Below are 241,470 nucleotides of genomic sequence, written 5' to 3'. Positions count from 1 at the left end.
GGAAAGGGAGAAAAAAGGAGAGATGGATTCAGGAGCAACTCAGGAGGTAAAATCAGCAAGAGTTGTTGACTAATTGGCTGACAGAGTGAGAATGAGAAAGGAGAGGTGAAAACTAACCAGTTTTCTGGACTGGGAGCCTAGGTGGACAGCACTGCCTTCAGGAGGACATGGGGAAGGCAGACAGAGGCTCTGTGGGGACTTCCCGGGTACAAATCATTTCCTTGTCCCCTGTTTCTTGTTTGTATGAAGTAGGCTTTGTTCAGCCTCCCAGACCTTCCCCACGTTCCAAAGGGCAGATTCAAACATTTGCTAATCAGGGAAGGGAAGGAGTCCAGAAACTAGGGAGGAATAGTCAAGAAACAATAGGGCAGTCTTGGGGCAGGGTCTTGGTTTCTCCTCGAGGAGTATACATAGCTATATCTTTGAGTTCTTCTGCAGGAACTAAGGCCTCCACCCAGGTGGAGGATGGTAACTTCACAACATCCCTGGAACACTGTCCTGTTACCTAACCATCAACCAATCAAGGAAGTCATACACCCTGCAGCCCTCACCCCAAATTTTGCATATAAACACTTCTCCCAGAAAACCGTTGGGTTTTTAAGCCCGAGCTATTTGTTCTCCTTGCTTGGCCCTGCAATAAACCTTTCTCTGCTCCAAAGTCTGATGTGTCAGTTTGGCTTCACTGTGCATTGGGCACATGAACTTACATTCTGTAACAACTCAAGCCTTGGACTCAAGGGGCACCCAGGTAATGGTAAGCGAACTGCCCAAGACAGAGACTTGGGAAGGGAGAGTGGAGCAGGTGGCCATGTTGCCATCAAGCTGTGACTGGTGCCCCAGGACAGCCGAATATTGCACTTGTTGGTTGTCAACATCTGCCTAGGATGGGAGAGTGGATTGCCCCAGAAATCCAAGCCCAAGCTCAACCCCCTCCAGGGAAGACCAAAAGAGGAGACATTATGACCCAAAGTCCAAGATCAAATGAGTGGCCTGGATCCTGGTCCCCTGGCCCCTCATCGTAGAGTTTTTTCTCCTACATAATAACAAGAAATAGTTATTTAATAATTGCCTAGTGCTGACTCTTTCTAGGAAGTAACCGATCCCTATTGTCTGGAGTTTACAGTCTAGTTGGCAAAACGACATCTACTCATTCACTCAGTAAATAGTGATTAAGGGAGGAGGGAAATAACTCAGTGGTAGAGCATATGCTTAACATGCATGAGGTCCTGGGTTCAATCCCAGGACCTCTGTTAAATTAAAAAATAAATAAATAAAGAGCTCCTGGCTCTGTCCTGGGCCTTTTTCTAGGCACTCAGGATACAGGGGTGACCAAGAAAAACAATATCCTTCCCTCGTTCACTGGGGCAAAGCAGAATATAAACAAACACAGAAATAAATTCAAGTAGAGGCGAACGTTATGAAGAGGCTGAACAGGGAGATGGTGTTCATTAGGTGGTCAGGGAAGACTCTGAGAAGAAGTCATGTTTAGGCAGAGACTTAAATAAGAATTGAGAGAAGGCAAATCAAAACTACAATGAGGTATCACCTCACACCAGTCAGAATGCCCATCATTCAAAAGTCCACAAATGACAAATGCTGGAGAGGCTGTGGAGAAAAGGGAATGCTCATACACTGCTGGTGGGAATGCAGTTTGGTACAGCCACTGTGGAAAACAGTATGGAGATTCCTCAAAAGACTAGGAATAGACTTACCGTATGACCTAGGAATCCCGCTCCTGGGCATATATTCAGAAGGAACCCTACTTCAGGATGACACCTGCACCCCAATGTTCATAGCAGCATTATTTACAATAGCCAAGACATGGAAACAGCCTAAATGTCCATCAACAGGTGACTGGATAAAGAAGATGTGGTATATTTATACAATGGAATACTATTCAGCCATAAAAATCGACAACATAATGCCATTTGCAGCAACATGGGTGCTCCCGGAGAATGTCATTCTAAGTGAAGTAAGCCAGAAAGAGAAAGAAAAATACCATATGAGATCGCTCATATGTGGAATCTAAAAAAAAAAAAAAACAAAGCATAAATACAGAACAGAAATAGACTCATAGACATAGAATACAGATTTGTGGTTGCCCAGGGGGTGGGGGGTGGGAAGAGATAGACTGGGATTACAAAATTGTAGAATAGATAAACAAGATTATACTGTATAGCACAGGGAAATATATACAAGATCTTATGGTAGCTCACAGAGAAAGGAATGTGACAGTGAGTATATATATGTTCATGTATAGTTGAAAAATTGTGCTCTACACTGGAATTTGACACAACATTGTAAAATGATTATAAATCAATAAAAAATGTTACAAAAAATTGAGAGAAGGGAGCTTGGAGGGCCGTGCGGGGCACTAGGGGAAATAAAAAGTGAACAGCCATTAAAATACTTGAGAAACAGTCTCTTATCTGGAGGCGCTCCTGAGGAGGAGGCCTTGTACCTGCAGAAAACTGTACCTAGTGACTCGAGGTGGCCATAAAAGTGACCATGTGCGACACAAGGAACAGTGCTGGGGAGGGTCCCAGGAGAGGGCTCTGGGCTGGAGAGACATAGGAAGTGCCTCTGGATAAGGGGAATTTGAGCCAGATTCGGCTAGGAAAGGGGAATAGCATATTCGAAGGGAAAGGACCATCTGCAAGGGTGCAGAGGCAGGATTCTACACAGGTGGAATTTGGCGGGTGGGGAGGCGACTAGAGCCCCTGGTCGCAGCAGGAATGGCGTATGTGGCCAGCACACACACACAGGCAGGACAGAGTGTGGGGACTTGAGTGCCAAGTTCGAGAACTGTAACTCCATCCCGTGGGCCTTAAGGAACACCCACTCCTCATCGCCCAGAAATCCCCTGTTAGGGAGATTTGGCCACTCTTACTTCATCTCTTTGCTGAAACATTTTAAAACAGATCTCAGACATCTCCGCCCTCCATGTTTCTGTGTACATTCTAGAAATGTGAATGTTTTCTTACGAATCCACAAGGCCACGATCATACTGAACAAAATTAATAATTTCTTGATCTCATCTCATATGCAGTTCATATTCAGATTTCCCTAATCATCTAAAAATATTATTTCATAGTTTATTATAAATACATTCAGTGTCTGAACAAGGTCTGTATTTTTTCCCCCACATTTTGTTTTCACTTGCTCCGTTTCTTACATCTCTTATTCTATGAAGCTTTGCTTCAGGTGTGCATAAGAATTAGGCCTTACATGCAGGGGCCACAGCTTTCTCAGTGTGCCCACTGTTAGCCAACAGTCCCACTGTGGGAACAGACCCCCCTGATGCCTGGTGCCCGGGAGTCCCAACCCTACTGCTTCCCACCTGTGTGACCTTGTGCAAGTTGCTTAAACTCTTTGGGTCTCAGCTCCTTTATTTGTAAAATGGGGACCGTGATCATGGCTGCCTTTCGGGATTGCTGGGCATCAGTGGACAAAGCGATGTGTAAAAAGCAATTTCATGCAGGGAGTGGCACATTTCCATATTATGTTCCAGAGGAAGGGGTGCTGGGAGGAAGGAGGGGTGGACATTACCGCCCCTCAAAGCTACTTCTCCACGTGCCGGGCTGAACAGGACAGAAGGAAGGGAACCTCCAGTGTCCCGGTGATCTTTCTGTCTCACTTGTCTCTCTCCTTCTCTCCCCCTCTATCTGTACCTGTCTTCTCTCTATCTCTCTATCTACCCACCCCTTCTCTCTCACCCCTCCATCTCTTTGTATCTCTGTCTCTCTCTCTATTTCGCCTCTCAAAGTCTCTCTGCATCTTTGTCTCTTCTTCCCTATATCTCCGTCTCTATCTCTTTGCTCTTTTAGACCCTGCTGCCTCTCTCCCTGTCTCTCTGTAACTCTCCCTCTGTCTCTCCTCTCCCATTCTCTCTTCTCTCTCTGTCTCTCTGCAGCTCTCTTCTTGTCTCTCCTCTCTCTGCCTCCCTCTGCGTCTCCCTCTCTGTCTCTCCCCATCCCTGCCGTCTCAGTCTTTGTCACTCTGGGTAATGCACCTTCAGCCAGTGTTCCTTTCAGCTTCCCTTTGCACTGTGTCCTTTTCCCTTCTTTGTCTCTTTCTCTGTTCCATCTTGCTCTCTCTCTCTCGCCTTTGTCTTGGAGTCTGTGCGTCTTACAGTTCTGGCTCCTGCGAAGTGGCTCCTGGCTGGCTGGCCCTTGTTACCGCCTTGGTCATAGCCACACCGGTAACCCATCTCCGGGTATCTCAGGGAGACTGTATTTCATTCTTTCCATCTTCTGCTCTGTCCCTTCCTGGCTGGTGAGAACATGCTTTTCTCCTAACCTCTGTCTCAGTCTATTTCAGCCTCTTTTCGGTTTATTTCTGTCTCTCTCTCTTTTTGAATTTCAACCTTCAAATATTTATTGAGCAGCTGTTCCATGCCAGGCACCACCCGAGGCATGGCGGTATGGCGGTCACCAAGGCAGCTTGTGTGCGCGCTCTCAGGGAGAGTCCCCAGTTCTAGCAGGGAGACAGACAGAGAGCAGACAATGTGTGACCCCGGCTGCCTGGCCTGCCTCTGAGCCGGGCCGTGGGCAGGGACCTGGGCCTGTGCGGGTGGGTGGCTCTGCCCTGAGCTGGGCCTGATGATTCTCTGTCACTAAACAGGGACTGCTGGTCAGTCTGGAAGCCAGACTAGTGTGTTTAACAATTTGCTCACTCAATGGCATTCATTATGCACCTGGCGGGGGGAGACAAAAGTGGAAAGAAAAGGGCCCCAGTCCATGCAGGGCCAAAGTCTAATACAAGACAAACATAACACCTGCTGAAGTGGAGGAGACAGCGGTAACTCTGGGCACCTAGGAGATGAGGTGTCCTCTATCTCCTCTCTTCTCTCCCCGCCTCTGACAGTGTTTGGCCTGCACAGAGTGAAAAACTATTTGAACAGCTGTGATATTAAAAAAAATTTTTTTTTGATCCAGCATCTGAAAATGGGGAATTTTATATAAAACTCAGGACTTCTGGCTTCTCTCGAAAAAAATCAGGTCAGACAACGCTGGGCTCGTTCCCACCGGCCGAAATTGGTTAGAGCTGTGTCAAGGCCGTCCTGCTAGATGGGGCTGTGGCCTCCAGGTCCCCACAGTCCCCACCAAGACCTTTTGTGTCCCTGGCACGGAGGTCAAGGTCTAGCTGTCCCTGTATCACCCCAGAGTTCATGCTGTGGCTCTGCTTGTATTAGAGAAGTGTTTCTCTGCGACGTCTTGATCAAAAGTGGGAAAATGAAGTTAATAACAAAGGGCTGTGGCAGAGCCCCGGGTTTTGAGTTTGCAATCCTGACATATCCATGCATATCCCCATGCACATCCATCTAGCACCTCCTGGCTGTTGTGCAGGGGGCCGGCGGCTCACCCCTTCCCCAGCTGGCCCCTGAGACCATCCACCCCAAGCTCCCTCCACCACAACAGGGTGAGGAGCCAGGCCTCAGACATCCAGGCCTTCCTCTCCCTCCCTGGTGGTGGGGATCTCCCTGCGGCTTCCCTGGGATGGCCCAGTGGCTCCTCTTTCCTGCTGCTATTGCCCCTGGCAGGAAGGTGGCCAGCTTGGTGGGGAACTTGTAAGAGCAGGCATACCCATGACCACTGTCTTAGGACAAAAGAAAAGGGGCAAGGATGAGCCCTCGCCTGAGAACCAGAGTCCACAAGCAGCCTTGGGCTTCCCACCCAAAAGGCTCTCTGCTCTGTCCCTCCCCCAGCTCTTCAAGTGACAGTGCAGAAGGCTGGCCAAATCAGCAAAGCTGGGCCATGGCGAAGGCAACAGACGGGATGGATGGAAGTCAGGGAGCACGTTTCAGATGAGTGACAGATAAGAGACAAGGGGCAAGATGGGTGACTCAGAAAGAAAGGGACACTGGTGTCAAGGAGGAAGCAGTTCTTAGCCATTCTCAGCAGACATTTATTGAGTGCTTGCTGTATGCCAAGAAGTAAGCCAGGTGCTAGAAACAGCAAAGGGCCAGGAATAGTCAGGGTCAGTGAGTTGTCAGTGACACTGCATTGACCCTGGTTGACTCGAGAAGAGATTAACCCTTCAGGCACCACTCTGAGGGTCTGGGCTAAGTCCTTGGACAGGGCCTGCCAAAGTCCTTCCGGCAACGAAAAGGGATTTAATGAGGCGAGACCCACTCCCTCTTCCTCATCCATGCAGAGGCACACAGACAAGCTCCCTTCCACACACTCCTCCAAACGCGTTCGCACCTGACGTGCCCGGAATACATCTCAGACTTTGAAACGTGCGCACACACATGCACGAACACACAGAGGCACAGCCAAGCGGTTTTACAAGGAGGTGGTGTGCAGGTCACAGTACCTGACATCCACCATTTAGAGATTATCTTGAGTTTTGGCCAAGTCTTTTACCAGCACGTGAAAGATGTAAAAGTGAGCAAGAAAATAACTTCTTAAGGCTTTTGCTTAAAGAGGGGGTTCTGAGAAGGGTAGGGGTCAGCAGAAACAGCCCTCGCCTCCTTTACTTGGCCACAAGTCTGTCCTGTCAGAGCTGCCTAAAGTAGGTGTCCTATTACATGGGTGGGGATGGTCCTTATTCCCTGTGCTATCTGCACTCCTCTAGGTCACAAAAATAATGCTATAACTTATTAAGTGCCTATTAAATGCCAGGGACAATAATGTGCAACTGCTTTACGTCCGTGTTCACTTAGCCTCCCAGGGAGGGTATTACCTCCATTTTACAGATGAGGAAACTGAGGCTCAAGACTTGCCTAAAGTCACTGAGACAGTACATGTGGTGTGGCCCCTAACCACTGCCCTTCCCCTCATTGCCTCCTCAGCACAGGAAAATAGAGTCTCACTTTAGGAGGGAAGGGTCGAGGGGCGGGGAGCTGCCAGAGGCAGCCCCAGGAGGCTAAGGAGCACTAAGTTCAGGGCAGGACATGCTGCCTGCAGAGTCCAAGGGCACAGGTGGTGGCTGCCGCCGGTGGGGAGAGGCCTGCTCTGTAGTAGGCCACCCGCTGGGAGGATGCTGTACCTCCTTCCTGGCACTGTGTCCTCACCCCAGGGCTTGGGATGAGTCAGGGCACAGGCAGGGGATGGGCTCTGTCCCCCACCCCAGGACTGGGATGCAGCCTGTGGAAAACCCACACCCTCACTTTGGGGGTCCTGGGCTCCTAATCCTTAATACACCACAGCTAAGGCTCCTCCTGCCCCAGAACCCATGAGATCCCACCGTATTCCCCCTCAGACGGAGGGGAGCTGTTGCTTCAACAGCCCCAGAAGCCCACCTGTTAAAACTTCTTAGTGTGCACTGACAGGAGCCCCTCACCATAGGAGGCCCTAATATGGACCCCCTCCCCATTACCCCCTCTGCTGCATATCTGTTTTAATTCACCAAGGTCGATTGCATCAAAAACTCCACTGGGCTGAATGTTTGTGCCGCTGTCCGGGATTGTCCTGCACGTGAACCCTCAGTACTGGATATCTCCCCACTTTCAGCATGCTTAGGGCCCGCAGCAGTGTGATGCCCTCCTCAGACTGCAGCCCAGGGCCAGGATGAGGAGGGCTCGAGTTCTTTTCACCAGGCTGGGTACAGGAGAGGAAGGAGATGGAGCAAAGCAGAAAGGAACCCACAACCTGTAACCCCATCTGTGGCCTTTACAAAGGTTGGCACTTTCCCTAGAACAGGCCCAAGAGTGAGAGCTGCAGGCAGAGGCTGGGGGGGTTTGGAGGAAGCCAACCACAAAGGAACACCTAGACTCAAGCCCAGGTAGACTAGAGCAGAGCGGGGCTCCTGGCAACACTCCTGAGGCTGGCACGGCTCTGCTCCTTGCTCTGACTGAAACCACAGGGCCGGGCATCACTTCCAGCTCCTTCCCACCAGGAGCCTGGAGGACGAGGGGGAAGACAGAGGGCTGAGGCCACATGGTGCCCACTGCCTTCGATCAGCCAGTGGTCGCCTCCCCAACACAGGGCAAACCTTTGAGGCTGGAATGACCAGAGACTTGCTCCCCGACGTTACCATCAGCCTCTAGGACCAAGATGACTCTACTAAGTAGAGCTCACCTAACTCTCTCCAAGGAAGCTCTTGGCTCCAAGACACGGAGACCATGCCTATGTTTGTTTCTCATCCTCAGGCTGTTTCACCCTGATCTCAAGGCCTGGTGGCCCCTGGGCCTGCCACTCTGAATGGAATGTCCTGGTCTACAGGGTCTTGGCTGCTTCAGTGACTTAGGAACCATATATGAAAAAAAAAAAAAAAGAACATATGTGAATGTGAGTCCCAGCTCTAACCTTGAACGAGTTACTCCACTTCCCTGGGCCTCAATTTTCCTAGCTGTAAAGTAGGGAAGATAGTAATCTATTTAACCCCTGAATTGTCAGCATGATTCAACAGCAACAGGAAAATATGTAACCCATCCACCCTGTACAGTCAGGGCAAAATGACCAACATGGGACTAGGGGTGCATGTGGCACCCAACCCACCTGGTACCCTGCTCCCATTTTCATGCTTCTAACAGTGCCACGCACTATTTGGCCCTAGACTACCTTCCACCCTGAACCCTGGTTTCTCAATGCCTGCTTCTTCCCACAAAGTGCACACGTCCTGAGGGTGGACAGGGGAAAGAGGCTGCAGCTTCTCCCTTGGCGGGGTCTGGGCACCACAACCTCAATACATCTTCCCAGCTGGAAGGGCCCTTGCCAATCAGTACCTCCCCAGCTGCACTCCCCTTTGTCAGTGGGTCTCAAACATTGGGGGAGCCACCAGAACCACCAGGTGGGGCTTAGCAAAGTGGAGACTCTAGATTCCCATGAGGTCAGAGGCTACATTGTTAACAAGCTGCCAGAAGCTCCTGCCACAGGTGGTCCCTGGGCCACACATAGAGGAGGCTGATTGTTAAAATCATTCCACAGCTGCACACCACGCCTGCCTGGAGAGCCACACAGTCCACTAGCACTGAACTCACTTGACCTTATCTCAGCATTTCCCAAATTTGACTATAAAACTTTTAAGAATTAAAATAACATTAACATCTCCCAGAACTAGCATTCTGAGGAATGTTTTGGGAAACATGGATCTCATTCTCCCTTTTTAAAACAAGTATTTGCTTATGAAGCCTAGAGTGATGACGTGCGTTCAAGGGACTGGACTGTGACGGCCAAGATGGGGTTGGGGCCTGGGTCTGCCCCTTCCTGTTGTCCGCCCACTCCTCCCACCACAGTTGGCTCTGTTCTCTTTGAGCCTGAGGCTCTCCTGGGGTCACTCTGTGTCCTGAACTCAGGAGGAACCCTCAGGGTAGCTGACTGGTGAGGACATCTGAGCAGGGATGAAAGGGGGTCAGGATTAGCCTGTGTGGCTGGGATAGGCAGCAGAGAAGGGGTGACCACACTTCTAAGGTGTCCCCACAGGCCCAGTTTGCTTGGGGAGTGGGGTGAGGTGGGGGAGGAAGGTCTTTTCCTGGCCCACTGCCCCTCCCAAGACAGCAATCACACCGAGAGATGGTGAGAAGCTGGGTACCACTGGGCCAGTCAGGAGAAGAAAGTCTTGTCTTGCCTTTTCTTCTCAAGCTCAAAACAGGCACATGTATTCATTAACTGATATGCTAGAAGGGGCATCCCTTACAAGGAGGAAAATGGATTTATTGCTTTATAAAAAGGAGTCTGATAAAACTTAAAACAAAACAAAACAATTAACCTAAAAATCAACCCACCCTTCTCAGAGCTCCCAGGAAGTCTCAGACACATTTCTGAGGGCAGTCAAGGTGAGTGGGTCGGGAAGCCAGGCCCGCCTGGCAGAGGAAGGGTGGCCTCTCCCCGGTAAACAGCTCCAGGGCCCTGGGAGAGTCTGCCAGCAGAGGGCGCTGCGACCCTGCAGCCCGGGACACACTCCCCGCCCTGGGCCAGGCTGGCTCCTGGGTGCTACTCTGGGAGGGTAAGGGCAGACACCTAGAGCTCACAACCTACTGCCACCCCGCACACATCTCTCACTCACAGCACGCATACACGCAGCCCACACTACACAAATTCCAGGCCTCTCACAAATTCACCTCCCCACCCAGGCCTGGACCTCTATGTCTGTCAGCCACCCCCACCCCAACAAAAACAGGTGTGTGTGTGTGTGCGTGCACATGTATGTGTACGTGTGTGTGCGTGCGCACGCGCATGTGTGCCCTGCTGGTGCCCCTCAAATTCCCTTCAGGTCACAGACTTGACAGAGGACAGCAGTGGCTTTGTGCTCCCAGATCAGGCCCTGAGGGAGGAGGGAAGAGGCTGCTGCTCGGCGTTGTCCCCGGCTCCTGAGCCACATGAGACCTTCCAGCCCTCCATCCCCTCTCCAGGCTTTAAGCCAGTGGAGTTTCTCCACAGGCCTCGAACAGGAGGACAGGCCACGGACAGGCCACAGGGGGCTGGAATCACAAAGGAGTTAGCACCAACAGGAAGCGGGTCCTTCCTTCCTCAGGCAGCTCAGACTGGCCAGGGGAGGAGGTGAGGGGCCAGGCGAGGGGGTGCAGACAGTGCAAGCCTTTGTCCTCAGGCAGGCGTGGTCGGTGGACATGCAGCCGAGGGGCAGGTGGTGGGCAGTGGATGGCAGGCCCCTCTACTTTGGCAAGAGGCAGAATCCAGACACTTAGGGGAGAGAGCCTGCCTGCCGGGGTCCTCCTGGCTCCTCCTGGAGCCCATGCTCCAGGGCCCCTCGAAGGTGGAGAGCAACGTCCAGGGTGCCTCTGCTTCCGGCAGTGGGAACATCACCTGTCCGGGCCCTCACCCGTCCTTCCACCGCAGGGCTCCGAGGCAGAACCAGGGCCTGAGAAGGAGTGTGGACTCCAACACGGTGAAGGAGAGGATCCTGGGGGTGCGTGGAGGTCCTCTAGGGTGAGGAGGAGGACATTGGTGAGTCATGAAGCAAGGGCGGGAGGCCACAGTTCCAAGGTGGCAGGGGCTACACAAAAGCCTCCCGGTTGGATGAGCCGTTGAGCTTGAGGAAAAGCTTGTCGTCCTCCCTCTTCTGCTGCAGCTGCCTCTCCAGCTGGCGCCGGTAGCAGATGAGGTAGAGGGGGAGGCAGAAGCCCAGCATGCTCAGGACAAGCAGCCCCACATTCACCTGCGGAGGCAGGGATGGGAGTTGCCATCACAAGGGATGAGGGACCAGATGGGGGCTGTGGTCTCTGCAGAGCCCTGCTCCAGACCCTTCCTCACACTCATGTTTGGGAACAGGGAGAAGGTCCCAAGAGAGGAGAGGAAAAACAAACAAGAGATTTCAAGAGATCCAAGGCCCTGCCGCTCCACATTCCAGCATCAGAATTCCCATTATCCACAGGCCACTCAAACGTGCTGATCTGAATCTCTAGTAGGCAGGGTCGGGGTGGGGGGATTGGGACAAACTTATAGCACCTGGTTAAGAATCTTGGCCCTTGGCTGGAGGAGCAGGGACAGCAACTCGGTTCTATCTGCCTCAAAATCAGGTCCAGAAAGAACACTATCCTCCTCCTGCCCCTCCTGCCCCTTCTCAAAGGGTCCCTGAACCAATCCTAACCAAAGTTCCAAATTGCCTGTCCCCGGGGTTCTGAAAGCCCCTGAGTGGGCTCCCAGATCCCAGTCAGCAGAGTAGGGTAGATGCCCATAACCCAATGCCCCCCAACCCTTCTTACCCACAGAGGGTCTCCTTGGAGGGGACCCATCATAGCCAGAAACAGGGGCTGCTGCAGGAGAGCAAAGAGTGCACTGATCAGGGACTGCAGGCCTGTGAGGCTGCCAAACTGTGTGGAGGGGTACCTGCCAGGGCAGAAGAGAACGTGTCACCACAGGGGCCACTCTTCGGCTTCCCAAATGCTCCTCAGCCTCAGAGAACAGTAGGCGCCATCCCTGGATTACTTTCGGCTGAGCAGTTCTGCAAAGTGAGTTTCTCTTTTGGACCAGCCCGAGGCCCCAGACTCCGGGGAGGACCCCAACCTGCCTAGGTGTGCCCCGGAGCCCATGGGTGTCTGGCCCAACTGAGTGGAAAATGCAGTGCCAGGAGTCTGGCTTGGGAAGCTGGCCCAAGGAGCAGGTTGGAGGCTGGGCCTGGCTCGGCTGCACCCTCATCCAGAGGAGCGTTGTGTAATCACGGAAACACAGCATCACAGCTCTCTGCCGACTCCCTCAGACTCTGCCAGGGCAGCCGCAACTTCCTCCAGGCCTGGGGCGGGGAGGGGGTGTACACAGACCTAGAATGACCCTCATGGGATACTGCTGGGAGGGAGAGGGAGTTCTGGCAAAATCTTAGCAACTGTCAGGCATGGTGGCCCCAGAGGCAGGAAGAGGCTCCTAGCGAGGGTCGGGCTGGTCTCTGGTCAGAAAGAAGCAGTGGATGGTGTTTGGGTTCCAGTTTTTGAGCCAAGTACTGGCCAGAGAAGGGGGAACAATGTGGTTCCTTAGGCATGTGTGCTTCTGGGAAAAGGGGGCAGGTTTCATTATAGCCAAGGCCTGAGAAGGCTATGGCCAGAACCAGGCCCTTAAAGGCCCTGGGTAGAATCTGTCAGGTAAGTTCTGGGCTCAGTTATCTGTGTCACTGCTGCTGCTGAAGGCCACTTGAAGGTCATCAATTAGCTGTAGGTGGCCAGACCCCACCCCTGCCTTTCGCATGAGCAGCCAGGGGCATCCCCAGGACTCAGCTGAGCAGTGGCCTCCGGGGCAATAACAAGCTATATGGGGCATTGACCCTGGCCAGGGGACTGACTTCGTGTTAAATGCCAGGGCTTGTGGGCACCCAACTGTCTACCCACTGACACATTCTCGACAGGTATGGCCTTCCCCTGATATACCCAACAGAAGCCCTGGCACCAGTCTCCTGAGGCAACAGGATAACCCCAAGTGGGCAAGACGGCCCTCCTCAGGACCTCAGTCCCACCAGGAACCTCCCTCAGGTCACTCCCTTACTCTCAGCCACCAGGCCACCACAGCTCCCAGGACTTACACGGCAGCATACAGGCCCCCGACGGCAGAGTGGATGAATCCTCGTACGATCGTGTGCAGGATGAAGGAGAGAATCTGAGGGAGGGAGAGCAGTGTGTGAGCAGAAGACACGGAGGGCCTCACATTGTCTCCCGCCCCACAGCTCCTGGGGTCCTGAGCAATAGGAGGACCGGCATCCCAGAGTCAGCTGGACCAGCCCTCCAGGGCCAATTCCTGAACTATCAAGAATTCTGAGACCCAGTTGTTAAACACAGTCACAACTAACAAACTAATAAACATACAATTAAACAAATTACAGTTGACCCTTGAACAACATGTGGGGTTAGGGGCACCGACCCTCCACTGTAACTGCATCCAAGGACTCAACCAACCACGGACCATGTAGTACTGTAGGATTTACCACTGGAAAAAACCAACCCAGTTCAAACCTGTGCTATTCAAGGGTCCATTGTACCTTAAAAACAAAGTTAATGAATACTCAAAACCCATCACATCCTAATTATTTTGTTTTGCTATTATCCATGCTCCTAAGGTTTCAGAGGTCTATTGTGAATATTACCTGATGGTGTTACTGTATCTCTTTTCAACATTGGTTGAGATCAGCCATGATTGAGAGCACGTACACCACGGAAACTGGCAAACACTAAAAATCAGGGCTCCCCTCACCGCTGCCCTGACCCCATCTGGAGTCTGTTGTTAAGTGTATATATGTATACACTTAGTTCATATAGCACTAAGTTGGTCACTGATCACGACCTCTGCCTTTGTGGACCTGACAACTGTGCCCAGAGTTCTCCCTGCCTGGTCACCCAGCCCCACGGGCAGATGGCTGTCCTCCCCTCTAGCTCTGCTTTCTTAAGGAAAGGTCACTGCCAGCAGGCTTAATAAGCTCTGAGAAGTACTTGTTAACGATTCCTGAGAGCCAGGAGCTGTCCACTTTGCCACCAGAACCCTTGTTTGCTCTTTGCACACAGCCCTGCCGTTGGGCTCAGCAGCCAAGCCCTGTTTCCGGGAATGTGGGCAGTGGAGGTGGGGGCTACCCTGCAGTGCTGCAGAAGGGTACTGCACGAATGTGCACGCATACTTGCGGAGGCTCCCCCTTTCTGCTCCAAATGCCTTGCTGACTTACAACTTGTCTTTCAATAAGAACTAAATAAAACAAAAAGCAGATGACTGTCCTCACTGAGCACTGCCCTTTTTTTTTTTAACTTTATTTATTGGGGCGGTTTTACTTACTTATTTTTAGAAGAGGTACTGGGAATTGAACCCAGGACCTCATGTATGCTAAGCATGCACTCTACCACTTGAGCTATACCCTCCCCACCGAGCATTGCCCTTTGATTGGACAAGGAGGTCAGGACAAGGGTCAGCTGGTCTTGCAGAGAGGGTCACCACCAGGCTGGGAGGGCACCAGAGATGCAACAATACTCCCATCTGGAACTGGCATGAGTCTCCATTGGTTTCCTCTGCTGTACACACAACATTGGCACATACACATGCTAGCACCGGTGGGTGGTGCACACCTGGTTGTTCAACATACTTCTACATGTGACCACTTGTAGAAAGGAAGGGACTCTTGCTTTCCTCCTGGACCTGGCCCAAGATACCATCTGGACTTGGGCTACACGCATCTGGAAGCAATGCCATCACCTGTATCCCTTCGAAGTTCATAAACTTGGGGATTGGAATTGGAACACGTTCATGGACCTAAGGGTGGAACCAGGCAGGTAACAAAATCTACCTTTCTCGAACTCTCTGCCAGAAGTCAGGTTCCAAAAGCATTTGGAAATCTTGTGCAGAGGAACTGAACTTTTGAACCCAGATGCCAAGCAATCGTCTTTTCCTTGCGGCACTCCTGTACCAGAGGAGCGGATGTTCCCACCAACACCACTGATTGGCCAGACCTCTTTGGACATCAGATTCCAGCTGCTGGAGCAAATGCAAAACAAGCAGCCACACAACCACACCCCATGGTTCCACAAACGGTAAGATGATGGTATTTGTGGCATGCAAGATGCCCAAAGACCAAGAGGAATGATATACTTTTCACAGAGAAGAGTCTTCTGGAAAAGGCAACCTGAGTTTCACTTACAGCTCACTCCCAGCACCGTGCACAGAGCCAGGCAGGTAAGGGGCCCTTAGCAAATCATGGCGGGCTGGTTGGCTGGTGGGTTGATTGAATTAAATGAATGAAAAGTCACCGCTCTCTTTGCTGATGGCTCCCAATGACATATCACACACCTTTCAGCCTCATTATCCCAAACCAACCTGGCCGCTCCCTCACCCCACACCCACCTGTAGAGGCAGGTTGGGAATGAGGCAGGTCACCCCAAAGCCCACGAGCAGCAGGTTTGTGAAGGCAAAGGCCCGCGTAGCATTGGTGATCTTCTGGATCTGCCGGTCCCGCTTCTGTTTCTTCTCGCCTCTGTGGAAACATACACACAGGAGCTGGAGGCTCCCTGGAGAATAGGCTCTCCCAGGAGTCAGGCCCTGGGAATCACAGCCTGTGGTCAACACAAGACTCAAAGACCACCCCCAAGCACGTGTTAGGGTCTGTGGGGGCTAGACCAGCACGAGGGACACACCCCTGCACCCTGTGGACTGAGCGCTGAGTGTGAACTTCAGCAGAGAGGTCAGATACGCTGCACAGCTTTAGTGAAGACTGAGGTCAGACGATGGAGAGGCGGGAGGAGAGTATGCCCAGGTCAGGAGGTGACAAAGCCTCCTTCAATATTGGCTTTAACTTCACCCAAACCCTGCAGGGAGCTGACACTAAGCCAGATAAGAAGCCAAACAAGGGAGAGAGTGGATTTCCCCTTGGGAGGCAGGAAGGGGTGAAGGAGAAAGAGTATGCAGAGATGGAACTGGAACGGGCACAAACAGCCTGCTGGCTGCAGGACCTGACCTAGATAACAGAGCATTCTCTGTAATTATTTCCTTGTGAATTCACTATTCCCAATTCGAGTCTCACCACCCACACGGACAACCCACAGACAATTATATGACATCCAAGAATGAATGCCAAGTGCTTGGAGGTGTGCAGGGAGGCCCAGGCCCACCACTTCCTCAGTATGTGACCTCAGGCAAGCCACTCAAACACCCAGCTTCAGGTCCCTCATCTGTGAAATGGGTATAACTCATCAAGGTGTTGTGAGGCTTACCTGAGATATGGTGCATTAAGTGCTTGGCACAGGGCCTGAATCAATAAAGAGTAGCTTATTATATTAAGGTGGAGCCAGAGAAGATAGCATATAACTCATCCTCTGATCTCAGAGCCCAACCCTTCTGTAAAGTAGGGCTCCGGTCCCTTGTTTAATTCTCACAATCACAAACAAACCTATTAACACATATGAAGGTTATAGCAGTTTACTACTCACACCGAGTGGAGTAGATCTTATGGGCAAACAGGACTGCTTTAGGACGTCTGACCGGTGTGTACTGAGTGCGGCCCTCAAAGTAGAATGGTTTGATAGCCAGTCATCCACACAGACCTTCCCCTGGTTTCTGTCGTTCTTTCTTCTAGCTTGCAGCTTCCCAGACTTCACTATACCAAAGAACTTTCATAGAGAAGCAACAGACCAAAATGATGCTGAGCTGAGTGAGAGCTGACTTTAAAACCTAACCCCCCCATCCTGTGACCTGAGGGGCTGCTTCCTCTGGGGGCCAGGGCCCTGCCTACGCACTGGTTGGCGTCTTTCTCCTCGGGCTCCTCAGAGGCGTCTTCACACTCCTTCAGCCTCCAGTCCATGATGTAGCCAATGACAGGGGCTGTCAGCAGGCAGAGCAGCTGTAGCACACCAAAGATGGAGGTGTAGAGGCCAACTGAGGAGGAAGATGGGCTGTGTCAGGGGGTGCTGCCAGCAGAGGCCTGGGGCAGGCGCTGGAGAGAGCCTGCGACCCCATGAGCTCTTCTGGATTCTTCCCCAGAAACCCTCTTGTCACTGTGGGTTTTGAGTGGAGCCCAGAGACCTTAACCTCTGAAATCAGAGGCAGAGCAGAGGGCAGGCCACTCTACTCTTTTCTCCAAGTCCCCTTCTATTTCCAAGAAACAGCTAATGAAATCCAGTATGTCACAATGACCTCCCCTAGAAGCTCCAGGCAGTCTCTATGACTTGCGAACCACAGAATTACCAATGCCTGGACTGAGGCTTTGTGTGTGACTGGCCACTAGCTTTCTGCCTCTAGAAATATACCAGGAAGGCATTACTTACAGGGGCTCTGACGTAAAGGCTTCAATCTTCAAAGAGCCTTAAAATTATGATAGGATTTTTCAGGCAAATACAAGCTGAAAGTTGACTGCCCCACCCCAACCCACAGTCCTGGCCAAAAGGAATGTTTCGAGTTCAAGGAGAGGCGTTTCTCAGCTGAATGGAGACTGACTGGGAGGGGATGTTGCCGGTTTCCCGATAATGCCCCCTGCTTACCCGTAGCCATCACTGCATCAAGAAAGCACAAGGGAAAAAGCAGAAAGGAGGGAGGTTAGCAGTCCAAATGTCAGAGGTTGTTCTAGAGAGATGGGGCGTGGAGGAAAGCTAGCCCTGGGCCCAGCACATGTGCCATTTCCCATTGAGCCCTGACTCTCAGAGTGCCCGGTGGAGGTGGGAGCAGGCCCTGTACAGGTGTCTGCTGATGTTTTCCTGTCTGCTGGGGCCTCAGTCATGTGCAGCTGGTGCCTTGTCACAGGTGGGCTGGTGAGTAAGGCCTGGCATGATGTGGAAGCGGTGTGGAAGGCCTCGTAGAACCTGTGCCTCTAGGTCCCTGTTCCTTCCAAGGGCAGGACAACCTACCCCGCACACAGCCAAAGTATCTGACCAGCCAGCGCTGGTCTCCCTCCACCTACGGCCCCCTGACCCCGAAGCAACCCCTCTGGGCATGGCTGTGTGTGTGTGTGTTGTGTGTGTGTGTGTGTGTGTGTGTGACGTCAGGTACAACTGCTTATGCAAGGGAAAAACCAATGCCCGTCAGCTGCGGCCCGAATTTCCTGGCCCAACTTCCTCTACTTCTTGAAATGACTTTTTGCATGTGGGAAGCAGTTGGAAAAAATGCCTTCTGGGCAGCAAAAGATTTCTCAAAGAACTTCAGTAAAAGGCCATGACTCAGCAGCAGGGAGATTTGCCTTCCAAGGATGAGTGAGGGCCTTTCTCTGTACATGTCAGGGTCTCCACCCCTCTGGGCTGGAAGGTTTATAACACAGAGTATATAGACATGATAGATCAGTTTGCCCCAAACTGTGGTGCACAGGTTTAAATAAATGTTACATAATCAAAGGGTTCCTGTGGAAGAAATTTAGGGGAATAACACTGGACTAAACAAAACTAAATAGCTTTTTTTTTTCCTATCTCGGTGTTTGGTACGAGTTTTTGCAAGGGTTTTTGCAATGACAGACAGGGTTTCTCCACATTGCTTCACATCCAAATACCCATTTTCAGAGTATCTGAAAGGGGATCTGTGCTCCTTTGTCATGTTTTCCTTTTTTTCAGGTTGGGTTTCTTACGCTCTTTAAAAACTGTATTTGATTCCTAACAATGCCTCGGGCATCTCTCTCCTGGAGAAGAACAATTAAACCAACCAAAGAGTTGCACACCAGTGAGACTGCCAATATAAAGGATTTACCAAATGTGTTTGTCCCGCTCAGGGATGACTAAAGCTGACTCAGCTCAGGCCCCGAGGAAGCACTGACTTTCTTTGTAAAATCAAAACCTCTAATCAGCTGAAGCCCTTCTGTGTTTCTTTTGGAAAAGTGGCATGTGGGTTATCAGTTTTGTTTACCAGAAGTAACAAGCCGGGACTGGATTACACACACGAGGAAGGCTCCGCCTGGCCCTGTTTCCCAGTTCAGGGCACAGATCCCAGAGCAGGCCCAGGGCCCCAGTCTCCAGCCGCAGCCGCCCGGCCCCCACCTCGGCACCCGGCCTCCCCACACGCCGCCCCTGCGGTCTCCAGAAGGATTCCTGGCATTGGGCTTGACTGATCGTCTTTCAGCAAGCTCTCAGGTGGAGTACCGTGTTCTGTGCAGTGTTTTCATTTACAGACGCACACGTCAACCGCCCCCTCAGGCAACGAAAAACACACACCCCACACCCCTAACATAAGTAGTTATTTTAGTCCTCTCCTCCCTCCTAAACCGGGAAACTGATGGGGACATGAAAGAACAGTTGGGGCCGGCAGTGATGAAATGGCTCTGACAAACAATCAGGCCCTTGCATGCTGCCATCTCACAGCCCTGCTGGCCCAGCCCAGCTGAACACCGTCCGGCTGGCCAGGCAGCGGGCTTGACCTCAGGTGGGCAGGAGCGACCACCACTTCTGGGTGGCCTCCTGCGGGGCTGCACACCGGGGCCCAGGGCCACCTACCTACATCTTGGTCACCGCTGACCAGGAACTGGAGGATGTTGTTCATGGCGCCCATATAGAAGATGAGGCGCAGCTGCGTGACGCACATGGTGACCAGGCTGAGCAGCAGGATGGGGCTGAACACACTGTGCATGAACGAGGGGGCCGCTGTGGGGAGAGGCGGGCGTTCAGGGAGAACCGGGTGGCACCGCACGGCCCATAGCCCACCCCCTATCCAGGGGCGCAGTGTCAGAAGCCTGATTTGCCAACCAAATCACTCCATGCTGGATGAGGCGGACGGTGTGGGGGTAGCAGCTGAGTTATCCAGTTGTGTGAAACACACTGTGTGAATCCCTCACCCTCTCTAAGGCTTAATCTGTGAGCCAGCATGGATGGTGCCACCTGCCCTTTGGGGTTAAGTGGTGGGAATGAGAGGAGACGATACCCACAAAGCCCCCAGACAGTGCTGGTACCTGTGAGGGGCTGGGGCCGCGACTTCCCCACCTGGGCTGGCCACCCCCTCCTTGTTGCGGGGATGTGGGTGTAGGTGTAGGAGGAGATGCCCCTGCTAACATCTAGGCAGGCCTGGGAGGTGAGGGCAGGTACCTGTGGCGTCAGGCTGGCACTTGACCTCCAGGTCGACGGTGGACAGACACAGCTTGTGGCCCTCCTGCAGGGCCGCCTGCTCCTTGGCGCTCCGCATGGAGCTGCCCACGCTGAGGCGGCGCCCCACCGTGGTCACCTGTTTGTAGAACTGCTTCCCCGTGATCTTGTGGTCAAAGCCCAGCCAGCTGAACTTGATCTTCACCCTGGAGGCCACAGAAGCATGTCCGTCAGCGCTGCCCAGTCCCCTGGCCGGGGTGGGGATGGGGACAGACAACAGGTCCACTTACGTGTAGTCCATGTCCTCAGGTCCCGGGAAGGGCTCCAGGGGCCAGTTAAAGAAGCAGTTGAGGAAAACCAGCCCAGAGCAGCCGGCCCAGACCACGAGGATGACAATGAAGGAGGCTCCAAAGTCATAGATGACCTGAGAAGCACAATGGGGTCAGGGCAGGGGAGCAGGGGGCAGAGTTAGTGGAAGGAAGCCGGCACGGGCAGCGGACACCCAGCTGTCCTGCTTTCCCTGCACTGAGCTGTGAGGGGAGGCACAGCCCTGTCAGCCTGGGTGTTTGGACATCAGACATCCTGCATTCCACTAACCTCAGCTTGCTCTGGCATGTTATTATCCCCCCGTGCCTCCAGCTTGGACCTACTGTCATCTCCTTGGAGAGGCCTCCCTGACCGCCCATCACTGTAACATCACCAGCTCACAGTGAACAGCTGTGGCTGAGGTTTTTGACTTCTTGATTCATTTCCTTGTTCATTATCTGTCCAGCTCCCTGAGAACAGGAACCTAGCCTTGTCCACTGTGTTTCTCTAGTGCCTTGAAGCATACACCTGGTAGATGCCAAAGAAATATCTGAGGAATAAACAGCTGGATGTCTCACTTTGCTCCTCTGTGAAATGGGTGTGATGCTGGCCTGCACCCTCATGGTGCAGTGGTGGGGGTGAAGTGGGTGTGATCCTGGCAGAGACTCAGTGCTGGGCCAGGCAGGTGGGAAGCCGCTGGGCCTGTTATAATCATTTATTTCCAGCACAAGAGATCGCAGAGTAGTGGCAGACAGCTGCCAGCTCCCCAGCGAGGGGACCGGCAGTTAGACACTGAGAAGAGGAGGAAGGGGGAACTCGCAGGCTCCTCTGCACCAAGAACACTGAAATCCCTCAATTCCACAGGATGGCTGGCCCAAGACCCTCCAAGCACCTTGATTCCCGGGTGGCAGGCCCATGCCTGAGACTCCTTCTCCTCCTCTATGGCCTCTCCTCCTTGTACCAAAGGAAGAGGGATTTATTTGGGGCTGGTGCCACAGCAGGGAGAAGCCCTTTCAGGAGCAACAGGATTCAGAGCAGGAACTGGGACTGATGGATTGTGAGGTGTTTGCTCCATCCTGACCCTATGTGACTTCCACGGGCTCAGAATCCTGCCTGGGAGGGAAACAGCTGAACCAACTTGGCCAAGAGCCGTGCTCTGGCAGTGAGAGCAACAGCTCAACAACAACAGATCTGGGGGTGGGGGGACTGGAGTTGGACTCAGGACCAGCGACAAACACCCACCCCCTCCACTGGCTCTCCCCCAGCCCAGAAATGCAGAGGCAGCCTGAAGTCACATGCTTGAATTTTCCATCCCCCCTCCCCTCCCCAAGCTCTTACTCCGAGGTACCCAGGTGCATCCTCCCATGCAGGTGGGGGGAGGGGCCGGCCCCGGGCACCCACAATTACTTCCCTCTTCAGAGAGGGTTGAAAGAGTCTTGGGAGAGGCCTCTGCTCAGACACACCCTCACCTTGACTCCTGGGAAGGTGACTGCTGAGGAGGCATAGGATCCAATCATCAAGGCAATAAATGTGGACCGAAGGTCACCAAACATATTGGGCAGCTGAAAGACAAGATGCAAGAGAGACTTTGGCTGAGAGAATGGACAGGGGATGGATGAAGGAGGGGAAGAGAGATTCAAGGCATCCTCAGGCACCATTTCTTATCTGCTCTCCTCCCCTTGTAACTCACAGGGGGATTAGTCCGGGTAAATCACTGCTAATTGGAAGTTTGTCTTCCCATACTGAGGCTGATAAAGGAAGAGGAGGAGAGTAATGCAGAACTCGGACTGTGCGAGGGAAGACAGAGCTGGTGGACTCCCTGGCTGGCCAGCCTCCCTCCTCTCTGCCCTGGCACAGGCCAGGGGCTTTCTCTCTTTGCAGGGTTAGAAGGAGATGCCAGCGAGCAAAGCTGGGAGCCTGAGGCATCCCTCAAAGGGAGCAAGCTGTTAAAAATAAGAATCTATTTGGGGATGAGAGTGTAATTTTATAAATAAAAATATCAGTGTCCCAAAAGGGCCAGATGTCAGCAAAAGCTGCTTTCAGTTCTGAGAAGGGTAGGTCTCTGGAAGGTGCCAATCAGAATTCTACAGTCCCCCAGCGTGGAGGAGGGGGCTGGCTCAGGATTGCTGCTTCTGAATGCCCAGGGGCAAGGAGAGCATTCCCTTCCCACCTGACATTTTGCACCTGAGAAGACCAACGGCAAGAAAGGCTCAGACTCTCTTCCCTGCCAGGCCACTCTTCCCTTCTCACAGCAGCTCGTCCTGAGCCCACCAGACATGGCTGCAGTGCTAAAACCCTCGGAGATTCCACACAGACCCAGGCATGGATTCAAACAGACATGGGGCAAAATGCATCCTCCCAAACAGCCAGTCTTGGCTTCCTTCTCTGGCTAACCTCAGGAGAGCTCGAACCGTGTGCTGGGAAGGTTTCCCATCCACACCCACGAGGTCTCTGGCATTGAGAATCGCTCTCTGGACCTGCCAACCTGTTTCACTGAACTCAAGCTGTTTATAAAGGACCTAACCTACGTTCCCCTCCCTCATTTGTCTGGAATCATTTTGGAGTTTTATCAAACATGGACCACGTGGTGGCTGCCTGCAAGCTGATCCACTGTTGATGAACAGAGTTTGAACGTGTTTACCTACCTGCCTCTCATCATTTCTGACTGTTTTGACCACAGTTAAAAATGAGTAAGCAGGGGGAGGGTATAACTCAGTGGTAGAGGGCGTGCTTAGCATGCCCGAGGTCCTGGGTTCAATCCCCAGTACCTCCACTAAAAAAAGAAATTTTAAAAAAGCTTTTTTTAATGAATAAGAAACATCATGACGTTTGTGCTTCAAAGGACACCACTGAGAAAGTGAAATGACAATGCACGGAAGAGAGAAAAGTTTTACAAATCATCTATCTGATAAGGGACTTGTATCTGGGATCTATAAATAACTCTTACAACTCAATAATAAGAAGATAACCATTTTTGAAGTGGGCAAAGGATCTGAAAAGACATTTCCCCAAAGAAGATAAACAAGTGGCCAAAAAGCGTACAGAAAGATACTCAGTATCATTAATGATGGAGAAATGCAGATCAAAACCACAAGATACCACTCCATACCCCTGGTGGCTATCATTTAAAAAAAAATCAAGTAATTACAAATGTTGGTGATGACACAGAAGAATCAGAACCCTCTCCTTCATTACTGGTGGGAATGTAAAATGGGGCATAGCCACTCTGTAAAACAGTCTGGCAGTTCCTCAAATAGTTAAATACAGAGTTACCATCTGACCCAGAAATTTCACTCCTAGGTATATACCCAAGAGGAATGAAAATATGTCCACATAAAAACTTGCATATGAAGAAACAACCAAACAACCCAATCCAAAGATGGGCAAAAGACCTGAACAAGCAATTCTCTAAGGAAGACATACAAATGATCAATAAGCAGATGAAAAAATGCTCAATATCACTAATTATCAGAGAAATGCAAATCAAAACTACAATGAGGTATCACCTCACACCAGTTAGAATGGCCATCATTCAAAAATCCACAAATGACAAATGCTGGAGAGGCTGTGGAGAAAGGGGGACCCTCCTACACTGCTGGTGGGAATGCAGTTTGGTGCAGCCACTGTGGAAAACAGTATGGAGATTCCTCAAAAGACTAGGAATAGACTTACCATATGACCCAGGAATCCCACTCCTGGGCTTATATCCAGAAGGAACCCTACTTCAGGATGATACCTGCACCCCAATGTCATAGCAGCACTATTTACGATAGCCAAGACATGGAAACAGCCTAAATGTCCATCAACGGATGACTGGATAAAGAAGACGTGGTAATTTATACAATGGAATACTATTCAGCCATAAAAACCAACAACATAACGCCATTTGCAGCAACATGATGCTCCTGGAGAATGTCATTCTCAGTGAAGTAAGCCAGAAAAAGAAAGAAAAATACCATATGAGATCGCTCATATGTGGAATCTAAAAAACAAAAACAAAAAAACAAAGCATAAATACGAAACAGAAATAGACTCGTAGACACAGAATATAAACTTGTGGTTGCCAAGGGGGCAGAAGGTGAGAAGGGATAGATGGGATTTCAAAATTGTAGAATAGATAAACAAGATTATACTGTATAGCACAGGGAAATATAAAAAAACATCAATCAGAGACTTGAGATGTTTTGGGATCCTAGGATTGAAAATAAAAATGAGTAAATCTACAGTGTCTGGCCAACAAAGCCATCTTATGGTAGGAGGCCAGGGTGGCTCTCAAGGCTCCCCAAAGAATTCTCAGCATACAAAGAGCTCTTCTGCCAGCCTTCACGCAGAGTGGAACCTCTGTCCACTTAGACTTCTCAGAGAGGGTAAGAGGGAGAGAAAAAGCATATGGAAGCTCCCCTAGCAGGAGACAGAGGAAACGTGATGTGCTCATGTGTGCCCAGGCACACTCAGGTGAGCACTAAAGGTGCCCAGTCTTACTCTTTGTACACCTGCCTCCCAGGTATGCTGTGGTTCAGAGGACATGCCTCGGTTCCTGAGCTCACGTATTCGGGCCATGCCATGCTGGCTATCCCAGCGAGGCAGCCTTGTTGGGGAGGCATTTCTGGGGCCCTACCTGCCCCAGGGAGAATCCAAAGATTAGTTCTGCTTGTATGGAAACTGTTCCAGCCTGACATGCCACTCCAGCCAGGGCACGTAAAGGAGGAAAGGAGTCAACAAGGGCTTCGAACCCAACCACAAGAGGAGACAGAGGACAAGAGCCTGATGTAGAAAAGGCCACTTGGTGCACAGTCAAGCCAGGAAGCACTTCTGTTGCTGCGGTCACCTCTGGGTACAAAGAGTGTCCCCAGCTATTCCACAGGGTGAAGGGATAGTTCTGAAAAGCAGACAGCTTGCTAGCTAGCCCTTTTCCTTCTACTCTAACCCAGGCTAGAGGCCAACAGAACAGGGGTTTGGGGCCAGCTTGCAACTCTGACCTGACCTTCTGGAGTCTTCCCCCCAGAACTGGATCCAGGACAGGGAAGAACGGGAAGTTGAGAGAGGAGACTGAGTTTACACTTCCCTCTGGATGAGACCCCTGCCCTCATTCCTGGTCCAGGGCAGCCGCCCTCCAGCTGCCATCCTTGCTTCCCTGCCTCTCCCTGCCTGGAACATTCTTTGTAACACCCTGAAAATTCTCTTCCCTAACATGTTATTTTGGTCAGCAGGGCCATTTCTAGGCAGTACAGAGCCTCAGGGCAAACCACATTACACAGTCTTCTCATCAATATTTACAACTCATATTTTAAATTATGATTATCTTTCCTGATTAGAAAAGCAATGCAAGTCCACTGTAAAATATCTGGAACAAAGTACACATAAAGGATGAAATAAAAATTCCCTTGACACAGCCATATTATCATTTTTATGTATTTCCCTTCGATCTTTTTCCTATAAATACCTGTAATTTTTAACCAAACTGGGATCATATGCTATATAGTATTTGATGAACTTTTTCTTTTTTACTTGATATATTATAAATATTTTCTAATTTAGTATTTATCTTCAACATAATTTGCAATAACTGTCTGGTATTTTCTTATCTGAATGGTCTATAATTTATGAAACTATTTCTCTGATGCTGGACCTTAGATTCTTTTTAATTTTTATGATAGATAACATTTTTTGACGGGGGGAGGTAATTAGGCTTATTTATTTACTTTTAATGAAGGTGCTGGAGACTGAACCCAGGACCTTGTGCTTGCTAAGAACATACACTACCACTGAGCTATACCCTCCCCCCTCAAATAACATTTTAATGAACATTCTTAAAGATAAATTTATACGCAAATAACTATCATTTCCTTAAGGTGAATTCCCAAAAGTAGAATCACCTGGCAAAGGGAATACACATTTTTAAGTGTTTGTGATACTCTGTGCCAAACTGTCTTCCAGAAAACTTAGACCAACTGATACTCCTACCAGCAGCATAGTAGAGCATCTCTTCCATGGTAGCCACTCCACTATTGTGTGTTGTCATTATTTTTAGTATTTGCCACTTTCACCAATACCCCTGTTGTTTTAAAATCCGTTTCTTTGTGTATATGGAAGAAATGTATCAACGACTGGTATTTGCTTCACAATAATCTGGATGGTGGATGGAGACAGAAATGAAGCAAGACTGATCATGAGCTGACAGCTGCTGAAGTTGCAAGATGGGTACATGGGGTTCATTGTACTATTCTCTCTAATACCATGTATATTTAAATTTTTCCATGATTAAAAAAAAGAAATGGAAAAAAACTCTTATTGATTACTAATGACTTTGAACTTTCTTCCTACAATTTAAAAAATCTGTCATGCATATACCTCATTTGTCCCTTTTTTTTGAGGATGTTAATATATTCATATTGATTTGGTATAGGCTCTTTATATATACAGACCATCACAGTTTGTTCATATACTGTAGGTATGTTTTCCTAGTTTGTTCTTTAACTTCTTAGTTCATGGTAGGGTTTTTTTGTTTTCAATATGAGAGTTTAAATAGATAGTCAAAGTGTGTTTCAGCTTTTATGGACTACCTAGCATTTGTGTCAGATGAAATCTCTCTCAAAACAACGTCAAGGATGACCATGACCATTGAAGCCCAAAGCATAAACATCCTGGCTGTAGTCAATGTATAGTCACAAAACAGCAAGCACAGAAGAGAAGGTTTAATTAATGCCTGTGGGCATTGATTATTTTTCTAATATTAATACTAACTGCTTTTTATCCTTTAAGCCACTTCCTTCCCTTCCTCCCAAAGCTGTCATGCCTGCAGGAGGAAATTTCCCCCATTGCTGTGCCCAGGAGTAGCTTAATCAGGCAATTTTTTCCTATAAAATAATATTTCCTATTAAGTAATAATATATAATAATGTAGCATAGTTAATGTGTTAAAATAATATAATAGCATTATTATTATAACAGCAGCTATTATTATCCAAAAAACCCTCAAAACATCTTTACCAGGTAAGTGTCACTTATGACCCTCACTTAATGGTACAAAACTTTAGGATTAGAAAAGTCAAGGAACTCTCCCAAGCTGGTAAGGGCCAAATTTGAGATTCAAAGCAGGTCAAGACTATGTGCACAGCCACTGGGCTACTCTACCTCTTGGAAAACTCACGTAGCCTCTGAAGGGTATACCCTCACCTCTCATACCTCTATGTGTTCCTTATTAAGCATTCTGTCTGCTCTCCCTGCTAGAGATTTCTTACATCCTTTCTGATGCTCCTTTTAGGCATATCTGCCCCCTTCCCGCCCCTTGACCTTCTTGGCCTACCTCCACATGGTCCAGGGCCATACTGTCAAGTAGATTCGCGTTTGGCTATGGACTCTACTGTTTCATCTTCATGCCTGAGTCTCCTTCACACTGGTCTCCACATCCCCCCGCCCCGCCCTTCCTTCCTCTCTCCTTCTGCCTCCACCCGAACTCAGCTGCATATAATGGCCACTCAGAAGCCCTGGTGATGGAGTGAGTGACAGCTGAGTACTGAGCAGAGTGCCCCAGTGCTGGCTCAAGGGCCGGGTGGAGGGGGAAGAACCAGGTCTGCTGCCAAGTAGGAAGCTGTAGCCGAGTTGCAATGACAGATGTGGGGAAAACACTCAGCAGAGGCGGCTTCCTGACTCGGGGTTCATAACTGCACTTGCAGGTGGTGGAGTGCAGCCCACCCCACCCTCAGCCCTCCCCTGGTGCTGGGCGCTTCCCACCACCACCTCTGCTGCGTCGGGGAGGACTGGGGCTGGAGTGGGTTCAGCGAGGCAGAACGGCTCTCCATGCCGGCCTTGCTCACATGGGGATGCCATCCCCGCGTGAGCCGGTGGTGACTCATTCTCTCAGCCCCTCGGCTGCAATGTAAACAGGCTCCGGCTGCATGACCTTCCCAGAGGGGAAAACAGCAGCTGCAGACGGCCCCTCCCTGGAGTGCTGGCCACAGAGCACAGCTACTGGACAAGAATCACCAGAAGCCTAGGCTCCAGGATGGTGAAGATGGGCTGTTCTCCTTGGAGGACCCTTGTTAAGATGTCTCTCTTCCCAGGGGCCCCCAAAACAGGCCTTGGGGTTGCTGGCAGGCAGGGACAGAAGGGTCACTGTGTAGCCACCTGGCACTGACTTTCCAAATCAGTGAGCTCCTGAGCCCACCAGCTGGGGGCACACCCTGGCGCTGGGGGAGATGCCATGTGCAGCCCTAGTTGGGGCTGGCATTCTGGCCCTCAGGCCCCTTCCAGAGGCAAGTCTTGTCCTCAGGTGGCTGGTGTACACACCCAGAGCTCTGTGCAACCTGCCTAGGCTAGGATCCAGGTACCAGTCTGGACAAGTGGACTTAGCAAAGCTGGGCTATTTTCTAAACCCCCACAACCAGGCAGCTCTAAGCATACACTGCCAGAAGAAGGTCCTTGTGGTCACCTTTCCACTTCACTGCTGCAGGGGTGGGGAGGACAGACTCCACTCTCCCAGCCACCTCATTCGCTTTCCCAGCCAGGTCCAGCCCTGCCAGTGCCCCCACTCTATGCTCTGTCCACCCCTGAGCATGTCACGTGCTGGGGCCACTTCTCGAGGCAGAACCCTCTGACGGGTGAATTTTTCCCAGGCCGGTGGGTGATCAGCTGATTGCTTTGGGTTCTCAAGGCACAGAACAGAAACCAAGAGGCAGAGCTGGCCCCAGGCACTGGGAGAGCCCTGCTCACCTGGCACCTGGGGCACCTGCGATGCTGTGGGGACCCTCTCCTGGCTGTAGAAACAGATTAGCTGAGTACGAATGCTAAACTCCCACACACACACCCTGGGGGGCATCTGCTTCCCTGCTGTACTCCAAATCCTTTCCCTCCCTTTCTCTTAGGTGTTTGAAAAGGAGTATTTATTTCATTCTCTTCAAACTCTGATCCCAACTCCCATGGGATCATTTCTTCCTCAGGTTCAAAGCAAGACTTCAATGAACCAAACAGGAAAAGCCCATAGAGAAATATCTCATGAAGGAGCCTACTAACATTTTGTAATCACTTCTCTGGGAGGGTTTCAGCTCAGAACTCCCCGTACCACCCACACTGACAAGGGTCAGAGTAATGAAGTGGAAAAGACATGTTCACAGTGTTGGCGGCATCTGCTCCCATCTCTAAGCAACCCAGGTCCTGGATCGTCGGGTGGCGGCCCAGAGACGCCACCTCGGCCGCCGGCCGGTGTTTTCCTCCAGCCAATGAAGCGAGTTAAAGAGTTGTACAAATGCAAGGCACTGAGCAAACAGACCAGAGTGTGCTGTCGTCCAGATGTCCAGAGGGGAGGCTGAGGCTTGGCACCTCGGGGTCTGCCCTGCACCACCATTGACCTGGCACCGTCCTCCTCCAAGTATGTTAACTTGCCTGGGCTCTCTGCTGCAGGGAACTGGGAAGCCCATTTCTAGCCTCTGGGCAGCCCACCTGGCACAGGACCCACCCTCGCCCTCTGAGCCTCTGCTCGAGGGGACAGGATCACCCATGAGTACAGCCCTCTCGGGCTCTGCAGAGACATCTATCGGACTGTGGGGCAAAGGCATTCTGCCGACTTGGAGCCCCCTCCCCACCAGTGGGGTAACTAACAGCTCACAGTCCCTGGTCATTTTTATTTATACCACAGTCCATGCAACACAAAACCCCTTGGGGCTCAGAAAGTCCCCAAATTAAGGTTTCCCTGGCAACACACTCCCCTCAGACTCCCAGGTTATCACAGAGAGAGTATCCATGGCCCCAAAGTTGTCGTAGGAGATTTGATTTAGGAAGCTCCTAAAGGCGACCCTGAGGACTCCTTTGTCCCCCAAATTAGGACATGGGTGGGAGACACAGACAGACGGTGCCACTGTGCTGCCGGCTTGGCGTCTCCCGGAGCCGATCCTGACAGTTCTGCTTTTTCAAGGCCTGGGCTGTATCAGGACGAGATTCAGCTCTGCTCAGCAGAAGCCTCGGCCAGCCCGAGAGCATTGCCCAAGAGCTCCAGCCCCACCCTCGCTGACCTGCTTCTCATTCCCCTTTTGGGGTCTGTTCTGGAAAGGAGTGGCCACCAGAGGCCTTATCTGAGGCCTCACAGGACAGAGGAATGCCTGAGGAGGTCCCTCAGGCCAGGGACAGTGGTGGAGAGGGAAAGAGATGATAGAAAAAGTGCTCAGGGAGTCAGGCCATGTAACTAGAAGCGGGGTTGGGCAGGGAGTGGGGGTGGGGGCTGGGTGGCCGCCCTGCCTTCCGACAGGGAAGGGAGCAGCGTCCTGGTACCTCTGGACCAAAGGTGGTCCAGCTTTTTCCGTAAAGGGCCAGAGAGTAACTACTTTAGGTTTTGTAGGCCATGTGGTTTCTGTACAACTACCTCACTCTGCTGCCACTGCACGACAGAAATGAGTGGGAGCGGCTATGTGCCAATAAAACTTTGTTTACAGAAAACTGCAGTGGTCTGGATGTGGCCTGGGGGTGGCAGTTTGCTGACCTCTGCTCTAGACCCAGGAGTGGGGACCTGAAAGGACAAGCCTCCAGCCTCCCTTAAACAGATCCCTGCTAACCGAACGCTTTAGGTAATGACCAGATGGTCTTCTTGCCTGGTCCCTACCTGGCCTGTGCAGACTTTACCTCCCCATGGGAGAGCAAGGAGCTAACAGGAACACTCCTCCTATACTTCTGGCCTTCATACAGGCCTACCAGAGGCTGATGGAAGCAACGGATCCTCCCCTAGAAAAACGCACCTGTGTGGCGCGCGCACACACACACACACACACACAAGTTGCTTGATTACGACCTCAAGAGCAAGGCCAGCCCCCCTGAAGCTTTTTCACGGACCACCTAAAGGCCTAAAAACCCTAGGGTAAGATCCCTTACTCACTCAGAAAGAGAACTGATTTTTTATATATGAAAGAGCTCTTATAAAACACTAAAATTGAAAAAAAGGAGAAATAACCCCATAGAAAAATATACAAATGACACAAAGAAGCAATTCACAGAAGAAATACAAACGATCACAGAAAGAGGTGAAAAGATGCCCCATCTCACTAATAATTAAAGAAAAAAATTTAAAATCACAGTATATTATTTTTTTCCCAGATCAGAAGGGCTACTGTTTAAAAGATGAATGACAGGGTATTGAAAAGAGCATGGAGAAAAATCTCTCAGACATGCTGCTAGGCTAGTATCCATGTATAACATTTTGGGAAGACCATTTGACAGTCTATATTAAAATTTAAACCATGCTGATCCTGGGGCCCAGCAATCCCACTTCTAGGAATTTATTTTACAGAAATACACAAACAGGGATGTTCAATTTGGTAGCATCATAAATCAGAAAAATTGGAAACCAACCCAAAAGTCCATTAGCAGGAAACTGGTTAAATAAATGATGGCACGTCTGCACTACAGAGTAACATGGAACTGTTTAATAATGAGGCCAACCTCCAGCGTTTAAACAATAAGGTAGGTTTTCTAAAGACTGGCAGGGAAAGAAATAGAAGATACACTGTTAAGTGAAAAAGGCACGTTGTAACAGCATTCCTTTTAAAAAGAATAACATTAGTATGTGCAGATTTTTAAAAAATACTGAAGAATTATATTCTAAACTGATGAAGGTTGGTTTACAGAATTTTACCGTCCATATTTTACACTAAACAGTGACTTCTTAAAATAAAAACTTCTTGTTTTATAATCAGAAGAACAAAAGAAAAAGAATCTTTATGGGCCTACAAGCCTCCCCTAAAGGTTTCTTGGACAACAACTCTGAACTCCTTTTAAAGACTTTCTTAAAGGAGATTCATGGGGTGATGATTTTTAGCTACTTGTCTTAGCCTTTATTACAATAAAGCATCTTTCTGTACTTCAGAGCATAAACTCCTCTTTCTTTTATCCCAAAATTCAGAACTGCCATGACATAGGCATAGTGTGGCTCAAATAATGGGGGTGATGCCAGATTTTTGTTTTTCATTTTGATGAAAGAGTTGGTCGTGTTCACAGTGTCAAAGAACAAACAGGACCATGGCTCCTGCTTCACAATTTATACAACTTAGTGGAATCTGTGTATATTTAACAGTTCTAACATGTTTCTTATAGTTTCAACATTTGCTTTCCCCTGGGAATTTAAAAGGGAGGGAGATATAGCCATTTTTTAAAAATCTGCCTGGTTAAAAAAATAAAAATTTAGTGCTCACTTAGGCAGCACATATACTAAAATAGAAACGATGCAGAGATTAGCATGGCCCCTGTGTAAGGATGACACGCAAATTCGTGAAGCATTCCATATTAAAAAAAAAAAAATAAAAATAAATAAATAATTTTTTTAATGCACAAAAGAATACAAAGTAAATCTCCTTCACACTCACTACCAGGGGCAAGGCAACCAGAGCTACCAGATACGTGTGTGTCCCCCACTCCCCGGGTACATAGCATAGGTGGTCGCGTGCTAAGCCTTTCTCACCTAACACAGACTCCACTAAGTGTTCCAACTCCACCATCCTAGACCCAGGCAGTCAGTCCTTCCCACCAGGACAGTTAACAAGGCAAAGCACATGGAAGGGGAACAGAAGAGACTCTGGGTCAGGCCTGGCCTCTGGCTCACAGCCTGCAGGCAAGGGGTCACAGACATGTCAGTACCTCTTCAAGCTCCTTACAAGAAGACCAGCAAGTCCCCAGGGCTCCCTCAGAGCCAAGTGAGGGCCCCTCGACAGCAATGACTCCTGACTCATTAGCAGAAAGAAATCAGAAACCAGGGCACACTGCAAATAGAGATGGTAGGTATTGTATCATAAAAACTTTCTCAAAGGGAAATTGAGGCAGACCAGACTTTCCTGTTGGACAGAGAAATCTCTGAAAGCCTAGCATTCTCACTTCTTTCCCAATGGACGCCTGCCTGACCAGGTGAGCCTGCAGACAGCTCCCTTCTGCCTTCTGGGCAAGACTTTTTGGCTTTCAATTGACTTTCTGTCAACCCCGACCTTCCTGCAGCCTCACCCACTTCAATGAGAAGCATACCTTGGGGTGTTCTGGTGCTACCATAAGAAGGGGCTCAGCATCTCGAGAAATCATCCCCCCCCCAGAAGGGCTGTCATGCCCTGGCATTTAGAAAACCAAGAAGAGAGGCAGCCTATGTGTTTCCCGGAGTTTTTCATTCAGGTCTAGGCAAAGCAATAGTTAGAGGCAGGGTGATTCCAAGGGAAGTTTGTATTTAGAATGCACTGGTAGCCAGAGATGTCATGGAAAATATGAAAAAAGGAAGTGGGTAGCAGTTTTTTTTTTTTCTCTCTGGTCCTGTCTTCTCTGGGCACGTGGCTAGTGAGCTAACTTCCTTGGCACCTAAATCAAAGTAAACAGGCAGGGGATGGGTCGCTCTGAGAGCCACACTCTGCTGCCTTCAAGTCTGCCTGCAGGACCTCCCCAGACTAGGAGGCTGTGACTGGCTTTGCTGCCACAACTTCACCACCAGCAACCCTCTATTACTTGGGATGCCCAGGCAGATGCAGGCAAATGGAAGGCAAGGAAATCAAAGCCAATAAAACCTGCCTTAAATTCACAAGAAGATGACTGAGGTAGAGATCTTCTTCAAAAAAATCAATACCTACTGTTAATGAGGTGAACGTCATGCACATCCCACCAAAGCCGTTCAGAGCCAGAGCGATGAAGATGAGCACAGAGAGGGCTGGAAGGAAGCAGAAAGCTTGTAAGTGGGAGACCATGGCTGAGCTTCAGGGAGGCCAGGGCCTGACCCAATGCCTGGCAAGGAGCCGGCCCCGAACAAATGCCAGCTGAGTGACTGACAAGCCATCAGGTGTTTGTGTCGGACACCTGGGGAGCTGGACCAGTCTCTTTCTCATCCTCCTCTTGCCTATTTTACAGAGCTTGGGCACTTGCAAAATGTGCATCCCCGTACTCCTTTCTCCACTAACCTTAGCAGCAAAGGAGAGGCTTGAAGAAGCTGCTTCACTGAGACCAAAAATATAGGTGCCCCCAAATCAGGAGATGAGCCCAGCTAAGATTTTGGGGAAACTCAAGTCCTGTTTTGGTGTTTGTTCTAAAAGTCCCTGAAGCAATGGCTCCATCTGAACAGGGTTAGGGACCAGGTGGCTTCTAAGTCATCTTTAAAGTGCTGGTCTGGGCTGCCTTGAGGGGGCTCAGCTCACGACCCCTGCACACACCCTTGCAGCTGGCCTGGTTCTCAGGTTGGCATCAGTGAAGCCATAGGAGACTGACCTGGCGGGTGATGAGATGGGAGTTTCATACCCTCTAGGAGCTTCTCTCAGACGTCTGTCTGGGCAATTATTCTTAGCCAGTAGCCACCCATCTGAGATAAGTCTCTGGATAAAGGCCTAACAGGCGTCCCTCTCACTTGAGCAGTGAACCCAAGGCCTGGCCCTGCTTCCTAGAGCAGGTGGGCCTGTGAGTAACTCTGGGCCCTCTCTCCCTGGTCCCTGACCGAAGGACAGAGGAAAAGCATACTCACAGTTTGGGTTACTGGCTCCATATGCAATCAGCAAGCAGGAGACAGCAAAGCAGGCACTAAAAAGAAACAAAAATAGTACATTGTTTATTATTATTGGTAACATCGTTCATTTGGGGTTATTTGCTATGCATCAGATGCTTTCAAAAAATTTACATATATTCTTTCATTTAATTTAACAATTCTAAGGAGTATAATTGACTCCCACTTGACTGCTGAGAAAAACAAAACTAAAACAAACAAATAAAAAACTAAACTCTCCAAGGCCTCCTGGCTAGCAGGTGGCTAAGCTGGAATTCCAGCCCCAAAGCTAGATCTGGTAAACACCCCACTGCACTGCCCCATTCCCCAGACTAGAGAGGACCAAGCTGTGAAGCGAGAGAAGATATAATCCATGCCCCAGGCTCCTGTGCCCGCTCAGCCAGGGGATGGACATAACCCCTCCAGGCAAGAGGAGATGAGTGGCAACTTCCGAATCCCCTCTACTTGGCTCTAACCTGAGGACCAAGTCCTCTTAAGCTCCAAAGAATGAATGACACTGATACTCCACCCATTCCCTTCATGGCCACAGGTCTCGCTCACTGCAAACCACTGCCCTGCACAATGCTCACTCCTGATGGGACTGGCTGGGGGAGGATCCTGGCCTGAAAGGGCCAGCTGCTCGGTGAACTGACCTTGAGTCTGGAAGACTGCGGCTTTATAAACCAGAAACACATCCCAGGAGGTACATAAGATGACCCACTAGGGTGCCAGGGGTAGGGAAATACTATTTTATAATTCTAGAAATTTTATAATTTTCTATTGTCTGATTTTAAAGCTCAGCTACTTTGACTTATATTTTTTGTATACATATCATAAAGTACATAAAACACTACATAAGATGACGGATGCTCACTAAACTTATTGTGGTCATCATTTCATGACATATGTAAGATCATTCATTATATTGTTCACCTTAGTCTTATACAGCACTGTATATCAATTATATCTCAATAAAACTGGAAAGGGGAGGAGGGTATAGCTCAAGTGGTAGAGCTCATACTTAGTATACACAAGGTCCTGGGTTCGATCCCCAGTACCTCCTCTAAAAATAAATAAGTAAACCTAAATACCTCCCCTCCCAAAATAAGTAAATAAATAAATAATTTTTAAAAAACTGGAAGGAAAAATAAAGCACATAAAACATTAAGAGTGACATGTGTGCATATTTTTGATAATTCCCTGTGCTTACATTAGAGGTATGTATTCAAAATCATTTTTTCCTATGGAGGTATAAGGTCAGAAAGACTGGAAACCAGTATTCTTAATGACGAGCAGCAATTCCAGGCCCTCCCAGGCAGGCCTGAGCCCTGTGCCTTTTTTATGCAGATTAGAACAATGCAAGGATCACAGTAGCTATTGATTTGGTGGCAGATAGGGTAGGAACCCCACTCTGGGCAGGCAGGTAGGGAGCTCCGCAGAGCACCTGATAGCAGGTGCCAGGATTCCCAACCGTAGGGATCTTAGCGGCGTAGGGATCTTAGCGGCGGGGTAGGGGGCGGTTCCCACCTGCCAGCCCCTAACCCCACACTGACCTGCCCAGCAGCCTGAGCTTCCTTGGGCCATACTTGTCCATGACGATGCCCAGAGGCAGGGTGATGGCACTGAGCAGGAAGGAACCCACGGTGAAGGCCAAGTTTAGCATCTCATCCTGGGCCTTGCAGCTGAGCCAGCCATTCATCCGGCTCACCTCCTCGTGCTCCGGCTCCGCTGTGCCCCCAACTGTGCCGTTGGTGACATTCTCTGTGTGTAGAGGGAGGGAAACCTGATCACACAGTCGTGGCCAGGATTCCCGAAGATCAGAGGGGCAGGTGCCCATTCAGAGTCACCCTACTGGGAATGCCAGGGGCTGGCTCTGGGCTCCTTGAGGACTCAGGCTCCTCCCCAGCAGGCTGGGACGTTCACCTGGCCCACCCAAGGCCCCTGCAGCAACACATAATGTAGAGGTTCTTCCCCTTTGTGGGGGTCATAGACGCTTAGGAGAATCCAGTAAAGAAAGCTCCATGCCTGCTCCTAAGGAAATGCACACTAAGTCTTACCCACAGTTTCAGAGGCTTCACGTGTCTCTTAAAGCACTCATGAGCCCCAGGTTGAGAGGCCCATTTCAGAGGAACCTACACCTAGAAAAGCAGGTCTCGGGACCCACGTGGTCTGTGGCCCCAGGCTGGCTAGAAGCTTCTTGGCAGCTCTGCCCACAGACCGCAGCCAGGGTACAGGAGGCCCCACACCACCCAGGAAGGACAAGCAGCAGTCGGTCTCACTGCGCTGCCCCGGTTCTCCTCGGTCAGCAAGGGGAAGAGTGAGGGGCTCCCCTGACCGCCCGGGACGGCGGGTCTCTCCAGCACACAGTCCCTGCGCCACCTCTTCATCGTGTTGTCACAGCTTCAAACACCACATACATTGTGTCATGGAACCCTTGGGCAAGGTTTGTGGGTTTTTTTTTTTAAACAAGTTTTTGTTTTTGTTTCTTATTTGGAGGGGGAGGTAATTAGGTTTATTTATTCATTTATTTATGTATTTATTTATTTTAATGGAGGTACCAGGTATCGAATCCCAGGCCTCATGCACACTAAGCACTGCACTCTATCACAGAGCTGCACCCTACCCCCTTTAAAAAAGAGAAGAAAACAGGCAGTCCCAAGTAATTTGCTTTCACTTGTTGAAGTGCACCTTTCTTCTTTTTCTCCCTGGTGTCACTGTCACTGTCCCCTGTGGCCACACCTGTGTGGTAATCCCAGCCCTTAATGGCCCCCTCCAAAGTCCATCCGGCACCAGGACAATGAACAGGGAGGAAAAAGTGCTGCGGCAGCGGAGGGTGAGAGGCTGGAGGACAGACAGACCGCCACGCAGCTGAGGACCTCTATCCTCTCTGGGACTGCTAGTTAAGAGATGCTGACTAATCCTGCAGAGAGAGGAGCAGCCTCTGATTAGACGCGAGGTCATACCGGGAGACTCAAGGAAATGCCTCTCTTCAGGTAACTGCAGGCCTCCCAACTGCGGCCCTCTGGCGCCAGGGCTGTAAAGCTGAGGTCTGCAAGGCTTGCTCAGGCCTCTTTCAAGGGTGACCCAAGGTCACAGAAAAAGATGCACTTTGGGTGAATCACACTATATGCCAACCTCTGACCAGCAGGCCCCCCCAGGGGCCAAACTGAAGATGGAGTGCTGGGACCTGGCCTCTGGGTTCCAATTTTGGTTCCTCTACTTCCTATTTGTATAACTTTGGAGAAATGACTTCATCTTGGTCTACCTCAGTTTCTTTATCTGTAAAATGTCCACAATCTAATAAGCGTATCTACCACCCAAGAGTTTTGGGGAAGGTAAATGAGAAAATCCAGGTAACATTGTAGAGCTCACACAGGCACAGAAAGTGCTTGATAAACAACAGTTAAAAGTTATTACAATGGTAACACTATAACTACTGTAACTACTACTACTACCGTCATTGGAGGCTCAGAATGGGGGCAATGGTGCAACTGGCTGGCAGTGAGCAGGGCGGGGTAACTGGGGGCAGAGTTCCACAGCTGACATTTCATCCATAGTATGAATCTGTGTCTAGTCTCCCACTGGGCTGGGGGCCCTGAAGGACAGGGACTGTGTTCTCATCACCTGTGTCCCCAGCACCTCCCCTAGGTCTTGGTACCCAGCAGTTGTTTACTGAATGAATGAAAACAGTGACATCAGTTCATATTAGCCAAAAGGATTAAGAGAGAAGAAACCGAACAGGACACACAGAACCCACGTGAAGACAGAGAGGCTTTGAGGAGGTTATAGCCATCATGTTACCCCACTGAAGCCACAGAAACAAAACCTGACAAGTCAGGCTGCCATCCCTCCATCCCCGCCACTTTCTCTCAGCTTTCTGAAAGCTGCCCCACCACGCTGGCAGCCAAAACACATGACAAACAAGGTCATCTGAGCCCACAGGATCCAGCTCAGAACCGTCACACACACTGCCTTGGCCGATGGACCTGAGCTGCTCATCCATAGTGGGGCAGCTTCACAGGTCGGCACTGGTGTCAGGTGTCAGCTCTGCCAGCAGCAACAGGAAGTGGACATGAAGCAGGAGGACAGGGTCTCTGCAAAGAATAGCCACCTCCAGGTTGGTATGCAGATGCGAGCAGACCAGCACAGCTGGGACAGAGCGGACGGGTGGAGAGGGCACCCCAGGGTCCAGGATCGCTGGCTTATGAGACCCAACTGTGGCCATGCAGGGTCTGGAGCCAGAGGACACAAAATTGCTCAGGGCTTGGAGTGCTGCTGGGTCTGCTGCTACAAGCAGGGAGCCATGGCTGGACGGGGAGCAGATGTAGAGAGGCAGCACTGTCTCTGAGTAGAGGCTCTGCTCCCAGTTTCCCCAGAGAGGAACCACAGCTGGGCCCCTAAGCCCATGACTCTACTCCCGGAAAGGGAGAAGATAAAATCCCAAAGCAACATACCCAAAGCAGCCTCCCTAATTTGCATTAAGTGGGGATGGGGACAGAAACATCTTGAATTGTTTAGACATCTGGTCATCCCACAACTAGACAGGGGGGCTCATGAGAAAAGAAGTCAGAGGGGAGGGAAGGGTATCTGTCCCTCCCATCTTTCATCCTAGAGCCACTACGACAGGGGCAGGGATCTGACACTTTGGGCCACCAGCCTCCTCTTAAATCCCTGCCAATGGGGCCACCTGGCCCTCTGCCCTCTGAGCTCCAGGCAGTGATGTCCAGCAACAGATGAGCTGGGGGTGGGGGGCCTGAGTGGCCTCTAGTCAGCCCAGGGAGCAACAGGAGAGTGCCCTTGCCCTAGAAGGAATTAAACCTTCTGTGAGCCCAGAAGCTTTGTTGGCAGTAAACAGCCCACACGAATCACAGATCTAGCTGATGCCTAAACACGGTCACACCCAGGCTGCTCCTGTCCCTCTGCTCCCACCTGGGCCACTGTGGGCCAGGAGAGGCACAAATTGATAAGCATCCAGGAAATGCCAAGACCCCGGGTGCCCCTCTGCTCCCAGCCTGGAACTCGGCCTTCACCCCAGCCCAGCCTTCTCGGTGCCTCACCTGCACCTGTTTATTACAGAAGCAGCCAGAGTGGCCCAGCCCAGCCTAGCCGGGGAAGGTGACCCAGAGGACAGGCAAGGAATTGGGATGTCCACTGTGTGCAGAGATCAGGCATAAGGCTGCTTAGGAGGACACCAGGACAGAGAGAACAATGCCTGCCCTGTTCAGCCTCACTTACAGAACTTGTGCACAAAATCCTTATGGAGAAAGCAGGGGAGAAAAGAGGGTGCTGGGACTCCAATGAAGCTCCCCTGTCCTCCCTGAGTCACAGAGGGGCTCCCCCAACCCCAGGGAAACAAACCACAACAGCTGACCAGATGATGCTTGAGGGAGCAAGGGGCTGGGGACCCCTCCAAATGCCCAAGTCGCACCCCCTACACCCAGAGCGCAGGTCCCTGGAACTCTGCTGATGGTCTGTGCCCCAGGATCTCCTGTCTCACTCAAATCCTTAGTCTATCCGGCAACAGGAAGCAGCATCTCAGTCTGGCAGGGGGTATGTAAGTGAGAGGTCAGCATCGGACACAGCAAACAAGAGGCAGGACACAGTCAGAGGGCCGCACTGAGTGGGCCAGGGCCTGGCCTCCTAGTCATGGTCTCAGTGTGCCAGTGTGTGCTGGCCGCTGTGTTCAGTGCTATTGGCTCCTGTGTCACTGAGCGCCCTCCCACTTCCACCCCGTATTCCGCATCAGGATACAGGGAGTGTCAGGCAGGTAAGGTCTTGCCCAAGGTCCCATAGACAGTTACATGGGGAAGCTGGACTTGAATCAAGGCTGTCAGACCTCAAAGCTCCTGCTTTTAATCTTCAGGTTGTTACAATGCTGTGCCATATAGGTTAGAGGCATTTTAGACAGAAAATGCCCATAGGATAGACACAAGGCTGTCAGCATCAGGGGCAATGTCAGGTGGCCTTTAATGTCACCTAGTGAGAATGGGACTGACCCCAAGATGTCCCTGAAAGCCATCCAAGCTAGACGGGACCTTAATGGGACACCAAGAAGCCAAGTGGGGCCAGCGGATGTGGAGGAGGGAAATTAGGTCATGAGACGGAGGAAGGGTTGATAGGGAGGGCTAAAGGCCATAAACTCCTCTGTGACACATCCCAAGGCTGAGGGCCCAGACTGTAGAACTTCTTCCCCGACTACAGATTTACCAAAGAAGAAATTCAAAAGAAACTGGGGGGGGGGGAGGGAAAACAGTCCTATTCACAGAAACAAAAGTGAAAGGATAAGTTTTCAAAGGCTGTCACCAGTGGCCTTTGTGCGTGGGAGGAGATCACAAAAAGGGGAGGGCCTTGAAGTGTCAGGGACCGTCCCCTGCCCACATCTGCAGCCTCAGCCCAGCCTGGTGGGGACCAGGCCTGGTCCTGTTCTGTTGGGGCCCGGGGGCCATTTCCTGCTTTTTTTCAGTAAGGGGTACAGCTCCTCCACCACCTCAAGCAGAGTGACTGTGGGGATCAAAATACAGACTGGGGTTGACCTTAGTGTCCACGGCTGGGCTGCACTGTGACTTCCTCGGACAGAGACCACATCTCCCACCTTCACAGTCCCCACCCCACCCAGTGCCTGGCATGTGGCAAGCCCTCAACAATTCATTAAGAGGCTAATAGGTGAATTTGGCCATCTCCTCTACCGCCATTGCTTCTTCCAGCCTTGAGGATAAAATCCATTCTCCCCAGGGCCTCTTGCAGGCTCTAGCCCCTTCCCATCACTCCAGTCATCTCCTGCCCACCTGTCCTTTCTCTCTTCTCCTCCAACACGCAGTCTGCCCCCTCCTCTCCCGGTTCACCCCTTCTGGCCCTCCACGCTTCTGCCTAAACATCAGAGAGCCCCCACCCAAGCTGAACCAGATCCCCACTGTGGCTCCTGCCTCAGGCACCTTGCTCTCCATTGTGGTCTGACCACCGCTTAGAATTATATAGGTCTGTGTGTGATGACTCTTCGATGCTGGCAGATTGCAGACTCCCTGAGGGCCCAGACTGCTCTGCCTGCAGCACAGTACCTCAGAAAATGTTTACTGCATGTGTAGGTCAGATGAAAGAGGAGATTAAACATCCACAGGTAGCACCAGCCCCCTGAGCTGACCCTGTCACAGTGGGCCACCAGTGGACAGAGAAAATGAAGAAAGAGGTCGGGCCTGGGTGGTGACAGCAGCCATCCAGGGGCCAAAGGACACAATACTGGGAAAGCCTGGGCTGGGGGCCCTGTCCACACCAAGGGGACTGGGGAGGCAAAGCCGAATGCCCAGCCCCAGGTCCCCGGCCCGAGCCTCTGTCATCAATCCTGACTACCAGATGAACCAGGCCTTTCCTTCCCCCACCTCAGCAAGCTGGAACCCAACACCGTGTCTATGGCCGGATTCTGGCTGGAGTCCCGAGAAAGAGTTCTGAGAACCTTTCAACAGGTTCAGGCATATTTTTTTTCAAGAACAAACCAAAGCATCAGTCTTAAAAACAACAAAAAGCTGACACATTTGCATCTCAAGCAACTGTAGACTGGTCAGCTTTTCACAAGCCTAATTCAATAAACATAATAAATGGCCTGTTTCTCTGCAATTCAGCTGTCCACCAAGTATGAAAATATCAGGCTTAAGCAGAAATCTTGACCCTAAATCCTCCAGGCACTCCCAGCCAGGCAAGGCATGGGGATTCCTGGCCCTAACAGGCAACAGGTTACTCAGACTCCAAGAAACACGGAGCAGGGAGGCCAGAGAGATAAGCTGTGTGGAATCAGCAAGCCTGTCCGCCGAGGATGCTGGGTCAGCGGGTTTGCCAGATAGTCAGAAAAACCAAAATCAGAGGCCGGAACAAAGGCACGGGATAAGAAGTTGATGTTCAACCCACAATCCTGACCCTTCACCTTCACTTTGGTTTACAGGAGGGACCCGGTAAGGCTTGCAAGGGCTTAAACACCAACTCAGCGCTGCGTCGGCATAATCACTGGGACTCCTCCCACTTCCATGAAGAAAGAAGCCTAGGTTGGGGCAGGAATGAAGTGAACAGCCCCAATGCTGTCAAGACCATAAAATAAATTAAATCAGTGGACAATGTGGTAGGGGAAAAAACCTTGGACTCTGATCTTCTGACACCATAGCGGGTCCAAAAAAAAAATTGACCACAGTAGTCCTCCAGTCTGGATGAGATGCTAAAAGCTTCATCTGGGGATGATGATGCTTCTTTCTGTTTTTAATCCCTCTGTGCAGCCTGAAAGAAGGCCTCCAACAGAGGCAAGCAGGAAGGGTCATGATCTACAAAGGAGGAGAGAGGTAGGGAGAGGAGGCCACCATATACTCCAACCTGTTCCTTCCAGAGAGTCATTAATCACCTAACATCTCTTGGGCAAAGCAAAAAGCTTGTTCAAGGAACAAGGTCTGAGTGACTCTCCAATCTCCCAAGATTTCTTGCTGATGTGGGGAAAGATCTGCCAAGAACCCTCAGGCTATTAGGAAACATTTCTGAGTGGCTAAAGGCTAAAGGTTATAAATGATATACTCTCTGCCCTCTCCCAGGCGCCTCAGCATCCCCTCCCTTTCTCCTGTCCTTAATCTCTCCCAGGAAAGCTTCCCTAGAGACTGGAATGCTCAGGAATCTCCTGGGAAGATCAGATTAGGGAACAGGGAGTATTCTACACTCAGTTACAGGCAGCATGAGCTGATCTAAGGCTTCCTCTTCACCTAAAGTTAGAACTCAAGAATAAAAAGGCATGTCAGTGGTGTAATTCATGGGCTCAGACTTGGGCTATTTCCATTCAAGGGGACTCAGGCAGGGGCTGGTGGACAAAGGTACTGGAGAGAGGCATTACTGAATTCAACCATTGGGTAGCCACTGTTGGGGACAGCGAGAGGGCAGAGGGAAACATTTCCTATCAAGGCTGCCTAGGAAGAGGGGTAGAAGGTTTAGAGGGTGGGAGCCACTTGGGTCCCACTGTTAGGCTGAACCCACTGACCTTCAGCAATCAGGATGCTCAAACAAGGTCAGCAGGTGTGAAGGCAGGGATGGGGGTTAGATTTCTTGTAGACAAGTATCCTCAGCCTTCATTCAGCAACACCAGTGTGTGGCAAAGAAAGAGAACAGACCTAGTGTCATTTCCATAAATATGCCTCTTGCCCGTCTTCCCCTCCCCACCAAGGGGGCAGAAGGCCACAGAGATGTTCTCACAGCCTGTGGGAGGAAATGTCCTTTGGAAAAATCACAAAGCAGCAAAAATAGACAAGAAATTGTATCCGACAAGCCCTTAAGAGACTCCATACCCGCCTAACTGAAAAACATCTAGATTCTAGATGAACCATGGGGTGGAGGCCAAGCCACTTCCTCTCTCTTGCTGCACCACAGCTACTGAGTCAGGAGTTCCTCTTTCTTACAGTCAGGGAGTAACATGTTTACTGCAAGGCAAGTGATGTGCCAGGCACTGGGAGGAGAGGAGTGCAGTCATGTTCCCAGGTGGTGGAAAGAACACCCTGCACTTGGAGGTTCTGGATCTGTCACAGTCCCCAGCTGTGTGGTCTTAGGCAAGGCAGAAGATCTGTCTCAGCCTTGGTTTCTTACCCACAAAACAGAAACAATAACATGTATCCAGCAAAGCTGGATGAAGAGGATCAAATGAGCCTTTTGCTAACTGGGAATTGCTGCGCAGTGAGGTGGTATCGCTGGCTAGGTCTACACCGCCATCAGGCTCTCTCACAAAGCCCCCACTCCAGGAACCACCCCGAGCCCAAGAGCCCGTCTCACCTGGCTCAGTACATAGGTAGGAGTAAAAGCCCTCCGACTTGAGCATGATGAGCAGCGAGCCCCAGCCCAGGAGGACTGCCGAGAAGAGGAGGTTTTCCAACACGGCGGTGCAGGCCATCCACCAGCGGCGCCGATGGGCAGTGGCCAGGGTGGGCGCCATGGCGCGGCGCGGCGCGGCGGCCCTGCTCTGGCTCCGGCTCTGACTCTGCAGCCACCTGCGCACAGACCTCGGCGTCAGCGCCCGGCCCTGCCCAGCCGGGGCGGCCAGCCCGAGCCGCTGCCGCAGCGCGCGGAGCCTGTCACCTCTCCGCGGCCCTGGGGACAAGTGCGCGCAGCGAAGGAAGCCCCAGCCCTCCCCGGGCCCAGGGCCACCCTCTCCGCCGCTAGCTAGTCCGCCTGCCCTCAGCTTCGAAGAACTGCCCTGTCCAGGCAGGAAGACTTCTCCCTCTGCTCACTCGAAGGGAAACTGAGGCATGGAAACAAGAAGGGACTAACGCCTGCTCGGGGACGTGGAATTAGTCCTGGCTCTCAGCAGGACCGACTAGCTTGGGGGCTGTCAGGGGAGGCAGCTTGAGGTCCGGATACCTGGGCTGGAGCATACCTGAAGGTTGCCACTCCCTGGGGCCCTCTCCAGCGCCCGCCCGCCCGCACTGACGACCCTTCCCCAGACTGGGTTCCCTCAACCACAAGATCAGCTCACGGAGCTCCGGAACGGCCCGCCCACGGCCCGCTCATTGGCCTGATGGTACAGGAACTGCCGCGCCATTGGCCGCTCTCTAGGTCGCTAGGCGCTGCGGCCACGCGAACCCCGCATGGGAGAGGCGAAGCCGGTTCAAACCGGCGGCGCGAGCCACCCGCGCGACCCCCCATCCCGGGCCGTTTCCTCGGCAATTAGCTCGTTTCCATGGAAGCGGGCCCCTTCCCCCTCCAATCCCCTAGCTCCCTTCTCCATTCGTCTTTTCTTCCTTGGCAGCTCCTCATCCATTCAGTCTTTCTTCTTTCATATTCACACATCTCTCTACGCCCTCACTCGTGCGCCTTTTACCCGCTACCCCCACCCCCAGCCCACTTGCCCGGGGCCCAGGTGTCCAGGATCCAACTCACCCGGCTCCTACTGAGTGTGTATCGGGCCCGGCCGGCGCCTTTTCTGCCCCCCCTTTTATTCCAGTCCTTTTATTCCGACCCTAAGATGAAACACTGCGGTACGCTGATTGGCTGAGTGGGGGCTAGAAACAGGCATTGGCCAATCAGCAACCACCCGCCCACCCCGCGGCGGGCAGAAGCCGGTTCCGGCCGGACTAGGAGACAAACAAGAGAGCTAGGGGGGGTCGGGGACAGCGGCGCGCTAAGGGGTAGCTCTGCTGCCTTAAACTGGAGTCACAGCCAGTCGGGCTGGGAACTCCAAGGGGCACAGCGTCATCGCCTTTTCCAGAGCCTCATCCCGAAGCCATTCCCCTGGATTGGGTCCCCGGCTCGGCGTTCCGGCGACTCCGGGGTTTCCCCAGCTGCACGCCGGTCCCTCTCGCGCATCAAGATCCGCTCCCGCACTCCTCTCTCCTCCGGCCGGCCACATAGTCCCCAGCTCCCCTTACTGCCCTGGGCACCACGCCCGACGCTCTGGCTCCGCGTGGGTCGTTCGGTAACCGCCGCTTCCATTGCCTCCTTCCCACGCAACGCTGCCATCCGTCTGCCTCGGGTTTTGTGCCCCGATTCCTCGCTTTCCTGCTCCCAGTGACTCTTATCCAGGCGCTGTCCCCACAGCCCGGATCCCCGGACCTCTGTCCAGGCGTGGTGTTCCTCTTCCCTGCTCTCCTGATTCACCGATCCCACTCCTGGGTGCATTCTGCCCGGTCCCTGGAAGGTGACCCTCGGGGATCCTCAGGTGGGAGTTTGGGGCTTGTCTGCCCCCTAGGACGTTTCCTCAGGTGCCCCATCCGTTCTTGCTGACCCCTCCCCCCGTTCCTGCTCTCCTAAGTCCCCTTAGGGACCCCCATTTAGACCAGTCTTCTTGGTGCTCCCTGCTTAAGGCAAGGGCACTGCGACGCAGTGGGCAGCGCTAAGCTGCAAGCACAAGTTAGAACTCCGAAAGAGCGTGTCGGGTCGTGAGGGCTCTGGGCTCCTGATCTGATCAGTGAGGTGGACCTGCTCCGAGGAAGTGCCAGAGCAGGGGGATGGAGCCTGGGCTCTGGAGGTTCAGCTGCCCAACTGGGTCTATTCCCTGGAAGGCACTAGCCCGACCTCAGAAGGCCTTAGGTTTCCCCAGATTGAGTTTGGTTTTTCTGGCACGCGGTGGGAGCTGGCTTATCATTCCAAGGGAGCCCCAGCAGCCTCCAGCTCCATGTCCCTGAGTCCGAGTGCGCCCCCTGCCGCCGTGAACCCGCCGCTGGCAACCTTGCTCAGACCACGTCCGGCGTTGTGGGCTAGGGGATCCTGGCTGATTACGTATCCTATTACCCACTCTGAAGAATCTCAGCCGCTCACTAGGTTGCAGCTGTCTCTTAACAAACTTCAGTCCTTCTCTCCCTCCATCCTAGAGCCCCCCTGAGGGCTGTCCCCAGGCAGTTGTTCCAAACACCTTTCTAAACCGAAAATTTCTCCCTCCCCTCCAAAACTGTTCCTCCTATTCTTTTTCATATAATAGCACCATTACCTACTGACGTTAGACACTGTGAACCAACATTTCAACAAATACTTGTTAGGCACCTGCTCTTATTTACCCTCTTCTTTCACCCCAACCCCACCCCACCAATACAATCTGGATCTCCTAAGTGTTTATCTAATTTGCACATGCTGCATCCCTAGGCCTGCACCTGCTGTTCATCCAGCCTCCAATCTCAGCCACTCAAATCCATCTCTCCACCCCACCCCAATCCCCTGAGCTCTGGGAAATGCAAATCTAACCTTGGTAAATCTGACCTTTGCTAAAATCCTTCAGAAACTCTTTACCATTTATCCTGCCCAATAAAGTTCAAGTTCTCCAACCTGACCCACAGAGTCTCCTGACTCTGGTCTACTCCTAGATGCTCCAATCACATGGACTCACTTGTAGTTCCTGCAGATGCTGTTCTCTCACCTCTGACCCTCAGACATAGTCCCTTCTTGAACAGCACCTTTTCCAGGAAGCCTCCCCCAACCACTCCCCGCAATATTCTACATTATCTTTGTCCACTGATTGCTTTATTTTATAATTATCGGCTAATCTGTTTGTCTCGTCCTCTTCCCATTGACTGAGAACGCCTATTGAGACAAACCATGTCTCATTCAGGTTTGAATCACCAGCCCTTAATATAGAAGTAAGCACAAAGCAGATGTACAATATGAGTTTGTTGAAAGAAAACCTGAACAAATGAAATGAGGGAAAGGTATTAGCTTCTAGTGACAAAGCTGGAGAATGATGTAATACCAATAATAATGACCCTTAATAAGAGCCAAAAATTTACTAGGTGCTTTACATACTTGGTGTCATTTAATTCCCACAGTAACCGTGGGAGATAGGCACATCCCCATTTTTCAGATGAAAATACAGGCTTTAAGTAACATTTCCAAAGTCACAAAATAAGTATGTCAGAACTGAGATTTGAAATGCCGGAGGGTTGGGTTTTTTGGTCAGTCTTTTTGTCAGGAGTGTTAAAGCCCCCACACCAGCACTGCTGGCAAATCATAAAGAAAGAAACTGTTACATATAAAATAAGCTAAAAAGAGGTATAGTTCAACCCAGGAAATATAGCCAATATTTTACAATAACTACAAATGGAGCATAATCTTTAAAGATTGTCAGTCACCATATTGTACACACGTAACCTATAGTAGAAGAAAATGTAGAAGATTATTTCACTGATTTTAAGGTAGAGAAGATCTTTTCATCTTTCTGTGAAACATGACATTAAACCCAGAAGTCAAAAAGAAAAAGACTTGTCTAAATGTAAAATTTTAATTTCTATAGAGAAAAAGAAGAAAGAAACTATAAACAGCATTGAAAGACCAATCACAAACTGGGCAAGGAATTAATATCCTTGATACATACAAAGGCATCTATAAATCAGTGAGAAAAAGAGGAACAACTCAATAGGAAATTAGGGAAAGGATATAACCAACTCATCTATAGGAAGAATACAAATAACTGTTAAAGACATGGAAAGAAGGTCAGTCCTAGAATAATCATAGAAATTCACATTTAAATGATACCATTTTTGATGGTTAGAAAACACAAATGAAAGACTTTTATCTGTACAAAGAGTTTAACTTTTTAAGAAGTTTTAACATGTTATTACTTTAGTTATTTACTTTCATTGTGCTAAAACAATGAGATACCTTTTTTAATCTATCAGATTGGGTGTGGGGAAATAGATACCAACATCACTTATGAGAACACAAAGACATACAATTTCTTTGGAGGGCAGTTTATGATGTTCTTACCCCATAACGCAGTAATTTCACTTCTAGGAATCTCTTCTACAGAAAAACTAGCACAAGTGCAAAAAAAATTATATGTATATGTATATGGACCAAGTTGTACACTGCATCATCATTTATTATATTAAAACAATTAGAAACAACTCAAATCCCTGTAGGTCGGGGATAGTTAAAATAACTTGTGTTATTTCCACCTGATGGGATCCCATGTAGCCATTTTCTATAAAAAAAAAAAAAGAGGTAGTTTTATATTTACTGACATCAAAAGATAGCCAGGATATACTGTTAAGTAAAAAAGCAAATTCCGGAACAGTACGCCCTTTTGTTTTCACATGCACAGAAAAACATCTGAAAGGAAGCATCTAGACTGTTCATGAGATTCTCTGCACACTGGGACAGAGGGGTTTGCTCTTTATTTCCTGACTGGGTAATACAAGTGTGTGAGGAAAGAATTCAGAACAAGACCAACAGGCACTCCGTGAAAATTAAGTCTAGCCCCTTCCTCATCCCTCAGAATCTTCTGGGAAGGGAAATCTCATTGTTACTTTAGACATGTCTGAAATGTTAGTACTTTTTATTTTTAGCAAAGAACACAGCTTTTAAAATTTCCTTAAAAATTCAATCTAGTGAGAAAAGTAAAAAGACTGTTCATTGTAGAAAATTTGCAAATTATGCAAAGATGTAGGAAGAAAATAAATACCAGCCACAATCTCGTCTCCCAGAGGAAAATGCCATTTGGCCCCTTTCCCTCGAATCTTTTTTATGCATACACATAGTTTTAAAAGAAAGTCCGTAAAAGTCACAAAATCTACACAAAACGGAAGCATTCTAAACATGTATTCTGAAGCAAAAAGGAATGAAATTTGTAAAAAGAAAAGTTGCATTTTACACTTAACAGTATAGTGAACCTAAACATTCTCCCATATTAAAAACATTCTTACACAACATGATTTATTGTGGTTGTTTAGGAACCTTTCATAAGGAATATTTCTTTAACCAATCTTTTATCGTCAAACATTTAGGTTGTTTCCCATTTCAGAAAAATATGTTATAAGTGAAGGAAAGGATAGCCTTTGGGGGCAAACAGAGTCCAGGACAACAGAGAAAAAGTCCCTGCTGCCATCTCTTCCCCCTTCCTGACCCCATCCTCGGGGGCCTCTGCTCAGGCCTTCCAGACCTCTCCCAGAGCACTGCCAGGGCACAGAGCCAACTGGCCTTCAACTCTGATGAGTCCCTGTGGAAAGACAGAGGCGCTGGTATGTCTTTCCTGGCCCTAGAATCTTTTTCCAGCACAGAATACAATCTGATCCTGGGCAGTTTGGATGCCTACCCCTATCCATCATCTTACCACTCATGAAATTCAAGGTCCTCTGGGCTCTGGTAGCCCAGAGATGGGTACAACATTCTCATACTGGGGCTCCTCCTGCCCTTCCTCGCCAGTCAGCTTCTGGGGATCTTGTTCCAGGGGACCATCCCCAGGGGCCAGCTCCTGGCCCCTCTCTGAGCTATTGGTGCCATCCCCCAACCCCCTGGCCACTTCCTCTGGCCTGGTCCCTGCAGACTCTAAGGTCCCAGGCAGCTCCTCTTTCGGGGCTGAGCTGGGGCTCAGATTGGCAGAGCCAGGGGCCAGCCCGGGGCTGCCCTTGTTCCGACTCAGGGCCCTGCGTGGAGGCTTAGGGATGGCACTCTTGACCCTGGGCTCTGCCTGGCCTTTCTGGAAGCTACCAAAACGGCGGAGGACAGACCGGACGGGGCCCTCAGATCCCTGCGGTGTCCCCGCCAGCATGTAGATCGTGGTCACAGAGCCTGAGCCCTCCTGGACACTGCCCTCGATGGCTTCCACACGCTCAGCCACTGTCCGGCCAGCAAGCGGGAGCCGGCGGCGGCCAATGGCTGAATCCCTGGGGCTGGCAGCACCAGGAGGAGCGCCGTCTGTTTCCGTTTGCTCTGGGCTCGTGGGCTCCTCGGCCTCCTGATTTTCAGGACCTGGCTGGGTCCCCCGGGAGAGCCTCTTGGGCTTTCGGAGCGGGCTGGAGAGCTCCCCTGAGCTTCGGCGACTCTGTGGTGCAAACTTGGTACCTTCAGCAAAGGAGACTGAGGGCCGTTTGGCCCGCGCAAGGCTGGATGTGCGCGGGATGGCGAATGGTGTGGAGGCGTCCTCAGGAGGAGGGAAGGGGCCTCCGGCCAGGCTGGCCTCTGGTGACTCTGCTTGGGCTATAGGGACCATCCCTGGCAGAGGAGACAGAAGAGCTTGGCCAAAGCTGGGCTGGCCACCCTCTTCCATTCTGCTTACCCAGCTTAGCATCTTCTGGGAGGCCCCAGAAATGGGGCAAGGGAGAGGGTGAAGATGCAGAGAGGCAGGGGAAGGGCCTATTCAGGCAGACGCTCATGCTTCTGCCCTCTCTTCTCACCACCCCTTCCTACTTTGCACTAATGCCACACTCTAACCACACTGAAGATCTTTCAAGGCCACACCGCCATGTCCCTCTCACCTCTGAGCCTTTATGTTCACTGTTCCCTCCTTGAAACATCATTCCGACCTCTCCCTAACTTTCACTGGGCTAACAGCTACTGATTCTGCTCAACTCAGTATCACTAACACTGAGCCATCTTCCCTGACCCCAGTCACCCCCAACATGGCTGAATTACGAGCCCCTACTTGTGTCTCCCCCATAGAAGCATCTATTACTCTGTCCTACAATGTCTGATTACTGCCCACCAGACTATAAGCTTGGTGAGGACAGGAACCTGTGTTGTTCTTTACCATGTCCCCCAGCCAGGAACAGAGACTAGCACAGAATGGGCGCTTGTTACACATTTGTTGAAGGAATAAAGAAGAGGCTGCTCTGGGGCTGAGTGGGCTGGATGGGGGCTACCTTCATGGGGTGGCACGCAGTAGGCAGGACCCTCGTCCTCTTCTCCAGACTCAGGATCAGAAGAGAAAGAGTCATCCGAGGCCCAGCCAGCAGAGGGCGGCTCGATGAAGCTGTGGTTGAAGGGGATCTCCGGGTCGTGGTGCGAGACTGCGGGGGGCTCGGGGTCAGGCGCAGAGCCCGATGGGAATCCTTATCCCCTCACAGCCCCTGAAGCTCAGCTCCCACTTACCTGTCACCCAGGGAAGCTTGTGGCTGCTGAGGGAACCGCAGGGCAGCGCAGAGCCCAGGCTGGAGGTCAGTGCCCCCCAGACCTGCAGCTTCATCCTGGACAGAGCAGTTCCATCTCCTGCTGGCCTGAGGGCATAGGAGAGTGGTCAGCACAGGAGACTCCTGGCTGGGGCCGGGTAGGGGCAGGAGAAGAGGGCCAGGACCTTCCTGGTCCTGGGTTACTCAGAGTGACTGTGTCTACTTCAACGGCTCCCTATGGCTACAAAGTAAGATCCAAACTACAGACCCTGAGATTCGGGACTGTCACAGAGGGCAGCGTAGTTCTGGAGTCACAAGGTAGCAACTCTGGCTCAGACTTGGGCTCTCTGGGCTTCAGTTTCCTTATCCATAAAATGGGGACAACAACTCCTATCTATCACAGCTTTTTTCAGGACAGCACACCAGATACTTGGCGGGCTGCCCCCAAATGCAGCAATGTGCTATTATCACCTTAGCTGAGCCCCAGCTCTCCTCTCCTTCTGAAAGTGGCACCACCTCCAGGAAACCTGCCCTTGTCCCCACCCCCAGGCTGGAAGTGACTGCTTCACTCATTACCATTCTTCAGACAAACTGTGCACATGTCCTGGCCCTCCTATGAGGGGCTTCTCCCCTCCCCCAGGCTCTATACCCCAGGGGAGGGGCTACTGGGTCTGCTCTTCTGAGACTCCTGCCCAGCATAGAGGGAAACATGCTCAAGGGTTAGTGCATGAACTAATAAGGAAGCACTGGACAAAGAGTCCGGAAAATGGGGCACAGGCTTCATGCATGCCAGTGACTAGCTGGGTCACCTTGGGCCCATGTCCTCCTGTGAATTGAGAACGCTAATCCTCCTACCCCACATGCCCTGCTCCAAAGCTCCATGCTGCTGTGAGTCTCCAAGGAGCCAAGAAGTGTGAAGAGATCTTGTAAAGGAACAAAGCTCCTTGCAAGGAACGTTCCCCTACAGTGGGCTGCAAGCCCGAATCCCTCCTCCCCTCTCCTTTTCTGGGAAAGCCACATTCTCTGCTAAACCACTGCTCAGAGTTTTATGGTACTCTCCCTTGGCGGGGGTTTGAGGCCTGGTCTCTTCCCCTCCCTGCTTAGAGCTCTCCTGACGCTTCTGCGTTCTGCCAGCTTGGCACCCAGGGCCCCTGCTCCTGTGTGACTCAGAAACTTCCCCCCTGAAGGGTGCTGAGGAAGGCAGGTGGCTGACTTGGTGTCTCCAGGCCATAGCCACTGCCAACTACCTCATTACCTCTGAACTCAGTGTGTGACAAGGCCAGCCCTTCCCCACCCCTGAAAGGAAACCAAATGCCACCCATGGCCTGAGCTGTGGGGTCGGGAAAGGACAGACCAGTGTTTACCTGTCCTTGGGGTCCAACCGGGCAGCCCAGCAGCAGCAGGCACAGCAGGCGATGGCCAGGAGGAGCAGCAGCAGAGGCACGAGGATGCCCGCGATGAGGGCGGCATCCTGGCTGTGAGATCCTAGGGAGAATAGAGGACAGGCCAATACTCAGGGCCTCCCTGTCTCCCACAATTATGTCTCATCTCTAGCTCTGAACTGCCTGCTTCCCAGAATCTTCCACCCGTGGATCTCTCCCCATCTTCTGAGAGATGTAGACTCTGCCAGCCTGGAGGCCCCCTCCTCTAAGCAGCCTCCCTGCTGGTCGGTCCCCTCCTGATGGTCCATGGCCTGTTCTACAAACTCTTGCTGCCCAGTTTTCAGGCTTGATGCACATCCCAGTGTCCAGCCCTCCCTGCTCATTTCCATTGGGTGCTAGCCTGGTTTCTCAGGGGACAGGGGCTCTGTGACATCTTCAGGAGGCCTCGAAGCATTCATACCAATTTCAGGTAAAGGAAATGTCTCTGACATGAGCCCAGCCTTCCTGGCAAGTTGTGAGGCCCTGGAGCCCATAAAAGGGCTGATCTTTCCCTGGTTACTGCACCCTATATTCTCCCTTCCACCTTACCCAGCTGGCAGGCCCCAGAGACCGGGTGGCAGGTTCCCTCGGGGCATTCGCAGGGAACAGAGCAGTTGTTTCCATGGAAGCCAGATGGGCACGAAGTGTTGCAGCTTTGGGGTGACAAAGAGAGACAGGCTGAAGGCTGGGTTAGAAGGCATGGAGGCGGGCAGCGGATGGGGAAGGTAGATTTCTGGGCACTGCTCCCCACTCCCTGCTACACAGACTTCCCCGGATGAAGCCTATATAGACGCCTCTGATCTCCGAGCCACATTCTAAGCACCTCTGGCAGTGTTTGGAAGAACCCCTCTGCCCCTGTGCCCATCTTCCATAAAGACCACCTACAAGCTGCTTCCTGGCTCTCAGCTCCTCCAAGGTGTAAGCCTCAGACAGGGTCCAACTCCCATGATCCTCATCCCTTCCCACCCAGCCCTAGTGTGAAATAAGCAATACGCTAATGGAATCCAGAGAAACTTCCTCAGGGTTTGGATGTCTGAGCCAGGCCGAGGGCTGCGCCTAAATCTCTGGGCCTTTGTTCCCTCCTCTATAAAATGAGGTCTCTGTATAAAATGAGGACATTCTGTCCTATGGGGGAAAACTTGACACTGGAGACATTAACATTGATTATGTTTTACTATCTGAAGACCTTAGAGAAACGTTAGGGTCTGGAGCCCTACCCCTACATAACTTCTACTTTGGAAGCCCCATCTAGTTAGGAAGCCAGGCTTTTTAGATTAAGCATTACTCTGACCCTCCTTTGAAAGATGCAGACCCCACAACAGGAGGAATAACTTTTTCGTTATGAGGATGCTGGGTGGATATTTGGGAGGTGGAGAAGCCCAGGAAGGGAAGTTTAGGAAGCAGGTTGCACAGAGGCCTGACCTAGGCCCCTGCCTCCTTCCAGGGCCCCTGTACTTACCTGGGTCCCCAGTAGCCGGCATTGCAGACACACTCCCCAGTCACAGCATCACAGGCCCCCTGGGCACAGGGCAGACAGGTAGAGCCACAGCCTTCCCCAAAGGTGCCAATCGGGCAGGGGTCTTCACACCTGAGGTGAGGCAAGAGTCAGAATAGGGGGGCAGGGCAGGCCTGGCCCCCAGAGGGGGGTCCTACCCACTTTCCCCGACACTTCTAGATTCAGAGACCCAACTGTCTACTCCTCAGCAGTGAAGCTCAGGTGCAAACCCAACAGATAACAGGCTATAGATCACTGGACAGAGAAGACAGCGGGAAACTTGGGAGGTGAGGAAGCTGGAGGAGACCCCTGCCCAGGACCTCATCAGCACCATCTCTTTCCCCTCAGTCTTCACCGGAGGTAGAACCCACAGGGCTGTGTGAATGTGTGCGTTGGAGGGGCAGCTATCCCAGAGGGAGCAGCTAGGGTGAGGCTCCAGAAGGAAGATGTACCCCACCCAGAGCAAGCCAGCCTTCTCACCTGGGCCCCAGCCAGCCAGGGTCACAGTGCTGACACTGCCCAGTGTCTGGCTGACAGGCCTCCCCAAGCCGGCAGTGGGGGCACTGCTGCCTGCAGTTCTCGCCAAAGGTGCCAGGAGGGCAGGGCTGGTGGCACTGGGTCCCATTCCAGCCTGGCTCGCAGGACTCACAGCTGCCTGTGTCTGCAGAGCATGGCTCATTCTGCTTGCAGTGGCCACAGCTGGGAAGAGAAGACCGTCATGGGAACGCGGGGAGGCGGACAGGTGAGGCGCCTGCCCAGGCCTCCAGGGGCACTGGAGAGCATCCCCTTCCCTCAGCTTGGTCACTCAGGTAGATCTGAGCCTCAGTTTCCCCATGCTGTACAACAAAGAGGCTGGACAGGCTATCTCTGCAGGGTCTAATGGGATTCCAGCCCTCTCCTAATCCCTCATTCGTAGCCCCATCCTTCCGTAGGTCCCAGGGTCACCAGGAGCTCCCAGCCCAGCCAGGGCAGCCAAGTTACCACTCCAACCTCTGCCTCCCTTCTGTCCAGTGTTCCCTTCCTCCTCCTCCTCCTTTTCTCTCTTCCACCCATGCCATCTCAGAGGTCTGGCATGAACTGACCTCGGTAGTTTATCCTCTATCCCATTTTATGCATTATGAAAATGATAAAAATGTGTTTTCACCACTATAATTTTAAGTTTTTCTTAAATTTTTTCCAATTTTATTGAGTTATAATTGACATATAGCACTGTATAAGTTTAAAGCATACAGCATAACGACCTCACATATATATTGTGAAATGATTACCACCAAAAGGTCACTTAACATCCATCATCTCATATGAATACAAAAGAGTGGGGAAAAAAAGGTTTCTCCTTGTAAAGAGAACTCTTAGGATCTAGTCTTTAAGCAACTTTTCCAATAAGGTTTATCTTACCTTAACTTCTCATTGATCTTTAACAGTTACTTGAGGTTTCTCCCTCTAGAGAGACTCCTTTAACTACCTTGGATCATATGCTTGGATCAGACTCATTAGGAAGGGGAGGAGGGGAGTTCGTAAGATCAATTTGGCGGCTCTGACCAGCTTTAAAAAAATGCGGGAAGAGTATAGCTCAGTGATAGAGTGCATGCTTAGCATGCATGAAGTTCTGGGCTCAATCCTCAATACCTCCATTAAAAATTAATAAATAGATTAATAAACATAATGACCTCCACCCCAGCAAAAAAAAAAAAAAAAAAGAGAAAGAAAACATTTTGGTATATGTATGTGTTGTCTGGATAAACTTTTACTTCAGTTATGTATATATATAATGCTATGTAAAACGTTTCTTACTGTTGAAGTGCAATTGGTCGAAGTTTGAAAGCCACTGAGTCTCAGAAGGACCCTGAAATCATTTTGCCACGTGATTCATTTTTTAAAATCTGTTTCTAAGCACGGCTTGCTAGTAGTAGTATCTTTTGTTTAACAGTAATCGGATGAAAGTGGTGAGCGAGGCTGGATCCTTCGCACGCCCTCCTCCCTCCCTTCTCAGCCGCATCCCCCCATCGCTGCGCCGCCCGGCTCACCTGTCGCGGCACTGCGGCCCGTAACGGCCCGGGGTGCAGGGCAGCTCGCAGCGCGCGCCGCGGAAGCCGGGCGGGCAGGCGCACTGGCCGGAGGCGGCGCTGCAGCGGCCGCGCACGCACTGGCACGGCTGCCGGCACTCGGGGCCCCACCAGCCCGGCCGGCAGGCGCAGCGGCCCGACTCCTGCGCGCACGGTGAGCCGTGGCACGAGCAGCGGAAGCTGCAGCGGCGGCCCCACCAGCCCGGCTCGCACAGGCAGGAGCCGGTGGCCGGATCGCAGCGCGCCCCCGCTGGGTTGCACTGGCACGGGCGGCGGCACGTGGACGACCACCAGCCGGGCTCGCAGCTGCACGCGCCGGTCTCGGGGTCGCAACGTCCGTGGGGGGCGCAGGCGCACGCGAACTCGCAGCGGGCGCCCCATCGGTCGGGTTGGCAGTGGCACACGCCTGTGGCCGGCTCGCACTGGCCATGCGGGTGGCAGGAGCAGCTCTCGCGGCAGTCGGGGCCCCAGTACTGGCCCGGGCAGCCTGCGGATGGCGACGGGGAGTCGGGGACAGAAAGGTGTGAGCGGGCTCAGGTACAGGCACAGTTCCCGAGCCACGACCCCCTTCCACGAGGACGAGGGGGCACCAGGCCCGCCCTCCAAGAACTAAGGTCAGCCTGTTCTGGGGCACAGCATACTTCCTGCCCCAGACTCCGGGGCAGTAGCCCAGCCTTCCACTTCCACATTTCAGAACACACTTAAAGATCATGAGTGGAAAAGGGCCTTGCTCAGAGTCACCCAGAAGTGGGTGGGCCTTCATTCATGCTCCTCCTCCCTCTCACTGGGTTTCACCTCTACGTCTATCCCGGCCTGGATGCTGCCCATCAGGGTCTCAGAGGAAGCCACATTCCCTGCAGTGTCTCCTCTCAGCCCTGACTCTCCGTCTCTCTGCCAACCAACCCCTTTCCCATGTCCCTCTTTCTGCCAGAGGGGGCAGGCAGTCCAGCCACCCTCCACACAGACGTAAGGTGTACGTGGGGGAGACTGAGAATGCAACCATTCTGCAGTTAATGGGGATCCCCAGCATCTTTACCACAGAATTAAATGGGAAGATGAATGGACCAGAACTAAAACTGTAGGATGGCTTTGTGGATACAGGTAAAAACCAGATGACTCAGGGCATCTCCCAGGAGTGCATCACTTCCTGTCTCTAGAACTCAATTTCCTCAGTGAAGCTTGGAGGGACTCTGGCCCTGCTGTTCTAAGATGACATTCCTACCTGCTTCATCACCCTGCTCCCCAAGTCCTGCCCAGCAACTTGACCCCTCAGGAGAGACTCAGGACTCACGAGAGTTGCACTGGGCCCCGAAGAATCCAGGTTTGCATCGACAGAGGCCTGGTTTCACACATACCTCGTCTTCCCGACAGGCGTCCGGCCCCTCGCAAATGGCTGAAAAACACCCCACCCAGGTTGGAAGGTCTGGGGTGTGACCAGGGAACACTCTGCCCCTCTCACTGGCTCCTGGTGCCCTGCCCCCCTCGAGAGCTGTTTCCTCGGGGCTGGGGATGTGTGTGTCACAGGATGGACCCTAGTTCTAGGGCTCAGAAGGGCAAACAGACCCGAGGAGGTAGGAAGGAAGGGTCACTAGGTTATGTTCACTTTACTTCTCGGATTGGGGGGGTTCCGTCCTGGCTACTCACGGATGGTGCATTCGCGATCTTTCTGCCTCCACCCTGGGCAGCACTGGAGCTCAACAGAGGGGCTGTGGGGCAGAGAGGGGTCAGCCGGGGGACAGCCTGGCTCCGCAGTGGATCACTGTCTCTGGCTGAGATGTGGGAGGCTGCCTCAGCCCCATCAGGCAGGTCTGGCCAAGAGTCACAGGCCGAGTGTCCCCAACCCCTTCCCTTTCTGTCCCAGGCCTTCCAACCATCTGTCCTCCAGGCTGTCCCCAAGCCCTCTTGCTTTAGCCCCATGACCTCTGTCCTCACTACTCTTTCCTCCCAATGCCCCAACACCAGTTCAGCCACCTCCCCATCAGACCCCCCCCCCACAAGACCTACCTGCCAGCCATGCAGACGTGCTGCCCACTGGGGTCCAGCTCAGACCCCTGGGTCCCCCGAGTCCAGAGCAGCAGTAGAGGGAACAGCAGCCCGATCCCCATGGCGGCCAGTATAGCAGGAAGGCTTGGGTTAGTCTGGCCCCTACAGCTCCCAACCCCCTCCCTGCTTCCTCTCAAGGCTTTTCCTGAGGAAACCAGGCCGGAGGGGCGGGCTGCCATGAGGCACCTCCCTGAGAGGGTGGGCAGGCGCTGAGAAGACCAGACACTAGAGAACTAAAAGGGAGAGGCAGGCCAAGGGCGAGACCTGAGCGAGGGCTTTAGGGGCAAGTCTCAGTCTGGAGGAGGCAGCATGAGGAGGCTGTAAGCTCCGGGTCCTGGGGAATGGGGTGGGGGCAGTGAGGGGAGGAGCTACAGATTTCTATTATGTCACACTCCCCAAAGGAACTGGGAGAAGCCTCTCCACTCAATGACAACCATGAGGATCCTCCTGGCAGAGCTGGGCAGGGGCAGAGCACTGACAGACAGGCGTGGAGCAGTTTCTGGGTACCATGGGCAGTTGCTTTATTCCGTTAGCTTAGGCCACCCCCACAATCCCATGGGAGGTAGGTAGTCAGTTCTCCATTTCGTGGATGGGGAAACTGAGACTCAGAGAGGAAACACTCTTCTCTGGCCCTGGAGGATTGGCACAGAGACACAGGAAGGAAGGTAGGTTGAGCTCCCCATCACACCCCAGCTCAGACCAGGATTAGAAAAGAGCCTGGAGAGGCTGGGAAGGAGGGAACCCTGTCCTCATTTGAGGTCACACATCCACCCACAGATAGACCCCAAAGTCAGTCCTCTGCGGCAGCTGAGACCCCAGACCAGAGTAGGACAGGGCCTATCAGGCGTTGAGGTCTGTTAGGCTGCCCACAGGCTCCAAGTGGGGTGGCTGTGAGGCCTCCTCTTCTCCCTGTAGCTTGCTGGGAGCCACGCTGCTGGTCTCTGCTTCAGGGGCCTCTGCTTCACCCCGATACCACAGGCCAAAGCTGGGGGAAAGCCAAGAGGTGCTTTGAGGCTGGATGCCAGAGAGGTCGAGGATAGGGGCTGAAGGCAGGGGGTGCTGTAAAAAGGGAACGCAGGAGGAAGAAAGAGCAGCATGAGGCAGGGAGAGGTGAGGGGGCCACCAGAGGAGCAGGAGGGAACGGGTGTGCTCAGAGCTCGAGCGGGAAAGGGGGCCCCTCCTTCACCTCCACCACATTTGTCCTTCCTCTTCCCCTAACATACAAACTCTGAATTCTGGACTCAGGAGGTGGCAGTTGGGGGTGGTCTCCCTTATCGCTGGAGAGCAGCAGCCATGAGCCATCCTCATCGTCACTGAGGCAGAGGAGAGAGGAGATGTGAGGGCCGTTTATCAAGGCCCCGAGGGACAATGGAAGTCCACCTATGTTCAGCTTTCCGTGTGGCCCCCAGAACAGGCGGGAGAGGACAGAGTGACTTCAGAGTCCCGAAGTCTAGAGAGGAGAAGCTGGGGAGATGGAGGACATCTTGAAGCTTTTCTTTTCTAGCCTGACACACAGCAGGCCCCTGACAAGGCTACAGCCACAGCCTTACCCCTTTGAAAACAGACACAGCCAAGACGAGAAACAGAAAACTGAAGAACCAAGAAGCAGAGTTAGCAGGTTTCTTCTGTAGATGTACAGCATGGCAGGTGGGAGCAGCACAACCCAGAGAGAAGTGTGGTGGGCTCAGGGGGGTGACCAGGCCAGATTAGCAGGTTTCAGAAGTGACTAGGCAAAGTGAAAGGCTTTAGGGGTTGCTGGATTGGGGTGACAACAGACTCGGAAGATGATCAGGCTGGGTCAGCAGGAGAGACAGCTGGTTCAGTGGAAATGGAGGCAGGGCCTTACCTGCTCTCTGCTTCCTCTGGGGTCCCTAACATCTTGGCCTTGATCTTCTTCCGCTGCTTCCTGACAGCCACCTTCATAGCTTCCAGTAGGAGCTCAGGGACCCGGTGGTCTGTGAGCAGTTCCCTACAGAGGAGGAGGGGCAGAGAAAAAAGTGGTGGAGATGCCAAGAGTAGGTCTCGTCCCAAGTACGTGTGCATGTTTTTCCCCCTTTTGGAAACATTCTGCCTCGCTAACCCCCTCAGACCTTAGCTTAGGTGTCACCCCTCCTAGGCATGCTTCCTTGATGGCCGCTGCAACTGCTGTGACCCTTTGCATTGGCCCTCCCCCATTTGGAAGAAGCTCCAGGAGGGCAGGGGCTATGTGATCCATGTCCTCCAGTGTCCTGAACAGTGCCTGGCCCACGACACCATGGATACATCAGTGGACCGAAGAACGAGGCAGGTGAACCGAGGCCTAGGAACAGGTGTCCCCTGCCCCTCCCAGCCCCTACCCTGTGCCCTCACCGCTGGAAGTAGGCCAACTCCTCCTTCAGCAGGAACACGTTCGCTTTGAGCTCATTCCTCTCCTGAAGGATCTGCTCAACTTCCTCTCGACTAAAGCCGCACTGCCCTACCTTGTAGGGGCGCTCTGGCTGCAGTGGGGTATCCGCCTGCAGAAGAACAGGCTTGCTGGGAGCGGGGAGCGCCTCGCTGGCCCTGCCGCGCCCCGGGGCCATCATAGGGACACTAGAGAAAGTGACTGGCAGGGAGACTTCGGAGGCCAGGGCACTGCAATAAATGGCAGGTGCCAGACCGGTGCTCTGGCCGAGAGTGGGGCCGGAGGCGCACTCTTGTGCCACCTTCCAGCTTCCGGTGGCCCAACTACACAGCACAGCAAACCTTTTAGGGCCCACCGAGTGCTAGACGGGTCCCTGACATCTTAGGGCACTCACAGGGTCCTCAGGGGTCGCCGGGGCTCCTGCGCTGTTGGCTGCCAGCTCGGGCTCCTGCCTCTGATCGCACCTGGGGCCCTCATCCTTATCCCGCCCCCGTTCTTGAGACCACTCCTTGGCGGCTTCGCCCTGTAGCTCCCGCTGGCTCTCACGGTCCCGCGCGGCGCGCAGCTGGGCCTGCACAGCGGCCAGCTTGTGCCGCAACTCCGCATTCACCAGCAGGAGGCGCTGCAGCTGCTCCTGCAACTGTGGGCGGAGCAAAGGTGGGGCTGGTGGGCGGGGCACCCAGGGGCCGGGAGAACCCCGCCCCCACACGACGCCCCGCCCCAGCCCGCCCTCACCGCCTCCGTCTCCTGGCTGCGCTGCAGCAGGTCGCGGTTGTGCGCCCGGAGTTCGTCCCGCTGGCGGTCGGTCACTTCCTTGAGCTGCCGCAGCAGAGCGCGCTCCTCTGAGGAAGGGGTGTTCTTAGCGGCGGTCCGCGGGGGGAGGCCCTGAGCCGCCGCGCCCTGACCTCCGGCCGGCTGGCACTCACCCTGTGGCCCAGAGCGCAACTCTCTGCGGAGGCGCTCGTTCTCCTCCCGTAGCCGCCGCAGCTCCAGTTCGGCCTGCTGCGCCGACACCTGCAGCTGGGGAGGCCGGGCTTTGACGGTTAGGCTCCGTCGCCTCGCGAATGGCGAGGGAAGAGAGCCGTGACTCACCGAGTCCGGGGCGGGCCCCACGGCCGCCTTTTCCAGGAGCTCCAGGGCTTGCACCACCAGCGGCACGAGCCCGGCCGCCGCCTCCGGCCCGAAGCGACGCGCCAGCTCCTTCAACTCAGTGCCGAGAGCTCCCGCTAGATGGTACACGAGCTCCGCCGCCGTCCCCGACCCTGCCGCCACCCGAGGCCCCCATCCGTGCGCCCCAGGCGCCGCCCTCCTGGGCTCCATGTCCCCCGTGGGCGACTAGGGCTGCGACACCCTCCCCCTAACCCCTATTAGGGCAGGAAAAAGCGAAACAATTTCGCCCTGGAAGCAGTTTAGGGCAGTAGAGGGCGGGGTAAAAGCGACAAGGGAGGAGCGATTACGGGAAAAGGCCTGTGGAAGGGGCGTCTCAGTGCCCTGGGCCTTGTCCTCTTCAAGACCCAAGGTCACAGGAAGCAGGACAGCCAACTTCCAGCCAGGCGTCCAGGAGCTGAGGCTCAAGGGCTGTTAAGTGGTCACTTTCGTCAAGCCCTCCCCACGGTGCCCAAACCAGGCTCCACCCCTGTGTCTGAAGTCATGCGGCCTGACTTGGCTGCCAAACTCTCTAGGCAAGAAGTGAGAGGTAGGAGCGCTGTCACTGGCCTCAGCCAGAGGCAGCCAACTGTCCAGCCGTGTGCCTGTTTCCAAGACTGACAGAGAGCGACACAAAGCTTAAAGGGCTAAACTGGGCACCACAGTGGCAGGAAACAAGCCACAGCTTCTACACTCCAAACAGCAGCCACTGTTCCAAGGGATGTTGAAAATGGGCGAGGGTTTGCAAGTATTTGAGGGAAACTGGCAAATGAGGTCATAGCAGCAGGAGTGTGAAGGCTCAAGTCACCTTCAGTCCTCTGAGTCTAGAGGATATTTGGCCCCACAGCTCCTGAATAGCGGGCCTCATGCCACCTGAAGGCTGAGTGCAGCACCTTACAGTGGACAAGTCTGGCCTCCTACCATTCCTACACCCAGAATTTGAGCTCAGAGGGAAAAAACAACTCAAAAACTCCTATTTATACAAAATTTATTATACTTTGTTCAGAATTACACATCACAGGTCAACAACATAACAAGCACAAAATAGAGGGAAAAGAGGTCTAGCTGCTGAATGTCACCAGCTTGTCTGTGGGGGTAAAAGGCTCCAGCCTTTGGGGAATCTGAAAGGAGGTGAGGAGACGACTACGCATAGAGATCCTCTCGGTCGGCAGAGTAGACCTCGCCCTCCTGCAGGAGAGCAAAGTTGAGGAAGTGGGAGGGTCGGTGCACCTCGTGGTAGAACTCTTTGGGGTTTGCCAGTTGCAGCTCATACTTCATGTTGGGATCATGCCGGACACCTTGAAATAGAAGGAAATATCCTATGAGACAAGGTCCATCTGCCTCACCTGGCCTGGGCCCCTGAGCCATCTCCAAACCAAAGTCCAGCCCCAAGTGCTACAGGTGATGGCCTAGCCCCATCCCAACTTTCTTGTGCCCCCATCCCTCCACATACCCATAAAGTTGTAGTTCCACGAGGATTGAGCAGGAACCATAAAGAAGCCGAGGAAGCGGTCTGACAGGAGCATCTGGACCCTCTCGTAGTGTGAGGGTAGGTAGCCCTTGGGATTGTTGCCCTTGTCTGTGTTCTGGCGGCCCCATTCATAGCCACTGGGGGTCAGCTTGTAGGCTGTCAGGGTGCAGGAGCCTGGTGTGAAGCTGGAAGATGGACAAGGGCAGGGTCAGAATTCAGGCCACCACTCTGGGCCCTAGCCCACAATACCCACTCCTCCATACTTCCTCCCAAGGGGGCGCAAGCCTACCTGCAGGTGATGATAATGGTCTTCTCGCCATCCCAAGATGGGTTGTCAGCCATGATCTTGGCATGGGTGGTGACATCCTGGGGTGACAGCTGGGGGGACTCGTTGGGCTGAGTGTGGATCCAACCTAAAGGTTCCATCTCCTATAGGTAGAGTGGTGAAAAGCCATTCAGAGCCCAGTCTGCAGACATGAATCCCAACCATGAGAGTAATATCCCTGCCTTCCCTCCACCTCCCTGAGAGCAGAAAGCCCTGGTTCTCTGACACCCTGACTGACCTTGAGGTACTCATGCTGGGGCAGCTGGCCAGGCAGGTGCACAGTCTGGTGAGTACCCCACTGCGGTACCATCACAATGCAGCGGATCTCCTTCACCTGGGGGTTATCTGGTGGGCTCACCCCATACAGGTACCCTGCAATCTGGAGACAAGGGGGTCAAGAACCAAAAAGATTCCAGCCCAAACTTGGGGCTGTCAGCCCTGTGTTTAATTCCCTTCATCAAGAACAAGGACAGATGCCACTCTCCCTTCTGAGTGAGACAGAGGTACTCTGTCTATGAAGTGTGTATCTACTTTTACTTTAAACTGAGCACCCAACCCCATCTTGTGGCCTTTCTCTTGCCTTCTGAAACAGCCTGGGGTATGAATCTCTCTAAATAAATCTACCTTTACTCAAAAAAAAGAAAGAAAGAAAAGGAACAAGGACAGAGTTTCTCAAAATGTGGTCAGAATTTCCTGTTATCAGAAACACCTGTGGCACTTACTCAAAATCTTAAACGTGGACTTCATCTCAGAATTATCACATTATCTCTTGAGTAGGGTCCAGTAGTCACACTGTTCCCCAGGTGATTATTTAAGTACAGTATCCATAAACAAATGAGCACACAAGCACACAGCTCATCCATTTAATCCACAAGCTGAACACATCTTTTAAACCAGCACTAGGCAGTACTTTAAATTTTACATTGTCATGAATCAAGTGTGTTCCTATAAACTCATTCAACACAGGATATTAATCATCTTTTCAAATTCACCAAGCTGAGGCCAAAAGTTGGTGTTTTATAAAATAAGAATTTCCCTGATTACTGGTAAAGTTGACTATCTTTTCATATATTTCCCACCTGCAGTTCCTTTTCTGAACTACCTTCAATTCTTTCCCATTTTACAGTTATCCTCAAAAAAATTAACTTCTTAGAATTCTCTATTCTAGATCCTAACCTATTATATCTTAGAGTTATGCAAATATTTTCTTCCCGTTTTTAGTTTGTCTTTTGCGGTACCCTTTGTCACACACCAGTTATAAATTATGATGTTTTTATATTTTGTGCCTTATTTTTTCATGTATGTGTGTCTTATTTAAGAAGGTTATCCCAACACTAACATAATAAATGTTTTAATACTCCAGTTTAGTATTTTGTATTCAGATCTTTAGTCCATCTGGATTTTACTTTTGTAAGTGGTATGAGGCAGAGATCAAGCCTCGTTTTGTTGTTTTAGTATCATAAGGCACACAATCCTACAGATTTGCTACATACACCACATTTATTATACACACATGTATCTTTTTCGGATTATATGATATTCTCTTTCAGTAACTTCTAAGGCAATAATAACATTCTTCTCTCAACTGCCATAGCTCTACAATGTTTTGGTATCTGGTTGAGGGCGAAACCCTCCTCACTGTTTTGGCTATCCTTTTATATTTACTCATCCAGGAATCTCAAAACCAGCACTTCAGGTTCCAGGAAATCTTAATTGAGTTTTAGGGACCTAAAATGCTGGGCATACACTGTAGCCTAGCTGAACACATGTACTCACTTGGGCCCGAAGGTCAGATATGCAGATAAACTTCTTAAGCACATTCTTGGGAAGGATATAGGTATAACCAGTCTCCTTGATGTCATCAGATGAAACATAGATGTGATTGGTCCTTAGGTGCAAGTTGGCAGCAGAGATGGCCCTAAAAACAGGTAGGGAATGCTGGCATCTTTCAACTCGAGCACCTCAGGGAGCACCTGTAGGCCTTCCATCCCTACCCTTCTGGTCCCTTACAGTACCTGACCCTCCATTCAGTCTTAGATGAGAAAGTCTGGGTCTCATAGTTGCTGGTGGTAGAGGTGATGATCTCGTCACCATGCTTGTTGACAGTACGAGTCTGCGTTGCAGTCAGCTGAGACTGTTCCTTGGTCTGCTTCTCAATCTCAGCTATCTGCTGCCGCTGCTGTGACGGTGCTGAGATCTCCATACCCAGGATGATGTCTCGAATTTCTGATTGTGTCAGTGACGCCACATTCACACTGTAGGGACACCATGGGTTGGTTACACCACAAGGATCACACCCCCTTGGTCACCTATGCCCCAATAGCAAAAGTGTAACTTGGTGGGATAGGGGAGCCATGTTCTTACCCCACACAATCCTCAAGTGATACCTGTAAAGGAAGTGTGAAGTGGAAATACACTAATACTGATAATATCTGTCACATCCAAGGCTGGCCCTGTGCAACTTTTAGCCATGCTCTAATGCTCAGCATTCATACCTCCAACTTCTCCTCAAGAAGTATCCTGGTACCAAAAAAACTCTCAAAATCAAAAAATCCTAAAACAAGTTCCCAATCACAGTTGGTATGTCAGCCACCCTCAGTGGGTGTCTGGAAATCTATGAACATTTTCGGTTGTCACAATGACGGAAGAAGAGGGAAGGAAGGTGTGTACTGTCATGAGTGGTACCTGGTGGTCTGGGATGTTAGAACTTCCTATAATGTGTGGACAGTAAAGAAATGCCCTGCTCAAAATGGTAACAGTGCCTCTGCAGAGGAACAACGCCCAAGAGTCAGCCTGAGCCCTGAGACATGGACACTTCCTACACCATCTGAAGGCACTCTCTTCTATAGGCATTTCCAGGGAAATTTCTTGAGAAATTTCTGAGTTTAAAATGTTTCCAAAAACCCAGAAGGTGTACAGTGAGCCACCCATTTCACCCTTGTTGGATCTCCCATCTGTCTCCTCAGCACCACTGCTCACTTGTTTTTCTTGCCGTAGTCGGCCAAGATAAGGTCCTTGAGCTGCACTTCCACCTTGATCCACTCCTCATCAGTCAGAGTGGGCCAGATGTGGTGTGGTTCTGTGATCGTGGTCTTGTCTGGCTTCAGGATCACTTTTGCCCGGTCATTGTTCACATGCAGGGCACGCAGAATCAGGATGAGGCGGGAGAAAGCCTGGGGAGAGATGTGGCAGCGTGGGGAAGGTCAGCCCCTTTTCTTGATCCTATCCTTTTAAGGGACCCCAAGAACTGATTTCAAACTCTAAGGTACCTGCCCCTGTCCCCGCCCTCACTACGAGTCAACCTGATACTCAGAGAAGAATCACTGGCCCATGCACAGGTTAAAGATCCGAAAATGGCCCCATAAGGAGCCAGTGGGAAAAGTTAAGGCACAGGATCTTCTTGTAACCCCAAACCCACTCCTCTTAAAGTGACTGTCTTTGTGAGGTGGCTTCATACCGTGTAAGAGGAGATAGTCTTGAGCCAGTCATCGTAGAGGTTAAAGAGAACCATCTGGGGCTCAGTAGCTTTAAGGATGAGATCCCCAAACTTTTCCACCTTGAGACAAGCCTGGAAGGGGAGCTGGAGCTCTGATCCTTTGATCACAATATTGGGGAAGTCTAACAAGTGCACCTGAGACAAGATCAAGTCCAAGATTAGAAACAGCCAGCAGGTTATCAGCCCTCTTCTCTTCTACCTCATCCATCACCTCTCACCTCCAATGGATCCAACATGCCCTTCCTGGTGACAATGATCTGCTTGGGCTGCTCCTCCACTGGCAGAGATCGAATCAGAGCAGCCACTTCCTCAGCTGTCTTCCACTTTGCCAACTAAAAAGGAGGAGAGAAGGAAATGGAGTCTCCATCATCCCAGGTCAACTAGAACAGAAGATCCTAGTCTTGAAATAATCAACCTATGTTTCTGTTGTGTACTGCTAACATTCAATGGCCTTGCCTCAAGGGATGTTTCAACCTAGCTGGCCAGACAAAACTCATACAAGATAATACCACAAGCCGGTATTTGATTATATACTACACCATGTCAGGGTCAAAAGAAATTAAGGCTAAAGGACATAAAAAGCTTCACAAAGAAAGAGGTCTTTAGGGATGAGTAAGACAGTGATTAAGAGAACAGAGAGTTCATTCCAGAAGGAAAGATCAAAGAGCAAAGCCACAGAAGTGGAGATGCTCATCAAGGCTTCTGGATACAGAATCCTGGGCTGACTGCCAGAGTAAACATGCTATAGAGGAAGAGAAATTGTAGCTGGACAGGTTACAGCCCAGCCAAAGATTAAGTATCTAGGAAGCCATAGAGTTAACTTAGCAAAAAGGAATGGGCTTTGTACCAACAGCTTTGAGGTAGAGAAGAGATTTGGTGAAATTCATGTTTTAAGAATGTTTGCTCCAGTTCTTCTTAAAACTGCTGCGGGATGGGGGGCAAGAATGTTTGTTCCCTTTAGAAAGTTCCTTTTTATTTTCTTTTTTAAATTCTGGGGGGAGGTAATTAGGTTTATTTAGTTTCTCTAATGGAAGTACTGAGAATTGAACCCAGGATCTCATGTACGCTAAGCACACACTCCACCACTGAGCTATACCCTCCCCCCGCCCCACCCAGAAACATGATTTTTGGTAGCCCTCTTCAAGACAGGTTAGAGATGGGAGATTCAGAAGCAGAGAGGCCAGCTAGTAGGTAATGAAGGACCTCAAGTACACTTGGACCTCTTAAAGAACTCTTCCCAAGTTAAGTAATTCAGGGGAAGAAGTTTAAATGAGATGTCCTCAATCTTTCAAAGAGAGAAACAGGAGACTCTCTCTCTGCCACACACACCCCTCACATACCAAAGAATAAGAGGCAGAAACATTCTTTTGTAGCCTCTCTATCCTTTAACCTGCTCACCTGCCCCAAACGCTTCTGTCCAGCCCACACAGATGTGTGAATTATTTTGAGGAACAGCTGCCCTGTGCGTGGGTTGAAGATGAAGATGGCCCCATTGATGGGCTTGGTGGTCAAGTTCCCTTCAAAGGTCTAAAGAATGATTACATCAGTTAGCGCAGTCTAGACACAACCATCCTGCCTTCATTCCACTATGCACACACTTGCCCCATCACCCTCCCAGAGGCATACAGAATCCCACACCCCCACACTGAGCCCAACTCTCACCTTATGGATAGTTACTCTGTAGACATTAGTGTCATCCACAAACCAGATAATCTGGTTGGAGAAGAGCTCACCATAGTTCTGAGAGGATAGATAAGGCTCAGTAGGCTCAGATGAATACAGCTGCAGACCCTTACGGATCCGTTCACGTAACACATACAAGGCAGGGTTTGCCTTCATGATCTTGGCCATGGCCTGCTGTATGAGAGGCTTGCTGCCAGGAAACCAGTTTCCATAGGCACTGTGAGGGTGGACGAGACAAGAGAAGTGAAGACCAGGTTGGCAATCCCAGGAACAAGGCAAACTGCAACTCTACAGAAAAAAGAAGACTGTTGGCCAAGCCGACAACAAGAGTCTAATGTACACAGAGGCAGGGAAGGAAAAGTCAGTGACCCAGAGGAGGAAGGGGCCAAACTTCATTTTGCCTGGGCAAACAAAAAAACACATGTATATTACAGTATGGGGCTGATGAAAAATACGTGCTTCTGAGCCCCAGCTTACCTATGCAGGTTATAGGCCAGGTCAATAGCAATGAGCACACCCGTGGGTGAAGGATAGATACTCATGTTGTCCGTGGTGTAGTCCAAGAACTTGGCTCGGGCGTAGCGCTCAATGTCATGGGAATCATAGTCTCCCCAGCGCAACTGGATGTCAATCCAATACTTCTGAGTGGTGGTGCTATCCATCACATCCCTGGGGGTGGAGACGAGTTAGGAGTCTAGGCTTCCAGGAAGACACTGGCACAACCAATGCCCCCTGAACCACAAAATGTTTCAATCACTACATCTAAATCTCAAAATCAACTCCTCTATCTGTTCCATATCAGCAAGACCCACCAGAGAATTAGCAGACCTGGCTGAGGGTGCCAACAGGATCCAGGGGTAGCACTGGCTCCAAGTTAGAAAGAAAGACAGCCAGGGACAATTCCTAAAGTAGCACTGCTAGAAGAACAGTAAAATTAAGGTTCCTAGATACCCAGGGCTGGGTCAAAAGGCACTTACTTGGAGTCTGCTAGCAATGAGGGCCGGGAGACATTCCACTTATAGGAGGCAAAGAGCAGGATATCTGCACAAGAAGAGTTCATCTTATAGGACTTTCGGGGGTGGATTGTCTCCTTTTGTACTGTCTCAATTTCCAGTGCATCCAGTTCCTGATCAAACACCTGGAGGCAAAGGTGGAAAGGTTATGACAATTTATGGAACCCATTTAGAGTAAGGGCTTATAAGGGAGGGTATAGCTCAAGTCGTAAAGTGTATGCTTAGCATGCACGAGGTCCTGGGTTCCATCCCCAGTATCTGCTCTGAAAAATAAATAAACCTAATTACCTCTACCATCACCACCCTCACCGGAAAAAAAAAAAAAATTTTTAATAAAAGAAAAGAAAAAGAATGAGGGCTTATAGAACTTTAGATATTGTGGCACCTGGTACCACAACAGAAGTCTCATCCTTGGAGCTCTGAGGATGGATTTCCTGTACCCAAAAGAGAGAGCTGACTTGATTTTTTGTGCATCCTCCCCGCTCAGTTCCAGCCCACCTGACACAAGTCCATAACGATGCTCTCGTGGATCTTCTGCCACAAGTGAGCTCGGAAGATCTGGATGAGAGAGATCTTTAGTGTGGGGATCTTGCCGTGCATAAAGATACCTGTCAGGTCCAGCTGCACCTGAAAGCCTACGTAAACCTGCCAGGAAAAAGAGAGCGACACTAGAGACTGAGAGACTTTGGTTCTTAGGACATAACTGAGGAAGTAGAAACCCTTGTTTTTTAGTTTCCCATCTCCCATGTCTACCAGTCACACTCACATTGGCGCGATTAATGGTTGGAGACCACCAGAGGGTGAATCTACGATTGGGAATCTGGTTCAATCCTGATCGCTGAGCATTGGTCAGCTTCTTCCACTTCATAGACTCCTCAAAACCACTGGCCTTCTCCCTGGGAAAGAAGAGACCAAACAGTGATGTCCTGCCATCTCCCAGAGCACTGCCAACCTCTTAGGGTGGCAGTCTGGGAAACACCAGAGTAGAACACAAAGGAATGAGCTTGCTGGGCTGTGATGTGTGAGAGGTCACTGTGATGGGAAAACAGAATCCTCACCAGAAAAGCCCCTCCCAGGTAGGGAAGTAAGTGCCCTTGAAGAGTGTGTGTTCCAGAATGCCTTCCACACCACCCAGGGCCTGGATCATGTCTGTACGGTAATTGTTCAGGTTCCAGAGCTTCCCATCATGACGCTGGTGTGTCCACCAAAAAGGATTCTGCTTCAAAACCTAGATAGTGAGGCAGGTACAATCAAGCTTCTGGGTGCCCAACTACCCCAGGTTCCCAGCATGGCCACAGATTCTCCTAATTCAGGGGAAATCTCTCCACTATCCCCTCCATGTACCTGGTACTGCTTAAAGTCAGTTCGAACACGCCAACCCTTATCATAAGCCAATGTGTGCCGGTCTTTCTGGAAGAGAGTATTGATTCGAGGAATGCCACGATCCCACGAATCTTCCAGATCTTCTAAAGTTAGTCGTCTGCCAAAGAAAAGAGATCAAACACATGCTCATTGAAAGAGTTCAGGATTCCTCCCTGAGCAATGATAATTAGGGTCAATTTTTATGGAGCCTACTTCTTAGACTCCATAAAAATTAAGCATGGTCTGCTCCCAACTGCCATGCAGGGCTTAAAGTTCACCCCCCTCCCCTAAACAGAACCACTATGCTCTTCCGGATGCCCACCTGTTCTGAGCAATGGCCTCTTGTCTCTTGAGTGCATACTCAGCCCAGACCCGCTGAGAATCAATGAACTCGCTCTCCCATGGCTGTATGTAGCGATACAAGTTGGGAATCAGCTGGTCTTCTTCATGGCTCATTCCTGAACGGAAATGTGTGATACCTACATCTGTCTGCTTGGACCACCTATTTGGGGGCACAACCAAGATCAGAGATAAAAATAAAGGCTTAAAGTAAAGAAACATCCTGTTCCCTCAGGGTCTGGCAAGGTTTTCAGCCAACTCCTACCTGAGGTCAGACTGGGGGATGAGCACATGTCCCATTGAGAGCATGCCAAGTCCACCCAACTCCTTAGGGGTGTAGAACACAACAGGGGGGAACCGACTCGGCATCTTGGAGTTGAGGCCAATCTTGATCCGTGTCTGGATTTTGTTCTCACACTTCACCAGCAAGTCCAGGAGCTCCTGGGTGTTCACCACAGCCTCTCGAAAGTATGTCATAAGGCCAATAAGAGCTGTGTTCCACTTATTCACAATCTGAAGACAATGGGAAAGAAGTATATTACAGGTAAGCTGCTGAAGAGAGAGGGTGTGTGACTAGGGATGATTTGATACAATTAGTTATATTCTCCCTAGTTTTCAAGAAAGATTTTGAGCTCACTGTCATTAGGGAAGTATGTATAAGTCAAAATCATCAGATACTACTTAACACCTATTGCAATGGCTGTAAGTGACAAATGTTAGCAAGCATGTGGAGAAAATGGAACTCTGATATGGTGCAGCCACACTGAGACATTTTGGCAGTTCCTCAAACGATTAAACACAGAGTTACCATATAACCCAACAATTCTACTCCTAGGTATATACCTAAAACAAATGAAAAAATGTATCCACACAAAAATATGTACGCAAATGTTCACAATAGCATTATTCACAATAGCCAAAAAGCAGAAAAAACTCAAATGTCCATTCACTGACAAATAAACAAATAAAATGTGGTACATCAATTTAAGAGAATATTATTTAGCCATGAAAAGGACTGAAATACTGCTATATGCTGTAACATGGATGAATCTTGAAAGCACTATGCTAAGCAAAATAAGCCAGACAAAAAAAGAGTTACATATATGATACATTTATATGAAATATCCAGAAGAAACAAATCCATATAGACAGAAAGTAGGTCAATGGTTGCCAGGGGCTAGGGGCAGGGAGGGACATGGGGAGTGAGTGTTACTGGCAATAGGGTTTCTTTTCGGGGTCATGAAAATGTTCTGGAATTAGTGGTGATGGCTGCAAAATTTTATGCATATACTGAAAACTGTTAAATTATATACTTCAAAAGTGTGAATTTCATCTCAATAAAAAGTAAACTTATAAACACTGTTAAGATCAAATACAGTAAGTAATCCCAGGATGGGAAAGGGAAAAGGGATGAGAAAAACTATTAAAAATTAATGGAGGGAATAAAACCTAATGGGGCCAGAGAAATTGCCTTCCCACTATAAACTAGAAAACTAAACAAAATACATATGAAATAGTATTTTAAGAAAATTGGCAAATAGGCAGCACAGACTATGAGCCCTTGAGAAAAGGGAAATAAATGAAGTGAGCTCCAAAATCTCTGGGACGCAGCAAAAACAGTTCTAAGAGGGAGGTTTATAGTGATATAAGCCTACCTCAGGAAGCAAGAAAAATCAATACTCTATAAAGAAAAGAAACACTCTAATCTTACACCTAAGGGAATTAGAAGAACAAACAAAACCCAACGTTAGCAGAAGGGAAGAAATAATAAAGATCAGAGCAGAAATAAACGAAATAGAGACTAAAAAAATCAACAGAAAAGATCAATGAAACTTAGAGCTGGTTCTTTGAAAAGATAAACAAAATTGATGAGCATTTAGCCAGACTCATCAGGAAAAAAGAAGGCCCAAATAAAATCAGAAACGAAAGAGAAGTTACAACCAACACCACAGAAATACAAACGATCAACAGATACTACTACAAACAATTACACACCAATAAAATGGACAATCTAGAAGAAACTGATAAATTCCTAGAAATGCACAATCTCCCAAGACTCAATCAGAAAGAAATAGAAAATATGAACAGAATGATTACCAGTAATAAAACTCAATCAGTAATTTAAAAAAAAACTCCCAACAAACAAAAAGTCCAGGACCAAATGGCTTTACAGATGAATTCTACCAAACATTTACAAAAGGGTTAACACCTATCTCTTTCAAACTATTCCAAAAAAGTGAAGAGGAAGGAATACTTCTGAACTCTTAAGAGTCCATCATGACCCTGACACCAAAACCAGGCAAAGACACCACACACATATACACACACACACAAATTACAGCCCAGTATCACTGATAAACACAGATGCAAAAATCCTCAATGATCTATTAGCAAACCAAATTCAACAATGTATTAAAAGGATCATATACTATCAAATGGAATTTATTCCAGGGAATGCAAAGATGATTCAACATCCGCAAATCAATCCATGTGATATACCATGTTAACAAACTGAACTGTAAAAATCATGATCACCTCAACAGATGTAGAAAAAGCTTTCGACAAAATTCAACAACCATTTGTTATCAGAATGTGCAACAAAGTGGGTACAGAGGAAGCATACCTCAACATAATAAAAACCATACGTGTATGACAAGCCACAGGTAACATCATGCTCCACAGTGAAAAGGTGAAAGAATTTCCTCTAAGATCAGGAACAAGACAAGAATGCCCACTCTCACCACTTTTATTCAAAAATATTACTGAAAGTCGTAGCCACAGCAACCAGACATGAAAAAGATATAAAAGAAATCAAAACTGGAAAGGAAAAAGTAAAGCTGTCACTGTTTGCAGATGACATGATACTACTATATTTAGAAAATCCTGAAGACGCCACCAAAAAACTATCAGAACTCATCAATGAATTCAGTAACAACACAGGATACAAAATTAATACAGAGGAATCTGTTGCTTCTGCGCACTAACAACTATCAGAAAGAGAAATTAAGACAGCAATCCCATTTATAATTGCATCAAAACCCCAACCCAAACCAAAACAGCAACCTAGGAATAAATCAATCCATGGAAGTAAAAGACCTGTACTTGGAAATCTTTAAGAACTTGATGATAGAAATTAAATATGACACAAAACAAATGGAAAGATACATCGTGCTTATGGATTGAAAGAATATTATTATAGATAAACAAGTTTATACTGTATAGCACAGGGAACTATATTCAGTATCTTGTAATTTATGGTTAAAAAGAATATGAAAACAAATATATGTATGTTCCTATATGACTGAAGTATTGTGCTGTACACCAGAAATTGACACAGCATTGTAAACTGACTATATTTCAAAAATATATTAAAATAAAAATATATACATTAAAATAAAAAAAGAAAATACTGTTAAAATGCCCGCACTCAAGGCCATCTACAAATTCAATGCAATTCCTATCAAAATACCAAAGGCATTTTTCAAAGAACTAAAACAAATAATTTTAATATTTGTAATGGAAACACAAAAAGACCCCTAACAGCCAAAGCAATCTTGAGAAAGAACAAGGCTGAAGGTATCACACTTCCTGATTTTAAACTATACTACAAAGCTACAGTAACCAAACAATATAAAGATGGAAAAAGACATCCATGCACACACAAAACAAAGCTAGAGGGGCACTACTGATATCAGACAAAGTAGACTTCATTACAGAGAATATAACCAGGAATAAAGAAGTACATTTCATAATGATTATGGAGTCAAATCATTAAGATGATATAGAAATCCTAAATATATTATGTACCTAATAACAGAGATTCAAAATATACAAAGCAAAAAATGGACTTGAAGCATAAGACTCAAAAAAAAAAAAAAGCATACAATTATGCCAAGGGTATAAACAATACATGTTCCTTTCTAAGGTATCAACAGAGTTGTTTCTATCTGTTGAAATGTCTATGTGTGTGCCACTTGTCAAGTGCATTTCTAATGCTAGCTGTCTCTTCAAGTACATGATACAGCATTCCACCTGGCACACTCCTAAGGAGAATATTGCTCCTTAGACAAAAAGTTTGTCCATTTGCATTCTGGTCTCAACAAGATGACCCCCTACTGCCCTAAGCCTGTTCATCTGCTGGATGACTGTTGGTTTTCCACCTGCAAGTCAATTATGTTCTGCCCAACTCTGACTAAATATCTAAAAGATACCAGAGCAGTGAGAACTTCACACATTCGTCCATGCTCAAAAAATATATAAATTTCTGGAAAAACGTCAAGCAGCTTTATGTTATATGCTTGGATATCTTTAACAAAGTGAATGGTGTCTCTGAAGACCAAAAAAAAAAAAAAAAAAAAAGGAGAAGAAAAAAGAGGAAACTGAAAGGGTTGAAATAAATCCACAATTGCAGTTGGAGATTTCCAACACTCCTTTCTCAGCAACTGATAGAAACAGACCAAAAAATTAAAAAAACAAACAAACAAAAAAAACCCCAAAACAAAACAGAAAACCAGTAAGGATACAGAAAGACTTGAACACAATCAATCAACTGACTGGACCTAAATGACATTTGTAAAACTCAACAATAGCAGAGTACAGATTCTTTTCAAGTACACATGAGATAGTCACCTTATATGCTAAACCATAAAACAAATTTTAATACATCTGAAAAAACTAAGATCATATAGATTATGTTTTCTGACCATAACATAATTAAATTAGAAACTAGTAACAGAAAAACAGCTAGAAAGCCCCTCAAATATTTGAAGATTAAACATTATACTTCTAAGTAACCTATGGGTAAAAGAAGAACTCACAAAGGAAACTAGAAAATTTTAAACTCGATGAAAATGAAAAAACCTATCAAAAATTGAGGGAAGCAGCAAAAGCTGTGCTTAGAGGGAAATTTATGGCACTGAATGCTTCCATTAAAAGTGTCCAAAGTTGATCATCTAACCTTCTACCTTAATAAACTAGAAAATTAACAGCAAATTAAACCCAAAGTAAGCAAAAGAACAGAATCAATAAAAGAGAAAAATAAAAATCAAGAAAATCAAAAGATTAATCTTTAAAAAAGATCAACAGAGGGAGGGTATAGCTCAGTGGTAGAGCATCTGCCTAGCATGCATTGATGTCCTTCCTGGGTTCAATCCCCAGGACCTTCATTAAAAAAAAAAAAAGAAAGAAAAAGAAAAAGACCAATGAAACAAGAGAGCAAACCACAAAATATCAAATGATGTATCAAGATTTTAATGTAAGGATTATGTTTGCCAGCCAATTTTTGAAGTCAAAGATCACTGTGGCTGGAATTAGCCTTGAATTATTATTCAGACAGGGAAGACTAAATGACTGCAGGGTGACATAACAGCCTGAACTAAATCACAAAGCAAAACTGAGCATCTAGCTTGTGCTCGAGATCAAAGAAGGCAACGAATCTACAGAAATAAGGGCTACGGGCCAGAATGGCCTTGATCTGGGAGTACAGGCAATAGATTTCACTAGGACAACTCTGTGGCTTAGTAAGTTCTGACTGTATTTGGTCCTTGGAATCACCAACTGTACGATTTGTATCACAGAACACTCCAGTTAGCAGTGCTCTATTCCCAGAAGGGAGTAAGTATGAATTCCCAGGGAGTATCATATTCCTTTAAGAATAGAAGAAGTTCCTGGGGATGAGGGCAGGCAGGAAGGAGAATAACAGAGTAACTCCATGTACTGGGTACTATGGTAACAACTTAACACACATTATGTCTTCAGAAAAGAAACAAGTTCTATTTACATAACTTGTTTATCATAGTACGTGACCAACCTGGAAGGGAATGTGGAAAAGTTAAAACTGATGTTTAGGATGATGGGATTCTGGGTGTTTTCTGGGTTTTGTTAGTATTTAATTTCTTTTTACTATAAATAAAAAAAAACTGGTAGAAAAATTAATGGGAACTTTTACTGTATCATTTTGAACTATGGTACATTAGACAACAGATTTTTTTCCCATTTAAAACTAAACATAGGGGGAGGATAAACTAAAAATTTGGGATTAACAGATATACACCACTATATGTAAAACATACACAACAAGGACCTACTGTATAGCACAGGGAACTATATTCAGTATCTTGTAATAACCTAAAATGGAAAAGTATCTGAAAAAGAATACACGTATACATATGTATATGCGTAACTGAATCACTCTGCCATACGCCTGAAAGATTGTAAATCAACTATATGTCAATAAAAACAAAACGTATGCAACACTGTAAATCAACTATATTTCAATGAAAAAAAAAAAACCCTAATGTATGGTGGGGAACGGGAGATGAACAGGCAGAGAATGGAGGATTTTTAAGGCAGTGAAAATATTCTTTTTCAATGATGGATATGTGTTCTTATACATTTGTCCAAACCTACAGAATATACACCACCAAGAGTGAATCCTAAGGTAAACTATGGACTTTGGGTGATTATGATACATCAACGAAGGTTCATCCTGTGTAAAAAATGTTCTCCTCTGGTGAGTGATGTAACAAAGGTAGGGATTATATGGGAAATCTCTGTGCCTTCCTCTCAATATTATTACAAACCTCAAATTGCTCTTTAAAAAAACAAATAATGTAAAAAGTCAAAACAAGACAGAACAGAGAAATACACCTAGTGCTGGGCAAAGATGTTCTCTTGAGGTCTCTTCCTTTTGGCTTTATACTTTGTCATCTAGACACTCTTAAAGGGATTCCCTGGTGAGGGGGACAAAGAGACTGCTATTCGTGGGAAGGCAGGGAAATAAGCAGCAAAGTGGCTTTACAGTCCTTCATAAACTGAAACGAAGCAGGCTGCACCTTGCATGTCAGATAATCTACTGTGGTGGTTGTGTTTTCCTCTTGTTATTCCTCCTGGCCCCTATATTAAAGCCTTGTTTAAATGTTCCAGTCTTACTTCACAGCTGCGACTAGGACTGAAGAGAGGGGTCCTGGCTCCAAGCTTGGGCTAGGGTTCTGCACATACATAAAGCATGGTAGTATCAGTAATGATCACAAGTGAATCCAAGGAGGAAGGAAAATTTTACAGGGCAAGAAAAGGGCCATAAGGCCAGCCACCTCTAGGCCTACTAGAGATTTCCCCATTATTAACCTTAAAAGACCAAGAAATTTTATTACTGAACTGCTTTATCTTAACACATTTCAGGGAACAAATTTCAGTATTCTACTATCTGATCATAATCTCTGATCCCTCTAATCAATGAGAGCAAACACGTATTAAGCAATCTGTTGAGTAATACAGCTTACTATAAGCATCATTTAATGGGCACAAAAGCCCTCTGAGCTAGGTGGCATTGTATCAGTGTCCCCCTTTTACGGATGAGGGAATTGAGGCCCTGAATAGGTGGGTGACTTAACTCAGGTTCTAACTAGTAATGTGGCATAGTTATGACCTGAACCCAATTTGACTCCAGAATCCATTATTCTAAACACTATAATAAACTGCCTTCCTAACCTCTGACATTCCCCCATTACTCAGGCTCTTACCTCTCACATATCTATTCCCTCGATCCCTGCATCATTTCCCAAGGCAAACAGCCTCTCCGGTCTCTTCCTTCTCTCTCCTCCCATTATCTCCAATTCCTATGGGGACCAGTACCCTTGATTTCCCTGCACCCAGTCCCTTACCACTCCACGAGAGCCAATCCTAAATCAGCACTATAACCTATCCACCTTATCCAGCGCAATGCCAAGGAGCTGAGTGCTCCTGCGAAGGGCTCATGCTCCTCACAGCCGTCTTCAATCTCTTGGAACCCTCAGAGCACGGTTTCTTAAAATCGTATCACACCCCCTGTGCCCCTCACTCCAGCCTGGGAAAAGCTGAAAAATTCAAGATTTTTAATAACTTCTTGTTAAACTTATCTACATTCATAAGTCTGCTAGCCTCTTTTCTACCAGGTTCAGAGGATGCTTCCCTCTGCTTGCCCTTTACTCTACCCGTGCCGTGGGGACACCATTCCATCACTCATCACACTTCTCTGCTGCACTCTGGACCACTATTGGCTCCTTATTATACACACACTCCAGGCACTTCCATTTAAAGATACCTGCCTTGACTTCCATCTCCCTCTAGGTGGCATCTAAAGTCCCTCCTTCTCCTCTAGCTCTGGCAAACTGACAGTCCTTGCTGCCTCCACTCCCTCACTTCCCATAAAGCCTCACCCACTGCAATCTGGCGTCTATCCCCACTATTTCTGAAACAGCTCTTGCTAAGGTCACCAATGACGTCCTGACGGCCAAATCCAATGGATACTTGTCAGGCCTTATCTGACTGAAATGCTCTTAGGCAACTGACACTGTTAAGTGCCCGTCCCAGCTCCCGGGCTTGGAGCCCAGGGCCCGGCACTCTCCCAGTCTGGCCACACTGCTGCTCAGTGTTCCCTATGGTTCCAAACTCCTCCCTCTGCTCTTCGCACTCCTTACACTATCCCTGGATAATCTTGCTCATTCTGGAGCTTTCAACCATCTTCTTTATGCTGACAGACTTCTAAATCTATATTTCAACCCAGACATCTTCTCCAAGCTTCAGATTGCAAAGTTATCTCCACCTGGACATCCTATAGGAACTTTCTTAGTTCCCCCAAACTGCTCTTAATTTCTCACCTCATTTCTCCCCCTGGAGCTTCAAACTTATAATACTTTTCATCAAAACTAAGAGGAACCACTAAGTGGGAAAAAATATACACACACATATTATGTATTTATCTTGGAATTAAAGAAATATGATATAAATAAGTATCTTTTAGAACCTCTAAATGGATGTTCTCAGGAACTTCAAACTTTTAAAATCCCACCCTAAACCAATTTATCTTCCCTCTCGAACCTGCTCTTCTTCCTGCAGTCTTCCAGTTGGTGGCACCAACATCCACCTAGTCACCCATGCCAAAAACTGAATGTTCCTTTGACTTCCTTTCCCTCTGGCATCCCACCAAAATGAAGCTCTGCTGACTTTACCTGCCAACTACTTACCAAATATGTTCCCCTGTCCCTACCACTATGTCCCCTGCTCTCATCCTTTTTCTCTGGACTTCAGCAGTAGCCCTCAAACCTGATCTCCCACTCTGTTCTTCTGGATCCAACTTCCCCACAGCTGCAAGAAGTGAACTGCCTCCCACAGAAATCTGGAAGTCATTCCCATGTTTAAGACCCTTATAGGATTCTTACAGAGGCATGTAATGTCCTCCATGATCTGACTCGTTTATCCAGCCTCCATCTCCTAAGTCCCAATTCCACAATTTACTCCAGTAAACCTTGAACTTTTCAGAGCCCCACATACGACATGCCAGTTACACCTTCACACCTCTGGCTGCAAGAATGCCTGCCCTTACCCACTACTCACAGGTTATTTCTTTCAGAAAGTCTTTCTCTCTCTCTCTTCCAGACTGGACTAGTCATTAACCAGAGTGCTCTCACAGATTCCCAAGTAACACAAGAGCTCTACAAATTACCACATCACAGTGCAGTTCTCTTGACTACACATGTCTCTCCAAACAGGTAGTGAGATTAAGGAAGGCAGTGACTCTCTCACATGCTGTGTGTGTAATGCACTGAATACAGTGGCTGTCAACAAACACCAACGGAATGAATGAATTATGTAATTCCTGTTATCTGATCCTTGAAGGATATACACCAACATAAGAAAACAAACACTTTTCCTTGCACTACACTCCAAAAAAATGTATCATGGGGGATTTCAGGAAAAGAACATTAGATTTTAAAAAAAAGGTATCCTTAACAGAAGCATTACTGAAAAATTTCAAGCCTTCTTTATACACTGCATATTCAAAGCAATACGAAGGCCAGAAGGAGAGAAAATGCTACAGCTAAGAGTTATTTTAAGAGAAACCAGGATCAGGTGATTTAAAAAAAAAAATCTGTTGACACATTTTTTTTCTATGTATGTATTACATTTCTAGAAAAAGAATCCGACGATTTTCTCTCCTGTGTGTTTTTCTGTCTTGCTTCTTGTGGTCCACGATGCCAGCTGAAGTTGTCAGCACAATGAAACCAAACTGATGGGGCAAGAGCAGATTACTCTGTCACTTTTCTAGATCTTTTGAGTTGTACATCAAATCCGGGGTTGGTCACACCACCAGACTTGTCTAACCTGCCTGTGGAGTTCACAATTTTCCCAGCTCTGTGATCAGGAATGGTTTCAAATTCTCCAGTGTAACCTTGCCTGATCATCACAGTCAGAAACTGGACAATGACTTTGGAATGCAACCTAGTAAGAACCTAGCATCTCCTTCTCTTTTTGGCACTACTGATGCTCTTGAGAGCATCAGCCAGGACAGGACGTGCATGGTACCACTGGTGGGATGGAAAGACAGCAGAAGGAGCAGGCAATTTTTTATACCTTGCAAAAACTTAAGTACACACAGTTAACAAATCCTCATATTATTCTTTCTCAACTCCAGCTGCCTTCAACTGGGCCTTGGGAAGCAGCTTATGGGGAAACAACACTCAGATTACTAGTTACACTTGCTTTTTAACATACACACTATGTTGCTGGTCAAAAGATGACCTATATGACTTGGTAACAAGCCCCAGGAAAAATGCAAAGACGGTGATTTTTGTTCAAATTAAAGAATCCAACTTCTACTCTTACCTTAATCTAAAATCATCACAACTACTCAGACATGGGCTATAGAATTCCTACAGGGAATTCTCAGAAAACAACTGTGAGGTGACCTGACACTCCAAGCTGCTGCACCATAAAGCATGGAGACTGGCACACTGAACAAAGCTGGAAAGAAAGGAGAGCAAAGCAGGCAAGACGGTTGTGACTGCCATGTATACCTTGGTGAAGGTGGTGGAGCCAGAGGCCATCAGAATTTGACGCACACGGTTGTGGAAGCGCTGCATTGACTCATCATCCACACGGAGGAAACACTGAGCTGTCCGCTCCTTAGTAACCTAAACCACAAGATCAAGGTTAACTGTCTCTGGAACTGCCTGCCCCAGGAACAAGAACCAACCCTGACCACCACTAAGTCCTACCCTCCCAGCAAGGCTCAACCGACTGACAGTGAAAAAGTACGCGGTGTTCCGCACCCCGGCCTACCTGGGAGGTACGGGGTGGTAATCTACTCCTGGCCCCCCGCCCAGGCTGTACCTCATTCTGTAGGTTCCACACCCCATCCTTGTGGGTGAACTCCTCATAGCTGGTGCGGCACTTAGGCAGGATGCGGCACTCAAAACCACACATGTTAAACAGCAGGTTGGGGTTGTCTTTACTGTACACAGACACAAAGCTGTTCTCCCACTGAACTGTAGTCACTGAGCGTGGCAGACGGTTCTTGATGTCCCAGAACACTGCCCGACCCCTGCCCACAGAGAACACAGAGTCACATCAGTCTCCTGGAAGGAACTTCCCTTCAAAGGCCAGACTCATGAAATCCCGACAGAGTACCTCCTCCCACCCAGGACACCAAATCATAAATTCCCTCTAATTGTCCTCTGGGTCCCTCAGGCTGACATCCTTCCAGCTCCCACAGCCCCAGCTTAAGACTCACAAGTTGACGTCATGCTTCATGAGGCGCATGCGGGCGTCTCGGGGCCAGCACTTCTTATTATTATAGCCAACGATGTTTTCATTGTTGGGGTCAGGGTGCTCTGTCAGGTAACGCTGGATCAGGTCCCGAGCCTCATCTGCTGTGAACCTACACCAGACGAGGAGCACTGCTGAGGCCCAAGTACACTGGGATCTCATGAGACCTACGGCTCCATAGACAGGGGCCAACCCCAACCCCCACCCTACTCACAGGACTTCATTCCACCTTAGAGCCCCAACCCAGCAGCAAGTCAACTCAGGTACAAAAGCCACTGCTGGAGGCTGGACATAGATCTCAACATCCTGCAGGGACAAGAGTCCAGGCAAGCCCTCACCTGAAGAAAATATGGATACGATCGATGTATCTGCAGAAGAGACGGATGGGATGGGCAGCCTCGGTGGCTATGTCTTGGAAACTGAGAAAATCGTTTGGCATCTGAGGGGGCCCAGCCATCTCACTGGCCCGGTGCAATCCCAACACAAGCAAATCCATCACCAGGCCGTAGTACTGCACAATGAATGAGGCAAACTGCAGGCCTCTGATGATCCCATATGAATTCGTATGGTTCATGTCCTAGAAAGAGACTTACAACTTGTAACCATGGCCGTGTCCCAGGCTTCTCCAGAGCCCATCCTCTTTTGTCCTCCCCTCAGCAAATCCCAAGGTAGTGGGCCAACCACCCCTCCCCTTAGTCCTTGCTACCCTGCCCCCCAGATCCACCTTATAGTTGATGACGACGTTGTTCTTGGCTGTCATGTAGTCAGCTATGTTGTGGTCCACGATGAGGCGCAGCAGCCGATTAAGCAGGGTCAAGTCGATCTTCTCATACATCTTCTCAAATCGGGACTCCAGCATGACGTTGCACTCGCCCTCACTTGTCTCCCACACGTCCTGCAGGTTATTAATGCCTGAGGAGCAGACAAGACAGGTCTCCAGTAGGTTAGAAGTTCCCTTTCAAAACTAGTGCCTACGGTAGCCACCCTGTTCATAACCCGATCACACAACCACTCCATTCAGTCACCTGGATTGCTAGGAGAGTCAGCTTTGTTCAGTTTATGACCAACACCGTTTCCTTGCTATCATGCTCCAAGACAGTAAACTAACTAGACTGCCTAGATGAGAATTTTAAAGTAGATCTCAATTCACCTTCCTTCCTCAGGGGCAATTCCAGAAAAGCTTTACCTTGACACCACTTGTAAACAAGCAGAGGCGGCGGTTCTGTGTCAGCAGGCTTGATCCAGGGTGGGAAGAGGCGGCGCTTGTCAGCTTCATACCACAGGTACTGGTCCAGGTAGGCATCAGTTATCTTCTCCAGTGGCTCCACATCGTACACTGGTACCAGGTGGCTATAGAGATCCATGAACTCAATGCCGACCTGTGGGACAAGGAAGCTGGCTCACACCAATTCATTAATCACCTGAGGCAACCTGCCACCCTGGGCACCAAGAATGAATAACACAGTTAAAAGAAAATGGGGGCATCGCACTCACTTCTTTAAAGGCTCTCTGAGTGAGAAGGTGACGCTTGATGCGGGACAGCGCCTCATGGGGGTTGTCATAGGCTTGCTCGATCAGACCTAACTCCTCTCTCTGAGACTGGTTTAACCGCGACTTCACACTGACAAGGTAAAAGAACAGGTGAGTGGGAAAACCAAGAGGAAGCCAAGCCCAGAAAGCACTGGGGCTAAGCCTTCTTTCTTTGGACTCTGACCTTCCCACAGGAACCTGTCTACTCTTCACCTGTAAGCTTCCTTGAGCCGCTCCAAGGCCAAGATGAGCAACTTGGTGTCATGCTTGTAGGAGAGTGGGGGGAATGGGATGGGTGAGAACCTACGGCTTTCCAACCAATGCACAGTGGTGGTATACACTGCCACCGCCTCCTCTGCTGTGATGTAAGGACCGTCCTGCAAGATGGACATGAGAATGAGCTTCCCACTGTAGCCCAATCCCTCCAGGACAAGCCATGGTCCCAACTTTGCAATCCACCCTCCTGCCCACCCCTCAACCCCCAGCCTAGCCTACATGGCCCAACCTTCAGGTAGTTGTGCTGCCGCTCCTGTTCGGCCTTCAGGTAGAGCCGAGTGAGGCGGCCCAGGTTCTTTTTACACACAGTCTTGTCTACAGTGGCCCCACGGCGGATCCGTTCTCGGTTGTAGTGAGCAGTGTTGGTCCACCAGTCAGCCTTGGCCTTCACGTATCGAAGGATCATGTTCTCTATAGGTGTTGGCAGCCCAGGGACCTGAAGTGCAAAAAGCACAATAGGAAAGTGATGGGAGCCACATGGCCTAAGGTGGTCCAAAGTGGTAATCCTAAGCCCAGGAAGATGAGCTCCATGCCTCCTGAGTTGGGGAGACACCCACCTTCCAGGGAATGTTGGCCTTCCAGCAGCGCCAAGCTTCACTGAGGTGCTGCAGGATTGTCCGGGCCTTGTTCTGTTTGATCCCCTCAGGCATCATGTCCAGAATGTCATGCATCACAGCTGCCCGAAGTTCCAGGTCAAAATGAGACTCCACTCGCTGCTTTGTTACAGTCTTTGCCACCCCCTTCGAGTGTCGGCCTAGAAATGAAAGTGATTAAAAGCAAGATTCATTGCTTCTAATGAGTCTCTACTTTTGTGGCCCACCATTAACCATGGATACAATGAAATCAATAAGTATAAACAAAGCATCCAGTGCATGCAAGACAAGATGTCTCAGACACTCACAACTATGCTTCTGAGGGATTTTTATCCTTTAAATGCCCAACAGCCTCAAGACTATAGAGCAAAGCCCAAGAAATGTAACACTAGCTCAGACTCACTGGAGAATGGGCCTTAGAGGTAATTTAGCATGAAGTGATTCTCAGTCTCAAACAAGGGCAGGGGACAGGACAAGAACACAAATGATCTATTTTTAAAGCCAAAATGGGAGAAGACAGACACAGAGAAAATCACTCACCTTCAAACTGCCGGGCTAGGAGGTTGCCCAGCCATCGCTCCAATAAAGGCGTAATGCCACGCATGAAAAACAGCCAGACCCGCCAGCCAGCAGCCCAGAAGCCACAGCCAGGGCCCTTCCCTACAGGGCCCTAGGATACCAAGCAGAAGTCAAGAATACAAGTTAGCAATTCATTTAGACAACTACAAAAAACTGGGCAGTGGTGGGGCAAGGAGCACATATATAGCAGTGAAGGGAAAAAAGAAAACTCTTGAGACCTCAATATCTGAAATAGAATAAAGAAGAAATCAGTAACTGAGATTCCCTAGTTAGACTTAAAAATGGGCTTTTGAGGGGAAGTGTTGAGATTCACAAGGTGAGGGCAGTAATGAAACACTTAGAGCCTCTCTCTAAACAGATCCCTGAAAAGAGCCCTGACTCTGTAAAAATCAAAAGGTATCTGAGAAAATGAACGTACAAGGGCAGGGTCCTACCGTATTGAAGCGGTAATAGATGAGATGCTTCAGGTCCTTGCACATGCGAATCTGCCGCATCAGCTTGTATTTATATCGGTACATGCCCGTCAGCTGCCCCACATGGGCAAAGATATACTGCAATCCATCTGCCAGCTGCAACACAATTGCCCTATTAGGCTTTAAGCTAGAGCCAGCTCCACAATCAGCACAGGCTTCACCCAGCATCCCCACCTGGGCAGGGACTGGGGATTCCTAGCCTCACCTGGAAGGCATCCACATTGCCCAATCGATACTGCACATGACTGTCCACCACCAGCTTAGTTAAACGCAGAACTTCCCGACACAGATGGAAAGCATTCCCAAAACGAGATTTCTTTCTTTCCTGGAGAAGATGCCAACAACAGAAACGTTAGTCAGCAATGGTCCAGACTGATGTCTGCCTTCCTCAGGGGCCAGAGTCCATCCCTCAAGCCCAGGGGACCCTTGAGGTCCCTTGCAGATACCTTGGTGGTGAGCGTCTTGACAGGCTTCAGGTTGAAGTTGTAATCCAGGTGCAGGTAGTTGAGATTTTTGCGGTGAATGAGAAGGTTGAGCATGTTGTAGCCCTGGCGGCAAACCTGTAGCCCCACTTCCACCCAGTCAAGCTTTGTAGACTGAAAGAATTTAGTGGCTTTAAAGGAGCGGAACAGATACCTGGGGTGAGAAGAAGGAGTCAGAGTTAGCCTCCTGATTACCTTCAGAACAAAAGGAGGCTAAGCACGGGCCCTAGAGCACCTCACCGCTTCTTCTGGGCTTTAGGGGGCCGGTGCTTCAGGGCATTCAGCACATAGTACTTAAGCAGCTTCTGGTAGGAGACCCTCACTTTCACGGGCTGCCCAGCAGGACAATGCTCCCGATACCTGAAAAAACAAGCCCTCAGATCTCTCCTTCCAATCACTCTGATGAAGGCTGTACACCCACATAGCTCAAGTTTTTCTGCCTGTACATCCACGACCATCCCCCCAGGTAGCAGCCTTACCAGTTCTTGACAAGGGGGATGTCTAGGGCCCGGCGGGTGCGACCAGAGCGTAGGTTGAAGGGTCGTGGGGCCCAGAGCAGGGCGATGCCATTGGCTGTATTGTCTGTGTAGAGGGGTGTATCCTTTAAGAAGGGCTCCACAAACTCGGGGAGCTCAAACTCTTCATCATCATCTGGCAATGGTTCTTGGCTCTGAAAGAAGAAACCCCAAGGGTTTAGCTCCTGCTGAACTGGGCAGAGACCTGGGATGAGAGGGAAACTCTCTGGGGCCAAGCACAGTGGATACATCTGCCATGGAAACTGGGCTGCCTGACAAGAGAAGCCCTGAAGGACCAGGGCAAATGGGGCCAAGGGAGCAGAGATCAAGGCAGGACCAACCAAGAAAGCAAGCAAGCACTCCTCACACCCCAACTGGCTCACCACCCAAGGCCTCCCAGAGGAGCCCCAATACCAGAAAAGGTAAACACTGCAATCACCTCCTGCCAAGGTCCAAAAACTGGGCTTAGGGAAGATCTGTTCATGTTAAGAATATATTGGAACATAGATCAAGAGCAAAAACATTATTCTAAATGTAAGGAGCCAGTCACAAAAGGCCACGTACTGCACGATTCCATTTGTATGAAATGTCCAGAATAGGCAAATCTATAGAGACAGAACAGATTACTCGTTGCCTAGGTAAGGGAGGTTCAAGGGAAATAGAGAGTGACTACTGTATGGGTATGAGGCTGCTCTTTGAGGTAACGAAAAATGTTCCTGTGGTGACAGTTGCACAACTGTGTAAAGAAACTAAAAACTAACAAAGTGTACACTTCAAATGGGTGAATTGTGTGGTAGTAAATTATAGGTCCAAAAAGGGTTAAAGAAAAGAGAACACATTGGAAACAGACCAGAATAAGACTACATGGAGAGTAATGATAAAGCCCAGATGGATACCACACAAACCAAGATAATACCAATACCTTGGTCTGAGTCACATGCTGAACTCCCAAATTAGCTTTTGCTCAAAGGGAACATTTAAAGATGGAAAACATGTCTCCCTCTGGCTGAATTTTTATCTAGTAATGCTTCCATCCAGTCAGGAAATTTCTTTTGGAAAAGTTGAGGTCAATGTGCCTTCCCTGAATTCATCAAAGGGATTAAAATCGCCGTGTTTGGACAGCGGTACGCTGTTTTTTTTCCCTTTATTTTGTAAGCTTTCTGTAATATGGCCTATATTTATTTTACAATTAGAAACTAAAATTTTAAAATAAGGTGAAAAAAAAGTCTTTCCTCTCACCTTGACAGAGTGTCTATGGGAAATTGGGTTGATCAAAGGATCAAAGTAGAAAGCTGGCAAATCAGGATCCTCAGTTTTGATGAACACAACATTAGGAGTGTGGTACCTAAAATGAAAGAAGAGTCAGCCAAGGTTCTCCTGCCCTGGCCCAACCTAAATGACAGCCTTCTCCTATCCCACAGCTGTGTTCGAGTTTTCTCACCAAGTGAGGTGGACATGATGTGGAAGGTTGTTGTATAAGTAAGGAAAAGCAATCTTGTACTCAGTACGGATAGGCTGCCGGATGATGATCTTGTTAATATCATTGAATTCATTCCAGTCTTCATCCCTAGGATACAAAGTCAAAGATAAGCAGAATAGCTGGGGAGACTGGAAACTACAATGGGATCTTAAGGATCAAGATTAGATTTTACTTAACCCAAAGTGCCTAAAATTTCTATTCTCTCCAACTTACTGTAGGTTGATGTCTCGGACAAGAGGTTCAAATTTGGGGCCTCCAGGGATGGCCATATTGAGTGCCTTCGAGGTAAAAAAGGCCTTCAGATCAAACAGATAGAAGTAGTTGTCATCTACCAAGTCTGTTAGGAGCTGATTGGCCAAGCGGTAGAGAGTGGACATCATGGGCAGCGTGAACTGCCAGCGCTGGTAAGTGGAGCCATTCACGTATCTAGGAAAAAACAGAGACGCACATCAGGCAGGTATACCCGCTAGCCAAGCCATACTACCTGTTGCTCTCCCAGGACTCCTTCTGGAGTTCTAAAACTCTCACAGGAGTGGTTAACCCCAACCATCACTCACTTTCGGCTGTCTCTCAAAGGCTGGTGGTCATAGAACCAGTCCAACACAGGGGCATCCTCCTCAGGGTCCAGCTCTAGCTGAATGGCCTCCAGCGGCTCAACATCTAGGATGTTGTCAGCATAGTCCAAAGGCGGCTCCTCATCATCAAAAGGGGGAAAACGCATCCTCTTGAAATGCCGCCTGTCTCTTTTTTCTCGACGCATCATAATCCACATTGACCTGGAAGTCAACAATGTTGCATAATGGTTTCTACCCCACTGCCCCCCAACCACCACCACCACACACCATATCCCAGGTCTTCTCACCCCCACTGGGAGATGTAGACAGGCTCAATGACCCAGGGAATCTCATTGACAAAGGAAATGGCTCCAGTGATGTGGTACAACACAGGCACATCTCGAATCTGCTCCCAAGGCATAGGCATGTTTTCCAGGAGTTTGAGGACAGCATGGGGCATGTACTTCAGGGCACTGCAATAACAGGAAGACAGATGATTAGAAATGACAAGGTGTTCTACCTGTTCCAGGAAGAGAAGCCACAAGGTATCAGAGTACCACATTCCACAGAAAACTCTGCCTTATAGCCCAAACTCCCAAACTCAGTACACAGGCCCTTCATGATCAGGAACTCTGCCTCCCCACCTCCAATTGTGCTACTCTTCTTCTTAAACTTAACTCTCCCACAATACTAGGTTTCAGTCCCTTTAAATAGCTCTTCCCCTAAAGACAGCTTTTAGGCTATCTCACATTCTAGCCTCTCTGTATCTTTCCATAAGTAATTTATTTTATTTTTATTGTAGCCATTTGTCTCATATCTGTTATGTCACTAGACTGTGAGCACCAGAAAGGGCATTACTTTCTGCTCACTGCTATATCCCTGGCACTTAGCAGTTCTCAAAAATATTTATGAAATAAACAAAACTTCCATGGCTGTCTTAGACCAGCTTATTAAGTAGCTAACATTTTTGCATCAAAATGGAAAAGGAATTTGGTAGGGCACTTGTACCTGTACCTGTACTCAGTCAGCTGGGGGACACAGAAACACAACAGAACACAGACTGCAGGAGTTAACTACCCCTGAACTTGAAGATCACAAGAATGCACAAGATATCCTACTCTGGGCTTCAACCAGTTCAAAGACAGAGACATCTTATAGTATCAACAGGACAAATTAAAAGCTCCAGTCTTAGATCAGGAAGAAAAATCAAGGCAATAAAGAACATCACTAGAAGATTTGGAAATTATGACAGAATCCTAGTAGTTTTCTGTCTTCCTTGATAACCATCAAGATAAGCTGTCACAGAAGACTGAAGTTCCAAAATGGCATAGCAGCTATCCACACTGCAATTTATGGGGCAGGGAAATGGGAAAGGGGCCAAACTCCATTAATTCCAGGATGCTCCTTACCCCAGGTAGACCCTTTTGTCGTGGCGAAACTTCCTGTTGGTCATGTCTCCATGGTCTCGAATAATCTTCCTGACATGTTCTGGAGGCATGTCTTCCTTCTGAGCGTCCACAAACCCAAACTTCCGCTTTTCCGCATAACGCTTGGCCTGCAACTGCTGCCATTTTCGGGCTACAAGGACACCTCAGTTTAATGGACTGCACACTTTTAGCCTAATCACCCTCACCTCTTGCCCTAGGGTAAACTCCTGTCAGGATGTATGACAGAGGGCGGGCATCCAGTGGGAGCAGCCCCTAACAATTCTCCTGCCGAGTCGCTCTGCTTTATTTTTTTTCTTCTTCCCATTTATCACTGCCTGGCATTTTTGTTACAACATTTTATAAAGTTTTCTTTTTTACTGTCTTCCTCATTGCAATTCAAACCCTGTAAGGGCAGAGGTTTTTGTCTGCACTGCTGTAGTATCCCCATTGTTTGGATTAGTGTCTGCAAATGACACACACTTTTATTTTTTATGTAGACGGTTTTAAAGACTTAATTAGATGAAAAAATAAATGAAAGCTACTAAGGGTACTAAGACCTAATGTTTTGACATTTGCCAAAACGGGAAAGTGTTCAAACCCGCTGCGCGCACGCGTACACCCGCCCCCAGGCGCCGCTCCCGCACGCTTTCTTCACCTTTCTCCTGCAGCTTCTCCTCCGACATGTAGTCTGGCAGCGGGGCTAAAGGGCCGGGCACCGGGTTACCCGGCCCTCGGTAAGGAAATACTCCGGCCATGCCCGGAGAATCTGAGGAGCGACGGAAGAAAAAAATTAACGACGAACAGGGCCAGGGCCTGGGCCCACAAGAGTCGCAGCAGGAACACGTCGAGACACCCGGCCTGCAGTCCCGCCTGGCTCAGAGTGCGCCCAGCCCCGCCCGATCCCTCCGGCCGCTCAATCCGGACCCCTGTGCCTCCCGCTACCTGTCCCTTAAAGCACGGCACGCACCCCCGAACCCCTCACACAGACGGCCGCTTTCTCGCAACGCAATGGCGGCAAGCCTACGTCCGCTCCGCGTTCCCAGAGCCAGGAAGTGCGCAACCCGGGTTCAACAGTTGACCCAATAGTTGCTGATGTGTTCGGACGGGTCAGAGAGATTACCAATCAGAGTTACAATTTGGGCTGGAGGGGGCGGGTCCACGGACGGAAGTATTTGTAAGCTAGAGGGTGTGGTCGGAGCAGGCGCAAGACCCGCCTCCCACGTTTCTGAAACGGTTTCTGTGGCCTCCAGCAGCTACTGGCGTTGGGCCGCTAAAAACCCACGCTTCTAAAGTTACAATAAATTTGTCAAAATTTACACGCTATTCTGTGTCTGGTGTCATAAATGTAGACTTGAGGTGCAGTACCAGTTCCGAGACATTCAGTCTTTTGTTCATGGCATTCATTCATTCTTTCAACCATCATTTATTGAGTGCCCACTGTTGTATCAGAGATTGGGAATACGCGGGGGCATTTACGGAGAAATCAACTTCCCGGAGCTCACAGGGTAGCCAGGAGATAAACAAGAAGGAAAGGCTCTCACAATGCGGTGTGATGGGATTTCGGGGGCAGGGAATTTAACTCTGTCTAAGAAATAAAGGAAGAGTTAGTCAATGAACCTATAAAAACAAAAGAGGCCTTGGAAAATGACACTGCCCAGTGTTTTTTCCCCCTGCCTCTCCATTCCTCTTTTCTCTCTCTGGCAATAATTACCCTACTGGGTGTATAATAGACACCATGTAAATGCTTCTCGACTCCCTCTGGCTGTGTTTCATCTTGCTTCCTGAATTGCACTCTATCTCCTGCCTTCCTTGTTTGATTTTTTTCATCCCTCTTGCTCCATTTTTTGGTAACAATTTTGAATCTGAGTTAACAGATAAGTTTGTTTGAACTCACACTAAGTTTATTGTGGAGAATGAGGAGGAATTGTAACCCATGTGGCCTCTCCATCTGGTTGGGAATTTAGGACTCAAAAGGGAATATGATTAAAAAAAAAAAAAAAAAAAAAAAGCAAAGGAGAGTCCAGGCAAACGCTGGCTGATGTGGAGGTTCATATAGTTCAAAGAAGAGAGACGAGCATTTTTGAAGATATGATGGAGATGGGTGGATATGAAGGATTTGATGAGGTAAACAAAGAGGAAGGAAAAAGGAATCCCAGGTGATGGTAACTGCTAGAGTCAGAGTTTAGAAACAGGAACAAACATGGCATGTTCTGAAAACAACCAGCCAATCAACCTGGCTACAGGAGAAAGTCCAGCATCATCTTTATTAGGTTTATCATCCTCATTGTAGTGACGTTCTTACCACTTGTAAAAGGTTCACTATGTGCTGGGTATTATTCTAAACCCTGGTACAATTCTAATATTGTCTGCTTTCATTAATAGTATTGTGCCAATGTCAATTTCTTTGTTTTGATTGTCCTACTAGTGTTATGTAAGAAGTTCTCAAGTGGGTGAAGGGTGCACAGGGACTCTCTGTACTATTTTCTAAGCAGCATTATTGAGAAATGATTTGCATTCCATAAAGTTCACCTGTTTAAAGTATACAATCCAATGATTTTTAGTGTAATTACAGAGTTGTGCAATTATCATCACTATCTAGTTCCAGAACATTCTCATCATCCCAAAAAGAAACCTTGTGCCCATTAGCACTCACTCTCCATTTCCTCCCACCTCCTACTCCTCAGCCCTAGGTAACTACTATTCTATTTTGTGTCTCTATAGATTTGCCTGATCTGAATATTTCATATAAATGGTATCATATAATAGTGACTTTTGTCACTTTGGAACTGGCTTCTTTTACTTAGCATATTTTTGAGGTTCATCCTTGCTGTAGTACATATGTATTTCCTTTGGAGAATTGTCTTTTCAGATCCTTTGCCCATTTTAAAATTGGGTTTTCTTAACGAACTTAAATATAAAACAGAAACAGACTCACAGACATAGAATACAAACTTGTGGTTGCCAAGGGGAAAGGGGGTGGGAAGGGACAGACTGGGAGATTGAGATTTGTAGATACTGACAGGTATATATAGAATAGATAAACAAGTTTATACTGTATAGCACAGGAGAATATATACAGTATCTTGTGGTAGCTCATGGTGAAAAAGAATATGAAAATGAATATATATATGTTCATGTATGACTGAAAAACTTTGCTGTACATCAGAAATTGCCACAACATTGTAAATTGACTATAACTCAATAAAATTAAAAAATAAAATAAAATTGTGTTGTCTTTTGGGGGAGGGAGGTTATAGTTCAATGGTAGAGTGTGTGCTTAGCACGCACAACGTCCTGGGTTGAATCCCCAGTATCTCCATTAAAAAAATTTTTAAAGCTAATTACCTCCTCCTCAAAATATAGATAGAAAATCTGAGCTGTCTTTTTATTATTGAGTTGTAGGAGTTCTTTATATATTCTAGACACAAATTCCCTGTCATACATATGATAGGTAAAAATTTTCTCCCATTCTTTGGATTATCTTTTTACTTTCTTGATGATATTCTTTGAAGTACAAAAGTTTTAAATTTGTCTAATGTCCAACTAATCAAATCTTCTCTTCTACTGCTTATGATTTTGGTGTCAAACCTTAGAATTCATTGCCCAATCCAAGCAACAAAGATGAACTCCTGTTTTCTTCTGAGTTTTATAGTTTTAGGTCTTACCTGTAGGTCTATAACATTGCATTCATTTTTGTGTGTGGTGTGAGATAGGGGTTCAATTTCATTCCTTTGCATGTGGATATCCAGTTGTCCCAGCACCATTTGTTAAGCACCATTTGTCAAAGATTAACTGACCATTTGTTTTTTCTGGACTCTCAGTTCTGTCCCATTGATCTATATGCTTATCTTTAGGCTGTCTGTACTACTTTTGCAACTTCCATGTGAGCTTAAAAAGTATTTCAAAATAAAAAGTTAATAAATAAATAAGCTTCACACCAGTCAGAATGGCTGTCATTCAAAAATCCACAAATGACAAATGCTGGAGAGGCTGTGGAAAAAGGGGAACCCTCCTACACTGCTGGTGGGAATGCAGTTTGGTGCAGCCACTATGGAAAACAATGTGGAGATTCCTCAAAAGACTAGGAATAGACTTACCATATGACCCAGGAATCCCACTCCTGGGCTTGTATCCAGAAGGAAATCTACTTCAGGATGACACCTGCACCCCAATGTTCATAGTAGCACTATTTACAATAGCCAAAACGTGGAAACAGCCTAAATGTCCATCAACAGGTGACTGGATAAAGAAGATGTGGTATATTTATACGATGGAATACTACTCAGCCACAAAAACTGACAACATAATGCCATTTGCAGCAAAATGGATGCTCCTGGAGAATGTCATTCTAAGTGAAGTAAGCCAGAAAGAGAAAGAAAAATACCATATGAGATCACTCATATGTGGAATCTAAAAAACAAAAACAAAAACAAACAAGCAAACAAAAACAAAGCATAAATACAGGACAGAAATAGACTCACAGACAGAGAATACAGACTTGTGGTTACCAGGGGGGTGGAGGGTGGGAAGGGATAGACTGGGATTTTAAAATTGTAGAATAGATAAACAAGATTACACTGTATAGCACAGGGAAATATACACAAAATGTTATAACTCACAGAGAAAAAAATGTGACAATGAGTGTGTATATGTCCATGAATGACTGAAAAATTGTGCTGAACACTGGAATTTGACACAACATTGTAAAATGATTATAAATCAATAAAAAATGTTAAAAAAAATAAATTAAATAAATAAATAAGCTAATTTAATCCTCAAAACAACCTTACAAAATAGGTATTTTTATCTCTGTTTTACTATCCCCATGAGAAAACCAGACTTAGAAAAGTTGAGTAACCTGCCTTGGGGCACAAGATTAATTGCATAAACTATGTGTCAGTTTCTCTCCAACTTTATATACATTAGTTTATTTAATTGTCACAATAATTCAGTGAGGTGTTATTATTTAGCCTCATTTTATAGATGAAGAAACTGAAACTCAGAGAAGCTGAACCACTTGCTCAAGACCCCACAGACAGCAAATCATAGAGACAGTAAATATTGGTTCTGAGGCTCAGGTTCTTAACTATAGATCTATATTATTTTCTGTGTTCCTGCTAGGAAGCATAGGTGATGTGGATGAGAAAATGTGGGCCAAAATTTGGTCTTGGATTCCAACCAGAGTTTTGACTTTTTGCCAAAAATTTGACCTATCTGATGACTTCCAAGCTTTTTCTTTTCAAGCTGGAAAACACTTGTGCAAATGAAATAATTTACAAATGAAGAAACTTAGGTTTAAAGAATTAAGAACTCTTCTGTCTCTTTTTAAATTTATGTCTTTTGGAGGGGGGATAAATTGGGTTTATTTATTAGTATTCTTTTTTAATGGAGGTACTGGGGATTGAACCCAGGACCTTGTACATGCTAAACATGCACTCTGCCACTGAGCTATACCCTTCCCTCAACAATTTCTCTTAAGGTGTCTTAAATGGTCAAACATAGTCTGTCTGAGTTAGTCTGATAAAGCTCAGTTGAGTCAGAAAGTGACTAAGCCAGAAAGAGATATAAACAGCAAATGCTAGCTGCCATCAACATGGACCATTCATTGCAGCCAAATCAATCTCCTCATTGTTTGAGGAGTTTAAAACTGGACTTGCAGGTGACTGTGGGTCATACAGAAAAAGGAGTCCCCCAGCTAGAAATACACAAGTGGCAGTCTAGGAACTCAGGTGAGAGGTTGGACCATCAGACCATCAGACCATCAGACCAAAGCCATGAGAAAGAGTCAGTTCACAGAAGAAAGAGTACCAGAAAAGCAGATGAGGAAGGCTGGAGACATACATGGTCTGGAACAGGAGGCGGCCAGGAAAAGCCAGGGAAGGAATGCCTGGAAACATTGGCAGAGGTCCACAGGAAGGAAGAGCTTCAAGAAAAAGAGGCCCTCTGCCATGTTAAATGATACAAGAGGTAGAAGAAGACTGAGAAAGGATGCAAGCTTGACAAGAAAGAATTCTCTGAACTAGAAGAGCAGTTTCAGAAAGATCATAGGAGAGGGAGACTCCTGGTTGCCAAGGAGATTCATGAAACAATGGAGGCATAAGAATTGACTGTTCATTTGAAAATTCAGGCATAAATGAGAGATAAGAATTTGCACTGGAGCAAAAGGTTAAGAGAAGTTGAGATGAGAAGGAAGGTCGATTAGAATCATGGAATTGGCAGGGACATCAGAAATTATCTTGTCCAAACTCCTATTCATTCCAAAGCATACACACCCTTTACGATTTCCTTCTACAAAGGTTTAATATGTACCTCGAGGTGCTGACCTCGCCAGGGAGCCTGGATATCAGGAGAGTTCACCCGACCAAGACTATGCCTGCTGGGAGCTTGCATTCTAGATGGGAAGATGGACATTAAGTAGCAAGTTATACAATTAATGTTTTTAGTTCTAGTTTTTACAAAATTACACAGTCTCAGAATTTGTTGCAAAGATTTGTTACAAAGAATAGTCACCTGTGCTCCATTTCCCTCTTCCTGAAAGAAGCCACTTTTACCAACTTCAGCCGATTATTTTGGCATCTATTTCCATATTGTCAAGTAATAAGCTTGTATTGCTACACTTCTTTTACATCTAAAAAAAAACTTTTTTCTTTTTATTGTCATTTTGTATTGCTACTAGACTTTTTATTTTGAAGCATTATCTACTCACTTTCCACCATAGATAATGGAGACCCAGTTCTCCCCTTAGCCTCTCATATGTATGTACACCCTTCAAATGACCCTGTCCTAATACAATTATATTATAATTTTGGTGAGATTAATAATTAGTGTTTACATAATTGTGCATGCAATAATTTTGGCTAGCCCTTATATAGCATTTACTCTGTGTCAGGCACTTGTCTAAGCTCATTACACATATTAATTCATTTACTTCTCACCATAATCCTATTATTGTCCTTCCACTAAACAGATGAGGGTACTGGGGCACAGAGAGGTCGAGTTACTTGCCCAAGACCACGTAGCTCACAAGTGTCAAGTCTGGGATTTAAATTCAAATAGTCTGGCTCTAGAATCCATGACCTAGTGTACCCTCCCCAGCTTTCTTTGAAGGACACAGCAGTATTGGACTGAGGGCCCAGCTTCTGAGATGCTTATTTATTTATTTACCTTCAGATATAGCCCTACCACCTGGGCAGACATCTCCCCCTTGCTAAGGATCCCAGCTACAGGGACGGAACCTACACCTTCCCTCATCCTTCCCCCTAAGTTATTATCTCTCTCACTTCCTGTGTTGAGCACACTCACCTCCAGTTGTCGCCCACCTACCATCGGTAGTTTATATGAAGTTAAAGTGTAAAAACACCCAACCACATACAAAAACTTTATTATGCCTCTCTATACAAATGGTACCCACATACCTGCAGCTCACTCAAGTAGTAAACGATGATTACATTTCCTTTCCTAAGCAACTCTTTGTTTTGTGTGCAGTTAATAGCTGCACCTGCTTAATTTTCTATGGACTCTTTGCCAATTACTCAGGCTCTTCATTAGTTTTTAAATCATTTAAAATATTCAGACATATAAGGTAGTCTGTCAGTTTTACCTTCCGCCCCAAAAGTCTTTCTCCGAGCTTCATGACCTGCTGTGGAATATCCCAGTTTCCTTCTCTGCTTCTTGTTCAGCTGTTTTCCTAGGATCCCCTTTCACCACCATTGACCTGGGGAGCTCCTTTCCTCTCTTCTATATTGGATCTCCTGTTTTCTGTAAATGGGTCTTCCTCTTTCTTGGTTGATTTCCTCATTTTAGTGGAGTGTATCTTTTAGTAGCTTTCTGAGAAAGGTTCATCTAAGATACATTTTTTTTTTAGACTTTGCATGTCTGGTGATACCTTTATTCAGCCCTCACACTTGGTTTGTTTGGCTGGGTATCAAATTCTAGTTTTAAATAACTTGCCTTCAAATTTCTGGTGACATAGCTCCATTGCCTTTCAGTGCCTGGCACATACTAGGACCTTTACGAATACTTGCTGAACTATTACTAGGGTGTACCGGTAATAGTTGGAGCCACAACATAGCACATCTTCCTGCATCGTAAAACTGACATTTTCACTTGACATTTTGTAAAAATTTTTTAAATAAAATATTGCAAATTTTAAGTTATTTCAAATGTTATTTTATACAAAAGAGATAGAAGATGTGGAAGCAGAATGCAAAGTTCACATGAATTTATAAAATTCAATATATGTCAAGGAAATGGTGCTACAGTTGCCCTGGGCTTGGCCCCTTCTTTCTCTGCCCCCACTTCCTCCATCTCTAGATCCCCTCACCCTCGCTTGCTGTCAGGGTGGAAATATTTAGATTCTAGGAAGAGCTGGGGTTAGGGAAGGAGGGGCAGGAGCTTGAAGAAAAGGATGTTTGGCCAAGCTGCTGAGGGGAGTGGGTGAAGAGGTGACTAGCAGAGTTGTTTCGGGGCCAGCACTGCGGCAGGAATCTGTGGCATCCCCGTTCCTCAGCTTCTCTGTTCCCTAGTGGTGCCCTGACCTGGGATCCAGGGCAGAGAGAGCCTCTGTGCCAGTCTCTCAGCCCTGGGGATTAGCAGTGCCAACCAGTGAAGTTCAAGGAGGTGAGGAGTCCTTTCAAGGCCAACGGCAGTCAGGCCAGAGTGAGGGGGCAAAGTTTAACCCAAAGAAATCATTTACTCTCTCTGGAATGTCAGATAGTACCCCAGAGATTGTTTTCCAGGTGGGGGGGGCTGGGTGGTGGTAGGTGGGAAGAACCTTTGCAGGACCCCTCATTTCTCACTACAAGAATGAACTCCCATTCTCCTACTCCAAAAGCCCACATGGCTTGCATTTTTATCTCAGTTGAAAGAGCTCACTCAGTCTGAGAATCACTTCCGTGTCTGGTTCCTGCGGAAGATGTGGCAAGTAAAGATTTGTCGCCGGTCCCCACCCCTACCCCCCCAGCTTAGAGGAAGGGAAACAATGTGCTCTCAATGCTAAGTGGTATTCACGTCTGCTGAGGAAAGCTGGCACCTCTGCCCCGCATAGTTACTGCATTCCTAAAAAGTGCAGAAGTCAATACTTGGTGAGTAGAAACCTGGCTTTCAAACTGAAAAAGTATCCTGACATAAATACCACCTCAGAGCCAATTTATCTGATCTGATTGATCTTCAGCTGCCAGCTGTCTATCTTGAAGTTTCTCCATTCTTCAGTCTTCCTATAAAGAAAAGAGGCAAAATAGTCTATAAGGAGGATCCCTGGATTCTATTTCTGGCTGTGCCACAAACTAGCTGGGTATGCTTGGATAAGTTGCTTAACTATTCTAGGTCTTAATTTTCTGCAAAATGAAATGATAAGACTGTATGATCTTGAAGGTGATGTATTAATAAAGACTCACTGTTACAAGTGAGAAAAAAATCAACTAATACTCACAAGCAAATCTGGAAGTGTTTTTGATTGTGTTACTGAATAGTCCAGGGGAAGTTCTCGCTTCAGGCTGAGTTTGATCTAGAAATTTAAACGATGCTAGAAATCTCCATCTTTTGAAACCTCTTTTTCTGTCTTGGCTTCATGCTCAGGGAAACTCTCTTACCTCAACCTATTGGCTTAACAATGTTAGCACACAGTGCATCTCAGCCAAAAGTTTTAGCAGAAGTCAAGGTATGGAGACTCATAGGCTCTGCTAACGTCATGAGCTAATTTCAGAGAAAGAAGATCTGGTGTTCTGATTAGCTAGTAGGCCTGGGTCACATGCCCATTGACGGGGGAGTGAGAGAGGAGTGATTCTCAAAAGTAAATCCCTGAACTGCTAGGCAGGTAAGAATAACAGATAATGACCACAGGTGGTATAATATAAAACAAATATATGGGCTTGAGTTCAGGCTCTGTCACTAACTACCTAGGTGATCTTGAGTAAATTACCTTGGTTTTCTCATCTAAAAAATAGGATGAGTCTGTATCATACAGGGTTAAAAGGGATAAAATATAAAAGGTGCCTCACAGTAGAAGTGAAACACATGTTCAGCCTAGGATGCTATGATTTTAAGTTAATGATTCTAAACACTTTGATACAGGAGCAGCTCTTTAAAGAATAACTTCCCTTGTGCAATCTCCTACAAATTGAGGGCTCCTAATTCTCACCTGGAAAAAAATCCAGATTTCACATATAAAAAACTTTGACAACTCAGTTATGGCGATTTCTGTTTAATTTTCTTGTTAACTCAAGATTAATTTAGCTAAAAGATTCTTTTGGTTACAACCCTTGGCATTTGATAATTACCTTAAATTGTCTGAATCCATTCTCTTGCTCTAAGTTCATTCTACTGAATAAATTGGGTTTGCTTTTTGATAGTAGAGGATCTTAGAACACTCTAAGACTTCACAGGTCAAAAAGTTTGTGCCAGCTGTCTGTCCTTGGATTAGCCTGCCTCCCGTTCTTGGAGGTGCACTTTCCCTTTGCTAATAAATCCTTTAAAAATCTTTTGCTACCAAAAAAAAAAAAAAGTTTGTGCCAAGAGATCTCACAGCAAAGCTTCCTTCCAAAATCCAGCATTGCATTATAAATCAGGACACCACTGCAGCCAAGAAAAATGACTCAAAGTAACCACACTCATCAAAAACTGATGCTATGATTTGCATAGCAATTTATTAATTTTTGATCAGGATAGTGTTTGGCGATTATAAAATATCAATGTCTCCCATCCAGGAAAGCCCCTCCCCTGTGCCAGAAGACAAAGAATTCATCAACCAGTAGCTTGGTAGGCATGGACTCAGTCTTGAGGACCACTTCACTGGGCCATGGTGAGGTCTGACAGAGCAACACCAGTGTGATTCAACTCATTGTACCAGACGTGGCATATGCCATCCTCTGCATTTCTGAGCTGCTCTTTTCTAGGCTCTCAGTTGACCATGCCTCTGATTCTCATCACCTATATCTGTTTCACAGCACCTATAACTGGTCCAGTTGATGTGATGTCCACTTCCTCAACCATAATCACAATCCGGTCCTGCCTTTCTGAAGTTTCACTGGGTCCCTGTGATGGAAATTTCTATATGATCCCAACTTCTTCAAGTGTCCACTTATGTCCTACCCCGACAGGTACCTAATCACTACCTGAATGGTTTTTACTAGTTAACCCATAGAAATAGCCATATTTCCCTAATGGTCAAGTTCTTGGGCACCCTTCATACATACTACCAAGTTTTCCCAAGAGGGGAACTCACTCAGACCACGAATTCATAGCACAAGTAAGTTTGTAGGGCTTAGAATGAACCAACGTTGACAACAACACACAATTTGGGAACAGATTCCTCCCATCAGTTTGTCACATCTTTTTTTTTTTTTTGAAAGCTCAAGACAGTATTCTTGTTAACCAACGCATTTGGTTAAAATAGCAAATTGAGATTTGAAGATACTACTTCTATTAAAGACAAACTCTCAGACAGCATTCTGCTTTGTTTCTCTAACTTAGCTTCTATACCATTGCCTCTCCAGTTTTAGACTGATTACATTTAAACCCTCTTCTTATTTTCTGCCTGTGTTTCACTTCCAACTGTCACAGTTTCTCTTCATTCTTTCTTTTTTTAATTTTTAAAAATTGGTTTGTCCATCCATTCTATTTTTTAAATTTTTATTTATTATTTTTCATCTTTTTTGGGGGGGATGTAATTAGGTTCTTCATTTTTTTTTTAATGGAGGTTCTGGGGGTTGAACCCAGGACCTCAGGCATCCTAGGCATGGACTCTACCACTGAGCTATACCCTTGCCCCCTCTCCTCATTCTTTATTTTTTAAAATTTTACTTTAATTTATTTTTATTGGTGGGGGAAGGTAATTAGGTTTACTTATTTATTTACTTTTAAAGGAGGTCCTAGGGATTGAACCCAGGACTTTTTGTATGCTTAGCATGTGCTCTATCACTTGAGCTATACCCTCCCTGCTCCTCATTCTTTTTTCCTCATTTTTCCTGCTTAGTGTCTTGGTTTTAACGACTCTCTGATGGGGATATCCCACAATGCCTCTCTCTCATTCCCCCCCAGCTCTATGGCGGTTTGTCCTCTCTCCATCTCTGTGTTCCTGTCTTCTCCCTGTTCCTTCCTCTGGATGTTGATTTCATCGTTCTGCCCTTCCCCCTGCCCCTTTGTTTCTCTCTGTGATTCTCTTCAGTCCCTTATTCTTCTGTGTCAATTCACATCCCTGATTCTTACTTCTCCTCATCTTTCTACCAGTCTCTGACTCTCAGTTCCTGTCAGCCCCTGTCTCTGTGTTTTGCACTGAGACCGTTTGTCCTTTGTCTTTCTGCCTCCAACTCAACATATTGCCTGCTTCTTCTGTCAATGAATCTTTCTATTGACTGCCTCCTCCACCTTCTGTCCTTCTGCTTCTCAGCTCCCCTGACTAATCCCCCTTGTCTCTATTTCCCCTCTCTCTCCTCTGGTCTGCTAATCTATCAGCCACTATTACCTCTGTCTCTCTCTCAAGTCTGGTGGTTTCTCCTAGTCATTCACTCACACGCTTCCACTGTCTAGACTGTCTGTACCTGTCACCTTTGGAGTCCCTTCCTGTCAGCCTCTATTTCTATTTTTCTTGTCCTCCATGTTTATGACCATTTAGCCAATTCTAGACGATTTTTGTTCTTCTCAGTGTTGATAACAGATTTTCCTGATATTTCTGCCCAGGATTCTGTCTTGCCCTCCATCTTTCTTCATCTATGTCTCTTCTATGCAACAAATCTTTCTTTTTATCTGTCCTTCAACCTATATGTCTGCATCTCTCATTCCTTTTGTCTTTCTCTAGCTCAGCTTTTTTTTTTTAATTTTATCTTTTTTTATTTTTAATTTTTGTTGGGAGGAGGTTTATTTATTTATTTTTTACTTAACGGAGATACTGGGGATTGAACCCAGGACCTCATGCATGCTAGGCATGCACTCTACCACTGAACTATACCCTCCTCCCCCTCTAGCTCAGCTTTTTGACAGGATTTTTGCTTTCATCTTCCTGTCTTTTGCTTTTGCTCAGGTATCTTTTCTGTGGATGATTAAAGGTTACTGATTTCTGTCCATTGTTTAATAGAATAGCAGCCTTAATCTGTTTACACTTCCCATAATCTGGAAGTTCTGCCTGAAGAAGGAAGGGGTCTTGTGTGACACACACACACACACACACACACACACACACACACACACAAACAATAGAAGCAGCAGAGGAGAAAGGGGAACTTGCGATAAATCCCAGAAGAGAGTCAAATATTCCTTAATTCCTCTGCAGCCAAGTGGAAGCCTTTCTTCATCTCCTTCTGCCTCTACCTTCATTCTTCCATTAATGTCTGGGTCTGGGAAGACCCTACTCCAGGCACCCAGATTGGGTGGTTGAGTTCCTGCTATGGCTCTGGACTTCATTACAGTTCTGAGAAAACAGACCTAGCCCTGTGCTCATTCCTCTAAGAATCTGTATTTCCTTTGAAAACATCAGAAGACACTAAAAATGTTTAAAGGGAAGATGTTGCACACAGTAGGACTAGGGTTAAGTACAAACAGAATAGTATGGCTTTGAGAACCAAAAATATCACCAGCAATTGTTGTGGTCCGATTTCCTCTGTCTCTCGGCAACTGTTATGTCCATCCCTACTAGCTATACATAGAACCTGCTGTGTCCTCCGCCAACTGCCAAAATTTGGTTATAGGTGAGGTCGCTCTTCCCTCTGGTCCCACCCCTTCCTTACCAGAGCTCTCTGATCCTAGTGACTTCATCTTTCCTCATCTGTTCCTGTGCTAAAGCAAAGAGTTTCTGTTCCCACTGGCAGTTTCATCAGCTTCCTGCCTCCTACCACCCTTTATTGGTAGCACAGGCTTTACCTCTTAAGTTAGTGTGCTGGAAAGGGCAGTCATCTGGTGATGGGATTCTGTTAACAATAGCAAGTTCCCAAATAACAAGTTCCCAACCATCCATGAATATTAGTTCTTCTCAGATCCTAGGAATGGGGGAGGGATTGAGTTACCTGGAAGAGGAACTGAGATAACTGAAGATCTGGCCCAGTTCTTACCCCTGGGAGACTGTGCACTGAAGACAACCATCTCCTGTCCTGGTCCTACCTCCCCCAGGGCTGGCAGAAGAGGAGCCTGAGGCTCCTCTTCAGTCTCTCAGGCTGAGAGTGGAATCAACCCTGGTGACAGGCTCACCATCACAACATGTCCTGGTGCCTCTGGTTTCCTTGTGTCCAGGGATGGGTGGGTGGGGCCGAGATCGCAGGACATCACTGACTAGGATGCGGACACCCAGTGTGATGCTCATGGCACCCACAGTCACCAGTCCAGTTCCACCAAGGATGACCAGAGCAAGAGGCACCTGGCGGTGTTGCCGGATTAGCCACAGACTCATCCACCCCAGTGGTACCAGGCGGAAGACAGCTAGGGTAGCCAGAGTGGACCAGCTAGTCACGCTGAAGGCCAGGGATGGGGCCTGGTGAGAAAGCAGCAGCAGCTTTCGTAGGTGCAGGCAGGTGGAGTTCAGCTCCAGGAGCAAAGACACCACAGAGAAGCCCACGTAGTGGCCAGACAGAATGGCAGTGCTGAGGCAGCTCACTACCTGGAGAGCCGAGGTCAGAGGTCAGAGGACCTTCCATGACTTACCTTCCATCATGTCCCAATATCCCAGTCCTTGAGAGGGGCTCCTAAAGATTTTGTGGGCCCCCCCAAACCCAACCTTCAGGCTTACCCTCAATAGTAGGGGCCTGAATGACCTTGAAACAATCCTTCCATAGAACTGAAACCACTTTGTCCAGGAGGCTTTCTGCCCTGGAGCTGCAGCAACTGTGTGGAACCTCCTCGAACTTCTATTCCTGTGTTTTCACTCCCCATCCCCAGTCCCTATACTGGGGTTCCACCTCTCGAAAAGCTCCATAGTCAACGTTTCTGCAATCGATTGGACAACTGTGGGAATCCAATCTCTTTAGGCAGTGTTCAGACTCCCAGCTGTGGCCAGCAGTCAGTCCTCTCCCCCCAAATTCAGCCCAAGGTTGGGAAGACGATGCACCAGCTAGGGTCAGAAACTCTCTGGGAAGTCATAGGACAGAAAACTGATGAGAGATTGGGGACCCCAGGCTGGGGATGCCTCCTTTCCTGTCTTGCCTCTCCCCAAGTCTCACCACCAAATGGTGACAGAGAAGTTCCCAGGCCTGACCCAATGTCTGGTTCCACAGCATGTCTGCTCCATCAGCCAGGAAATAACCTGTGGGCAAGGAGGGGAGGGTGGTGTTAGACTTTGCCCAAGCCAGTTTACAGTCTGGAGAGGAATCTCCATCTCCTTTCCCTAGCTCTCTTGTTTCCCTCAGTAAGGCTGTCAGAAACATTTAACCCCTGCAGGGAGCGGAAGGAGAAGGAGACCTGGAATTACCATTGTAAGGTTACCCCTCACCCCAAACCGGTCCTTCAGACTCACCCACAGATACAGCCACCAGCGCCAGGGCCCAGGGTGGGTGGCCATGAATTGGGTCCGCGGCCATCTGAGGGTACAGTGACAGCCTGGAGGAGACGAGGGAGCCACCGTCAGCGTCTGAGCAGACCCGGATTCCGTTCTTCCGCTGTGGACTGATCCACACCGCCCACCTATGAACATCCACACTCCAGTCTCAAGACTCTTAAGGTCTCACATTGATTGTAAAGGTGCCCGCCGGGTGTTCTAACCTCAGCCTTCCACTCCACTCCCTCATCCTCACCATGGTGCCCCCAAACCTTTATCTAAATCCCGCACCCGAGCAGCGCCCCGGCCCCCGTCAGCAGGCTGTGCACCAGGGAGACACAGATGTTCCGCCACTTCCAACGGTCCTGGGCAGCAGATCCCGGCGTGGGCAGCAACTGTAGCCCCCAGTGCAGCCCCCGGAAGGCGGCGAAGGAGGCGCCGGTCACGAGGAGCCCGGAGGGCTCCATGGCCTGGCGGGAGGGCTAGGTCCCGATGGGTCCCTGGGGCCCCTGAGCTCTCAGCCAACGCCCCCTGCGGGGACAGTGAACCGGCTTCCGGCCAAGGCTGGGTCCCTGGGCTCCCCCGCCCGCCCCGCCTTTGGAATCGGCTTTAACTTTTCCAGGGCTCGTCCACGCCCCCAACCCTCGGCTGGGCGGTGATTGGAGCAGCGGTGGGGCCACCGCCCCTGGAGCCACAGCAACCGATCGCGACCCGCCCTAGCGGGGGATGGCGGGTAGGGGGCTCCCGGGGATCAAGACTACAGCGGAGCTCATGGGGGCTTTCTGGGATGTCGATAGGGGTCTTCCCCAACCCCTTGTGTCCCGAACTTCTCGCAAATCCAGAAATGGGTCGCTAATCTCAGCTGACACTCCCAGAGTCCCAGCCCCATTAACTTTCACCGCCTCTGCCTGCTCTAACCTCTCACCTGCTGGTCCTCCTACCCACCCTATCTACCCACGCAGCCCTGAACTTAAGAGGCCAGAGCAAACCCATACCCAATTGCTTAAACCTCCCGGCCGCTCTGCTCCTCACCCCACCCTCGTCTCAGGAGGAGGAGCACTTCGCTTCCTTGAAGCTACCGCTTCCCGAAGTTTCCAGACCTTTAACACATCCTGGCAACCCTGTAACTCCAGGAGTCCTGTCCTTTCACTTAGTAACTCTCATAGGGAACAACAGCTCCCATTTTGGAGAAGAGATCCACTGGGAATTCCTCCCCTAACCTCTTTCGGGGGCCCTACAAAGGAGCCTTATTATTAGGAAGGGGAGGCAAAAGGGAACCACTCAGTCCTATAGTCTTCAAAAGCACCTCTCCCCCAGGGCTTGGTACCTGTGTGTGGGGATGAGACTATCTCTAGCAATCTGGGAGGCAAGGAAGGTCACACAGGGTCACCTCAAGATTGGGGCAGAAGCAAAGAGAAAAACAAAGACTCATCTTGTTTCAGCAACAGCACTGTTAGGATTCTAGAATCTTTCATCCTTGGAGGAGGAAGATTTTCCTCTCCCGAAGAGTAACAGGTTTTCAGTGTTTTCCTTCTGTCTTTCTCCACTCCACAACTTTTAGATGGCTGTCGCCAATTCAGAGAGGAGCTGTTGCCTGTACAGGAGAGGGTGAATTCCAGCTACTCCCAAAGAATGAAATTCATAAACCAATACATCTCTTCCAAACATCTCACAACCCCCTTCCTCCACCAAAACCCCATTAAGTCCATGGGGCTGGCGGTATCCCTGTGTTCTTCCACATCCACCTCTCCAAAAGTTTTAAAAATAACACTGATTCTTTTAAATTTTATTTTATTATATGACAGCCATACACAATTACTGTAGAAAATTTGGCAGTTACAGAGAAACCAAAGAGGAAAATTACAGTGACTTTATTCCACCCTCCAAAGATAACCACTGTTATTAACAATTTGGAGTACATCCTCAGTTTTTTCTTTAAACTGCTTTATGTATACAAGTATACATCCATATTTTAAAAAAAACAAAACTGAGATTACAGAATACACACCATTTTTATAACCTTTTTAATATTCAAAGAGCATTTTTCTTTCCAGTCAAATGTTCTTCTATGTGACTTTAAATGGCTGTGCAGTACTCTACCATCTGGATGGATATACAATAACTTATTTAAGCAATCCCCTCTTGCAAATTTTCATTGCAGCAGCAAAGAAATGAATTCCCAACCAGATAGTTGCTTCCCATTTTTCTCAACTGCAATGCTGGGATGAACATCTTATAACTAATCTTTAATTATTTCCTTAGGATAAATTCCCAAATGTAGAATGACAGGTCAAAGGCCATGAAACTTTTAAGATGTTTGATACATATTACCAAACTGACATCAGTAAGGCTGTATCAGTTTGTATCCCCATATGCAATGTATGGGAGTGTTATTTTAGTACTTCTTTTGCCAATAACTGGGTCTTATTTTTTGTTATAGTTTGCTACCAGAAAAATGCTTTCAGCTATATTTGCCTCTGTAATTACTAATGAAGCATACATTTTTCCCCCAGGGTTTTATCCATTTGAATTTCTTTTCTGAATTTTCTGTGTATGTCCTTTCACAGCTGGTTCTTGCTCCTGGAAGGTACTTATATAAAAATTACAGAGTGGGGGAGAGGTGGAAGCAGGAGAATGAAGCCAAGGACACTTTAATACAGTCTCACATCTCAGGGAGGCAGAAAGACTGGAGACAAATGGAGAATGAAGTAGATGGCTGGAAGCTTGTCCTTGATGGAGGCTGGCTGTCCTGGGATGGTCCTGGCCTTTATGAGCCCTCTCTCAGGATGCCCAGACAGGACCCTGTGTTCTCCAGAACTGGTCCTTCACTGGTCTTCTGCCTGCCTCTGTGTTCCCAGGCTGCTCTTCCTCATTTCTGCTCCATGATGGGTGAGGATGGCAGAGCCACATACCCAAAGCTGGAGGGATACACTGTCGCCAGCAAAGCGAGGAGGGGAAGAAAGGAGGGAAGCAATGTCCGGGGACAGAGTGATCTTTGTTGCAGCCGATGAGTAGACTCAGTCTACCCACCTCCCTCTACCGCAGTCCCACTCACATCCAGCTTAGGCTGCAGAAGGGTGGATTCAGTGATCTACTCCCTCCTAAATCTGTTTCTCATAAATGGAGAATAGGACCCAGCTCCCTGTACAACTCCTGTCCCCAAACAGAACAAACAGCTCCCTATAACCCCTGAACTCGGTCGCCTTCAGGCAGGGAGCCTTGGCCAAGGCTAAACCACATCAGAGCCTGAGCATGAGAAGGAGATTAGATCAGGAGTCATGGGTGGCAAGTTTACAATGCCTGATTCCCCCAAATGGGTCACATCCTATTACCCATCTCTCCTGGCTGCTGGAGGGGAGAATTTCCTGCCTGCACAGGCTTGAGCTGAGTCTCACACACTATCCAAGAAAGTAAAGTGAAGGAAGAGAGCAGAGGCAGCTAGAACCACATCAGGGGCTGCAGTCCTGCTTTGGGAGGCAGGGGAAGCCTGGGCCACCTTCACATGGTAGGCAGTCAATGCAGAGAATGAGCTGCCACCAACATCTTGCATTGGTCTAGCCCTAGCCCCTCCCTCAACTCCCTCCACACCCTACCCCCCTGTTCCTGGGGATCTATACAGGGATGGGGGAAGGGCAATAGCTTAAGACGTGAAAAGCTGTTTTGTTCCCACCCACAGGGAGAGTAGAGTCCAGGCTCTGAGTCTGCACAAGGGCTTCTGATTTCCTCATGCATGCTCAACTGTGTGATTCCCCACCTCACAGGTGGAGAAGCTGAGACAGGAGGTCTAAGGGTCTCCCACAGATGTGAGTATCCCTGAATCTAGAGTCTGGGCCAGACCAAGGAAACACAGAAAAAGTAAGAGCAGGGGCAGGGGACCACTCAGATGGGTGTCTCAGTATGACCTTTGCCCTGAAGAGGAAACTTCCTTTTGGATTTCACCCAGAAAGACCTGTAGAAAAAAATGGGGGACGAGGAAGGAAGGAGGGTCAAGAAAGACATCTGGTAAAGGGGTAGACAGGGTTTTCTTGGCTCCACTTTCTCCCACTGTCACACAAAGACCAACTAACCCTGGGCAGTCAGAGCCATCTATTCCCCAGTTCAGCCAGAGTCTCTAATCTGAAATTTTCTCTCTTGCTGGGTCAATCTGGGTGAAGGTTCTCCAACTGAATAGGGTTCCCTTTCCCAAAAGATATCAACACTCTCACTGTTCAGACCTTCCCAGCCCCAGTTCTGTCACCTTCCAGGTGAGGGGGAAAGCAGCTCCTTCTCCTCTTCCTCCTCTTCCTCCTCCTCCTCCTCGAAGCCAGGGGCAGAGGGCAACAGTTCTTCAACTGGCAGCTTTAGCTGGGTCAGGACATAAAGCTTGCCACTGAAGAACTACTGCGGCTCAGCCAGGTGAGGATGTGGGAGGTACAGCTTCCTAAAGGGAAAGGAAAGAAAAATGGGAAAGATCTGAGCAGGGCCATGTCACAGGGACACTGTCCCAATGGCATCAAAGTCCAGTCCCGGCAGATGTTCAACCTTCTAATAAGGGTTCTTGGCTCTGACCTGGCCCTTCAGTAGAGACAAGAGATAGCTCTAAACCTACTTCCTTGCTCCTCTTTCCAGAACTGAAGGCTATAGAAACCCAGATCTGCTCTCACTCCCTCCCCTGGCCCCAGCTACTCACAGAGGCCCCCAGCCTCCTCAGCACTGAGAGAGGGCAGGACCTGGGACCCTGGACACACCCCACCAGTCATCCAGGTATTAGGTAAGAAGTTGTACCTCTGGTCCAGAAATGTAAGTTCGGGGATCAGCCCAACTGACTTGTTCCCAGGGAGTTCAGCTGGAAGGGTTTTGGGGGCCTACATCTGGGGAAGAGTAAGGAAGGGAGGAGGTCTAGAGTTTGGAAGAAGGTCAGCAGAGGCTCCTGGGACTGTGAGGAGAAGACAGGGGACCAGAGGCTGGAGGGGAGGGAGGTACAGGCAGGGTGGTTGGGCAGCTTCCCCAGGACTCTCAAATGCCAGGCATTCCGCTTGCGCATTCCGGGTACATCTGGTATGAATTCCAGGCTGTCTGCCGGCCCCTCCATGTCTGAACTTTGTTCCAAGTTCCAAGCCCCGCCCCCACAGTTTCAACGCATGAATCAGCAGGAAAAGCCGGGCCCTGCAGCATGGCCCAGGGAGGGGGCTGGGGGCGTGGCAGGCTTGAGGGCTGTGAGCTGGGGAGGGTGGGTCTGTGCTGAGGCTCAGTCCAAGGGCATGGCCCACAAGAGTGTAAGGGGCCAAAGTGGTCTTGCTTTGAGATTTCTATACAAAGAGGGTAAGAAAGATTAGGGTGGGAGGTTTTCAAATTACAAAACCCTCTTGGGAAGCATGAACTTTGTGGTATCTTCCTTCTCCCAGGTGACCAGTCCAACTCCTTCCCACTCCTCTGTCTGAGCAGGCTCTTTTCAACTCAAAGGACTCAGCTGCTGCTGAGAGTCTGTGCCAAGCAGGTGCCCTTGGCTGCAGGGCGGGGTGGGCCCAGGGCACTGACCCTCTGACCAGCTGCTCCATCAACCCCTTGGCACCCTGACAACTCCTAGCTCAGTCTGACAGTCAGGATGACAGGCCAAATGAGTTGGAGGCTGGAACTAGGGCCGGAGGGAGGTGGGGGCGATAGCCTAGCCAGAGGCCACGGGGAGGGGCCAAGAGTTGGCCGGGAGGTGGGGAGAGAGGGAGCCCAGTGATGACTAACCCAGGCGCCCCACCCAGCCAGCCGGCTTCCCAGGCGGTCAGGGCCAGGCCTGGGCTAGGGGCCCCACAACCGGACAGGCTGGGGGGAGGTGCAGAGGTGACCTTCTCTCGGCCCAAAACGACCAGTTAGGCTGGGGAGGGGGGGCGGTTAGAGTTTCCAGACTCTCCTCCTGCCCGCTCCCCACACCAACCGCGGTGAAACCCTAACCTTTGGGTTGCATAAGGCGCCGGCACCGCCGCCCCCTACTCCTCTCCCCTCCCCCCTTACATAACATCCCCTGGAGGGAACGAGAGGAGGGGCCGGCCCGCCCAGAGACCCCTTCCCTGCCAGGGCGCTCTACTGGCCCTGACCCAATGAGTGCCGGTAGAGGCAAAGCACCTCCCCGCTCCCCGCCCCATCCAAATCCTCCCCAAGCTGGGAGGCCGGCTCCGGTATCCTCGGCCCAGAGGGCGCCGAGGTTAGCTGCCCCCAGCCCTCCGGCCCCTCGTCTTCCTCCCAGCTACTCTGCAAAACCTTCTGCTATGACTACTATCCCGGACTCTTTCTTTAAATCTCCTGACACACTACTCCAGCCAGTCCAGACCCCTCTCCCCCGGAGCGCCCCAGCCCCCGCCGCCCCCTCTCCCCTCCCCCGGAAGGGCAGGGTGTGGCCGTCAAGACCTTACTCTCCCCCATTACCCCATTAGCACAGTTCCCTCCTGTGCAGTCGGGACCCCAGCTCACACCCACCTGGTGCTGGGTGGGGGGTTGTTGAAGGTAGGGGAGCAAATCAGTGCGTCCGTCCCCCACGGCCGGCGGCGCTGTCTCTTCCCAGCGCCCAGCACACACCGGCTCCAGTCTCCGATCAGCTGGCGGCGTCGTGACGCACAAGCTGCGATTGCACCGCCCAGGGCCAATCACCGCCCACTGCTGGGCAGCGTGACCACACCCACTCGGGGGCGCCAGCGCTTCGCCCTGGTCCCGCCTCCCCGACCGCCTTAGCTCTGATTGGCAAGGAGACCACCCCTTTGCCTAGCGGAATTGTGCTAAGCCACGCCCACCAACTCGTGATCTGGCCAATAGGTGAAAAGGCGTGGCTCAGTCCTCCGCCTAGGCTACTTGCTTAGAGGAGCGCTACGTCAAAGCCGAGTCCTAAAAAGCAGTAGGAAGTAAAGGCGTGTGTGTTTGCAGTGCATACTGGTCAATGTAGTTCCCGGTCTGAAATCTCGCTCCCAGAATCCAGCGCGCTCTGTGAGTTGGCATTTTTAAACTCATCTCCGAATCCATCCTGGCGAAGTCCTTAAAGGGCTACAGCCCCTCCTTTCTGGAGCCGTGAGTGGTTCTTTTCGACAACTCCAAAACGGATTCGCTGACCTCTGCAGCAGGAGATAGCTCTCTAAGGAAAGGTTGAGCAGGAGAAGCAACAGGAGTGAGCAGACCTGATGGTGGTAATCAGCCCTCAGGGCAGCAGGCTCTTCCTTTGGAATGACTCGTGAGGGCTTTTGTGGGAGGGAGGACTGCGCACCTCGTCTGGTCGCAGCATTCGCTAGAGCGATCTAGTCCACCCGTCCTGGGAGGGCCCTTCCAAAACAGAGGAGACTTTTCTTGTGGAAGATTTCTCAGTCGCAGAGAGAGAGCCGCCCAAGCAGCAGCTTCCTAACGAAAGATTTATAGCACGGTCTTCACCTGAGGGTAGTAGGAACACTTGTGGTTAGAGACTAGGGGCTGGGCCGAAGTGCAACTGGTCAGCAACCCCGTTCTCTACCTAATACCCACATTCTGTCCCGCCCTCTAGAAGCTTTTCACTGACTCAGGCCTACTTAGGGAAGAGATTCCAAAAGTGTAGACCAATGAGGAAGCTGCTCTTTCCCCAGAAGCCAATCGGAGGCTAGGGGGGCGGGAAATGGGGAAAAAACCCGGAAAAGAACCCAATGACTTGGCAAAAGCTGTCGAACCGCTTATTTAAAGGAGCAAGTCTGAGACCCACCCGACCTCTTCACTCCCTCCTCTTCACCACCACCACCAAAGAGGAACGTGTGGACAGGCATCCGTGACTTTTCCATAAGCTTCCAATTGAGGGTGAAGGTAACAGCCTGGAGTGTGAGACAGTTCCTTCCGTATTAAAGACAGCCTCCACCAAGTGATTGCTGTCGTTCTTGGGATCTCCAGAATTCTGAAACTGTGTTCAGAACGTTGTGCCTTTAAGGAAACTTCCTGCCTCCCAACCCAGTAACAGCTGTTTGTTGGAAAGTGTGACCTCAGGGGACGAATCAGCTGTTACCACATCTTCCTCTAGTTCTGCCCTCCTCCATCCCCTTATCCCCATCCCCCACCACCACCACGGGTGGTGAGGGAAGGAAGGAGATGGAACCCTAGATATGGGGGACCTGCTTGTATGTTCTTTCCTCTTCCCTTTCACTTCAAGACTGTTTTCCTCCCCCGCCCCTTCTACACCCCCCCCCCCCCGCCCCAATCTGCTGGTTAGTTCTTTAGAGGCTCTGAGCAAGGAACGATAAGTATTTCCTTTAGGCACAGTCAGCTCAGACCCACCCTTCTCTGGTCTAGTAAGGAGGCCGGTATTGGGAGGCCCAGAATGGTGGCTGGCAGGCTCCAGGAATGGGTACTTGGGAAGGTCCAGTGAAGCTGAGGACTAAACCTAGAGAAGAGGAATGGCTGTGGAAACAAGCCTCCTCTGGATCAGAACCCAGCTCTCCAGGCCAGCTGCCCCCTATTCCCTACTCAAGTTCCTCCCCAGATGGGTCCTGCTAAGGGGATCCTCCTGGTTTTGCCCGTTACTCCACTTTTAACTGTTCTTAGACACTACCTGGCCCTTAGCTCCATTTTTTACACTCTCACCCCACCAATGCAAGGGTGCTGATGTGGAGCATCCCAGGGGCTGCAGGTGGAGCACAGTGACCCCAGGAACCAGGGGCTTTGGCTGGGAAGTCCTGTAGGAAGACCCAGGTAACTGTTTTGCCCTAGCCCTGAGTTGAGTGTCAGGGTCACTCCAGGACAAACTTAGTGTGAAGTCCCAGGACTGACTTGGCAAGGTTGGGAGAAACTGAGCAGGGTCTTGGCCAAGCTTGGAGGAAAGAAATCTCATCAGCTGCTCGCATTGTCCACTATCCTTAGCATAGAAATCTCATTCCCTTCTTACCCAAGGCCCTTGGGGTAGGCCCTTCCCTATTTTGTTCTAACTTTCCATGCCCCCACCCTCCCACCATATAGAGCAAAAGCATAGGCTTTGAGCCCAGGGTTTCTCAGTCACAGCACTATTAACATGTTGCACTAGCTAAGTTCTTGTGGGAGCTGTCCTGTACATGGTAGCTTGTTTAGTGGCATCACTGGCCCACTAGATGCCATTAGCAACACCCCCCACCCCCTATTATGACAACCCAAATTGTCTCCAGACATTACCAAATGTTCACTGGGGGCCAAAGTTGCTCCCAGTTGAGAACCACTGAGTTAGACAAATTTGGGTTGAAATTCTAGCTCTTAACAGCTGTGAGCTTGATGAAGATACTTAACATCTCTGAACCTCAATTGCCTCATCTACAAAATAGAGTAAATAATAAATTCATGGCTTATTGTAGGGATTTAAAAAAATATATGTTTGAAAACACCTAGCACAGCAACTGGCCCATAGTTGGTGCACTAAACATTAGCTTCCTTAACTTTTCTCCTTGCCAGATCAGCAAGAGCTAACCTCACTCAGCATGGGCTGACCGCTGGAGCTACTGCAGCCTCCCTCCCTGACCATCCAAGCCATGACCTTCAAGAAACTCAATACTGAGGTTGACAAAGGGGAGTGGCTAATTTGGTACCAGATTCCCCAAAGCCCAAGGGTGCCTGTATTGGGATTCAGGGAGCATTTGGAAATAGAGCTGTTACAGAGCATTACATCCCAAGCTGTGACCTGCAGATTGACTGCGTCAGAATTACCTGGTGCTTGTTAAAAATTCAGACTCCAGAGTCTCAATCAGAAATACATCATGAAGTTTGAAAACCACTGTTTTAGGGCTCGGGTTGGGGCAGGTGTCAGTGCCCTAGAAATTTTAGTACACCAGTACACCAGTACCCAGTATTCCCTATTTAAGGGAAGGAAAGAACTGTAACAGGTAAGGTTAGTTACACTCAAGGTCACTGCTGCATTGCAAGCCAAAACCACTAGAGGGCAGGGCACACACAAACTTTCAGAAAAAAAAATTATGCCTGCTCAACTAGGTAAACTGAGACCAGAACAAAGACCAAGTGGACCCAATTTTTTTGGTACTAATAAGCAGGCACTACTTCCTGACTATCAAAACCATCCTCTCATCTGAGGTACTCATACCAATGTTGGGGATACAAGATTGTCAAGGGACACCTCATTTCCCAGCTGAAAAAACAATAGTGCAAGGCCAAGGAGTACAACGAAAATTGGCTTTAGAATAAGATAGGACTGGATTTGAATCCTGGCTCTACCACTTCTTAGCTGTGTGACCTTGGGCATGTTACCTGGGGTAGTCAGCTCCCTCACCCTAAGATTGTATAAAACTATCTTCTTAAAAAGGGTTGTTTTATTTACATACACACACACACACGTATACATATACATACATACATATATACACACACATATACGTATACATATATAATGTACGTGTATAACTGAATCACTTTGCTGTACACATGAAACTAAATCTACTTGTAAATTGACTACAGTTCAATAAAAAAGAATAAAAAAAAGGATAATTGTCATCGTGAACCTAAAAAAAAGATCTAAACACCTCAATTAAAAAGGAAAAGGGGGTTATAGTGAGGATTAAAGAAATCAAGGTATGCAAAGTGCTTGGTGTGAGGCCTGACTCCTAATGAGTGCTCATAAATGGTGGTTTTAAGTTATGGCTGCCCAAAGTCATGTGACCAAGTACATCAGGGGCTCTGGCTGCCCCATCAAGAAAGAAGATACAGATAGAATCAGATTACCGTTAAGCCATTCCTGTCTCCTCTCTAACTAGGACTTTAGTTTTTCTTAAGTGCCTTTATAGAACTCTCATATCTCCACACCAAACTCCTAGGTGAAGGAAACTCCTTAGAAGTGGGACTCAAAAAAACAGAGGTAGTGGGTTTGCTGCAGACAATGGCCTATCTTGCAAATGAGTCATAAATGAAACCCCTTGAAGGAATCATGTAACCTTGGTATCAGCTCTCTGGTTTCGGCTCCCTGTCCCATGCTGCCCCCTCCCCCCAGCCACCGTGGCATTTGGTAGGCTCTGACCACAGCAGGCAGGCTCTATGGCACCGCAGAGGCAGATCTTCAACAGGAAATCCTTAGGGGACATTTCCTCCCAAGAACTCCAGGCCTTTGAGCCTCGGCCACTTCTATCCTCCAGAATTTAAGACAGACAGAAAAAAAAAAAAAAAAGCCGTAAGATGGCTGTGGGTGGGGAGGACTCCAGGGCACAGAGTCTGTGCACCAGCTTCTAAGTCTTCATTCTGCCACTTGGACAAGCTTCTTTGGAGGCTCTTGGTTTTCACCAGTAAAATATAAACAATAATCATCCTCTCTCCCTCACTGAGTGTTCTGAGGGCCAGATGGAATGTTACTGATGAAATATTTTGGAAAATTTAAAGCTCTTTCTTTTGGAAGGCAGCACGGAGACGGTGAAGGAATTTGATGTCAAAAGTCCCAGCTCTGCTTCGGATTTCTTATCTGTAAAACCAGAGCGAGGTGGTGGTGGCAGAGGTGATCTGCGATTAAAAGCTTCGATCTCTCGGGAAAGCCTCCCTAGGTCCGCGACGGGGCGCAAGAAGGAGGAAGTAGGGAGGGGAGGGGAAATCTCGTCAGTGGTTCAGCAGCCCCCCTCTTCGCGGGCGGTTCAGCATACCCCACCCCGGCACCGGTGGCGGCCTGCAGGAGCCCCTCCCAGCCCCAGAGGAAGCGAAGCCACCCAGGCCAAGCAGAGAGCCGGGAGGGAGGGCGCCGAGGCCCGCCGGGCGGTGGCGCGAGCAGGAGGCGGGGTCCCCGGGCCCAGTCCAGCCACGTGCGGTTGTTTCCGTGCCGGGACGATCACGTGAGCCACGTCAGCTGACCCGTCACGGAGGAGCCCAGCGCTGGCGCCCCGCAACCCCCGCCACGCCGCGCCCGGAGCGCAGGACCCTGCGGAGGGGTAAGAGCGTCCCCGTACCCGCCTCTGTCCCCGGCCCACCCCTGCCGCCTCCGTCCCTGTTCCTCTCCCATCCCCATCCGCCCGACCTGGCACCCCGGAAGCCGTGGGGAAGAGGGCCGTGGCTGGGCTCAGCCCCGCGCTGCCCCCAGGCGGCCAGGAGAGGATGGCCCTGGGGAGCAGGGGGCGGGAAGTCGCTCATACTGAGGGCTGGTCACCACCCCTAAGCCCCAACATGGAGGAGCTACTCCGGTGCGTGGAGAAGGACCTGAACATCGATGCCCGGCAGCTGGCTCCAGCCCCGGGGGGCACCCACGTGGTGGCCCTAGTGCCCGCGCGCTGGCTAGCCAGCCTCCGCGAGCGCCGGCTGCCCCTGGGACCCTGCCCCCGGGCGGAGGGCCTGGGCGAAGCGGAAGTCAGGACTCTTCTGCAACGCTCTGTGCAGAGGCTGCCTCCCGGCTGGACGCGAGTGGAGGTGCACGGGCTGCGGAAAAGGAGGCTGACCTACCCACTGGGCGGCCTGCCTTTCGAGGAGGGGTCCTGCAGCCCAGAGACCCTTACTCGCTTCATGCAGGATGTGGCTGCCCAGAATTATCGCAACCTGTGGCGCCATGCATATCATACTTATGGGCAGCCCTATAGTCATAGCTCTGCCCCTTCAGCTGTCCCTGCCCTGGACTCAGTAAGGCAAGCTCTGCAGAGGGTCTATGGTTGCCCCTTCCTGCCAGTGGGTGAAGCTACCCAATGCCCATCATATGCAAGAGATGGCCTCTGTCCTCATCGGGGCAGCCCGGCCTGTCCCAGTCTTCTGAGAGCTGAGGCTTTGCTGGAGTCGCCAGAGATGCTGTACATGGTGCACCCTTATGTGCAGTTCTCCCTGCATGATGTGGTCACCTTCAGCCCTGCCAAGTTGACCAACAGCCAAGCCAAGGTGCTCTTCATTCTCTTCCGTGTGCTGAGGGCCATGGATGCCTGTCACCGCCAGGGACTGGCCTGTGGGGCCCTATCTTTGCACCACATTGCTGTGGATGAGAAGCTTTGCAGTGAGCTTCGGCTGGACTTGAGTGCTTACGAGAGGCCTGAGGAGGATGAGAACACGGAGACCCCTGTAGTGAGGGCCGGGGCAGGCACTGAGCCTGGAGAGGATGGAGGAGGGGGACCCGGGCGTTCCATCCACCAGGAGGAACTTAGGGAGCTTGTGCTAGGCTGGGTCCATGGCCGCATCAGCAACTTCCACTACCTCATGCAGCTGAATCGATTGGCAGGTCGGCGGCAGGGGGATCCTAATTACCACCCAGTGCTGCCCTGGGTGGTGGACTTCACCATGCCCCACGGGCGCTTCCGAGACCTGCGCAAGTCCAAGTTCCGCCTCAACAAGGGGGATAAGCAGCTGGACTTCACTTATGAAATGACACGGCAGGCGTTTGTGGCAGGTGGTGCAGGTGGCGGGGAGCCACCTCATGTTCCTCACCACATCTCTGACGTGCTCTCTGACATCACATACTATGTGTACAAGGCTCGGCGCACACCCCGGTCGGTGCTCTGTGGACACGTGCGGGCACAGTGGGAGCCCCACGAGTATCCTGCCAGTATGGAGCGCATGCAGAACTGGACACCCGATGAGTGCATCCCTGAGTTCTACACCGATCCTTCCATCTTCTGCTCCATCCACCCTGACATGCCTGACCTGGATGTGCCGGCCTGGTGTAGCTCTAGCCAGGAGTTCGTGGCTGCCCACCGGGCATTGCTGGAGAGCCATGAGGTGTCTCAGGACCTGCACCACTGGATTGATCTCACTTTTGGCTACAAACTCCAGGGCAAGGAGGCTGTGAAGGAGAAGAATGTGTGTCTGCACCTGGTCGATGCCCACACGCACCTGACCAGCTACGGCGTGGTGCAGCTCTTCGATCAGCCACACCCCCAGCGCCTGGCTGGGGCCCCTACCCTTACCCCGGAACCTCCACTCATTCCCAGGCTGTTACTCCAGACCATTCAGGAGAGCACAGGCCAGGAGGACTTCTCTGGACAGCTTACAAATGGGGTGGGCAGGCCAGTTTTGGAAGCTACTCCCTGTGAGGCTGGCTGGGCCAGAGACCGGCCCGGGGCAGGGGAGGATGACTTAGAACAGGCCACAGAAGCTCTGGATTCCATCTCTCTTGCTGGGAAAGCAGGTGACCAGCTGGGCCCCTCTTCTTCCTCCTCCACTTCCTCCAGTCAAGCCCCCCCAGGCCTCCTGTCTTTCTCAGGGGCCTCAGCTTCTCGACCAGGCCGCAGGAACAAAGTTGCTGGCACAGACCTTGGGGAAGGTGAGGAGGGCAAGATTCTTCTTCCAGAGGGCTTCAATCCCGTGAAGGCTCTGGAAGAGCTGGAGAAGCTGGGCAACTTCTTGACCAAAGGCCTAGGGGGCCGCTTGGAGGTGCCTGAGCAGTCCCAGGTCCAGCCACCTGTGCAGCTGCGGGACCTCTTCCATCGGGACATGCAGGCACTGGGTGTCCTGTTGGCAGAGATGGTGTTTGCCACAAGGGTCCGGACACTGCCACCGGATGCGCCTTTGTGGGTGCGCTTCGAGGCTGTTCGGGAGCTCTGTTCACGCTATCCCAAGGAGGTCCCGGTGTCTCTGCAGCCTGTGCTGGATATGCTCCTGCAGCTGAGTGGCCCCGAAGGCCCCGTGGTTGCAAGGAGGGGCAAGCTGGACCCACTGTTTGAGTACAGGCCCATCTCCCAGGGATTGCCCCCACCCTGCCCGGCCCAGCTCCTCAGCCCCTTCAGCTCCGTGGTTCCCTTCCCTCCGTACTTCCCTGCACTGCACAAGTTCATCCTCCTGTACCAGGCAAGGCGGGTGGAGGATGAGGCCCAGGGGCGGGAGCTGGTCTTTGCTCTGTGGCAGCAACTGGGTGCAGTACTGAGTGACATCACCCCCGAGGGCCTGGAGATCCTGCTGCCTTTTGTCCTGTCACTCATGTCTGAGGAGCACACGGCCGTGTATTCGGCCTGGTACCTATTTGAACCCGTTGCCAAGGCACTGGGCCCCAAAAATGCTAATAAGTACCTGCTGAAGCCTCTCATTGGTGCCTATGAGAGCCCCTGCCGGCTGCATGGCCGCTTCTACCTGTACACTGACTGCTTTGTGGCCCAGCTGATGGTGCGGCTGGGCCTACAGGCCTTCCTCATCCACCTGCTGCCCCACGTCCTACAGGTGCTGGCTGGGGGGGAGGCCTCCCAGGAGGAAAGCAAGGGCCTGACGGGGGCTGCTGAGGATGAAGACAGTGGGCTCCCGGGGGGCAGGCCCAGCTCCTGTGCCTTTGGGGAGGAGATCCAGATGGATGGGGAGGCTGCCACCTCCTCAGGCCTGGGGCTCCTGGACTACACGTCTGGAGTCAGCTTCCATGACCAAGCCGACCTCCCTGAGACAGAGGACTTCCAGGCCGGGCTCTACGTGGCCGAATCCCCTCAGCCCCAGGAGGCTGAGGCTGTGAGCCTGGGCCGGCTGAGTGACAAGAGCAGCACCAGCGAGACCTCCCTGGGGGAGGAGCGGGCCGCAGATGAGGGGGGCGCTCCTGTGGACAAAAGCAGCCTCAGGTCAGGCGACAGCAGCCAGGACTTGAAGCAAAGCGAAGGCTCCGAGGAGGAAGAGGAAGAGGAAGGCTGTGTGGTGTTGGAGGAGGAGGAGGGGGAAGGGGAACAAGAAGAGGTCCCCGAGGCGTCTGAGCTCACCCTGTCTGACACCGTGCTGTCCATGGATACGGTTGTGGCTGATGGCGATGGGGCAGTTGGCGAGGAAGGCGAGGAGCCACTGACTGAGCAGTCCGAGGGCAAAGAACAGAAGATCCTTCTTGGTGAGTTCTCAGGCCTGGAGGTGTTGATCAGTCTTCATTTGCTGAGCCCTTGCCCTGTGCCAAGCAGTGGATTGAGCAGATCCACAGGTAGCATAGATGTGGGCATCCAAAAGGGGAGTGCCATGCTGTAAACAATCTTACGTAAGCACAAGTTACTTTAGTGCTATAAAGAATAGGGCTGAAGTGCTACAAAAGAATATAAAATGGGGCTTAGATCTCATTTTTTGTGGTCAGAGAAGGCTTCCTTGAAAGTAGGGCCAGTTGAAATTCAATGAAGAGGAGATAGCAGGGCCAAAATGGCAGGGTCTGAGGTGGGAAGAGCATTCCAGGCAGAGGGAAACAGCACATGTGAGGCTCTGAGGCTGTCATGGTTCCATCAAAGAATCAGTGAAAGGCCAGCATGGTTAGACTGAGAGACTGAGGAGATTTGGAGTGGGCAGAGGCCAGAGCGGGCGGTAGCCAGGGCCAGGCCAGGACGTCATTTAGGAGCTGAAGATTCACTGAAAAGGTAACCTTCCTGCAAGTTGTGCCCGAGTAGAGGAGCTGGGAGCAACTTCAAAGCCAGAGTCCCACAGGCCACCTCCGCTGCTCCTGGAGAGAGGGTAGCAGCGTGGGGCGATCAGGCTCTGGCTGGGCTCCTTGGCAGAGTAGGAGCCAGAGTTGGTGAGGAGTGGCAAGCTGCCGTTATCTGATGAGCTCAGGGTCTGCTCCCGCCCTGCAGACACGGCCTGTAAGATGGTCCGCTGGCTGTCCGCCAAGCTCGGCCCCACGGTGGCCTCTCGTCACGTGGCCCGGAACCTGCTCCGTCTGCTCACGTCATGTTATGTTGGTAAGGCCTGGGGTTGGTGCTGTGGACGGGGCTTCCTCCCAGCCCTCTGCCCATCTTCAGTTCCCTGTAGGGGAGCCTTCCTGCTCCCACCTCAGATCAGACCACCTCCTGGTCAGGTCCTGGGTCCCAGCCTGCAGGCTCCTTCCTTCCTTGGGTAGGGTGTGGGGCAGACCTCAGGCTAGAGCGAGCAGGAGGGGCTGCCACGGTCCCTGGAAGTCCGGCCTCCCTCCTGCTGTCCACTCGCTACTCAAGGCTGCTGGCCCTTCCTTGCTTGGCAGGGCCCACCCGGCAGCAGTTCACGGTGAGCAGTGGTGAGAGCCCCCCACTGAGTGCCGGCAACATCTACCAGAAGAGACCGGTGCTGGGCGATATTGTGTCGGGCCCTGTGCTCAGCTGCCTCCTCCACATCGCCCATCTGTATGGGGAACCCGTCCTCACCTACCAGTACCTGCCCTACATCAGCTACCTGGTCAGTCACCATTATTCTTCTGGGGGCTGGGAGGCTAAGGAGTCTGAGGACCCACCCAGGATCTCTGGGGAGTCTGGGACAACCTGGCTCTCACCTGCTCTGCGGCCCTAGGTGTCCCCAGGTAGCACCCCCGGCCCTAGTCGACTGAATAGCCGTAAGGAGGCGGGGCTGCTGGCAGCGGTGACTCTGGCACAGAAGATCATCGTGTACCTCTCAGACACCACACTCATGGACATCCTGCCCCGCATCAGCCATGAGGTCTTGCTGCCTGTGCTCAGCTTCCTCACTTCCCTCGTCACGGGGTAGGCCCCTGCCCCAGCCCACGGGGGAGTAGCCCAGCTGAGGGGGCTCCCAGGGGTGAGGGGTGTAGGAGTCCTGGTTCTGATCCCGGCCGGGTAGCCCTGAGCAAGCCACACCTCTCTGTGTCTCTGTTTCCTCATCTGGTTTGGGCCAGTTGGTCTTATAGCCCCAGCTTTTGATAGATTCTGGGCAAGTCCTGAGTGTCGAGTGGGAAAGGCTGGAGTTTATGAGCTCTGTTTCCAGGTTCCCAAGTGGAGCCCAAGCCCGGACTGTCCTGTGTGTGAAAACCATCAGCCTCATCGCCCTCATCTGCCTGCGCGTCGGACAGGAGATGGTCCAGCAGCACCTGAGCGAGCCCGTGGCCACCTTCTTTCGAGTCTTCTCTCAGCTGCACGAGCTTCGGCATCAGGTGGGCAGACCTACTTGGTGGAGGTGGGCTGGTCAGGGGCCGTGGACGCGGGTGACTCCCTGGGCTTCCTGCTTATAGGATCTGAAGCTGGAGTCTGTGGGCCGCAGTGAGGGCCAGCTGCCAGAGGTGGTCTTCTCTGACGGGCAGCAGCGGCCAGTGGACCCCACCCTGCTGGACGAGCTGCAGAAGGTGTTCACCCTGGAGATGGCATACACAATCTACGTGCCCTTCTCCTGCCTGTTGGGTATGGCCCCATTACATTCCCTCTTGGCCTCTGTGGCTATGTCTCTTCCCCTGGGAGGGTACCGCGCTCCCCCTGCCCCTAGAATCTGTAGTGGGTGTTAAGCACAGTTTTCTGGGTCAGAGCAAAGGGATTTGGCCTCAGACCCCGAGTCCAAGGTAACTTATAAACAAGGACTGAGCATTAGCTAGCAAGGAGGCAGAGGAGAACCTGGCATGTCCTTGGGGAAGGTGGGGGAGTCAGGCTGATATACCGACGTCTTAGGAACTAAATGAGAGAAATGTGCGACCCACTGTTCATGTAGCTTCCTACACAGGCCAGGCCCTTGCTGAGCGTTTACATGTGTCATCTCCCTGAATAGGATGAACAGCCCTGTGGTCAGATATGTTATCATCTCTCCACTGAAATCTAAGCTGTGGGAGGGAGACCATGACCTATCTTGTACACCCTTCTATTTCTGATGCCCAGCACGGCGCCCAGCACACATGGAAGATGCTTACGTGTACATACTGGATGAATGAATCCACATTTTACTGGGGAGGAAACTGAGGCTCAAAAATGAAGAGTTACTCGCTCAGAGTTACACAGCCAGTACCTGCCCCATCTTCTGTGGTTCCCAAGCCCTCGGGTGGGTGGTGGTGTCGCTTGCCATCTCCCCTAATCTCAGGCCTCTCCTGCTTCCATCCAGGTGACATCATCCGGAAAATCATCCCCAACCACGAGCTGGTGGGGGAGCTGGCGGGGCTGTATCTGGAGAGCATCAGCCCGAGCAGTCGCAGCCCTGCCAGCATGGAGCCCACCATGCCAAGCACTGGCCCTGAGTGGGACCCCCAGGGTGGGGGCTGCCCCCAGGATGACGGCCACTCAGGGACCTTTGGGAGTGTCCTGGTTGGGAACCGCATCCAGGTCCCCGATGACTCCCAGCCTGAGAGCCCTGGCCCGCTGGGCCCCATCTCTGGGGTGGGCGGTGGGGGCCTCGGCAGCCAGAGCGAGGACAACGCGCTGAAGCGGGAGCTGCCGCGGAGCGCCCACGGGCTGAGTGGGAACTGGCTGGCCTACTGGCAGTACGAGATCGGCGTGAGCCAGCAGGATGCCCACTTTCACTTCCATCAGATCCGCCTGCAGAGCTTCCCTGGCCACGCTGGGGCCGTCAAGTGTCTGGTTCCCCTGAGCAGTGAGGACTTCTTCCTGAGTGGCAGCAAGGACCGCACTGTGCGCCTCTGGCCGCTCTACAACTCTGGGGACGGCACTAGTGAGACAGCCCCACGCCTGGTCTATGCCCAGCACCGCAAGAGTGTCTTCTTTGTGGGCCAGCTTGAGGCCCCGCAGTGTGTGGTGAGCTGTGACGGGGCTGTGCACATCTGGGACCCCTTCACAGGTGAGCGGGCCCAGGTGAGGCCTGTTCTGTTGCTGTTGTCCTGTACTCCTCCTGGGGTCAGGGGCTTGGGATGTGGTGATATGTGGTTTGGGGGTGACCCGATGAGACCACAGAGAGGAGGAGTTAGGACTTGGAATCCATCATACCTGAGTTTAAATCGACTCTGCCAGCTTACTTGCTGAGTGACCTTGAGCAAGTCACTTTGTTACTGGAAGCATCAATCTTCCCATCTGCAAAATGAGAATCAGAACAATTGCTTTAGAAGATAACGCCCGTAGGAGTTGCGCTTAACGTGTAGCACCAAGTATTCGGTAGATGGTTGCTCACTTATATTTTGTCATCGTTGTAGGGAGAAGCAAGGTTAAACAGTCTGGGATGGGGGAATGGTGTAGCATTGAGGTAGGGAGGGAGGTAGAATTTGGGCAGGGGGTGAAGAGAGGAACCTGGCTTGGCCATGGGAATGTGGGAGGCAGGTGTGGGGTAGATTGAGGGGATTGGAGGACTCAGGGCTCCTCCATCGGTTGCTGGGACCCCAGATCCACCGTTCCTTTCCTTTCCAGGGAAGACCCTTCGCACAGTGGAGCCGTCAGACAGCCGGGTGCCCCTGACCGCAGTGGCTGTCATGCCTGCCCCCCACACCAGCATCACCATGGCCAGCTCTGACTCGACCCTGCGCTTTGTAGACTGCAGGAAGCCTGGCCTGCAGGTTAGGGGCGTCTGGTCCCCTGAGCCCTGGGTGTCTGGCAGGGAGGAGAGACCCTGAAGAGACAAGGCCAGGGCATAGTTTCTCTTTGGAGACAGATCACCTGCAGCAGCAAACCCTGAGGTGGGATTCTGGCCTGGGACATAGGGAGCCCTCCCCTTGATGGGAGACGAGGTTCAGGCTTTCTGGCTGTGGGGGTTGGGGGAGGAACAGGACCTTGGGGAAAAGCAGATGGGAGCGAGCCGTGGGGCCTCAGCTTGTCTTCCTCTGCCTGCAGCATGAGTTCCGCCTGAGCAGCGGGTTGAACCCTGGGCTTGTCCGCTCCCTGGCTGTCAGCCCCAGTGGCCGGAGTGTCGTGGCTGGCTTCTCCTCAGGCTTCATGGTGCTCCTGGACACCCGTACGGGCCTGGTTCTGCGTGGCTGGCCTGCTCATGAAGGGGACATTCTGCAGATCAAGGTGACAAATCAGGTCCCATTTCCTTCTCACTGACTGCTCCAGGCCCTGTCTCTGCTTAGGGCCCACACAGGACAAGCTCAAGCTGACTTCTTGTATACCTGTCTGAGGACTGATGGGCAGGGAGGGTCAGGAGCCAGCTCTACTGCAGGGGACTGGGCAGGAGGCAGGCCATGGGGGCGGGAACCAGGGGGCCGAGCTGACCCTGCTGCTTCCTGGAGATGTTCTAATGAGTAACCCTTGTCCATATTTGTCTTGATTGGAGGATCAGGGGTCGGGCTCTGTCCGTGACCCAGTTCAGGTTAAATAAAGCTCAGCTGGGAGGCTGTTTATTGCCCCCAGACCACTGAGCAGAGTCCATGCCCCATGCTGGGCTGCCCTGGTGGGGGCAGGGGCAAACTGGGCATGGGAATCTTGTCCACACCTCTACCCCCGCCCCATTTTCAATCACAGACCTCAGGGAAATGCCCAGGGAGGTACAGGAAGGGAGGGACAGGGCTATTTGTGGGAGGATTTTTCTAGGCAGCTGGGACTCCCTCTCCATCCTAAGTGGCCACCAGGGGACATGCACTGCCACGGCTCAGGGCAGGCTGCCCCTGATTCCCGCCAGCGTCCCTCAGGGCACCCTGGGTACTAGATGCTTCTAAATTCTAAATATTCCAAGAAAGCATCAGGAGGGTGCTGAGGTCAGCCTGGATGTTAATCCTGGCTCTGCCACTTATTGGCTTTGTGACCTTGGTATGGTTACTTAACTTTTCTGAGCCTTAGTTTTTTTTCTCTTTAAAAAGGGAATAATGACAGCATTTATCTTTCAGAGTTGTTATGAGGGTTAAGTTGTTTGGCACATTAAACATCTTACTAGAACATATGTAGTGCTCCAGTTATAATGATGACTAGGTTGATGACACTTTAATATATTCGTATCATCTAACATTAATCTAACGTGGGAGGATGGCAGCCTGTCCCCAGCTCAGGATGCCCCGTCTTCCTGGGAGATACTGTGGGAGAAAATGGGAAGACCCTGGGCCCCGCTGAGGCTCTCCTCTTCCCTGGGCAGGCGGTGGAGGGCAGTGTCCTGGTCAGCTCCTCCTCTGACCATTCCTTGATCGTCTGGAAGGAGCTGGAGCAGAAGCCCACGCATCACTACAAGTCAGCATCTGACCCTATCCACACTTTCGACTTGTATGGCAGCGAGGTGGTCACCGGCACTGTGGCCAACAAGATCGGCGTCTGTTCCCTGCTTGACCCGCCTTCCCAAGCCACCACCAAGCTCAGCTCTGAGAACTTCCGTGGCACCCTCACCAGCTTGGCCTTGCTGCCCACCAGGCGTCACCTCCTGCTGGGCTCAGACAATGGGGTTGTCCGCCTCCTGGCATAGGCTGAGGTGGGAGCTGGTCAGGTCTGGGCAGGCAGGCATCTTCTGGGAGTCCATCCCCTCACCCCTGTTGCCCCAGTAGCTCCTCCCAGGCAAGCCTCAGGCCCCGTTCCCTAGGCACCCACAGGGCCTGCCAGCTAGGGAGGGGTGGGATCTGGGCTTCAGAACCCCCAGAGCCACTGAGGCTGCCTGCAGGGATCTCACTCATGGCTTGGGATGATGCTGCTCCTAGCCAGCAGGAAGCTAGAGAAAGAGTCTGGGAAGGCATTGCTGCCCTCTTCTCCTCAGCTCTGCCCTCTGGATTCACATGGGGACAGGAAGCTCTGGGAAGGGGAAGGGAGACTCGCCCTGCCTAGCCAGTCTCCAGCCTAGGACCCGTTGCTGGGCTCTCTCTGCCCCTGTCCCACAAAGACAGGGAGGCTTTCCCAGTCCAGGACACTGATGGTGCTTGGACTCCAGCCTCTAAGGAGGGCTGGCCACGGTCCAGGAGTTACGGGCCTTGGGCTGGGGTTTAAGTGTCCACCCAGCCAGACCCTGCCCAGTGTGGGACCAGTAGGGGAAGAAAGAGGGCAGGACCAAAGGATGGAAGATGGACTGGGCCAGGTGGTGCCTGCCAGGAGTGACCCCATGCCTTGCCTGCCTACCCCAAACCACAGTGTTTGTGCCTTGAGCTGACGAGGCAGCCTCTGTGTCCGGAACCTCTAGGGGAGTGGGTCCAAGACCCTGAAAGAAGGGGTGAGAAGAATCTTCTCTGCATCTCAGGTCTCCCTCCCCCGGGGGATAGGAAGACCCAGGCATCCCCAGGACCTCACATTCTGGAGCAGAGATGAGGTCTGAGGTTGGGCCCTGCTGCCTTCTCACTATTTGCAATAGATGTAAATACGATCAATAAATCCTTTGGAAGAGCCATGGAACCGAGTGAGGCTTTTCTTGACTGGTGTGAGGGTAGGGAAAAGTTGAGATCCTACAGCTTTCAGGACAGTGAGGATTAGTGCAGGAGGTGGGGAGGCAGCCTGATCACTATTCTTCAGGCGGTACAGGGTATAGAGCTGGTTCGTGCAGCACCAGGCCGGTTTCCAGAACCCTTATCCTTGGGGAGGGTAATGAGGCATTGCTCATGATGAGGTAGGGAGTTGGGAGAGGCTGCATCCTTCTGCATCTTTCCTCTTCCCACCCCCTGCCTTCCAGAGCCAGGCTGAAGGCAGCCAACCAGGATCCTGGGCATATGAGGGCTGGGAATGGGTATCCTATCCTGGCTTCCCTGCCTAGGCTCTTGCAGCTTCCCCGCTTAGGCTCTTGCAGCTTCCCCTTCCCTCCTCTTGACCAGACCAGGCAGTTGTCGGGGAGAGGAAAGGGCACTGGAAGTAGGAACCTGGATGTAACTCTGAGACCAGCTCTGTGTCCTCGGGCAACTCAACAGCTTCTCTGAGCCTGACTATAGTGGGGATAACCCCCCACTTCATGGGGTCACTGGAAGGCCCCTGTCCTCCTGGATCTGCCCTCTGGCTGAGGACAGCCTCCTCAACTGTTTCCTAAACCTTTCTCCAGGCTCAGGTGGGACCCACACCCCCACCAGGGCTCCAGGTGCTGTTCCAGTGTTAGATGCCCTGGTGGGAAAGGGGCTTTTGGTCTCAATATCAATGTTTAACCGGATGTGCAGGTCAATATTTACCAGAAGAGAAAGCAATCGGAACAGGGGTTGGCTGAGAGCAAAGGTCCTGGTGGGAGGGGAGGGCTGAGCTGGGCTGGCTGGAGCCTGGGCAGAGCGTGGGGAGCACCCAAGTGGGGACAGAGGGACATCGTGTGCAGCAGCGAGAAGCCTGCAGAGGTATGAGGAGGGGGGAGGTGGCTCAGTGTGGAGCTGCCCACCTGGCTGAGGGGGTCTGGGCTGAGTTTATTCAGGAGACCTGTAATTTCCCAGCCTCCTTGGGTGATGAAGAGCCAGCGTGGCGGTTCTGGGGGGAGCCTCTCTGGAATGCGAAAAATTGGAGGCTTTTTCTTGCCAGGAGGATTCAAAAGCCCAGGCTGGAGATCAGCGTCCTGGCCAAGGGTCCTTGTGTGTGATGGGGATGGGGCCTGGGTGACAGAAGTACACTCCAGAAAGATGGGCCCTGAGATAGGTGTGGGGTCAGTTTCTGTGAGACCTGCTCGGAGACTAGACCAGACCTGACCATTCCCACCCACCATCCTGGCTTCCCAGAGCCAGCCTGGGACAGAACAGGGGGCGAGACCTGTGTTTCTTGTGAGTCCAAAGGTGGCTCTGTCCAGAGTCATTCATTAGGCTCTGCTGTTGGGTCAACAATGCCAGCCTCTGGCCCAGCCTATCCCCCTTGCTGAGACCACAGGCCCGTCCACCCTAGTGGGCAAGAACAGACCAGCCAGAAAAGGTGGGCCAATGGATAGTGGTTGGATAGGCGCTCTAGGGAGGGAGCCCCAGTAGGGAGATTTCCTAGGGCAGGCTTCCCGGAAGAGGGGCCTTCGGCTAGGCTGACAACAGCCATTACTGAGTGCTAGGCCATATAGTCAGGGCTTACAAAAAAATGACTTACACTGGTCCCCACAATACACATGGAGGAGGTAGGGACTTTTGCCACCAGTTTACAAGACAAGGCAAAGCCCAGAGGGGTTAAGGGAGATGTCCTAGGTCCTCTGCCAAGAGGCACAGCCTGGAGTCAAACCCAAGTCTGACTCACAACACCAGGTCTTGAAAAATGAAGACTTTTTTGGTTTGGGTAATATATTCCCCCTATGAACCAAAACATTTTCAATGCATGAAATGTGAAAAACCAAAAACACAAAGCGGAAAAGGCAATTCAGGGGCGAGTTCAAGCAATTTACCCCTCAGAGTGGAGAGCCTCTGCTGATGTGTTCTGGGCGTGTGTGCTGGAGCTGGCGTCATCACCCCTCCGCAGTAATGGCTCAGGAACTTGCCTGCCCATGAACATGTGGGTGGGATTCCACAGCAGGTGTGGGGGCGAGGTAGGAACGGAGGCTTCCTGTCCTGCACAGGAACATGGTGCTGCTCTGGGGGCTCCTGGTGCTCAGCTTGTCCTGCCTGCGAGGCCCCTGCTCAGTGGTGAGCTTTGGCTGCAGTCTGGGTGGGACAGGGAGGAGGCTGCGGGAGAGGCCAGGGGTCTGGGGGAGAAGGGGATGGGGGCTGGCTCAAGGGAGGGTTTGGCTTTAGGGGTTCCCCCTCCTTTCCTCATGCCTTTTTCAACAGTTCTCTCCTGTGGGCGCCATGGAACCCTTGGGCCAGCAGGTACTGGGGAGTGAGAGGCATAATGGGGAGGAAAGCCCCAAGGGGCCTCGCCTGTGGCTTGTGCAGGGTGGGGGGCCTTGTGCAGGAAGGGTTGCTCTCCATCTGCTTCCTTTCTTCAGTTAATGAGCGGGCAGACCCAGGAGAAACTGCCCCCACTTTTCCTCCTCAAGTTGGGCAAACAGGTACAACCAGGTGGGGCTGGGGAAGAGTGGGCGGGGCCTGAGGGAGGAGTGCCAGTCAGCAGGGGCGAGGAGATGGTGGGAAGGAGAATGACTGTGAGGCTGAGGCCTGAAGGGAAAGGGTGGGAGGGACCTGAGGAAGGGACCTAATCCCCAGAATGCCATTGCCCATGTGACTCTCCCTCTCGTGTCTGGACCGAGACAAAGCCCTGTTGTTCCTGGCATGGGGGCTTTGAAGATCTTCAGCCCAGAACCTGGAGCTGACCCCTTGATCCCACTGACTACCAATCTGTCCCTGCAGGAGCTGGGGGGCAAGACTGCCTGGAAGAAGGCCCCAGGAGACTGCAAGGAGGCTCCAACCCCGGAGCAGACCCACAGGCTGGCCCAGGCCATGATGGCATTCACGACAGATCTGTTTTCCTTGGTGGCCCAAAACTCCACCAGGCCCAACCTCATCCTATCGCCCCTGAGTGTGGCCCTGGCACTGTCTCACCTGGCACTAGGTACTGTGGCAGCACCTGTCCAGGCCAGTAGGCACTTGCTAACCCGGAGTTTACTAGTGGGTGCTTCCTCCATCAAGGTCACCTGGATGTTTGGTAAAAAGGCAGACTCCAGTCTCTGTGAGTCAGAGTCCTAAGGACTGGGCCCAGGATATGCTTCTGGTGATTTTTATGCAAGAGTTTGATAACTACAATGTCCTCTTTGGACTGGAGGGTCTCACTGTGGGATACTGAGGTCCAAAAGAGGGAAGGCACTGAGGTGAGGCCACCCAGACTGGCAGCAGCAGAGATGGAAGTAGAAAATGGGAGTCCTGTACCTGAGTCCAGTTCAGGATATGGGAGGAGAAAGTGCGATCTGGTGAGCATGCTCACTGTAGGTATTCAAGAGGGGCTGGTGTGGGCAGTGGGGGTGTGAGCCCTGACTACGTGGCACCTGCCAGCCTGGACCACAGCTGCTGTGTCCCTCCAGGTGCTCAGAATCAAACGCTGCAGAGGCTGCAGCAGGTGCTGCATGCAGATTCGGGGCCCTGCCTCCCTCACCTGCTCAGCCGCCTCTGCCAGGACCTGGGTCCTGGGGCATTCCGACTGGCTGCCAGAATGTACCTGCAGAAAGGTAGGTGCTGGTGGCAGGGAGCTCTGTAGGGAGCACCCTGGGGTGGATGGGGGTGAAGGGAATGGGCCTGGCCTCAGGCAGCCAGTCAGCACAGCTGGCTCTGGAGCCCGAGCCCTGGTAATAGCTCATGGGCCCTTCTGTGCAGGATTCCCCATCAAAGAGGACTTCATGGAGCAGTCAGAGCAGCTCTTTGGTGCAAAGCCTGTGAGCCTGACGGGGAGGAAGGAGGATGACCTGGCGAACATCAACCAATGGGTGAAGGAGGCCACAGAGGGGAAGATTGAGGATTTCCTCTCAGACCTGTCAGATGGCACAGTGTTGCTTCTGCTCAACGCCATCCACTTCCAGGGTGCGCTCCCCCCTTCTGAGGTTCCTGCCATGCAGTCCCTACCCCTGCCCTGTAGGCTGAGTGGGGCTGTGCAAGCTTTGTTCTGAGGGTCCCTCTTCCTCCTCGGGGCTGGGCCAGGAGGCAGTGGGGAGAGTAGGAGGCAGGTAAGCGGTGTGGCAGGGAGTGGGCCCAGGAACTGCACGGGGCTGTCGTGGAGAGAGTTCCCTAGGAGGAAACCAAGGCTGAAAAGACCTAGGGGATGATTCCTGGGAGCACAGTAGGGCTCTGGAGAACATAAAGTCCAGATTCTGCAATTGCTCCTCAGATCAACTGAGTATCAACTGGCACACCCTCCACCCTTGGATGGGTTCCGGGTGGGATGGGGAAGAGGCTGGTGGTACAGAACCCACCCTGGTCCCAGTCTATATGGCCCCTGCCCTCTTCTGGATGCAGGCTTCTGGAGGAGCAAGTTCGACCCAAATCTCACCCAGAGAGACACTTTTCACCTGGACGAGCAGTTCACGGTGCCGGTGGACATGATGCAAGCCCGCTCATACCCACTGCGCTGGTTCCTGCTGGAGCAGCCTGAGATACAGGTCACCCCTGATTGCCCAGGCCGGGCCTGGGTGCTGGGAGGTGGGGAAGGGAGTGGGCAGTTGTGGAGATGGTGTGTGCCCCATCTTCCTTGCAGTCATGTCGCTGGGGCAGGTGGCTCTGAAAGATCTCGCTGTGCCCCCACTCAGGGGTTCACTCACTGGGCATTTTCTGGGTGTCAGATACTGTTCCAGGCACTGCATGTTTAGTGGAGCACAAGGAAGGCCTGATTCCTGCTCTCAGGAAGGAAGACACACAGTGAACAAGCAAACATAAATCAACAGGATAATTTCAGATATTGGGGGTAGAAGAGTGATCAATTAGTAATTAGGAAAGATATTTTAGCTAGAGTAGTCAGGAAGTATTCTTTGAGGAAGGGGGCACTGAGTTGAGACCCAGGTGATCATTGGTTATGGGGGTTTATTACAAGGACTTGTGGGTTATGAGGCAGCACAGGACCTCAGCACCCCCAGGTCTGAGATGGGACCTGAGCTCTCATGCAGGACTCCTTAGAAGGGAGGATCTGACTGGGATGGATTAGATAGAGTGCTATGCCAAGCTATCTCGAGTGTGGCCTCCCTTGCTTCTATCCTAAACATGGTCCCCTTGGCTTGAGCACTGATCTCTGGGCCAGTCGGCTGGGGCTAAGACGGCGGTGTTGGTTAGTTTCACGAGGCCAGCATGACGCAGACCACAGCCACTCCTGCAGCCCTTCTGAGAGGGGCTGTGGGCGAGGTAGGCCCTTGGAGCAGCATCCCTGTTTCCCTCTAGTTCCCCCGACATGTGGACCGTCTAGTTCACCTCATCAGTTCTCTTTCTGCTGCTCCTTCCCGCCATGCTGTGTCCTGCCCACACTTCCTTCACCCTTTCGTCTCTGTCCCTTGCCCTCCTTGGCCTTCCTCTTGCTCAGGCCCTCTGCTGGCCGCCCAGGTGCTGGCACTCCCCCTCCCACTGCAGGGCTCCTGCTTCCTGGGTGTTCTGCCTGGAACCCAGGGAGTCATAGCCATCGGGGCTCATGGAACCCAGCGGTTTTCACACTCCTTTAGCTGCAGAAACCCTGCTCACATGAAATGTTACTCCAAATCACAGTATACTTACATAGCCAGGCAAGTCACTTTTAGAGGAGAGAGTGGAAAGTGTATACCCCAACTGGCAGCCGCTCCTCTGTGGAACCTAGGGTGACCCAGTCCACTGTACACGTGGAGAAAGTGAGAAGTGGACACGGGATTCCTCACCCCCAGTCACAGGTTAGCTGGTAAGAGATGAGGACAGAGAAAAGCACCACTTACTGCGTGAGCACTTCCTATGTGCAGATACTCTGCTAGAAGCTTTTAAAAGAGTAACTCTTCCCCTTACATGTCAGCCTGCAGTGGGGGCAGGTACTACTACTACACAGGTGAGGACGCGGACACTCAGGGAGGCCCCACACACACCTGCGAAGGATGGAGGTCCATCTGTCTCGTAAGCGATGCTGGCTCAGCCCCCACCTGGGCCTGGGTGCTCTCTGGTCCTCATGTCTCCTTCCCTTGTCTGTAGGTGGCTCATTTCCCCTTTAAGAACAACATGAGCTTTGTGGTCATCGTGCCCACCCACTTTGAGTGGAATGTGTCCCAGGTGCTGGCCAACCTGAGCTGGGACATCCTGCACCAGCCCTTGCTGCGCGAGAGGCCCACCAAGGTCCAGCTGCCTAGGCTGCATCTGAAATACCAGCTGGACCTGGAGGCCACCCTCAGCCAGCTGGGTAAGGAGGGTTGGCATGGGACAGCCCCCCAGGCCAGGCTGGGTGGGATTGCTGAGGAAGAAGCCCCCAGCGGCAGCTCTGAATCAGAGCTAGAAAAGGCTTAGGGAGGCGAGAGGGTTTGATACGCACTCTTGGACCTTCTGTCATGGGGTCGGGAGGTGTTGCTGAGGGTGCCTAGGGAATGCTCTGCCTAAGACTGAGCATTGCCAAGAATCCTGGGTGGAGAGCCTGGGGTGGCATGTGGGCCTCGCTGGCTTTCCTGCAAGGGGCACTGTGCTAAGCATGGGGAGTGTAAAATGTACAAAGAGCTCGGTCTGATCTGATGGGGTAGACAGATGAGTAATCAGGTACTTATAATTCAGCATAAGTGATAAGACAGAGGGCTTCTCTCCAGCTCACTGGGGAGAAAACTGAAAAGATACCCATCTGGATTTTGAGGAAGGGGATCAGGGAAGGCTTCCTGGAGGAAGTGACATCTAAGCTGATACATGAAGGCTGAATAGGAGTTCACCAGCAATCTGTAGGTTCAAGGTGTTCCCTGGTCAGGATGCCAGACACTCTCCCAGGCAGGTCCAGGCAGCACATGGAATGGAAGGCAGCTCTGACCAGCCATCTCCTGTCCTGGGCAGGCCTGCAGGAGCTGTTCCAGGCCCCTGACCTGAGTGGGATCTCGGACGAGAGCCTGGTGGTATCTAGTGTGCAGCATCAGTCCACACTGGAGCTCAGTGAGGCTGGCGTGGAGGCAGCCGCGGCAACCAGCACCGCCATGTCCCGCATGTCCCTCTCCGCCTTCAGTGTGAACCGCCCCTTTCTCTTCCTCATCCTCGAGGACACCATGAGCCTGCCACTCTTTGTGGGCAGCGTGAGGAACCCCAACCCTGGTGCGCAGCCGGAGCGCAAGGAGCAGCAGGACTCCCCTGACAACAGGGATTCCTTCCAGAATGAGAAATCCTTCTCCCTCGAAGACAAGCCCTTTGGCCCTGACTTGAAACTTGCACCCCCCTTGGAGGAGGATTACCCTCAACCTAGCAGCCCCAAGTGAAGGGCTGTGGCCGCCAGCGTCCCGAGTCCCTGCTTCGACCAGCTTCTCAACTCATGTGACTCGATCCAAACAGTTTTGTGGGATGGGGGTGGGGGCCTGGGTGGGCAGTTGGGAGAGGAGAGGAGCCCTTCTCTCCCATCTCCTTTTGGGGAGTTTGGGGTGGGGTGGTGCCAGGAGGAGAGCAGGCATCAGGGAACCATGGGCCTCGATCTCCCACTGTTTCTTCCAAAGGGGCTCAGAGGGTGTTCTTGTTGGGGCTTGGGCAGAGGGGCAGCTGTGAATTCATTTTTGTCAGGAAGCTAGTAGCTTATTCCCTAAGTCAGCTGGGGCACCTCCTCACCTGTTTACCAGAAAGAGGGGGACAGAGGGGAGTAGACACCCTGACTGGGGAGAGAAAAGACAGGCCCCGGGGGTGGCCCGGGGATGCCAAGCACTGTCGTGGGCTAGATGTTGTGGGTTGGCCTCGTCCTGCTCTGTGGATGGAGGTCGAGCCCCCCACACACAACTGCCTGTGTCCTAAGCCATCCAGGGCCCACCAGCCTCCAGCCCACCCTGTCACCTTAGTCTCCCCGCTGGTCCTTGGAGGTACCAACACTGCCAGGACTCCCTTTCCTTACTCTCCCCTCTGCCCAGGGACTCAGGGGCTGAGGGGGTGGGAGGGGCATCAACTCCCTAAGGCTCTTTTGTAAAGTTTTTGTAGTGATTTTTATGCCACCTGAATAAAGAATGAATGGGCCTGTCTGCTTTGATGTCACTCTTCTGGGCATGGGGGGGAGGATGGGGGCTGGAGGAAGGCGGGGAGGAGGCCACGGGGCAGACTCACTGAGAAGCAGGCCGGGCCCCGAGGAGCAGCAGCCCTCTGTGCCACGTTTGGCCTCTGGCCACTCGCCAGCCCTTCTCCTGTGCAATCCCTCTTGACTGTGCCAGCCCTCTCCAGAGCCACCGCCATGCCAGCCTGGCTCTGCCCTCAGTCTATTCGTCTCTCTCTATGGGCCTCAGGCAGCCAGCAACAGGAGCGGCTCAGAATAGCGCCAGCCTCCTGGTTTGGGAGAAGAACTGGCAATTAGGGAGCTTGAGGAGTTTCTAATTACATGCCGGCCCCCTCTGCCAGGATCTGGTGCCCGCCAGCCGAGGGCAGGCTGCTGGGAGCACTGGGCTCCAGTTGAAGGCTGTCAGCACCTGAGGATTTGGGGGAAGTCATTGGGGGCACCTTGGTGTAGGGCCGGAGGCAGCATGGGTGTCCTCGTGGGTGGGCCCTTGTCTGTGAATGCAGGGCATCCATGCGGCAGCAATCACCTGCAGCCCTGTAGTGCAGGGTTAAGAGCAAGTGCCTGGGATGCAATCTTGTTTCTTTCAAACCAAGTGGGGGGAGCTGGGTAATAAATCAACAAGTGAAATATATGGTGTGTCAGAGAGTGATGAGAGGTCTGATGAGAAATAAAGCTGGGAAGGCCTCCCTGAGCAGGTGACTTTGGAGCAGAGACTAGAAGGAGGTGAAGGTGGCAACACAGGGACATCTTGGGGAAGAGAGTCCTGGGCAGAGGAGCGGGAGCTGCTCCCAGGATTCAGGATGAGCAGGAGATCTGTGGGCCTGGAGTGGAGGGAGTGAGGGGGAAGGAGTAGGAATGAGGCAGAGAGGAACCGGGGACAGATCTCGGAGGGCTTTAGGGCCACTGCAAAGACTGTCATTATTTTAGGAGAGGTAAGAGGTAACTGGAAAGCGAAATCAGCAAGCCCCCGATCTTAATTTTACCTCCTGAGTTTTCTCAGCTCTCTCCTCCTCTCCACTTGGGCTCTAGCCATGGTTTGGATCTAGTCATCACTCCTGAGGATCACTGCTGTCGCCTCCTGCGTTCTCCGGGCCGCTGGTCTGGCTGCCTTCACTGCATCCTCCACCCTGTGAATACTTATCAAGTGCCTCCTGTGAGCCTGGCAGTGCCCCAGGCTCTGGGACTGCAGCAATGAAAAAGTCGACAAGATCCTACTTGCCCAGAGCCTAACTCTGGTGGTAGAGTGGTCCAGACAATAAACAAGTTAAAATTTTGTGTTGTAGTATAGTGTGCCAAGTGCACGAGTCCGAACTGTACCTAAGCGTTATGACTTTTTTCCTTGAACCAAGTACCCCGGTACAACCAACACCCAGATCAAGAAACAGTACTCACTCTCCTCACTTCTGCTAACACACTAGTTTTTCCTGGTTTTGAACTTTCTGTAAAGGAATCATAGTCTGTGCTCTCTTGTGCCCAGCTTCTTTCATTCAACCTCCTGTTTGTGAGATTCATCAGTGTCGTTGCGGATGGCAATTATTCATTCCCTGGGGAAAGCTTTAATTGAGGGGTGCCACAGTTAGAGGTAAACTCTGGGAGGCTCACTTGGTCGCTGTGTGAAGACTGTAGAGGGACAAATCCGGGAGGAGGGAGGCTGGTTAGCAGGCAAGAAATGTAGATGGCTTGGTCCAGGGTGCTGGCTGTGGAACAGGCAAGAAATGTAGATGGCTTGGTCCAGGGTGCTGGCTGTGGAAATGCAGGTAAGTGGTCCGGCTTCAGCCATATTTTGCAGGTAGACGATATAAAATTTGTGCATAGATTGTACAGGAAATGAGGGAGAGGAAAAGACAAGGATGATGGAGTTCATCCCTCAAATCCTTGGATTTTTGTCTTGAGAAAATGGTTTTTACTGAGATAGGAATCAGAATGAAGCACAGATTTCAGGGCTGATTGGAGATTTCCATTTTGAACATGTTATGACTGGAATGCCACACTAATATAGGGTGACTATAGGTCCCAGTCTGCCTAGGACAGTTTGAGTTATGTCTGTGGTTCCAGCTTAATTCATAGCACCTGCTTTTGCACTTAGAAGGGTTTGGATGATAAATTACCTGTTCCTCGTACTTGCCAGGCATCCAAGTGGCTACATCAAATTGAATATCTTGGTCAGGGCTGGAAGTGTGTATCTGGGAGCACACAGATGCATTTAAAGTCATGGAACTGGTGGAAATCACCTCAGAGGAGATGTCGATGGAGAAGAAAAAGGGTCCCAGGATCAAGGGAGCAAAGAAGATAAAAAAGATGTGGCTTGTGAGGTGGGAGAAAAATAGGAGGGTGTGGAGAGTCAGGGTTTCAAGACGGAGGAACAGTTTGCTTTGCTGCCAAGGGCAGAGATGTCCATTTGGTAGTCAACTCAGAGATCATCTGTGAACTTGGCGAGAGCAGTTTCAAAGGGGGGTGGGTGGGCACAGAAGCAAGTTTGCAGTTGAGGAGGGAAAGGTGCTAAGACAGAGCAGATGCAAGAGTAAATAGCTCTTTCCCACGGGGCTGTGAGGGAGGATGGAGAAATGGACAGTACCTTTAGGGAATGTGTCAATAAAGGAAGTGTCTTTAAAGACGGGAGTGAGAGAGGATGTTTAAAGGCTTTGGATTGGTCCTTCAGAGAGGGATACATTGATTATGCAGGAGAGGGGCTACCTGCAGGAGCAAAGTCCTTGAAGAACCTCCTTTGGCAGGAGTGGGACACACTACTTTCACACTAATTGGAGGAAAGAGAAATCTTTCTTAACAAGTTATTATAAAATAATTAGGACATACTAAAAGGTATAGAAAATTGCATAATGCCATTGTCCAGCTTAAAAATTAGTCTCAACATAGTGATAACCCTGCATTCCCTTCCCCACTCCTTTCCCCACCCCCACAACTGTCATCCTGAATTTGGTATTTATCATTTTCATGCATCTCTTTTACTTTCACCACATGAGTTTTTAACCCCTGAGTGGTATATAGTATCAGTGTGTGTATGTTTAAGCTTTCCATAAATGTATCATCTGTTTGTCTTCTCCTGCAACATGGTTATCACTCAACCTTGTGAGATGAATCTGTGTTGGTGTAAGTGGCTTCCCTTCTTCCCTTCAGTATTTCTCACAGCTTTGGCTTTGCTTTTTCACACTTTATCTAGTCTCCTGTCCATGGATATGTAGGGAGCTTCCTTTTTTTTTTTTTTTTGCCACTACACAGTGCTGCTATAATATTCTTGTTACCTTCTGTGCACATATGCAATCTGTTTGGGTCACTTGCTTAGGAGTGGAATTGCTGAGCTGTGGGTTTGGGTTTTCCATCTTTACTGCCATGGCTGCCACAGACAGTTATGCACAACTTTACCATTTGTTGCCAGATTGTTCTTCAAAGTGGTTGTATCAGTTTACATTCTCATCAGCAGGGCCTAAGAGATCCTGGTTGTCCACATCTTCACGAACACTTGATGCTGTCAGATGTCTAAGTTTTGCCCATGAGTGCGAAATCTGCTCATCAAATTATGGCTTTAATTTGCATTCCTCCTGATTACTGGGGAGGATAAAACATCTTTTCGTAAGTTTACTGGCCACTTACAATTAATCTGTGAATTATCTGGGCCTATTTTTCTGCTAAATTGTTTTTCTTTCTTTTTTTTTAATTGATTTGTAGTTCTTTCTGTGTTACAGTAAGTAATCTTTTTTATCAGTTATCTGTGTTATAAATATTGTCTCTTAGTGTGAGGTTTGTCTTTTCATTTTGTTTTATGGTATCTTTCCATGAAAACAAGTTTTTAATTTCAGTGCCAGATTTGTCAGTCTTTTATAATTTGTGCTTCTTTTTGGTGTCCTGTCTAAAAAAATTTTTCCTACTCAGAGATCACAAAGGAATGCATCTATACATTTTTCTAAAACACTTACAATTTATCCTGTTGTATATATGTGTTTGGATTTGCTTCTTAAACCATTAAAATGATCTCTGAAAGGATACACAGGAAAGAGATTAACATCAGCCATCTTCAGGGAGTGGAATCAGGTGGCCTGGAGATCAGAGTGAAAGGAAGATTCACTGCATATTTTCAGTTGCTTTTGAGTTTTGCACCATGTGAACAAAACACCTATTCAAAAATAAATGGATAACTTAAGTAAAAAGTCATTGAAAAGGGTCTGCAAATTGTTTTCCAGAAACACTTAAATCTCGAATGCATCTTTAGTTAATTTTTGTATATGGTGTGAGATAGGGATCCAATTTTAAATTGTTCACATGGATAGTCATGCCTTCCCACCTTTCTATCCTTAGCTCATTCTTATTCACCTTTCAAGGCTTAGCTTAGATTCGTATATTCCAACTGTGCTGCCATGAGACCCTACAGGTCAGTGCTGTCCAATAGAAACACAATGCAAATTGCACACGTAACTTAAGATTTTCTAGCAGCTCTATGAAAAAAGAAATAGGTGAAATTAATTTTAATAGTATATTTTAGTTAACCCAATATATGTAATCAGGGTCAAAATTATTGAGATAGCTTACATTGTTTTTCACACTATTCAAAATCTGGTGTGTATTTTACACTTACAGCAGATCACAGCTCAGACTGGCCTCAAGTGCTCCGTGGCTGCACGTTGCTAATGGCTGTTGTAAAGGATGGAGTAGTTGTAGAGACTGCTGTCAAAGAATGTGCCGTGTTGTACTGGAAGGATCTGGGATCTTTTCTCATATCAGCCTCTGTTATAAGCCAGTAAGCTTCTGGAGGGTGGGCACTGAGTCTTCACCATCTTTGTACTCCTTCTCTGCCGAGTACCTAGTGGGTGCCTTGAGTACAGGTCCTCAATTTATGGTTGAAAGGACTGAACTCTGACTGTTGACACACTCTTCCTTACATAAAGCTGAATCTGGTGCATTGGAAATTTCTACCCAGACGCTCTAGCTCTGCTCCCTGGAGCCTCACATGAGGTGAGGTTCCCCTAAATTTTCTTTTCCTCTAAATAGCCCAGGGCACTCTTCTTTCTTTTCTGAATGACCACTAGGCTTTTGATCAGGACTCACAGGTGCTGAGAAAATGTTTTGGTACATTCTCTAATTATTTCCCACGTCAGTGTTTTAGTCTCACAACTGGACTGCAGTCCCTCAACACCTCCAGGTGAGCAGGGCCTCAGTGCTCTCCTCACAGGTGACTTTTGCGGTGCCCAGGTGGATGCCAGGCACACGCTCAGCCACCTCTCAGGACTAATGTTTACAGTCCATCTCCTTTCTTCCTCGGGTCAAGTATTTCCCAACGGCCCTTTCTGATCTTCAGAAATCAGCATTTCAGGGCTAAAGAAACCCACAGACAGTCCAGTTCCATCCCTTCATTTTTCGGCTATGAGCAATGTCTTGCCCCCAATCCCAGTTAGTCCCAGAGCCAAGCACCAGGAAAATCCTAGAGCCCCAGTTCTGGGCCAGTGTTTTCTCCACTCCAGCCTGCCTCCTGGGCCTCACCTTGCGAGACTCTTTCTCAGTCCCAGTTCCCACCTAGACTGGTCACGCTACCCTCTTGGGTGGGAGGGCCAGGGCGCTGAAGGAAGGTCTGGTGGAGGAGTCGAGTGTGTGAATGCGTGCGTCTTGGGGGTGCGAGGTGGAAGGGCAGCAGTGGGTTAAAGTTAACCCTGGACAATGATGCAATCACAGGATCCAAATTGAGTGCAGGGCGCTTTAAGAAAGGAGTAGCTGTAATCCGAAGCCAGCTGGACGCTGGATTGGGAGGCAGCAGAAAAAGCTCTGGTGCTTGCAGAGTCCCCTCAGTGTGCAGACCTAGGCTGGGCGAGTTGCTGCAGCGCACCCACAGGTAAAGCAGCTCCGTTCTGCTCTGGGGCGTGTGTCAGGAGGAGATGGGAGAGGCTCCCCTGGGCTGGGGGGTACTGGGGTAAGGCAGGAGTACTCCAGGGAGCAGAGAAGAGGGGTGCAAGGCAGAGGAGGTGGGGAGACAGCAGTTCCTGCAGCTCGGGGACCAGGGTAAGCAGGTGAAAAGGGCAGAGGGAGTTGAGGGTCAGGAGGCTAGACTCAATTAACCCCACACCCCACTGCACCATGAGAAGAGGCTGGAAAGACTCTAGAATGAAGCGGGTGGGTTACAGCACAGTAGAGTGGCGATGGGGAGAAGCAGAGAGCTCTCGGGTCAGGTCTGGGCAGCACCTCAGGGGAGCTCTGCAGCCCTGAGGAAGGGAGGCTGTCCCGGAGCTGTGCCTCCACTGGGACAGCCAGGGAAGCAGCCTGTCCTGCAGCCCAGCCTTGGCTTGGGCTCAGCTCCCTGCTGCCTTTTCAAAATCAACTGGTGTTGATTTCAAAGGTAACTTCCCGACAATGCCAAGCAGCTGGCACTGTTGGAGGCTGGGATGGAGGGGTGGGATGGAGGGCAGCTGGGTCCTTCTATCCAGTGCCCAACCTTTTTCTTTGGCCAAATCAGCTGCTGGTAAAAGCTGGGAGACCAATGGGGTTTTGGCCCCTGGCAAACAATGACTACTATTTAGCCAGTGAGTGAATGGGATCTGGGGGCTCAGCTGCCAGTGCTGGAGAGAATGCCTGCCCCACACCCTAACCACTTGCTAGGACAAGCCACAGGGTCTGGGCCAAAGAAAAGCTTCAGGCTTCCTGGAAACCCCATCATTGTCTGGCCTATGCTGGTCCCCCAGGAGTTCAGCCCCCAGGCTGAGGGTGGGAGGAGAAATGGGCCAGGGAGTTCTGTTCCTAAGGCTAGTCTTTCTGGGGTATGGGGAGGTGAAACACATGGGCACCCTGGCCCGACTCATTCAGGGTTCAAGACTTCAGAAAGCAAGTTGTCTGGGGACTGGTGGGGTCACCACGGTGGGGTGGTCCTGAAAGGGACCGCTTGGAATCTTCCTTGCAGAGCCAGGGGAGAGGGTGGTGCCCTTCCCTGCACTGCCCATGAGGTCCACTGCCATGTGCTTAAAGGCTGCTGTGGTTCTTGGGGGAGGAGGAGGGATGGTGTTTGTCTCACAACTGGGTTTAATCTGAAACACATGTACTGGCTCAAATTTATCCTCCCAGCTTGAAGGCAAGATCACAAAATCCCAGTTCCTTGTGTCTCGATTCGCGCAATGTGGCAGAATGTAAGGCTGAGTTTGGCCCAACTGGGAAGATAGCTACCTCCTCCCCTCCCCTCCCCCACCCGGCAGGACAGGAGTCTGGCTTGGATACTGCCCTTTGGACACGATGGCATCACTGTCTCTGTGCTCCTGGCCAGGCGCTGGCTGCCTGGCCCAGCCCACAGGACAATCATCTTGGTCAGGCAGTGAGTGTGCTCAGAGGGGCCCCCAAGCAGGCCCTTACTCTACTCTCTCACTACCCTTGCAGGGGGCTTTCAACAATCTCTCTGCTTCCCTCATCCCCAGGGCTTGAGGTGGAGGATTCAAAGAAGCGCCATTAATACTATGCATTTCATCTCGGAGACTGCCTCCGGGCCAGCTGTGGACCCATGTGCCTTTCCCTCCCTGAGCCCCTCACCTCTCTTTCAGTGCTCAGCCCATCCGCGTGGTGTCAGTGATCACATGACCTGGGGTCTGGGCTCAGACTCTGAAGGGATTCCTACAGAGAAGGTCCCACTTTCAAGTGCATTTGAACTTGGTTTCCTTAAACACTATGCCAGGATGACGCCTCCCCATCTTCTCCCTCCTATCTCAATTCCCTACACTGGCCCAGGGGACGGGAGCTAACAGCTTTTCCTCTGACCTTGCTGCCCATGCACCTCACTGAATTTCCTGTCTCCACTGAACCAGTCAGCTGAGGCTCAGACAAGGAAAGCTCCTGCCAGCTCTGGGTGGGGCTGGCCGGATGGAGAGAGCAGCTGTGAGCCTGGATGGTGTTAAGGTCTCTATCTTGCACTGCAGAAAGCTCTTCCTGTTGTCTCAATGGAAGATTTCTCCCTGAGAGGCAGGAGCAGCCATGTGGAAGAGCAGCTGGCTGAGAACACGGGGGACCATGACACTCACTCAGACACGAGCTTGAGATCAGGGCTTAGAGACAAAGCCGGGCTGGCTCCCACCGGCTGTCCAGCAGTAAGCCCAGCAAACTCAAAGGCCATATTTTCTTTTGTTGCCTTTCATGGTTTACAATGTTGTCCGGTGGATTTTCACACTTAATTTTAAGGACTTTGGCCAAACATCACACACTGCACTCTTAACTTTCCTATTTGTTGAAAAGACAGAAAAGTGTGTGTGTGTGTGTGTGTGTGTGTGTGTGTGTGTGTGTGTGTGTTGCAGAGGAGGTGAGGGGCAGGGAAGACAGATTACAAATTCTTGACTCAGCAATATGGGTGGAGGAAAAGCATGGACCAGCCAGAGGTCCTGAGTGCTGAGAACATGCCCACTTTTTAGGCCTCTCAGAAAATCTTATCTATGAGGCCCCCAGCTGCCCTCATCCCCTCCCAGCCCCACATCCTGATGCCAGGGGTGAGCTTTTAGATGCAGTGAATGCAGGGGGAAGGGATGGTGGAGCCCTGGACCCAGAGTTCCTTTTTCCCTTGTGGCCCAGGGGTCAGACCAAAGTCTGGTCAGAAGAGGCCACTGCTTGGTTAAGTGAAGGGAGTTGGGCACTCTTGCTAAGAAGTGGGATTATTTAACCTGAAGGAAAGAATTCTTAGGGGTGTCAAAGCTATTTCCAACCTGGTCGGGAGAAGAGGACCTGGCTCCCCAGGGGAAAAGGGGGGGCCCTGGGATTCCAGGAGTAGGGAGACACATTTTGGCTCAGGGATCATTGGAGAGCTCCCATGTCCCTGGCACTGCTAAGTGCTATTAAGACATCATCTAATTTAATCCTCATCACAATAGGTAAGACCTGTTTGATTTCCATTTTATAAGAGAATACATTGTGATTTAGAGAGCTATTAAGACACAGAATTGAGATTTGAACCCAGACTCTCTGACTCTACACCCAGCAACCCAGCACTCCTCTAACCACGAAAGTAAAAGCTTTTGACACAAAACTGTCCAAGAAGGGAACAAGTCCATTATGAGGCCACAGGTGCCAGGCCAGAGGAATCCAAGGAGAGTCTGAGGACTTCTTGGGGGGGGGGGCAGCAGGGGCTGTACCCGATGCCTCCACTCTCGAGATTCTGTGATTCTACATGAGACCTAGGTTCCGCCCCCATGCTGTGACTAGACATTGCCCGAAATCCTGTATAAATGAGCTGGTCAGGTGCCTGCAGGGAAAAGCCTCAGTGTACCTTTGTGCTGGACCATGTCCACAAAAAGAAAACCACCGCTGGGCCTTCACTGCCCTGGAGGTTTAGGCTCGAAGGTGGGTCTCCTGATACTGACACTGGAATGAAAGCACAAGCTTACCATAGGACTGTGGACTGTGAGGTGGGGGGTGGGGAGGAGCTGCGAGGGAAGGATCAGGAAGCTGAGGGTCCACTTCCAGCCTGCGGAAGCTGGAGGGAAGGTGTCTAGTTCTGCCAAGGCCCTCTCCCTGCCCAGGGTGCCCGTGCGGTACAGGGTGGTGGGTGAGGGAAGCAGCCTGCCTCCTCTTACTTTCTTGCAGACCCCAGGATGCGGGCCCTCGTGCTACTCCTCTGGACTGGAGCCCTCCTCGGGTACAGCAGCTGCCAGAACACTGGCCCGGAGGTTAGTGCGGGGTGTGATGTGGTGAGGGTCTGGGATAGGGGAGCCAGCAATCCCAACCCCTCCTCAGCAGACAGTGAGGGAGACAGGACGGCACCCAGGTTCCAGGCCAGGCTCTGGTCTTTCCATCCAGACATGGCCTTGGTTTTTCCACCAGCAAAATAGAAAGTGACTCGCCCTGTCTTTTGGAGAACAGAGTGGGGACGAAAGTAAGACCAAACAGAGTGAAAGGCAAAAGCACTCTAACAGGCCCAGGGCTATCCCTTCAGTGAAGACCTTTTCTCATTACCTATGGGTCTTACTGAGTGGGTGGTGGTCTTGGATATTTGTTCCAACACTGACCAGGATGCAGCAGGGATGTTAGAGCATGGAAAGGCCTCTTTCCTGTCCAGAGAGAGCACAGTTGGTTGCAAAGGCAGATGCTGAGAAGCCTGTCTATGTGACAGCAGGGGGTGTGTGTGACTGTCACACGAGGGGCCAGGGCAGGTGGGGTATACTGGCTGGAGCCCTGGACTTTGTCATGAGTTCGAGTCTGAATTCTGGCTCTGTCATTAATTGTTTTCTTGTTTATAAACTGGGATTAAAAACACCCATCCATACAGGGCCATTGTGGACAATCACTTATTTTTTATCTACTGAACATTTACTCTGTGGGTGCTGGGGATGAGAAGAAATATAAAAGACTCACTTCTAGCCTTCAAGGAACTCAGTCTTTTGAGATATCTTTTGAGTCTTTTGGGGTATCAACTACATCAACTAGTATGAAATGAAGTAACTCAAATGAAAAGAACTAAGACAGAGCCTGACACATAGTAGGCGGTTAATATGTATGTAAATGGTAGTTGACTCTGAAAAAAAGATCAGAAAACCAAAAGATGCCTTCAGATTGGGGTGATCAGGGAAAGCCTGAGGTAGAGGAGGTGACAACTGATCAGGGCCATGAAAACAGGGAAAGTTTGATAGGAGGGTCCAGGTGGAGACCTGGGAGCAATAAGCAAGAGTGAGCAGATGAGGAGTATGTCTGTCTTGAGAATGGAGTTTCTTGGGAAGGGAGACTTCTCTCCCTTTTTTTTTTTTTTAACATGTGTCCCAGGCTTGAGGCTCACAGGTCACTGCTCAGCTAACCTCTTTTCTGGGTTGCCTTTCCCCAGCAGAGAGCCCCTGTGTGAGCAGGAGCACAGACTCATCCTAAGGACAGGCTAAACACAACCATCCTCAGGCAGGACGGCCCTCAGGGACCAGAAGGACAATCCCATGCAAACTGGTGTGGAGACCAGTCACCCACAGCTCTCACTGCACTGGTCCTTGTACTTGCACGCAGGGCTCCCCGGACCCCGACACCACGGTGGTGCCAGTGGAGGAGGAGGATCCCTTCTTCAAGGTCCCTCTGAACAAGCTGGCAGCGGCCGTCTCCAACTTTGGCTACGACCTCTACCGCGTGAAGTCCAGCGAGAGCCCCGCCGCCAATGTGCTCCTGTCTCCGCTCAGCGTGGCCACGGCGCTCTCTGCCCTTTCGCTCGGTGAGTCTCGTGATGCAGAAAGCTCTGGATCCTAGAGCTGCCGTCAGGCCTCTGCACATACCTGACTCTCAGCCCCGGAGACACTTCACTCAGGAAGGGTGAAGAGGTCTGAGACACTGGCCCCGCTGTTGGGGGGAGGCCTCTGCAAATGGAACGTGGGGCCAAGCACTGCTGACGTGGGTGTGTGGCCTCGGGACCACTTACTCCCTAAATGAGCTTCTACTATGTGCCAGCCTCGTTGGTTCGGCTAGGTTCTGGGGATATAACTGCACACAAGCAGGCAGGGTCTCTGCCCTCACTCAGGTCACACAGCTGCGTTCACGGGGGAAACTACAGAACAGTCTGGTAAATGCTGTGATGGGGGAAGCCCAGGGACTTGCACCCCTCACTCCCACTCATCTCTCTCTCTAGGCAGGATGCCTTTAGCCTACTTCAGGAAAATCTATTTTTCTTCCATTGCCTTCAAATTCCTTGCCCACCTAGAGTCTCCAGTACCAGCAGACAAAAGACTCAGAGTCCAGTGTCCCTGCCCTGTCCTGGGAGCTGGCCTGATCTGGGCCCCAGAGGCTCACTTGCTTGTCCCCTGGCAGGAGCAGAACAGCGGACGGAATCCAGCATTCACCGCGCTCTCTACTATGACCTGATCACCAACCCAGACATCCACGGAACCTACAAGGAACTCCTTGCCTCTGTCACTACCCCCCAGAAAAACCTCAAGAGTGCTTCCCGTATCATCTTCGAGAGGAGTGAGTCGCCTTGCCAGCCAAGGCTGCCTGAGGCACGGGGGACTCAGTGCTGCACTTGGGGGTTTCCTTTACATGTTAGATCACATCTGTCCGGGCCAGGCCTGGCACTAGGGGGCAGGAAGGGGCCCTGTGAGCCCAGAGAGGATTGGAAAGAGGAAGTGGGCTGAGAGAGACAGTGGGAGGGTCAGGGGAGGGCAGTAATGTGAAGAGAAACAGCAATGAGTGAAATGTGTTGTTCCCTGTCCAGCACCTGGGGAAGCTGGCACGGAGTCTGGGTGAGTCCCGGGAAGACGCCAGGCAGGAAGTCAGGGCCTGCTGAGGGGTCAACCAGAACCTTGGCCTGGCATGCTCTCGGACGGGAGGCTGGTTTAGCTCTCAGAACACACTAAAACCTCTGCTCCGTCTCTTCGCAGAGCTGCGGATAAAAGCCAGCTTCGTTGCACCCCTGGAAAAGTCATATGGGACCAGGCCCAGAGTCCTGACCGGCAACTCTCGCTTGGACCTTCAGGAGATTAACAACTGGGTGCAGGCCCAGATGAAAGGGAAAATCGCTAGGTCCACGAGGGAAATACCCAGTGGAATCAGCATTCTCCTCCTTGGTGTGGCTTACTTCAAGGGTGAGGGCTTCTCCACTTCTTTTTTGGCCAAAGGTGGATGGTGGGTGTCAGATGGGGCTGGAAAAGCAGGGAGCCACAGGAGGCAGAGGAGGACCCAGGAAAGGCACCTGCCTGAGGGCCGTCTGCTTGTCACCAAACCCAAGGCAAACACTGGGTATACAGGACTTGAATAAAACCAAAAGTCAAAACAACAAGTAGGCACTGGGTAAGTGCCTACAAAGTGTAAGGGGCTGTTGAGAAAGACTAGCACAGATAAGGGAGCACTCCCACCCGTGTGCCTGTTGGGGGCGGCACTGATAGGTTTCTGGCTGGAAACCCTGACCAGGGTCAAGGCCCCACCCCATGTGTACCGGCTGGAGAGTCTGCACAAACTTATAGCCTTTCTAGGCCTGTTTCTCACCTCTAACTCGGGGATGACACACTGACCTTAGGGTCACCTGTGTCGCCTCCCATTTGCACACGGACCCGAGCACTGTGCCCAGAACACAGCAGGTACTCGATAAAACCATTGTCAGTTCTCTTAACACCATTCTTCTAGGCTGTGGTCATGTGCCCAAGACTATCCCATTGCCCAGCATGAGGCCAGCCCTGCTCCTATAGGCCTTGGGTGGGATTTTGGGCAACCTCCCATTAAAATGCTTTATAACTGTCTATCAGGCAGTTGCGAGTGGACCCCTAAACTCCTACAGAAAAGCCCTACCTGAAGCACTGACCAGTTATAGATCAGAATGTTAACGGCCACGTCAAACTATGAGAGCTCGGTCATCACCTCGCTGTGTGAGCACTGGCAAGTCACTTCCCTTCTCTGGGCTTCTGTACTTTTTAGCTATGAGAAGGTTGATGACACGATGTTGAGGTCCCTTCCAGCCCTGGACTCCTTGGATTCTGTCTTGTGGACACATCACTGTAGAATTGTACACCAGTTTACCTTTCTCCTAGGCTACACAGGACTTGAATAAAATTAACAGTCAAAGAAATAAAATCAACCTAATTCTTTCTGAGTTTACATATGGAAGGTATGCAGGACCCTAGAAATACTGTTGTCCAGACTGCATATTCTGAGACGGAGCTATTCCTGATGTGTCAGGGCCTCTGATGACTGAGATTTCTTTAGCCACACAATTTTCAGCAATATGCTTCGGTCTCAGCACAATCCCAATACCTTTCTGGCCTCCTGGGGCTCAGGGCACTTCATTTGTTTCATTCCAGGGCAGTGGGTAACAAAGTTTGACTCCAGAAAGACCTCCCTTGAGGATTTCCACTTGGATGAGGAGAGGACCGTGAAAGTCCCCATGATGTCAGACCCTAAGGCCATTTTACGATACGGCTTGGATTCTGACCTCAACTGCAAGGTCTGTAGGGGCAGTGTGAGCGGTGGGTAGGGGGACAGGCAGAATGATGTAACTGAAATAGAATGACAGCTGTCTAAATTTTACCTGCTATGTGACCTTCAGCAATTTAACAGCTTCTCTGAGACTTTCTTCTTAAAATGAAGGGGTGTAGTTATTGAAACTTATCCTCTTAGGGTTTGCTGTAAGGGTTAATAAGGTAATGTGAATTGGGCACTCAGATGCTGGTGTTTTCTAGTCTTTTCTTTCCTTTCTTTTCTTTCTTTTTTTGGGAGAACTTGTATTTCTAGAATTCAAAGCCAACCTTGCAAAAACTGTCACAAACTCCAAATTTCTGGCATTCTAACTCTTTCACATATACTTGACATTTGAAAACTCAAAAGTCAGTAGTTCTTAACCTTCTTCCCTGGGTATCTGACAAAACGCCTGAAGCACTGAGAGAAATGCCACTTAAGCATTTCTGTAGATGGTTTCGGGCTGCTGGGTCCCCTGTTGCCATCTGTCCTATGGAGGTTGAGGACCTCTGCTCTAAGGACCACTGTGTTGCTGCTTCTCTGTTGCTGTGCCCAACGCCCTCATTTCTAGTCCAGGGCCCTGTATGTAACAGATGATCAGCAACCTGGCAGACAAATCTTGGGAGAAAACATAGATCTGGAATTCAAGTCTAGCTCTTTAGAACCAAGGGAGAAAATTCTTTCAGCAGATAACTTCAGTTGGAATTAGGCCAAGGCAAGAAAAGACGGCCTCCTTTCTGAAGAAATAGCAGGAGACATCTTGCTGCCAGAAAGCAACAGCTTGGAGGGACAAGATTACCCAGTTACACAGATGAGGGGCGGGGGAAAGCATGGCAGGGCCTGGGCACTGGAGAGGAGAAGGGGTGGGTGTCTATCCTTAGGCTCCTGGGCTCCAAAGGACTAACCTGTGTGCTTCCTCCCCCGTTTCAGATTGCCCAGCTGCCCTTGACCGGAAGCATAAGTGTCATCTTCTTCCTTCCCCTGAAAGTGACCCAGAACTTGACCATGATAGAAGAGAGCCTCACCTCTGAGTTCATTCATGACATAGACCGAGAACTGAAGACTGTCCAAGCGGTCCTGACCATCCCCAAGCTGAAGCTGAGTTATGAAGGAGAACTCACAAAGTCCGTGCAGGAGCTGAGTACGTCTGCAAGATCTTTTTGCTCTTGGGGTGGGGGTGGGGTTGAGTCTTCGAGCCTTCCACCTTGCTGAGCCTTGTAGGGAAGCCATGGATGATTCCTTAATTCTGATAATTCTAACAGTGCTGGAGGGGAAGACGGAACTGCCTTATCAGACTCATTCCTCAGCCCCAGGAGCATACATCCTATAACAGGAACTCAGAACGCTGTCTCTCAAGATAGTTTGGCCTGGTTTCTAATCTTAACCTCACTTGCTGTGTGCTCTTGGGCAAGTTGCTTAACCCTTAACCAGCCCAGAGCTCTACGTACCTCACAGAAGGTCAAAGGTGGTGTTCCACTTCCAGCTTGCTTGCCTTCTTAAGAATCAGGATTGTATTCTCCCTTGGGGTGTTGATGAGGCAAGGTTTTAATGGAAATTTCTCTCAATCTCTGCAGAGCTACAATCCTTGTTTGATTCACCAGACTTTAGTAAGATCACGGGCAAACCTATCAAACTTACTCATGTGGAACATCGCACCGGCTTCGAGTGGAATGAAGATGGGGCGGGGACCACCTCCAGCCCAGGGCTCCAGTCTGCCCGCCTCACCTTCTCCCTGGACTATCACCTTAACCAACCTTTCATCTTTGTATTGAGGGACACAGACACAGGGGCTCTTCTCTTCATAGGCAAAATTCTGGACCCCAGGAGCACTTAATGCTTCACTTTAATGTTCAAATACCCTAGAAGAAGGAAAACTCGAGAGGGATGGCAGGTTATACATTACATGAAGGCTGCCCCTAAGTTTCAATGTATACTTTGCAATAAAAGTGCTTTATCCTTAACTTTTGTTACTCTGTTTCTCCTCCTGTTTTGAGTTACATTAAGTTTACTATGAAGATAAATAACCCTTTAGGAATTTGCTGGTCCTGTACTTATAGCCTGAGTCTATCTAATTTCTGCACAAAGTCACCACGTATAAAAACTTAGTTATCTAAGTTGTATAATATTGGGACTGATTTTTTTTTTTGCTCTGTGGGTGTTTACATACTAGGACCACTAATCTACCCCGCCCCCAAGGGATTTCCTGCCCTCACAGTCAGTGGAGCATGCTCTTAAACACATCAGACTTTAGGTTTTAATGCAAGCACAGATATCCCCAGTCAAGCTGATGTCACCTGACACAGGATAACACGTGGACAGATAAGGGAGGAAATCTGTAACTTCAGGAAATAATTATTTTGTAAAACATTTAAAGAAAGTTCTCAAGTCGACATAAAATGAGGTCTGATACGTGAAGTTCTGCACATATTCTTTTTTAAGGAAGTGGGCCTATTTTACAAAGTACGACAGAACCTTTTTCAGGAACATGAAACATGCCAAGTGTTCAGAACAGAACTACAGAATTGGCTGCAGGACTAAATTTTTCTTCTTGAAATTTGAGTTAGTTCTACCAAAACATCTCACCGGCCAGTGCCCTTGCCACAGTGAGTTAGTAGAAAGGAAGATGAATGAGATTCTGCCTGCCCTTCATTCAAATGTTTGAGTGCCAACCGTGTTCCAAACACTCAGCTTCCTGTAAAGCTCTTGCCAGGCAGCTTCAGGCTATTCAGTTCCTGATTATAATGCAGTGGCAACCACTGGGCACTTTTTGGGCAAGGCCAGGGTGGGCAAGTGGTCAAAGCACTGTGGGCCTGCTACTCTCCACGAATGCATCTGAACCACTTGGTCAGCAGCGGTGACAGAGCAACCAGGGTTCAGACCCAGAGCGTCTCCCAGCCTTCTGACCAGGACGGACTAACCCTAACCCTAAACATCCAGGTAGATGACAGCTATCATTCCTACCTTCTGTCTCTTAAGTTTGAAACCACAAGCAGCAATGCTCATACCCTCAGCATCTTCTGAAGTTGCTTTCCCCCCCCCCTTCTTAGTACTTAAGCAATCTGTACTTTCATTCGCCTGCTTGGGGAGGTCTGGTGGGGGAAAGTGGTCTCTTTTCAGGCTGCTAATAAACAAAACTCAGAAAGGATGTGTTATAACGTCATTGTTACAAGCTTGATTTTATTAGTGTTTGGCCAAGGGTATAGAATGAAAGCCAGATAATAATGACTGGAAAAACTGGTAGAAGACAAATGACAAGCTGCCATCCGAGGAAGAAATTGCCCAACAATAAAACGGCCCCATATTTATCTCTCTGTTCACAATTTATACTCCACCGGTTTTAACAAAGGATTCGAGGAAGCTTGATACCATAGATGAAACTGTGTCCCAGAGGTAAGGAGCCTCGCTGATTTCTTGCTTTGTAATTATTTTTCAATTACAATACCACTACTAGGAGTTTAGGTTCCCACTGGAGTGGTACAAAACATTTCATTACTAGTAGAAACCATAGGAATGTTCCAGGGAAACAGACTATCATCATTTAGTAGGGTGGCGTCTGGCCAAAACCCCAGGCTAACATCCAGATGCCTGCAGAGCAGCTAAAATCCTTTTAAAGGGCTTAGGCTCTCCAGATACCAGTTTTAAGTCTTTTCTGGAAACTGGGAGTTTTTACTGAAGGGTAGTTAACTATTTCAAGAAACATTCATCAGAACAGGTGAGCATCTTTCCAACTGCAATGCCTTCCAAGTCCTCCGCTCCCCTTATACGTTCGGCCTGTGGCTGTCAGGCCAGTCCTGTATTTCCTGGCGACAGCTCAGCAGCAACAAAACCTCTAACTCATCCCACACTGGTGCCTTTCCTGTGGGTCAAAGTCCCCTTGGGACCTTATTCATTGGGCCCCACAGGAATGGATGGCAAGTCCAATAAGCAGGATTTCATCTTTTGCAGCTCCTGGACCTCATCATTCCAAGGGCCGTAGTGCACTAAGAGAACCTCCTCTGCCTTTTGTATTGTGTTCAGAGCTTCGGGGATTGCAAACCTGAAGCAAAGGAGGTAAGAGGAATGAATCCACTCATTCAGTCAGGCAGACGTTAACTGAGGGCCTACTCATATCCTGTGAAGAATGTAAAGTAGATTGCTTTTGTCTTCAAGGATCTTACAGTCTAGAAGGGTAGATAAGACACAAACACACTGCAAGGCAGAGTCTGAGGTAAAAGTTATGGAAAAAAATAGAAAGTATTAAGCTTCCAGAATCCTGAAAAACAGACATATCTCAAAGAACTAATCTGACATTTACTCCAAGGTTCCCTCAGAAGTCTTCATCTTGGAGAGTAGGCCTACCTGTGACCTAACTCTGCAGGCCTTTTCTCTCTCCCTGACCGAGTGGACTGCGTCTGTCTCGGGTATCAGTCCACCCACCACTCATAATCTTAGGACGGAGCTTTAAATGCTCTACCTACACCAGTGGACACCAATGGCAGCTTTATCAAGGCTGGACATATTCCATCTAGAAATACTGAAGTTAGGGCCTCCTAATGATCCCAGTTACAAAAGCAGATGAGGCACCAACTCATCAACTCTACTATTCTTTCTTTTAACTTTTTTAAAGCAGGGTTTCTCAACCTTGACACTATTAACATGGGGTCTGGATAATTCTCATCTGCGGGGGGGCTGTCTCGTGCATTGTTTAACAGCAACTCTGGCCGCCATGCTAAGTCATGACAATCAAAAATGTCTCTAGACATTGCCAGATGTCCTCTGGAGGGCAAAATGACTCCTAGTTGATTACAACTGCTTTAAAAGGAATAGGACCAGGAAGAAGGAAGAGGCCTTGGAGTTGAGGATGCTGAGAATGAGCGCTGAGGGAGGGAGGCGTGAGTATCCGCGGAGGACTGAGAGGAACCGCTACCATGGCGGGTGGGGGGTGGCGGGGCAAGTTCTCCCTGGGGAACTCCCTTCAGAGCCAAGAGCTTCCCCCTATTTCTCAGGATGAAATTCTAAAGCTTTAAGTTGGTCAGCCGAACAGAAAGAAGGGATCTCTCCTTAAGAGGATATAAAGATGTTTTAACACACTTAAAAGCACCATAGGAAAAAAGGAATACAAAGAAGAGCCTAATGAAAGAACAGTACGTGGCCTGGCGAAGGGCTAGGAAGCAAGAGAAAGACTTACCCATTGAAAAAGATCTGGGCCAGTTTGAAGAGCTCGTGGCCCATCTCAATACTGAATGGCCCGTGGCAAGCCTCAACTACTCGGAGACTCTTCTGTAGATGGGCAGCTGACTTCTCCCAGTCCCCTGCAAAGAAAGGAAAATCTGGTTCCAAAAAAGAACCACAGTCAACTGTGGGTGAACATTTCCAGCTGAATGGGAGTGAGGGCAGCCTCAGCTCCATGACTAAGAGAGGACTAACCAGACGAGGCTAAGGTTGTGACCTAACACACAAAGCAGGCTCGCTCTGTGGGGGAGGAGAGAGAGACACGTCATACCTAAGGCAGCATAGGCCCGGGCCAGGTGGTCCTCAATTTCTCCCACCATGCTGTGCTCTGCGGACAGGAAGCTCTCAGCATCGTGCTGGCCTCTCAACAACAGCTGAATGGCTTGCTCTGTCAATTCAAAGGAAAGTGGCCTCATTACGGACACAAACCCAGTCCTAGAAATGAAAACCCAGCTCTTAAGTTCTCTATGGGCTAAGCTGAATGTGCAGACCCCATTTTGTCTTCTTGGGTTGTGACCAACCCACAATGTTTGTTTCAATAGAGCAGTTTCTCTTACGTTTTCTCTTTCCATAGAAAAAGGTGCTGGGTGAGGCCTCTCCACATTGACTCCGGGTTTCCAATTTCAATTTGAAGTGGAATGACTACATACCATTTACGGTCATTATTTCTCCTGACTCAGAAATTTAAGCTAAAGGTCAACTTTCACAAAGTAGGGTAAATAAATTTCCACAACGTCAAGCTCTAGGGTAGAGTTTTCCAGGGTAATGAGGGATTCCGTAACTCCGTTTCTGGAAAAAGCAGGATACTTATACCCACTGGGCACATGCCCCACTGCTCTTTAGAAGAAAGATGAGGCTCTGATGAGGGGAGAACAGTCTCTGTAGGAAATCAGGTCATGAGTCCCTGGAATTAAAATAAATGACACTGAACTTCTGGATACACACAAAGATCGTGGATGTCAGAGATAACCCGTTAGTCTTTAACTAACTCTCTGGTGCCTAAGAGAACAACAGCTTAAATCAACTGGCCCTTTTTCAAGGACATCACGCAAACTGAGCTGGCAAGAGTTTGGTCTCTATGGCCTACATAGCCATCTTGTGGCTGGCATGGGGATAATTCAATTCAATTCTTTAATCATCACTGAGTATCCTTGAGTTCAGGATGTGATCTCAGAATGAATAAAAGGGAAGGGGCTGGAGGACAAGTAGGGAGCCAGTCTCACCTAGTTTACCATTTCTGAGAAGCTTCCGGGCCATCCCCACTTGCTGCTGAAGGTTCTGCAGCCGAGAGACCAGGTGATCCCTGCTGACTGATTCTGTACAAGATGCGGTGCCACAGCTCAGAACATCACCTCCCTGCGGAAGTCAGTTTTGTCTTTATTCCTGTAGCAGAGTCTTCTAGCAACACTGCATGTGCTTATACTATAGGATTGCTCCAGAGCTTCTGACCCTATAGGGGAAGGAGACTCCTGCAATAACACACCGTGACCAACAGCAGACTGAATTTGGTTTGAGGGCAGCAATTCTAATGAAAGCAGGAGCCGATCCCACCCTGAGGTTTAATTTTTGCAACCCAAATTTAACTGGTACAGATCACAATTTCTATCTCGATAACCCCTGTCTTATTTCTTTGGGGCCAGGACTTTGGATGACAGACACATTTCTAGTGGTTATGAAAAAGCTGCAAGAAAACTGATAGGAAAAGGTGCTGGGTGAGGCATCCCATTTGACCTTGGATCTGCAACTACAGCTTTCCAACACAACCGGCTTTATGTTCCACTTATGGCTCCCCTAAGACACCTGCTGTTTTGCAGAGGCCAGTATCTGTGGCCTCATTACGCAACAACAACCTCAGCAACCTGCTTTCTCCCAAGGACCCTTTCCCACCCTCCTGAGTTACTGCCCAGGCGCTGAGGGGGGAGCACGTGGCTCAGATCGCCTGTTCCTTTGGCCCAAATGGCTGGAGGGAAACTTGGTGAGTCTGATTTTCCTCCAGCCACTGGTATTGGGTTGATGAAACGCAGTAAAGTTTTTGCTCAGACCTCTGTCAGAGCAGTGCGTGTTTTTGTCCTCCTGGACTGGGAGGATTTGAGACTGGAGCTGGCACCCATCTGGCCAGCATAAGAGGAAAGTCTGTCTGAGGTTGGGCTAAATGATAGAAAAATGGAGCTGAGGGAGGTAGAAAGAAAAACTGGGTCCTGGTGACATTATCTGAGACTCTGGCTCATGCTGTATTTCAAATACACCTATCCTGGGGCCTTTTAGCGATTTACTTCAGCAAATAAATTTCCAGTCTCTACCTACTCCAAACCAGTTTAGGTGGGATTTTCTGCTCTTTGCAAGAGAAAGATCACTAACTCCAAACTTTCCCCGTGGTTTCTGCAGGAGGGTAATCAATGTGTGGGGAAGATGGGCGGAAGGGAAGAGAGGGCACCATTCTCAGCATCTCCAAGTCCTGATGGCTTCCTCCTAAAGATGTAAGACCTATAGGCTGGATAACTGACCTCCAGGAGAAGCAGAGAAGAGAAGGGAGAGAGAGGTTCACCTGCAGGAGCGCTCCGCAAGCGTGACAACAGAAGGCTTCCCTCCCAGGCCCCTTTGGGGAGCTCTGCTTCTCACGTTCACAAGGCGAGCAGTTGCAGTCAAAGAAATACTGAGACTTCAGCTTCTGGTGCCTCTCAGCAACACCCATCCTGCTTTCATGAGGCCCTGTAGAGAGACCACGCTTGGCCAATATTTAAAGTGAGAGAGCACTGAGCTACTTAACAGACTTCAGATTAGAGGAGGGTCTGGCTAAATATTCATCATGTGACAGGTACCTGTCACTCAAACATTTGTGGAACTGGAAGTAGAAACTGGCTTACAACTTGTGGGGACAGGAAGAAAAAGAAGCCAAGATGTTGTTCCTAGCCCATTTTCAGAATAGGACATTTATGGGGATTAAGCAGTGAGATACAGGGTAGTTTAGACACAAGAAGGCTTAGTAAGAAGGCGTTTTTTTTTTTTCTGCCCCTGAGTAGGCACTGCCTCCACCAGGAAACAAACACTGCGCAGGTGAAGGCACCTACCCTGTGGCTGGCTCACGCTAATTCACTCTGCCCTTTTCTGGGGAGAAGGGCGGACAGGAGTGAGGATGGGTGGCTCACCATAGCAGTGGAGAATCTCCTGCCCTTTTCTGATCTGCTGTGATGCCCGAACGGTGGCGCTGGTGCTAATGAAGGACACGCTGGTGTTGGGGCTGCAGGAATGGTTCAGGAGGCTGATGACAGGGAAGAGGCCTGTGGCAAGGCGTACTTGCCTGCTGTCGGTAATGAGTTTCTCTTTAGATCCTGAAAGTGAGAGAGGGAAATGGGAAAAAAGTGTCAGGATATTAGTCCTGGCCTCGCCCTCCATTCCTCAGAAGATGAGCTGGGCAATGAAGCCAGGCTGAGTCATAGCTCCACAGCCGGATCCGATATAAATCAGATGGAACATGACTCACAGCAAACTCTGGTCTCCAGGAAGCAAAGCGAATGAGCACATGAAAAGTTCCCCCAGAACCTTGGAACCTAACCACTGTGTCTCAATACCACAAAAAGCCCAAAGATTAGAATTTATAGAAAATAATAAAAAAGGAATTATCAGAAGGGAGCTTTCTAGATAGACAGTTTCATAATGTTCATGAGGACATGGAAACCAGAGTACCTGTTGAGGTTACTTCCCAAAGACTTTTCTCGTCTAAGTGCTTTTGTTTAACTGGTCTTTGGTTAGTTAATAGAGCAAGTAATTACTATCCTAAACTAAACAGGCTTATCATATATTTTATTTATTTATTTAATGGAGGTACTGGGGATTGAACTCAGGAGCTTATGCATACAAAGCACACACTGTACCACTGAGCTATATCCTCCACCTTCATATATTTTTAAAAATCAGTATTTCTTATGTTAACCTCTTCATTCTGCCCTTTGTCCCAACTTGATGGGAAATCAGTCTGCAGTAGTTCTCATGGAAAAAGCTCTCTGGACCAGTTCTATTCAAGACAGTCTCATGTCCCAAACAATCTCTTCCTTGAAACACAATTAAACCAGCAATTTATCCACGTGATTGAAAATTACGAAGGAAGGAAGAAAAAGGCCTCGAGCAGTGAGGCTATTTCTGCACCAAGACTCACGCACTTACATTCATAGGTGAATTCCCTGTATTCTCTGGCAGGCCCACTTGATCTTATTTTAGCCACAGTTCTACCTGGTGTGGTTATTTAGTTTCTCAGCCCACAACAGTCCAGAAACAGAACTGATAAGAGGCAGGTTTTCTGACAATGGCAAGAAAGATGGTGACAGACTGGAGGAGGAGGCAGAAAACTTATACAAGAATAACAGCCTTAGGGCAAACGAAAACACTAGCACTACCCGAGTTTTACTACAACTGTAACGTTTCACTTAACCAGAGGTTCTCAGACTGACAGCGTACTTGCCCTGGTTTTTGTAATAGCCATACATATCTCAGGAGGAAGCATGGTACAGATAACCTTGAGCATGCAGAAAGGCTTAAATTGTGTTCAGTCGCTTTGATGTAAACATGAGGAAATCGTATTGCCAACAAACCTAGTTGAAATATGACAGATACTGGTATTTTGCAGGGAACTTTCAATTTTCTGAAAAACCGATAAACCATCAGATCATTGTGGCATCACTGTATATGCCAGGAATCTCAATACACCAATCACCGAAGAAATAATGTGGTCTTGGTACAAATGAAATGAAGAAAGAAAATACGAACCACTGCGTGAAAATGCTCTGGAAAGGAAAACATTAACTATAGGAATAATTTTGTCTCTCTGCAGACAACTCTGTTACCTGCTGCTGTGGTGGACAGGAATAGTACAAGTAAATAAAATTCGCAGGGAATCCAAATGACTCAATTTTAGTCAGCAATTCTACAAATTGTATTGAAATCTTTCATCAGAGCTTCTCCTAAATGCTTAATGATTTTAGTGTCTCCCCCACCCCGTCCAATGCCTACCTTCTGGTATATGTGCTAATGAGCAGTGAAAATGCTAACAGGTGGGGAGGGAGGGCAGCAGGAAGGAGCAGCACAGGGCATGAACAGTTTGTAGTCTGAATAACCAGCCTCTGCATAATTAAAAGTTGACTTGCGTTCCCAACTACTGACAACTGACAATCCATATTAGAACAGCTGCTAAAATTTTCCCAGAAAAAATTTTCACAATACTGTGAATAATGTCAGCTTTGTGAATTATTTATGGATTATCTTCTAACAGAAGTAAGACCAGGAACTGAGTGGGGTGAGTATTTAATGTCAGGGTTGAATCTCTCTCTAATTATTTCTAAAAAATTAAGTATTGATTTTACAAATTATTCAATATTTTGCATTAGCCATCAGCCAGCAGAGATTGTAGAAAGTGAGAATGTTTATGTACCTTATCAACCAAATTTAATATGTGACATTTTGTGCATAAAACAAACAAAGAAACAAAAAAGACTTGATTATTTTACCAAAAGTGTACCCTGCTAATATTCCTGGTACATTAAAATGAGACTCAAGTAAAGAAAACAAGATTCATTTACAGTACTTCCAGAATGTTCCTATTCTGGTAGATATTTTATAAAACAAGAATTATGTGTATATCAAGTAATCAAGGACCCACAGTGAAGGCAGATTCCTCACTTGCTGAAGAGTGAAAGCAAAGGGCAGTGAAATTGATCTGAACCTGCGCAGACCCTCATTAATCCTCGTACGCATGAATCCAGACACATAACGAATATGCCACTCCCACCAAGGTAGATCCAGACATACCAGGGTCTAGAATATCATCAGTGGTCAGTTCTGTCCCTTAAAAGTACCAAAGAGAGGTTGCTGAGGGACTTTGATTAAATAGGATTTATGCAAAGATAATAACATACATTTTTATAGGTTTTTGTCAAACTCTATCCAACTTAACACTTTAATCCTTCTTCTGTGCTACTAATGAAACAGCTGCTAATGAAATTCAATGAGAGCACTAAACTGGGAGGTGTTGGAACCCCAAAGAAATAATAAAAAGGGATAAAACAAGATTAGAAATATTAGCAGACTGAAACAAAATTAGATTGAATTCAAAAATGAAAGTGAACACTGCTGGTGGGCGTGAAACTGGTACAACTTTCCTGGAGGGCAATTTTGCTGCATTTATCAAGTGCCCTAAAAAGGTTCATGTAAAAAAAAATGCTCATATCATCAGAATTATCTTTACCACTTAAAGAAACTAATTAAAATTACCAAAGAAATACACAGTAGTCAGAAAAAATTTAAAAACACAAAATTACAGAGAAAATAAGTCAGTTATAATCCTATCAGTCAGCCGTAAGATTTTGGTGCATTCTCCCGCAGTCTTCTTTCTAGCCTTTACATATGGAATCCTTAACACAATTGGCAACATGGTGCATACAGTGATTTGTGAGTTATTTCTTTTAACTTAAAAAAAAAACAAAACACCAAACCAACAAAGCAACTCTGCCAATCTGAAAGGGATAAAATGATACCTTGTCTTAATTACTAGAGAGAGGTTAGACATGACAATCTTTATTACTTACTATTTTGATAAAGTGTTTGCTTATGTATATATTTTAACAGCTTTATTGTGATATAATTTATATACCATAAAGTTCACCTATTTTAAGTGAACTAGTTCAACGAGTTTTTAGGAAATTTACATAAGCTGTGCAACCACTGCCACAATCCAGTTTTAGACCATTTTCATCACTTATACGTAATTCTAAAAGTTGATTTTAAGTGTTGTATAGTTGCTTGAAATGTCTCATTTTGTCACTCACGTTTCAATTTTGGTTTATGGTTTTTTTGGGGTGGGAAGTATTAAAACAACTATTTCATTTGCTTACATTGTTGCATGTCAGCAAATCTGAGCTCAGCTGAACATCGCTGCTGCTGGTTTTGTCTGGGATTACTCATATGATTGCAATCATCTGGCACGTGGTCTTCTGTCCTGAGGGAGCTAGCCCAGGCATGTTCACAGGCCACACTGTCATTTTAAGGTGACAGTGGAAGTTGCAAAGTCTCTTAAGCTTAGACTCAAAGCTTAAGAGCTTAGTCACATGATGTCACTTCTATTGCATCCCATCCATCAAAGCAAAGTTTGGGGCTGGCCCACATTCAAGGGCAGGGGAAACATTCCACCACTTGATGGTAGAAAAAGCAAAAGGGGCAAACATACAGGTGGGAGAAACTGTCGTGATCATTTTTGCAAATAATCTTCCCTTGAGGCCTTCATCCAATTCTCTCATTATCTATGTGAGGACACTGAACCACATAGAGGTTCAGTAACCTGACCAACTTTATACTGAGTGTTAGTGGTTAGAGTGAGTGGAATGGGAATTCAGGTCTGCTGCCTTCCAGTCCAGTGTTTTCATTCCTTCCAGGATCTCTTTCACTTCCATTCTCTATCTTCTTTACTTAACTGATTGTAGTGTTTTTGAAACTTGGTATTTAAGTTAAATCTAGCTATCTTTGTGTGTGTGTGTGGGGTGGTAATTAGGTTTATTTATTTGTTTTTAGAGTAGGTACTGGGGATTGAACCCAGGACCTCATGCATGCTAAGCATGCACTCTACCACTTGAGCTATACCATCCCCCACTAAATCTAGCTATCTTTTAATTACCAAATTCAGTGTTATGTACTTTAGACAGCTTCTTTCACCCTAAGACTATGTAAATGTTCACTTATCTTTTTCTAGATATTTTATGATTTAATTTTTCAATATTTAACTTTTTAATGATTTGAAGAAAGAATCTAATACATTTGGGGGGCTATCATGTAAGTATCACACTGTTTTTAATTATTGTTACTTAATGCGGATATGAAATCTGATAGTACCAAGCCCCTTCAGTACTCTTTAAAAACAAAAAGGCTATTCTTACCCACTTATTCAAGACGAATTTTAGAATCACTGTCAAATTTTAAGAAAAAGCCAATTGTGATTTTGTTTGAAATTGCATTCGACAGATTAGGTTAATGGGGGGAAACTGAAAAACAGTTTTCAGTCTTTCCTTCTAAGAATATGGCATGTCTCTGCATTTATCTAAACCTTTTATACTCCTTCAGATTAAAATACCCCTGCATTTCTGGAAGAAATCCTACTTGGTCATATATTATTGCTCCTTTAATAAGCTGCTGGATGTGACATAGCAACAATTTTTTTCAGGGTTTCTACATTTATATTCACAAGTGAGACTGGTCCATGGAGTTTTTATTCTTGGCTTTGTAAAATGTGTGGGGAAGGGTTCTATGTTCCCCCACGCCCTGCAACAGGGCATTGTATTGTATAAAAATGATCTGTTCCTAGAGAGATACTTTTTCCTTTCCTTTATTTTTAAAAAATGTGGCTAATATGTTCCTTAAAAGTTTTAAAGAACTCACACGGAAAAGAGTGGGTCTGGCTTGTTTTTATGGAAATATTTTGATAATTTTTTCAATTTCTTCCACAATTACTGGAATTTTGAAATATTTTCTGCCCTCTGGAAAAATTTAGGCAATTTATATTTTTCTACAAAATTGTCTACTTAGCATTTTCAAATTCAATAATCTAAAATCAAATTAAATATTTGCTATAAATTTTAAAGTACATTTATATTATTGGCTATATCACCTTCATTGTTCCCAATTTTGTGTTTTCCCTTAGATTTGCCAAATCTTTGTCTCTATCAGGAGTCTGTAAACTGTAGCCTGTGGGCCATATCCTGCCTGCTGCCTGTTTGTGTGCATATGTGGTCTAAGAATGTTTTACATTTTTAAGTAGTTGAAAAAATATGTACAGAATAATTCCCATGAAACATGAAAAATTATAATAAGTTCAACTTTCAGTGTCTGCAATGAAGAATTATCGGAGCCCAGCCAGGCTGATTTGTTTGTGTACTGTCTATGGCTGCTTTCATGCTGCAAGGGCAGCTGAGTAGTTGCAAAAAGAGACCACATAGCCTGCAAAGCCCCAAATATTTACTATCTGGCCCTTTGCAGAAAAAGTTGGCCACAAACCCTGGTCTACAGAACATAAGCTTGGATGGCTATATCTCTGAATCCTGTATTTAATTATGTTATCTTGGTTTCTAGATCCTTATCTTTAATATATTTGATCAGAGTGGTATATTAGTTTCTCACAACTATGGAGTTTTTGCCAGTTTCTCCTTGTACACTTAACCGTTTTTGTTTTATAGACACACTCTATGTTTCTAAGAGCTAAGGTTGATGATATATTTCAGAAGAGTCTCCTTTACAAAAATAAAATGCCTTCTTTGTTTTACAAGATACCTTGAGTTTTACTTTTCATTTTAGTATTAATATCCTGATTTGCTTGTGATTCCTGACATGTCTTTCCCAAACACTTAGTGTTGTGTCACCTTTATAAACAGAATATAGTTGGATTTTAATCTCTTTGACCCATTCTGAAAGATACATTTAATAGAGTTTGGTAGCCTGTTTCTATTTACCATTGGAGACTCACTTTCTATCATCTTTCTATCTTTTGCTGTTTTTCAAAAAACCTCTCTAGAATGAAGGGAAAGGTATACAACCCATTTTAAATTTTCTAGAATAATGTTACCACTATGTGAATAAGTGTTCTTAATTTTAAAAAATACAGAAAAGTTCAAGGAAGAAAGTAGTAATCATCCATATTTCCACTTTCAGAATTCATAATTGTTAATTAAGATCTTGGTATTTTTGCTTATAGTTTATTTTTTCTATGTGTATATATTTAAAACATCATATAAGTTCAGAATAAATTATGCATAAAATATTAGAACCCCATAGATGAAGACAGAGTCTCCAATCCTCTTTCCATCATTCTAGGTAGCCAGTATTATGCTACGTATCTGTTTCTCTAGTCCTTTTTAGCCACAGAAAATACAGGTATTCCTAGCTGCACATGCTCTTACTATCTAAAAATTCCATCTTAACAACTTGTGAAAGATTTTACCCAAAACTCACTGTGCATATGAAAAACTGAATGTAATGCAATGTCATGTACAGCGAGCACAAGCATTTAGGCTAAGATTCTTTGACTGTAAGGGGGGAGGCCAGGAGAGGAAAGTGGATGGAAAACACTTCCGTCTTTCCCTGTGGCTGTGCCGTCTTGCCTCAGGGATTCAGTCTGGCTTAGTGGTAGCTACTAGTGTTTACCCAGATAGTAGTTCCCAATTTTCAGAGCTGCTGACATTTGTATCTTTTTTGTATGATCTACTAAGTATTTTAGAGGCAAGACACAATAGAATCAAGAGTTGGTAACTTTCTGCCATATAATCTGGAAGCTCTGTGTACTATTTTTTATATTTAGAAAAACAGAACAAAATGAAAACAGTACTTTTAAAAATGCCAGTGAATGTACCCAAGGGAAAACAGTTCTGGAAAAACACTCAACAGATATATTTTAGAAGGTAGCAATGACTCAAAGCAGCAAAAGAAGGCAGACAAGGAAATGGAGACTAGCTTGCAGTGTGATTCTGCTGTCTCATGGGATGAGGCCTGTGCTATTTTTGGATGTTCCATGTGCTTCAGGATGGGGAAGAGAGTCTTGCCCCAAAACACCTATAATGAAATACTTACATACTAAATAACTTGGCAGCTGAATTAAAATTAAAGAGAAAAATATACAGGCAAAAGGTTGACAAAATTCTAGGTTACCTAACATCAGAAGAGCAAAAGAGCTAAGCATGTATAGTTTAGTGAAGCCACATTTAATATTAATCTGTCTATAAGTCCCAGGGTTAGATATGACCTAATTCCTCCCCTCAATAGAATTAATTAGGAAATTGAGAGGAGTATAATGAACTGATTGGACTGAGACATATTATCTGCTAAAAGGGAGATCATACGATAGAAATACTGGAAACACCACTTCTTTTGTAATAATAGTATCTCTGCTGTCAGTACAGTTGTATTAGAGACGTCACTCATCATGCTGGGCATGTGGAACCTCCCCATCTACCTTAAGAGCCTCATCTATAGGGTCTGGTTCAGGAAAGCAGGGCTGGGCTGGGCTGTGTCTAGAGGTTGCCCCCTGCTTGCTGGCCACCTGACCAGGGGCCAGCCCAAATACAGGCTGGTCAACAGCTGATGGGAGCATTATGTGAAAAGCTGTGCGGGGCGATTCCTCTCTTGGAAATTTAAAACAGAAGAATGGAAAAAAAAATCTGTCAATTGGAAAGAGAAGAAACAGAGTAGTTGTGTCACGGGGTGAGTTAAGATTTTGATACTTTAACCACAAACTCTGCTCCTTCTGCAGTCTTGTACATCCATTGTTTCCATTTTCCTTCACAATGAACAATTAATAGGATAATAGGACTTTCAGATTTAAAGTACTTTTACAAACAAATACATCACCTTCACAACTTTGTAAAGTCAGGTAAGATTAAACTACCCATTTTACAGATGAGAAAACTGAGGCACAGTGGGCTCAATAATTTAAGGTCACATAGCTTCGCAATGGCATAACCATGAAAAAATAGCCGTATTTTCCCATTAGGCCACTGATCTGTTTGAATGCTGCTGTTCTCCTTTACAGTTCTTTCTCCCCAAACATTAGCTACATCAAGGACAATGCTGTAAGGCACAAAAGAGTTTCCCTCTTACCTGTCTGCTGTATGGTGGTTATTGCCTGAGCATTACACTGCAGCTGTAGCATGTGTCTCAGCATGGCCACTCCCCAAACACTCAACTCTGGACACAATGCAGGAGCCTCTACTGCTTTCAGCCTACATGTTTTCGGAGCTGCTGTGAAGACGTGTAAACTGGCTGCTTCGAGCTGCCTGCACAGCGCAGAAACACTTAGAGCGCAGAGAAATTTGTGCTCTGGACTGTGGTTTTCAGTATGGGGTAAAAGATGGAAGACAGCATTATAATTATTTTTATACTTCCCATTAATATCACATCCAGGAATTGGGGCCTCAACTGTTTTACCCTTTTTCTCACTCTCCCCTCCCAGGTCATAACTGAGCATTTGTACCAGGTTCTTGCTTTCAGGTAAACAGATGTTCCTGTTACTACTCTCACCACAAAGCTTCATGACTTTGCCAGCATCCTCAAATCTAGCTAAAAGAGTTGATCTCAGGGCAATGTGGCAAAAAACACCCAGTGCTAGAAGCAGCGCCCCCTGAGAACACTCTACACTATGGTAGAGGTCCCAGGCCTGCTGCATGCACTCCTGGCTGCAGTACTTGGCATAGCTGCATCCGTCACAGGGAACTGTGGCCAAGGTGTGCTTCAAACATCGGTGACAGTAGAGGTCCCCAGTGGTAACTCTGGTGTCCCACTTGCTCTCTAGGCCACGATGTCGTGGTGGCATTTCTCCTGGGTTAAGGACACTTACAAAAGCATGCTCTTTCACTAGAAGCTCTCCTGGGAGGATATCTTTTGTGGCCACCAGATAGCGGCCTTTTAAAGGGTCTGTGCATAAGCTGACAGATGATGATGCATTGGAAATCTGTTTATTCTCTTGTCTTAGGTCCACATCCTCAAAGGCTTTGGTTAGAGCTGCTGGGAAGGCTTCTGTGAGATTCTCCTTTTCTTGTACCTTGATTTTCAGACGACAGAGGGTTCTCTGCAGAATCTGCAATTGGGAAGCTGCTAAGGTCGGTTTGGCAGCAAAGTTACTTTCAAGATCACTGATGGCCTGGCTTGCCTCGGGTAGTCTCCCCAGGGTCACCAGACACTCTGCCTTACGCAACAGCATCTTGGGTTGCAATCTTTCTGGATATCCATGCATCTGTGCTCTGTTGATGTCTTTAAGGCATGTCTGAAAGCAGAAAGGAAATCCCCAAATGACCCTTGGTCCCTACTCTTCAACATCCACTTGAAAGTCTTAACAAAAACCTACAGGTAAGTTAAGGATTATTAAAAACAATCATGTGCTTATTTCTTTAAGTCATATTCTACTGTGATCTTTTTATGAATGAATAGAAACACATGCTGAAGATACTATGTTTAACTGACATTAAGTATTTCTGATTCTAAGGACAAAAGTCTTACAGATAGAAGAATCATAGTATGGTGATTAAGAGGGCAGTTTTTGAGGCCAAAAAGACCTGCATTCCAGGACAGACTCTGTCTCTTACTAGCTATATAACCTTATGCAAGTGAATTAATTTCTCAGTGTCTTAGTTTTCTCATCTGAAAAACAGGGATAATAATACATCACAGGGTTGAAACAAAATGAAAGTAAGGTAATAGATCTAAAGCGTTAAAAAGAGTGCCTGGAAGACAGCATGTGCTCAATATATAGGAATCATTATTACAAGAAGGGAAGGAGAAGTATAACCAGCATAGGGAAGCTACAAAGGGCTAAATGATCCACAAAGTCTTCCCATCGCTGTCCCCTGGGCCATCGCCCAGGCCTCTCTCGCTTAGGGCTTAGAGTCTTGCTCTTCCCTTTTTGTCCAAAGGGCGTAAGTGTGAACTGGTGATTACTCAAATCGTCCTTAACTCCAGGGTATAGTTTAAATTTTTGTAGAATTCCAAAATGGATGTACCAAAATGGCATTTTAGAGTTTGTCCTTAGACTTCAATTGGGGGATGAGGAGAATGACATTCATCTAAAGCCCCCCTAGTAGGTATTTCAGTGCAACTTTTACTTTCCCATTCAAAATGCATATTGAGGGGGAGCTGTATTATTGCAGGGATACTCTTGAACATGCTCATCTACTTATTTAAAAAAAAAAACAAGTAAATACTTTGCAAACACTTGGGAGGGTTTAGTAACTAGTAACATTTCTCACAGCTGATCTTGACACTGAGCTGACCCGCAGGGCACAGTCCATGGCCCTGCGGAATGTGCCTGACTCTTTCTTGCCGACCAGCACTACCCCTACAGCATCACCTGTGACAGCTGACATGAATCAGGAGAAAGAACAAGTTTGGGAGGATATCGATCTGCTTTCAATTCAACAAGCTGCAGCATGGCCCAATCTCAGTGTTCTAAGGGAGAAGCAGGGATGAAGGACTAGTCCTCCAGGGAACCCCCTGCAGATCCTCTCTAATCACACCAGGCATCCGGATACTCACTTCATACTGACCCAGGTGGAAGAGGGCTGCAGAGCGATTGGCGTAACACAGTGAAATGTCCTCAGTGTGGGGCCTTGAATGTGACACTCCCTGCAGAACAATGAACTGGTTAAAGGTATTCACGGAAACTAGCATCTTCAGAGTATTTCTTTTTTCAGGTAGTAGGGGTTCTGCCACTGAAGACTGTATGAAATCGGGGAAGTTACTGGATCTCTTTGTGCTTCATTTTTAAGGGCATTAGAGCAGGGCTGTGAAGATCAAGTGAGGAAATAAATATGCAAAGCACTTTGAAGACAGCAGCTTCAGACACAGCTTCAGCCACAAACAATACAAAGGTAAATGAAAACGGAGGCGCATAACCCTGCACATAATAAAGTGTGAGTGGAACAAACAGAAATTCACAAAAGAAGAAACACTAATGATATGGGGGAAAACATACTTAATTCACAGGTAGTCAAATCCATGAAAATGAAACCATAAAAGGGCTACTTTTTCTACCACCAAATTGGCAAGAATTAATAATAATCAGAAAGATGGCATCTCAAATCACTGGAGAAAAGATAGGGATATGTCAATAAAAGTATTGGGACAAGTAGCCACTGAATAAAAATAAAGCTGGTTGTTCATATATGATAAACCTTTCATTAGGATAAATTCCAAACGGATCAAAATCTTAATATAAAAAATGAAACTATAAGAGCACTAGAAGAAACTACACGATGCTGGAGTGAGAAATACCTTTCTAATTATGACACAAAACCCAGAAGTCATAAAAGGTTAATAAATTTGACCGCCTAAAAATAAAAAAATTTCATTGCAGCAAAAACCAGTAAAAGCAATATCAAAAGACAAACATTGAACTGGAAAAAATATGTGCAACTCCTACTACAGGCAAAGGGCTCATTTCTTTACTTTATGAACAGTTCCTACTGATCAATAAGATGACAACCAATAATTCAGTAGAAAAATAAGCAAATGATACGAAAAATTCTAATGGGAAATATAAACGGCTCTTAAACAGATGAAAAACTGCCCAACCTCATTCATAATCAGCAAGATGAAAGTTAAAACTCTACTGAGACGTCATTTTTAACCCATCAGATTAGCAAAGGAAAATAAAATTGATGGCATGCTGAGTTGGCACAGGAGTGGGATAACGGGCATTCTCACACCTGTCTGTTGGTGGGAGTGTAAATTGGTCTCATGATTATGGAGGCAATGTAGCAGTATACACATCTTTTGATACATACATCTATAGCTCCACTGTCCCAGCAATTCCTTTTCTAGGAATTTATCCTACAGATATAATCTTTTATCCTATAGGTATGTGCAAAACATATACGCAAGGTTTCTCATCACAGAATTGTCTGAAACAGCAAAAACAGGAAACTTATATGTTGATCCAGAGGGCACTAATTAATTACTATTATATCCATAAAATGGAATACCATGTACCCGTAAACAAAGAATGAGGAAGCCATCTACGTACTGACGTTAAGAATGATCTTAAGATGTTAACTGGGAAAAATGCAGTGCTGAACAGTGTGTAGAGGACATTATTTATGTAAAAACAGCATGCATGTGCAGGAGTGAGAGGTTATTTGTACTTGTTTATATATGCTGAAGCACCTCTGGAGAGATATCTTTAATAAAGTGCTAGCTTCTGGGGATGGGAAACCAGGTGGCTGAGGGACAGAGGAAGGAGACTGTACTGTATACTCTTACATCTTTTAAATTTGAACTACAGAAAGACATTTCCTATTCAAAAATAAATAGCTGAAATAATGATGATGATGATGACAATAATAACCGTAATAACCAGGATGGCTTAGGATATAGAGAAATGAACATACTCTGCTAGAAGGCATACAACTAGTTTTTCCCTGGAGAATGATTCAGCATCAAGTACCAAAGGCCTTTAAAAAAAAAAATACATTCAATTGACTCAGCAATTGCCCTTCTAGGAATTTATCCTAAGGAAATTGTCAGGTGTATACAAATATTTACATAGAAAGGCACTCCTTGCAGCTTTATGATACCAAACAATCTGCCAGCATTAGGAGATGTTAAATCAAATAAAGTTCTCTGTAATGGAACACTAAGCCAGCTGTAAAAAATCATGTTTTAGTGGAAAATTTAACAACATGAGAAAATGGTCACAATAAATTGTTGAGGGAAAAAGGCAGGTTACAAAACAGTAAGTACAGCATTATCACAATTTTGTAAAAGAAAAATATTAATAGTGCTTACCATTGGTTACGGAATTTTTTTTACTTGTTTATGCTTCTCTATATTTTCCAAGTAAACATATATTACATTTACAATCAGACAAAAACAACAAATTTTATTTTAAAAAAGAAAGAAAATAGCAGCTATATAGAAAATTACAAAGTAACACAGTCACCAATATAGTAGCTTCATGAAATAGGAAGGCTCGTCTCCCTCCACATTCAGAGAAAAACCTTAATTTTTCCTCTGAATTCACTTTTTATTTTACTTATTTGCCTTGAACAACTTCCCCTGTGATCACATTTATAACACACACGCATAAAGTTGAAGAGATTAGCTCTGAAAAAGAACTATTAAGCCATTTATCAGTGATCACTACATCTAATAGATTTTAATTCTTCAGCAATCATGAATGCTTACATTATTCAGCTAAATACTTTGTTACAACATTACAAAGCAGGACATTTATAACTTATAGAAGCTGCTGCTACAGATCAGACAGTTTTTGGAAAACTGATTTCAAACTTCAAGCACAGGTCTATTAAAGATGCAGGGTGGGGCAACACTCTTTAAATTCACACTCATTCTTTTAACACATAAGGTCACAGACGTGGTGCAAGGGGTTGATATATTTTTGCTTTAAATGCACATTTCTCGAAGAAAGTCCCTCAGGAATCTTGTTCCAATTCCAACTATGGAAGCAGGCCAGCAAGAGCAAGAGATTGTTAAAAGCCACTATTCCTCCTCAAAATCTAGATCATTGATGGTTAGTGTAATAATTTTAAATATTTGTTGACAGCCTTCAAAGTGCAGTTCAATAGGGCTGTAGCAGTTGAGCTTATTTCCTTCCCAATTTAATCTAAGTCATACTGGCTGTAAGCTATCGCTGTGGCAAAGCCCCAAATCCAGCTGTTCTCTGCATTGGGACTATCACACTAATAGCCTCATTAGTTATTCAGACAAAAATGGCATATAATTCAGTGAGAGCTGATAGACGTGGGTGAGTGAGGAAGGCCGAGGCGTCCAATAAGTCTACTGCTGCACCAGGTTTGAAGGAGTATGGGAATATACTGGACGGAATCCAGGACGTATAATACAAACAATCCTTTGTTTCAGAATATGATCTACAGCAGAGCGCTGCCAGTTTTCTTTTTCAAACCCAATCCAAAATGAACAGACAAAGCTACCAATGACTACACGAGTCAGCAATAATGGCTGTCCTTTGAAGAAATGTGCATTGCTAAATTGTTGAGATAGCCCCTCTTGCTGAGCTGGAGGTGTCTTACCTTAGAGTACAGCACTGTGGCTTCCAGATAATCCTTCTTCTGAAATTTTTTGTTTCCTTCTTCTCTGTAGAAAAGGGGAGCGTCAGGGTCCTTTCCTACAAGGTAATCTCCAGAAAGCCTTTTTAAAAATATCTCATCCTCAGGTCTTCATGAAGAAAGAAAAGAACAAAACAAAACAGCACAAACTTGTTATTTCAAGGAAAGCTCCTAATCAATGCACCTGAAACAGGAAATGAGTGCCTACAAAACACTGGGACACGCGAGGTTGGATGTGTTGTGTAATGTGATGGGGGCAGTGGGTGGGAAATCTTGTGGTCTCAGAGACACGGGGACTGGAATTTCTATTTAGAGGACAGAATGCTAATTTTTAAATTATTTATAAATAAACCATTCCTTGGATAATGCATCATGCAGCAGCTTGGTGAGGGGAATGACACAATACATGGAGTGTCTCCACCAAGGCATACTGTCCACCTAAACTTTGTTGAAAATACCTGAGTGGATGGCTGACAGAGGGAGGGAGGTGGGCAGAGAGAGGAGGAAGAGGAAGAGGGAGACAGTGAAATGTTAACATTTGGGGAATCTGAAACAAGGGTATTACACAGTAATTCTTTATACTATTTTTGCAAGTGAATCTGAAACTACTTCAACCTGAAAAGTTTTTAAAAATAAGTATACAAGTGCTCTAATATATAAATACACAAACATCTACACATACTGGCAATAGACTCTTTTTCCAATAAGGAGAAATAGTATAGAACAATCTAGACTACACTCTTTGTGGCTATAATGCAATGAAGCAAAATATGAATAGCAGGGAAACTAAAAATTCTCTTAAGCAACTCTTGGGTCAAAGGGGAAATCAAAAGTAAAACTGCAGTGTGTTTAGAAAAGTGTTTTTCAAATTTTTATTTACAGAGATCTACAATTAGAAATATCTTTTACATTGTGATTCAGTATGATGTATCTGTGTCTGTATATATGGAAATTTCAGAAAACATTATTTATCTTTCCTCTGTATAAGTTAATATCAAATATGATTTTATTGATATTTAAATGCAATATAGAAAAAAATCTCAAAACAAAATAACAAAAAATTGAAATTAGGAAAGATTTTTTTAATTCAGAAGGTGTGCTTGCTTGTTCTAAATTTATCCCAGTCCAGAAAATATGAGGACAATAGCCCATGTATATCTGGTGCACCACAGAGCCTGTCCTTTGCTGTTTGTTTTTGCGTTGTTTTAAATTAGGTTAAAACTAAAAATGCTATTCAAACAAAAAGGCTATGGTGAACAGTAATAATAGCAAAACTCTTCTTGCCTAACAATGGATATTCTTTAATCTTAATCCAAAATGATGATAAACTCAGTGTTTTTGTAATTGTTCTTCAGTGCAATTAAGAACTAAGCTGCAATAATTCATAATTCCTTCTGGCACGAAGTTTAACTCAGCAATTAATTTAAACTTTTGACAAGCAGACGGATGTTCTATCTTTCTTTTTTTAATATTTCAAATTTTCTTCTGGAATGTTACGATAAAAAATTTGAGAAAGTGAGGTGGAACAATTTTCCAATTAATTTTTTTATTGTGGTAGAATATTTAAAATGTCATTTTAACCATTTTTAAGCATATAGTTCTGTGGTATTAGGTATCGTCACAATTCCAGAACTTTTTCACCATCCCAAACTAGAACTCTGTACTCATCAACTGATAATCTTCCATTCCTCCCTCTCCCCAGCCCCTGGTGATCTCTATTTTACTTTCTGTTTCCATGAATTTGTCTCTTCTAGCTACTTCATATAAGTGGAATCATACAATATTTGTCCTTAAGTCTGGCTTATTTCACTTAGCATAATGTTTCCAAGGTTCATTCATGTTGTAACATGTACCAGAATTTATTCTTTTTCATAGCTGAATGACATTCCATTGTATGTATATACCAGTTTATCCATTCACCTGTCAATGGACATTTGGGGTGTTTTCTCTTTTGGCTATTGTGAATAATATTGCTCTGAACGTTGGTGTGCAAATACCCGTTGAAGTCCCATTTTCAAATTTTTTGGGTATAAACCCAGCAGTACGGTTGCTGGATTATATAGAAATTCTATTAATTTTCTGAGGAACTGCTGTACTGTTTGCCATAGTGGCTATGCCATTTTACATTCCCACCAACAGTGGACAAGGGCTCCAACTGCTCCACATCCACACGAAAACCTAACTATTTTTTTTTAACAATAGCCATGCTAATGAATATGAAGATAATAAGTTATCTTATTGTAGTTTTATTTGCATTTCCCTAATGATTAGAGATGTTAAGAGTGTCTTTTCATGTGCTCATTTTATGTGCTTATCTTCTTTGGAGAAATGTCTATGCAAGTTCTTTGCCCATTTTTAAACTGGGTTTTGTTGTTGTTGTTGAGTCTTAGGAGTTGTTTATGAAGTCTGGATATTAATCTCTTAGCAGATACATGATTTGCAAATATTTTGACTCATTCTGTGTGTTGCCTATTTACTCTTTTGTCATTTGATGTACAAAATGTTTTACTTTTTATGAAGTCTGATTTGCCTATTTTTTTTCTTTTGTGCCTGTGCCTTTGGTGTCATATCCAAGAAACGGAGGCGAAATCCAATGTCATAAGCTTTTGGCTTATGTTTTAAGAGTTTTATAGTTTTAGCTCTTAAGTTTAGGTCTTTGAGTTATTTTGAGTTAAGTTTTTGTATACAGTATAAGGTAAAGGTCCAACTTCATTCTCTGGCATGTGGATTCTAATTAGGAAGCAGATAGAAAGAACCAAATTCCTTCTTCTTCCAGCTGTGTCTTTTCTCCAGAGCTCTAGAGAGGTAAAACCTCTCATAAGGTTAACTGGCAAAGCAGACAGTCCCAGCCCCAGCAGAGAGGACAGAAGATTGGAGCTGAGAAACAACAGCTTAATAACTTGCACACGTTTACATATACAACTTTTTTCCTGAACCATTTGAAAATAAGTATAGTCATCATGGAAGTTCACCTCTAAATATTTCAGCAGGCCTCTGCTAAGAATAAGGACATTTTCCTGTATCTCGATACCATAATATCATTATTATGCCTAAAAAATTAACATTAATTCAAATACCATTTAAAATTTCTCCATTGTTCCTAAAATATCTTTTTCTTCTTTTTCTTGAGAAAGAGTAAGACAGAAGGTTGCTATTTTTCTTTATAATATTTTAAGTACTATTTGACTACTTACACTGTATACATATTATTCTGATAAAAATTAAAGTAAAAAAGGAAAATATTTCCACTTACTAAGGTACCAGGTCCACATAGTTTTACAGGATTTTTCTACAGCTTTAAAGAATCAAATAATCCCTGTATTACATAAGCCATTTCAGAGCACAGAAAAAGATGAAAGCTCTCTAATTCATACCATGATGCTACCGTAACTATGACACCAAGAGTTTACAAATAGAGCACAAAAAAGAACATGTAGGCTAATACCATTTAGGAACATAGGCTTAAAAATCCTAAAAATAACATCAGCAAATTGAATCTAGCCATGTGTTAAAAGAATGATGGACAATAACCAGAGTTTATCTCCAAAACGGTTGAATTTCAGTAAATCTACTGATGTAAATCCTGCATTAACAGATTAAAGGAGAGAAAAAAATGATCATTCCTCCCAAAATATATCAAAAAAAGTACTGATAAAATTCAACATTTAAGATAGAATATGTGGCAATTTCATTAAACTGAAAAAAGGTATATACTATAAACCTACAGCAACGTTCTAAATGGCTGTTACTATTCAACATCACACTAGAGGTCTAACTAACACTATAATTAAAAAGTAAAATAAAAGGTACAAATATTGGAAAAGAGGATTACTGTTTGAAGATACACTTACTAAAAATTTTAGGTGATCTGGCATAAAAACAATGAAGTAATATAAAAGTACAGTTAGATGGCCTATTGTAAAATGATTTTTAAAACTCCTAGTTTATATTTATACCACCAATCATCAGTTAGAGAATGTAATTGGGAGAAAAAAGTCTCATTCACAAGAACAACAAAAACCTTATAACAAGTAAGAATAAATCTAAGAGGAAATGTGCAAGACCTATATAAAGAACATGATAAAACTTTACTTAAGGACATAAAAAGAAGCCCTAAACAAGTGGCAAGACATACCCTTTACTTGGATGAGGCAATTTAATATTGTAAAGATGTCAAGTCTCCCTAAGTGAATCTATAAATCCAACACAATCCCAATCAAAAACCCAATGACACTTTTTACTGAACTTGACGGTCAATTCTAAAGTTCACACAGGGAAAACGTATACAAAATAGCCAAGATATTTTTGAAAAAGAATTACTGTGTGTGTGGGGGAACTTGGTTTAACAGACAGCAAAGCCACATTTGTACTAGACTTCCCCGCTTTCAAGTGCTCCTTCTCCCTACATCTGGTAATAAAATTTCAGGGGGAAATCATTCCCTGTGGTTGGAGCTGGACTGACCCCAATTTCGCAACAGGGTTGGGCATGTGATACAAGCCGGGCCAATCAGAGGAGCTAGGGAAAGGATGAGTTATTCAATAAATGATGTGGAAAAATTGTCTGGAATAACACTTAGAATATTCTCTCACATCATACACAAAAATAAATGCCAGATGGATTAGAGAGCTCAAACTAAAACACAAAACTACAAAAAAAGTTAGAAGAAAATAAAGAATATTTTTTATAACCTTGGGGAAGAGTAGAATGTTCTAAGACACTCAACCTAGAAGCTATAAAAGAAAATGACAGATATGGCTGTAAATTAAAACACATGCACACGATTTATATATAATGCAAAAAACCGTAAGTAAACTAAAAAAGATAAATATGAGACTAGGAGAAAAACTTAGTAACATACATAGCAAAGAATTATACAGCCAGCTTTATAAAGATCTCTTATAAATTAATAAGAGGAAGACAGACAACCCACTTACAGAAATGGGCAAAGGACACAAGCAAACAATTCACAGGAGAAATATAAACAGGCTGTAATGTGGGAAATGGTGCATTCCTTCACTAGTAATCAGAAAAATGTAAATTAAAACAAGATTATTTTGTCCTGAAGGTTGCTTTCTAATGTTGGTTAGGCTATGGGAAAGTGATTTTCATATGCTATTCATGGTAAACTGGTGAAGTCTTTTTGGAAGACAATTTGGCAGTATTTATTAAATTTAAAATGCTCATAACCATTGATGAAACAACTCCTCTTCTAAGAATGGATCTTAAGTTCTAAATATACATACAGAAACACACATAAAAATTGTTCAGTGCAACACTGTTTGTAACAGTAAAAAAAAAAAAAAAAAAAAAAACCAACCACCTGGAAATAACTGCCCATTAACAGGGAAAAGAAGTTGTGGCATATTATACTAGCAACATCGTGTGGTTGCTAAAAAGATTAAGGGTGTGATGCTGGAAAAAACCTCACAGAACAAAGCATAAAATATAATCTAACAAAAAATAAAGAAAAAGATATGTGCATATCTATCTACAAACGCATAAGAATATGTAAAAAAAGAACTAGAAAGCTCTAATAACCTGTGATTTCTCTCTGTGAAAGAGAGTTAGAAGGCTAAGGGGGAAACTTTCATGTTTTACTTTATTGAACACTGTGGCAATCATTTGCAATGAGAATGTATTTGTATCTTACTAACATTCAAAAAAATAACAAGCAAAAAAAAAAAAGTATAACCCTAATTGTACCTAGTACCTGAAACGGCAAGGCTCAACACTGAACTTATTAATTTATCCAACCAAAATCTAAGTGCCTGTTATGCACCAGACACAATGATAGTTACTGACACGAAGATAAGCACGTCAACCTTGAACTTGAAAGGTATGTGTTTATGTGTACATGTGAAGCTCTCATTCCTGTCTCATACTGAGCATTCATATGTGCCAGTCACTGAACAAGAGCTTTATCAAACTGTCATTCAATCAATATTTGTTGAGGACACTACACTACTCTGGTCTGTAGAAAGACAAATACAGATATGGTCCTTGCCCTCATGGAGCTTACAGTTTAGTAGTGGAGATAGACATTAATCAAATGATTACACAAATATAAGAAGGAAAGGTATGCTGTATTTATTGTAAATGCATAAAAAATGAAGATGATCCAAAAAAAAAAAAATGATGATCCAGCTGGGAGTCAGGAAGGCTTTCCTGAGAAAGATCTGGCTGATGTTGAAGGATGAGCAGAAGTTAACTAGGTCTCAGGGCATGGTGGAGTGCACAGCAAAGGCATTTCAGGAAGAACCACCCCCAAAAAAGGCCCTGTGACAAGCAGCAGCCTAGTGTGTATCAAGAACTAAAAGAAGGCCTGTACAGCTGAAAGGGGAGTGTGGGGAGAGAGCAGGCCAGAGAAATAGGCAGTGGTCACACTGCAATGTCTTACTGGCTATATTAAGAATTTTAGTCTTTACTGTAGTTTTATTAAAATTCAGTACACATCTGGTTTCTCCCTATTCCTTGGGTGTGAGTCTCCCAAGCTTTTGGTTGAGAGCCTGGAAGGTCTCTGTCTTCTCATGCCTGAAAGGTTTGGTCTCAGGATGTTTTGAGCTTAGATTTGTATGTGTGTTTGTTGCAGGCCCCTTTCCACTAGTGGGATTTTGCCCCTCAGCATTGCAATACCACAGGAGATTTTATTCTGCATTTTTGGTAGGCCATCTATATTTTCTGAGAACTCAGTAAATATCCCATAAGGCAAATTGACTCTAAATTTGGGCCTTGAGTTTGGGCCTCTTGTAGTTTTCAGTCCATCACATCAGCTCTAAATGACTGCCATAAGGTCTGCTGGTTTCAGTTTCCCCTAGTCTAGTCCCTGTGCTTGAAGCCAGCCTGATCCTCAGTCTTTAATTATCCCCAAGAAACTAGTGATCACCTAGGAAGGAGTCTTCCCTCTCTGGAATTTTAGTTCATCTAGTCCTTGTTGCTCTATGATGTCTTTAAAAACATGATTAAAATATCAACTTTTTTAGTTGCAACAAGTACTGTCTGTTCTAACCTATTACATGCTACCCAGAAGCAGAAGTCCTTTTGCCAAATTTGAAAGCAATCTAGTGTTCATATCCTACAATGGACAAAATTTGGAAACGGATTTAATATGAGGTGTGAGGAAGAAGGAAAAATTAGGCACGACTCCTAGGTTTCTGGGTAGCAACTGGATGGATGATGGTATAATTCACTCAGGGTTCACGATGATCTGAAGTAGAAAGGGAGTCTGGTTTTGGATATGCTGAGTATCTTTGAGGCTTTACATAGTCAGCTGGATTCAGAGGAGAAGTGAGGGCTGGAGATATAATTTGAAGGGTAATCAGCGTATAGGAGATAACTGATGTCATGGTTGTGAATGAGGCTGCAGGGTAAGGTAAGAGAAAAGGAAAGAGGGCCTAGGCTGGAGTCTTGAGGAACTTCAATATTAAAAAACCAGGTGAATCAGTTCTTTGATTTATATTCCTTTCCATGCTCCAAAATTTCAAATTTGGATTCTTGTGGATTATTCCTTTTTGCTGTTAGTAAGCTATACCAATTTATCTTGTGAAAACTCTTATCATCCAAAGTTTTCATCAGCAGTTCTTCATCATTTTTGGAAATTCTGTACAGGGAATCCACAGATCTTGTAGAGTTTCAACATTATTTTTCTTTTCTTTTCTTTTCTTTTATATGAACATTTTTTTTTTACTGAGTTACAGTCATTTTACAATGCTGTCAAATTCCAGTGTAGAGCACAATTTTTCAGTTATACATGAACATACATAAATTCATTGTCACATTCATTTCGCTGTGAGCCATTAACATTATTTTTCAAATTGCAGGTCATGACTCAGTAGGTCATGAAAACAGTTTAGTAGGTCCTGATTAGTACTTTTACAACAAGATCAGTAAAAGGGAAAATTTCAGAAAGTACATCACATAGGGTAAACATCTACACTTTCCTCCTTGGTAAAATTTTCCAGTCTCATGGCTCAAAATGCCATTTAATTTCCGTATTTGTATCTCTAGCCCAGGCCTCGTAAACCCCACACTCATTTAGGCATCTTCACTTGGATGTTTACTAGGTATCTCCAACTGAACTATGAACTACTGAACATCCTTCCCAAAAAGAGCTCTACCTGCAGCTTTCCCACGTGGCGGTGATTTCATCCTTCCATCTTCAGCCCTTTAGATCTAAATTCCCAGAGTCACTTTTTACTTCTCTAACACACTGTATTCCATCTGTCAGGAAATGCTGTTAAGTACACCATCAGAATCTAACCACTTTTCATCATCCCCACTACTGCCACCTGGTCCAAATTACTATCACCTCCTCTCTCACCTGGATTAAGGCAACAGCCTCCCAAAAGGTCGCTTTATTTCCATTCTTGCTTCTCATATAGTCTACCCTCATCACAGTGCACAGGAGTCATCCTTTAAAACAGGGATCAGCAAACTTTCTATAGAAAGCCAGAGAGTAAAGGTTTAGCTTTTGTGGGCTAAGAGATAAAATCGATACTATTACATAGGCATTTGTCTAACAGAAGAAAAGACATGTTTGTAAAACCTTTTTATTGACAGAATTCAAAATATAATAACTCACTGTGACTTTTTTTTTGCAACATAGGTCTACTAATGAGAAAAATGAATTTTTTTTTTCAAAGGATACCATTTTGCTAAACTGGAGTTTTGCAAAGCCAGTGTTCTGTATCATTAATGACTGCAATGTTTATCGTTAATAACCATTCTTAGCTGATGGCCACACAAAAACAGGCAGTGGGATGGCTGTATCCCGTAGGTTGCTGTTTGCTGACACCTGCTTTAAAATACAATCAGATCACATCAGTCTTATCTCAAGACTCCGTTAGTTTTCTACTATTGTGTAGCAGTTACCTCAAATTCAGCAGGTTAAAGCAATTTTCATTTATTATCCTCACAGTTCTGTAGATCAGAAGTCCAGGTGGGCTTTCCTAGGCTCTCTGCTTAGGGTCTCACAAGGCTGAAATCAAGTGACCTTTTATATGGAGGATCTGCGAAAGAATCTGAGTCTAAACACCTTCAGGATGCTGGCAGAAGTCATTTCCTTGCAATTGCAGGTCTGAGGTCCCCATTTCCTTGCTGGCTGTTAGCCAGGAAGCACTCTCAGCTTCCAGAGGCTGTCTGCATTCCTGTCCTGTGTCATGTGGCTCCATCATCAAAGCCAGCCAAACCACATTCAAATCTTCTGCTTTGAATCTCTCTGATTTCCCTTTCTGTTCCCAGCTGGAAAAAAAGCTCTGCTTTCAAAAGTCTCACCTGATTGGGTTATGCCTATCCAGTAACTGTACCTCAAATTGACTAGCCTTGGACTTTTATTGGCCAAATCCCTTCCCAGCAGTGCGTAAGTTAATGTTAGACTGAATAACCAGGGGACAGGAATGCTGGGGGGGGTCATCTTTAGAATTCTGCCTACCACACCCTGCAATCACTTCCTATGCAGGGTAAAAAGAAAGACAAGGAACTAAAAAAGGGCCAACGTGATTTGTGCCACCTGCTCTTATCCAGCTCCCACGCATGTCCCACTGCCTCCCTGACGTTATTTCCTACTACTCTCCCTTGGCTTACTCTGTTCATCCACCACTAGCTGTTCACCCAGTGCGCTGTTGCTCAAACATCCCAGACACACTCCCACCTTGGGATCTCGGCCAGGAACACTCTTCTCTAAGGTATCTGCTTTGTTAACTCCTGTATCTCCAAGACTTTGCTCCACTTCCACTCTCTCAATGAGGCACATCAGACCACACTATTTAATACTACAACCTGCATTCCCCTCCCAGTATTATTTCCCCTACGCTGTTCAGTTTTTCCTTTTTTCTACTGTACTTGTCACCTTGAATACATTACATACTTTACTTATTTATGTTTATTGTGTTCCTCCTTGCTAGAATTAAGCTCCTAAAAGATGAGGATCTTTGTCTACTTTTTTATTTTAATGGTGTGTTTTTTATTTACTAAGCATCTAGCACAGTGGCTGGCACAAAATAAGTTCAAAAAAATTCACTGAACAAAGTTTTGGGAAACTCCTGTTTCAGTTTTTTATATACATATATGTGTACGAGATTGTGATGTAAAATACATTTCTTACTGAGTAGTGCAGTCAAGAGAGTTTGAAAAATAACTGGGTTAGACTATATGACCTGTAAGGTTCCTTCCAATATGAACACTTATGAATTTCTACGTGCACCTAGTAAATCTCTACTGTATCCTTTGGGATATGGCAAGGTTCACAGCCTAGTGATGACAGCAAGGCACTGATTATTGAAACATAATATTGACACTGAAAAAGCTAAATAGCATCTCAATCTGATCTATAATAGTAGGTTAGAAAGAACTGTGAAAACAGAAAGAACTATTGAATGTCCCAAAATCTAAAAGTCTGAAGTTAATCTTTCCCCAAAAAGAGATATAACCTGGGGGCAAATGACAAGAGAGTGCATCTTCCAGACCAAAATTTCCCTGGTTAAAGCTTCCATTCACTTACTGAAGAAGCGAAGATGAGTGAAGAAAGATATCGCTCAAAGTCTCTGCTGTAGAAATTGTGACCTGAATGGACTTGGGGAGCAAAGACCACTTCTGAAGTATGTGTGATGTCCATTCCTCCACAGGCAGATCCATGCTACTTCAGATCTAGAAAATGAGTAAGAAAACAAGGAATTCAGATTTCTACAAAAGCACAACTCTAAAAAATCAAGATTTCATTCAAGCAAGTGTGAAGTAACAAAATCAATTCTTATGGTCTTTTCCTATAGTTGTTTATACTCTTGCACCAATTCACTCAAACATTCCTCCATTAAGAAATAGTTATTGAAAACTGACTTTATTCCAGGCATCACATGAGGAAATGGTTATACAATGATGAATCACATTGGTCACCATCTCTGCCCTCTTAGACCTCCATCTACCCTTGATGGTGAGATCAGAAACCTGAGACACATCCCAGATTTTTTTCTCACTCTCCCTAGCAACTATTAAGATAGCAAATATTTCTATTTCTTACACAGTTCAATTTGTTTTCTTTTCAATCCCCAGGTTATTCCTTAGATCAGGCCTTTACCATTTCCTGTCTGGCATTCTCTCTAGAGTGTCATAACTAGTCTCCATGGCCTCACATCCCCTCCTTTCCCACCCCAAATGCAATCCATCCTCCACACCGAGACAGATGTTAGTCCTTCACCTTAAATTCATCAATGCTCCTCCTAGCATTTATATAAACGCTCATTATTCGACCCTTGGCTTACTTTCTAATATTAAGGCTCACTTCTTCCTCTGTATCCCACCATCCTGAGCTACTCAAAGCCATCCCCAGCTTGCCACGCTATTCACCTCTCTAGTTTTTGCATAGGCTATTCATTCTTCCTGGGGCATCACCACCCTCACATGGAGTCCACCTGGCAAATTTCCATACATCCTTCAAGGCTCAGTTTATTTATTAAAAAAAAATTTTTTTTTTGGTGGGGGTTGGCAATTAGGTTTGTTATATTTATATTTTTCGCGAAGGTACTAAGGATTGAATCCAGGACCTCACGCATGCCAGGCATGCGCTCTACTACTGAGCTATACTCTCCCCACAAGACTCAGTTTAAATGTCACTTCCTGCGGGAAACCTTCCCGGGATTTTTCCACCTGTGACTGCAACCCACTTTGTGTTTCTCCTGGGGCCCAGACCAAGTGTACCTTGAGTTAGGGCTACTCACAGCAGAAGCTCCCTCGACAGACTGTGATCTCTTCAGAGGATAGGGATCGGGTCGTTTTTACCTTCAGAGACTCCCACTGTGCCAAGTTCAAGGTCTGGCACCTGCGGGAGCTCAGCACTGGGCTACTGAAGGAATCAAGCCACTGCTTTGACTACATTTAACAGCAGTTATCAAAAAACAGCTCTAACATTCCTCTGGACTACCAGCCGTCCGACGGCCAAAGGCCGAGCCGGGTACGTTCCCGAGCCCTCTCATAAAGCTGCCGGAACTCATCCACTTTGCCCTTCGCGGCGTCTGCGTCACCTTTCGCGCGTCCGGCAGCTTAGCACCCCACCCCGAGAACCCGCCATCCCACGACTAGGCCCGGGACCCGGGTTCCCGTGGGTCACGTGAGCCGCCCGCCGCGCCTCGGCCAATGCGGTGGCGGCTCGGCGCCTAGACCCGCCCCCAGGCCGTGCTCACGTCGGGAGGCGGGAGCGGTGCACGCAGCTGTTCGGGCCAATCGTTTTGCAGCGCGCGGGGCCACGGGAGTGAAGCCAGGGCTGCGGGGGCGTCGGAGCGCGGGAGTTGTCGCGGCGGAACCATGGTGGGCCACCTGAGCGAGGGGGCCATTGCGGTGAGGATCCTCCTGCTAGCCGGGCAGGCGGGCCAGGGTGGCTGTGGGGCCTGGGCCTGTGCAAGGTGGAGAAGAGGGCGAGAACACGGGAGGAGATAGCGGGGGCTGGGGAGGACCTGCCGGTGACTCTAGAACCATCACTCTCTCCTTTAGGGATTATTCCATGGTCTTTTAAATGCGTTAACGTTTTTTCTTCCTAACGAAGTGAAACAAAATAAGCTGTTGACTCTGGCCTGTCTCCCTCCCACGGCCACTCTCTCTTTCCCTTCCCCCATCCGCAGCGAAACTTCTCCAGAGTCTCTTCTCAGTTATTTTCCTCTCCTTCCAGTAACCCTTTAATGACTCCAATCGGTCACTCCCCTGATCACTATAGGAGTAACCCTAACTGAAGTTAGCAGTGCCTCCAGGTCGCTAAATCCGACTGATGCTTTTGAAATGTAAATCTACTACAGTTCTCAGCAGCGTTTGACTCTTGAGCATTGCGTTTTAATTGGTAACACTCTCTCTTGATTTCTGTGGCTCAACTTGGCTAGTCTTTCCCCGTCTTCTGTGCAAGCCTGTCTGTAAATTTTGTTGACTCAAGACTGCCGTAGGCCTCCTTTCCAAAGACAATCTCATTACCATTTATATGTCAGTTGCTTACAAAATATCTTATTCCGGAGCCACCTTTACTGCGAAAGACAAACCTCTGTAATCTGCTTCCGTACTTGATATCTCGAAAACATTTTAAATTCAACACTTGTCAAAGCAAATCCATCATCTTTTAAAGTTTGGGCCTCTGCTGTTTCCTGGCACCATTGTTCATTAAATTATGCTAGCCAGAAATTGTGGAATCATTTTTCCTACAAACTGTGTTACCCTGGATGTGCAGTTCCTACCCAAATCTGGTGTGTTTCACCTTCAAGTATATCTCAAGTCCAGCTACTTCTCTCCATCCACACTGGCGCTATTGTTTCTGGCCTGCTCACTTCAACCCAGCAGAATCCTCCTCCTACCATTCATAGCATGTTCCCACCCTGTTCTTTCCTCCTCTCCAGCCTTTTTAAAAAATTTAAATTCCTGATTTCATACGCTTGCCTTCCGCAGGGCCTTTGAATATTCTTTAACCTCTCTGTCTACTGCCTGAGTGGTTCTTCATTCACCCCTTGCTGCCTAATAGTAATCTTCAAGTCTCCACCCAGTTACTTCCTCGGAGAACCCTTCCTTGACTTTCCATACTCGGCTGAAGCCCTAATTCCTATTTGTTGACCTATTATCTGTGTAACTTTAGGCAAGATATTAAACTTTGCCTTTCCTCTTCTGTCAAATGAGGCTAAGGTTAGTGGGGGGGTTAAGTGAGCTATTACATTTACAGTGCTTAGTCCCTGCCTGATAGATAGTAAATGCTCATTATACGTCACTTGTTAGTAATAATCAGATGGAATTTTACATTCATTTGTTTCCTTGATTAATACCAGTTACTTTCTGTTTCCCACCACTGGACTGTAAATCCTTTGAGGCCTGAAATTATGTCTGTTTTTTTCGCTCATCATAATCTCCCCAATACCTGGAGCAGTGCTGGCAAATTTGAGGTACCTAATAAATGTTTGCTAATTGTGTATGAGGCAATGGAAAGAAAGAGACAGAGATGGGTAGGGAAGAACAGTTGGCAGAGCTGAGTGAATATTTTAATAAATTAGGAATAATTAACCCTGAGAAGAGATTGTAAATTGTAGTCCTTGTTTACTTTATAGCTGCTACCTTGCACCTTTAAGACAAATTAGGAATTGTTCATTATTTAAAAAGAATGATCATGGTATTTAATTTGATGAGTTAGTTTTTAAAACTTTGGAAACATTTCCAGTGTTAGGTGAAGTATTACTTAGGTTTTATACGTAAATGGCAAAGACATTCTTTGTGTGTGTTTGTGGTCATGGAGTGTGGAGAACCTTTGTCAAGTTTATCAGCTAAAATGAGTAATTTTAAAGACAGCGCCAGGGATAAACAACTAACACTAATACTAGAGGCATTTTGAGCAAGAGCTAACATAAAATAAGAGATTATGCTTGGAAATACTGTGGTAAATAGAATAAATAGCATTTGTATGTTAAGTAGCTAGGTAACACAGAGAAAGGGGAAGGGAACTAATATTTTTGCTATTTCCAATGTGCCAGATACTTTATTATAGTTCGTACTTACAGTAACCCTGTAAGGTAGATTTTTTATCATTACCATCATCTTACAGATGAAGAAATTAAATTGCAGAGAAGTTAAATATTATTTGTCCATGAGGTGAGGATTTTAACATATGTGCTCTTGACTGTTACATTCTGTTGCTTTGTATTTTCTTCCTTCCAGTTTTATTGAGATATAACTGACATACAGCCCTGTATAAGTTTAAGGTGTACAGCATAAAGATTTGAGTTACCTATGTCATGAAATGATTACCACAGTAAGTTTAGTGAGCATCCATCATCTTATATAGATACAAAGTAAAAAGTGTTTTTCCTTGTGATGAGAGCTCTTAGGATTTACACTCTTAACGACTTTCATATATAACATTGTTAATTATATTTCACATACAACATTGTTAATTATATTAATCAGGTGGTATGTTACATCCCTGTACTTATTTATCTTATAAGTAGAAGTTTGTCCAGTTCCTCTCCCTGCACCTCCTGCCTCTGGTAACCACAAATCTGTTCTCTTTTTCTATGAGTTTGTTTGTTTTTGAATTATAATTGACCTACAGCACTGTGTTAGTTCCTGGTGCACAACACAGTGATTCGATATTTCTGTACATTAAAAAATGATCACCGCTGTTGCTTTGTATTTTTGTTAGCAGTGTTGATCTGGGAAATTTAAGTCAATTCTGTCTTAAGGGTACATATCATGCTGTATGTCCCAGATTAACTCTTACATTCTCTATTTATGATGATACAAATAAAGTAAAAAGAATAATAAAGTAATACATGCATGTGGTTTTAGAATTGAATAAAACAGAAAGGTGTTTGATGAGCTTACTAACCTGCCTCTTGCCTTGAATGTGTTCCCTAGAAACAGCTACTTTAAAAAAAAACAACACCTTTTTGAAGTTCAATTTGATTTACATATAATAAAAACTACAATACATATAGTAAAAATTCATCAGTTTGATGAGTTTTAACCAATGTATACCCCCCTATAACCACAGCACCTGATCTGCTCCTTCCCCATCCGCTGCCCCCGTCCTAGGCAACCACTGCTCTGGGTTCTGGTTTCTATTACTGTAGGTTAGTTTTGACTGTTCTAAAACTTCATATGGAATCAAATAATATGTACCCTTTTATGTCTGGCTTCTTTCAGCAAATTATTTTCTCAGATTTATCCATGTTGTTTCAGTAGTTTGGAACTTTTCATTGCCGAGTAGTATGTATAAATAAACACTATTTATTTATTTACCTGTTACTGTTGAACGTTTGAATTATTTTCATTTTTTGGCTATTATGAATGAAGATATTATGAACATTTATGTACAAGTCTTCTTGTGGAAGTATTTTCATTCCTCGGGGATGAATACCTGGGAGTGTAGTTGCTGGGTCATATGGTAACTGAATGTTCAACTTTATAAGATATTGCCAAATGTTTCCAAAGTGATTATGAGAAGTCTAGTTGTTCCATATCCTCGCCAACGCTTAATTTTGTCAGTCCATTTAGGTTTGCCTCTTCTAAGGAGTGTTTTGTGGACTCTCACTGTGATTTTAATTTATATTTCTCTGATGACAAATGATGTGATGAGAGCTATAACCTTGCCTTGTTCCTAAACTTAGGGGAAATCAGTCTCTTGCCATGAAGTGTGATGGTAATTAGATTTGTTTGGTAGATGCCTGCTATCAGTTTAAGCCTCTCTTCTATTCCTATTTTGCTGAAACTTTTTATAATGAATGAGTGTTGAATTTTGTCAAATGTTTTTTCTACATCTATTGAGATGATTGTGGTTTTTCTTCTTTATTCTGTTAACGTGACAGATTACACTAATAGATTTTCGGATGTTGAATAAACTTTGCCTTCTTGGTATAAACCTCACATGGTCATGACATATTATATCCATTTTACATAGTGCCAGATTTGATTCACTAGTACTTTGTTGAGGATTTTTACATCCATGTTGGTGAGTGATAAGAGGTCTGTAGTTTTTCTTTCTTACAGTGACTTTGTTTTTTCTATCAGAATAAAACTACATCATAAAATGAGTTGTAAAGTGTTTTCTCTCCTGAAATAATTTATGCAAGATTGGGTTTTTGTTTGTTTTTAAATGTTAGATAGAATTATCAGTAAAGCCATCTGGACCTAGAGTTTTCTCGTTTGGAATATTTTAAATTAGAAATTTAATTTCTTAAAAAAATTTAATTTCTTTATTTAAATGTAGAACTATCTAGATTTTCTGTATTTGTATGTAGTTTTGATAATTTATGCTTTTTAAAGGGACTTTTCCATTTAATGTAAGTTGTTTTGTGAAGTTCCTAATATTCCCTTATTATCATATTTACATATCTATATATGGGATTTATAGTGATGCATTTTTTACTCCTGGTACTGAGAATATACGTTTTCTTTTTCTTGACCATACTAGCTATTGATCTTTTCAAAGAACAAGTCTTTGGCTCAATTCTGTTTTTCCTAATGCTTATCCATTTTCTATTCCATTGATTTTTTGCTCTTTTATTATTGTTTTCTTGTATGGACTTGGGTTTAATTTATTTTTTTTCTGGTTTCATATAGTGGAAGCTTAGATAATTGATTCTGGGCCTTTTTTCTTCTCCAATAAGAGCATGTAAAGCTGTGTTTTTCCCTCTAAGCATTGCTCTAGCTACATCTCACAAATTTAGATAGATTTCATTCTGTTAATAACTTTCTAATTTCCCTTGTAATTTCTTCAACAGATGGGTTATTTAGAAATTTGTTGTTTAACTTTCACGTATTTGGAGGTTTTCTAGAGATCACATTTTTATTGATTTCTGGTTTAATTCCAATGTGATTAGATAATGTGCTATCTGTGAATTCAACTTTTTTTTATTGAGATTTGTTTCATTGCCCAGTATGTGGGCTATCTTGATGAAAAAATTCCAGAGGCACTTCAAAGAATGTGTATTCTGTACTTGTTAGATGATCTAATTAGGTCAAGTTTGTTGATAGTTTAAGTTTCCCGTATTATTACTTCTGTATTTCTTGGTCTATTTGCCCTATCAGTTACTGAGAGAATGTTGAAACCACCGATTATAATGGTGGATTTGTCTGTTTCTCCTTTTCATTCTGTCAGTTTTTCCTTCATGTAGTTTGAAACTCTGTTAGGTGAACACATTTATCATTGTGTCTTCTTCAGGAATCAGCCCCATTATTATTACGAAATGATCTTTTTCATCCTGGGTAATGTTCCTTGTCCTGAAGTCTGCTTTGCCTGCTATTAATGATACATCTTTTCCCAATATTTTATTTTTAACCTGTATTTTTATATATAAAGTGCATTTCTTGTAGACAGCAACTAGTTGGGTCTTATTCATTATGACAATTTCTTCCATTTAATTGGAATGCTTGGACCATTTACACTTAATACAATTACATGTTTGGGTTTAAGTTTGTCATTTTGCTGCTTGGTTTTTATTTGCCCCATCTTTTCTTTGCTGTTGTCTGTCTGTCTGTCTGTCTGTCTCTTTTTTTCTTTTGACTTTTCCTGACTTTTGGGTTATTTGATTTTTTTTTATTCAAATTTATTTCCCCTGTTGGCTTATTAGCTCTACTCTTTGCTTTACATTTTTAATGATTGTTTTAGGGCAGTGCATCCTGGCTTGGACTGCTATAACAGAATACCATAGACTAGGTGGTGTAAACAGATTCATTTGTCACAGTTCTAGAGGCTAGATAATCCAAAATCAAGGTGTCAGCAGACTCAGTTCTGAGTGAGGAATGTCTTCCTAGCTTGCAGCTGCCATCTCACTGTGTGCTTACATGACCTCTTTGCTGTGAATTCTGGTGTCTCTTCCTCTTTTTATGAGGATAGTAATCTCATTATGGTGGCTCTGTCCTCCTGACCTCATATAAAACTAATTGCCTCCAAAGGCCCCTCCTCCTGATACCATCAACTTTGAGGGTTACAGTGTCAACATGTGAAATGGGAGGTGGGGGACAGGACACAAATGTTTTAGTCCAAAACACAGTGGTTCTCAAATGTTTTGAATACCTTTACACTCAGAAAAAATCATTGAGCCTCCTCCAAAAGCTTTTGTTTCTGTGGATTATATCTACCTTACAGTATTTGAAGTTATAACTGAGACATTTTAAAAATATCTATTCATTTAAAATAACAGTAAACTCATCTGTTAACACAATGTTTTATGAAAAACAGTTGTATATTTCAAAACAAATAGAAAAAATGACATTGTTTTACATTTTTGCATATTGCTCTAGTATCTGGCATACTAGAAGACAGGACAGCTAGATTTTCTTGTCAGATTCTGCATTCAGTATTGATAACATGGTTTTTTTGGTTGAACTATAGGGAGGAAATCTGGCCTCACATATGTAGTTGGGAAGAGGAGGAGTATTTTAGTAGCCTTTGCAGACTTCTTTTTTGATCCTTGTGATACTGTAATATAATAAAAAATGTATTTTTGGTTTTTGTCCCTTTGCTGGCACAGAACGCCTAAAACCCTTGGAATTTCCTTAGTGATAGGGTGGGAGGAGTTTTCTTTGTTACAGTAAGCCCCTTTCAGCCATACCTGAGTTTATTTACCTTAATAAGGTGACTCTTGATGAACCCCCAAGAAAGCTTCAGGATGGGAATTAATTGCCAGGGGAACCAACCGTGTGATTAAAGGGTTGGAACTTTCTGCTCTACCTCTCACCCTGTGGGAGAAAGGGTGGAGATTGAGCCAGCCACCTGTGGTCAGTGATTTAATCAATTGTGCCCACGTAATCGGGCCTTCAGAATAATCCCTAAATAGCAAAGTTCAGAGAGCTTCCAGGTTGGTGAGCACATCTATATGCCAGGAGAGTGGCACACCCCAAACTCCAGGAACAGAATCTCCTTCCTATGCTCGGGACCCTTCGAGATCTTGCCTTGTATGCCTCTTCATCTGATTGTTTGTTTGTATCCTTTTAAGTTGTCTTATAATAAACCAGTAATATTAAGTAAAGTGTTTCCCTGAGTTCCAGGAGGGCCTCCAGGGAAGTCCTCACAACTTGTAGCCAACTCAGAAGGTAATCTGGGTAACCTGGGGACCACCTGAGATTGGTGTCTGAAGTGGGCCTTAGATAGTCTTATGTGACTGAGCCCTTAAACTGTGGGGTCTACACTAACTCTGGGTAGTTAGTGTCAATTGAATTGACTCGTAAGACACCCAGTCAGTCTGTGCCAGAGACTTGCTTCATGTGGAAAACTCATACGTTTGGTGTCAGAAGTGTTTCAAGTAGAAAAACAGTTTTCCTTTAATATTGTATCAAAACTCAACAAATGGTAGTTTCTTAAAGGTTGGTTGGAATGTAGAATTGGTCTGTCTTGCATTTTGAATCAATCTCTTACTATGCATTATTTGTAACGTTGTATATTGGTCATTTGGAAAATACCGGTTCATTGCATTATGCAGATTTTCCAAATGTTAATGTATTTCATTATATAACAAAAATTCATGCCTATTAATATCATTACTGATTTAATCAGAAGAGTCTGTAAGAATTGGGAAGCTGTGAAGTTCCTTGTTGGTGAATACAAGTTTTCAAAAGTCCTAAATTTCATTAGAAAACTTTTTTTATCGCTGGCCACAAATATAGTTTATTTTTGAGAAGATATCTACTAAATTTCCATGTCTGGATAACCACAGTTTGTCACTTGCCCTTTCGAGTGAAAATGATGTTCCGTGAAAAAATGTGGCCAGTTCAACTTGCAGCTTGAACAGTTGCTTTTCCTTTGGGCGACAGCCAGGCTTCAGTTTGTGGAAGAAGTACTTTTTGCATACTTTCTGTATTGTTACGTGGAATTTTTTTTTATTGTGCTCCTGGATGGAGACTTTCTGTAATGAATAATTTTACTTCTTCATCAAGATTCATTTTTTTGGTGACCCTCCCCTCTCCCCGTTCAAGGCAGTGAACAATACAGTGACTACTAGTACAGTAATTACTAAGACACCACTAGTTTTACCCACCGCTGCTTTGCACCATCAGTGCAAATGTCAACACAGCTGTTCCAGAATAAACCATGAGTTTCGGAAGTAACTCAACACTTTGAACATTTCAATATAATCTGTTTGTTGTCAAGCATTCAAATGAAAGAAGATCTTACTAGATAATGAGTTGGTGCTGACACCAGATGAACACAAGCAAAGCAGCAAGTCCAGCCACATCTTTAGATTCATCCATTCTTAAGGCAAAAGTAGAATTCTGCAGAAGAGATATTAACTCAGTCTTCATGATGTATGTTGCTCTTTAATTCAACAAGTTGCTGTGTAATCAGAAAGTGACACTGCAGTGATTTCTTTTCCTGATTTTTCATCCAGTAGACAATCATCAGTGGTAACAGTATAAAGTTTGATTGGTCCTTCAGCCAATTTTTCATTGTATTGAATGAATGAGAGTGAGAAGGACAAAATCTTGTTTATTATGATGAAAATAATTTTGAATTCATGTACCTTCAGAAAAGGTCTTGGGTCCCCAGGTTGCAATTTGAGAACAGCTTCAGGGTTGTAGCATACAACTTTAACTTAGGTCTACCTTCAAGTATTGTCTAGTAATTTTTGACTAGATACTGGACATTATGAATATTACATTATTCAATGTCTAGATTGTGTATATAAAGACTTGAGTTGTTCTGCCAGACTGTTAACTTACTTGCAGATCCGCTGATCCCCTGATCCCCTGTGAGACTGTTGAGGGTCTAGAGAAGCTTTTACTTTGGGGCTACTTTAGCCCTTTTTCTAAAGCATGGCCTTTCTGGGATCTCAGGTGTTTATTGAGTTCTCACCACTCTGGCCAACTGGAACTCAGATGTATTCTAGCCTGTGTGAGCTCCAGTAATTTTCAGCTTATAGCTTTCTAATTCTTAATCTCTGCTGGGCCTGCAGAGTCTCATTTTGTGTATGCACAACTCAGAATTCAGCCAAGACTCAAGGAAACCCTGCATAGGTTACTGAAGCTCTTCCTCTGTGTAGCTCCCTCCTGTCGGGTGCTCTGCGTCCATCAAGTCCAGCTAACTCACCCCCCAAACTCTGATCTGTGCTCAGCAGGGCTGCCACGTTCTTCTTGGGTTCCCTTTCCTGCACTGTAGTCCAAAAGTGACTCTGGGCAGAAAACCAGGGTGATTGTAGGGCTCCACTCATTTGTTTTTCTTTCAGGGATCACGATCTTGTTCTACCTGTTGTCTGATATTTGAGAACAGTTAATATGTTTTTGTCCAGTTTTCAGTTTATGGTTGGAAGACCTAGTCTGGTATCATTTCAGCATGGGCAAAAGCAGAGGTGAGACAACTAGTTTTAGCTAGTTAGTTTTTCTGATGGCTACCTTTAAATGATGGTGTTTTGAAAATAAACTAAAAGTCTGATTGATAAGGATTTTTTAAGAAATTAGTTTTATGATTGCTAATAGAGTCATATGATTTAAAGTTCAAAAAGTATAAAAGAGGTTGCAGTGCATGGTCTGTCTCCCACATGTCCTCTATCACCCAGTTCCTCTCAAAAGAGGCAACCAGTGTTTCATAAACATCTTTTAAGGCTGCATAATACTATTTTAAGGGTTTACCATACTTTGCAGCAACATGGATGCTCCTAGAGAATGTCATTCTAAGTGAAGTAAGCCAGAAAGAGAAAGAAAAATACCATATGAGATCGCTCATATGAGGAATCTAAAGACTCATGGACAGAGAATACAGACTTGTGGTTACCAGGGGGGTAGAGGGTGGGAAGGGATAGACTGGGATTTCAAAATTGTAGAATAGATAAACAAGATTACACTGTATAGCACAGGGAAATATACACAAAATGTTATGATAAATCACAGAGAAAAAAATGTGACAATGAATGTGTATATGTCCATGAATGACTGAAGGATTGTGCTGAACACTGGAATTTGACACAACATTGTAAAATGATTATAAATCAATAAAAAATGTTAAAAAAAAAAGGGTTTACCATACTTATTTGTCTAATTCCCTACAAATGGGCACTACAGGGAAATAAATGAGCTATTATGAACAATAAGAACATACGTGTTGCTAGTATTTTAGGCATCGTTAAATATATCCTTATCAGTAGGCACGTATCCCACTTTTATGATTTTATGATTTGTCCAGAGTGACAAAACTTAAAGTAGATTTTCAGATGATAAACTCCAAAAAAGCACTTTAATAATGTTGTCTGTGGGTTAGTCCAGATACCAAACTAAAATTATGTCAAGTTTTCATCATGATTTGAGTACATCTCTCATAAGAATCTGTTTTTACTTTCTCAGGCCATAATGCAACAGGGAGATACATCCATAAAACCCATCCTCCAAGTCATTGTGAGTACTTATGTATTTTTATGTCAAACGTTTTTCAAACTTCCACATAATTATAGTTACTTTTGCTGGAGGACGTACTGATGTGTCCACACTAGGAAGTTCTCTCCATGATTATGAAAATCGTCCAGGCCGTGTTGCACCTCTGAGAGAGGAACCAGGTTTTTTTTCGTATTATGTTAGCCAGAGTTTGACCTTTGGAGGTACAGATGTGAGGCTTTGCCTCTCTGTTCTTTCCGCGGTTGATGGATGCTTAGTGTTGCACATCATTACTGCTGCCTCCTTGGTTGCCTTTCTGCCCTGGGGTTTGTGTTGCTCAAATCCGCCTTACATACGGCCTCCGGAGAGATCTACCTGAAATGAACTTGTCTGCATAAAATTCTTCATTTATCCTATCATTCATTTAAGGAGGTCACAAATTTTAATGAGAACTTAAAAAAATCAATAGAAGCAGAATCCTAGATCATACTTGTAGATTCTGCGTCAATAGGCCTGATGGTCTGTCTCCCTGTTACTCCGCAACTCACTGCCAGTCATCTTAGGGCTCTGTTTTGGTATTTCATTTCCTTCAGAAAGCTGCTTCTGATTCCCTTCAAGTTGGGATAGATGTCTTGGCTCTGCCCCCACATCATTATGTGCACACCTCTGCTATGACTCTGCCTCCATCTCCACCCCAATTGTAAGCCTCTTTAGGGCAAGGATTTTTTTTTTTCCATTTTACATTTTTAGCATGTTTCCTTCACAGTACCTCACATATATTAGGTGCCTTGTATTTTTTAAATTGATTTTCAATCAAATTTGAGTTAGGGGAGAGAGAACACAAGAGTATTGGCAACTTACTTTATTCTCATCTATGTTGTGTTGAATAATGTTAATGGAGAGAGGTTGGTGTGAGAATTATCAAATCCAATTTTCTTTACTTAGATTTAGGTGTCAAGAGAATGGGTAAGCAGTTCAATTTGTGTTGAACTAACGGCAAATCTACTCTCCTGCCGCTTAGGTTTCCTTATCCCTGGGGACTGGGTGGACAACCTGACTAATGAATTGTTTTCTCTCTCCTAGAACATCCGTCCCATTACTACAGGGAATAGTCCACCCCGTTATCGACTGCTTATGAGTGATGGATTGAATACTCTATCCTGTATGTACGATGTATAAATCTAGGAATTTGTATTTAAATAACGAAAGTGCACCCAGCACTTTGATTGCAGTAATTGGAGCATTCCAGATGTCTGCATTTGCTTGGCTGTGCCTTCATTCAGACAGAATTGCAGCTGGCATAGAGCATTCTAACAATAGACTGGGCCTAGTGGAAAGCTGCCACATGGCTTAATTAATTTTCTCTAACTGGTGCCCTGTGTTTTCTTTGACTAATTTCCCTCAGGATGATATTGACATTTAGTGAATATGAAGGGTTAGCTGTCCTATACTTGGCTTTTGTGGGTTTTATTTCTGTGTTGGAAGCTTTGCAGGGAGAAAGGAGAGACTTTGCAGAATGTATGCTTGCTATCTAGTCACAAGGTGAAGGACCTAGAAAAGATTTTTCAGTCTTGTCATGAAAGCTGAGTGATGGAAAAGATGATTTGGGGCACTTTAAGAAATACTTAATTTCAGAGTAGCAGCAGATGTTTCATGCACAGCACATTAATACTGTTTTTCACTATGTAGAGTCTGAGTAGTTTCAATTTCAGGAACATATATTTAAGGCATTATTTTTCTTTGCTGGTACAGGTGTGATCAGCTTGCAGATTGTCATGACTGAAATGTTTTGGAGACTAAAGTAATCTCTGTGCTTTTCAGCTTTCATGTTGGCAACACAGTTGAACCATCTTGTTGAAGAAGAACAATTGTCTAGCAACTGTATTTGCCAGATTAACCGATTTATTGTAAACACTCTGAAAGATGGAAGGTATGTGGCATGTTTTTTTCTGTTGTATTGTGTTGTAAAATGGAGACTAATTTTTGAACAGAGATGTTCATTGGATGCCAACTTTCAATTAGGAATCAAGAAAGCAATGATGAGCTTTTCAGCTAAGAGTTTACAGCTGTTGAGTTCTGAACACAGGCGACTAAAACATGGCGCCAAAAGGAGAGAAATATGGAAACAAACTGGAAATTTCAGAGCAGGAGATTATAGCTGAATACAGAACTCTTGTTTTTGATCTCTTCAGCAGCACTGTCTTCAGGATTCTCTCTTAACATATCTTTTAATGAAAAGGGGTCACTGATTAGAGCAAAAAAAGATGGCATTAACTATGTAACACTGCGCCTTTTTTTACAGCCTTGAATCTTTCATGGTAAATACTTTTTTCAGCCTATATAGAGTTTGCTGAGTACCTAAAAGATGCTACATGCTGGAGATACAATGGTGACCAAAACTGTTATTCACGCCTGGGCAACCATTGCTGAATTGCTGAAATACATTTTTTATTGGGGAGAGGCTTTACATTCCACTTTTTTCTCAAGTTTTTTATGTCCAATTACACAACACAACCAAAACACATGAATAGCAAATGTGACAAGCATTCCTGTCTTAATAAGGGTATATCAGTGTGTGTTACATTATTATCTGTATATTAACTTTTTGATTTATATTTGTTTATTGTGTCCTTTTAACTTTTAACCTTTCTGTTATTAATCTTGGATGTCTTTTATGAACAGCATATAGTTTTAGAATTCAATTTGAGATTTAATCGGTGAGATTATTCTGCTTCATTTGTTACTGCTTTTCTTCCCCCTAAATTTTCTGATCTTAACCGTGATCTTGCTTTACTTTTTTCCTCTTTTCTGCCCTTGGATTGATTATACTTCCTTAATTTTCTTTTTTTCCTATGCTGGTTTGGAAGTTGTATAGTCCATTTGTGTTTTCTTTGTGGTTACTGTCATATTAAAAAAAATCCATATTTGAATTAACAGAAATTCTAAAAGAGGTTAGTATTTTTACCATCCTCCCCAAAAACAAGGGCCTTAAAATGATCTATGCTCAGTATTTTAGTTCAACTTTGATTTTATTCCCTCCAATTAGTATATTAGCTTACATAGTCAGTGCTTATTTAGATTTACTCATAGTTTATTAGCTTACCTTTGGCTGTTTCATCACATTCCTTTTTTAGTTCATTTTCCATTTTCCTGAAGAATATGTTTTAGCAGCTCTTATGGGGAAGGTTTGTGAATGGTAGAAATCTCTGTCATCTAAAAATGTCTGTATTTGGCTCTCTGTTAAACTAGTTTTACTGGGTATAGAATTCTGGATTAACACTTACTTCTTTATATCATGTAGTAGTGTTTTCACCCTGATAGAATTTTGTATTCTTGTCAGTATGTTTTATAAAACAATTTTATCATGCAAGTTATACATATATGTATGTAAATTATGAAACTCACATAAACAAAAAGAAAAATAATTGTAATCCCACTGCCTAGATATAACTTAACATTTTGTTGTAAATCCTTCCAGGTTTTCCCTGTGAAGGTGAATACTTATGAATGTATATTTTCTTAAAAAAAAAACCTTTCATGATAAATACAGTTTTATAATATCCATTTTCAACTTTATAGTGATCATTTTTACATGTCCCTAGGTATACCTCTGTTACATATTACTTAGTATTCTTTTGTATGAATTTACTATAATTTAGTTAACATTTAGATTGTATACAGCATTTCAGTATTTAAAAATTGTCACCAGTTTCTCTGAATATATCTGTAGTTCTATCTTTGTATGTGTATTCAGTTTTTTTTAGAGAATATGATTATTTTAATCAAAATGATGCATATTATAATCAATTAGAGCAATCCAAAAAGAGGTACAAAGAAGAAAAGGTTATTTGGAATTCATACAACCTAGAAATAGCTCTATTATTATTTAGTGAGCATCATTCCAGACTTCTCATGGTGTATGTTTATCAGTGGGGAATAGTTAGAAATCATTTTGTTAGTGGAATGATAAACACTGTTTTTTCTCTCTTCCTGAATAATTCAGTCCAAAAGCCATTAGGTGGGGCCAAGCAAAGTGGATGTCTGTAGCGGAGAGGCAGGTGGTGGTAGGGCCTGGAATCAGATGGCAGAGCCCAAACAGGTGAGGAGGGTGTCTTTGTGGGCTGGCACAGTTGCTGGAGCAGGAGTTGGTAAGAAGAACACGCGTAGGGAGAGAGTGGCTGTGGCCAGAATGGGTTGTCAGAGCCTGATGTTATTTCTCCACATCCTCACCAACACACATAATTCCATCTGCCATAGTGTTTTCAGTTAAAGTATCATGTGTATTTTAGTAATTTACCAGTGATATCTTCCTTTACTTTTTCCCCCAAGTTTTCTTGGCAATTCTTCTATGTTTATTCTTCCATGTTTATTAGTATTATTATTCCATGTTTATTCTTTCAAGTTCAAAAAAACAAGTCTTGTTGGAATGTAAAAAATTGCTGTATATCTATGTAGTATTTGATACTAAGTTTTTCCATTCAAGAATATGGCATGTCAGTTCCCTTATGTCTCACATTCAGCTTCACATTATCACCCGATATCCAGTGTTTCATCGATATCTGTTCCACATCTACCTTCCTTTATAATTTTGAAGCAAATCTCAGATGTTATTTCATCCAAAAATATTCTAGTATATATCTTTAAAAGATAGTAATTCTTTTTTTATTCCATTTTTACACCTAAAATACTAAATATCCTGTCACTGTTCAGTTTCCAACTATTTGTGTGTATGTGTGTGTGTGTGTGTAAGTGTGAATAATTTATCTATATCAGAATCTAAAATGAAGTTTGAACTGCAGTAGGTTGATAGTTCTTTTAAGTCTCTATGAATCTAGTTTCCTCCTCCGTATCTTTTTTCCTCCCTTACTGTTTATTTGTTGAAGAAACCAGGTCATTTGTCCTTTATCCTCATACACAGTTTCCCACAGTCTGGATTTTGCTGATTGTATCTTTATAAAAGTGCAATGTGTCCTTGTCATCTGTGTTTTCTGCAAGTTGGTATTGGTGTATTCTTTTGATGTGCTGCTGGATTCATCTTGCTAATATTTTATTTAGAATGTATGTATATTACAAAATAAAATTAGTTTTAGTATCTTGAGTGTGTTTTTTCTTAGGTTTTGGTATTAGGGTAATGCTAAATGATTAATAAGCCTTCCATTTTTCTATTTTCTTGAGTAATTTGGGTAATTTTGGAACGTAGTTAAATATCGCTAAATATCAGAGAGTTTTTATAGGGAATCTATATAATATTCAGGAACAGATAGTTTCAAGCTTATTTTGTTGAAGTAATATAACCTTGATATGAAAACCTGATAAAGGTGGCACAAACTGATCAATTGTATGTAAAAATCCAAAATGCAGCACTCAGACCATTTAAAGAATACATGATGATGAGGTTGGATTTGTTATTGCTTAAGTATTGCTCCAGACCATCTGCTTCTTTTAATCTCAAGTGGCACTTGCTAATTCAGGCCCCCATCAGTTGTTCTGTGGTTCTCCCTGCCTCCAGGTATGTTCCCCCCAAATTCCTTCTTCATATTGCAGGTCTCTTTAAGATTCAAAAATGATGGTGACATTTGTGTTCAAGTGTGTATCGAGCAATAACTGTGGACCAGTTGCTGTGTTAAACACTGGAGGATTCTTGCTGTCACTGAAAGTGCAGTCTAGTAGGAAAAATAGATAACATAATGAATATATAACTAAATGTATAATACATATGAATAAGTAACCAAAAGACATATAATCAACCTAAATATTAATAGTTATATGTTAATACGTATTAATTAAACCCAAAAGAGGTGATCTGAAGGAAAGAAATGATGGCTATAAAACAGAGTACAACAGAAAACTAATCTAAACCAAAGAGTAAGGACATGTCTCTTGAAGATGAGATGTTTGAAATGGGAGACCGTCACAGTCAGAGAGCTGCATGTTGAAAGGCCTTGTGGCAGGAGAGAGCATAACATACACCAGGACCAGAAAGGAAACAGATGGCTGGGAGCAGAGCACCACGGGGAGGTGGCGCGAGCTGAGCTGGGAAGGTTAGCGAGGCCAGATCACGCAGAGCTTGGAGGCCATGTGAAAAGAAAGATTCTTAAATTTTGACCGAAGATCCTTGGAAAGTTACTGAAAGGTTTTAATCAGAATTAAAAGTGGAAAGTACTGAAGTTCTTAGATTATAGTAATCACATAAAAAAAAAAGAATCTACAGTCATATTGATTTTCATTGGGAAAGGGTAATTGTTTAGATAAATATATGTTCCTGCAAACAGATCATCTCTTGTGCCACATACTCTTATGTTTAATAATCTAAATTCTTATCATGTCTTTTTGCTCCTTGAAGATATGGTATGTAGTAAGGACACTGCATTCTAATTAAGGAGCTGGATAGGAAATGAAAACCCTGCAATCATAAAAAGCCTTGATAATGATGCAGTGAAAGATTAAGGGAAATGCTTATGTAGGAATGGATATCATATATTTCTCAAGTTATTCAGTAATGAAAAACAGTTGACAAAGGGAAATAGTTTTATCACAGTGATTATTGGGGGAAAGCTTTTTAAGTAGCTTGTCATTTGAAGGGCTTCTGAATTTATTTTTCCTAACGTGTTTCTGTTTCTCTGCCTTTGTAGGAGAGTGGTTATTTTGATGGAGTTAGAAGTTTTGAAATCAGCTGAAGCAGTTGGAGTAAAGATTGGCAATCCAGTGCCCTATAACGAAGGTAAAATGGTTTTTATATGTTGTAGCACTCAATTGAGTACCTCTTTATAGATTTGGAATTCTACCTTTTGGATATAATTTGATTTGTTTATCTTACTAAAACGTGTTTTCAGGGGTCTAGGAATTAGGTTATTCTTTCAGGTTGTTTTTTTTTAAATACTGAAGAAATGGTAGTAAGACTCTGTAAAGGAAAAACCTCTCCTGTTTTTCTCTACACACAACAGTCATACTTTTGGCTCTTCTGTGACCAGATGTATGGATTTTTTAACACCCCATGATAGGCAGTTCTTAAACTCTGGGACACTAGCTGGGTCTCCTACAATTCAGTTTGGTTTTGACGCTAGCTACCTGGAGTTAGCGACAGATCCCCCAGTCCCACGAGACTGCCTCCACCCCTCACCCTTACCCCCCTAGTCAGGTGCCAGTCAGAAGTCCAGATTGTTACCGTGCTTCTGATGAACTGCCTATAAACTGGAGGTTCCTACACCTCTCTCAGGTTTGATAAGATTAATTTGCTAGAACAGCTCACAGAACTCAGAGAAAGTTTACTTACTAGATTACCAGTGTATTACAAAGGCTGTAAATCAGAAGCAGGAGACAGAAGGGCAAACCTAGGGCCAGGTGTGAGGAAAGGGGTGCAAGGCTTCCGTGCCCTCGGGGCACGCCGTCTTCCCCAAACCCTGCCCTTTGGGGATTTTATGGAGTTGCCCTTACTCTGGTGCGAGTGATTAAATTGATTAAATCACTGGCTGTTGTTGATTAGTTTGCCCTCCAGCCTTCTCCCTTCCCCAGAGGTGGAGGAAGGAAGTTGAAAGCTCTCTAATCCTGTGGTTGGTTCCTCTGGCAACCATCTTCCTCCTTAGGGGCTTTCCAGAATTCATCTCATTAACATGGGCATAGGTGTGGTTGCAGTGGGCTTGTTATGAATAAGAAAAGATACCCTTATTTCTTCTATCACTTAGGAAACAAGAGTTTTAGGAGCTGTGTGCCAGGAACCATGGATGAAGACCAAGATACATGTATTTCTTATATCACAATATCACAAGCTCAGATGAGGAAAGGGAGAAAAATTGGAGAATGTAATAGAAAATTTACACTTTCAATACCACTTAAAATAGATTAAAAATAACAAATACCTAGAAATGATGTGAATGAGAAATGTGTTTTTACAAGATTATTCATATGCACGCTTTTGTTTTTATCATCATATTATTTTATTTTGTCAGGGGATGAGGGAGGTAATCAGGTTTATTTATTTTTAGAGGAGGTACTGGTGATTGAACCCAGGACCTCATGCATGCTAAGCATGCGCTCTACCACATGAGCTACACCTCTGGTAAGCTTTTGTTTCTAAAAAAAGTGTAAAGCATATAGTCTATACTCCTTTGATAGTACTCACCGCGCTAGTAGTTTTTAGAATTATTTTTATATTTATTGCCAGATCCGGAGTAAACTCCGTGAAGGTACGGACCGTATTTGTTCTATTCTTTGTTTTATCCCTGGTGCCTAACTTTTAGTTGGCCCAAAATAAGTATTTGTTGAGTTGAATCAAATACATAACATTATTTAACAGTGATTATCTCTTTTTTTTTTTATTGTGGGAAGACACATAAAATGTACCATCTTAACCATTTTTGACTGTACAGTTTAGTGGTATTAAATACACTCATAGTTGTATAAACATCACCACCATCCATCTCCTTAACTGTTTTCAACTCGTAAAACTGAAACTGTACCCATTAAATAATAACTGCCTATTCTCCGGGGCTCATGACAACAACCGTTCTGCTTTCTGTTTGTACGATTTTGACTACTCCAAACATCTAAATGGAATCACACAGTATTTGTCTTTTTGTGGCTGACTCATTTCACTTGGCATAATATCCTCAAGGTTCATTCATGTTGTAGTATGTGTCAGAATTTCCTTCCCTTTTATGGTTGAATAATAATCCTCTTCCATGTATATGCCACATTTTTGCTTATCCCTTCATCAATGAACACTTGGGTTGCTTCCACGTTTTGGCTGGTGTGAAAAGTGCTGCTATGAAGATATGTGTACAGACTTCTTTTCCAGACCGTGCTTTCAGTTCTTTTGGGTATACACCCAAAAGTGAGGTTCTTGGATGGTAACTCTATCTTTAACTTTTGAGGAACTGCCACATTGTTTTCCGTAGCAGCTGCACAGGGGCTCCAGTTTCTTCACATCCTTGCCAATGCTTGTTATCTTCTGTCTCTTAAATTAAATCATGTAGAAAACAAAACAAAACAAAAAAATGGAGTTATAAACCATTGTTAAAGTAATACTAGTTTTTTTTTATAATTGCCCATTTATTTACCTTACCATTACTTCTTTCTTAAATGTTTAGTAGTTTTTACCAGTGAAACTATCTGGGCCTGATACGTACACACACACTTTTTTTTTTTAATGGGAAGGTTTTAAACTACAAACATAATTCCTGTAACAGATACATACAGTGTCATTCAGGCAATCTCTTCTTGAGTGAGCTTTAGTAAATTATGTGTTGCAAGAAATTTGACCATGTCATTTAAGTTGAATTTATTGGCCTGATATCAAAGTAAATAGAATACATATTCCAATTAAAAGGCAGAAATTATCAGAGTGGATAAAATAATATAGTTTCCCTTATTATCCTTCTAGTGTCTATAGAAACTTTGGTGATGTCACCTCTCTCATACCTGTTACTGGTGGTTTGTGTCTCTTTTTTTCTTATCAGTCTGACTAGAGGTTTATCAATTTTATGGGCCTTTGCAAAGAACTGGCTTTTGGTTTCGTTGATTTTTGTCTTTTTATATTTTCCATACTATTGGTTTATGCTTTGACCTTTAATATTTTCTTTTTTTCTGTTTACTTTTGGTTTAATATGTTCTTGTTTCTTTGAGTAAATGTCAGCAATCGGCGTTAATTTGAAACCTTTCTTCTTTCCTAAAATTAGAGGGATTTAGTGTTACAAAATTTACCCCTAAGCACTGCTTTAACAGTATCTAGCAAATTTTAATGTTATGTTTTAAGTTTTTTTCCATTCAAAATACTTTCTAATTTCCCTTTTAATTTTTCTTTGTTATTATGTTATTTTGAAATGTATCGGTTTTTAAATATTTAGAGATTTTCCAGAAGTCTTTCTGTTATTGATACCTTAATTTAGTTCTAGTGTGGTCAAATACCATACATTGTATGACTTAAATCCTGTTGATTGTGTTGTCCCAGATTATGCTCGCTCTTGGTAAATTCTGTGTATTTGAGAAGAATGCATATCCCATTGCTGGGCACAGTGTTCTGTAAATGTCAGTTAGGTCAAGTTGGTTGATGGTGTGATTCAGATCTTCTGTATCTGTACTGATTTTCTATTTATTTGTTCTATCAATTATTGAGAGAGGAATATTGAAATCTCTGGCTAGAATTGTGGTTTCTCTGTTTTCCCTTGCAGTTATATATTCGGTTTTACTTCGTGTATTTTGAAGCTCTGTTAAGTGCATAACCATTTAGAATTACTAAGTTCTCTTTATGAACTGACTCCTTTATCTTTATGAAATGATTTTCTTTATTATTTCTTTATTATTCTTTATCTGGTGACATTCTGTGTTTTGAAATCTGCTTTCTCTGTTGTTAATATAGCCACTCCAGCTTTCTTTTAATTAGTGTTAGCTTGGTGTAAATAATTTTTCATCCTTTCATTTTTAATCTGTTTATGGCTTTATATTAAGTGTGTATTTCTTGTAAGCAGTATATAGGTGAGTCTTGATTTTTTTTTAATCCAATTTGATCATTTCTACTTTTTAACTGGGATGTTTAGACCATTTACACTTAATATTGCTATTGATATGGTTAGGTTTAAATCCGTTATCTTGCTGTTTATTTGTCCAATCTGGGGTTGTTGCTTTTTTTCCTTTTTCTTACCTGCCTTCTTTCAGACTGAAAATTTTTATGATTCCTTTTATCTCCTTTGTTGACTTATTAAGTATAGCCCTTTGTTTTGCTATTCTGGTGGTTGCTTTAAGGTTTGTAGTATGCACTTTAACTCATCAAGGTGACAGAGTGACATACTGCTTCACATGTAGTTTAAGAGTCTTACTTCCTTTTCTCCCCTCCCAGTCTTTGTACTATGGTTATCATACATTTTACCTATTTTATAAACCACGCAATACATTGCTATTATTTGTGTTTAAATAGTTAACCTTTTAAAGAGATTTATATAATAAGAAAAAAACCTTATATATAATTTACTCATGTAGTTACCATGTCTGGTGCTCTTTACTCCTCTGTCTAGACCCATATTTCCAACTGATGTCGTTTAGTATTTCTTGTAGCAAAGATCTGCAGGTGATGAATTCTTTCAGCTTCTGTATGTCTGAAAAACATTTTGCCTTTGGCTGTGAAAGACATTTTTGCTTGGCACAGAGTTCCAGGTAGACAGTTTTTCTCTTTTCAGTACTTCGAAGACGGCACCTTGCTTTCATTGTTACCCCAAGGGAACTCTGCTTTTGTCCTTATTTTTGTCCTCTGTTTTAAAATGACTTTTTGTCTAACCACTTTAAAAAATTTCTCATTATCATTAGTTTTTAACAGTTTGATTATAATGTACCTTGGTGTCATTTTCTTCTTTTGTTTATTTGTTTGTATTAATGTTCATTGAGCTTTTTGGGTCTGTGTCTGTGTCATTTTCATCACATTTGGAACAATTTGGCCATTGTTTCTTCAGTCTCTCTCTCAGCCCTTGAGTCTCCACTTTCACATGTATGAGACTGCTTGAAGTTGTCTCACGGCTCACCGATGCTGGGTTTTCATTGTTGTTGTTTATTCTTTTCCAGCGTTCCATTTTGGGTAATTCCTATTGCTGTTTTCAGGTTCACTAATCTTTTCTTCTGCCATGTCTGTCCCATCCAGTGTATTTTACTTCTCGGTTCATCTTAAGAAGCTCTGTTTGGCCTCTGTTGTAGCCTCTCTCTCTCTCTACGTGACTTGTAGAATATGTAGAGTACAATAATAACTGTCTTAATGTCTTTGCTAATTCCAGCATCTGTGTCAGTTCTTGGTCGGGTTTAATCAGGTGATTTTTTTTTCCCCTTCCTCATTATCAAGTATATTTTTCTGCTTCTTTGTGTGCCTGGTAATCTTTGAATGGATGTCAGACATTGTGATTCCCACTTTGTTGAGTGCTGGAAACTTGTATGCTTGTAATTATTCTTGAGCTTTTTTTCAGGGATACAGTTAAGTTACTTGGAAGCAGTTTGATCTTCTAGGGTGTTGGCTTTTAAGGTTTGTTAGGTGGGATCAGAGAACAGCAGTTATTCTGGGTCTGGTTATTCCTAGCACGGGGGCAAGACCTGTCAGTATTCTACTCACTGCCCCGTGAATATGAGCTTTTCTGTTCTGGCCGTTAGAAACAGGTGCTATTTCTAGCATGTTGTAAGCACTGGACACTGTTCCTGCAAGTGCTCCCAGATGGTTCATTCTTTCTCTGGCCTCAGATAGTTTCCACACATGCATCAGTCAACAAGTACTCTGCTGACTACTTAAGAGAAGTCTCCACACACCTCTGGAGATGTCTCTCTGTGTAGCTTTTCTCTGGTCTTTGGTCCTGAGAATCTCTAGATGTCTTGACCTCCCAAGACTCCCAATCCCATCTCCTTAACTCAGGGGATCCTCCAGGCCCGCTTCCTGTGCCACAGCCTGGAAACTCTCAAGGCAGTACGTAAGCTGATGCAGTCACACGCACATTGTTTCCTCTGTCTCTGGATCACTGTCCTTCCTTGCTTAGTGTCCAGTGTCCTGAGGATGACTTCTCTCATACATTTTGTTGCCTTTTTGGTTATTTAATATGGGATGGTAAACCTGGTTTCTGTTATTCCATCTTGTCCTGTACATAGTTTTAAAAGTCAAACAGTTTTGCAAGTGTTGTAAGTGTCTAAATTACATATTTAGGGAAATCTTACCTCCTGCCCCTGCCTCCTCCTGACCTGTTCCTACCCACTGCTGCCCTCTATAGTTAACCAATTTTAGTGGTGTTTCTTCATGAAAATATAACCAAATACATAAATTACATATTCTTATTCATAATCCACTTTGCTTACACCAAAGGTAGGGCACTGTGTGCACTATCTTGTTTGTTTGTTTGTTTCTTTCTTTCTTTCTATTTTTTTAAATTTCAGCCTAGAGAGATTTTCGTATATACAGAGATCTTCCTCATCTTTTTTTTAACAGTATAGTGTTCTGTTGTGTTGCTCTTCCATAATTTAACCAGCCCTTTATTGATTGGCACTTGGATGTTTCTGTGCTCTAGCTATTAAAATGGTGCTGCAACAAGTCACTTAGTATACATGCAGGTATGAGGCAGAGGGGTTTGGTTGCCAGAATTGGATCAATGGATAAATGCCTCTGTGGTAGTTAGATATGCTTGGATCCCCTTCATAGGATATTATCATTTTGCATTCCCAGCAGCAGTACCTGAAAATACTGGTTTCTTTACAGCTATGCCAACAGAGTATGTTATTGCTATCTTTTATTTTTTTTCCCAACCTGATAGATGAAGACTCGCATCTCAGTATATTTAGTTTACATTCTGAGCAAAGTGAGCATCCTTTTAAATGCTTATGGGCTTTTTTATTCTCTGTGAACTGTTGTGTTGTCCATTTTTCTTTTGGGTTGTCTTTTTCTTCCTAATTTTTAAGAGTTCTTCAAAAAGTAGGAGAATTACTCCTTTGTCTCCGATATGAGTTACAAGGTCTTTCTGACTTTGCTTATGGTGTTTTTTGCTATGCAGCAGTTTTCTTTTGTTCTCATGAAGTTAAATTTTCCAAAATTTTAAATGACTTTGGGATCTTGAGCCATAGTTAGGTCTTCCTCCCTCTAGAGTTATAAAGGCATTGGCTCACATTTTATCTTAGTACTTGTACGATTTCATTGTTTGCATTGAAATCATCCAGCTGCTTCTCTCGTGCAGTTGTGATGTCTTGATTTGTGGTGTTTGGGGCTTCATTTTCACATAACTTGGAATTTGTGGGTTTTCTATTTTCCCTAGTTTCACTAGAGATGCAGTCTGTATGTGATATGTCTGTTTATGGGATTCATTCTTATCTCTCTGTATGATTTTTTAGAAGAAGTGGGAAGATTTGGGACTAGCATGGGACATCACCATGCTTCTTCCAGAAATGGAGCCTTCCAGATTTTAAGTTTTACCTATACCAAACATAATAATTTGGTGCTGTAACTTGGAAAGGGGAAGTCAGAACCTATTCAGGTAAAGCTGTAAAATATTAGATTGAAATATCGCAGTTGTTTTGCAGTAGTAAAATTTTATTAAAATGAGCACATTGGTTATCTTACTCTCAGCTTCTAGGAAGGAGAGCCAAAACAAATCAGTACTTTACATCTCTGAAATCTTTGGATGCAGTAGGGAAGGTGAGGGAGCGAAGATTGTGCCCAACTCTATCACCTTTGGCCAGATTTCTTATGTTTTTTATGTTGTATTTAATTGAATGGTTGCTTTGGACATACTGTCTTTCAGGGACAAAAGCATTTGAGATAAAGGTGGAGATGAAAGGGTTGGAAGATAATTACTACTTGGGTTCAGAACTGTAGAAGACACTCCTTTGTCTCAATATGAGTTCCACAAGCTCTTCCCTTTCTTCAGGGTCTGTTAAAGTGCAGAGGAATGACACGAGATTTTGCTGTTTAAGATTGTATGCTATTGAATTTCATTGTAACTGGATCAGTAACACTTTGTTACTTGGCACATCATGAAAATAGCTTTGTTCCAGTGACTACTGCCTCATCGGGTATATTTCACAAAAATGATTTCTGATTGTTTACTGGAAAGCAGAGAAACTGTTATTAGCGGGTAGAGAAGTAAGGTTAGATTTGTATCCTCCTAGCACCTAACCCAGACCTGTGACATATCAGGTGACCAGTGAAATTAATTTACTAAATCCAGCCTAGAAATAGGCAGAGGAATTCCAAACGCAATGAAATTGTTTTATGGTACTAGTACCACATCAAATAAAGATGTTTATAGGATTTTCAAAAGGTGAGAAATAAAATTTCAAACACAATTCATGTTTCATACAATCGTGGATTGGTTGGCTTTAAATCTCCCATATTTATCACTGTATATTTTTTGTCAAATGTGTGTATTAGTTCTATGTACCTACACTATTTCTAACAATATTTTAGATTTAACTTTCTTGCATAATACTTAATTATTAGTATTACTTATTATTAAAAGATATTTGTTGAGATTTTTTTCAGCCTGATTCTGTCCATTTTCTGCCAACAAGAAATTGTAATTATTGGATTGACTCTTCCTTATATTCTTTATGATTGTTGTTAAGAAGGTAATTGCTGGTAGAAATTGAGTTCTTTGTTACTCTGTGTGCTCCATTATCTGTTGGCTAAGTTTTCTCACCTGGTGGCTTGTTTACTATTGTAATGATAATAAAATTGATAGATGTGAGTGCAAGTAACTTGAGGAGCTAGAGTCTGTTTTTAATATCCTGTGTCCCTCCTGGATCAGAGCCAGTGATAGGAAGCTAGCATACAGCAAAAGAGTCTTAAGAATTATTACCAAAAAAAAAAAAAAAAAGAATTATTACCTTGATCTACCTTATTGGAATGGTTTGATTTGCAGCTGACGTAAAACTGAAGATTATCAGAAGTTGAGTCTCTGATAATCTGAGTATTCCTGCTTTGGGGTATGATTTTAATTTTCAGAAAGATTATTATTTAGCTGTGTACTGATTTCTTTCAGGCCTTGTGGTCAGCGGCTGTGTTGCAGTGCATTCTGCTGAAGGGAAGGTGTTGCTATTCAGAATGCACCAAGATTCTTGCCATCCTTTTGGTTTGGGACTGTCTCTTACCTCTCCAAATCAGGAATTAAGGATTGCTCTAATAAATGGATTAGTAGCTTTTCCTAACTACCAGATATTGTGGTTATTAGTTAGGTTCTATATAATTAGAGTTCTGGCTGCCAGAATTGGTTGCTTACAATCAAAAATTAACTAGATGGTGGTGAAGATGAATGGATCTGGTCAGACAAACCTGGGTTCAAGACTAGGTTCTGCCTCTTCCTAGCTGTGTGACTTTGGGTGAGTCACTTGACCTCTTAAACCCACTTTTATCATCTGTTAAGTGGGTATAATAATACTACATACCATAGGGCTGGAGATTAAATGGAATAATGAACTTAACCTTGTGCCTGGTGCATAGTAAGCGTTCAGAAAATTGTAGCTCTTATTCTGTCTATTACAGGACCTAATTGGAGTCTTGTTAAATATACTGTATTTCACTGAATCTAAAGATCTCATAAGACTGTACCTTTATATCATGTACTAACAAAAAGAAATGATAACATGTTAATTGTAATCCATGTATTAAAATATCAAAAAATGTTTATCTTGAAGTATGTAAATAGATAAGTTACATTTTAAAAAATTGGTAAAATACACGTAACATAAAATTTACCTCTTAATCATTTTTAAGTGTACCATTCAGTAGCATTAAGTACATTCACATCATTTTGCAACCATCACCGCTCTCTATCTCTAGAACTCTCTTATGGTCCAAAACTGAAACTCTGTACCCCCTAAACAGTAACTCCCCCATTCCCCACTCCCACCAGTCCCTGGTAACCACATCCCACTTTCTGTCTCTGTGAGTTTAACTACTGTAGATACCTCATAAAGGTTAGTCACATTTTAATAGAAATTAAATGTAAGAAATCACAAGATCCTGTGACCGCATCCTGTTTAGCAAGATACTTGGAGAAGCAGGTGTGGTAATGAGGAAGGGACTTTAGAGTTTTAGATGTCTGAGATGGTAGAAGATAGGAACTCAGGTGAATTATTGCAGGGGTTTGTGTATATTTATGTTTCCATCTTTGAATGTTTAAATCTTTTGATTCTTTTGAATATTTCACGAAGCAGGTAAAAATAAGTTTGTTTTTTCCAACCACTTGGCCCCAATACTGTTTACTGAGCAACTCATCTTTCCCCTACTGATTTTTTTTAAAAGTTCACAGTAGAATTGCAGGCATATTGTTAAAGAACAGTTCTCCCATGCAATCTCATGACACTGTAAATCCAGAGGTAATGGAAAAGCTAAAAAGTAAACACAAAAATTCATTGTTAGTCTTGGCTCTTTTTTCTATGTGAATAGGGCCTCCCAATTTTTCTCTCCATAGGAAGAACTAAAGAATACACAGTTCTATTTAACCCTTTTAATTTGATGGTAAATTTATTTTACTCTAATGGCACAGTTAACTCTCATTTAGTTGTACCAGTTAAGAGTAATATTGGCAGAGGGAAATGAAATCAGTGTGTAATATGCTCATTTGAGTTAGGGCCTTAGAAAACCCAGCAGGAACAAACCCAGTGATGGAAGAGACTAGGCAGCGGGCAGGGAGCTTTTCCAGCGGTGCTCACAGAATCTGTTCTTAGGGCACACTAGGAAGTTTTTTGAGCTGCACTTGTGTGCTTCAAGCACTCTTGCTTAGCAGCCCAGGTTAGGCTGACTTCTTTTAGTGCCAATCACAAAGGCAACATCAAATTCCAGAAATCTATTATTTGTTTTTAATTAGGTGTATTTTTGCAATTTTAACATTCTTCAGCTTTATAAACATTTGTAGAAAGGACAAGGGGCAAATAAATACTCTAATGGTGTGCATTTCTTATTTTCTGCAAGAGGGACAGGTTCGTTTCCCCTCCTTTCCTTTTAATCTTCCTGTCTCCCTGCCACACCTGGTTCTGAACCCCATTCCCATCTCTCCTGCTGTGACAGTTCACTAGCGCTCCTCGACTCCTAAGGCGCTTTCAACTCTTATTTTCCACCAACTGTCAGTTGCAAAATAAGGTTGCTTTGTTTGGGAAGGAAAGGGTAGAATCCTTTCTGAATGTCTCCTTTTCCTTTGAAGCAGGAGCACTTCAGAGACAATTGAACTGCTTTTAGGTTTTTGTTACCACCCAGCTTTTTCTTCTGATAGATCCTGCCGAGAACACAGCTCTGTTGATAACATTGATTTGTTGCTATGGAAATAGTGGTAATGTCACAGATTCAGCCCAGTGACTCTACTTCAGGTTCATGCAGGAGAAATGGGCAAGGCTTTAGGGGAGAGCCTCATTAAAACTGAAAGCCATCAATTATGAGCAGGTGAAAGGTAAATGGAGCCAACGTTTTAGGTAATGAAAACAAAAGCAAACCCCTAGCACATTTCCCTGCATGCAGTTGAGTGCCGCAGCGTGAGTTCCAACCCATGAGAGTCTTTGACGAAATTACAAATTTACACTTACTCAGAGTATTCTGTGTGTCTTCTACTTAAGTTTAAATCTTTTAACCCAAATTATTTGCACTGAAATGTTTGATTGTCAGGACACGGACAGCAGCCAGTAGTCCCTTCTCCAGTCTCAGCGGCCAGTGCATCAACCAGCAGGCCCCAGCAACAGAATGGGAGCCCAGGAATGGGTAAGGCTGCCACGTGAGGACACACGCTGGTTTGTGGGGCAGGCTTCTGATGGTGTTTTGAAATTTAATCTGGGACTAAAGGGAGTTTTCAAAAAGCCATTCATGACAGTTGCTTCTTGCAAAGAATAATTCCAATTCTTATTGTAAAGTGTGTAATTGAAAAACATGATTAAAAGTAGTCTTTTAAAGATACTTAATACGCTTTTTTGTTCCCTAAAAATTAGAATGATACACTGTTCTCTTAATAGTCCATCTGGTAGTTTCTCGCTTACACCCTCTTGACTGTGAATTTACATACCTTTTAAATCCTTGCCTTTCAACTCTCGGATCCGCTTATTAAATTTGGGTTGTCTCTCTCTTGAGTTTACCATTTTAGGCTCTCGTGGGTATTTATTTTAGCTTGAAGACAGTCATTTATGTTGGTTGTGGGTCCTACTTCTCAGTCTGATGGATGAGAAATAGTTTCTTCTTTTTAACTTTCTCTGCAGCAGGTCCTGAGAGGCTGAATGGAATCCTTGTGTTTACTTTCCGGTCTTTGCTTTAGGAACCTCTTCATGGGGGATGTCACCACTGCAAATTATGACTCGTAGAATTTGGTTGGAATTTGTTTTTAGAGTTCCTTTTTTCTGTCATAGCTTCACATGTACCACCTCCTCCCCTCCCCTCAACTAGTAGTTTCTATTTTTCAATGCTGAGTTTCTAAGAAAAGCAAGGTTAAGACGTCACTAATGTTTCTTTGAAACTTGCAGGACATAAGACTTTTCCCCCATTTGTCTTTGATGTTTTTATCTACCTTGCAATAGCGAGCTATCTTCTGTTCATCCCCCTGAGTGGATCTATTTATACACAACTCTCAGATTATGTGCTGTTGAAGGGAGGGTGAAATAGATTATCTAAAATGATAAATATTCTAAAAACCACTTCCTTAGGCTGAAATACAAATAGAATGTTATTCTTCTCCTCCCCCCCAGATTAATTTTTCCAGTTGTCTGTCTTTGGCTTATATTAAGACTTATTTTTAAAAAATCAGTTAATGTTCCCTAAACACACAGCTGGGTATTGAAAGGAGGAGGACTACAAGTGTGTCAAGGGGAAGCTGCCAGCATGAAAACTGGATGTGTTTTTTATATAGTTATGTATTTTATGCTAGGTGTGTATGTACACACATGGACATTCTGCAGAGCACGTGTGCTTCCTGGCGTCATCTTGAGGTCATTGTTGCTATCGCATGTGTAGTCATTTCTGGCCTCCCCAGTTAGAAGAGGCAATTTTAAGATCTGTGACAGTTTATGTATGTATTTTACTAAGCTCTGCAAATACCTAGAATAGTGTGGTGCATGCTGTGGAAACTCAGTAAATAAATGGTGAATAATGGCAGATTTACATTTCTAGCCAGATGCCATTCTGAAGAAATGTTTTGATATAGAAGATAAGAAATCATTGGACTAAATTATCTTTTCTGAATCTGGAGGTTGAAGCTTTACAGAAGCAGCATGCATGTGGAGGAATTCATTTGTTTGTTGCAGGCTTTACATAACTACATGGTCTTCCCAAGTGCAAGGCAGCAGCTTAGGCTTAGGTGAAGGAGGCAAGAAGGGGTCACAGTAGCCAGCCCACCTACTTGTCTTGAACCGAGAACCAATTCTTATCCTTTGCTCCCAAGGAAACCCAGTCCGTAGACTTCATTCTAGACTTTCTAGTCCTGTGAGACCAGATGCGAACTGGGAGTTTTCTGGGGGATATTTGTGGTAGGTACCTTTACCTCAGGTGGTTCACCCTCTGTGTCTCTTAATTCCTAGCCTTTCCTTTTTGCTTTTTCTCTTCTGCAACCAGTGACTTGCTGTCAGGAAGGTTGACTTTCTTTCTCTGACCCATTATCTTGCCCATTGATACAGACGTTTGAGAGGGTTGACCTCCTAAATAACGGTGCCTTGTTTTCTTGCTGTTATTCTCTTGACTTCAGGGATCAGCAGGTACAGTCTTGAATGTCTGTGTGCCCAGCCTTCATTTTAGATCGATCTCTAGCCTCCTGTTTCAGTCTCTGTTTGATCTCCAGCTTTCTAGATTATTTAAAAGGAAAAACTTTGCCTCTCATTTTTAGGATGTCATCAGTGACACCTCAGTGATTGAGAGCTATTACAAAACTTTCTGTAAAATTCAAGTAGAATAATGATTGTCCTTTGTGTTTGTTTTAAAGGTTCCACTGTACCTAAGGCTTATGGTGCCTCAAAGATATTTGGAAAAGCTGGAAGTACCAGCATAGTGAACAGCTCCGGGGGGACACAGTCCAAAGTGGTACCCATTGCCAGCCTCACCCCTTACCAGTCCAAGTGAGTTATCTCATGCAATAAGTTTAGAATGCACTTACAAAATATACAAGAGGTTATTATGGGCTCTTGAGTTACTTACATGTGAACTTCAGGGTTACCACACATAAAATAGGTCTCCTCCCTTTTTTTTCAGAGGGCGAGATTACAAATTGTGGCAATCTTTTACTCTCTTCTAATAAAATAATGGCAAAAAGGGCAATCTGCCATAGCCTGTGGAGTTTCATTCATTTTAAAAGAACTTGAAATTTAAAAGATTTAATGCTTAAAGAATCAATTAATAGTCTTATGAGTAAAAATAAGTATTTGTTCTGATTCAGAAGGCATTTCATCTTCCCATCATCTAAGTAGATATTTTTAGTCTAAAAATTATTACTATTATTTAGTTGGCTAAAAGAATCCATATGGTTTATATCAACCATATTAATATAACATGCACAGATATTTCTTTTATATGACTTCTTTCCATTAAAAATTAATTTTAGCAGTTGAAAATTAGTGAGTACTCTTTTCAGAATTCTTTCAAATATGTTTTTATTTATTCTTCAATTCTTTATGATATAGGTAAGATCTGTTCCTCTGTGAAGTTATAAGTAAGGTAACTAAGGTGCCCAGCACCTGCGCTCAGGATGGGCACCAGGACTGGCTGTCAAAGCTTGTGCATCCTTTTTTAGGGCCTCTGTCTGAGGTCATACTGCTTGAGTGTATTTTCCTTTGGTGGCTTAACCAACACCATCTTCCATACCTTTGTATTTACATTCAGTGCATGTTAGAAATGAGACAGAAGTTTGACATCAGTTATATCAGTTCCCATAATTGAAAATAGTGGCAAAATATAATTGCTGGTTTTATAATTACTGCATTTTCTAGCTTAGAACCTTTCATTACGGGAATATTGTTGCCTTGGTGATGCTTTTTGGAGAAGGGAGAGCGTTTATAAATTTACTTATTTGACGGGAGAATGAGTCAGTGTTAAATCACCTTGTGTGTTTTACTATTTGCTTATTGTATAAGCTGTCAGACCTGGATGTCATTGTGGGATTTTAATTAGCAGGATTAAAATACAGCTTACACTGAATAAATGGAATATACATAAGATAAGGAGGGCTACAGGAAGATGATAGGGATCCGTTCAGATCTTTCCCAAGTAAGACTCGAACACTAATATAATCTGTTTGGTTTTTAGGTGGACTATCTGTGCTCGTGTTACCAACAAAAGTCAGATCCGTACGTGGAGCAATTCCCGGGGGGAAGGGAAGCTTTTCTCTATAGAACTCGTTGATGAAAGTGTGAGTATTTGTCACGTGGGGGAAGAGGAGTAGTCGACTGAGAAACAGGGCTCATCTCTGTGCAGGCCTACGAGGTGAAAAGCAATAGTAGGCCAAGAAGAAACATGGTTCTTCTTGTTTTTCCTCTATTATAGTCTGTTGATGCTGCCTGGGGACAAAGAGTTAAAGTCATAAATAAAATCCTTGATCGCAAATGCGGCTGAAGTTAGTTTTATAACTGTAAGTGGCCTCATGAGCAGGAAAAACCAGAGACACTCTGTCTGACTTGCTGGCAGGTTTAGTTGAAACCCCAGGAGGTGATGTCTGCGTAGCAGCCAAGTGGGGCTTCCAGCAGCCACCTTGATAAGCGATTGGTTCTGTGGGAGATGGATTCTGGCTGTGTAGACTCTGTAAGCTTTACTTAAACAAAACTAAACCATGATGAAGAGACAGAAAATCCAAGTTGTGGAATCTCAACAAAGTCTTGTCTGTCCATTAGTTTTGTTTATAATTCCTAATACATACTTCAAGCATTCTTTTCAAAGTGCTGCGTATTTCCTATTTGTTCAAATCCCTAAGAGGGCAGGAAAAAAAAAAAGAGGGTTTGTTTTTTTTCTTTTGTTTTTGAAAGATGAAGTAACATTCCAAACGTATTGACTGTGATGGCAGAACTGATGGCAGAACCTGATTTATTTATTTATTTATTTATTTTTTTTACCAAATTACTGATCTGATCTGTCAGTTGGCTGAAAATCCAGTCATTTATTTAAGTTTCTTCTCCATCTGTAGCATTTTGACTGATGGGAAAGTAAAAGCGAAAATCAAATCACAGGCAGCTTGAAAAAAACGACTTGTTTTAACATCTTTGGCAACGACTCCTGAATGTGGAGTGACTCCTTGCTAGGTGCAGACATGAGGGGAGTGCTGAGTCACTGTGTGTGGCTCAGCGCCCTTCCCCCAGGGCTTCAGTCATGTTGTTCATTGTTCAAAATTGTTTTATTTTTGTTGTTAGAATGTTAAACTCACCACTGAGTTTATTGAGTTGATTTTTCATTTTTTTTTTTTGCAGGGATCGGGGGTGGTTTAAGGTTTCTTTTAGGGGGGTGGTAATTAGGTTTATTTATTTTAATAGAGATACTAGGGATTGAACCCAGGACCTCGTGCATGCTAAACACATGCTCTGCCACTGAGCTATAACCCTTCCCCCCACCTTTAAAAATTTTTTTTGTTCAGGTTTCTAACTTGAGGTTAATAAAGCACAGTAACAGGAACAGCTGGTTACACTCAGGTGGTTTCATTGGGATCAATAACTTGAATATGTGTAAAATGTGTGTTTCTGGAGTGTCTGTACTCCTGCTTTCAAGATGTCATTTTGACACTAAAGTGTCCTGTTTTTCACTGGTAAAGCTTGATGAACTCCACGGTTCTAACTCGCTCTTGCGTGCTTCCGCAGGGTGAAATCAGAGCGACAGCTTTCAATGAGCAAGCGGACAAGTTCTTCCCCCTGATTGACGTGAACAAGGTATGGCAGCATCAAGTCTAGACCTGAGAGAGTTGAGTGTGGGGTGAGGATGAGGGACTGTCTGTTGAGAGCAGTGTGATGGCAAAGGGTTTTATATCCAGTTGGATGGACTGTCCCACGTCCCGTGACTTGGCCTCTTTCGCAGGTCTATTACTTCTCTAAAGGCACCCTGAAGATTGCCAACAAACAGTTCACATCTGTCAAAAACGACTATGAGATGACCTTCAATAATGAGACTTCTGTCATGCCCTGTGAAGACGGTCATCACTTACCTACAGTTCAGTTTGATTTCACAGGGATCAGTGACCTAGAAAGCAAGTCTAAAGACTCACTTGTAGGTAAGTCTGTGTGTGAGAACAAAGAGGTGATTATTAGTTTTGTTTGCAGCATTCAGGGGAGGTGCTTGCTGTTGCATTCAGGACTTGAGTGCTTGCTGTTCAACCTCTGGTCATGCTGTAATGGGAGCCTTGACCATCTCTTACTAAAACATTGTGCCTGTGTTTTAGACATAATTGGAATCTGCAAGAGCTATGAAGATGTCACTAAAATCACAGTGAAGTCTAACAACAGAGAAGTTTCTAAGAGAAATATCTATTTGATGGACATGTCTGGGAAAGTGGTGAACGCTACTTTGTGGGGAGAAGATGTAAGTACTGCGTTGAGCGGTGGGCACATAAAGAGCTTCTTAGGTGGTGGTCTCGTCCCGGGAGCCGCTTTGGAGCTTTGACCATGACGGCCGTGTAGACCCCTCCTAGTGAAGAGTTGGGCTCTCTAGGGAGTATATGAAAACCCTTATTTGATTTACTTCTGTGGGATTTGCTATGATCTCAGTTTTACCTGGTGAAATGCTCTTTCCTCTAGCTCTAGATTAGTTTTGATGTATCTCTGAGCAGATTCTTGTGTGTGAAGTCATCTTGTATAGATTCCATGTGCTGTGTAATTGTATTCACTCTAGTGTTGGCTGTTTTCCTTGCTTTCTATAAAAATGTCCTGTGTGTTCTTCCCAGCGGTGACACTTGTTTGTATGCGTTTGGTGTTTCTCTTGTTATGCAGGCTGATAGATTTGATGGTTCTCGACAACCCGTGATGGCTATCAAAGGAGCCAGAGTTTCTGATTTTGGTGGACGGAGCCTCTCTGTACTGTCATCAAGTACAGTCATTATGAATCCTGACATCCCAGAGGCCTATAAGCTTCGTGGATGGTAGGTGTTTGGTTTTGGGAAGGGGGTTGTTTGCTTGTTTAAATGGGGCTAAACACAGGGGTTATCTGCACCTGGGCTTGGAGAAGAGCTGGTTCTTTTGGTTCTTACCGTCAGTATGTGAGCTGTCTGCCAGGGAGAGGGCTCCATTACTGAATGGAGCAGCTCCTATATTTATTGGAGGCATTTTGCCTTCTGAGAGGATGGCTTTGAAGCCCTTAAACTGACAAACGTGTAATCCCATGACAGACCTGGAGAGTCACAGGGAGGAATTAGAATGGGAGTGCTGCCCGCTGACCTTGACCCTGCGGAAGCAGGCAAGGCCAGGCTGGAGCAGCTGTGAGCGGAAGGCGTCTCTTTCCACGGTCCACAGCTCCGAGCTCCTGTTGGAGCAAGGAGAAAGTGCTTTCCTGTTCGGTCCAGTCTCTGGTGCTGATCACATCTAGTGCGTATTCACTGGACTGCTAAAGTGCGGTGGGCACAGTGGGCTTTTGTTGGCATTGTGTTGTTATTCGCAAAGCACTTGGGGCATAAGAAGAGCCTCCTAAAATCTCGCTGTGTCTAGCTTTTTAGGGTGTTAAAACTCTGCCGTAGAAGAGCACTTCAAACTGAAACATGGTATGCAAGCATTGATGTAGACAGGGAAAGCACTTGAACTAGCTTGAGCTGACATAATTTGTGCAGCTGTAGTCACAGGGGGAGGTGTGTTGGTTTCCAACCATGTCTTAGGGTTTGAGTGACTAAAGAATTAGCTCATACTGCATACTCCCCACTTTTGTTTGAGTCTGTTGTGAACCAATAGCACTTAGTATTTGAATAGTTTCATGAAGCATCTGCTGGAGTGTTCATGTTGCTTAATTCAGCTCTGCGAGTGTGGTCCACATGGACCGTATTTAACTATTCTGGTAGCTGGCATCACATTATGAGGCAGGGCCTGTTAATCACCTGACCAGAGTAAGCACAGCTTTGGTGTGTCCTCACTGCTTGATTTTCTTTCAGGCTCTGGAGCTCGACCTCAGGTTAATTGCGTGCCCACATTAAGGTCTTTGTGTTTTACTTGTTGATAACTGTGGTCCCAGTCACCATAGAAAGACATGGCTGTCCCCAGAATAGAGTAACTTGGCATTCATCAAAGAGAGGCTCAGCATCCACCCCAACCTGGCCAAGGACTGGGGATGTTTAGATCTGTTATAACAATGTGGAGTTTTTATTGTGAGAAGGGCTGCTTCTCTCCTTGCTCTGATGACTCCTGATGAGCTGTCTGTGGTGGCAAATGTCTCCTTGGAGTTTTTGAAACCGTAAACTTGCATAGCTAGTCATGGTGAAACAGATTTATGGACCTTGCTGTGCCTCTGTGACGGATTTAGCCGCTTCCCTGACAGAACAAGAAGGCAGTTGTCCACTGCACAAGGCAATCTACAGATTTAATGCAATCCCTATCCAATTACCCAGGACATATTTCACAGAACTAGAACAAATCATAATAAAATTTATATGGAACCATCAAAGACCTAGAATTGCTAAAGCATTACTGAAGAGAAAGAAAGAGGCTGGAGGAATAACTCTCCCAGACTTCAGACAATACTGTAGAGCTACAGTCATCAAGACAGCATGGTATTGGTACCAAAACAGACATATAGACCAATGGAACAGAATAGAGAGCCCAGAAATGAACCCACAAACTTTTGGTCAACTAATCTTCGACAAAGGAGGCAAGAATATACAATGGAATAAAGACAGTCTCTTCAGCAAATGGTGTTGGGAAAACTGGACAGCAGCATGTAAAACAATGAAACTAGAACACACCCTTACACCATATACAAAAATCAACTCAAAATGGATTAAAGACTTAAACATAAGACAAGATACAATAAACCTCCTAGAGGAAAACATAGGCAAAACATTATCTGACATACATTTCAAAAATTTTCTCCTAGAAGAAATAAAAGCAAGAATAAACAAATGGGACCTAATGAAACTTACAAGCTTCTGCAGAGCAAAGGAAACCAGAAATAAAACAAGAAGAAAACCTACGGAATGGGAGAAAATTTTTGCAAGTGAAACCGACAAAGGCTTGATCTCCAAAATACATAAGCAGCTCATATGACTCAATAAGAAAAAAATAAACAACCCGATCCAAAAATGGGCAGAAGACCTAAACAAGCAATTCTCCAAGGAAGACATACAAATGATCAAAAGGCACATGAAAAAATGTTCAATATCACTAATTATCAGAGAAATGCAAATCAAAACTACAGTGAGGTATCACCTCACACCAGTCAGAATGGCCGTCATTCAAAAATCCACAAATGACAAATGCTGGAGAGGCTGTGGAGAAAGGGGAACCCTCCTACACTGCTGGTGGGAATGCAGTTTGGTGCAGCCACTATGGAAAACAGTGTGGAGATTCCTCAAAAGACTAGGAATAGACTTACCATATGACCCAGGAATCCCACTCCTGGGCTTGTATCCAGAAGGAAATCTACTTCAGGATGACACCTGCACACCAATGTTCATAGCAGCACTATTTACAATAGCCAAAACATGGAAACAGCCTAAATGTCCATCAACAGGTGACTGGATAAAGAAGAAGTGGTATATTTATACAATGGAATACTACTCAGCCATAAAAACCGACAACATAATGCCATTTGCAGCAACATGGATGCTCCTAGAGAATGTCATCCTAAGTGAAGTAAGCCAGAAAGAGAAAGAAAAATACCATATGAGATCGCTCATATGTGGAATCTAAAAAACAAAAACAAACAAACAAAAACAAAGCATAAATACAGGACAGAAATAGACTCATGGACAGAGGATACAGACTTGTGGTTACGGGGGGGGGGTAGGGGGTGGGAAGGGATAGACTGGGATTTCAAAATTGTAGAATAGATAAACAAGATTACACTGTATAGCACAGGAAAATATACACAAAATGTTATGATAAATCACAGAGAAAAAAATGTGACAATGTGTATATGTCCATGAATGACTGAAAAATTGTGCTGAACACTGGAATTTGACACAACACTGTAAAATGATTATAAATCAATAAAAAATGTTAAAAAAAAAAAAGGCAGTTGTCTGCAGCTTAGGGCAGCATCCATTCTGTTCTGTGGTCTCTTTAAGGAAGCTGTTGTGTTCATGGTTGGCTTTTTGCTGTCTTTTTGGATGATGTTGTCATGTTTTTTAATCTGACTGACTCTTCCCTGCCCCAGGTATGTATCTGAGACACTTCCTCTCCAGCCCCCTCTCCTTCATATCAGCTGATAATATGCCCAAGAAATATAATCAATTTTAATAAAAATTCATCATAAATTTTAACTTTAATATTGGCATAAGTAAAATCTCACTAAGAAGATAAATCTACAAGGAAATGGATTAATACCTTCTAATAAGTTCCTGTGGGTTATATAATCTTTTGAAATCTATATCAGGCTTAAAAGATCTTTCACTGTGCGGACATTATTTCCTACCCTGTTAAAAATATGTCAGCTGTCCTTTTCTTGTATTATTTGTTTTTCTGAGGAGGAGGAGGTAATTAGGTGTCTTCACTGATTTCTGCTTGGTGAAGGTACCAGGGATTGAACCCAGGACCTCTTGGGTGCTGAGCATGCGCTCTGTAGCATGAGCTATACCCTTCCCCCAACTATCCCTTTCTATCCTGATACATTTCGGTGATGATGAAAATGCAGCTGCTGACCAAGAGTGAGCATCAGTCACCCAAAGAACTGTACCAGGGCTCTCTGCCATGGCTTTTTTGTTGTTGACTTTCCAGGTTACTGTTTTTAGATCTTGGGCCCTCCGACCAATGTTGATAAGCAAGGCTAATTTAAGGAAAGATTCTGTGGTAGTTTGGCACTGTCTTTCTTGACCACTGGGGGGCATCAAAGCAGTTGAGATAAAAAGAGGTCATTTCATTTCTTCAGTAGACTTAAGGTGCAGTGAGAAAGATGCTGACTTCAGCCCACTTGGCCATGACCTATGAAAGTTGAATGAGGAGTGGGTATCCTGTATCTGACATCCAGAAACAAGTATCATACTCAATAAGAATACAAAATGCCTGTTACTCTTCTTTTATTTTTCAGGTTTGACTCAGAGGGACAAGCCCTAGATGGCATTTCCATCTCTGATCTAAAGAGTGGAGGAATGGGAGGAAGCAACACCAACTGGAGAACTTTATATGAGGTTAAATCCGAGAACCTGGGCCAAGGCGACAAGGTACGTGCATTCCTAACTTTCCTCACAGAAGTATGTAAAGTGTGCAAGAGGATGAGTTTTCAAGTCCAACTTCTGGTACCAGCTGTTAGAACTTAATTCAGAGCTGTGATTCTTACCTGGGGCTCTGACCAGCGTGTGGCCTGATGGTTGAGGGATCGTGCCCAGAGGGAAGGGCCGTGCCATCCAGTGGGAGTGTGTTACATCCCTCAGGTGTGTTGAGGCAGGAAGATGTTAAGAACTCTGGCTTAGAGAGTTGTGCAGTTGTCAGAGCAGTCTTAACAAAGTGGTGTAACTGAGTTGCGTGTTACGGTGTGAACTGCCCTCGGGTCCATGTTTCTTTACTGTGACTGTTCCTGCAAATTGAAATACCTGCATACCAAGAAGGTGGCTTTTGAGATACAGCTCATGCTGAGCGTCAGTCAGGCTCAGGGTCAGCTGTCGGGCAGTTCCCATGTGCTTTCACTGGCTGTAGATTGTTAACCTGGCGGGCTGAGTCATGCTGGTTGGTGTTCTCTGACAAGAAGTGGCTCTGGTATTTGATTTTAGTTGCAACTTCCTTTTCAATGTTTGTATTTAATGATCCTTTTCCCATCTTGATCTAAGCCTGTATTCTGTCAGCAGTTTAGTATTTAAATCATTTATTTCTCCTTTCTGCTTCCCAAACCAGTAATTCCTGCTTTATTATTTTCATATTATGCAATATAGTTTTTATTCCTTACTGTCTCATTTCACTGTACTCGCTTATCCATCATTGTCACCGACTGCGACTTACAGTGCTGTTATACAGCATTCTGAGAATTAAACATCGGACTGATGCGTGTTGCTCTTTGAGTTCTCTTGTCAGCCAGTTTCTCTCATAGATCTAAAAGTAGACCATGTGTAATAAGGAATCAGGCCTAGAGAGTACTTCTTTGCACCCAAACTTTCGAGTCCCACTTTGAATCTGGTCTTTACCCGGACATAGTGAAAAACCCATCAGGCGTTCTCCTAGGAGGCCCCATTCTCTGCAGCCTTTCTGATCCAGGATTTGCACAAGCTCTTTAAACATCCACATTATTGTTTTGCCTCTTTTGGTCTGAGACACCGGGAGGCCCCAAAGGTTGCAGACTTGGCCCTGAGTTCAGAGTACACCCAGAGGGAACTGCTCACCCTCCAAAAACTCTTCATCCCATTTCCCTTCCATGAGAGTTAGAAAGAAAAACAAGTAACAACAACATAAAGCCCAGGCACATGACTTGGTCCTCGCAACATTTACTTACCAGTGATGTCTCCACTTTGAAGGCACTAGCTCAGTTTTTTTTGCATTCTACTGAATTTGGTGACTTAGACCAGGGATTCACAAACAGGCCCACGGGCCATATGCAGCCTGCTGCCTGTTGTAGATAAAAGTGTATTGAAACCCAGCCACATGCTCGCATCTCCATGCTGTCTGTGGACCACCTTGCCCCAAAGCAGCAGGGTGTGTAGCTGCAACAGAGACTGACCAAATGGCTCATGAAGCCTGAAATAGTTATCGTCTGGCTTCTTACTGAAGAAGGTTTGCTGACCCCTGGCCAAACAGAGATTAAGGTGAATTTAGACCCTAGAAATCAACTGCTGTTGTTTTGAAGGTGGGAGGTGTGGTGGTTCATAGCTATGCTAGATTTTGCCTCATTGCTGTGTATTTCCTGGTTCTGTTACCTGTGGGGGGGGTCAGAGGAACAGGAGGATGAGTCTGTCTTTTGAGGTCTTTATCTTTCATATAGTCTATTTCAGTTTTAACTAGTTAATTCAGTCTAATTTAGAATTAACTCTTATACTTAAAGTATAATAATATGCTTTAGAACTTGGTTTATTACCTCCATGAGTTTTGTAGTCAGCACAAGTGATTTCTTAAACTGTAAGATAAATTATTCCCTGTAATGACATTGTGATTGTGAGAACTAGAATATGTAAACACCTACCCTTCTGTGTGAGGGCAAGTCCGTTCCTACACGTAGGCCTGTGCTGTGTCTTATGTCACTCTTTCCTCCTGAAGCCCGACTATTTTAGCTCTGTGGCCACAGTGGTATATCTTCGCAAGGAGAACTGTATGTACCAGGCCTGCCCCACTCAGGACTGCAATAAGAAAGTGATTGATCAGCAGAATGGCTTGTACCGCTGCGAGAAGTGTGACCGTGAATTCCCCAATTTCAAGTACCGCATGATCCTGTCGGTAAGTAGACTGGGTAGGTAAGGACCACTGTGGTGCTTCCTGAGTCCCAACCAAGTGCCAGGCACTGTAGAGACGACAGCAAAAACAGGGTTGCTTGTGGTGGGTGGTGGTGCCGGTGAGTAAGTGCTAAGTGCGAAAGGGCTTGTTATTGTTCTGTAAAGGCGGAGGTGGGGGGCCTTTCATTCCACTGGATAGCAGTCTGCTTTCTCCTGCCTAAAGCTTTTGTTCGTACTGGAAAGTTGCATTTAGATACCTGGCTGATTGCAGTCTGCTGTGCATGTTCAGATCTTCCTCAGTTTACAATGGGGTTACGTCCTGATAAACCCATCCTGAGTTGAAACATTGTAAGTCAAAAATGCATTTAATACACCCACCCCACCGAACAGCATGGCTGAGCCTAGCCTATCTTAAATGTGCTCAGAACACTCACATTAGCCTACAGTTGGGCAAAAGTATCTAACACAAAGCCTGTTTTATGGTAAAGTGTTGACTGTCTCATGTGAGGTACGGAATACCATACTGAAGGCGACAAGCAGGATGGTTCCAAGTATTGGTTGTTTACCCTCCTGACTGCAAGGCTGACCGGGAGCTGCAGGTCACTGCTTCTGCCCCGGCATCATGAGGGCGTACCAGACGGCACACCGCTAGCCCGGGAAAAGATCAAAATTCAAAATTAGAAGTATGATTTCTACTAAATGCAATCGCTTTCACACCATTGTAGAGTTGAGAAGTCGTGAGTTGGGGACCATCTGTAGTACAGTTACAGCATCAGTGGACACTTGTCTGCTAACTGTTATGAAGATAAATTAATGTGAAGTGGCATCTCTGGAGAGCAGTAATTACATTTCCGCAGCCCGTGCCTTTATTTAGTCACTTTTCTTGTGGCTAATCTGCTCCTCTGGCCTCAGTAGAGCTGGCTTTGGAGGAATGTGACTGCCTTGCTGATGTGGGATGGTGGCTTTTTGCATAATAGGAATTGTTTCTTTTTAAAAAACGTTTAAACTCAAAGGTGTACTTTTTTTTCAAAATTATGATACTAAATGATAAAGATACAAGAAAATGGACGTTCTCACATTTTTCTAGAAGGCGATTTGGCAGTACAGTGTCAGAAGCCTTACAAATGTTTATGTTTTCTGACACAGAAACACTTGGAGGGAGTTTCTTCTAAAGAAGTGATCAGAAATGTTACAGCTGTAAGAAGTTGTCTGTTGCCTTGTTTATTTAAAACTTGGATACAGTTTAAATGTCTTAAATGTCCTTAGTAGTCTACTGGTTGATTCCTTTATTGAATATCTTTAGAGTGGAGTAGTACATACCATGAAGGCATTAGAATTTGTCCTTTATTCGATAGTTTCCACAGTTAAAATATTTGAAGACCATTGCTAACAAACTCTATTAAATGATATAAATAAATGTTCCAGCTTCATTCATTGAAAGTAGCAAATTTTAGATGGTATGTTTTACATAGTTTTGAGGCATTGTGCACAGAGAACAGACGGAAGATGAATATCCGACTGTTGGTAGTAGTTATTTCTGGCTGATTTTTATTTCTGTACATTTTCCGCATTTTCCTTTTTTTTTTCCCCTATAGTGAATACTCTCATAATAGGAAATTTTTATAAAAAATCTTTTTAGATAAGAGAGTAAAGGATTCCATCCACCCTTTCTGTGTTCTAATTTCCCCTAAAAAAAGGAAAGTTCTACTTAAATTTTAAGCTGCTGCTGCTGCTTTTTTTTTCCGTAAACTGTTAACCTCATTGAACTAATTTGAAGAAATGTGTTTTAGTTGATTTATCAGCACTTGGTAAAACTTTAAATAGTGGAATCCTCAGTGCACTGGTTTCATGTGACGCTTACCTGTGTGTGTCCATCATTGCTCTTCTTGCCCCATGGAGTGGGTGCTTTGTCCTGTGGTGACAGCACAGGGCAAACTGTAGATGTGAGCCCCGTATGTGACACAGTCCCTATATATGGGAGTGCTTTAAACTTTCTTCTTACCTTACTTTTCATCATGACTTTTGATATTAAAGCTCCATATATATGCAAAGTGAATATGTAAAATCATAGTGATACCTTTAAAAAAAAAAACAGACTTTGCTCTCTATTTCTACTGAGCCTTTTATTTTAGGAACTGAATTCTTTGTGATCCACTTCTTCCTTGACTCTCCCCTGTGTAATTTTACATCATGGTCAGTTGGAGACACTTGAATGCTCATTTCTGTTGCTATGTTAAGTTCGCTGGCTGGATGAAGGCCCTTAGTTCAGGCTTTCAAATTGTGCGGGACACTCAGCAGTGATTGAGGAGCTGTCTTATGGAGCACCTCCTGATGCCTGAAGGATGTATAGTTTAAAGTGCAGAGGGCACTGGAGGCTTGTTCAAAACCTTTAGTTCAAAGGCCATTGCAGCTGGCAGGGCACTGAGTCCAGTGTCCCCAGATTCTGCATCTGAAGGAAAGTTTAGTTGGGCTCTGTCTCTACTGAGATTACACATGCACAGCACATTGTGATCCAGGCTTACATTTTAAATTTTTTTCTTGGATACTTTTCACATTTTTTGGAAAGAATAGAGCATATATAGTAGAAATGGCTTTTTTCCCTAGAAATTATTTTAATGAGTAGAAAAATTTAATCTCCTAGTCTCTGTAGTGTGTCTTCCTTTTACTATTTCTTTGCAGAAATAATGTAGAGTTGTGTTTTTTAGGTAAATATTGCCGATTTTCAGGAGAATCAGTGGGTCACATGTTTCCAGGAGTCTGCGGAGGCCATCCTTGGACAAAGCACTGCTTATCTTGGAGAGTTAAAAGAGAAGGTTGGCCAAGTTTTTTAATTACTGTAGCAGTTCCCGTGCTGTGATATGTACCCATTCTTTGCTCTTTACTGTTTTTTAGTTTGTGGCTTTTGGGTGTTATATATAGTTTCTGACTGATGATGGAGAGCTCATCTGATTCTGTCTAATTGTGTCCATCTTGGATGTGCTGACAATGTGGTTATGAAGCAATGTATATAAAAAGCTTTAAAAGCAATTTACAAGTATAAACCACTTTTTTCCCCTGTTACTGTTAGCACGCCAGGAGTTGGTGTGCCTGCAGTCACTTGAGATCTGGGAGGTATCTTCTGAAATAATCTGAAGGGCAGATGTGCCTTTTTAATGTAACAAACACCCTCCTGAAAAGTTGAGTCAAGTCCTGGTTTAAATTCACACGTAAAATACCTGCTATTTCAGGTTGTCAGATACAATTCTTACTAAGTCGTAACTTTTTTCATAACTTTATCCATTTCCTTTTTTAGTATTTTCACATAGTAGTTTTACTTAATTCAGGGACTAGATTAGTAATTATTCTAAACTGAAGAAAGATACTTGCTCAGACAAAAATGTGTAAAGATCAGTAAAAACTATATTTTCTGGGCCACACAAATTAGCATCTATCTATAGATCCCCCGCCCCATTTCCTCAAAAATTGGTTAGAATGCTTGTGAAAGCCCCTAAGAAAAAAGGATTTGTCATTTGTTCTTGGTGTGGTTTTTTTTTCCTTCCCTGTCTTCTGTTCTTTTGTCTCTGCCCCTGCGTCTTGAAATTGTCCGTGAGCTCTCTGAGAGTAATCCCAACAAGCCCTTTTACAGAAATAACTGGAATTGACTTTAAAGTACGATGGTATCTTTTATCTGTTTCGCCTGGTCCTCTATTTTCATATCAGGTTTTAAGGCTCAAGGCAGCCTTTCAGGATCTTTTTATGAGCTTATTACATTTGACTGGTTTTACTGCCGGTGAATGAGGACACACAGAAACCACCCCCCTCAGGAGCCGTGATACTCTTGGAGTGCGCGCTCCGGGCTCTCACTGATCTTGAAAGAATAATGGCAGCTGGTATGATTTTCTGAAGGTTTAACATATTGTTTTATTTACATACCTGAAAGCCTGAGGGCTTTGTGTATGTGTGTGTGTGTGAAGTAACCCTTGCACAGAAGAGTTCTATATAACAAAGCCATTTTCATATTCCACGTGGCTTGCAAAGATAATGCTTGGCTGGTATGAACTATTAATTTTATATAAAGTCCTTACAAATTTATTTTATGTATATTTCTATAAAATGCTTTCTCTAATCCCTGTTTACCAGACTTTTAAAAATATATATATATACTAGAAGCTTAATCGGATAGTAAAGAGGGAGAGAGGACTGTGGTTTTTGAATGTTCCCTAACCTTTGCCCACTTCTCCTGTCTTCTTCATTTGCTCACCAGACCTGCAGCTGTAAACACAGAGACTGAAATAATGTATGTAACAAACTGGACTTTCCCTGAGTGTTTTCCCCTAGTTCTTAATTTATGAAAATGCTGAGCCTCAGATCTATTCCATCACAAACTTTCAAAATTTAGAAATGTGTTCCTTAAGAATGCTTCAGTGTTTTTTCTATTGTGGTAAAATAGACAAAAAGTTTACCATTTAAACCATTTTTGAGTTTAAGTTCAGCAGCTTTAAATACCTTCACATTGTTGTGCAACCATTCCCGTCAGCCACCTCTAGGACTTCTTCACCGTCCCAAGCTGAACTCTGTGCCCATGAAACACTAACTCCCCGTTGCCCCTAGAAACCATCATTCTACTTTCTGTCTCTCTGAATTTGACTACTCCAAGTAGAGTATTTTAATTTTTAATAAAATTCCATCTAAACAGTTTTATGTGATGAAATGTCACCTATACATTTGTCATTCCGAAGCAAGTTCAAACCACCGGCGGGGATCGTTTTCTCCGAGGGTTTTCTCAAAGTCTTTCAAAATCCATACAGATAGTTTTCAGATGGCCTGGTGGTTTCCATCCCTACAGTTTTGCATTTGTTTTTGCAGAACGAGCAAGCGTTTGAGGAAGTTTTCCAGAATGCCAACTTTCGGTCTTTTACATTCAGGATCAGGGTCAAGCTGGAGACCTACAATGTAAGTGATGGCGCCCGTGGTGCGGAAGGGTCAGCGGTGGGAAGCTGCTGTCAGTCTCCGCGGCAGCGTCACAGTATTAGCTGTCAGTTCACTGCTTACTGTGGGCCAGACCCAGTGCTAAGCGCCCTGAGTTTATCACTCAGTGAATCTTCCTGACAATGAGGCCCCATTATCATCCCTGTTTTCAGGTGAGGAAACAGACTTGGAGAGATGTCAGAGGCCTTTTCCACTGTCAGGCATCTAGCGGAAGAATGTTGTATGGCCTTCCAGTTAAAACCTGGGGTTTTTGATTTGTGTCCTGAGAAAAACAGACATTGTCCACAAGTTTTGGGCTCTAAAGTTACTATGTGAAACAGAGACCACATGTAGTTAAAATTACCCTGGAAATGCCTTAAATTGCTTATAACATCATGTGGTTGTAGAGTCATGAAAAAACGGCCTTTATTGAGCATTTACTCTCTGCCAGATACTGTTCTACACCCTTTACTTTATGTTCATTATCTTGCTTGATCCTGGCAGTAACCCCACGTGTAGGAACTGTTGTTACCCCCGTTTTACCAGTGGAAACACGTAGGTGTACAGAGAGGAAGCAGCTTGCCTAAATTCATATGCTCACAGGTGGCAAAGCTAGTAATTCCACTCAGGCAGTCCAACCCCAGGGCTTTGCTGTCAACCACGCTTAGAAATACGATGGTGTTAGTAATCACGCTGTAGTGTGCGGGCCCCTGAGCTGGGCCTCACCCACTTCTGCCTCTGAAGGCACCGTCCAGCCTGGCCAGTGAGCCAGGAGGGAAGACAACTCTGCCTGTTGCTGGATTTACTCGTTCTGTTTTATTGTCAGACCTTAACCTTAATACCTGCTAATAGATGTGCTCGGCTTTTTGAGCATTAAATGAGACAGGGCCTCAAATGTCTGTGGTGCAATGTTGGGATGGACGGAAGGGTCATTCGGTCCCCACCTGGTGTGATCAGGGAAGCTGAAGGGAGGTGAGGCGGCTTCTTGCAGGGCTGAGACGGGGCCCACGGCGAGTCTCCCTCCTTTGCTGTGGGTGCGTCTCCCCTCCCCACACCCCACTTTCAGAACCAGCTGTGTGGCTTTAGGAAGTCACTTATTTCTCTCAGCTCCTGTTTCTCTAAAAGAGAATACACTGAACTTGATAAGCACACTAAGGCCCATTGAGTTTGGAGTCCAGATTTCTGAGTGTTTGGGAGCACGAGGCAAGGATGGAAGAGGCCTGTGTTGAAGGGAGGCCTCTGTCCACTCGCCCAGCCCCAGAAGCCGCCCTGGGCTCTCGCCCTCATTGGAATGACTGAACTCTGAACCCAGCGTGTCTTTGTTACTTCTCCTGCGGGGATCACTGAAACCGCTGCCCCCTGCCACGGGCTTTCCTCCGCTCACAAACTGCTTTTCTCCTCTCAAAGGATGAGTCCCGAATTAAGGCCACTGTGATGGACGTGAAGCCCGTGGACTACAGAGAATACGGCAGAAGGCTGATTGCGAACATCAGGAGAAACGCGGCTATGTGAGGCGAGCCGGCCAATGGGGCGGAAGCTTGAAGATAAAGAGCTGAAGTGAATCCATTTCTGCCCCTGCCCTGTGGGGCAACTTCACGTTAGCCACAAGGCGCCCAGAGCCTTGTTTGTGGTGTACCTAGCCGTTGCCTCTCCCGTGCGCATCTTGGAACCCCCAGCAGCAAAGGGAGACAAGCTCGGGTGGCTGTGGTGCAAACTGTCAGGCCTTAGGGTAAGCTGGCGGGTAGAGTAGTACCAGGCTCTCCCTCTGTCCAGGCTTTTGTCCGTTTTATTAAGATTTCATTATCTTCAACCAGGAATTATGTCACGAGTAATTGACCCTAAATCTGCAGAGAGTGGAATAAATAATGTAAGTAGGGTTTCCGCTTCTCCAGTGGTGACACCTTCACAACTTGGGTCCCTTCTCGGTTGTGCGGAAGAACCTGGCGTTTTAGTGAGCGGGTCTTCCTGGAATTCAAAGCTCCCTTTGTAGAGGTGCCTCGTAGTTGTTAATGCTTGGAATGGCAATAGGGTAGAATTATTAATCAAAGTCGTATCTTTTATATCTGAAGAATATCCTTCCTTTAGGGTTTAATAGACTGAGTCAGATGGGTCTGATATTAATCAAAATTGTCTCTTCTGAGGAAGGCTGATAAGCATTGACTTCCCATCCCCTAGGGACATCCAGGCAACTACAAAGCATTGCTTTAGTTTTCCCTTCAATTTATGTTGCAGTTTGGTTAGTGAATGCACGTCTTTTCTACCTGTACATATTTCTTGTATTTGTACGTTTCTTTTCTTGATTAAAGCTATGTTAAATAGGAGAGATTTTGAAGGGAGAAACTCTTTGTTTCCCTTGCTTTGTTTAATAAACAGTCTATCCTCTGCTTGTGAATCCCGACTTTGTTTGAATGCAAAAGGTTCTTGTAACTGGAAAGCAATTAATTAGCCTTCATAATAAATGTTCACTTGGGGGAGATGTTAACTCATTACAAACTCGAAGATTAGTCCAAAGCAAGGAGATCATTCTTCCTAATGTTTGCAACCCTGAAATGCATCTTTAAAAGAATGAAAACACCAAAAACAAAAAACCATTGTGCCCCAGAATGCTGATGATCTGGCACTTTGGGATTTTATTGATGTTTACACAGCAGTCTTAACACCATCCAGGCTTTGAAATGTGAACAGACAGTGAGCTGGTAAGAAAACAGTAATTATGCTACTGGGCTTTTCAGTCAGCAAGAGCATGCTTGCTCTGTGTGTTCCTAATCATATTAATTATCTGTCTGGTTGCTGCAGCCCACCGCTTGGCATTTGCCACACATCTCTCTCCAAGCATCCAGGCAGCGTTGCAGTCAGCCTGCAGCGCTAGGACCTGGTTTTTAACTGGGCAGGTGTGGCACGTGGAGGCCCTTTGCAGAGCTGGAGGGTGATGATATCCTGTCTGTGTCATCCTTAGCTGTCCTCTTGGGGGAGGAACCAGCTGGCTCTAGGCAGGATGACCCCCACTCTTCAGAATATACAGCATCTTTTTCTCAGTCCCGAGAACTGTCTGGACATATTCTAGTCTCAGGAGATGGTCACTGGGTCGCACTCAACTCTCTGGCTGAGGCCTTGATGATTTTCACGGAAGCTCTTTTCTGCCTGACCTTGCTCGTAAAGCACTGACTAGAAAATTATAGTCTTCAGCACTGTTCTGGATTGACAAATTGTGGGTTGGAAGTGGTAATCTAGCTTTCAGCCCGGTCACCAGTCCTTTATATCCACTACTCCCAGCATTCCTCCTCTCCCCATCTCGGCTTTGACCCCGTGAAGAGCACTGACTGGCAGTGCGACCCTGACGTGTCTCCAGAACATCATACCAGCCACCCCATGTTCTCGATGACCACATGGTGAATCCAGCACATCTACACAGATGTGATTAGAAATCCACAGGGGACGTTTTGAGGGAGGGTGGCTCCCTTGAGGGCGGAAGTTTAGCGGATTTCCCTACTAAACATCAGATCCCTGATAGAGGAGCATTAGAAACTGGCTCCACTGTTACGCTTTTAAGAGATTTAACTCCCTGAGGATTGCCTAAATAGATTCTGGCCCACGGTTCTTAGAGCTCTCTTGGAGATGGTTTATCTCGAAAGGCTGTTCATGTTCCATTTCTCATCTTCCACTCAGAGATCAATGTTTATTTTGTGTACACCATGACATCAGCGTTAGGCAATTAGGAAAAAATCTAATCATTTCGCCTTTATTTTAAATGGTTCTTGGAGTCCCTCCAGTCTCATTGTGAAGGAGGCAGGGAGGGAGAAAAGGGTAATAATCTGATTTCTGTCCATATTTTCAGTGTTTTATGCTTTCCATTAAGGCTTTCCTAATCTCCAGCGTGCTGGTTCTGACTTTTTGAACCACAGGGTCAAAAACTCCTCCCCCCTACTTTTTTTTTCCTGAGTGGACCATCTTCGAAAAGTATAAATAATATTGATCGTGGTGTTTAATACACTAATGAGACCCATGGTTATTGACTACATAATTAATACACTGTCTAAAAGTGAAGTTTGGTAGCCCAGGATATAAAGGTTTATATATTGACTTGAGTTTCTTTGGCAATATGCCGTCTACGGTTTTATTTATAGAAAATGAAACTGGTTGTTCAGTCTTCTTTCCTTGTCACTTGTTAGAAAGCCGCTACTCCCCCCGGTAAATTGATTGTTTCCTTATCTCAAACAGGATTTCCCCTCTTGAGACACCTCCTCCTCTTTCTATGTGGTTTCTAAGCTCTTAGTCTTATAATCCACTCTGCTGGTAGAGTTCTGGGTTTCAGAAACATTTTTGGGAATAATCATTTTTTTTCCTCCAGAAAGAGACTTTAGACGTTTTATTTTCATTGGTTTGGGGAAAAAAATCTCAACTGAGTGTGTTTTATTATTAAGCTGATAGGTATTGTTAATGTCAAAGAAAAAAGGGAAAGGAATGGGGACTACTTGGACCACTGATTATTTCTTAATGCAAGTAATCCACATTCAGTGTAGGAAAAAAAAAACGTGCAGACAAGAAAAAATAAAAGTGTCCTTAATCCCACCCATCAGTAATAACTGCTTGTATCACGGCCTACTTTTCTCTCTGCTTGTATGTGGATAGACACAGTTTTCATTTAAAAATGGGATTATATTACACATACTGTTCTCTAACACTGCTCTGGGTACTATAGGATGGACATCTTTCCTATTTCAGTAAAAATGATCTGCATAATTTTCTTTTGGATCAGCATAATTTTAATTGGTATTTGGCTATACAGATATGTAAATTTATTGAGCCAATCCACCTGCTGGAAGCTTACATTTTCTAATTAAAAATTTTTTTAAATTTATTTTTATTGAGATATAATTGGCATATAACTGATTTAGATATACATATACTTTCTAACTTATAAACTCAGCTTTGGATGGGCAGGAGCATTTATCCTGTGTTGCCCTGTGAAAATGTGTGCCTTCTATTCTTGTCCTGTAAGTTTCTCTGATTATACTTTCTTTCCCTCAGTGGTAACTCCGCTGACCCTGTGTCCCACCAAGGGCTGGCAGGTGGTTTGAGCAGGTGCTCGAATCCTCTGGAGCAAAGGCAGGTAGATGACTAGGAAGGAAAGGGCTACGGAAGGCCTCAGAGCTCCGGGCGGCTTCATCCTGCCTACCACGTGGACCGGGTTGTGGCTGGGAAGAGGCCTGAATCCTCTTGTTTTCTGCTGGAAATGGCCTCTTGAGAACACATCTGATTGACTTGCTTTATAAATCAACTTGCTTCTTTGTGTAAAGCCATTAATTAATGATTATTAAAACCTTTTCATTATATTTGCGATGGTGATTTTAAGTCGCTGAGAAAAGTGTGGAGCACCTGTCTTCATTGACCACCTGTGCCACCATCTCTAACGTGACTTTTTTTTTTTCCCAGGTAACTTTAAATCAAGGTACCTTGTTCCCAAGAACTGCAGTCTATTTGCAGCAAGGCTAGGGGCTAAGTAGTAATATCACAACTCAAATTAAAATTCAGTAAATGGAGCGATCACTGAGACTGGAGTCATCAGAAAAGATTTCACAAAGAATGGGGTGATTTGAGACTCACAAATCGTCTCCTTCATTTAGGTCAGGGGCCAGCTGATCTACATGGAAAATGCGTGCAACGCCTGCTAATAGCCTTTCACTCCATATTCACCATGGGCAGATGAAGCTAGATGCTGTGAGAGTTAGGCAGACAGCACCAAAGGAAACTGGGTTCCGGTGTGAGTAATGTTGGACCATGGGTGCTGTAGGAGGACTTACTTGTATTATCTATATAGCCAGACCCCTAACTCTTAATGCTCACAAGAACCAATCACCTGGCCATTTTTACAGCTTTCCAGCTTTGCCAGGCTCTCAATGGCTGTCACCTTGTACCCCCTACCCCTTCGCTGCTGATAAATCTCAAAATTTCAAGAAAACAGAATCTCTTTTTCAGCCATGTGAAAAGCAATCCCACCTGCCTCGTGAGAAATATTTATATCTAATTCAAAAGTAATCATGTAAACTTTTTAATAATTGTGAGCCATTCTTCTAAAAAAAAAAAAATCACACCTGCTCCCTAGGGTATTACCCAGTCGGTAATTGGAAGTTTGTGCTGTCATTAAAAATGACAGTTTCCTCAGAGAACATCCTCAGCGCTTGTAAAATGCAGATAACTCTGCCTATATTTAACTTGTGTGTGGTGCAGCTTCCTCTCCACGGTTAGGTAACCAAGGGCTGGTGCCCAGGAACGCAGAGGAGCCCGCTGCAGGGAGCGGTAGCTTTGTGCCTGTGGACGCCCTACCCTGAAATGGAGTCAGAACAACCAGGACTTTTTAAAAATAAGCCCCGATTGGACTCTCATCTCTCCTCTCACCATTGACACTGCTGTTCATGTTGAGGTTTATTTATATCTTCAGTCAGCCACGGTACAGAGGTCATTTCTATTGGCCTAAAATTTTAGAGGCTTATGTTTGCCTCGGAAAGCTGATCTCCCCAGCACTCAGGCTTGGAATGCAAAGCTGGTCTTTTGTCAAAAGCTTTTCTGCCTCCACAGCATCCCCGCTCCCACCACCACCACCACCACCACCAATTTCCTTCTCTGCCATTTATTTAAAATTTGAATAGCTTTCGAAGGTGCCTCCCCGTAAATGAGCTCTCCTCCTCTAATGGGCTCTCTCCAGGCAGCAAACCTTCCATAAAGGAGCCACTAATTAAGCAGAAAATGGTTTGTCTTGCTTAGCCACGTTCCCCGAATCTAGCAGTCAGTTTAGAAGATGGGACATCTTTCTTGATGGCCATGATTTTAATAATATTCTTTTGTCTTTTCCACCAGCAGTTAGGGTGTTTGTGTGTGTGTATGTGTGTGTGTGTGTTCCAGTTCCTGTCTTCCTCTCCATCTCGAAGCGGAAGATTTGTTTCTGTAGACTGTTACAAAAAATACTTATTAAAGTTACTCTTGAAGGATCAGACCCACGCCGAGCCTTCTTGGTTGGAGAGCGGGGCTGTGGGAAAAGCTTGTCAATTTGCAGGGGAGGCACGCACAGGCTCTCAGGGAAGATGCCTGTCAGTCAAATGACTCTCGTTGTGAGAAGCCCGAACGGCCTCTGTCTGATGGAGAACTGAAGGTGTTTGCAGGCTTCCCCGGGCAGCATCTCTCCCGGGCGGATGTGCGCACCACAGCCAAACTGCACAAGGCTCCTAAGAGAACCTTTAGCTCCTGGAGCCAAGTCTCATTTTGTGTGTGTTATTAAAGTGCAGGAGGCTAGGAAAAGCAGAGCCCTCTTAATTAGAGAGCGACATTCTTGCATAGGAGTCGTGTTCCGTTCGTGGCATAATTGTCACAGCAAATTACCAGTTAAGTTAAATATTGAGCTGGTAGTTCTCGGAGCTTCAATTATTTGCTCCACCCTACCCTCCCCACCCGCTCCTACCCTTGCCATCACCTGCTATACTGCACTTCTAACTTGATCTTCTGCCAAGTGGTAGCTTTTAAGATACCTTAGAGAAGATACACTTTACAGCGGGAGCAATAAATCTGGCTTGGGGCAAGTTATAGGACGCCAGGAACATCTGAATGAGGGGTGCAATTTTTGCTCGGTGTGTAGGGGTGTACTGGGTCGTCTTTCTCGCCTTCTAACTCCGGCTATAAAACTGCTAGGTCGGTCGGTATATCTAGGGTGGCTGTCTCCTGATGGGAAAACCCTATTTGAGATGCCACAAGAAATGCAAAGGAAATATAAGGCTTGGTCCCTTCTCTCTAAATTTTAATCTGTGAGGGGGAAGGCCCACAAAATGGAAGAACACTTTTCATAAGCGAGCCCAGTTAATCGAGAGCAGATTGGGTGTGTGGTGGGGGCAAGGAGCCGGTGGAGAGGAGGGGACAGACTGCGGTTGAGGCAGTCCCAATGTGTGTGGGTTGTCATGGTAAGGGTGAGAAGGATGGATTGGCAGGGAGAAAGGCGAAGTCCGCTTTCAGCTGAAGAGACAGCACACGGCGTAGGCACAGGAGAAGGAGAAAGGAAAGTGGGCGCAGGCGATTCTGAGACAGTCAGCCTGGTTCAAGTGGTGGCTCTTTGGAGAGAAACAGTTTGTGAGGCTGC

General features: G+C 46.2%; 10 protein-coding genes, 2 long non-coding RNA genes and 1 other non-coding gene across 31 annotated transcripts; 5 read left to right on the top strand and 8 right to left on the bottom strand.

The window, feature by feature from the left end:
• Positions 1–9,578: 9,578 nt before the first annotated feature.
• SLC43A2 (solute carrier family 43 member 2) lies at positions 9,579–45,953 on the bottom strand. Of its 2 annotated transcripts, none has more exons than XM_031685384.2 (14): positions 45,512–45,953; positions 44,408–44,622; positions 36,181–36,388; positions 34,610–34,665; positions 33,732–33,808; positions 21,622–21,714; positions 20,137–20,270; positions 19,850–20,052; positions 19,265–19,411; positions 16,595–16,733; positions 15,207–15,336; positions 12,913–12,986; positions 11,609–11,732; positions 9,579–11,061 (listed from the first exon to the last, which is right to left on the bottom strand). In XM_031685384.2, the coding sequence occupies exons 2-14, from the start codon at positions 44,565–44,567 to the stop codon at positions 10,900–10,902; spliced, it is 1,707 nt and encodes a 568-aa protein (XP_031541244.1). In that variant the 5' UTR covers positions 44,568–44,622; positions 45,512–45,953; the 3' UTR covers positions 9,579–10,899. The 2 variants fall into 2 exon arrangements, with proteins under 2 accessions (XP_031541244.1, XP_031541243.1); XM_031685383.2 differs by lacking the exon at positions 45,512–45,953 and adding an exon at positions 45,009–45,079.
• Positions 32,317–32,420, top strand: LOC116283755 (U6 spliceosomal RNA). Its single transcript, XR_004193465.2, has one exon. It is a non-coding gene; the product is annotated as a U6 spliceosomal RNA (small nuclear RNA).
• Positions 45,954–48,165: 2,212 nt separating the features above from the next.
• On the bottom strand, positions 48,166–59,327 carry SCARF1 (scavenger receptor class F member 1). 3 transcript variants are annotated; one of them, XM_072939053.1, is made up of 12 exons: positions 58,929–59,327; positions 58,569–58,630; positions 58,216–58,317; positions 56,886–57,411; positions 55,339–55,557; positions 54,823–54,951; positions 53,913–54,016; positions 53,307–53,427; positions 51,926–52,050; positions 51,697–51,843; positions 50,900–51,049; positions 48,166–49,040 (listed from the first exon to the last, which is right to left on the bottom strand). In XM_072939053.1, the coding sequence occupies exons 1-12, from the start codon at positions 59,144–59,146 to the stop codon at positions 48,940–48,942; spliced, it is 2,004 nt and encodes a 667-aa protein (XP_072795154.1). In that variant the 5' UTR covers positions 59,147–59,327; the 3' UTR covers positions 48,166–48,939. The 3 variants fall into 3 exon arrangements, with proteins under 3 accessions (XP_072795154.1, XP_072795153.1, XP_072795155.1); XM_072939052.1 differs by having other exon boundaries at positions 48,166–51,049; XM_072939054.1 differs by lacking the exon at positions 50,900–51,049.
• Positions 59,328–59,463: 136 nt separating this feature from the next.
• RILP (Rab interacting lysosomal protein) lies at positions 59,464–62,901 on the bottom strand. Of its 5 annotated transcripts, none has more exons than XM_031685389.2 (8): positions 62,443–62,898; positions 62,277–62,370; positions 62,086–62,192; positions 61,745–61,990; positions 61,317–61,462; positions 60,814–60,936; positions 60,191–60,280; positions 59,464–60,026 (listed from the first exon to the last, which is right to left on the bottom strand). In XM_031685389.2, the coding sequence occupies exons 1-8, from the start codon at positions 62,668–62,670 to the stop codon at positions 59,825–59,827; spliced, it is 1,236 nt and encodes a 411-aa protein (XP_031541249.2). In that variant the 5' UTR covers positions 62,671–62,898; the 3' UTR covers positions 59,464–59,824. The 5 variants fall into 5 exon arrangements, with proteins under 5 accessions (XP_031541249.2, XP_006214531.2, XP_072795156.1 ...); XM_006214469.4 differs by having other exon boundaries at positions 59,464–59,952; positions 62,443–62,891; XM_072939055.1 differs by having other exon boundaries at positions 62,277–62,901.
• A 566-nt stretch (positions 62,902–63,467) lies between these two features.
• On the bottom strand, positions 63,468–92,731 carry PRPF8 (pre-mRNA processing factor 8). 2 transcript variants are annotated; one of them, XM_072939050.1, is made up of 43 exons: positions 92,645–92,731; positions 92,333–92,443; positions 91,660–91,828; positions 90,559–90,723; positions 90,254–90,472; positions 89,910–90,122; positions 89,658–89,783; positions 89,456–89,561; positions 88,181–88,371; positions 87,942–88,061; positions 87,666–87,855; positions 87,425–87,544; positions 87,181–87,315; positions 86,708–86,837; positions 86,132–86,328; positions 85,804–86,010; positions 85,512–85,675; positions 85,263–85,389; positions 84,955–85,147; positions 84,493–84,680; positions 84,107–84,345; positions 83,734–83,880; positions 83,334–83,544; positions 83,018–83,134; positions 72,451–72,698; positions 72,169–72,348; positions 71,829–71,964; positions 71,543–71,712; positions 71,251–71,380; positions 70,983–71,129; positions 70,449–70,609; positions 69,949–70,140; positions 69,451–69,688; positions 69,187–69,315; positions 68,007–68,120; positions 67,750–67,923; positions 67,272–67,465; positions 66,308–66,547; positions 66,069–66,210; positions 64,531–64,671; positions 64,257–64,396; positions 63,950–64,152; positions 63,468–63,794 (listed from the first exon to the last, which is right to left on the bottom strand). In XM_072939050.1, the coding sequence occupies exons 2-43, from the start codon at positions 92,430–92,432 to the stop codon at positions 63,640–63,642; spliced, it is 7,008 nt and encodes a 2,335-aa protein (XP_072795151.1). In that variant the 5' UTR covers positions 92,433–92,443; positions 92,645–92,731; the 3' UTR covers positions 63,468–63,639. The 2 variants fall into 2 exon arrangements, with proteins under 2 accessions (XP_072795151.1, XP_072795152.1); XM_072939051.1 differs by lacking the exon at positions 92,645–92,731 and adding an exon at positions 92,620–92,642.
• Positions 92,732–102,284: 9,553 nt separating this feature from the next.
• On the bottom strand, positions 102,285–107,763 carry TLCD2 (TLC domain containing 2). 2 transcript variants are annotated; one of them, XM_072939049.1, is made up of 4 exons: positions 107,423–107,763; positions 107,111–107,277; positions 106,818–106,900; positions 102,285–106,258 (listed from the first exon to the last, which is right to left on the bottom strand). In XM_072939049.1, exons 1-4 carry the CDS (start codon positions 107,596–107,598, stop codon positions 105,806–105,808), a joined length of 879 nt encoding a protein of 292 aa, XP_072795150.1. In that variant the 5' UTR covers positions 107,599–107,763; the 3' UTR covers positions 102,285–105,805. The 2 variants fall into 2 exon arrangements, with proteins under 2 accessions (XP_072795150.1, XP_006214501.2); XM_006214439.4 differs by having other exon boundaries at positions 107,111–107,193.
• A 1,142-nt stretch (positions 107,764–108,905) lies between these two features.
• LOC107034557 (uncharacterized) lies at positions 108,906–113,727 on the bottom strand. Its single transcript, XR_001460084.3, has 3 exons — positions 113,579–113,727; positions 111,369–111,551; positions 108,906–111,080 (listed from the first exon to the last, which is right to left on the bottom strand). It is a non-coding gene; the product is annotated as an uncharacterized lncRNA (long non-coding RNA).
• Positions 113,728–118,800: 5,073 nt separating this feature from the next.
• Positions 118,801–129,880, top strand: WDR81 (WD repeat domain 81). Of its 2 annotated transcripts, XM_072939048.1 has the most exons (10): positions 118,801–122,813; positions 123,535–123,642; positions 123,921–124,111; positions 124,223–124,413; positions 124,655–124,820; positions 124,899–125,064; positions 125,750–126,439; positions 127,000–127,145; positions 127,420–127,599; positions 128,654–129,880. In XM_072939048.1, exons 1-10 carry the CDS (start codon positions 119,144–119,146, stop codon positions 128,972–128,974), a joined length of 5,829 nt encoding a protein of 1,942 aa, XP_072795149.1. In that variant the 5' UTR covers positions 118,801–119,143; the 3' UTR covers positions 128,975–129,880. The 2 variants fall into 2 exon arrangements, 1 of the variants encoding a protein (XP_072795149.1); XR_012059696.1 differs by lacking the exon at positions 128,654–129,880 and having other exon boundaries at positions 118,818–122,813; positions 125,750–126,453; positions 127,420–127,553.
• A 1,927-nt stretch (positions 129,881–131,807) lies between these two features.
• On the top strand, positions 131,808–137,956 carry SERPINF2 (serpin family F member 2). 2 transcript variants are annotated; one of them, XM_015248016.3, is made up of 9 exons: positions 131,808–132,047; positions 132,192–132,230; positions 132,350–132,412; positions 132,711–132,912; positions 133,379–133,522; positions 133,668–133,871; positions 134,304–134,446; positions 135,981–136,185; positions 136,815–137,956. In XM_015248016.3, the coding sequence occupies exons 1-9, from the start codon at positions 131,985–131,987 to the stop codon at positions 137,225–137,227; spliced, it is 1,476 nt and encodes a 491-aa protein (XP_015103502.1). In that variant the 5' UTR covers positions 131,808–131,984; the 3' UTR covers positions 137,228–137,956. The 2 variants fall into 2 exon arrangements, with proteins under 2 accessions (XP_015103502.1, XP_072795148.1); XM_072939047.1 differs by lacking the exon at positions 132,350–132,412 and having other exon boundaries at positions 131,815–132,047.
• LOC140686142 (uncharacterized) lies at positions 134,485–139,358 on the bottom strand. The gene is made up of 3 exons (XR_012059695.1): positions 138,981–139,358; positions 135,878–135,994; positions 134,485–135,696 (listed from the first exon to the last, which is right to left on the bottom strand). It is a non-coding gene; the product is annotated as an uncharacterized lncRNA (long non-coding RNA).
• Positions 139,359–143,686: 4,328 nt separating this feature from the next.
• Positions 143,687–153,830, top strand: SERPINF1 (serpin family F member 1). The gene is made up of 8 exons (XM_015248019.3): positions 143,687–143,833; positions 147,544–147,626; positions 148,945–149,143; positions 149,734–149,889; positions 150,303–150,506; positions 151,716–151,858; positions 152,800–153,010; positions 153,444–153,830. The coding sequence occupies exons 2-8, from the start codon at positions 147,552–147,554 to the stop codon at positions 153,701–153,703; spliced, it is 1,248 nt and encodes a 415-aa protein (XP_015103505.2). The 5' UTR covers positions 143,687–143,833; positions 147,544–147,551; the 3' UTR covers positions 153,704–153,830.
• Positions 153,831–155,026: 1,196 nt separating this feature from the next.
• Positions 155,027–186,775, bottom strand: SMYD4 (SET and MYND domain containing 4). Of its 5 annotated transcripts, none has more exons than XM_072939040.1 (11): positions 186,370–186,775; positions 185,177–185,322; positions 174,645–174,789; positions 171,130–171,219; positions 168,703–169,864; positions 160,227–160,409; positions 159,626–159,789; positions 158,304–158,436; positions 157,352–157,468; positions 157,037–157,160; positions 155,027–155,905 (listed from the first exon to the last, which is right to left on the bottom strand). In XM_072939040.1, the coding sequence occupies exons 2-11, from the start codon at positions 185,308–185,310 to the stop codon at positions 155,752–155,754; spliced, it is 2,406 nt and encodes an 801-aa protein (XP_072795141.1). In that variant the 5' UTR covers positions 185,311–185,322; positions 186,370–186,775; the 3' UTR covers positions 155,027–155,751. The 5 variants fall into 5 exon arrangements, with proteins under 5 accessions (XP_072795141.1, XP_072795140.1, XP_072795142.1 ...); XM_072939039.1 differs by having other exon boundaries at positions 186,390–186,775; XM_072939041.1 differs by lacking the exon at positions 186,370–186,775 and adding an exon at positions 182,999–183,116 and having other exon boundaries at positions 185,177–185,298.
• Positions 186,776–186,849: 74 nt separating this feature from the next.
• RPA1 (replication protein A1) lies at positions 186,850–235,740 on the top strand. 4 transcript variants are annotated; one of them, XM_072939044.1, is made up of 18 exons: positions 186,854–187,005; positions 188,463–188,576; positions 197,458–197,508; positions 198,568–198,646; positions 199,306–199,414; positions 204,117–204,205; positions 215,582–215,674; positions 217,872–218,004; positions 219,188–219,290; positions 220,723–220,791; positions 220,937–221,129; positions 221,298–221,437; positions 221,845–221,993; positions 226,079–226,211; positions 228,229–228,405; positions 231,107–231,214; positions 233,247–233,333; positions 234,756–235,740. In XM_072939044.1, exons 1-18 carry the CDS (start codon positions 186,973–186,975, stop codon positions 234,858–234,860), a joined length of 1,965 nt encoding a protein of 654 aa, XP_072795145.1. In that variant the 5' UTR covers positions 186,854–186,972; the 3' UTR covers positions 234,861–235,740. The 4 variants fall into 4 exon arrangements, with proteins under 4 accessions (XP_006214509.2, XP_072795146.1, XP_072795145.1 ...); XM_006214447.4 differs by lacking the exon at positions 188,463–188,576 and having other exon boundaries at positions 186,850–187,005; XM_072939045.1 differs by lacking the exon at positions 215,582–215,674 and having other exon boundaries at positions 186,853–187,005.
• The last annotated feature ends 5,730 nt before the right edge of the window (positions 235,741–241,470 follow it).

The sequence above is a fragment of the Vicugna pacos genome, chromosome 16, assembly GCF_048564905.1.
Source record: "Vicugna pacos chromosome 16, VicPac4, whole genome shotgun sequence".
NCBI classification, from domain to species: domain Eukaryota; kingdom Metazoa; phylum Chordata; class Mammalia; order Artiodactyla; family Camelidae; genus Vicugna; species Vicugna pacos.
The sequence above is the reverse complement of the archived record's forward strand: the minus strand, read 5'-3'. Positions and strand labels throughout refer to the sequence as shown.

Coding starts and splice junctions, on each gene's coding strand:
- SERPINF1 (XM_015248019.3), top strand. CDS start 147,552: ATGCGGGCCCTCGTGCTACTCCTCTGGACTGGAGCCCTCCTCGGGTAC. Junction 150,507..151,715: donor TGGTGTGGCTTACTTCAAGG/GTGAGGGCTTCT, acceptor GTTTCATTCCAG/GGCAGTGGGTAACAAAGTTT. Junction 151,859..152,799: donor ATTCTGACCTCAACTGCAAG/GTCTGTAGGGGC, acceptor CCCCCGTTTCAG/ATTGCCCAGCTGCCCTTGAC.
- SCARF1 (XM_072939052.1), bottom strand. CDS start 59,146: ATGGCAGCCCGCCCCTCCGGCCTGGTTTCCTCAGGAAAAGCCTTGAGA. Junction 54,952..55,338: donor CCTGGCTGGCTGGGGCCCAG/GTGAGAAGGCTG, acceptor GCCTCACCTCAG/GTGTGAAGACCCCTGCCCGA. Junction 54,017..54,822: donor GCCGGCTACTGGGGACCCAG/GTAAGTACAGGG, acceptor GTCACCCCAAAG/CTGCAACACTTCGTGCCCAT.
- RPA1 (XM_072939044.1), top strand. CDS start 186,973: ATGGTGGGCCACCTGAGCGAGGGGGCCATTGCG. Junction 188,577..197,457: donor GCAGTGCTGGCAAATTTGAG/GTACCTAATAAA, acceptor TTACTTTCTCAG/GCCATAATGCAACAGGGAGA. Junction 221,130..221,297: donor GTCTAAAGACTCACTTGTAG/GTAAGTCTGTGT, acceptor CCTGTGTTTTAG/ACATAATTGGAATCTGCAAG.
- SERPINF2 (XM_015248016.3), top strand. CDS start 131,985: ATGGTGCTGCTCTGGGGGCTCCTGGTGCTCAGCTTGTCCTGCCTGCGA. Junction 132,413..132,710: donor TCCTCAAGTTGGGCAAACAG/GTACAACCAGGT, acceptor CTGTCCCTGCAG/GAGCTGGGGGGCAAGACTGC. Junction 134,447..135,980: donor TGGAGCAGCCTGAGATACAG/GTCACCCCTGAT, acceptor CCTTGTCTGTAG/GTGGCTCATTTCCCCTTTAA.
- PRPF8 (XM_072939050.1), bottom strand. CDS start 92,432: ATGGCCGGAGTATTTCCTTACCGAGGGCCGGGTAACCCGGTGCCCGGC. Junction 86,329..86,707: donor CCTAGCCCGGCAGTTTGAAG/GTGAGTGATTTT, acceptor TTTCATTTCTAG/GCCGACACTCGAAGGGGGTG. Junction 67,466..67,749: donor AGACTATCTCCTCTTACACG/GTATGAAGCCAC, acceptor ATCTCTCCCCAG/GCTTTCTCCCGCCTCATCCT.
- SMYD4 (XM_072939040.1), bottom strand. CDS start 185,310: ATGGATCTGCCTGTGGAGGAATGGACATCACACATACTTCAGAAGTGG. Junction 169,865..171,129: donor TCCACCTGGGTCAGTATGAA/GTGAGTATCCGG, acceptor TTCTGCTTTCAG/ACATGCCTTAAAGACATCAA. Junction 157,161..157,351: donor CCGGGCCTATGCTGCCTTAG/GTATGACGTGTC, acceptor CTTTCTTTGCAG/GGGACTGGGAGAAGTCAGCT.
- RILP (XM_072939055.1), bottom strand. CDS start 62,670: ATGGAGCCCAGGAGGGCGGCGCCTGGGGCGCACGGATGGGGGCCTCGG. Junction 60,937..61,316: donor GAGTTGGCCTACTTCCAGCG/GTGAGGGCACAG, acceptor CCTCCTCTGTAG/GGAACTGCTCACAGACCACC. Junction 60,281..60,813: donor CCAGAGGAAGCAGAGAGCAG/GTAAGGCCCTGC, acceptor CCTCTGCCTCAG/TGACGATGAGGATGGCTCAT.
- SLC43A2 (XM_031685384.2), bottom strand. CDS start 44,567: ATGGCGCCCACCCTGGCCACTGCCCATCGGCGCCGCTGGTGGATGGCC. Junction 33,809..34,609: donor TGGAGCCAGTAACCCAAACT/GTGAGTATGCTT, acceptor GCTTCCTTCCAG/CCCTCTCTGTGCTCATCTTC. Junction 11,062..11,608: donor TCCAAGGAGACCCTCTGTGG/GTAAGAAGGGTT, acceptor CTGCCTCCGCAG/GTGAATGTGGGGCTGCTTGT.
- WDR81 (XM_072939048.1), top strand. CDS start 119,144: ATGGCCCTGGGGAGCAGGGGGCGGGAAGTCGCTCATACTGAGGGCTGG. Junction 125,065..125,749: donor GCCCTTCTCCTGCCTGTTGG/GTATGGCCCCAT, acceptor GCTTCCATCCAG/GTGACATCATCCGGAAAATC. Junction 127,146..127,419: donor GCAGGAAGCCTGGCCTGCAG/GTTAGGGGCGTC, acceptor CTCTGCCTGCAG/CATGAGTTCCGCCTGAGCAG.
- TLCD2 (XM_072939049.1), bottom strand. CDS start 107,598: ATGGAGCCCTCCGGGCTCCTCGTGACCGGCGCCTCCTTCGCCGCCTTC. Junction 107,278..107,422: donor GGGGCCGGGGCGCTGCTCGG/GTGCGGGATTTA, acceptor GGATGTTCATAG/GTGGGCGGTGTGGATCAGTC. Junction 106,259..106,817: donor TTCTCTGTCACCATTTGGTG/GTGAGACTTGGG, acceptor TCGGCTCTCCAG/GTAGTGAGCTGCCTCAGCAC.